We start from the raw sequence: 288,358 nt of genomic DNA on the forward strand, positions 1-288,358 counted from the left end.
CGAGCTTGGCTTGGCTCGACCGGCCATGGCGACGGCGACGGGAGGGAGGCGCGTTGAGGAGGCTCCCACCCAACTAACTCCAGGGATCGGTCGAGGAGGGTGACGGGGGTGCAGGACGACATGCCGGAGAGGGTCCTGGCGCAGGCCGGACGCGAGGACGGCGACGGACGCCGGCGGTTTTCTTCTTTGGGTGCTCTTTGTTCCTTGACTCTTGAGGAAGAAGAAGAAAACAGGGGAAGGAAAAGGGGGCGGTGGCGAGAGGGAAACCCTAGGGAGGCCCTAAGGCGCCTTTATAGGAGGGGGAGGCGAAGCCGTGGTTGCCCTCGTGGGCATGTGTTTCTGCCTCTCCTACTTTTACCATGAGGGAAGAAAGAATGAGAGGAGGAAGAAAGGAGAGGAGGGAGTCGCTGCAGGTGGGGTCAGCTGGCGATTGGGGAAATTTTTACCAAGGATGTGATCGGGGCTGCGGTCTAGGCTGCTCTTGGGCCTGCTCGGGCGGAAGGAGGCCCAAGGGTAGGCTAGCGCTAGCGGGATGCGGCTGCTGCTTCTTCTTTCTTTTATTTCTTCAAATAGAAATAAAAGAGCAAAATCACAGAGGAATTGGAGATGGTTGTGAGAGATATGATCATATCAATGGAGTCCAGGATTTGTGCAGAAGTTGAATAAATTGCTTTGGTCATTTTTAAGGACAGAAAAATAATCCAAGTGTGAATTTAATTCACACTTGAGCCCTTTTTGAACCCTACCAAAACAACTCCAAAATGGATGATATTTGACAGAGAGGTATAAGGCATGGAGTAAGATCATCAGGAAATAAATGAACATTAATAGTGGAGGGAATAATGTTACTTGCAAAACATGAAAGAAGAAGGAAGGGAGAGGTGATCATACATGGGCATGGCTTGAGAGAGATAGCAAAGGGGTTGATACAAACAACATGAATAGAGCAAGACAACATCATGAAGAATGCAACGCACATGGTGATTATGATGAAATGCAAAATGACAAGAGGCACAATGCAATGTAAACAATGATGATCATGAAGCAAGAAGCAAATATGACAAGGCACTCAACATGATCATGGCATAAACATATAGGAATGAAATATGCAAACAATTATGATAAAGCAACAAACATAATAAAACACACAACAATAACTAAAATAAATGGAAGGCATCTGGAGCATCGGTCTCGGGGCGTTACACATTTTCTCCGCAAGGATCATCTTCTGGATATATTTATTCATGGGCTTGGCCACTACAGTGTCAGAAGATTCAGACACGATAGCATCAACCTTGGGCCTTCCATCAGACTCATCTATCTCAGGTATAGTGACAGTTTCAGCATAGCTTGCCCAGATCTCCGCAGGTATGACAGTAACATTTCGAAGATGGGGCAGCCACGCAGCCTCAGGGCGGATCTGCGCATTCATACAGAACAGCCCTTTGCTCACCGCAACACTCACATAATTCAGAAGAGCAAGAGGTTTCAGAGGGAACACCCCTTTCATCAGACAATCCTCAGGTGCAGTGATACAGCGAGTGTACCTTCCAAACGAAATTGTCCATAGGAATTGCAGAAACAGGTACCCTTCGTCAGCCTGAACTTCCACATCAAACGAGCTTCCATTGGCACGCACAAACTGCAGCCCAGAAGTTTGTGTTCCATTGACCAGAGCATCTGCAGCCTCAGAGATTTCAGAATATATCGACCACTCATCCTGGGGATCGTCAGTGGTTTTGCTTTCTCTTTCCACACCGTCCATGAGAGATGGGCCCGTGTACTGGAACAAGGTCCTGAAGCTAAAGCCCCTGTATGGTGGTGGTGCAACTAGCCATTCACCCCAACCATCATTCTGAGTCTGCTGCTGTGGCGCCTGCTGTTCCCAGGCTTTGTCGATCTGCTGCTGCAGCCATCTCTGGTGATCAAGAGCCCATTGTTGCCCGGCCGTCAGATACGGCAAATCGTACGGATGTGGGGAAGCGTTCATTGGCGGAGCATCATATTCATTGCCAACCAGATCAGGAATTGTGTGCCTACCATTCAGAACATAAACCGGAACAGACCACGACCTTCCCATACCTGGCAGGGTGCCAATGCGTTTGATAACCAAGCTGTGGGGGACTTGTGCGATGTCACTGATGATGACTCGCACCAGCACTCTCTCTTTATTATGCCCAGGCCTGTGCCAGAGATCCATCTTTCCAAAGCACGAAACCGCCTTGTTGATGTAGTGATCATTCTGGTAGTCCATTGGAAAGGCAAGAAACAGCACCCAAGCAACATACTGAAACGGGCACCTACGCATATTTTCTCCTTCGTCATGCGGGACAAAAGAGAAGGTCATATCCTCATCTATTGGATCCAGTTGATGCGGACTCTCCTGAATAAACTGATCCCTCAGAGCAACATCAACAAAAGAAACCATGCCTATACCAATCGGATAAACAAATGCATCTGGCACATCAAGATGGAAATCCTCTATCATGATGCAAACTACCTCATCCAACACTAACTATTTCTGGTGATCTGGGACCGGAGGGACAGCGGTAACAATGGCATACCTCTCATGGCTCAAAGGAGGATCATCCACCACCATCATGTTGCGAGCTAGGCTGTGATCCGGCCCACGCTCAATCCTTGCTCCCATCGGCACGAACTGGAACGGCCTCGCCGGGAAGTTGGCCATGGTAGCAGCGGTGGCGACGGCGGTCACAACAGTCCGAGGCAAAGCTGGGGAGGAGGGGGTGTGTCGCTTTGCTCGTTGGCTGACAGGGGCGGTGGAGACGGCAGAGGTAGTACTGCTTGAAGCGGAAGCGTCCGCCCAATGACTAGCGGGGGAGGGGGCCCAGCCACCGGCACTTCCTTTCTGGGACGCCAAACTAGTTTTTTAATAGGAATATATGGATTCTGCTTTGGTCTGATTGAACGAGCTCACGGCAACTCCTTCCTGCTGATACGATCTTGCCGTTCCACCTTCCTCTTTTTCCAACTAAATCTAGGAGCAGAATCCGAGGCACAAAAATTGGCCCCATGGCCCAGCAGCTTGCATCGCTTGCACCAGATAATCCCAGGACAGAATTCTCTCGGGTGGGCCGGGCTATTAAATGGCTGAGTAATAAATAGCGCGGTTGCAATAGGTGTAAGGCGTTCCGCGATGATTTTGTTCATTCATGCTCTGAAGGTCCAATGGTTAAGCTAAGAAATTACAGGCAATAGTGGCGTGAGATCGAGCCAATTATTCACGTGATTATTTTCGGGAACGAAACTGTTCCTGGGCCGAGTGTAGAAACGGCCCACAGAGGGCGCGCTGTAGGCGCCACTTCCACGCTTGGGCGCCTACAGCGCCGAGCAGGAGCTCCCACAAACCAGAGGCGGTTCGGACTTCGGGGGAAGAGACAAAAGAATCGTACGGATTATCAAACGAGAAATCTAACCACCAGTCGACTTGTGGTTAGCGTCAGGCACGGACGATTCTGTTCCATCGAGCGAATTTATTTTTCTCCCGCGTCGCGTTCCATCGAGCGATTTTCTTTTCCTCCCGCATCGTTGAACCATTTTTTTATGCACAGCTCGTACGAGTTCCCTCGACCGTCGGTCCCTCCGATTTTCCTTTCCTCCTGCGTCGCTGAACCATAATCTGCAACAAATCCGCATGACCTGCGAGCCGTCGGATATTCATCGCGTGCACGCATGTCTCTCTACGACTCCCGATTTTCAGGTGCCTAATTAACTCCGTTAATCTCTCTGATTCCCGATTTTCAGGTGATGCGTAACTAACTTGCCTTAATCTCTCTGACTCCCTATTCTCAGGTGCGTAATTAACTCACGTTAATCTATCTGATTCCCGATTTTCAGGTGGTGAGTAATTAACTCGCGTTAATCTTTCTCGTCAAAAAATAGTGTGCCAACAGGATTCGATCCTTGTAACTTTTACAAGGTAACCCACTAGCCAACCACCTCACCTACGTTCCTCTTTTGTAAAAATGAAAGCAAATAGGCTTTTTAACCTGTCTCCTTTTCTATGTTTGCACAAAAGTGAATGCAATATCCGATCTTTTCCGCACTTAAGTAGATTATTTTACCAACTCGTCTCGATTTGATGATACCATGGTAATTTTGGTGGGGGAGGTTGATGAAATATACCGTTGGTAATTTTTGTGTGTGTGTAGCATGGTAACTCACACATCACATACCTAATAACTTATGTACTCGGTACTGATTACTTTGGCGATCGGGAGGGAGGCGTTGATGAAATATCCCGGGTCATTTTTGTGTGAATATCATGATAACTCACACATCACATACCTGATAAACTTATGTACCTCGATCCTGGTAACTCTGAGGGAAGTGGTGTTGATGAAATATCCCCAGTTACTCTGATGTGAACAACATGGTAACTCAGACATCAGAGACTCGATAACTTATGCACCCCGGTCCTGGTAACTTTGGCGAGAAGGGGTCACTAGTAGAAAACCACCCATTAGTCCCGGTTCGTAAGGGCCTTTAGTCCCGGTTCGGGAACCGGAACTAATGGGTCGTTACTAATACCTCAACCCATTAGTCCCGGTTCAAACACGAACCGGGACCAATGTGCCTCCACGTGGCCCTGTGCGCCGAGCCCAGTCAGGGGGCCTTTGGTCCCGGTTGGTGGCTCCAACCGGGACCAAAAGGCATCCACGTGTCTGCATTCCAGTGGCTGGGGTTTTTGTTTTTTTTTGAAAGGAGGGGGGTTGGGGGTTTTGGGGGGTTAATTTAGGTGTTTCGTATATTGTGTTAGCTAGCTAATTAATAGAGAGAAGTGTCCTCTCTTATGTCCGTGCTTGGTCGACGCTACGTAGTATATATACATAAGTGATCGAGAGAACCATTCAGTACAGAAGTTCGTCATGCATACCGAGAGAAGTGATCGATCGACCTCTCCTTCTCCGAGAGATTGGTCGAACAACAAGTTTTACTGGCTACATACATGTACAATCTATATAAGATCTCTTAATTACAAACCACTAGCATTTGAAATGAAGTTCCACATGGTATTCTCCGGCTTTACTGATGACGTGTTCAAGAAAGAATCCCGCCAATTCCTCTTGAATTGCTTTCATGCGATCTGGTGGTAGGAGTTCATCCCGCATCTGCCACGTCTAATTAATTTGAAGAAGGGGGTTAATTAATACATATATATGAATGAAACTCAACAGAAATGATGGTGTAATAAAATGAAATTGTGAATATATTGCTTACGCACTTCATATTGTCTTCTAGAGTAGCCCCGCTTGTTTTTCAAAGTCGCGTTGTGGATGAACTCGCACACGTAGTATCCACAGAAATCATTCCCTTCCTCCTGCCACAAGCACTTTACGAGAAATAGAGGTCAATCAAACTGATAATGAAGCATTATATAAATGGCATTGATGAAAGTATAGCTATAGAATCAACGGGAGATGCGCGCCAGTAGTACTTACTTTCGGGTATACATATCGCAGCTCCTTCGGCAGTCCCGGAGCTTGTGCGGTGAACTGTTTCCAAACCCTGCAAGACAAAGAAAATAATTATTATTACTTGAGATATCAGGAAATGAACAAAAAGTTGCCGATATGGTGCGATAATGATCGATTGAACTTACTTGCTGAGCATTTCAGTCATGTCCGCATAGGTGCTGGGATCTTTCCGTATGGAGTCTAAGACGGTTACTAGTCCACGCTCAAGCTTAATCTCCAGAAGAATATAGTGGTACCTGCACACGCATGCATAACTCATCAGTTACATTAACCTCGCTCGAGTAATAAGGGAAACCGAATATGCACACGACAGTAACACTCACGGGCCGTTGTAAGGAAAGAGTATGGTATCTTTGTTTTGATTTTTGATTAACGATTGTAGCAAGTTGTCCTCGGCCTCTTCGACGTTCTTTTCAATCAGAAATACATCTATGATATTTGTGTTAATGAATCCCAATATCATAGATTTCATTTTTTTTGCACTCGACGATCTTCAATCTGCATAATATATTGAGGATAATTAATTATAAATACATGCAATGAAAGAGCCGAGCTATATATACAGACTAATGACAGAAATAGTACTTACAGGCAGTAGCAAAAGACCATTAATTTATCGAGGGCCTTTTGATTGAAGAACTCGAAGAACTCCTCAAATGGAATAGCCAACACATCATTTGAAACGAGGTCGTGCTCCTCTTTAATTTTCAGATACAAAGTGTTCGTCCCCTCAGACTCTCTGCAGGTTTTCATGTACCAACTATGGAATCTTCGCATCATTGTTGTCAGAGACTTTTCATCTTTGACGAGAGGCTTCCCGTACTCGTATCTGAATAAGTCCACCTCCATGAAATCAGGAAGTACATCGTCAGGCAGGTAATCTTCAAGATTGCCATAACCGGCCACCGTCCCCGGAGGATTAGACACATTGAGCGGGGGGCACGATTGCTGTGCTTGTTCGCCGAGCTGGGCAATTTTTTCCCCTTTGCTCGTTGTTCTTTTGACCTTTTATCACTGACAGTAGTTCCCGACCGCTTGGCTTGGAGATATGTCTGTTCAGTAATGCGCTCATAGTTGGTTCTCGGCGGAGACTTTGGTGGTTTCCTCAGGGCATCGAGAGTGCGCTTTGCTTTCACCGGATCTACCTTCTCCTCCGGAGGTGGATGTATCTTTGCTTTCACCCCTTCAAAGAACTCCTTCACTTGGGCCTGCACGATCGTATTGTTTTCCTCCTTGGTCCTCTCGTACGGTAACTTCTCTACAGGCTTTAGAGGTGGACCGTATCTGTATTGCCTCTCTCTTCTTGTGCTGCTAGACGCCGGAGCAGACGGAGCGGCTGCGGCGTCTGTCTTCTTTCGTGCTTGCTTACGAGGCGGAGGAGAAGGACTACGACGCGTCGGAGCAGCCGGGGCGGCGGCGGGTCTCTTCCGCCCTTGCTGGCGAGGCGGAGAAGGAGGAGGCGGAGTGCCGCCACGCGCCGGAGAAGGAGGCGGAGTGCCGCCACGCGTGCCCTGATCGTCACTCGCCGGAGGAGGAGGCGGTGGAGGAGGCGGAGTGCCGCCACGCGTGCCCTGATCGTCACTCGCCGGAGGAGGAGGCGGTGGAGGAGGCGGAGTGCCCTGACTCGCCGGAGGAGGAGGAGGAGGCGGAGGCGTCCAGTTCAGAAGGTCGATGAGCTCCTTCCGCCATAGGCATGGAGTCTTCAGAGCAGAACCCAGCCTAGTCTCCCCTTCACCGGTAGGGTGCTCAAGCGCGAGGTCCTCAAATCCCTCCGTTATTTCATCCACCATCACCTTAGCAAATCCTTCTGGAATCGGCTGGCAGTGATAAGTTGTGCCGGGTCCACTAGGATAAACTTGGCCAACAGCCGCCTTGACCTTCAAATTCATGCATCGCGCCATAATGTGGCAATTTTGAGACTCCGTGATACCATCCACGGGATAGCTGGCAGGAGCCGTCAAGACATGCTCCGGCTGAAGCAGCTCGGTGGAAGCAACGCTGCTTCTCCGCTGAGATGGCGGGGTAGCTTCGGGGGAAGCTTCGGCATGTCGTTTGTTGCGATCTGCTGCTTCTCGTTCCTCTTCTCGATCCTCTAGCCCCATTACCCTTCCAAGCAGCGCCTGCATTTGGTCCTGCTCCAGTTTCTTCCTCCTCTCGTGGGTTTTGTAACCCCCTGCGTCCGGAAAACCAACCTTCCACGGAAGGGAGCCTGGCGTGCCTCGTGTCCGTCCAGGGTGCTCGGGATTCCCAAGGGCCATTGTGAGCTCGTCCTTCTCCCTGTTTGGAAGGAACGTCCCTCGCTGCGCTGCATCGATATAGTGTCGAAGGTTCTTGACTGGTGTTTGCAGTTGCTCGTCCGTCCACTGACACTGCCCTGTTACAGGGTCCAAGGTTCCGCCAGCCCCGAAGAACCAAGTCCGGCAACGGTCTGGCCAGCGCATTGTCTCTGGTTCGATCCCTTTTTCAAGCAGATCATGCTCAGCCTTGGACCACTTAGGCCGGGCTTTGAGGTAGCCACCTGACCCCGTGCGATGGTGAAGCGTCTTCTTCGCAGCATTTTTCTTGTTTGTCTCCGACATCTTCTTACTCTTTTCCGATGTCTTGTGGGCCACAAATGCGGGCCAGTGATCTTTGATCTTCTCATATTTGCCGATGAATTCTGGTGTCTCTTTTTTCTTGACAAACTGGTTCAGCTCTTTCCTCCACCTCCTCATTAGGCCTGCCATCTTCTTAAGAGCACAAGACTTGATTAATTGCTCTTTAACTGGCTTCTCCGGATCCTCCTCTGGCGGTAGGGTGAAATTTGCCTTCAGCTCAGTCCAAAGATCTTCTTTCTGCATATCATTGACATAAGACACCTCAGCGTCTTCATCCTTAGCAGGCTTATACCATTGCTGGATGCTGATCGGGATCCTGTCCCTAACAAGAACCCCGCACTGAGCAGAAAATGCCTTCTTTGTCCGGATGGGTTCAATCGGTTCGCCGTCGGGCGCGATTTCTATGATCTCAAACTTTTCATCCGAGCTCAACTTTTTCTTCGGGCCTCGTCTCCTTACCGAAGTTGTGCTCGATCCGGAGGGCTAGAAATTATAAGGAAGAAAGACGACAGTAATTAATATGTGTACATATACCAAAACAATGGATGCATCAATTAACTTGTCAGCACGGGCTTAACTAATATATATATACCTGGCCGGACTCGGTTCGGTGACCGGAGCAGTCAGCACGGTCTCCTTCGTCTTGTACCTCCATTGTGTCACCGGAGCCATCATGAACATAGTCCTCCTCTTGTACCGGCATTAATGGGTCGAAGCCATCATAATCATAGCCCTCTTCTTCATCCAGCTGACCAACGGTGTCGATGAGAAATGACGCAACATCATCACTTCCATTTGCGATTATTTCCCCCAACATCGCTTCTGTTTCTTCGTCTCGGGAGTGCTCCATAGTTTCTGCAAATATTGACAACATGTCAATTATTATTCAAACATGGTACATAGTGGCAAACGTAGAACTAGCTAGCTAATCACAATAAGGAATCATGTTAGTGGCCTCGACGCTGCTTCTCTAGGGTTTGGGGTCGCCTCGACACAAAGCTTCAAGGGTTTGGGGTGGCCTCGACGATAACGCTCTTTTAACTTGATAAATTTGGGTGGCCTCGAGAGAGTTAATTTGTCGGGTAGGGGCGCGGCGGGAGGGGGTACGTAGGAGACCTGCAACATCGTTTTCTCTCTAGGGTTTGGGTGTCCTCGAGAGTTTTGGTCGAGCGAGAGGGCCGAGGGGGGTGCTGCAGTTGTATCTAGAGGGGGTTATATCGACAACGACGCGACATACATATACATGGGAAAATAATGTTATCGGGGAGGGGGTATCGGTACCACCCCCTCGTGTTGAAGTTTCTTCTTTCTCCTTTCCTTTCTTTCTTCTTCTCCTCTTCTTTTTCTTCTTCTCCCTCGAGAAAGGAAAATAATTAAGGAAAAGGAAGAAAAGAGGAAGAAGGAAGAAGGAAGAAGAAGAAGTAAAAGAAGAAAAAAAGAGGAGAAGAAGAAAGGAATAGAGGAGAAGAAGAAAAAATAGAATTTCTTCTTTCTCCTCTATTCCTTTCTTCTTCTCCTCTTCTTTTTCTTCTTTTTCCTCTTCTTATTTATTTCTCCTCTTCTTCCTCTCCTCTTTTTCTCCTTTCTTCCTCTTCTTATTTTCCTTTTTCCTCTCATTCTTTTAGTATTGCTTGTTTTAAAAAAAATGTTCAAATAGAAAATTTCGAAAAAAACAAAGGTTTTGCCTAATGCATTGTTCATATGAATATACAAACATTTGCATATTCTACAATAATTAATATCAACAAAAAAATCTATGAACAGAAAAAAAACCTAACTTTTCTAAAAATCTATCTTTTGCATATATGAAAACATTAATACACATATGAACAATAAATACATATATCAACAAAAACATAATCTGAACAATTTTTGAACATTACATACACATAGCCACATACATACACATATACATTATATATATATATGAACAAAAAAACTAAACTAATAAAAATGAAAAAAACAGAGCCGCATATATATATATATATAGCCACATACATACACATATATAGATACATTGAACAAAAAAATTAAACTAATAAAAATGAAAAAAAATAGAGCCGGTGCGGCGCGGCGGCTCACAGCGGTGGCGGCGCGCGGGGGCGGGCGACGGCGATGTGGCAGGGGCTCGGGGCGCGGGGCGCGGGGGCGGGCGACGGCGACGGGGGAGCCTGGCGGCGACGACGGCGGGCGCGGGCTCGGGGAGGACGGCGCGGGCTCGGGGAGGCCGGCGACGACGACGGGCGCGGGCGACGGCGACGGCGACGGCAGGGACGGTGGGCGGTGTCGGGGCAGGCTGGCGGCGTCGATGTGCTCGGCGTCTTCGGGGGGCAACTGGTGGCGATGAACTCTGCAAAACTGCGAAGTGCTACTTATATACAAGGAGCATTGGTCCCGGTTGGTGGCTCCAACCGGGACTAATGCCCCCTTTAGTCCCGGTTGGTTCCACCAACCTGGACCAAAGGCCTCTTTTTCGGCAGCCCAAAGGGCGGGAAGCTGCGGCCTTTAGTCCCGGTTGGTGGCACCAACCGGGACCAATGCCCCCCCCTTTAGTCCCGGTTGGTGCCACCAACCGGGACCAAAGGCCCCTGTGCTGCCCGCATCGGGGCCAAAGTTTAGTCCCACCTTGCTAGTTGAGAGGGGAGCGCAGTGGTTTATAAGCCCCACTACCGCTTCCCTCTTGAACTCCTCTCTACTGCAGGCTTATGGGCCTACTTGCTACTGCTTTGCCCGATTGGCCTTCTGGGCCTTCTGCGGGCCTGAATCCTGGCCCAAAGTAGGGATTCAGGCCGTGGGGGCCCAGTAGGGGGCACTTTTTTTGTTTTTTGTTTTCTTTAGTTATTGTTGCTATTTTTATTTTTTTCCATTTTTTTGTTTTGTTTTCTGCATTATTTATTTTCTTTTGTTTTTTGCTTTATTTTTTAATTCTTTTTGCTTTTAGTTTTAGGAAAATTATAAACTTTCTGTTAGTGCCATTACTTTTCAAATTTGAAAACACTTTTTTTTTGTTTTCTTTCTTGCTTTATTTATTTTATTTTGTTTCTACTTACAACAAAATACTTATTGTTGTTTTTTTGTTTTGTTTTCTGCATTATTTATTTTCTTTTGTTTTTTTCTTTATTTTTTAATTCTTTTTGCTTTTAGTTTTAGAAAAATTATAAATTTCCACTTTTTTTATTTTTTTGTTTTCTTTCTTACTTTATTTATTTTATTTTGTTCCTACTTACAACAAAATACTTATTGTTGCTATTTTTAATTATTACGAGGGCCGAACCATAAGACATTAAAGCATTTCAAATGAACTCTGAAAAAGTTGAAAGTTGGCATGGTATCATAAATTGACCCACACATAGCATGTGCATGTACAAAACGAATAATGGTATCATAATCGTCAGTTACAAAGTTGGCATGGTATCATCATAATAGTTGCGGGAGAAAGTCTTCACTTTTTCTTCGCTTGTGTCATTTGCTTATTGCGCCGTAACCATGGATAATCTTCATCGTTTATCAGGATGCTGGGGTCAGCCTTGACTTTAAAGGGAGGAATTTCATGAAACTTTTCATAATCTTCAGACATGTCTGTCTTGTCCTCCACTCCCACGATGTCCCTTTTTCCTGAAAGAACTATGTGGCGCTTTGGCTCATCGTATGATGTATTTGCTTCCTTATCTTTTCTCTTTCTCGGTCTGCTGGACATGTCCTTCACATAGATAACCTGTGCCACATCATTGGCTAGGACGAACGGTTCGTCAGTGTACCCAAGATTTTTCAGATCCACTGTTGTCATTCCGTACTGTGGGTCTACCTGTACCCCGCCTCCTGATAGATTGACCCATTTGCACTTAAACAAAGGGACCTTAAAATCATGTCCGTAGTCAAGTTCCCATATGTCCACTATGTAACCATAATATGTGTCCTTTCCCCTCTCGGTTGTTGCATCAAAGCGGACACCGCTGTTTTGGTTGGTGCTCTTTTGATCTTGGTCAATCGTGTAAAATGTATTCCCATTTATCTCGTATCCTTTCCAAATCAATACAGTCAAAGATGGTCCCCTGGATAACAAGTACAGCTCATCACAAACAGTGTTGTCACCTCTGATACGTGCTTCCAACCAACTGCTGAAAGTCCTGATGTGTTCACATGTAATCCAGTCGTCGCACTGCTCCGGGTGTTTGAAGCGCAGACTGTTCTTGTGTTCATCGACATACGGGGTCACCAAGGTAGAGTTCTGTAGAACTGTGTAGTGGGCTTGAGACCAAGAATATCCGTCCCTGCATATTATTGAGTCCTTTCCAAGCGTGCCTTTTCCAGTCAGTCTCCCCTCATACCGCGATTTAGGGAGACCTATCTTCTTAAGGCCAGGAATGAAGTCAACACAAAACCCGATGACATCCTCTGTTTGATGGCCCATGGAGATGCTTCCTTCTGGCCTAGCGCGGTTACGGACATATTTCTTTAGGACTCCCATGAACCTCTCAAAGGGGTACATATTGTGTAGAAATACGGGGCCCAGAATGACAATCTCGTCAACTAGATGAACTAGGACGTGTGTCATGATATTGAAGAAGGATGGTGGGAACACCAGCTCGAAACTGACAAGACATTGCACCACATCACTCCTTAGCCTTGGTATGATTTCTGGATCGATCACCTTCTGAGATATTGCATTGAGGAATGCACATAGCTTCACAATCGCTAATCGGACGTTTTCCGGTAGAAGCCCCCTCAATGCAACCGGAAGCAGTTGCGTCATAATCACGTGGCAGTCATGAGACTTTAGGTTCTGAAACTTTTTCTCTGCCATATTTATTATTCCTTTTATATTCGACGAGAAGCCAGTCGGGACCTTCATACTAAGCAGGCATTCAAAGAAGATTTCCTTCTCTTCTTTGGTAAGAGCATAGCTGGCAGGACCTTCATACTGCTTTGGAGGCATGCCGTCTTTTTCGTGCAAACGTTGCAGGTCCTCCCGTGCCTCAGCTGTATCTTTTGTCTTCCCATACACGCCCAAGAAGCCTAGCAGGTTCACGCAAAGGTTCTTCGTCACGTGCATCACGTCGATCGAAGAGCGGACCTCTAGGTCTTTCCAGTAGGGTAGGTCCCAAAATATAGATTTCTTCTTCCACATGGGTGCGTGTCCCCCAGCGTCACTCAGAACAGCTAGTCCGCCGGGACCCTTTCCAAAGATTACGTGTAAATCATTGACCATAGCAAGTACGTGATCACCGGTATGCATGGCGGGCTTCTTCCGGTGATCTGCCTCGCCTTTGAAATGCTTGCCTTTCTTTCAACATTGATGGTTGGTCGGAAGAAATCGACGATGGCCCAGGTACACATTCTTCCTGCAGCTTGCCAGGTATATACTATCGGTGTCAAGTAAACAGTGCGTGCATGCGTGGTATCCCTTGTTTGTCTGTCCTGAAAGGTTACTGAGAGCGGGCCAATCGTTGATGGTCACGAATAGCAACGCCTTTAGGTTAAATTCCTCCTGTTTGTGCTCATCCCACGTACGTACACCGTTTCCATTCCACAGCTGTAAAAGTTCTTCAACTAATGGCCTTAGGTACACATCAATGTCATTGCCGAGTTGCTTAGGGCCTTGGATGAGAACTGGCATCATAATGAACTTCCGCTTCATGCACATCCAAGGAGGAAGGTTATACATACATAGAGTCACGGGCCAGGTGCTCTGATTGCTGCTCTGCTCCCCGAAAGGATTAATGCCATCCGCGCTTAAAGCAAACCATACGTTCCTTGGCTCACTCGCAAACTCATCCCAGTACTTTCTCTCGATTTTTCTCCACTTCGACCCGTCAGCGGGTGCTCTCAACTTCCCTTCTTTCTTACGGTCCTCGATGTGCCATCGCATCAACTTGGCATGCTCTCCGTTTCTGAACAGACGTTTCAACCGTGGTATTATAGGAGCATACCACATCACCTTCGCAGGAACCCTCTTCCTGGGGGGCTCGCCGTCAACATCACCAGGGTCATCTCATCTTATCTTATACCGTAATGCACCGCATACCGGGCATGCGTTCAGATCCTTGTACGCACCGCGGTAGAGGATGCAGTCATTAGGGCATGCATGTATCTTCTGCACCTCCAATCCTAGAGGGCATACGACCTTCTTTGCTGCGTATGTACTGTCGGGCAATTCGTTATCCTTTGGAAGCTTCTTCTTCAATATTTTAAGTAGCTTCTCAAATCCTTTGTCAGGCACAGCATTCTCTGTCTTCCACTGCAGCAATTCCAGTACGGTACCGAGCTTTGTGTTGCCATCTTCGCAATTGGGGTACAACCCTTTTTTGTGGTCCTCTAGCATGCGATCGAACTTCAGCTTCTCTTTTTGACTTTCGCATTGCGTCCTTGCATCAACAATGACCCAGCAGAGATCATCATCATCGGGCACATCGTCTGGTTCCTCTTGATCTTCAGCAGCTTCGCCCGTTGCAGCATCATCGTGCAGATCGTCTGGTTCCTCTTGATCTTCTAGAGCTTCACCGTATTCAGGGGGCACATAGTTGTCATCGTACTCTTCTTCTTCGCCGTCTTCCATCATAACCCCTATTTCTCCGTGCCTTGTCCAAACATTATAGTGTGGCATGAAACCCTTGTAAAGCAGGTGGGTGTGGAGGATTTTCCGGTCAGAGTAAGACTTCGTATTCCCACATATTGGGCATGGACAACACATAAAACCATTCTGCTTGTTTGCCTCAGCCACTTCGAGAAAATTATGCACGCCCTTAATGTACTCGGAGGTGTGTCTTGAACCGTACATCCATTGCCGGTTCATCTGTGTGCATTATATATAATTAAGTGTGTCAAAAATCATTACAGAACATCATGAATAGATAATTAAGTGACCAAATTAATAGAAGTTCATCATCACATTAAAACCAAAGTACATACATAGTTCTCATCTAACAACATAAAGCTCTGCAGAGCATCTAAATTAATTAAACCATACACTGAAACTATGTAAAACATTTCAATGCGAAAACAAATGCGATCATAATCGCAACTAATGTAACAACTGATCCAACGGCATAATGATACCAAGCCTCGGTATGAATGACATATTTTCTAATCTTTCTAATCTTCAAGAGCATTGCATCCATCTTGATCTTGTGATCATCGACGACATCCGCAACATGCAACTCCAATATCATCTTCTCCTCCTCAATTTTTCTAATTTTTTCCTTTAACAAATTGTTTTCTTCTTCAACTAAATTTAACCTCTCGACAATAGGGTCGGTTGGAATTTCCGGTTCAACAACCTCCTAGATGAATAAAATCTATGTCACGTTGGTCGGCATAATTGTCATAAACAATAAATGAACCAATAGTTATGAAAAGATAATATATACCACATCCGAATCATAGACAGGACGAGGGCCAACGGGGGCGGATACCAAAACCATCGCACTATATAAGATGCAATAATAAAAGTAAGAAAATTATACAAGTATATATCTATCTAAACATACAAAATAAGAATATTTTTCCTTTCATAAAGAAGATAAGAACAAGAGGCTCACCACGGTGGTGCCGGCGATGAGATCGGTGCGGGTGATCGACGACGTTGAAGACGGGGACGGGGCGTGACGGACCGCTAAACCTAGACAAATATGGAGGAAAATGGAGCTTGGCGGTCGAGCTTGGAGAGGAGAAACTTTAAGTAGTGTGGCTCGGGCATTCCATTGAACACCTTGTGTGCATAGGAGGTGAGCTAGAGCACCACCAAGCCCTCTCCTCCTCGGCCAGAAAAAACAGAGCAGTGTGCTCTGCTCTTGCGCGAGGGGGGTATATATAGGCACCGCCATTGGTCCCGGTTAGTCGCACGAACCGGGACTAAAGGTTTGCCTTCGGTTCCGGTTCATGCCACCAACCGGGACCAATTGTGGTGGGCCAGGAGTGCGGCCCGTTGGTCCCGGTTCGTCCCACCAACCGGGACCAAAAGGTCCAGACGAACCGGGACCAATGGCCCACGTGGCTTGGCCGGCCCCCGGGGCTCACGAACCGGGTCAAATGCTCCCATTGGTCCCGGTTCTGGATTGAACCGGGACTAATGGGCTGGACCGGCCTGGACCATTGCCACTACTAGTGGGTGCTGAAATATACCCCCAATAATTTACGCACCGCAAACATGATAACTTTTCCCTCCGCCGAAGGGAGGGGTTTTGATGAAATATACTCTCGATAACTTCTGTGTAAATATGATGATAGTTTACGCATCACTGTCCTGATAACTTTTATGCAAATAACATGATAAATTATGTACCCAGTCCTGTTAACTATGTCGGTGGGGGTAGGGGTGGGGGGGTCGTTGAAACATACCACGGTAACTTCCATGCAAATAACATGATAAATCACACATCATAGACATGATAAATTATGTACCCAGTCCTGGTAACTTTGTCGGTGGGGGTAGGGGTGGGAGGAGTTGTTGAACCATACCACGACAAATCTTATGCAATTAACATGATAACTCACACATCGCAGACTTGATAACTTATGTACCCGATCCTGGTAATATGGCGACTGTGGCGAGGGGGGTGATGCCCCGCTAATTTCTGTGTAAATAACATGGTAATAGAAACATACAAAATTGATAACTCCCATACAAACGTCACTATAACTTTTGACCTGAAACTTTTTTGTTGAAAAACATACACCCGATAATTTCTGTGTAAATAACATGATGATGTATCATCGCAGACTTGATAACTAATATTTTACGTTTAAACACCATAGTGTCTTTCATCCAAGGGAAAAAAGTTTTCGAAACGTTTCACAGGTAATTTCTATGTTAAATTACCATACTTTTCCATGCTTTTAACCTTCTCGTACTGTAGTTACCAGCCTTATCATGGTATAGTTATCACGCTGGTCATTGCCATAGTTACCAAGCCGAACTTTATTTTTTCTTTTGATATGGCAGAAATAAGAAAGGTTCAAATAACATTGTCATTCTACAATAGACAACAACAAAAGGTGGCTTAGTTGGTTATTAGGCTCGATAGGTATTACATAGACCTGGGTTTGAATCCTCTTTCAAGCACTTTTATTTTCTTTTCATATTATGCAGCAAAAAACCAGAAAAAACCACTAGCAATTTACTATCAAATATTATGCAGTCGACTGGTGGTTAGCACAGTCCATTATCGAATACGGAGTCCGTATCCGTAATAAAAATGAGGATGCTTCTATATCGATCAAGCTCGTGTCATCGGACCAATCTCGAAAGAAGTCCAAATAACCCCCCAGGGCTTCACAAACCGACTAGATTACCTCCTGAGGTCTAAAACCGGGTATTTAACCCCCCTAAGTTTCCCCAAACCATGTGAATCTTCCAGTAAGCCTCATTAGAGTGGTTTTGCAGACGGTTTTGTTGATGTGGCACGGTGCACCTCGTTCTTAACCCGCACCTGGCCTCGTCCATTCTCGTCCGAGCACGAGCGAGTGTCTCACCAGTCACCACACCAGCTACCTGTCTATGCCTAACATTACCTCGCAGCTCGCCGAGTTCCATTCTTGTAACTCTGTCACCTTCTCGGTGATCAGCCTCCCGGGGTTGGTGTGTAGCCAGCACAAGGCCAGCAACGTCTCCACACCCGGACGCTAGACTCAAAGGGCATGCCTTCAGTCAGGCGGACTGCATCGTCGAACCTGCTTCTACGGCCTAGTGCACTGCATACCGCTGGAGCTGATGACCGTCTGGGCCGTCGAGCTCCTCCTCTGTGGCGACCCCTAGCCGTGCGTGACCAGTGCAGCAGTGCCTCGTACTCAATCTCTCCGAGGCAGACTGGTAGGGCGGTCGAGGCTGTCGGGGAGCAGGTCATTGGCGCCGGAAGTGGCGAGGAGCCGGAGCGTCGCTCACGAACGTCGTCATCTGTTGGAAGCCGCGCGCGGCACAGGCGCGAGCTTGGTGAGTTGTTGCCTGCGGACTACGGAGGAAAAAGCGAACGAGGCCAGTGAGAGAGCTACTGGCGCGACTAGGGCACACAAGGGACGCGATGGAAAGCCGAGATTGCATCAAGCCAAAATACAGCCGGCTGCTGGCTGTTGCTGCTTCCGATCAGTACCTCAACGCTGCATTGTTGTCAAGGGATCTGTGAGGACGTGAGCGATGAAAAAAAAATCCTATACGACCGGGTCGTACCGACCCGATCTTGAGACCCACTCCCTCGTGCGCCAGCTAGCCATCCGAATCTCAACGCATCGTTCCTCGCCCGATCTCCAGCCCACCTCGTTCTCCATGTCCCACGCCCGTCCTTTCAGCTTCTAAACTGATTCATCTTCCAAAACAGAAAACCCATCTCCATCTCTTTCATCTCGCCGGCGACGGCGTGGCAAGATGGCGCCGCCCGATGACAGCAGTGAGGCCCCGGATCGTGGAACATATACGGCAACCCCTCCATCTGAACATCCTCTGCCCACATCTCCAATCATGGTGAGTTCAGTATACTAGTGCCCTCTTCCTAGGAAATTCCTTCTTTCTGAAGATTCTTGATTGATCTCATTCTTCCATCTCGCCGGTGATGGCGCAGCCCGACGACGGCACCAAGGCACCAGATCGTGGAACATATAGAACAGCCCCTGGACCGGAACCTCCTCTGTCCACAGCTCCTCCACTGATGGTGAGTTCAGTATACTAGTGCATCCCTCTTCCTAGGAAATTCCTTCTTTCTGAACCATGTTGATTGATCTCATTACCCTTGCAGCAATCGCCAAGGAACACAATTCCGCCGAGGACGAGCAGCACACCAAGGGACAATCAGGATTTGCAAATGAAAATAATGTTCCAAGTGTTGGGATGAGCTTTCAATCTGAGGAAGAGGCATACCAGTTCCACAATTCTTATGCTAAAATAAAAGGATTTAGAGCATCTCCAACAGCCGCGCTAAAGCACAGCGTGCAAAAAACCTGTTTAGCGCGCGCGCTGTGGCTGGTTTTGCGCGCCCGCCTGCGCTGGCTCCAGCAGCCGCGCCATAATGCAGTGCGCGCGCGCCGCTCCAGCAGAGCGCAAAAATACAGCGCGCGCGACTCGCCGGGCATTTTGCATATATGGATATTTTGGACAAAAATGAACATGTAAAATTTGACACAAACAAGTTGATGAATAAAAGTTCATGCCCACAAGTTCAAAATCATGCCCACAAGTTCATCCAACCAAGTTCAAATGCAAACTAAAAGTTCAAGACATGAAAGACACATCAATCTTCATCTTCCTCTTCTTCGTCTTCGTCCTCATCTTCCGAAGACGACTCTTCCGCCTTCGAAGATGAATCTTCCTCCCTCTCCTCATCACGCACCGCATCATGTGAAGCTCCGACGGTGTTGGCATGATCTTCAACGACATCTTCATGGGAATGTGTGTGAGAAGCCATGACGGCCGGAGGTGCACCCATGGCGGCCGGAGGTGCACCCATGCCTCCCATGAGAGAAGCAAAACTCATGCCTCCCATGGCGGCCATAGCGTCGGAGGGTGCTCCAAAGCCACCCATGCCTTCCATGGCGGCCGGAGGTGCACCCATGCCTCCCATGACTCCAAAGCCACCAATGCCTCCCATGGCGCTGAGGCCACCGCCTCCCATGGCGCCGAGGCCACCGCCTCCCATGGCGCCGAGGCCACCGCCTCCCATGGCGCCGAAGCCACCCATGCCTCCCATGGCGCCGAGGCCATCGCCACCCATTGCACGAACCAAGGCTCTTTTTCGGATCAAGACTTCTTGTTGGGCAAGATTGACATACTCTTTTTGCGCCGTATTGAGGTTAGATGTGTCCATGAAGAACAAGTGCTTCTCCCATTCCAACAACTTAGCTCGCTCCTCGTTGCTCACTTTCCTCTCCTCCAAAGTCACCTTTCTCTCCTCGGCCGCCATCCTTCTCTCCTCGGCCGCCAACCTCCTCTCCTCGGCCACGGCATCTTGGTTCCTTGCCATTTTCCTCACCTCATTGGCTTCGACCCTTGCCTTCACAATAGCTTCCATAGCATTTTTGAGCTCATCATCTCCTTTCCTCTTCTTCTTTTCGGTTTTGTCTTTCTTGCACCCATCCGGTCGTTTTGGCTTCGAGTATGAAACCGAGTTGGGTGTGGGGCTTCTCTTGCCGTCATCACTTGATGCATCATCCTCCTCCTCATCATCATTCATCTCAATTGCTCGCTTCCGTTTGTTGCTCAAATGCAAATCCTCCAAACCATCATGCTTCTTCCATTTCTCATCATCCTTTAACACTTCATAGCAATGAGGCAAGGTAAAGATCCTGCCTTTCTTGATCTTCCCCTTCTTGGTTGTCCTTGTCTCTTCTTTGAACAAGTTTTGTGCAATGTTGTACTACAAGAAAAACAAAACAAGTTAGCACTTCGGTCACCAAAAACAAGTATGATGAACATATATGAGATGCCACTTACTCGATCATCCTCATTTGTGCCACTTGGGTTAATCTTGTCCACTGACTTTTGCGCGGCCGCCCACTTTTGACAATCCGAGTTGATTGTCGACCATCGGGACCGAAGTGATCTCTCGGAGCGGTCAATTCCACTCTTGTTGTGAGCATCAAAGTGTTCTTTCATTCGCCACCAATACGCGTCTCTACTTTGATCACCTCCAATGGATGGATCCCTCGACACATGCAAACAAGTGTAGCATAGTAACTTGTTATCGGTGGTGGAGTAATTGCCCGCTCTTCCTTTCGGCGCCTCGACAATTCCCTCACCCTCCTCGTCCACCTCAAACTCATGGTCTTCGAAATGGATGTCATTGGTTTGAGACCAATGCGAATTGTTGGACCCAACACCCATAGTGGACATGTATGCATCATCGTTGAGACTACAAAGTTTTTTGAACAATGCAAATAAGCTATCTATATGTGATGATCATGCATTGAAAAAATAAGAAGAAAAAATACTTGGAAATTTTTTCACCTTGGGGGCATTTCGTCGAACACGTGGTGCGCGTCGGCGGCCGGCTCAACGAGTGAGCTCGCCGGCGCTTCGGTAGCCGCCGCGGCCGTCGAACGCCCTGCAAGCTTTTTTCCCCTCGCCTTTGTGATGCCGGAGCCGTCCGCCGTCTTGTTCTTCTTCGCGGATGTTTTGCCCTTCTTCGTCCGCGCCGCATTGGGTACCTTCTTCGACGGTGCGGCGGCGGCACGGGATGGCGCCGGCGCGACGCCACCCGGCGCCGTAGTCATCCACGGCGGCAAGAAGAGGCTGCGCGTGAGGCCGACGCTCGGCGGAGCTCCGGCGGTGGCGACGCCAGCGCTCGCCGCGCTAGGGTTTCTGGCGGCGGCGGCTGTGGCGGCGGCGGCTGTGGCGGCGGCGGCGGGGGGGTCGCGGCTGTACAGCGGGGTGAGCGGGGCGCCGGTGTGCGTGTCCATAGTGGGTGGCAGGGCGCCGGCGCCGGCGTGCGCGGGGCGTAGGACGAGGAGAGGAGAGAGTGCGGCGCGAGCGCTCGAGTGTGCCGCGCGCTGTAGCTGGAGCCCCAAATACACCGCGCGGATAAGTGTTTTTGACCGCGCGCCCAATCCGTTAGTGCCAGATATTTAGTTTGTAGCAAGGCAGGTGTGAAGGCCACTCATCCAACACATGTACCCAAGAAAGAACAAGCTATTTCGAGGACTGATTGCATGGCACGTGTTCAATTCAGCATCAATCGGGAGGGTATTTGGAGTGTTCAAAAACTCATGCTCGAGCACAATCATCAGCTTGTAAGTCCAGACAAGAGGCACATGCTTAGATCGCAGCGTCAACTCTTAGATGTTGACCGCCACATGATTAAGCAAATGAGGACATCCGGAATTAAACAAGCTGAAATATATGATTTCTGTGAGGTTTGGTATGGTAAAGATGCTATGCCATTCTTGCAAATGGATTGCAACAATTACTTACGAAGTGAGCGCTCGAAGTATTTGGAGACCAAAGATGCACAAACATTAACAGAGTATCTAATGAATAAGCAAGCTGAGGATCCTTCATTTTTCTATGCCATGCAATTAAATGATAATGATGTTACAATAATGAATATCTTTTGGACTGATGGACAAGCTATCATGGATTATTATGTCTTTGGAGATGCTGTTTCCTTTGACACCACATTTTCAACAAATAAATTTCAAATGCCATTCGCTCCATTTATTGGTGTTAATCATCACAAACAGACAGTTCTTTTTGGTGCAGCGCTGCTATATAATGAAACTGCAGATACATTTGAGAGGAATTCAAGAAGCAATTCAGTTTGTCGTGTGTGTTGCTAGGCACTGATGGCACAATTAGCAATTACAAGTTGATATCTTTCAAGTACAAAAATGATGAAGCCGTAGTGTGTTTGAACCCAACTACTTTGGAGATAACTTGTTCATGCAAGTTGTATGGCTGCGTAGGTATGTAATGCATGCTCCCTCATTTCCTTGAAATGCATAGCCTTTGAAATTACTTTCTGAAATTGTGTTAAACATTGTAGGTATATTATGCAAGCACATCCATAAGGTTTTCACCTACTGCAATATCATCACCCTGCCAAGTCAGTACATAATGAACAGATGGACAAAGCATGCAAAGCAAGAAATTTTCACATCCAAACTTGATACCAATGATAGCCTGGATTCCATGTTTGCACATACTTCTAGAAAAATGATGTCACTTGCATTGAAGTGTAAAGCTTCAAAGGAGGTCCTTACATATCTCAATACTGGTATTGATAAGTTGGCATTGGAAGCACATGAATTACTTAGCAATTTAAATTTGGATGAAGATGAGGACTCTGAAAGTTCATCCGAAATGACCGAATCTGTTGCCAAGACAACGGTGTCATTTAGAGCTCCTGAACGAATAAAAGGTCCAATGAAAAAAAGATCAAAAGATGTGCTAGAGGGAGCAAAGAAAGGGAAAAAAGGTACATTTAATTCTTATGTGTGAATAAGTAGCAAGGTATCCCTTCTATCTCTTATATGTACACACAATGTGCAGGAAAAGGTACAAATCATCCAACAAAGGAATCGGTGTTTGTTCCATCTACAGTTGGCCCTTCAGAATTTGCTTGCGCCGGTACTACACATCCACCTATGACCATGGCATTTGGAGAGTATCCATCAGCTTTTGTTCCACCTATTCCAGGAGAATTTACAAGATTATTGCTTCAAGCTCATGGAGATGGCACAACACCGCCGACTGCTCGTCAATTAGATTTCAGCGAGGGTGCTAGTACATCAAGGTTTCAGCAGACGTCTCGGTCGTGCCCTGCTTGTTTCTAATGCTAGTTAGCTGGGCATGTCAGCTAAAGGGTGTTATTTACTTGAAGTTGTCGTTTTATTTTATAAATGTGTGCTAGTGTTGGTACCTGAATTGGTGAACATATAGTCCCTTGGCAAACCTGGAATGTTTTGCTCATGCCAAATGATGGTACTTGTTGCAATATTAATCTGAAGTTATCCTTTTATTCTGTAGCAATCTAATTTGTGGCGTTTATTTTTCTGAAAGTATTGACCAGATACAATCTAATTTGTAGCACCGAAGAAGTACAAATGTTTTTCTCAATATACTGGAAAGCAACAACACACAAGTTCTCTGTTTCAGGATAGGCACACTATTTTCATAAATGAATGTGCTTATATGCATGTCAGCTTGTTAAATCAGCATATAGGCATGCATGTTAGCAGTTTGTATTCTTGGCTGATATAGAATCTGCACACTGCACATCATTGATATCACAAGAGCTTCAAATACCAAGAGCTTTTATTCAGTGTACATCAGATTCATTTATACAACCAAAAAGCTCCACAATCTGCATCGACTAAAAAGTTCTTCTTCCTTTTGTCAGAACAATATGCTTTGTGCAGTTTCTTTTTGCTCCAATTGTCAATGAATAAGAGAATAACTTCCACACAAGCATATCTAGCAGAATAAGCAGATGCAAATGAACAGAGCATATAGCTACGTGCTTGTGTTGCAACCAGCAGATGAGCCGTTGATATGACAATTGGAGGCATCAGGTCATAGCTCCTCTCCTCGCTTCACATCTGCCCAGTGCTCTCAGCGCGCTCTATACTTGAAGTGCAGCCAGCGGGTACATGTCCAGTAGCTACGCCGCCACATCCGGCAGGGAGAAGTAGCTGGCGTGGTGCCGCGAGCTGAGCCGGCTACGACCGTGGCGGTTTCCTGCGGGGATGGAGCATCGGAGTAAGGGACTTGCGCTCAATGAGCATGCCATGGCTAGATGTGGCGAGCGGCAATGGCGGGGCCGCCGACGGGCCGTTGCTGGCGGGGGTAGAGTGGGCCGAGCTTGGGTGGTATGGCGTCGACGAGCAGAACAGCGGCGATGCGGCACCGGCAACTGGATTTGGGGTGGAGTAGAATCGTGATTTGGAAACAGGAAAGTGGGGAACGAGACGACGGGGGGCTGGAGGTCGGGCGAGGAACGATGCGTTGAGATTCGGATGGCCAGCTGGCGCACGAGGGAGTGGGTCTCACGATCGGGTCGGTACGACCCGGTCGTATAGGATGGCATGACGATGGGAGGGGAAGAGAGGAACTGTGCCGAGTTGCCAAGGTCGTATCCGCAACCTTGCCACGTCAGCAGAACCGCCTGCAAAACCACTCTAAGGCTTTGTTCGGTTCTAGTGGTTTTGAACCTCTGGGGGGTCCAATCCCTGCAAGGATTGGGTGAACCCCCTCCCGTCACCAAATCCACACTAATCCCTGCTACCTTTCTCGAGAAATCCCTTCTGACCACATATCCATTCGGTAAATCCCCGCAACCCAGCAGTAGGTCAACAACACAGAAGAGGCATGAATCACAAGTGGAGCAACGAGACAGTAGGCTGCTTTGGCCGTCGAGCACGCGCCGGGATGGAGGAAGAGGGTCGCGCCGGTATGGAGGAAGAGGGTCGCGCCGGAGATCTGCTGCAGGGAGAAGGAGGAGGAGGAGGGGGGCGGGGAGGGGGGGGGGGGAGGGGCGAGGTAGGAAGCAGAGGGAGTTTGTTTGCTCCGGCCCCTAGCCGTCGTCCAGTCCTTCCTCGCCGCCGCCGCCGCCGCCCTCCCCCGTCGCTCTCGCCCTCTTCTCCTTTTTCTTTTGAGACGACGAGCCGAGACAAGATGTGGTTTACTTCCATGTGGGGGGAGACATGGCTCAAAACCCGGTCGAATCCCTGCGGTTTCGGAGGGGTTTGGGTGGGAAATAAACCCGGCCGGGTTTAACCGAATATGTATATAAGCTAAGCGGGGATCCAACCCCTGCGAGGGTAAAACCCACGGGGTTCCGGCCAAAACCCCTCCGATCCCGGCGGGGGTGGGATTAAACGAACGAAGCCTAATCGGGATTGGTTTAGGAAAGCCCAGGGGGGTACATACCCGGTTTTAGATCTCGGGGGGTAAATTGGCCCGTTTGTGAAACACCGGGTGGTTATGTACGTGGACTTCTTTCACCAATCTCTCTTTTCTCTCCAGCGATCCGGCTCTCCAGCGAGGCTATGGCGCTTGTGCCCAACCCCGGCGATCCGGCTCTCCGCATCTACGGGCCGAAAATCTATTCTGGGTACCCCTCGCCCGAGGAAGAGTCCGAGTCCAGGTCTTACCTGCTGCACAAGATCGGCTCCTTCTACCGCAAGGCGCGGAGGCGGCTCGCCTGCCGCCGCCGCGTGCAGCCGCACGACCTCTGCGTCGGCCTCCTCGACCCGGTCGCCAACATCGTCATCAACAGTACCATCGCCCACCACTCCCGCAAGCGCGACCGCGAGGTCGCTGTGCCGCAGGAGGACCTGGAGCGCCGGTCGCTAGACGGCCTGGTGGTCTTGAGTGAAGTGCACTGTAGGTCCTTAAACTATTTCAGGGGTGTCACATAGGACCTCGAACTATGAAAATCATCATTTAGGTCCTCGAAGTACAGTAAGTGTGTCATCCAGGTCCAAAATCTCATTAACCCCCTCTAAATGGCCAGCTGGCATGGTGAACAGTGCGAAAAATAAAAAATATGAATAAAAAAATCTGAAAATCTTTGGCATCAAAGATACCCCTGGTGCGTGAATAGTAAAAATGTTCATTAATTCAAAAAAATGTTCGCGAATATGGGAAAAATATTCACGACTTTAAAAAAGTTCACAAACAATAAATTTGAAAATATGTTCGCGAACCACAAATATTGTTCGTGGGTATGGAAAAAAATGTTCGCGAACCACAAAAATTCCTGACTTTAAAAAATGTTAGTGAACTTTTTATTAAAGTCGCAAATATTTTTTCCGAATTCATCGTTCGCGAACATTTTATTAAAGTCACGAATATTTTTTCCAAATTCATCGTTCGTGAACATTTTTTTAAAGTCATGAATATTTTTTCCAAATTCATCGTTCGCAAACTTTTTTTAAACTCGCGAATATTTTTCCCAAATTCATCGTTCGCGAACATTTTTTTAAAGTCGTGAATATTTTTTCCAAATTCATCGTTCGCGAACTTTTTTTAAATTCACGAATATTTTTTTGAAGTCGCAAATATTTTTTTCCAAATTCATCGTTTGCGAACATTTTATTAAAGTCACAAATATTTTTCCAAATTCATCGTTCGCGAACTTTTTTTGAATTAATGACATTTTTACTGTTCACGCGCCAGGGTCTCTTCGATGACAGAGGATCTCAGTTTTTTGATATTTTTTATATTTATTCTTTGTCGTGTACTGTTCATCACGCATAGGAATTCAGGACGGTTTGCCGCGTACTGTTACGGTTACTGTTTATGTGCCAGCTGGCCAGTTAGAGCCTGTCAGGAAGATTTTGGACCTAAATGACACACTTACTGCACTTTGAGGACCTAGATGACGATTTTCATAGTTCGAGGACCTACGTGACATCCCTGGAATATTTCAAGGACCTACAGTGCACTTCACTCGGTGGTTTTCCTCACCCGCATGTTCCCCAACCTCGCGGAGGGCCTGGCTGTGCGCTACCTGCGCCTCGCCAAGGCCGACGCCCTCATCGCCGCCTGCGCCGTCGCGTCGGACCACGGCATCAAGTGGTTCCACGACTTCGAGGCCGCGCCTGCGCTCATCATCACGGCCCTCAAGTGCGCCGGGCTGGCCGCCGGGCACCCCGACGCCGCCCGCCTCGTCTGCGCCTGGCGCAACGTCTCCAGCCGCGTAGACGACGCGCTCAGCCTGCTCGACTTGCTCCGCGAATCACAATCATCGCCACACCACTGCTCGCACGTCGTCAGGGAGCTCGTCTCCATTGTCAACGAGGGACCGCAGGCCTGTGAAGTAGCCGTGCGGTGCGCGTGGCAGCTCGCGGAAGCTTCCCTTCGCCGTCATCCCCGGAGCATGCCGCAGCCGGACAATGACCTGCCCAACCGGACGCTCCAGGACACGATCCACGGGTACTACCTCGAGGCCCTCGCTCGGCTGCCGGCGGGCCCTGGCTTCCACCGCAGCCTGATCAAGGCCGGCCACTGCTAGGGCCCCCTCGACCCCGTCTCCAACATCATCGTCAACACCGTCTGGCACCACGCCACGTTCCCGCCTTCCATGAAGCTCGAGCAGAACGTGATCGGCACGCGGAGCCTCCACCGGATGGAGAACCGCTCCCTGTACGGCCTGGTCTCCTTCCTCTGCACTCGCTACCATGGCTTTGGTTTCCAGCGATCCGTGCGCTGCCTGCTTGAGGCAGACGCCAGCCTTGCGCTCGCTGATCCCGACCTTGATCCTGCCGCTGCTGCAATTCGCCATGTTCAGGAGGCTCAGAACTCCCCGGACACCGGTCTCAGGGAAGCCTTCTTGGCAGCCGCCACCGCGGCCTGCCACCCCAACCCGGACGCTCAAGCAAAGCTTCTCACTTCGTGTAAGGCGATGCTGGGGCCTGCCATGTCTCTGCTGCGTCCGGGCCGTGGCAAGCTCTCCTCTCAGGATGTTCAGCGGCTTGCCAGGTTGCTATCTCCGGAATCCACATGATCATGACTCCGAGATGGCACTTCCCCCGGTCTCCCTCAAATCCTACCCCCTTGTGGACCTAGCAGACCTCTATTCAGTGGTCTCCAAGGGGGTCAACGTTCTGTTGAACAAATATCGACAGATGCCAAATGGGGATACCAGCTACGAGCTTCATACGATTTGTGGTGTGAATGACCGGGTCGGCGGTCCTGCTCAATGGCCTCCTCATGAGTGTAGCCGCTGTCACGTCAACTTCCTGGCTACTCCCAAAAGCCCCTGTGGTGGAAAACCGACTTTGTTTTTTACTGAAATTCAAAGCGATGGCACATACGATTCCTTCTGTTGCCCTGTTGCTCTGCCTCCGCCATGTGCTGGTAAGCTGTATATAACCAACCCTATGCAAATATTTTTCAAGTATCTTATCTAGTCAGTATATTTTGTTGTATATGCCAACGGTTTTTCACATGTCTTATCTAGTCAGTATATCTTGCTGTATATGCTATATATATATATATATATATATATATATATATATATATATATATATATATATATATATATATATATATATATATATATATACAGAGTCTGAACCACCATGGTGCATCTTTACCACAACAGACCACTAGATTGTGTTTTGTTACTCCGCCAGCCTGAACTCTCGTATCTGGAGTGAAAAATAAAATTGTTGAAGAAAAGGAAGTGCCAAAGATGAAAAAGGAAACAAAAGTCGAATGCCTATACTTGAATATCTCCATGTTGATATGTTAATGAAGTCGAACATTTCGATCAAGCAGCCTGCTATAGTGATCAGCATGTAGCTTGATGATCCCTTCACCATCGTGCTCATTTCCCAGTCAACAAACTGATAATGTTTACAATCAACTAGGACACGGTCATCCAATCACCCTTTATTTACACATTACACATGGTTTATGTCAGCATTCTATGGCTCCATGCATTATGGAACTTGTAAGCCGCAGGACATTTCATTTTTGATGTGTTTTTACGTGCACACAGTTTTATGCATTAACATTTAATACATATTAATTACCTCATGTGTTGGCAGCACAAATTCGGTGTGTTTACTGCGAAGCCATGGGGACTAGAATTGTGCATCCAGTCGCGATAGACTTCCGCGGCCGTGATTCGGAGTTTGAGATGCTGGCCCGCGAAAAAGACCCCTGTCAGCGCGAGGAAGCAACCTTGAGAATCATCAACCATAGACGTCTCATGGCGGAGAATGTTCATTGCAAGGAGAAAGAAGATATCCTCTATGATGGGGTGGATGGGCACAAGAATAAGTTTGATAATGTGAGTTCCCTGAGTGTGGAAGAAGCTATGTTACTGGCACCACTTTGTCGCTATCTGTAAGGTGTTGTGGCATTGGAAAATACTGTGCCAATGCAAGACAAGTTAAAGTTTATGTTATCCTAGGAGTTGGGATGGTGCCCATGAAATTTAACAAGTGGTTAACTCGTACTGTTTAGAATATATCCAATGATGTGTGTTAGTAACGGCATTTGAATGTGCCAGCTGATTGTGTAATTGCAGTTTACACTCTAAACTAATTTGGAACTGCTTTGGTTAGCAATCACGCATCTTTGTTGTCAAATTTGGTTGTGCTGCTTTGAGATGTACTTAAGCCTGAGGAAAATTGGTTTGCGGCCGAATCTAGCTGGGTAAGAAAAATCTTTTCATGGGCTGGGCTGTATATTGAAGGCAAGCTGTAAATAGGGTCTTTTATTCTCCTCCTAGGTAGACTCGAGTGCCTGCCAAAATCCGCATGTTCCTATGGAGATTATCTAAACAATCTTTGCCGACAGAAGATGTCCGAGCACATAGACATATGTCGGATACAAGCTCATGTGGGCTGTGTGGGGCGCCGGATTCATGGAAACACTCGCTTTTAGAGTGCACAGTGGCCCGATGCACTTGGGCACTTATGGAGGAAGAACTGGGCTTCGAGGTGGCTACCGCGTCTGAACCGGTGGCAAAGAACTGGCTGTTTGCACTAATGGAGAAGATACCGCATGACAAGTTCGTGTTGATGGCGGTGACGCTCTGGGCCATATGGACTGCTAGGCGGAAAGCTATTCATGAAGTGATCTTTCAAACCCCACATGCAATAAAGGTAATCATCACTCGCTTCATCAGGGACTTGGAATTGGTAAGTGACAAAGGAGCCACGAACCGGATTCAGACGGCACCAAGGGGGGCTACTCCTGCTAGAAGGCCGGCTGCACCACCGGCGGGTTTTATGACGATACACGTAGATGCAGGGATCAGGGCGCAGAGAAAGGGATCTGCGGCCGCGGTCTGCCGGGACAGTTCTGGTACATATCTTGGAAGTGCGGCTTTGGTAATAGACGGGATGTATGATCCCGCAACTATGGAGGCTATAGCATGTCGGGAAGCTATCTCATTGGCACAAGATCTCCAAGTTCATAATCTAGTAATATCTTCAGATTCAAAACAGGTGGTCAATGACATATTGAAGGGCAGTCAGGGTGCATATGGAGCCGTCATCAGTGAGATTCAGGCCAGATCGGCTGCTTTTAATTGTAGCTTTATTTTCGAAAGTAGAGTAGTTAATTTTGAAGCACATAAACTAGCTAAGTTTGCTCTTACCTTAGCTCAGGGGCGTCATGTGTGGCTTGGCCAGCCACATGACCCAGTTTGCATCCCACACTCTGTGGAATTTAATCAATAAAAGGCTATTACCCCTCAAAAAATGTGAAAGGATTTTTATTCTTTGCCCTAGATCCCTCCAGCCGATGCGCTACACACAAACTTACAACCAGCGAAGTCTACCATTAAGGCCTTGGGATCCCTGCCTATTCCCCGGGCGGAGAAACCACGGGCCACGAGTCGTCATCCTCCTCCTCCCCGAATCTCGCCTCCGCCTCCAAGATTCTCATACCTTCCGATGACGACGACCAGGAGATCATCCTCCTCTTCCACCCACCATTTTTGCTTCTCGATGATGATGCCTAGCTTCCATGCTACACGCACTGACGAACGTTAAATAAAATAGGCATAGCAGGGATTCGATCCTAGGATCGACTAGTTACTTCCCAACGCTGCTAGAATATGGAGAGCGCGGCCTACTAGAAGCAAAATTAGCCGGGTTTTACAATGTTTACTTTCTTTTCCTGTTTTTGTTTTATTTTTCTTTTCTTTATTTTTCTTCATTTTTACTCGCCTAATTCAATATGCTTTTTCTGTGTTTTTTATTTTTACTCGGTTTTTTCATGCTTTTTTCAAAATAATAACGGTTAATAAACAAATAAAATGTTGAAATAAGTATAAAAAATTGTTTAACGAGTATTGAAAGAATATTGAATAAGTATTCAAAAATGATGAACAAGTATTTTGAAAATGTTGAACAAGTACTTGAACATGTTGAATAAGTATTAAAAATGTTGAACAAGTATATGGCAAAGGTTGAAGAAGTATTAAAAATTGTTGAACTAGTATTTAAAAAATGTTGAACAAGTATGAAAGAGTATTAGAAACGTTGAACAAGTATTTGACAAATGTTGAATAAGTATTAAAAATAGTTGAACGAGTATTTGAAAATGTTGAGCAGGTATTTCAAAATGTTGAATAAGTATTAAAAATGTTGAACAAACACTTGAAAATGTTGAATAACAATGAAAAAAATGTTGAACGAGTATTTGGAAAATGTAAAACATGTATTTGAAAAATGTTGAAAAATGCTGCCACCCCAACCCGGACGCTCAAGCAAAGCTTCTGGCGTCGTGTAAGGAAATGTTGGGGCCTGCCTTGTCTTTGCTGCGTCTGGGCTCCGGCAAGCTCTCCTCTCACGATGTCCAACGGCTTGCCAGGTTGCTATCTCCGGAATCCACACATGATCATGACTCCGAGACGGCACTCCCGCCGGTTTCCCTCAAATCCTACCCCCTTGCAGACCTAGCTGACCTCTATACGGTGGTCTTCAAGGGGGTCAATACCCTGTTGAATAGATACAAGCAGATGCCAAATGGGGATCCCAACTACGAGCTTTTCATACGATTGGTGGTGTGAATGACCGGGTCGGCGGTCCTGCTCAATGGCCTCCTCATGAGTGTGGCCGTTGTCACGTCAACTTCCTGGCTACCCCCAAAGCCCATGTGGTGGAGATGGGGATCTGATTTTATTTTTTGCTGAAATTCACAGCGATGGCACACACGACACCTTCTGTTGCCCTGTGGCTCCGCCTCCGCCATGTGCTGGTATGCTACAACCAACCCTATGCATGCCAATTTTTTTCATGTGTCAACACTTTATGGCTCCTTGCATTGTGAAACTTATAAGCCGCGGAACATTTCATTTTTTATGTTGTTTTTATGCGCACACAGTTTATGCATTAACCTCGTGTGTTGACAACACAAATTCGGTGTGTTTACTGCGAAGCCATGGGGACAAGAATTGTGCATCCAGTCGGGATGGACTTTCGAGGGCGTGATTCGGAGTTTGAGCTGATGCCCTGCTGAAAAGATCCCTGTAGGCGTGAGGACGCAAGCTTGAGAATCATCAGCCATAGGCGTCTCATGGCGGAGAACGTTTATTGCAAGGAGAAAGAAGATATCCTCTATGATGGCGTGGATGGGCACAATAATAAGTATGATAATATGAGTTCCTTGAGTATGGAAGAAGCTATCTTATTGATGGGTAAAGTTCCTTTGTAGCTCGAGCTCCACGGCACCTGTTATCCTCTCCGTCTGTTTCACATTGAGATATGTGCGTCTGAAGCATCATTAGCACTGTGACCTTTGCATGCAACGATCAGGAGACAGGAGCTTGGATGGACCTGCGGTGCAGCGCACTGTACATGCATGTGACGAAGGTGACTACTGGCACAAGGAAAGATAGAAAAGTCAAAAAGGGATTGAAGTGGGATCTTCTGCGAGCCATATGCAGTTTTAGTAGACTAAATTACGTGAGTCCACATAGCTTTGTGTACAAATAATCTGAAATTATACTGTTTGAGGGAGAGCATGCCTCTGGAGGTCCTCATGTCCTGCCTCCTCTACTGTTTGAGAGAGTGCGATGAGACAGTACGAGAGAGAGAGCGATGAGAACAACTATTTTCTGTCACTTCTCTCTCTTGCCATTCCTCCTTTCTCGCCACTAAAAAAATAGGAAACGAGATAGATAACAACAGTATAGAAAGAATATGACAAGCTCACAAGAACCTCGCTTTTGTCATCTCACATGCATCGCTGCCTCTGGTGTGTCCTGTATGGATGCAGATTCCAATTCATGTTATAATATTATGTATGAGAGAGAGGTCCTGTCAGAATTTCACATCGGTGTAGGAGAGAGAGAGGCAGTGGTGTTCACGTGCATGAGAATTAAGCGCTAATTGCCCTGACGCATCTGTAGCTTTTCAACACTATGCACATATCCCTATGCACCGGATGCCATATTGAACGACCACGATAGAGGGTACCCTGAAGCTCAAGCTATAAAAAACTGCACTCTGATGGGTGCCAATATGTCGCTATCTATAAGGTGTTGTGGCATTGTGGAAAATAATGTTACAATGCAAGACAAGTTAAGTATATGTTGTCCAAAGAGTTAGGATGGTTCTCATGAAATTTAATAAGTGGTTTTTTTGCGGGAAAAATTTTAACAAGTGGTTAACTCGTACTATTAGAATATCCTATGATGGGAGCTGATTTTGTAATTGCAGTTTATACTAAATTAATTTGGAACTGCTTTGGTTAGCAATCATGCATCTTTGTTGTCAAATTCAGTCGTGCTACTTGAGATATACTTGTACTGGCCGTTGGTAAGAGTCATCAGAGAAGCCTCGTCTATATGACGCAGGCGGGCCTGATATGGGGTTGGCTCATTTTGTCGCACTCAAAAATAAAAAATAAAATCTGACAAAGCCCAAGAGAGCCCAGCTAGCCCATGCAGATGTGCTTGGAGACGTAAAATGGACCCAAACCAGGGCATTTCCTATTTAGCACTATAGGCGCCCGTTTGTTGAAATCACTAGTTAAGGAGTACTCCTTGCGGAGATCACTGCAACTTTCCTAGGTTGCGACAAGTGACGCGCTGCATGTGCGCCACTTGTCGCAATCTGGGAGTTTTCCCTTTTTCGTAGATCCGTTTATTCAAAACGTTTTATCTCTTAAACCGTGCGTCCAAATCTCGAACCGCTTTCGTCGTTGGATTCCTCGCATTGAGATCTTCAAAACTAGATCCCATGTTGATAGGTTTTGATGAACTTTTTTCACGAAAAAACCCGGACGAAAAAACCGTCTAGAGCGCGACACGTTGCGAATGGCTGAGAGCGCGCCAAGTGGCGCTCATCGTTGCGAGGCTCCCGAAGAAGCGCTCGTAAATTAGTTTTTTAGGGGGAAACCAAGTTTTTATTCAGCAAAAACCACAGAGTGTGGGATACATCTCTGGTCGTGGGATTGGCCCAACCAAATGTGCCGACCAGGACCTAAAGAGAGAGAAAACTTGGCTAATCTATGTGCATCGACATTGAATGCACGACGTTCAAAAGTAAATTTACAGTTTAGGGGACTAGCTAAACTATTAATCTCCATGATGATGGCTCCATTGGCTCCTTTGTTGCTGTTGTTGATAGCCCCAACTGCGCCCTTCGAGTCGGAAGCCACAACAATGTTGAGAAGGTGTTGAGGTCTTGCGCCAAAGCGAGCGCCTCCCTGCATGCTATCGTTTCAAGGATTTCAGGATCATCCACTCCTTGGATTACAAGGGCTGAGCTACCCAGGAAATTACCATTAGCATCTCGACACACAGTAGCCGAAGAACCCCCTAGTCCCCTGCGACATGCTGCATCGACGTGGATTTTTGCAAACCCGAGGGGGGGCGCTTTTGGGCGTGTGGCGTTCATATTTGCTGTAGGTATTCACTGCTCGTTCTGTGGCCGGGCAGGCTCAGCTATCATCTTCAGTTCCTGCAGGTATCTATTGTTGAAACCGTTGATGGTTTGGGGGCTCTGAAATAATCCTTCGTGAATAGCTTTCCTTCTCGCTGCCCAGATGGCCCATAATGAAACCGAGAGCTTCACAAATTGATCATGCGATAACGTACTCATGAGGGTGAATAGCCACTTTTTAGCTTTAGGTTCAGTGATGGTGTGATGCCCCCGATTCAATCGTACACTAATCATGCACGCAAACGTGTACGATCAAGATCAGGGACTCACGGGAAGATATCACAACACAACTCTGAAAACATAAATAAGTCATACAAGCATCATAATACAAGCCAGGGGCCTCGAGGGCTCGAATACAAGTGCTCGATCATAGACGAGTCAGCGGAAGCAACAATATCTGGGTACAGACATAAGTTAAACAAGTTTGTCTTAAGAAGGCTAGCACAAACTGGGATACAGATCGAAAGAGGCGCAGGCCTCCTGCCTGGGATCCTTCTAACTACTCCTGGTCGTCGTCAGCCGGCCTGCACGTAGTAGTAGGCACCTCCAGTGTAGTAGGGATCATCGTCGACGGTGGCGTCTGGCTCCAGGGCTCCAACATCTGGTTGCAACAACCAGGTAGAAGGGAGAGGGGAAAAGAGGGAGAAAAGCAACCGTGAGTACTCATCCAAAGTACTCGCAAGCAAGGAGCTACACTACATATGCATGGGTATATGTGTAAAGGGCCATATCGGTGGACTGAACTGCAGAATGCCAGAATAAGAGGGGGATAGCTAATCCTGTCGAAGACTACGCTTCTGGCAGCCTCCGTCTTGCAGCATGTAGAAGAGGGTAGATTGAAGTCCTCCAAGTAGCATCTTCAAGTAGCATCTCCAAGTAGCATCTCCAAGTATCATCTCCAAGTAGCATCTCCAAGTATCATCTCCAAGTAGCATCGCATAGCATAATCCTACCGGGCAATCCTCTCCTCGGCGCCCTGTTAGAGAGCGATCACCGGGTTGTATCTGGCACTTGGAAGGGTGTGTTTTATTAAGTATCCGGTTCTAGTTGTCATAAGGTCAAGGTACAACTCCAAGTCGTCCTGTTACCGAAGATCACGGCTATTCGAATAGATTAACTTCCCTGCAGGGGTGCACCAACTTACCCAGCACGCTTGATCCCATTTGGCCGGACACACTTTCCTGGGTCATGCCCGGCCGCGGAAGATCAACACGTCGCAGCCCCACCTAGGCTCAACGAAGAGGCCAGCACGCCGGTCTAAACCTAAGCGCGCAGGGGTCTGGGCCCATCGCCTTGAGCACACCTGCACGTTGCGTACGCGGCCGGTGAGCAGACCTAGCAACCTCCATTACAAAGGAAGTTGCGTTAACGCAGTCCAACCCGGCGCGCGCCGCTCAGTCGCTGGCGTCACGAAGTGCTTCGGCTGATACCACGACGTCGGGATACCCATAACTACTCCCGCGTAGATGGTTAGTGCGTATAGGCTCGTAGCCAACTCAGATCAAATACCAAGATCTCGTTAAGCGTGTTAAATATTTGCGGACGCCGAACAGGGCCAGGCCCACCTCTCTCCTAGGCGGTCTCAACCTGCCCTGTCGCTCCGCCACAAAGATCCACACAGAGGGCCGTCGGGACAAAGGTCCTTTCAGCCCCCAATCCGTGAATCACTCGCGGGTACTCTTCGAGCTGACCCGACTTTAGTCACCATCTGTATAGTATGTATGTATGTAAAGTATATACACGTGATCACCTCCCGAGTGATCACGGCCCAATAGTATAGCGAGGCAGACTGACAAGAATGTAGGGCCAATGATGATAAACTAGCATCCTATACTAAGCATTTAGGATTGCGGGTAAGGTATCAATGACTGTAGCAACAATGACAGGCTATGCATCAGAATAGGATTAACGGAAAGCAGTAACATGCTGCACTACTCTAATGCAAGTAGTTTAGAGGAGAATAGGCGATATCTGGTGATCAAGGGGGGGGGGGCTTGCCTGGTTGCTCTGGCAAGAGAGAGGGGTCGTCAACTCCGTAGTCGAACTGGGGCGTCAGCATCGTCACGGGGTCTACCGAAGAGAAGAGGGGGGAGAAACAGTAAATACATAGCAAGCAAGTGCATAACAGGATAACAGGCAGAGCTAGACGTGTTCTAACGCGGTAGGAGGTGATACCGGTGAAGGGGGGGAAGCATCCAGGAAGTATTCCCGGGGTTCCGTGTTTTCGGGCAGAGGAGCCGGAGGGGGGAAAGTTGCGAGTTCGATAGGTTAGGGGGGCGTGGCGGACGAACGGGTTGCGTATACGGAATCGTCTCGTCGTTTTGAGCAACTTCCATTTCAAAGTTTTTTCATCCGAGCTACGGTTTATTTTATATTAATTTTCAAAGTTTTAATTCATTTTTAGAATTATCAGAATTAATTTAATTAGGAAATGCCATTATGATGTCAGCATGACATTAGGGTGATGTCAGCAGTCAACAGTCAGTTGACTTGGTCAAACTGGCGCGTGGGTCCCGCATGTCATTGCCTCATACACTAACTAATAGAATATCTAACTAATTAGATTAGCTAATATTAGTTAGAATAATTAACAAATAATTAACTTAATTAAAATACCTAATTAACTAATTAATTAATTAACATTATTATTTTATTTTTTTTACTGACAGTAGCACTGGGCCACTGGACAATGTCCAGCCGGACACGTCCAGGGCAGCACCACACATGGCCGGACAATGTCCAGGCCACACCCTTTGGCGCGCCGGACATGTTCGGGCTGGGCGGGGCACGCACGCAGCCAGCGGCCATGGCCGAGCCGGTCGGTGTGGTAGCCGCTAGGGTGCCGAAGGGGGTGAAGGGGGGGCTGCTGGGCGGAGGCAGGCGAGGTGGCGGGGGGGGGGGGGTGGCCGGAGCAGCGGGCGGCCGGGTGGCATGGCCGGCGACGCGTGGTCGTGCGGCGGTGGGCGAGGCCAGCAGGGGGGCGCAGCAAGGCGAAGCAGAGGCCGCGGTGCACGACGGGGTGGCCGCGGGCACCAGGCCGCGGGGAAGGCTACGGGGCAAGGATCGGGCGGAGCTGCGGGAGCACGCGGGCGAGCGAGTCCTGTCGAGGACGATTCCGGCGCGGGGTCAGAGAGGGAGATGGGGGTAGCGCTCACAAGGGGTTGCAGGGGACTGGGCAGCGGGGCGCGAGGAGGAAGACGGGGACACCGGCGATGTAGGGGAGGCAGTCCGACGAGGTGGTCTCCGGCGACGGTGTCGAGCGCGTGGAGGTCGTTCGGGGAGGATTGGTGGAGCGAGGCGGCGGCGATGGCGTTCCGGCGATGGAGTGGTGGGGCGGGGCAGCCCGGCGACGATGGGGCGGCGTCGGGCCCCGGCGTCGGGCTCGGGGGAAAGGGGATCGGGGCGAGGTGCGTTGGGGCGCCCCCGATCTAGATCGCACGGGGGGGGGGAAAGGAGAGTGGGGATCGTGGGGAAGGGGGTTAGGGTTTTGGTGCCCCCCGGGAGGGGTTAATGGCCTGGGTCTGGGCCGGCTGTGTGGCTAGTTGGGCCTCCTGGCCCAGGGGAGAGGGGGGTTCTCTTTCTTTTTTTTTGTTCTTTTGTTTTCTGGTTTTAATATTTTCTTTTATTTACTTTATTTGTTTCTGTTTCCCTTTTCTTATTTAATAGTTTATAGTTTTTAGAAAAAGTGAAACTCACCCCTCAATTAGATTTGTAAAGTCAACTGTTCTCACAAAAAGTTTGGGACAAAAGTAAAGTACCTTGTATTCTCTATTAATTAAAAAGACATTTAAGTTATTGTTTCGGTCATTGTTTTATTTATTTTAGTGCCTCTAATTATTTTATAATGATGTGGATCCTCCACCGTAATTACTTATGATTTATCCGACACAACCCGATCAATTTAGTTTTAATATTTGAAAACCTTTGTTGTTTTCCTATTTTTGAATTTGAATTTCGAATCAGTTTTGAACTAACGCGAGATTAACAACAGTAACTGTGGTGACGTGGCATCATTAACGTGGGATTACTGTAGCCTAATTATCCGGGCGTCACAATTCTCCTCCACTACAAGAAATCTCGTCCCGAGATTTAAGAGGTAGTGAAAGGGGGAAAGGTTTGGTAACGAATCTAGCGGGTCTTCTCATCCTGGCTTGCTCTTCTCGAAGAGGCCGGACCAATACATTGATGTATTCATTTCTCTGCTTCAGGTCATCATGATGAAGTCGACGTCCTTTCTTCCGGAACTCCATCGTACTTATGAATAGGTAAGGGCAGCTCGGCTACGACAGAATGCTTATGAGGGAAACAATCTGGGGGTTAACCCATGAAGGAGCATAAGATTATCTCTCGAGTTGAACATATCGAATACATCAAGAGTAAGGTACGAAGGTACAATAAGAGGGTCCAAGTGGATAGATAGTTGCTCAAAGTCTGAACCAGAGTGAGAAAGGGTTTTAGAGCAGCGAGAGTAAGTATTGTGTCTGATACCAGAATAGAGCACTAGGAAGGTGGCTCGTGAATTAAATACGAAGCCAAGCATGAGGAATAACTTCGACAACAGGGTGTATAGGAGAGTCAGGTTTTGATCCTGTGGAACTGTGGGTTATGGGCCCACCATGTGGGTTAAAAGTAGGAAGGGCATTGACATCTTGCATGGTCATGTAGGCAAGGCATGTCAGAGGTTAGTCTGTCGGTTATGTCGACAACAACATCGATACCAAGGGCGAGGGACGAAGAGAACCATTTTTCTTGCTCATTCAATGAGGCGGACCAATAGGCAAAGTTCTCATCCATCGGTGGTTACCGGAATGTCATCAACAATAGAAACAGGGTCTTACTGACAGAGTTGTACATCGAGGTGCTTGCACAAGCAGTGGATTATTACTGCTTATATCATATAGATCATAGAAAAGGTTTAAACAAATCAATGGAAGGAAAATATGATCTTCAGATTAAACAAAACAATGGAAAGGAAAATATGTTTAAACACATATTTCAAGGGTATATCCTTCCCAAGGACAAGCAGAGCAAGATATCCATGACAGTATATAAAGTAGAAAACCATTTAGGTAAGGGGGGAGGAATCTCATGACATTACCCATACAATGGTGTTAGGATAATGATAAATAAAATCTAGCATCGTGCTTCAAATGTTCCTGTTGCAAATCGGAGTACCATTGACAAGCTTCGAGATAGCATTGACATGGTCTTCAGGTGAAGATCAGACTTTGGAAACACGAAGGATCCATCAGGAATAACTTGTAGAATAAGTCTTACAATTTCCTCATGGATGAATGGATAACCTTGCTGAAAAGGAATCTATAATGGTAGGTCCTCCAGCCGGGGGGGGGGGTGCTAGGCATGACATCATATTACTAGGTCATCAAAGGATCAACATCATAACTCTTGGAAAGTTGTCCCAACCATCATATCTGACCGAGATTCAGATCCAATTGGTGTCATGATGCCTCAGACTCAGGATGTCCAAGAAGAAAAGGCGCAACACAAATCGTTGAAATGGCATTGCAAGATTCTCGGGAAATGAACTATGGGAGCGGGTTCCTGAAACAATAGTTCATCATTAAACCAAGGAGAGGTGAGGAGGTGGCTGATGAACTCAGCGACAATTCATTGAGATTTCCAAAAGATGGATTTCCACAATAATGTGAACAAGAAGATAATATTTGTCAGATCAAATGGTATAATGAAGTATGCTCGAGGAAAACATACACAATTAAACATTGGTTGAAAGGTGCACCCGAAATATGGGTTGGGTTGCACGACCAATGTCAGAATGGTGATTCAATAGGCAATAGCCTAAGAATGAACTTTCGACCATTAACTTCAAAAAAATAGGGTTGCTAGAAGGAAAGAATCCAAACAACACCGTTCACTTGTTGGAATTAACACGGGGACCAAGAAAGAATGGTGATGGTGAGAAGTATTTCTATGTCAAGAATTCTCAAGAGGTGGAACAAATCTCAGAACATTCTTGACATAAAGGACGGTAATACTCCAAGGTAAAGAAGAAAAATTGCTGGATAGCAAGGAACTCAAGGTATAACACCAAGCATGAACAAGCTTGTGTTGGTGGGAAGGCAATAAAGTGGTCGATGATAATACAATTCATCGAGGGCAAGGATGGTATTTCTCATCATGAATTCAATTGATATCCTGGATGAGCTCAGAATGTTGATGATCACGACACCTTTGTCGCGAGAGTTCATGAAGATGTAATCGATCGGCGACGTCAACAAGTCAAAGTAATGATGAAGTGAAAGGTTATCGGAACCAAGGGTACGACACAAACTCGAAACCAAGCTTGTTGTTTAAGGTGAAAGGATATGACGATGAGGAATCGACGTAAGGTTAGCTCATCGTCGAAATTGTGCTCCGTGAAGAAGGACCGGGTAGCACAGTTAAAATCATCACGACAATGATATAGCCAAACAGGCTAGGAATGGATGTGATCGGGTACAAACTCGTACTTATAGAAGCTTACTGAAGAGTTGTTGAACTGCAGTGCGGACTCGGTTCAGTTATCAGTGTCTTTGAGTGTTCAATAACTCAGAGCCCGTGAAAAATTGGAATCAGTGGGAAGGTAGCACTTGATGAAGAACTCATAAGAAGTTATGTAGTTCCATGATAATCTCGAGATACCAGGGGGGTAATACTCGACACCAGATCAAAGTAAAGGTTGGACTGGGGTATTAATCCGCAGAAGACAAATGTTTAACTTGCCCGAGAAATGGGAACAAAGAAGAACATCATGGTCGAAACCATAACTACTAGGGGTCCAATTTAAAAACACTGAAAGAATTACTCGAATGAGTAAATATTTGGCAAGAAGCTACCCTGATAAGTTCCACATCAGGTCCATGGGCATGAACTCAGAGTTCAAGGTCGACTCCCACTTCTCCAATGCATACCCTTTCATTCACTTCTCGCTTTTGATGAAGTTATAGCGTTGAAATTTTATCTGGCAAAATTCAAGAAGAGTACGACTCGTGAAATCTTCCGAGTTCACACATATTAAGGAAGGCATAGGTTCAACCCATCGGGGCATCTTAGAATCATATACCAGAACCTTTAGAAGTAATTAACTCAAGCTCGAAGGCAGAGCATGGTTGAGGAAGCAGACGATACAATTTACCAAAGGCATTATGTATCGGAGAAAAGGCTCACAAGGTTATTGAATATGAAGGGCGTTGTCAGATAAAATCCAACAAAGGATCTGGTGGTCCACAAGGTACCTGATGTGAGCATCGGTACTCAACCAGAGGAGGAAAGAATGCAAGGAGATCAGTTTATAGAAACAACTAACTAACTCAATTGTCAAATGCAAAGGAATTATGATCTCCAAATCAAGGGATCAGAAGCAATGCTCTGATTAGGGATGGATAAGTTGAATAGCCCTAGGGTACAATCAACGACAATTGGATTGGTCGAGAACCAATTCCAGTTAAAAGAATGGAAGCTCAGCCGGAAAGGTAATTTATAAGGATCAATGATGATTGCGTGTATTCGCAACATATTGAGTCAACAGACTCAAAATGATAATGACAAGGAATGTTAATAAGGTTTCTATACTTATGGGATTAATCATAATGAAAGCAAACAAGAAATTCCGGAGCAATAGGTTGCTGAGGATTTTCGGAAGATCGAATGGTATTTTGAAGACTTTTGTGAAATACATGAATCAACTGGGGATGAGTGGATACTCGATAAGTGCGAGAAATTATTTGAAGGGGTATTCATGTGGCAAAGAACTGCTAGGCAGTAGGCACAAAGTATTCTTGGAACAATAGAGAAAACTTCGGGGTATCTTGTAATAACAAGATCAATGGGGGATGATCATATGAATGGCAAGTGTAAGTAGTTATCCATACGGATTTATCGGTGGTCAGGAATAGCAAAAGTGATGGGCACAAAGTCTCGAGAGAACATCAGAGAGTATCTTCGGAATCTTCTGATGTAGCAGGCGATCCTCTGCAGTAAGGGGCTCTCCGGGTGGATGCGATCACGAGATCCTAATCTTAGAGTTAGCAAATTCGTTTAACCCGAATAGTAGAGAGATCAGAGTCCCAGAGTATAGGTCGAGGAGTAAAAGATCCTACTACCACCCAATGGCGACGTGGGCCCATGGGACGCACAGCCATGTCACCAAAAGTTTTGTAAAGTCTAGACTCGACTTCGGCCAAGGAGTTGGAAGGGGGATTCCTACAGGCAGTTGGCTCTGATACCAACTTGTGACACCCCCGATTCAATCGTATAATAATCATGCACGCAAACGTGTACGATCAAGATCAGTGACTCACGGGAAGATATCACAACACAACTCTAAAAACATAAATAAGTCATACAAGCATCATAATACAAGCCAGGGCCTCGACGGCTCGAATACAAGTGCTTGATCATAGACGAGTCAGCGGAAGCAACAATATCTGGGTACATACATAAGTTAAACAAGTTTGTCTTAAGAAGGCTAGCACAAACTGGGATACAGATCGAAAGAGGCGCAGGCCTCCTGCCTGGGATCCTTCTAACTACTCCTGGTCGTCGTCAGCCGCCTGCACGTAGCAGTAGGCACCTCCAGTGTAGTAGGAATCATCGTCGACGGTGGCGTCTGGCTCCAGGGCTCCAACATCTGGTTGCAACAACCAGGTAGAAGGGAGAGGGGAAAAGAGGGAGAAAAGCAACCGTGAGTACTCATCCAAAGTACTCGCAAGCAAGGAGCTACACTACATATGCATGGGTATATGTGTAAAGGGCCATATCGGTGGACTGAACTGCAGAATGCCAGAATAAGAGGGGGATAGCTAATCCTGTCGAAGACTACGCTTCTGGCAGCCTCCGTCTTGCAGCATGTAGAAGAGGGTAGATTGAAGTCCTCCAAGTAGCATCTTCAAGTAGCATCTCCAAGTAGCATCTCCAAGTATCATCTCCAAGTAGCATCTCCAAGTATCATCTCCAAGTAGCATCGCATAGCATAATCCTACCGGGCAATCCTCTCCTCGGCGCCCTGTTAGAGAGCGATCACCGGGTTGTATCTGGCACTTGGAAGGGTGTGTTTTATTAAGTATCCGGTTCTAGTTGTCATAAGGTCAAGGTACAACTCCAAGTCGTCCTGTTACCGAAGATCACGGCTATTCGAATAGATTAACTTCCCTGCAGGGGTGCACCAACTTACCCAGCACGCTTGATCCCATTTGGCCGGACACACTTTCCTGGGTCATGCCCGGCCGCGGAAGATCAACACGTCGCAGCCCCACCTAGGCTCAACGGAGAGGCCAGCACGCCGGTCTAAACCTAAGCACGCAGGGGTCTGGGCCCATCGCCCTGAGCACACCTGCACGTTGCGTACGCAGCTGGTGAGCAGACCTAGCAACCTCCATTACAAAGGAAGTTGCGTTAACGCAGTCCAACCCGGCGCGCGCCGCTCAGTCGCTGGCGTCACGAAGTGCTTCGGCTGATACCACGACATCGGGATACCCATAACTACTCCCACGTAGATGGTTAGTGCGTATAGGCTCGTAGCCAACTCAGATCAAATACCAAGATCTCGTTAAGCGTGTTAAATATCCGCGGATGCCGAACAGGGCCAGGCCCACCTCTCTCCTAGGCGGTCTCAACCTGCCCTGTCGCTCCGCCACAAAGATCCACACAGAGGGCCGTCGGGACAAATGTCCTTTCAGCCCCCAATCCGTGAATCACTCGCGGGTACTCTTCGAGCTGACCCGACTTTAGTCACCATCTGTATAGTATGTATGTATGTAAAGTATATACCCGTGATCACCTCCCGAGTGATCACGGCCCAATAGTATAGCGAGGCAGACTGACAAGAATGTAGGGCCAATGATGATAAACTAGCATCCTATACTAAGCATTTAGGATTGCGGGTAAGGTATCAATGACTGTAGCAACAATGACAGGCTATGCATCAGAATAGGATTAACGGAAAGCAGTAACATGCTGCACTACTCTAATGCAAGCAGTTTAGAGGAGAATAGGCGATATCTAGTGATCAAGGGGGGGCTTGCCTGGTTGCTCTGGCAAGAGAGAGGGGTCGTCAACTCCGTAGTCGAACTGGGGCGTCAGCATCGTCACAGGGTCTACCGAAGAGAAGAGGGGGGAGAAACAGTAAATACATAGCAAGCAAGTGCATAACAGGATAACAGGCAGAGCTAGACGTGTTCTAACGCGGTAGGAGGTGATACCGGTGAAGGGGGGGAAGCATCCGGGAAGTATTCCCGGGGTTCCGTGTTTTCGGGCAGAGGAGCCGGAGGGGGGAAAGTTGCGAGTTCGATAGGTTAGGGGGGTGTGGCAGACGAACGGGTTGCGTATCCGGAATCGTCTCGTTGTTTTGAGCAACTTCCATGTACAAAGTTTTTTCATCCGAGCTACGGTTTATTTTATATTAATTTTCAAAGTTTTAATTCATTTTTAGAATTATCAGAATTAATTTAATTAGGAAATGCCATTATGATGTCAGCATGACATTAGGGTGATGTCAGCAGTCAACAGTCAGTTGCCTTGGTCAAACTGGTGCGTGGGTCCCGCATGTCATTGCCTCATACACTAACTAATAGAATATCTAACTAATTAGATTAGCTAATATTAGTTAGACTAATTAACAAATAATTAACTTAACTAAAATACCTAATTAACTAATTAATTAATTAACATTATTATTTTTATTATCTTTTGTTTACTGACAGTAGCACTGGGCCACTGGACAATGTCCAGCCGGACACGTCCAGGGCAGCACCACACATGGCCGGACAATGTCCAGGCCACACCCTTTGGCGCGTCGGACATGTTCGGGCTGGGCGAGGCACGCACGCAGCCAGCGGCCATGGCCGAGCCGGTCGGTGCGGTAGCCGCTAGGGTGCCGAAGGGGGTGAAGGGGGGCTGCTGGGCGGAGGCAGGCGAGGTGGCGGGGGGGGGGGGGGGTCGGCCGGAGCAGCGGGCGGCCGGGTGGCATGGCCGGCGACGCGTGGTCGTGCGGCGGTGGGCGAGGCCAGCAGGGGGGCGCAGCGAGGCGAAGCAGAGGCCGCGGTGCACGGCGGGGTGGCCGCGGGCACCAGGCCGCGGGGAAGGCTACGGGGCAAGGGTCGGGCGGAGCTGCGGGAGCACGCGGGCGAGCGAGTCCCGTCGAGGACGATTCCGGCGCGGGGTCAGAGAGGGAGATGGGGGTGGCGCTCACAAGGGGTTGCAGGGGACTGGGCAGCGGGGCGCGAGGAGGAAGACGGGGACGCCGGCGACGTAGGGGAGGCAGTCCGGCGAGGTGGTCTCCGGCGACGGCGTCGAGCGCGTGGAGGTCGTTCGGGGAGGATTGGTGGAGCGAGGCGGCGGCGATGGCGTTCCGGCGACGGAGTGGTCGGGCGGGGCAGCCCGGCGACGATGGGGCGGCGTCGGGCCCCGGCGTCGGGCTCGGGGGCAAGGGGATCGGGGCGAGGTGCGTTGGGGCGCCCCCGATCCAGATCGCGCGGGGGGAAAGGAGAGTGGGGATCGTGGGGAAGGGGGTTAGGGTTTCGGTGCCCCCCGGGAGGGGTTAATGGCCTGGGTCTGGGCCGGCTGTGTGGCTAGTTGGGCCTCCTGGCCCAGGGGAGAGGGGGGTTCTCTTTCTTTTTTTTGTTCTTTTGTTTTCTGGTTTTAATCTTTTCTTTTATTTACTTTATTTGTTTCTGTTTCCCTTTTCTTATTTAATAGTTTATAGTTTTTAGAAAAAGTGAAACTCACCCCTCAATTAGATTTGTAAAGTCAACTGTTCTCACAAAAAGTTTGGGACAAAAGTAAAGTACCTTGTATTCTCTATTAATTAAAAAGACATTTAAGTTATTGTTTCGGTCATTCTTTTATTTATTTTAGTGCCTCTAATTATTTTATAATGATGTGGATCCTCCACCGTAATTACTTATGATTTATCCGACACAACCCGATCAATTTAGTTTTAATATTTGAAAACCTTTGTTGTTTGCCTATTTTTGAATTTGAATTTCGAATCAGTTTGAACTAATGCGAGATTAACAACAGTAACTGTGGTGACGTGGCATCATTAACGTGGGATTACTGTAGCCTAATTATCCGGGCGTCACAGATGGTTGCTAAGCTTTGTGCCAATTCTTCATCAACAAGGGCCCAGGTGCACCTTGACATGGTGCATTCTAGGAGGGAATGCCTCCATGAATCCGGAGAGCCGGAGATACCACAAGCGCTGGATGTTGACATATGCATGTGTGCCCTTACATTGTTGGTTGGAATGGACTGCTTGGAAATCATTATGGAAGACTCGAGTGCCTGCCAAAATCCGCATGTTCCTATGGAGATTATCTAAACAATCTTTGCCGACAGAAGATGTCCGAGCACATAGACATATGTCGGATACAAGCTCATGTGGGCTGTGTGGGGCGCCGGATTCATGGAAACACTCGCTTTTAGAGTGCACAGTGGCCCGATGCACTTGGGCACTTATGGAGGAAGAACTGGGCTTCGAGGTGGCTACCGCGTCTGAACCGGTGGCAAAGAACTGGCTGTTTGCACTAATGGAGAAGATACCGCATGACAAGTTTGTGTTGATGGTGGTGACGCTCTGGGCCATATGGACTGCTAGGCGGAAAGCTATTCATGAAGCGATCTTTCAAACCCCACATGCAATAAAGGTAATCATCACTCGCTTCATTAGGGACTTGGAATTGGTAAGTGACAAAGGAGCCACGAACCGGATTCAGACGGCACCAAGGGGGGCTACTCCTGCTAGAAGGCCGGCTGCACCACCGGCGGGTTTTATGACGATACAGGTAGATGCAGGGATCAGGGCGCAGAGAAAGGGATCTGCGGCCGCGGTCTGCCGGGACAGTTCTTGTACATATCTTGGAAGTGCGGCTTTGGTAATAGACGGGATGTATGATCCCGCAACTATGGTGGCTATAGCATGTCGGGAAGCTATCTCATTGGCACAAGATCTCCAAGTTCATAATCTAGTAATATCTTCAGATTCAAAACAGGTGGTCAATGACATATTGAAGGGCAGTCAGGGTGCATATGGAGCCGTCATCAGTGAGATTCAGGCCAGATCGGCTGCTTTTAATTGTAGCTTTATTTTTGAAAGTAGAGTAGTTAATTTTGAAGCACATAAACTAGCTAAGTTTGCTCTTACCTTAGCTCAGGGGCGTCATGTGTGGCTTGGCCAGCCACATGACCCAGTTTGCATCCCACACTCTGTGGAATTTAATCAATAAAAGGCTATTACCCCTCAAAAAATGTGAAAGGATTTTTATTCTTTGCCCTAGATCCCTCCAGCCGATGCGCTACACACAAACTTACAACCAGCGAAGTCTACCATTAAGGCCTTGGGATCCCTGCCTATTCCCCGGGCGGAGAAACCACGGGCCACGGGTCGTCATCCTCCTCCTCCCCGAATCTCACCTCCGCCTCCAAGATTCTCATACCTTCCGATGACGACGACCAGGAGATCATCCTCCTCTTCCGCACACCATTTTTGCTTCTCCATGATGATGCCTAGCTTCCATGCTACACGCACTGACGAACGTTAAATAAAATAGGCATAGCAGGGATTCGATCCTAGGATCGACTAGTTACTTCCCAACGCTGCTAGAATATGGAGAGCGCGGCCTACTAGAAGCAAAATTAGCCGGGTTTTACAATGTTTACTTTCTTTTCCTGTTTTTGTTTTATTTTTCTTTTCTTTATTTTTCTTCATTTTTACTCGCCTAATTCAATATGCTTTTTCTGTGTTTTTTATTTTTACTCGGTTTTTTCATGCTTTTTTCAAAATAATAACGGTTAAGAAACAAATAAAATGTTGAAATAAGTATAAAAAATTGTTTAACGAGTATTGAAAGAATATTGAATAAGTATTCAAAAATGATGAACAAGTATTTTGAAAATGTTGAACAAGTACTTGAACATGTTGAATAAGTATTAAAAATGTTGAACAAGTATATGGCAAAGGTTGAAGAAGTATTAAAAATTGTTGAACTAGTATTTACAAAATGTTGAACAAGGATGAAAGAGTATTAGAAACGTTGAACAAGTATTTGACAAATGTTGAATAAGTATTAAAAATAGTTGAACGAGTATTTGAAAATGTTGAGCAGGTATTTCAAAATGTTGAATAAGTATTAAAAATGTTGAACAAACACTTGAAAATGTTGAATAACAATGAAAAAGATGTTGAATGAGTATTTGGAAAATGTAAAACATGTATTTGAAAAATGTTGAAAAATGCTGCCACCCCAACCCGGACGCTCAAGCAAAGCTTCTGGCGTCGTGTAAGGAGATGTTGGGGCCTGCCTTGTCTCTGCTGCGTCTGGGCTCCGGCAAGCTCTCCTCTCACGATGTCCAACGGCTTGCCAGGTTGCTATCTCCGGAATCCACATATGATCATGACTCCGAGAAGGGACTCCCGCCGGTTTCCCTCAAATGCTACCCCCTTGCAGACCTAGCTGACCTCTATACAGTGGTCTCCACGGGGGTCAATACCCTATTGAATAGATACAAGTAGATGCCAAATGGGGATCCCAACTACGAGCTTCATACGATTGGTGGTGTGAATGACCGGGTCGGCAGTCCTGCTCAATGGCCTCCTCATGAGTGTGGCCGTTGTCACGTCAACTTCCTGGCTACCCCCAAAGCCCATGTGGTGGAGATGGGGATCTGATTTTATTTTTTGCTGAAATTCACAGCAACGGCACACACGACACCTTCTGTTGCCCTGTGGCTCCGCCTCCGCCATGTGCTGGTATGCTACAACCAACCCTATGCATGCCAATATTTTTCATGTGTCAACACTTTATGGCTCCTTGCATTGTGAAACTTATAAGCCGCGGAACATTTCATTTTTATGTTGTTTTTATGCGCACACAGTTTATGCATTAACCTCGTGTGTTGACAACACAAATTCGGTGCGTTTACTGCGAAGCCATGGGGACAAGAATTGTGCATCCAGCCGGGACGGACATTCGAGGGCGTGAGTCGGAGTTTGAGATGATGCCCTGTGGAAAAGATCCCTGTAGGCGTGAGGACGCAACCTTGAGAATCATCAGCCATACGCGTCTCATGGCGGAGAACGTTTATTGCAAGGAGAAAGAAGATATCCTCTATGATGGCGTGGACGGGCACAATAATAAGTATGATAATATGAGTTCCTTGAGCATGGAAGAAGCTATCTTATTGATGGGTAAAGTTCCTTTGTAGCTCGAGCTCCACGACACCTGTTATCCTCTCCGTCTGTTTCACATTGAGATATGTGTGTCTAAAGCATCATTAGCATTGTGACCTTTGCATGCAGCGATCAGGAGACAGGAGCTTGGATGGACCTGCGGTGCAGCGCACTGTACATGCATGTGACGAAGGTGGCTACTGGCACAAGGAAAGATAGAAAAGTCAAAAAGGGATTGAAGTGGGATCTTCTGCGAACCATATGTAGTTTTAGTAGACTAAATTACGTGAGGCCACATAGCTTTGTGTACAAATAATCTGAAATTATACTGTTTGAGGGAGAGCACGCCTCTGGAGGTCCTCATGTCCTGCCTCCTCTACTGTTTGAGAGAGAGTGCGATGAGACAGTACAAGAGAGAGAGCGATGAGAACAACTATTTTCTGTCACTTCTCTCTCTTGCCATTCCTCCTTTCTCTCCACTAAAAAAATAGGAAACGAGATAGATAACAACAGTATAGAAAGAATATGACAAGCTGACAAGAACCTCGCTGTCATCTCACATGCATCGCTGCCTCTGGTGTGTCCTGTATGCATGCAGATTCCAATTCATGTTATAATATTGTGTATGAGAGAGAGGTCCTGTCAGAATTTCACATCGGTGTAGGAGAGAGAGAGGCAGTGGTGTTCACGTGCATGAGAATTAAGCGCTAATTGCCCTGACGCATCTGCAGCTTTTCAACACTATGCACATATCCCTATGCACCGGATGCCATATTGAACGACCATGATAGAGGGTACTCTGGAGCTCAAGCTACAAAAAACAGCACTCTGATGGGTGCCAATATGTCGCTATCTATAAGGTGTTGTGGCATTCTGGAAAATAATGTTACAATGCAAGACAAGTTAAGTATATGTTGTCCAAAGAGTTAGGATGGTTCTCATGAAATTTAATAAGTGGTTTTTTTTGCGGGAAAAAATTTAACAAGTGGTTAACTCGTACTATTAGAATATCCTATGATGGGAGCTGATTTTGTAATTGCAGTTTACACAAAATTAATTTGGAACTGCTTTGGTTAGCAATCATGCATCTTTGTTGTCAAATTCAGTCGTGCTACTTGAGATATACTTGTACTGGCCGTTGGTAAGAGTCATCAGAGAAGCCTCGTCTATATGACGCAGGCGGGCCTGATATGGGGTTGGCTCATTTTGTCGCACTCAAAAATAAAAAATAAAATCTGACAGTGCCCAAGAGAGCCCAGCTAGCCCATGCAGATGTGCTTGGAGATATTTAGGGCTGCACGCGCCCGTTTGTCGAAATCACTAGTTAAGGATTACTCCTTGCAGAGATTACTGCAGCTTTCCCAGGTTGCGACAAGTGGCATGCTGCATGTGCGCCACTTGTCGCAATCTGGGAGTTTTCCCTTTTTTCATAGATCCATTTATTCAAAACGTTTTATCTCTTAAACCGTGCGTCCAAATCTCGAACTGCTTTCGTCGTTGGATTATTCGCGTTGAGATCTTCAAAACTAGATCCCATGTTGATAGGTTTTGATGAACTTTTTTTCACGAAAAAACCCAAACGAAAAAACCGTCTAGAGCGCGACACGTGGCGAATGGCTGAGAGCGCGCCAAGTGGCGCTGATCGTTGCGAGGCTCCCGAAGAAGCGCTCGTTAATTAGGTTTTTAGGGGGAGACCAAGTTTTTATTCAGCAAAAACCACAGAGTGTGGGATACATCTCTGGTCGTGGGATTGGCCCAACCAAATGTGCCGGCCAGGACCTAAAGAGAGAGAAAACTTGGCTAATCTATGTGCATCGACATTGAATGCACGGCGTTCAAAAGTAAATTTACAGTTTAGGGGACTAGCTAAACAATTAATCTCCATGATGATGGCTCCATTGGCTCCTTTGCTGCTGTTGTTGATAGCCCCAACTGCACCCTTCGAGTTGGAAGCCACAACAATGTTGAGAAGGTGTTGAGGTCTTGCGCCAAAGCGAGCGCCTCCCTGCATGCTATCGTTTCAAGGATTTCAGGATCATCCACTCCTTGGATTACAAGGGCTGAGCTACCCAGGAAATTACCATTAGCATCTCGACACACAGCAGCCGAAGAACCCCCTAGTCCCCTGCGACATGCTGCATCGACGTGGATTTTTGCAAACCCAAGGGGAGGCGCTTTTGGGCGTGTGGCGTTCATATTTGCTGTAGGTATTCGCTGCTCGTTTTGTGGCCAGGCAGGCTCAGCTATCATCTTCAGTTCCTGCAGGTATCTATTGATGAAACCGTTGATGGTTTGGGGGCTCTGAAATAATCCCTCGTGAATAGCTTTCCTTCTCGCTGCCCAGATGGCCCATCATGACACTGAGAGCTTCACAAATTGATCGTGCGATAACTTACTCATGAGGGTGAATAGCCACTGTTTTGCTTTAGGTTCAGTGATGGTTGCTAAGCTTTGTGCCAATTCTTCATCAATAAGGGCCCAGGTGCACCTTGACATGGTGCATTCTAGGAGGGAATGCCTCCATGAATCCGGAGAGCCGCAGATACCACAAGGGCTGGATGTTGACATATGCCTGTGTGCCCTTACATTGTTGGTGGGAATGGACTGCTTGGATAATCTCCATAGGAACATTCGAACCTTCCCTGGCACTTCTGTCTTCCACAATTTTTTCCATTCCCCTTCTTCTGTGTTTGAACCGGAAGGACCGGGCCTGTTTTCAAGACAAGCCTCTCTTCTCTGGCGTGTACTTACAAGCTTGCGATAGGCAGATTTGACTGAGAATACCCCGTTCTTTTCCTGGCTTCAACTTCAGAAATTTTCAACATTCTTCGTACACAACGAGATGCCCAGAATAACATTTGCGTCCATATGCAAAAAGACGGCCTGAACTTTTAGTCCCATGAGGCGAAAGTCGCATCAATTAACTCAAAAAGACGGCTCGTTAATTAGTTGCTCCCCCGTTTGTGTTCATTTCCCAAACTGGCACGCCTCGCGCTGGGCCAGCCCATGTAAGGGGCGCCTGAGGGTTTTTTTCTATGTTTCTAGATCGCAAAAAGATGACTGAACCAGGGTTCGAACTAGCGACCAATTGGTTTTAACGCGAGCGATCAGACCACCAAGCACCCCATCGCACACGTACAAATATGTCCATTTGCTCATTTTATTTACTTCCGTAACGTTCGCAAAAGCCCCAGTTTTGGGAAGCTTCGGAGACTGGTTTTTCCCGGTTTGCGATTTGGTTTACGGATGGTTATTTTGTTATTTTCTTTCTAGATTTTTTTTCAAAGCTGATGAACTTTTGGGTAAATTGATGAACTTATTTTCAAATTTAGATAAACTTTTTTCAGTTTGATGAACTTTTTTCAGATTCGATGAACGCTTTTTAAAGCCGCCAAACTTTTTCAAATTGGATAAACTTTTTCTTTCAAATACGATGAACTTTTTCTAATTCGATGAACTTTTCTCAAAATCGATGAACTTTTGTCAAATAGAATAAACTTTTTTCCCAAATTGATAAACTCTTTTTTCGAAATGGGTTAACTTTTTTCAAGTGTGATGAACTTTTTTTCAAAATCGAATCCAATGAACTTTTTTCATTTTTGACGATTTTTTTTGAAATTAGTGAACTGTTTTCGGAATTTAACGAACTGTTGTTTATTAGAAAAATTGACATTTTCCAAATAATTTTCAAATAACTCAAAAATCTCAGCGGTATAGTTTTTTTTTTGAAAACTTAGGACAGTGAGGGCAGCCCCTCACTGACTTCAAAACAACTTAACTCAAGGGTACATGTACAACTCTGTGGTGTTACATTGGGATGGGTATTAGGCCCTCACCACCAGAGAGGGGGCGAAGTGAGGGGGGGGCAAGATACAATACACAGAAGCCCTCTGTTTGGCAAACTAAAGAGAAGTGACAAAACTGTTCAGAAACGGCACCAGAGCCTCCTTGACTTTGTATCGCATCATATGAAAATCAGCCCTAAACCTGACGAGCCAACCCTCGAACGTGGTCAGCACCCCCCTGAAGTGCCTGTTGTTGCGCTCCTTCCAAATGCTCCAGGCCGAGACGATAAATATGTCCATAAACATAGGGTTCGTCCACCTGGCTCTTGCCTCATGCACAATTTGGAGTCTGTTGCCGCCTCTCACCCAATCGATCCCCAGATGCATCCAGCAAACCCTACTGAACGGACAATGAAAGAAAAGATGCTCCACCGTTTCTTCTGGTGGGCTATCACAAAGGAGGCAGGCGTATACGTCGTCACGCAGCTTCATGCCCCTCCTCTTTAGCATGTTTCTGGTATTCAGTCTGTCCGCTAGAAGGAGCCAAGCAAAAACCCTCCATTTATTGGTGCACTTTGATCTCCAGATCCACTTGAAGGCATCATCTGCCACCACCTCCCGAAAGCAGTGGTCGTAGAACTTCTTGGGACTAAACCCCGCGCCCCCTAGGTGCATCTCCAGATGTCCGGGGCCTCAGCGAGCTCTGTGGAAGCCAAACTACATTGAAGGTCTTGTAGTTCTTCCCTGGCTTGCGTCGATAGCGGCAGTTGGAAATTTCGCCCAAGCGTAGGCGCTGTCAGCAGCGCCTGCACCGAGACATCTTCGTCCGTCGCAAAGGAAAACAACCTGGGATGGCTATCACTAAGGATGCCATTGTGCCACAGATCCTTCCAAAATAGCACTGTGCTCCTGTCCTGAACCTCAACCGACGTAACCCCCCTGTAAGTTGGAGCTAGCTGCATGACGTCGCGCCACCAGAAGGACCCGCACTGATCAGCTGCATGGGGCACCACATCCACATAGTATTTAGACCAAATGAGGTTATCCCACGGTACATCAACTCGATTGTAAAATTTGTGCAGTTGCTTAAGCAGCAGGGCTTGATTCTGGACTTGAAGATTGATAATCCCCAACCCTCCTTTCTCTTTGGGGCGACACACTAGCGCCCAAGCCGCCATGGACATAGTTTTTTGGCCATCATCTGTTTCCTTTGCCCAAAGACAGTATCTCCTTAGTTTGTCAAGGTGCTCCAGGATCTTTGGAGGCAGCCTGATTGAGCACATAGCGTAGATTGCGAGGGACGTGACCACCGAGTTGACTAGGGTAAGCTTTGACCCAAGATCCAGCAACGACGCCGCCGTGGACATCCTACGCTCTACTGAAGACACCAACGGCATCAGGTCAGAGACCGTGGGTTTAGCCGTGCCCATCGGCATGCCAAGGTACATGAACGGAATTTCTCCAACCTTGCACCCAAAAACCCCAGCCAGCCTCTCCGTCGCGTCGACCGCTGTGTTGATAGTCATCAGAGTCGATTTATGGAAATTGATGCGCAAACCTATGGAGGATGCATAGTCCTGGAGAATGTGTTTGATCGTTTCCGCTTGCGCTTGGTCAGCAGGCAACACCAAGATCGTATCATCCGCGTACTAAATCACGGGGTAGTCCCTCTCCACGGTGGGCAAGGGCAGCTCTAGCTCTCCCCTCCTATAGGTGTCGTTGACGGCTGCTTGAAGAAGGTCAGCAGCCAAGACGAAAATGAGGGGGGACAGCAGGTCCCCCTGGCGCACCCCTCTCTTATAGAAGAATTGCCTACCCGGGGTTCCGTTAAGCAGTATATAGGACTTTGCAGCTGAGAACAGGCAGAGGATCCATCCCAGCCAACGACTATCCAATCCCATGCATTTCATGATCTGCAGCATTGGGGCATGCTCTATCGTGTCAAAGGCCTTCGTGAAATCCAGCTTAAGGATGGCAATCTCTCTCCCTGAGTTTTGACACTGATGGATGAATTCATACGCCCACGCCACACAATCCTGGATCGATCTGCCCTTCAAGAACCCGTATTGATTATGGTGTATAATTTTAAGGACCACTTTCTGTAGGCGATTAGCCAGCAGTTTCGTCAGCAATTTGAGGCAGAAAATGAGAAGTGTTATGGGCCGGTATTCATCAGCTGTTTCCGGTGATTGATTCTTGGGGATGAGGGTGATGAAACCAGTGTTTAAGCTTTCAAGGTCCAAGGTACCTGCATAAAAATCAAAGCAGAGACGATAGAACTCCTCCTTGACAATGTGCCAGCAGGATTTGATGAAACTCCCACTGAATCCATCGGGACCCGGGGCTCTATCCGAGGGCATCTCCTTGACCACTTGATCGATCTCCTCGCAGGTGAAAGGCTCGGACAGGGACTGCAACCCATCTATTTTTTTGATGATGCGGTCCAGATCAAATTTCATGTTGGTAGGGGTAGAGCCGCCCAACCTTTCATTGTAAGTTTGTAACAGCACTGCCTCCTTGGCCCCATGGTCATAGACAATTGATCCATCAGCCACCCGCAGCGAGGAAATGTTGTTCCTGCGGAAACGTTCAGTAGCAACTCTATGGAAGAACTTGGTGTTGCCATCACCAAATTTGAAATACCTAACAGTGCAGCGTTTCTTCCAGTGTGCTTTTTTGCAATCGAGCAGATGGAGAAGGTGCCTCTTCAGGATGTTTCTGAAGTTTGCTTCTGGCACCGACAGTCTTCTACGCTCGTCAAGACCATCAATCTCCAGGAGAGTTTTATTACAGTTATCAATCAGCACAGTAAGCTTGGATATTGTCTTACTCCACTGTTTCAGATCATACCTGAGGGTTTTGAGCTTTTTACATAGGACCGCAGCTGCATTCGGGGCGTAACATCGTTTGTTCCATGAACGCTGTACAACATCAAAGAAACCTGGTTGTTTGATCCAGTAATCCTCAAAGCGAAACAGTTTGGTCTTTGGTATTTTGGTCTAGATACTGACATAGCAAGGCACATGATCTGACGTGGGCCTCCCCAGAGGCATGACTAACGTATTCGGATACTTGGCCGCCCAGTCAACGGAGGTAAAGTGCCAATCGAGCTGTTCGAGTAGTGGATTAGTTTGCATATTACTCCACGTGAACGCACATCCTTTGATTGGTATTTCTACCAGCGATTGTCTATGTATGAATTCATTGAAGATTAGCATGTCATTAGCATTACCACCTCCACGATTACGATTATCGGGCGCTCTGATATAGTTGAAGTCTCCTAGAATTAGCCAATCTTCCCCATTTGGGATTTGTAGGTCAAAGAGCCAGGCAGTAAATAAAGCTCTGTTGGGGTCGGCGCATGGACCATAGACGTTAACTAGATTCCATGAATCATTGGACTGTGTCGAAGTAAACCTGACTCCAAGAGCGAAGGATTCAGAAAAAACAGAAACACCAGTGAAAACTGAACTCATCCAGGCAGTAATTAAACCCCCAGAATTACCCACAGACGGAACGAATTCAAACATATCAAACTTCTTAGGGCAAAAGAGTTTAACATACGACGCATCAAAAGTTTCGTGCTTGCTTTCTTGAAAGCAAACTATCGAACACCCACTAATTTCAATTGCATTACGGATCGCCAACTGCTTCTCTTCTGAGTTGATGCCGCGCACGTTCCAACAGAGAACGTTCCATTGTTTATTTGTCGCCATTTAGGTTTAGTTCAGCATCGGATCACCCCCTTGGCCATGTGCCAGGAGAATCTGATCCCTAAGATCTTCAGCTGGAATCCCACAGAACTCAGTCCCCAGTCGCTGCAGTTGCTGAATCGATGTTGGGGGGGGGGGTATATCCTCGGACTGAGCCACTGCAGGCTGCAGTGTCACTGGGGAGCAGGGGTCTGTCGCCTTGGAGGAGCTGGCAATCGCAGGAGCTTTCCTAGACTTGACCTTGGAAATTGTTTTCTTAGCGTCAGTGACAATATTTGCTTTGAATCCATCATACCTAGTAGCCCTTGAGCTATGCCTCAGACAGATCGTGTCAACAGGCATTTTGTCACGCCCAAGATGCGACCCTATCCTAAAGGAACTCGAAGGTCCCACCAAGGATAGAAGCGCATCTTGAAGACGCTTTTGCAAGGTGGATATCATTACATCAACATTACATAATAGATGGGGATACATACAAAAGGCATACAATGCCACACGAATACAACAATACATCATACATAAGATCAACATCCTGTTGGGGAACGTAGCAGAAATTCAAAAATTTTCCTACGAATCACCAAGATCTATCTATGGAGAGACCAGCAACGAGTAGAAAGGAGAGGAGAGTTTGCATCTACATACCCTTGTAGATCGCTAAGCGGAAGCGTTCAAGTGAACGGGGATGATGGAGTCGTACTCGTCGTGATTCAGATCACCGATGATCAAGTGCCGAACGGACGGCACCTCCGCGTTCAACACACGTACAGCCCGGTGACGTCTCCCACGCCTTGATCCAGCAAGGAGAGAGGGAGAGGTTGAGGAAGACTCCATCCAACAGCAGCACAACGGCGTGGTGGTGGTGGAGGAGCGTGGCAATCCCGCAGGGCTTCGCCGAGCACCTACGGGAGAGGAGATGTGTCACGGGAGGGAGAGGGAGGCAACCAAAGGCCTTAGGTATGATTGCTCCTCCTTTTCCCCACTATATATAGGGCCAAGGGAGAGGGGGAGGGCGCAGCCTTGCCCCCTCCTCCAAGGAAGGGGTGCGGCTAAGGATGGGGAGGAGTCCATCCTCCCCAAGGCACCTCGGAGGTGCCTTCCCCCTTTAGGACTCTTCCCTTTTTCCTTTATCTTGGCGCATGGGCCTCTAGGGGCTGGTGCCCTTGGCCCATGTAGGCCAAGGCGCACCCCCTACAGCCCATGTGGCCCCCCGGGGCAGGTGGCCCCACCCGGTGGGCCCCCGGGACCCTTCCGGTGGTCCCGGTACAATACCGATGACCCCGAAACTTGTCCCGATGGCCGAAACAGGACTTCCTATATATAAATCTTTACCTCCGGACCATTCCGGAACTCCTCGTGACGTCCGGGATCTCATCCGGGACTCCGAACAACATTCGGTTACCACATACAAGCTTCCTTTATAACCCTAGCGTCATCGAACCTTAAGTGTGTAGACCCTACGGGTTCGGGAGACATGCAGACATGACCGAGACGTTCTCCGGTCAATAACCAACAGCGGGATCTGGATACCCATGTTGGCTCCCACATGTTCCACGATGATCTCATCGGATGAACCACGATGTCAAGGACTTAATCAATCCCGTATTCAATTCCCTTTGTCTATCGGTATGTTACTTGCCCGAGATTCGATCGTCGGTATCCAATACCTTGTTCAATCTCGTTACCGGCAAGTCACTTTACTCGTTCCGTAACACATCATCCCGTGATCAACTCCTTGGTCACATTGCGCATATGATGATGTCCTACCGAGTGGGCCCAGAGATACCTCTCCGTTTACACGGAGTGACAAATCCCAGTCTCGATTCGTGCCAACCCAACAGACACTTTCGGAGATACCTGTAATGCACCTTTATAGCCACCCAGTTACGTTGTGACGTTTGGTACACCCAAAGCATTCCTACGGTATCCGGGAGTTGCACAATCTCATGGTCTAAGGAAAAGATACTTGACATTGGCAAAGCTCTAGCAAACGAACTACACGATCTTTGTGCTAAGCTTAGGATTGGGTCTTGTCCATCACATCATTCTCTTAATGATGTGATCCCGTTATCAACGACATCCAATGTCCATAGCCAGGAAACCATGACTATCTGTTGATCACAACGAGCTAGTCAACTAGAGGCTCACTAGGGACATATTGTGGTCTATGTATTCACACGTGTATTACGATTTCCGGATAATACAGTTATAGCATGAATAAAAGACAATTATCATGAACAAGGAAATATAATAATAATACTTTTATTATTGCCTCTAGGGCATATTTCCAACAGTCTCCCACTTGCACTAGACTCAATAATCTAGTTCACATCGCCATGTGATTAACACTCACAGGTCACATCGCCATGTGACTAATACCCAAGAGTTTACTAGAGTCAGTAGTCTAGTTCACATCACTATGTGATTAACACTCAATGAGTTTTATGTTTGATCATGTTGCTTGTGAGAGAGGTTTTAGTCAACGGGTCTGAACCTTTCAGATCCGTGTGTGTTTTACAAATCTCTATGTCATCTCCTAGATGCAGCTACCACGCTCTATTTGGAGCTATTCCAAACAACTGTTCTACTTGGAGCTATCCTAAATTATTGCTCCATTATATGTATCCGGTCTCTCTACTCAGAGCTATCCGGATAGGTGTCAAGCTTGCATCGTCGTAACCTTTACGACGAACTCTTTTACCACCTCCATAATCGAGAAAATTCCTTAGTCCACTAGTTACTAAGGATAACTTTGACCGCTGTCCTGTGAGCCATTCTTGGATCACTCTTGTACCCCTTGACTGACTCATGGCAAGGCACACTTCAGGTGCGGTACACAGCATAGCATACTGAAGAGCCTACGTCTTAAGCATAGGGGACGACCTTCGTCCTTTCTCTCTATTCTGCCGTGGTCGAGCTTTAAGTCTTAACTTCGTACCTTACAACTCAGGCAAGAACTCCTTCTTTGACTGGTCCATCTTGAACACTTTCAAGATCATGTCAAGGTATGTGCTCATTTGAAAGTACCATTAAGCGTTTTGATCTATCCTTATAGATCTTGATGCTCAATGTTCAAGTAGCTTAAACACTTTCAAAATAACCCTATATGCTTTCTACATCATCTCTGATCATCAATATGTCAACAACATATACTCATCAGAAATTCTATAGTGCTCCCACTCACTTCTTTGGAAATACAAGTTTCTCATAAACTTTGTACAAACCCAAAATCTTTGATCATCTCATCAAAGCGTTCATTCCAACTCCGAGATGCTTACTCCAGTCCTTAAAAGGATCGCTGGAGCTAGCATACCTTTTAGCATCCTTAGGATCGACAAAAACTTTTCTGATTGTATTGCATACAACCTTTCCTTACGAAAACTAGTAAGGAAACTTGTCTTGACATCCATCTGCCAGATTTCATAAATGCAGCTAATGCTAACATGATTCCGACGGACTTTAAGCATCGCTACGAGTGAGAAAATCTCATCGTAGTCAACTCCTTGAACTTGTCGGAAAACACTTCGCCACAAGTCGAGCTTCATAGATGGTGACATTACCATCCATGTCCGTACTCTTCTTAAAAGATCCATTTATCTCAATGGATTGCCGATCATCGGGCAAGTCCATCAAAGTCCATGCTTTGTTCTGATATATGGATACTATCTCGGATTTCATGGCTTCTAACCATTTGTCGGAATTTGGGCCCACCATCGCTTCTCCATAGCTCGTAGGTTCATTGTTGTCTAGCAACATGACTTTTAAGACAGGATCACCGTACCACTCTGAAGTAGTACGCGTCCTTGTCGTCCTACGAGGTTCAGTAGTGACTTGATCCGAAGTTTCATGATCAATATCATAAGCTTCCACTTCAATTGGTGTAGGTGCCACGGGAACAACTTCCTGTGCCGTGCTACCCACTGGTTGAAGTGATGGTTCAATAACCTCATCAAGTCTCCACCATCCTCCCACTCAACTCTTTCGAGAGAAACCTTTCCTCGAGAAAGGACCCGATTCAAGAAACAATCCATAATGCTTTCGGATCTGAATTAGGAGGTATACCCAACTGTTTTGGGTGTCCTATGAAGATGCATTTTATCCGCTTTGGGTTCGAGCTTATCTATCCTGAAACTTTTCCACATAAGCGTCGCAGCCCCAAACTTTCAAGAAACGACAACTTAGGTTTCTCTAAACCATAATTCATACGGTGTCATCTCAACGGAATTATGTGGTGCCCTATTTAAAGTGAATGTGGTTGTCTCTAATGCCTAACCCATGAACGATAGTGGTAATTCGATAAGAGACATCATGGTACGCACCATATCCAATAGGGTGCAACTACGATGTTCGGACACACCATCACACTATGGTGTTCCAGGCGGTATTAATTATGAAACAATTTCCACAATGTCTTAATTGTGTGCCAAAACTCGTAACTCAGATATTCATCTCTATGATCATATCATAGACATTTTATCCTCTTGTCACAATGATCTTCTACTTCACTCTGAAATTACTCGAACCATTCAATAATTCAGACTTGTGTTTCATCAAGTAAATCTACTCGAATCATCTGTGAAGCAAGAACATAACAATATTCACTGCATGCCTCAGCACTCATTGGACTGCACACATCAAATGTGTTACTTCCAACAAGTTGCTATCTTGTTCCATCTTACTGAAACCGAGGCTTTTCAGTCATCTTGCCCATGTGGTATGATTTGCATATCTCAAGTGATTCAAAATCAAGTGAGTTCAAACGGTCCATTTGCATGGAGTTTCTTCATGCATATATACCAATAGACATGGTTCGCATGTCTCAAACTTTTCAAAACGAGTGAGTCCAAAGATCCATCAACATGGAGCTTCTTCATGCGTTTTATACCATTATGACTTACATGGAAGTGCCACAAGTAAGTGGTACTATCATTACTATCTTATATCTTTTGGCATGAAAATGTGTATCACTACGATCGAGATTCAATAAACCATTCCTTTAGGTGCAAGAGCACTTATTCAGGTTTAATACTAATCTTGATGGTAGAGGGAGCGTGCGATGTTTGATTATATCAAACTTGGAAACACTTCCAACACATATCGTCAGCTCACCTTTAGCTAGTCTCCGTTTATGCCGTAGCTTTTATTTCGAGTTACTAACACTTAGCAACCGAACCGGTATCTTATACCCTGGTGCTACTAGGAGTACTAGTAAAGTACACATTAACACAATGTATATCCAATATACTTCTATCGACCTTGCCAGCCTTCTCATCTACCAAGTATCTAGGGTAATTCTGCTCTAGTGACTGTTCCCCTTATTACAGAAGCACTTAGTCTCGGGTTTGGGTTCAACCTTGGGTTTCTTCACTGGAGCAACAGCTGATTTGCCGTTTCATGAAGTATCCCTTCTTGCCCTTGCCCTTCTTGAAACTAGTGGTTTCACCAACCATCAACAATTGATGCTCCTTCTTGATTTCTACTTTCGCGGTGTCAAACATCGTGAATACCTCAAGGATCATCTTATTTATCCCTGATATGTTATAGTTCATCACGAAGCTCTAGCAGCTCGGTGGTAATGACTTTGGAGAAACATCACTATCTCATTTGGAAGATCAACTCCCACTCGATTCAAGTGATTGTTGCACTCAGACAATCTGAGCACAAGCTCAACGATTGAGCTTTTCTCCCTTAGTTTGCAGGCTAAGAAAATCGTTGGAGGTCTCATACCTCTTGACGTGGGCACGAGCCTGAAATCCCAATTTCAGCCCTCGAAACATCTCATATGTTCCGCGACGTTTTGAAAACGTCTTTGGTGCCTCTACTTAAACCATTTAACTGAACTATCACGTAGTTATCAAAACGTGTATGTCCGATGTTCGCAACATCGACAAAGGACGTTGGGGTTCAGCACACTGAGCGGTGCATTAAGGACATAAGCTTTCTACTGTCCGCATAATTGCTACTTCAACTTTCAACTATATTTTCTCTAGGAACATATTTAAATAGTAGAACTATAGCGTGAGCTACGACATAATTTGCAAAGGGTCTTTTGACTATGTTCAAGATAATTAAGTTCATCTTATGAACTCCCACTCAGATAGACATCCCTCTGGTCATCTAAGTGATTACATGATCCGAGTCAACTAGGCCGTGTCCGATCATCACGTGAGACGGACTAGCCAACGTCGGTGAACATCTTCATGTTGATCGTATCTACTATACGACTCATGCTCGACCTTTCGGTCTCCGTGTTCCGAGGCCATGTCTGTACATGCTAGGCTCGTCAAGTTAACCCTAAGTGTTTTCGCTGTGTAAAACTGTCTTACACCCGTTGTATGTGAACGTAAGAATCCATCACACCCGATCATCACGTGGTGCTTAGAAGCGACGAACTGTAGCAACGGTGCACAGTTAGGGGAGAACACTTCTTGAAATTTTGTAAGGGATCATCTTATTTACTACCGTTGTCCTAAGTAAACAAGATGCATAAACATGATAAACATCACATGCAATCAAATAGTGACATGATATGGCCAATATCATTTTGCTCCTTTTGATCTTCATCTTCGGGGCTCCATGATCATCATCGTCACCGGCATGACACCATGATCTCCATCATCGTGTCTTCATGAAGTTGTCACGCCAACGACTACTTCTACTTCTATGACTAACGCATTTAGCAATAAAGTAAAGTAGTTTACATGGCGTTCTTCAATGACACGCAGGTCATACAAAAAATAAAGACAACTCCTATGGCTCCTGCCGGTTGTCATACTCATCGACATGCAAGTCGTGAATCCTATTACAAGAACATGATCAATCTCATACATCACATATATCATTCATCACATCTTTTTGGCCATATCACATCACAAAGCATACCCTGCAAAAACAAGTTAGACGTCCTCTAATTGTTGTTGCATGTTTTACGTGGCTGCTATGGGTTTCTAGCAAGAACGTTTCTTACCTACGCAACACCACAACGTGATATGCCAATTGCTATTTACCCTTCATAAGGACCCTTTTCACCTAATCCGTTCCGACTAAAGTGGGAGAGACTGGCACCCGCTAGCCACCTTATGCACCAAGTGCATGTCAATCGGTGGAACCTGTCTCACGTAAGAGTACGTGTAAGGTCGGTCCGGGCCGCTTCATCCCACAATACCGTCGAAACAAGATTGGACTAGTAACGGTAAGCATATTGAACAACATCAACGCCCACAACTACTTTGTCTTCTACTCGTGCAAAGAATCTACGCAATAGACCTAGCTCATGATGCCACTGTTGGGGAACGTAGCAGAAATTCAAAATTTTTCCTACGAATCACCAAGATCTATCTATGGAGAGACCAGCAACGAGTAGAAAGGAGAGGAGAGTTTGCATCTACATACCCTTGTAGATCGCTAAGCGGAAGCGTTCAAGTGAACGGGGATGATGGAGTCGTACTCGTCGTGATTCAGATCACCGATGATCAAGTGCCGAACGGACGGCACCTCCGCGTTCAACACACGTACAGCCCGGTGACGTCTCCCACGCCTTGATCCAGCAAGGAGAGAGGGAGAGGTTGAGGAAGACTCCATCCAACAGCAGCACAACGGCGTGGTGGTGGTGGAGGAGCGTGGCAATCCCGCAGGGCTTCGCCGAGCACCTACGGGAGAGGAGATGTGTCACGGGAGGGAGAGGGAGGCAACCAAAGGCCTTAGGTATGATTGCTCCTCCTTTTCCCCACTATATATAGGGCCAAGGGAGAGGGGGAGGGCGCAGCCTTGCCCCCTCCTCCAAGGAAGGGGTGCGGCTAAGGATGGGGAGGAGTCCATCCTCCCCAAGGCACCTCGGAGGTGCCTTCCCCCTTTAGGACTCTTCCCTTTTTCCTTTATCTTGGCGCATGGGCCTCTAGGGGCTGGTGCCCTTGGCCCATGTAGGCCAAGGCGCACCCCCTACAACCCATGTGGCCTCCGGGGGCAGGTGGCCCCACCCGGTGGGCCCCCGGGACCCTTCCGGTGGTCCCGGTACAATACCAATGACCCCGAAACTTGTCCCGATGGCCGAAACAGGACTTCCTATATATAAATCTTTACCTCCGGACCATTCCGGAACTCCTCGTGACGTCCGGGATCTCATCCGGGACTCCGAACAACATTCGGTTACCACATACAAGCTTCCTTTATAACCCTAGCGTCATCGAACCTTAAGTGTGTAGACCCTACGGGTTCGGGAGACATGCAGACATGACCGAGACGTTCTCCGGTCAATAACCAACAGCGGGATCTGGATACCCATGTTGGCTCCCACATGTTCCACGATGATCTCATCGGATGAACCACGATGTCAAGGACTTAATCAATCCCGTATTCAATTCCCTTTGTCTATCGGTATGTTACTTGCCCGAGATTCGATCGTCAGTATCCAATACCTTGTTCAATCTCGTTACCGGCAAGTCACTTTACTCGTTCCGTAACACATCATCCCGTGATCAACTCCTTGGTCACATTGCGCATATGATGATGTCCTACCGAGTGGGCCCAGAGATACCTCTCCGTTTACACGGAGTGACAAATCCCAGTCTCGATTCGTGCCAACCCAACAGACACTTTCGGAGATACCTGTAATGCACCTTTATAGCCACCCAGTTACGTTGTGACGTTTGGTACACCCAAAGCATTCCTACGGTATCCGGGAGTTGCACAATCTCATGGTCTAAGGAAAAGATACTTGACATTGGCAAAGCTCTACCAAACGAACTACACGATCTTTGTGCTAAGCTTAGGATTGGGTCTTGTCCATCACATCATTCTCCTAATGATGTGATCCCGTTATCAACGACATCCAATGTCCATAGCCAGGAAACCATGACTATCTGTTGATCACAACGAGCTAGTCAACTAGAGGCTCACTAGGGACATATTGTGGTCTATGTATTCACACGTGTATTACGATTTCCGGATAATACAGTTATAGCATGAATAAAAGACAATTATCATGAACAAGGAAATATAATAATAATACTTTTATTATTGCCTCTAGGGCATATTTCCAACACATCCTACTACGGATGAAACACAAACAGAAACTCAAACGACATCCACCCTGCTAGCCCAGGCTGCTGACTTGGAACCTATCCCCTGATCGAAGAAGCAGAAGAAGAACTCCAAAACAAGCAACATCTCTCTCGCGTCAAGATCATCGGATAACCTATACCTGAAATTGTTGTTGTAGTAATCTGTGAGCCACGAGGACTCAGCAATCCCATTACCATGGGTATCAAGACTAGCAAAGCTTAATGGGAAAGGAAGGGGTGAAGTGGTGAGGTTGCATCAGCGACTAAGCAAGTATGGTGGCTAACATACGCAAATAAGAGCGAGAAGAGAAGCAAAGGAACGGTCATCAACTAGTAATGATCAAGAGGTGATCCTGAACTCCTACTTACGTCAAACATAACCCAAAGACCGTGTTCACTTCCCGGACTCCGCCGAGAAGAGACCATCATGGCTACACACGCGGTTGATGCGTTTTAATTCGGATCTGGTGTCAAGTTATCTACAACCGGACATTAACAAATTCCCATCTGCCACATAACCACGGGCACGGCTCTCAAAAATTTATACCGTGCAGGGGTGTCCCAACTTAGCCCATGATAAGCTCTCGCGATCAACGAAGGATATTCCTTCTCCCAGGAAGACCCGATCAGTCTCGGAATCCCAGTTTACAAGACATTTCGACAATGGTAAAACAAGACCAGCAAGACCGCCCGATGCGCCGACATCCCGATAGGAGCTGCACATATCTCGTTCTCAGGGCAACACCGGATGAGCACTCCGTATAACTAAAACCAGACCTCAAGTTTCCCTGAGGGGGCGCTGCAAAGGACTCTAGTTCGGACCAACACTTAGACAAGCATTGGCCCGGGGGGGCTATAATAAAGATGACCCTTGGGTTAATTACTCCCAAGGGAAAAGTAGGTGGTGGTGAGGCAAAAGGTAAAACCAAGGTTGGGCCTTGCTGGAGGAGTTTTATTCAAAGCGAACTGTCAAGGGGGTCCCATAAATCACCCGACCGCGTTAGGAACGCAAAATCCAGGAACATAACACCGGTATGACGGAAACTAGGGCGGCAAGAGTGGAACAAAACACCAGGCATAAGGCCGAGCCTTCCACCCTTTACCAAATATATAGATGCATTAATAATAATATAAGAGATATTGTGATATCCCAACATAACCCTGTCCACCATGGAGCAATCTTCAACTTCACCTGCAACTAGCAATGCTATAAGAGGGGTTGAGCAAAGCGGTAACATAGCCAAGCAACGGTTTGCTAGGAAGGGTGTCAAAGGTTAGAGGTTCATGGCAATTTGGGAGGCTTGAAGAGCAAATGATAGGTAGCGCAGCAAAGCGATAGAACGAAGCAACTAGCATAGCAATGATAGTAATGAGATCCAAGGTGACGGTCATCTTGCCTGAAATCCCGCTAGGAAGAAGAACGAGTCCATGAAGAAGACGAACGGGAGTAGTCGAACAAATCCTCACAATCGCAACATTACCGGAACTAAGAAGCAACACCGGAAAGAAACAAACAACATGGTAAACGCACAAGCATAAACATGGCATGATGCACAGACAAATATGATGCATGACCGGTTTAAAAGGCATGGCATGGCAAAGTGCACAAACAATACTACAAATTAAGTGGAGCTCAATATGCAACGAGTTGCATATTGACGGAACAACACATCAATTATTTAGTTCTCTCTTGTTTATGCACCCAACAATATTAAATGTTGTTAAACATGGCAAGGGGTGAAGCATAAGAAAACTACCTATCTAGGCAAGTTTAAATGAGGCCGGAACAACAAACAACAATTCCGGAAAATCCCCATGTGCATACCTTGAATTTGGTACTGTTCTGCCTAAACCATATTTTAGTGTTGTTAAACAGGGAAATAGAGTGCACCATGTTAATCTATGCATTTTTTTAGACAAGTTACATATAAAGAACATTTAAAACCGAGCAACGGTTATTTAGTTATGAAATAAACCATTTTATCATGTCATTTGAGCAAATTTAATCAAACATCAAGTTTAAACATTTTTAAACATGGATAAAAGCTGGATATAGTGAAACTACATAAAATTCTAAGCATTTTACCTATATAGTTTGTTTAGTTTGGATGCATGCATATATAGATATGAGCAATGCAAAACAATGGCAGTAATGTAATTATGCATGCGCTTGGAAAATACTAAAACCACATAGAAGGAAAAACATACTACGCGAGCCGAATGCAACACAGTGCAGCGGCCCAAGAGGAGATTTGGCCCAGCGGCTGAGTGTGTGTGTGTGCAGAAAAATAAAAGGAAACAGAGCAAAAACTGGGGCTGCTAGGACTCGAACCCAGTTCCTCTCTGAGGAAAACTGGCGCGCTGACCAGCCCGCCTAGAAGATGTTTGTGATGGAAACTGGACTTGATACGACATGAACAAGGTTGACCTGGTAAGGCAAAAATTGGTGAAAACAAAAGGTGTGTGGCCGTGGGGATTCGATCTCTGGTCGCCTGGGTAGAAGTGCAGCGCAACGACCAGCTGGGCTGAAACATGTTTATGCACTGGAGGGGTTTGGCCCTGGATGACACATTCTCTCGAACTAAACTGAACTGAAGAAACACGAACATGTAGCAAAGGGAAAAATGGGGGCGCACGGGATTTGATCCCGAGACCCTTTGGATACGTGCATGCGCTGTTAACCAGATGGGCTACTATCGAACTCTTGTAAGAGATGCCTTATGCTCGATATGAATGCCCTGTTGTTGATCTGACGAAACTGAAAACGGAATCAGAGATGGCTCGAATGCAGGGTGGACATGACCGGCGCCGGGAGCCAACACTAGCGGCTGCAGGCCGTCGGCGCGGTTGCGGAAACATACATGGGTGCCTGTGATCGAGCAACAACGTAAGGGGTGGCTGTGGGTGCGGACAGAAGCAGCTTCGGGCGAGGTGCTCTAGCGCAGCAAACAAGGAAACGACTTGGCTCAAAACGGCCCTGGCGATAGCACGGCAACAGCAGCTCGGACACGACGGGATCAGTGACTACATGCATGCAAAGAAGCGGTAAAGGAGGGGATTCGATGCGGCTCACCGAGGGGGGTGCGGAAGGTGAGCTCGGACGGGCGCGAGGAGGCTGATCCGAGGCGTAGGGTGTTGGGGAACGTAGCAGAAATTCAAAATTTTCTAGGCATCACCAAGATCAATCTATGAAGAGACTAGCAACGAGGGGAAGGAGAGTGCATCTACATACCCTTGTAGATCGCTAAGCGGAAGCATTCAAGAGAACGGGGTTGAAGGAGTCGTACTCATCGTGATTCAAATCACCGGAGATCCTAGTGCCGAACGGACGGCACCACCGCGTTCAACACACGTACAGCCCGGTGACGTCTCCCACGCCTTGATCCAGCAAGGAGAGAGGGAGAGGTTGAGGAGGACTCCATCCAACAGCAGCACAATGGCGTGGTGGTGGTGGAGGAGCGTGGCAATCCCGCAGGGCTTCGCCAAGCACCATGGGAGAGGAGGAGGAGGGAGAGAGGCAGGGCTGCACCAACGAGAGATCGAATCGCCTGTTATGGGCAGCCCCATGCCTCAATATATATAGGGGAAGGGGATGGCTGCGCCCCCTCTAGGGTTCCCACCTCCTAGGGGCGGCGGCCAGCCCTAGATGGGTTTTGGGGTGCGGCCAAGAGGGGAGGGGAGAGGGAGGCGCACCAATATGGGCCCTAAGGCCCATATCCCCTTAGGGTTTGCCCCTTCTCCCCCTCTAGCCGCATGGGCCATGGTGGGAGGCGCCCTAGCCCACCTAGGGGCTGGTGCTCTCTCATACTTGGCCCATGTATGCCTCTAGAGCATGTGGCCCCACTTGGTGGACCCCCGGGACCCTCCCGGTGGTCCCGGTACATTACCGATATCGCCCGAAACTTTTCCGGTTACCAAAACAGAACTTCCCATATATAAATCTTTACCTCCGGACCATTCCGGAACTCCTCGTGACGTCCGGGATCTCATCCGGGACTCCGAACAACATTCGGTAACCACATACAAACTTCCTTTATAACCCTAGCGTCATCGAACCTTAAGTGTGTAGACCCTACGGGTTCGGGAGACATGTAGACATGACCGAGACGTTCTCCGGTCAATAACCAACAGCGGGATCTGGATACCCATGTTGGCTCCCACATGTTCCACGATGATCTCATCGGATGAACCACGATGTCAAGGACTTAATCAATCCCGTATTCAATTCCCTTTGTCTATCGGTATGTTACTTGCCCGAGACTCGATCGTCGGCATCCAATACCTTGTTCAATCTCGTTACTGGCAAGTCACTTTACTCGTTCCGTAACACATCATCCCGTGATCAACTCCTTGGTCACATTGCGCATATGATGATGTCCTACCGAGTGGGCCCAGAGAAACCTCTCCGTTTACACGGAGTGACAAATCCCAGTCTCGATCCGCATAAAACAATAGATACTTTCGGAGATACATGTACTGCACCTTTATAGTCACCCAGTTACGTTGTGACGTTTGATACACCCAAAGCACTCCTACGGTATCCAGGAGTTACACGCTCTCATGGTCAAAGGAAGAGATACTTGACATTGGCAAAGCTCTAGCAAACGAACTACACGATCTTTGTGCTAGGCTTAGGATTGGGTCTTGTCCATCACATCATTCTCCTAATGATGTGATCCCGTTATCAACGACATCCAATGTCCATAGCCAGGAAACCATGACTATCTGTTGATCACAACGAGCTAGTCAACTAGAGGCTCACTAGGGACATATTGTGGTCTATGTATTCACACGTGTATTACGATTTCCGGATAATACATTTATAGCATGAATAAAAGACAATTATCATGAACAAGGAAATATAATAATAACACTTTTATTATTGCCTCTAGGGCATATTTCCAACAGTCTCCCACTTGCACTAGAGTCAATAATCTAGTTCACATCACCATGTGATTAACACTGATAGGTCACATCACCATGTGACCAACATCCAAAGTGTTTTGGGTTTGATCATGTTGCTTGTGAGAGAGGTTTTAGTCAATGGGTCTGAACCTTTCAGATCCGTGTGTGCTTTACAAATCTCTATGTCATCTCCTAGATGCAGCTACCACGCTCTACTTGGAGCTATTCCAAATAACTGTTCTACTTGGAGCTATTCTAAATTGTTGCTCCATTATACGTATCCGGTATCTCTACTCAGAGCTATCCGGATAGGTGTTATGCTTGCATCGTCGTAACTCTTTACGTCGAACTCTTTATCACCTCCATAACCGAGAAAATTCCTTAGTCCACTAGTTACTAAGGATAACTTTGACCGCTGTCCTGTGATCCATTCTTGAATCACTCTTGTACCCCTTGACTGACTCATGGCAAGGCACACTTTAGGTGCGGTACACAGCATAGCATCCTGTAGAGCCTATGTCTTAAGCATAGGAGACGACCTTCGTCCTTTCTCTCTATTCTGCCATGGTCGAGCTTTAAGTCTTAACTTCATACCTTATAACTCAGGCAAGAACTCCTTCTTTGACTGATCCATCTTGAATACCTTCAAGATCATGTCAAGGTATGTGCTCATTTGAAAGTACCATTAAGTGTTTTGATCTATCCTTATAGATCTTGATGCTCAATGCTCAAGTAGCTTAATCCAGGCTTTCCAGAAATTCTACGTCATTTCTGATCAACAATATGTCAACAACATATACTCATCAGAAATTCTATAGTGCTCCCACTCACTTCTTTGGAAATACAAGTTTCTCACAAACTTTGTATAAATCCAAAATCTTTGATCATCTTATCAAAGCGTACGTTCCAACTCCGAGATGCTCACTCTAGTCCTTAGAAGGATCGCTGGAGCTAGCATACCTTTTAGCATCCTTAGGATCGACAAAACTTTTCTGATTGTATTGCATACAACCTTTCCTTACGAAAACTGGTAAGGAAACTTGTCTTGACATCCATCTGCCAGATTTCATAAATGCAGCTAATGCTAACATGATTCCGACGGACTTTAAGCATCGCTACGAATGAGAAAATCTCATCATAGTCAACTCCTTGAACTTGTGAAAAACTCTTCGCCACAAGTCGAGCTTCACAGACAGTGACATTACCGTCCACGTCCGTCTTCTTCTTAAAGATCCATTTATCTCAATGGCTTGCCGATCATCGGGCAAGTCCACCAAATCCATGCTTTGTTCTGATACATGGATCCTATCTCGGATTTCATGGCTCCTAACCATTTGTCGGAATTTGGGCCGACCATCGCTTCTCCATAGCTCGTAGGTTCATTGTTGTCTAGCAACATGACTTCCAAGACAGGATCACCGTACCACTCCGAAGTAGTATGTGTACTTGTCGTCCTACGAGGTTCAGTAGTGACTTGATCCGAAGCTTCATGATCACTATCATAAGCTTCCACTTCAATTCGTGTAGGTGCCACAGGAATAACTTCTTGTGCCCTTGCTACACACTTGTTGAAGTAACGGTTTAATAACCTCATCAAGTCTCCACCATCCTCCCACTCAATTCTTTCGAGAGAAACCTTTCCTCGAGAAAGGACCCGATTCAAGAAACAATCCATATTGCTTTCGGATCTGAATTAGGAGGTATACCCAACTGTTTTGGGTGTCCTATGAAGATGCATTTTATCCGCTTTGGGTTCGAGCTTATCAACCTGAAACTTTTTCACATAAGCGTCGCAGCCCCAAACTTTTAAGAAACGACAGCTTAGGTTTCTCTAAACCATAGTTCATACGGTGTCACCTCATCGGAATTACGTGGTGCCCTATTTAAAGTGAATGTGGTTGTCTCTAATGCCTAACCCATGAATGATAGTGGTAATTTGATAAGAGACATCATGGTACGCACCATATCCAATAGGGTGCAACTATGATGTTCGGACACATCATCACACTATGGTGTTCCAGGCGGTATTAATTGCGAAACAATTTCCACAATGTCTTAATTGTGTGCCAAAACTCGTAACTCAGATATTCATCTCTATGATCATATCATAGACATTTTATCCTCTTGTCACAATGATCTTCTACTTCACTCTGAAATTACTTGAACCATTCAATAATTCAGACTTGTGTTTCATCAAGTAAATATTCTCAACATCTACTCGAATCATCTGTGAAGTAAGAACATAACGATATTCACTTCATGCCTCAGCACTCATTGGACTGCACACATCAAAATGTGTTACTTCCAACAAGTTGCTATCTTGTTCCATCTTACTGAAAACGAGGTTTTTCAGTCATCTTGCCCATGTGGTATGATTTGCATATCTCAAGTGATTCAAAAACAAGTGAGTCTAAACGATCCATTTGCATGGAGTTTCTTCATGCATATATAACAATAGACATGGTTCGCATGTCTCAAACCTTCAAAAACGAGTGAGTCCAAAGATCCATCAACATGGAGCTTCTTCATGCGTTTTATACCAATATGACTTACATGGCAGTGCCACAAGTAGGTGGTACTATCATTACTATTTTTTGCATGAACATGTGTATCACTACGATCGAGATTCAATAAACCATTTAGGTGCAAGACCATTGAAGGCATTATTCAAATAAATAGAGTAACCATTATTCTCCTTAAATGAATAACCGTATTGCGATAGACATAATCCAATCATGTCTATGCTCAACGCAAACACCAAATAACAATTATTCAGGTTTTAATACTAATCTTGATGGTAGAGGGAGCGTGCGATGCTTGATCATATCAACATTGGAAACACTTCCAACACATATCGTCAGCTCACCTTTAGCTAGTCTCCGTTTATTCCGTAGCTCTTTTATTTCGAGTTACTAACACTTAGCAACCGAACCGGTATCTAATACCCTGGTGCTACTAGGAGTACTAGTAAAGTACACATTAACATAATGTATATCCAATATACTTCTATCGACCTTGCCAGCCTTCTCATCTACCAAGTATCTAGGGTAATGCTGCTCCAGTGGTTGTTCCCCTTATTACAGAAGCACTTAGTCTCGGGTTTGGGTTCAACCTTGGGTTTCTTCACTAGAGCAGCAGCTGATTTGCTGTTTCATGAAGTATCCCTTCTTGCCCTTGCCCTTCTTGAAACTAGTGGTTTCACTAACCATCAACAATTGATGCTCCTTCTTGATTTCTACTTTCGCGGTGTCAAACATCGTGAATACCTCAAGGATCATCATATCTATCCCTGATATGTTATAGTTCATCACGAAGCTCTAGCAGCTTGGTGGCAATGACTTTGAAGAAACATCACTATCTCATCTGGAAGATCAACTCCCACTCGATTCAAGTGATTGTTGCACTCAGACAATCTGAGCATAAGCTCAACGATTGAGCTTTTATCCCTTAGTTTGCAGGCTAAGAAAATCGTCGGAGGTCTCATACCTCTTGACGTGGGCACGAGCCCGAAATCCCAATTTCAGCCCTCGAAACATCTTATATGTTCCGCGATGTTTCGAAAACGTCTTTAGTGCCTCAACTCTAAACCGTTTAACTGAACTATCACGTAGTTATCAAAACGTGTATGTCCGATGTTCGCAACATCCACAAACGACGTTTGGGGTTCGGCACACTGAGCAGTGCATTAAGGACATAAGCTTTCTACTGTCCGCACAATTGCTACTATCAACTTTCAACTATATTTTCTCTAGGAACATATCTAAAACAGTAGAACTAAAGCGCGAGCTACGACATAATTTGCAAAAGGTCTTTTGACTATGTTCAAGATAATTAAGTTCATCTTATGAACTCCCACTCAGATTAGACATCCCTCTGGTCATCTAAGTGATCACATGATCCGAGTCAACTAGGCCGTGTCCGATCATCACGTGAGACGGACTAGTCATCATCGGTGAACATCTTCATGTTGATCGTATCTACTATACGACTCATGCTCGACCTTTCGGTCTCCGTGTTCCGAGGCCATGTCTGCACATGCTAGGCTCGTCAAGTTAACCCTAAGTGTTTTCGCTGTGTAAAACTGTCTTACACCCGTTGTATGTGAACGTAAGAATCCATCACACCCGATCATCACGTGGTGCTTAGAAGCGACGAACTGTAGCAACGGTGCACAGTTAGGGGAGAACACTTCTTGAAATTTTGTAAGGGATCATCTTATTTACTACCGTCGTCCTAAGTAAACAAGATGCATAAACATAATAAACATCACATGCAATTATATAGTTGTGACATGATATGGCCAATATCATATAGCTCCATTGATCTCCATCTTCGGGGCTCCATGATCATCTTGTCACCGGCTTGACACCATGATCTCCATCATCGTGTCTTCATGAAGTTGTCACGCCAACCACTACTTCTACTTCTATGGCTAACGCGTTTAGCAATAAAGTAAAGTAAGTTACATGGCGTTCTTCAATGACACGCAGGTCATACAAAAATAAAGACAACTCCTATGGCTCCTGCCGGTTGTCATACTCATCGACATGCAAGTCGTGATTCCTATTACAAGAACATGATCAATCTCATACATCACATATCATTCATCACATTCTTCTGGCCATATCACATCACATAGCATACCCTACAAAAACAAGTTAGACGTCCTCTAATTGTTGTTTGCATGTTTTACGTGGCTGCTATGGGTTTCTAGCAAGAACGTTTCTTACCTACGCAATACCACAACGTGATATGCCAATTGCTATTTACCCTTCATAAGGACCCTTTTCATCGAATCCGTTCCGACTAAAGTGGGAGAGACTGGCACCCGCTAGCCACCTTATGCACCAAGTGCATGTCAATCGGTGGAACCTGTCTCACGTAAGAGTACGTGTAAGGTCGGTCCGGGCCGCTTCATCCCACAATACCGTCGAAACAAGATTGGACTAGTAATGGTAAGCATATTGAACAAAATCAACGCCCACAACTACTTTGTGTTCTACTCGTGCAAAGAATCTACGCAATAGACCTAGCTCATGATGCCACTGTTGGGTAACGTAGCAGAAATTCAAAATTTTCTATGCATCACCAAGATCAATCTATGGAGAGACTAGCAACGAGGGGAAGGAGAGTGCATCTACATACCCTTGTAGATCGCTAAGCGGAAGCGTTCAAGAGAACGGGGTTGAAGGAGTCGTACTCGTCGTGATTCAAATCACCGGAGATCCTAGTGCCGAACGGACGGCACCTCCGCGTTCAACACACGTATAGCCCGGTGACGTCTCCCACGCCTTGATCCAGCAAGGAGAGAGGGAGAGGTTGAGGAAGACTCCATCCAACAGCAGCACAACGGCGTGGTGGTGGTGGAGGAGCGTGGCAATCCCGCAGGGCTTCGCCAAGCACCATGGGAGAGGAGGAGGAGGGAGAGAGGCAGGGCTGCACCAACGAGAGACCGAATCGCCTGTTATGGGCAGCCCCATGCCTCAATATATATAGGGGAAGGGGATGGCTGCGCCCCCTCTAGGTTTCCCACCTCCTAGGGGCGGCGGCCAGCCCTAGATAGGTTTTGGGGTGCGGCCAAGAGGGGAGGGGAGAGGGAGGCGCACCAATATGGGCCCTAAGGCCCATATCCCCTTAGGGTTTGCCCCTTCTCCCCCTCTAGCCGCATGGGCCATGGTGGGAGGCGCCCTAGCCCACCTAGGGGCTGGTGCTCTCTCATACTTGGCCCATGTATGCCTCTGGAGCATGTGGCCCCACTTGGTGGACCCCCGGGACCCTCCCGGTGGTCCCGGTACATTATCGATATCGCCCGAAACTTTTCCGGTTACCAAAACAAAACTTCCCATATATAAATCTTTACCTCCGGACCATTCCGGAACTCCTCGTGACGTCCGGGATCTCATCCGGGACTCCGAACAACATTCGGTAACCACATACAAACTTCCTTTATAACCCTAGCGTCATCGAACCTTAAGTGTGTAGACCCTACGGGTTCGGGAGACATGTAGACATGACCGAGACGTTCTTCGGTCAATAACCAACAGCGGGATCTGGATACCCATGTTGGCTCCCACATGTTCCACGATGATCTCATCGGATGAACCACGATGTCAAGGACTTAATCAATCCCGTATTCAATTCCCTTTGTCTATCGGTATGTTACTTCCCCGAGACTCGATCGTCGGCATCCAATACCTTGTTCAATCTCGTTACCGGCAAGTCACTTTACTCGTTCCGTAACACATCATCCCGTGATCAACTCCTTGGTCACATTGCGCATATGATGATGTCCTACCGAGTGGGCCCAGAGATACCTCTCCGTTTACACGGAGTGACAAATCCCAGTCTCGATCCGCATAAAACAATAGATACTTTCGGAGATACATGTAGTGCACCTTTATAGTCACCCAGTTACGTTGTGACGTTTGATACACCCAAAGCACTCCTACGGTATCCAGGAGTTACACGCTCTCATGGTCAAAGGAAGAGATACTTGACATTGGCAAAGCTCTAGCAAACGAACTACACGATCTTTGTTCTAGGCTTAGGATTGGGTCTTGTCCATCACATCATTCTCCTAATGATGTGATCCCGTTATCAACGACATCCAGTGTCCATAGCCAGGAAACCATGACTATCTGTTGATCACAACGAGCTAGTCAACTAGAGGCTCACTAGGGACATATTGTGGTCTATGTATTCACACGTGTATTACGATTTCCGGATAATACAGTTATAGCATGAATAAAAGACAATTATCATGAACAAGGAAATATAATAATAACACTTTTATTATTGCCTCTAGGGCATATTTCCAACATAGGGAGGAGCTGATCGGGCGATGGTGCTCGGACCTTGAAGCAGAGGAAGCAGGGGAGGCGACCGGGCGCTGGACTTGGCGATCCGGCTCGGGGAGGTCGCGCGAGGGGTCGCTCCAGAGGAAGAAGACGGCGCCGGTGACGGGAATGACGCCGGGCTCGAGCTTGGCTTGGCTCGACCGGCCATGGCGACGGCGACGGCAGGGAGGCGCGTTGAGGAGGCTCCCGGCCAACTAACTCCGGGGATCGGTCGAGGAGGGTGACGGGGGTGCAGGACGACATGCCGGAGAGGGTCCTCGCGCAGGCCGGATGCGAGGAAGACGACGGACGCCGGCGGTTTTCTTCTCTGGGTGCTCTTTGTTCCTTGACTCTTGAGGAAGAAGAAGAAAACAGGGGAAGGAAAAGGGGGCGGCGGCGAGAGGGAAACCCTAGGGAGGCCCTGAGGCGCCTTTATAGGAGGGGGAGGCGAAGCCGTGGTTACCCTCGTGGGCATGTGCTTCTGCCTCTCCTACTTTTACCGTGAGGGAAGAAAGTACGAGAGGAGGAAGAAAGGAGAGGAGGGAGTCGCTGCAGGTGGGGTCAGCTGGCGATTGGGGAAATTTTTACCAGGGATGTGATCGGGGCTGCGGGTCTAGGCTGCTCTTGGGCCTGCTCGGGCGGGAGGAGGCCCAAGGGTCGGCTGGCGCTAGCGGGATGCGGCTGCTGCTTCTTCTTTATTTTATTTCTTCAAACAGAAATAAAAGAGCAAAATCACAGAGGAATTGGAGATGGTTGTGAGAGATATGATCATATCAATGGAGTCCAGGATTTGTGCAGAAGTTGAATAAATTGCTTTGGTCATTTTTAAGGACAGAAAAATAATTCAAGTGTGAATTTAATTCACACTTGATCCCTTTTTGAACCCTACCAACACAACTCCAAAATGGATAATATTTGACAGAGAGGTATAAGGCATGGAGTAAGATCATCAGGAAATAAATGAACATTAATAGTGGAGGGAATAATGTTACTTGCAAAACATGAAAGAAGAAGGAAGGGAGAGGTGATGATACATGGGCATGGCTTGAGAGAGATAGCAAAGGGGTTGATATAAGCGACATGAATAGAGCAAGACAACATCATGAAGAATGCAACGCACATGGTGATTATGATGAAATGCAAAATGACAAGAGGCACAATGCAATGTAAACAATGATGATCATGAAGCAAGAAGCAAATATGACAAGGCACTCAACATGATCATGGCATAAACATATAGGAATGAAATATGCAAAAAATTATGATAAAGCAACAAACATAATAAAACACACAACAATAACTAAAATAAATGGAAGGCATCTGGAGCATCGCTCTCAGGGCGTTACAACACTCCTCCACTAACAAGAGATCTCGTCCCGAGATCTTAGGAACGAGACGGAAGAGAAAGAGGAAGAGGTGAAACAAGAACTCAAGAGTAGAAGCAAAGAATCGAGAGCACTCGAGAAGAAGAGAGGAACGAGGAGAATGACGAGAATCGAAAGCTCACGGAATAAGATAGACTATTAAAACACTCCGGTTAGAACGAGATAAGAAACGAATAAGACTGGAAGGATTTAGGCAGCACACCGGCTGAAAATGGAATGATTAGAACAAGAACTTCACAAGATGGGATGGCACTTGATGAGATGAACAACGCAATGCCTCCGGAAGAATTGAAATAGAAAGAAAAGAACTTAGAAGGAATGATTGAACGGAGTTGTTGAGAAAGTCAACAACGAAAAGAATAAGCTTGTTGTGGTCTTATAGGTAACATCTCAAGATCATAAGGTGATAACCGTCCACAAACAGAATTGATTGGATAGCTTAGAAGAACGAAGAAATGCAAAACTCCACTTCAAAAGAGTACGGAGGTTTAATTGCACTTCGAAAAGCAAGAAGGAACGATACTTGAACTCCACCAACAAAATCTTGATGAACTCTGGAAGAATGAATTAAATCGTGAAGAACCACCATGAAGAACTCCGGTGACAAAAAGGATGATGAGATAGAATGAAGGATGAAAGAATAAGATGAGCCTTGCGGAGATTTAGATGAAGGTTTCGATGACATGGCCGAGGAAATTGAACTCCGGAAAAGAAAAGATGAAAACACTTGGAACTAGAATTTTTTCATGAAGAACAAACTCCAAAGAAAGGAATTTACTTGACGATGATGAAATAAGAATAAGAATTACGTTATGCTTATCCTCATAAAATTTAATTGATGACAACCGGATTTGGCATGCAACTTATTCTTGTTGAAAAGGATTACGAAGTGACATATCGCAAACTTGGGAAGGTCTTCAAGAACCACCGATAGGATTGAAAAGAACGAATGGATTAAAATGATAATGAAGGAAAAAGAATCTTGAACGAACCACCGTAAGAATTCAAAATTACTGATGATAGAGAATGAATCACCGTGAAGAATTAGAAGAACAAATACGCTAGAGGGGATTTAGATGCAAAAGAACAAAGAGATCATGAGCTGATCAAAGAACAGTTGAACGAAGCACCGGGATAAATAGAGAACGATAACTGGAATGGTGGCCTCCGGTGAAAAGAAATGGAAAAACAACTCCTGAAATACTCCGGATGGATGAAAAGAATTTGCATGACTTGAAACAATTTGATAGGATAACATTGAGCTAGCACCACGAATCTCCGGGGAACGGACAAGATTTCGAGGAAACACTCTTCTTCGGTCTTCAAATTACGACGAGAAACACCACCAAAATTACTGAGATACTCCGGAAGAATGGAAAACAAAGAGGTTGACCCAACAATGAAATGATTTGAAAGAGATCTTGGAAAAGCATCTGACTGATGAAATTCATACTTACGTCAAACTTGAAGAGAATTGAGAATAACTCCGGGGAAAAGAAAAGAGTCAGGTAAGATCCTGGGAAAAGACCTGTGGGTTAGGGCACACTGACGAGAAAAACACCGTTGAAAAGGATTGTTGAAGAGATAGATGATGCACCGGAACACTTGAAATATTTGAATGAGGTGACAACCTCGAATTAATTCGAAGACAGACAAGTCTCTTGAGATGTCTTCCGAACTCCGGAATGATTGAATGGCGAGAGGCAAACGAGCAAGGAGAACACTTGATCCAAGGAAAAGAATGTAATCACTACCGAAAAACTTGAATTGAATCCACCGGAAAAGAAAAGAGGTGAAGAATGACGAACGAGATGAGAATTCACCGGTTGAAATAATTGACGAAAGACTGAAGGGTTCCACACGAATGAAATAAATAGTCGAGAGAGACTCAAACTCCAGGAAGAAAATGGTGGGAGGGCGGGAAAACAAAGGCAACTTGGAAGGGGAACTGACGAATATCTTGAAGAGAAAACACCGGTTGAAATCATTGAGGAAAGAAAGCAAAGACTTCGCACGAGTAGGATGGATACTCGATTACAGACTCCGGCTCCAAGAAGAAAAGGGTGGGCGGGTGGTAAAAGAAAACAACCTAGGATTGAACTTGGCAAAGATGAAGAGGCTCGAGTCGACTTGACGAGAAATGCACGGGACAAAAGAGGATGGACAACGAACAAAAACTAACCGCGTGATCCTAAAGAAAATAAAATTGAAGGGGAAGAGGAGTAGTTCAAAACACCTACGTCAAGATTCCTTACCAGAGCGACGAAGGGGCAGAGGAGTAAAAAGAAGTCCTAATCTCCGATATAACTAGACTCCGAAATCAGTTTTCTTCTAGACTCAACAACGGCCAAACTACACGATCAATCAAGGGGCTCCTAGGGTCGGTCGAGGCTCTGATACCAACTTGTCACGCCCAAGATGCGACCCTATCCTAAAGGAACTCAAAGGTCCCACCAAGGATAGAAGCGCATCTTGAAGACGCTTTTGCAAGGTGGATATCATTACATCAACATTACATAATAGATGGGGATACATATAAAAGGCATACAATGCCACACGAATACAACAATACATCATACATAAGATCAACATCCGACTACGGATGAAACACAAAACAGAAACTCAAACGACATCCACCCTGCTAGCCCAGGCTACCGACCTGGAACCTATCCCCTGATCGAAGAAGCAGAAGAAGAACTCCAAAACAAGCAACATCGCTCTCGCGTCAGGACCATCGCATAACCTGTACCTGCAATTGTTGTAGTTGTAATCTGTGAGCCACGAGGACTCAGCAATCCCATTACCATGGGTATCAAGACTAGCAAAGCTTAATGGGAAAGGAAGGGGTGAAGTGGTGAGGTTGCAGCAGCGACTAAGCAAGTATGGTGGCTAACATACGCAAATAAGAGCGAGAAGAGAAGCAAAGGAACGGTCGTCAACAAGTAATGATCAAGAGGTGATCTTGAACTCCTACTTACGTCAAACATAACCCAAAGACCGTGTTCACTTCCCGGACTCCGCCGAGAAGAGACCATCACGGCTACACACGCGGTTGATGCGTTTTAATTCGGATCTGGTGTCAAGTTATCTACAACCGGACATTAACAAATTCCCATCTGCCACATAACCGCCAGCACGGCTCTCGAAAGTTTATACCTTGCAGGGGTGTCCCAACTTAGCCCATGATAAGCTCTCGCGATCAACGAAGGATATTCCTTCTCCCAAGAAGACCCGATCAGTCTTGGAATCCCAGTTTACAAGACATTTCGACAATGGTAAAACAAGACCAGCAAGACCGCCCGATGTGCCGACATCCCGATAGGAGCTGCACATATCTCGTTCTCAGGGCAACACCGGATGAGCACTCCGTACAACTAAAACCAGACCTCAAGTTTCCCTGAGGGGGCACTGCAAAGGACTCTAGTTCGGACCAACACTTAGACAAGCATTGGCCCGGGGGGGCTATAATAAAGATGACCCTTGGGTTAATTACTCCCAAGCGAAAAGTAGGTGGTGGTGAGGCAAAAGGTAAAACCAAGGTTGGGCCTTGCTGGAGGAGTTTTATTCAAAGGGAACTGTCAAGGGGGTCCCATAATTCACCCGACCGCGTTAGGAATGCAAAATCCGGGAACATAACACCGGTATGACGGAAACTAGGGCGGCAAGAGTGGAACAAAACACCAGGCATAAGGCCGAGCCTTCCACCCTTTACCAAATATATAGATGCATTAACAATATAAGAGATATTGTGATATCCCAACATAACCCTGTCCACTATGGAGCAATCTTCAACTTCACCTGCAACTAGCAACGCTATAAGAGGGGCTGAGCAAAGTGGTAACATAGCCAAGCAACGGTTTGCTAGGAAGGGTGTCAAAGGTTAGAGGTTCATGGCAATTTGGGAGGCTTGAAGAGCAAATGATAGGTAGCGCAGCAAAGCGATAGAACGAAGCAACTAGCATAGCAATGATAGTAATGAGATCCAAGGTGACGGTCATCTTGCCTGAAATCCTGCTAGGAAGAAGAACGAGTCCATGAAGAAGACGAATGGGAGTAGTCGAACAAATCCTCACAATCACAACATTACCGGATCTAAGAAGCAACACCGGAAAGAAACAAACAACATGGTAAACGCAGAAGCATAAACATGGCATGATGCACAATCAAATATGATGCATGACCGGTTTAAAAGGCATGGCATGGCAAAGTGCACAAACAATACTACAAATTAAGTGGAGCTCAATATGCAACGAGTTGCATGTTGACGGAACAACACATCAATTATTTAGTTCTCTCTTGTTTATGCACCCAACAATATTAAATGTTGTTAAACATGGCAAGGGGTGAAGCATAAGAAAACTACCTATCTAGGCAAGTTTAAATGAGGCCGGAACAACAAACAACAATTCCGGAAAATCCCCATGTGCATACCTTGAATTTGGTACTGTTCTGCCTAAACCATATTTTAGTGTTGTTAAACAGGGAAATAGAGTGCACCATGTTAATCTATGCATTTTTTTAGACAAGTTACATATAAAGAACATTTAAAACCGAGGTACGGTTATTTAGTTATGAAATAAACCATTTTATCATGTCATTTGAGCAAATTTAATCAAACATCAAGTTTAAACATTTTTAAACATGGATAAAAGCTGGATATAGTGAAACTATATAAAATTCTAAGCATTTTACCTATATAGTTTGTTTAGTTTGGGTGCATGCATATATAGATATGAGCAATGCAAAACAATGGCAGTAATGTAATTATGCATGCGCTTGAAAAATACTAAAACCACAGAGAAGGAAAAACATACTACGCGAGCCGAATGCAACACAAGGAAACAGAGCAAAAATTGGGGCTGCTGGGACTCGAACCCAGTTCCTCTCTGAGGAAAACTGGCGCGCTGACCAGCCCGCCTAGAAGATGTTTGTGATGGAAACTGGACTTGATACGACATGAGCAAGGTTGACCTGGTAAGGAAAAAATTGGTGAAAACAAAAGGTGAGCGGCCGTGGGGATTTGATCTCTGGTCGCCTGGGTGGAAGTGCAGCGCAACGACCAGCTGGGCTGAAACGTGTTTATGCATTGGAGGGGTTTGGCCCTGGATGACACATTCTCTCGAACTAAATTGAACTAAAGAAACACGAACAGGTAGCAAAAGGGAAAAATGGGGGCGCACGGGATTTGATCCCGAGACCCTTTGGATACGTGCATGCGCTGTTAACCAGATGGGCTACTATCGAACTCTTGTAAGAGATGCCTTATGCTCGATATGAATGCCCTGGTGTTGATCTGACGAAACTGAAAACGGAATCAGAGATGGCTCGAACGCAGGGTGGACATGACCGGCGCCGGGAGCCAACACTAGCGGCTGCAGGCCGCCGGCGCGGTTGCGGAAACATACATGGGTTCCTGTTATCGAGCAACAACGTAAGGGTGTGGCTGTGGGTGCGGACAGAAGCAGCTTCGGGCGAGGTGCTCTTGCGCAGCAAGGCGTGCGGGGGTGCAGCAAACAAGGAAACGACTTGGCTCATAACGGCCATGGCGATAGCACGGCAACAGCAGCTCGGACACGACGGGATCGGTGACTACATGCATGCAAAGAAGCGGTAAAGGAGGGGATTCGATGCGGCTCACCGAGGGGGGTGCGGAAGGTGAGCTCGGACGGGTGCGAGGAGGCTGATCCGAGGCGTAGGGAGGAGCTGATCGGGCGATGGTGCTCGGACCTTGAAGCAGAGGAAGCAGGGGAGGCGACCGGGCGCTGGACTTGGCTATCCGGCTCGGGGAGGTCGCGCGAGGGGACGCTCCAGAGGAAGAAGACGGCGCCGGTGACGGGAATGACGTCGGGCTCGAGCTTGGCTTGGCTCGACCGGCCATGGCGACGGCGATGGCAGGGAGGCGCGTTGAGGAGGCTCCCGCCCAACTAACTCCGGGGATCGGTCGAGGAGGGTGACGGGGGTGCAGGACGACATGCCGGAGAGGGTCCTGGCGCAGGCCGGACGCGAGGACGACGACGGACGCCGGCGGTTTTCTTCTCTGGGTGCTCTTTGTTCCTTGACTCTTGAGGAAGAAGAAGAAAACATGGGAAGGAAAAGGGGGCGGCAGCGAGAGGGAAACCCTAGGGAGGCCCTGAGGTGCCTTTATAGGAGGGGGAGGCGAAGCCGTGGTTGCCCTCGTGGGCATGTGCTTCTGCCTCTCCTACTTTTACCGTGAGGGAAGAAAGAACAAGAGGAGGAAGAAAGGAGAGGAGGGAGTCGCTGCAGGTGGGGTCAGCTGGCGATTGGGGAAATTTTTACCAGGGATGTGATCGAGGCTGCGGGTCTAGGCGGCTCTTGGGCCTGCTCGGGTGGGAGGAGGCTCAAGGGTCGGCTGGCGCTAGCGGGATGCGGCTGCTGCTTCTTCTTTCTTTTATTTCTTCAAACAGAAATAAAAGAGCAAAATCACAGAGGAATTGGAGATGGTTGTGAGAGATATGATCATATCAATGGAGTCCAGGATTTGTGCAGAAGTTGAATAAATTGCTTTGGTCATTTTTAAGGACAGAAAAATAATTCAAGTGTGAATTTAATTCACACTTGAGCCCTTTTTGAACCCTACCAAAACAACTCCAAAATGGATGATATTTGACAGAGAGGTATAAGGCATGGAGTAAGATCATCAGGAAATAAATGAACATTAATAGTGGAGGGAATAATGTTACTTGCAAAACATGAAAAAGAAGGAAGGGAGAGGTGATGATACATGGGCATGGCTTGAGAGAGATAGCAAAGGGGTTGATACAAACGACATGAATAGAGCAAGACAACATCATGAAGAATGCAACGCACATAGTGATTATGATGAAATGCAAAATGACAAGAGGCACAATGCAATGTAAACAATGATGATCATGAAGCAAGAAGCAAATATGACAAGGCACTCAACATGATCATGGCATAAACATATAGGAATGAAATATGCAAAACAATTATGATAAAGCAACAAACATAATAAAACACACAACAATAACTAAAATAAATGGAAGGCATCTGGAGCATCGGTCTCGGGGCGTTACACATTTTCTCCGCAAGGATCATCTTCTGGATATATTTATTCATGGGCTTGGCCACTACAGTGTCAGAAGATTCAGACACGATAGCATCAACCTTGGGCCTTCCATCAGACTCATCCATCTCAGGTATAGTGACAGTTTCAGCATAGCTTGATCAGATCTCCGCAGGTATGACAGTAACATTTCGAAGATGGGGCAGCCACGCAGCCTCAGGGCGGATCTGCGCATTCATACAGAATAGCCCTTTGCTCACCGAAACACTCACATAATTCAGAAGAGCAAGAGGGTTCAGAGGGAACACCCCTTTCATCAGACAATCCTCAGGTGCAGTGATACAGCGAGTGTACCTTCCAAACGAAATTGTCCATAGGAATTGCAGAAACAGGTACCCTTCCTCAGCCTGAACTTCCACATCAAACGAGCTTCCATTGGCACGCATAAACTGCAGCCCAGAAGTTTGTGTTCCATTGACCAGAGCATCTGCAGCCTCAGAGATTTCAGAATATATCGACCACTCATCCTGGGGATCGTCAGTGGTTTCTCTTTCTCTTTCCACACCGTCCATGAGAGATGGGCCCGTGTACTGGAACAAGGTCCTGAAGCTAAAGCCCCTGTATGGTGGTGGTGCAACTGGCCATTCACCCCAACCATCATTCTGAGTCTGCTGCTGTGGCGCCTGCTGTTCCCAGGCTTTGTCGATCTGCTGCTGCAGCCATCTCTGGTGATCAAGAGCCCATTGTTGTCCGGTCGTCAGATACGAAAAATCGTACGGATGTGGGGAAGCGTTCATTGGCGGAGCATCATCTTCATTGCCAACCAGATCAGGAATTGTGTGCCTACCATTCAGAACATAAACCGGAACAGACCACGACCTTCCCATACCTAGCAGAGTGCCAATGCGTTTGATAACCAAGCTGTGGGGGACTTGTGCGATGTCACTGATGATGACTCGCACCAGCACTCTCTCTTTATTATGCCCATGCCTGTGCCAGAGATCCAGCTTTCCAAAGCACGAAACCGCCTTGTTGATGTAGTGATCATTCTGGTAGTCCATTGGAAAGGCAAGAAACAGCACCCAAGCAACATACTGAAACGGGCACCTACGCATATTTTCTCCTTCGTCATGCGGGACAAAAGAGAAGGTCATATCCTCATCTATTGGATCCAGTTGATGCGGACTCTCCTGGATAAACTGATCCCTCAGAGCAACATCAGCAAAAGCAACCATGCCTATACCAATCGGATAAACAAATGCATCTGGCACATCAAGATGGAAATCCTCTCTCATGATGCAAACTACCTCATCCAACACTAACTGTTTCTGGTGATCTGGGACCGGAGGGACAGCGGTAACAATGGCATACCTCTCATGGCTCAAAGGAGGATCATCCACCACCATCATGTTGCGAGCTAGGCTGTGATCCGGCCCATGCTCAATCCTTGCTCCCATCGGCACGAACTGGAACGGCCTCTCCGGGAAGTTGGCCATGGTAGCATCGGTGGCGACGGCGGTCACAGCAGTCCGAGGCAAAGCTGGGGAGGAGGGGGTGTGTCGCTTTGCTCGTTGGCTGACAGGGGCGGTGGAGACGGCAGAGGTAGTACTGCTTGAAGCGGAAGCGTCCGCCCAATGACTAGCGGGGGAGGGGGCCCAGCCACCGGCACTTCCTTTCTGGGACGCCAAACTAGTTTTTTAATAGGATTATATGGATTCTTCTTTGGTCTGATTGAACGAGCTCGCGGCAACTCCTTACTGCTGATACGATCTTACCGTTCCACCTTCCTCTTTTTCCAACTAAATCTAGGAGCAGAATCCTGTTGGGTTTCGTAGTAATTTCAAAAATTTTCCTACGCACACGCAAGATCATGTGATGCATAGCAACGAGGGGAGAGTATTGTCTGCGTACCCAACGCAGACCGACTGCGGAAGTGATGACACGACGTAGAGGAAGTAGTCGTACGTCTTCTCGATCCAACCGATCAAGCACCGAAACTACGGCACCTGCGAATTCGAGCACACGTTCAGCTCGATGACGATCCCCAGACTCCGATCCAGCAAAGTGTCGGGGAAGAGTTTCGTCAGCACGACGGCGTGGTGACGATCTTGATGAACTACAGCAGCAGGGCTTCGCCTAAACTCCGCTACAGTATTATCGAGGAATATGGTGGCAGGGGGCACCGCACACGGCTAAGGAATAGATCACGTGGATCAACTTGTGTCAACTTGTGTGTCTTTGGGGTGCCTCTACCTCAGTATATAAAGGAGCCAAGGGGGGAGGGGGCACCGGCCAAGAGAGAGAGGCGCAGGAGGAGTCCTACTCCTACCGGGAGTAGGACTCCCCCCCCCAATCCTATTCCAACTAGGATTCCCAAGGGGGAAAGAGGGAGAGGGGTGGCCGGCCACCTCTCCTAGTCCTAATAGGACTAGGGGAAGGGGGGAGGCACGCAGCCCCCTTGGGCTGCCCCTTTCTCCTTTCCACTAAGGCCCATGATGGCCCATATGGCTCCCGGGGGGTTCCGGTAACCTCCCGGTAACCCGGTAAAATCCCGATTTCACCCGGAACACTTCCGATGTCCAAACATAGGCTTCCAATATATCAATCTTTATGTCTCGACCATTTCGAGACTCCTCGTCATGTCCGTGATCACATCTGGGACTCCGAACAACCTTCGGTACATCAAAATGCATAAACTCATAATATAACTGTCATCGTAACCTTAAGCGTGCGGACCCTACGGGTTCGAGAACAATGTAGACATGACCGAGACACGTCTCGGGTCAATAACCAATAGCGGGACCTGGATGCCCATATTGGCTCCTACATATTCTACGAAGATCTTTATCGGTCAGACCGCATAACAACATACGTTGTTCCCTTTGTCATCGGTATGTTACTTGCCCGAGATTCGATCGTCGGTATCCAATACCTAGTTCAATCTCGTTACCGGCAAGTCTCTTTACTCGTTCCGTAATACATCATCTCACAACTAACATATTAGTTGTAATGCTTTCAAGGCTTATGTGATGTGTATTACCGAGAGGGCCCAGAGATACCTCTCCGACAATCGGAGTGACAAACCCTAATCTCGAAATACGCCAACCCAACATCGACCATTGGAGACACCTGTAGTACTCCTTTATAATCACCCAGTTACGTTGTGACGTTTGGCAGTACCCAAAGTGTTCCTCCGATAAACGGGAGTTGCATAATCTCATAGTCATAGGAACATGTATAAGTCATGAAGAAAGCAATAGCAACATACTAAACGATCGGGTGCTAAGCTAATGGAATGGGTCATGTCAATCAGATCATTCTACTAATGATGTGACCTCGTTAATCAAATAACAACTCATTGTTCATGGTTAGGAAACATAACCATCTTTGATTAACGAGCTAGTCAAGTAGAGGCATACTTGTGACACTTTGTTTGTCTATGTATTCACACATGTATTATGTTTCCGGTAAATACAATTCTAGCATGAATAATAAACATTTATCATGATTATAAGGAAATAAATAATAACTTTATTATTGCCTCTAGGGCATATTTCCTTCAGTCTCCCACTTGCACTAGAGTCAATAATCTAGATTACACTGTAATGATTCTAACACCCATGGAGCCTTGGTGCTGATCATGTTTTGCTCGTGGAAGAGGCTTAGTCAACGGGTCTGCAACATTCAGATCCGTATGTATCTTGCAAATCTCTATGTCTCCCACCTGGACTAGATCCCGGATGGAGTTGAAGCGTCTCTTGATGTGTTTGGTCCTTTTGTGAAATCTGGATTCCTTTGCCAAGGCAATTGCACCAGTATTGTCACAAAAGATTTTCATTGGACCCGATGCACTAGGTATGACACCTAGATCGGATATGAACTCCTTCATCCAGACTCCTTCATTTGATGCTTCCGAAGCAGCTATGTATTCCGCTTCACATGTAGATCCCGCTACGATGCTTTGTTTAGAACTGCACCAACTGACAGCTCCACCGTTTAATGTAAACACGTATCCGGTTTGCGATTTAGAATCGTCCGGATCAGTGTCAAAGCTTGCATCAACGTAACCTTTTACGATGAGCTCTTTGTCACCTCCATATATGAGAAACATATCCTTAGTCCTTTTCAGGTATTTCAGGATGTTCTTGACCGCTGTCCAGTGATCCACTCCTGGATTACTTTGGTACCTCCCTGCTAAACTTATAGCAAGGCATACATCAGGTCTGGTACACATCATTGCATACATGATAGATCCTATGGCTGATGCATAGGGAACATCTTTCATATTCTCTCTATCTTCTGCAGTGGTCGGGCATTGAGTCTTACTCAATTTCACACCTTGTAACACAGGCAAGAACCCTTTCTTCGCTTGATCCATTTTGAACTTCTTCAAAATTTTGTCAAGGTATGTGCTTTGTGAAAGTCCAATTAAGCGTTTTGATCTATCTCTATAGATCTTAATGCCTAATATGTAAGCAGCTTCACCGAGGTCTTTCATTGAAAAACTTTTATTCAAGTATCCCTTTATGCTATCCAGAAATTCTATATCATTTCCAATCAGTAATATGTCATCCACATATAATATCAGAAATGCTACAGAGCTCCCACTCACTTTCTTGTAAATACAGGCTTCTCCGAAAGTCTGTATAAAACCAAATGCTTTGATCACACTATCAAAACATTTATTCCAACTCCGAGAGGCTTGCACCAGTCCATAAATGGATCGCTGGAGCTTGCACACTTTGTTAGCTCCCTTTGGATCGACAAAACCTTCCGGTTGCATCATATACAACTCTTCTTCCAGAAATCCATTCAGGAATGCAGTTTTGACATCCATCTGCCAAATTTCATAATCATAAAATGCGGCAATCGCTAACATGATTCGGACGGACTTAAGCATCGCTACGGGTGAGAAGGTCTCATCGTAGTCAATCCCTTGAACTTGCCGAAAACCTTTTGCGACAAGTCGAGCTTTGTAGACAGTAACATTACCATCAGCGTCAGTCTTCTTCTTAAAGATCCATTTATTCTCAATTGCTTGCCGATCATCGGGCAAGTCAACCAAAGTCCATACTTTGTTCTCATACATGGATCCCATCTCAGATTTCATGGCTTCAAGCCACTTTGCGGAATCTGGGCTCACCATCGCTTCTTCATAGTTCGTAGGTTCATCATGATCTAGTAGCATGACTTCCAGAACAGGATTACCGTACCACTCTGGCGCGGATCTTACTCTGGTTGATCTACGACGTTCAGTAGTATCTTGATCTGAAGTTTCATGATCATTATCATTGGCTTCCTCACTAACTGGTGTAGGTGTCACTGAAACAGTTTTCTGTGATGAACTACTTTCCAGTAAGGGAGCAGGTACAGTTACCTCGTCAAGTTCTACTTTCCTCCCACTCACTTCTTTCGAAAGAAACTCCTTCTCTAGAAATGATCCATTCTTAGCAACGAATGTCTTGCCTTCGGATCTGTGATAGAAGGTGTACCCAACAGTTTCCTTTGGGTATCCTATGAAGACACATTTCTCCGATTTGGGTTCGAGCTTATCAGGTTGAAGTTTTTTCACATAAGCATCACAGCCCCAAACTTTAAGAAACGACAACTTTGGTTTCTTGCCAAACCACAGTTCATAAGGCGTCGTCTCAACGGATTTTGATGGTGCCCTATTTAACGTGAATGCGGCCGTCTCTAAAGCACAACCCCAAAATGATAGCGGTAAATCTGTAAGAGACATCATAGATCGCACCATATCTAGTAAAGTACGATTACGACGTTCGGACACACCATTGCGCTGTGGTGTTCCGGGTGGCGTGAGTTGTGAAACTATTCCACAGTTTTTCAAATGTACACCAAACTCGTAACTCAAATATTCTCCTCCACGGATCGTAGAAACTTTATTTTCTTGTTACGATGATTTTCAACTTCACTCTGAAATTCTTTGAACTTTTCAAATGTTTCAGACTTATGCTTCATTAAGTAGATATATCCATATCTGCTCAAATCATCTGTGAAGGTGAGAAAATAACGATATCCGCCTCGAGCCTCAATATTCATTGGACCACATACATCGGTATGTATGATTTCCAACAAATTTGTTGCTCTCTCCATAGTACCGGAGAACGGTGTTTTAGTCATCTTGCCCATGAGGCACGGTTCGCAAGTACCAAGTGATTCATAATCAAGTGGTTCCAAAAGTCCATCAGCATGGAGTTTCTTCATGCGCTTTATACCGATATGACCTAAACGACAGTGCCACAAATAAGTTGCACTTTCATTATCAACTCTGCATCTTTTGGCTTCAACATTATGAATATGTGTATTACTACTATCGAGATTCAATAAGAATAGACCACTCTTCAAGGGTGCATGACCATAAAAGATATTACTCATATAAATAGAACAACCATTATTCTCTGATTTAAATGAATAACCGTCTCGCATTAAACAAGATCCAGATATAATGTTCATGCTCAACGCTGGCACCAAATAACAATTACTTAGGTCTAATATTAATCCCGAAGGTAGATGTAGAGGTAGCGTGCTGACTGCGATCACATCGACTTTGGAACCGTTTCCCACGCGCATCGTCACCTCGTCCTTAGCCAATCTTCGCTTAATCCGTAGCCCCTGTTTCGAGTTGCAAATATTAGCAACAGAACCAGTATCAAATACCCAGGTGCTACTGCGAGCATTGGTAAGGTACACATCAATAACATGTATATCACATATACCTTTGTTCACCTTGCCATCCTTCTTATCCGCCAAATACTTGGGGCAGTTCCGCTTCCAGTGACCAGTCTGCTTGCAGTAGAAGCACTCAGTTTCAGGCTTAGGTCCAGACTTGGGTTTCTTCTCTTGAGTAGAAACTGGCTTGCTGTTCTTCTTGAAGTTCCCTTTCTTCTTTCCTTTGCCCTTTTTCTTGAAACTAGTGGTTTTGTTAACCATCAACACTTGATGCTCCTTTTTGATTTCTACCTCCGCAGCTTTCAGCATTGCGAAGAGCTCGGGAATAGTCTTGTTCATCCCTTGCATATTATAGTTCATCACGAAGCTCTTGTAGCTTGGTGGCAGTGATTGGAGAATTCTGTCAATGACGCAATCATCCGGAAGATTAACTCCCAATTGAATCAAGTGATTATTATACCCAGACATTTTGAGTATATGCTCACTGACAGAACTGTTCTCCTCCATCTTGCAGCTATAGAACTTATTGGAGACTTCATATCTCTCAATTCGGGCATTTGCTTGAAATATTAACTTCAACTCCTGGAACATCTCATATGCTCCATGACGTTCAAAACGTCGTTGAAGTCCCGATTCTAAGCTGTAAAGCATGGCACACTGAACTATCGAGTAGTCATCAGCTTTGCTCTGCCAGACGTTCATAACATCTGGTGTTGCTCCAGCAGCAGGCCTGGCACCCAGCGGTGCTTCCAGGACGTAATTCTTCTGTGCAGCAATGAGGATAATCCTCAAGTTACGGACCCAGTCCGTGTAATTGCTACCATCATCTTTCAACTTTGCTTTCTCAAGGAACGCATTAAAATTCAACGGAACAACAGCACGAGCCATCTATCTACAATCAACATAAACAAGCAAGATACTTTCAGGGACTAAGTTCATGATAAATTTTAAGTTCAATTAATCATATTACTAAAGAACTCCCACTTAGATAGACATCCCTCTAATCCTCTAAGTGATCACGTGATCCAAATCAACTAAACCATGTCCGATCATCACGTGAGATGGAGTAATTTCATCGGTGAACATCATTATGTTGATCATATCTACTATATGATTCACGCTCGACCTTTCGGTCTCCGTGTTCCAAGGCCATATCTGTATATGCTAGGCTCGTCAAGTTTAACCTGAGTATTCTGCGTGCACAACTGTTTTGCACCCGTTGTATTTGAACGTAGAGCCTATCACACCCGATCATCACGTGGTGTCTCAGCATGAAGAACTTTCGCAACGGTGCATACTCAGGGAGAACACTTCTTGATAATTTAGTGAGAGATCATCTTATAATGCTACCGTCAATCAAAGCAAGATAAGATGCATAAAAAGATAAACATCACATGCAATCAATATAAGTGATATGATATGGCCATCATCATCTTGTGCTTGTGATCTCCATCTCCGAAGCACCGTCATGATCACCATCGTCACCGGCGCGACACCTTGATCTCCATCGTAGCATCGTTGTCGTCTTGCCAATCTTATGCTTTCGCGACTATTACTACCGTTTAGTAATAAAGTAAAGCATTACATCGCGATTGCATTGCATACAATAAAGCGACAACCATATGGCTCCTGCCAGTTGCCGATAACTTGGTTACAAAACATGATCATCTCATACAATAAAATTCAGCATCATGCCTTGACCATATCACATCACAACATGCCCTGCAAAAACAAGTTAGACGTCCTCTACTTTGTTGTTGCATGTTTTACGTGGCTGCTACGGGCTTAAGTAAGAACCAATCTCACCTACGCATCAAAACCACAACGATAGTTTGTCAAATAGACTCCGTTTTAACCTTCGCAAGGACCGGGCGTAGCCATACTTGGTTCAACTAAAGTTGGAGAGATAGTCGCCCGCAAGCCATCTCTGTGCAAAGCACGTCGAGGGAACCGGTCTCGCGTAAGCGTACGCGTAAGGTTGGTCCGGGTCGTCTCGTCCAACAATACCGCCGAACCAAAGTATGACATGCTGGTAGGCAGTATGACTTGTATCGTCCGTAACTCACTTGTGTTCTACTCGTGCATATAACATCAACATAAATAACCTAGGCTCGGATGCCACTGTTGGGTTTCGTAGTAATTTCAAAAAATTTCCTACGCACACGCAAGATCATGTGATGCATAGCAACGAGCGGAGAGTATTGTCTGCGTACCCAATGCAGACCGACTGCGGAAGCGATGACACGACGTAGAGGAAGTAGTCGTACGTCTTCTCGATCCAACCGATCAAGCACCGAAACTACGGCACCTCCGAGTTCGAGCACACGTTCAGCTCGATGACGATCCCCGGACTCCAATCCAGCAAAGTGTCGGGGAAAAGTTTCGTCAGCACGACGGCGTGGTGACGATCTTGATGAACTACAGCAGCAGGGCTTCGCCTAAACTCCGCTACAGTATTATCGAGGAATATGGTGGCAGGGGGCACCGCACACGGCTAAGGAATAGATCACGTGGATCAACTTGTGTCAACTTGTGTGTCTTTGGGGTGCCTCTACCTCAGTATATAAAGGAGCCAAGGGGGGAGGGGGCGCCGGCCAAGAGAGAGAGGCGCAGGAGGAGTCCTACTCCTACCGGGAGTAGGACTCCCCTCCCCCCCAATCCTATTCCAACTAGGATTCCCAAGGGGGAAAGAGGGAGAGGGGTGGCCGGCCACCTCTCCTAGTCCTAATAGGACTAGGGGAAGGGGGGAGGCGCGCAGCCCCCTTGGGCTGCCCCTTTCTCCTTTCCACTAAGGCCCATGATGGCCCATATGGCTCCCGGGGGGTTCCGGTAACCTCCCGGTAACCCGGTAAAATCCCGATTTCACCCGGAACACTTCCGATGTCCAAACATAGGCTTCCAATATATCAATCTTTATGTCTCGACCATTTCGAGACTCCTCGTCATGTCCGTGATCACATCCGGGACTCCGAACAACCTTCGGTACATCAAAATGCATAAACTCATAATATAACTGTCATCGTAACCTTAAGCGTGCGGACCCTACGGGTTCGAGAACAATGTAGACATGACCGAGACACGTCTCTGGTCAATAACCAATAGCGGGAACTGGATGCCCATATTGGCTCCTACATATTCTACGAAGATCTTTATCGGTCAGACCGCATAACAACATACGTTGTTCCCTTTGTCATCGGTATGTTACTTGCCCGAGATTCGATCGTCGGTATCCAATACCTAGTTCAATCTCGTTACCGGCAAGTCTCTTTACTCGTTCCGTAATACATCATCTCAAAACTAATATATTAGTTGTAATGCTTGCAAGGCTTATGTGATGTGTATTACCGAGAGGGCCCAGAGATACCTCTCCGACAATCGGAGTGACAAATCCTAATCTCGAAATACGCCAACCCAACATCGACCATTGGAGACACCTGTAGTACTCCTTTATAATCACCCAGTTACGTTGTGACGTTTGGCAGTATCCAAAGTGTTCCTCCGGTAAATGGGAGTTGCATAATCTCATAGTCATAGGAACATGTATAAGTCATGAAGAAAGCAATAGCAACATACTAAACGATCGGGTGCTAAGCTAATGGAATGGGTCATGTCAATCAGATCATTCTACTAATGATGTGACCTCGTTAATCAAATAACAACTCATTGTTCATGGTTAGGAAACATAACCATCTTTGATTAACGAGATAGTCAAGTAGAAGCATACTAGTGACACTTTGTTTGTCTATGTATTCACACATGTATTATGTTTCCGGTAAATACAATTCTAGCATGAATAATAAACATTTATCATGATTATAAGGAAATAAATAATAACTTTATTATTGCCTCTAGGGCATATTTCCTTCAAATCCGTGGCACAAAAATTGGCCCCATGGCCCAGCAGCTTGCATCGCTTGCACCAGATAAGCCCAGGACAGAATTCTCTCGGGTGGGCCGGGCTATTAAATGGCTGAGTAATAAATAGCGCAGTTGCAATAGGTGTAAGGCGTTCCGCGATGATTTTGTTCATTCGTGCTCTGAAGGTCCAATGGTTAAGCTAAGAAATTACAGGCAATAGTGGCACGAGATCGAGCCAATTATTCGCGTGATTATTTTCGGGAATGAAACTGTTCCTGGGCCGAGTGTAGAAACGGCCCACAGAGGGCGCGCTGTAGGCGCCACTTCCACGTTCGAGCGCCTACAGCGCCGAGCAGGAGCTCCCACAAACCAGAGGCGGTTCAGACTTCGGGGGAAGAGAGAAAAGAATCGTACGGATTATTGAACGAGAAATCTAACCACCAGTCGACTTGTGGTTAGCGTCAGGCACGGACGATTCTGTTCGATCGAGCGATTTTCTTTTTCTCCCGCGTCGCGTTCCATCGAGCGATTTTCTTTTCCTCCCGCGTCGTTGAACCATTTTTTTATGCACAGCTCGTACGAGTTCCCTCGACCATCTGTCCCTCCGATTTTCCTTTCCTCCTGCGTCGCTGAACCATAATCTGCAACAAATCCGCATGACCTGCGAGCCGTCAGATATTCATCGCGCGCACACATGTCTCTCTATGACTCCCGATTTTCAGGTGCCTAATTAACTCCGTTAATCTCTCTGATTCCCGATTTTCAGGTGATGCGTAACTAACTCGCCTTAATCTCTCTGACTCCCGATTCTCAGGTGCGTAATTAACTCGCGTTAATCTATCTGATTCCCGATTTTCAGGTGGTGAGTAATTAACTCGCGTTAATCTTTCTCATCAAAAAATAGTGTGCCAACAGGATTCGATCCTTGTAACTTTTACAAGGTAACCCACTAGCCAACCACCTCACCTACGTTCCTCTTTTGTAAAAATGAAAACAAATAGGCTTTTTAACCTGTCTCCTTTTCTTTGTTTGCACAAAAGTGAATGCAATATCCGATCTTTTCTTCACTTAAGTAGATTATTTTACCAACTCGTCTCGAGTTGATGATACCATGGTAATTTTGGTGGGGGGGGGGGGGGGGGTTGATGAAATATACCGTTGGTAATTTTTGTGTGTGTATAGCATGGTAACTCACACATTACATACCTGATAACTTATGTACTCGGTACTGATTACTTTGGCAATTGGGAGGGAGGCGTTGACAAAATATCCCGGGTCATTTTTGTGTGAATATCATGATAACTCACACATCACATACCTGATAAACTTATGTACCTTGATCCTGGTAACTTTGAGGGAAGTGGTGTTGATGAAATATCCCCAGTTACTCTGATGTGAACAACATGGTAACTCAGACATCAGAGACTCGATAACTTATGCACCCTGGTCCTGGTAACTTTGGCGAGAAGGGGTGCTGAAATATACCCCCAATAATTTACGCACCGCAAACATGATAACTTTTCCCTCCACCGAAGGGAGGGGTTTTGATGAAATATACTCTCGATAACTTCTGTGTAAATATGATGATAGTTTACGCATCACTGTCCTGATACCTTTTATGCAAATAACATGATAAATTATGTACCCAGTCCTGTTAACTTTGTCGGTGGGGGTAGGGGTGGGGGGAGTCGTTGAAACATACCATGGTAACTTCCATGCAAATAACATGATAAATCACACATCATAGACATGATAAATTATGTACCCAGTCCTGGTAACTTTGTCGGTGGGGGTAGGGATGGGAGGAGTTGTTGAACCATACCATGATAACTCTTATGCAAATAACATGATAACTCACACATCGCAGACTTGATAACTTATGTACCCGATCCTGGTAATATGGCGACTGTGGCGAGGGGCGTGATGCCCCGCTAATTTCTGTGTAAATAACATGGTAATAGAAACATACAAAATTGATAACTCCCATACAAACGTCACTATAACTTTTGACCTGAAACTTTTTTGTTGAAAAACATACACCCGATAATTTCTGTGTAAATAACATGATGATGTATCATCGCAGACTTGATAACTAATATTTTACGTTTAAACACCATGGTGTCTTTCATCCAAGGGAAAAAAGTTTTTGAAACATTTCACAGGTAATTTCTATGTTAAATTACCATACTTTTCCATGCTTTTAACCTTCTCGTACTGTAGTTACCAGCCTTATCATGGTATAGTTATCATGTTACTCAGAACATAGTTATCACGCTGGTCATTGCCAAAGTTACCAAGCCAAACTTTATTTTTTCTTTTGATATGGCAGAAATAAGAAAGGTTCAAATAACATTGTCATTCTACAATAGACAACAACAAAAGGTGGCTTAGTTGGTTATTAGGCTCGATAGGTATTACATAGACCTGGGTTTGAATCCTCTTTCAAGCACTTTTATTTTCTTTTCATATTATGCAGCGAAAAACCAGAAAAAACCACTAGCAATTTACTATCGAATATTATGCAGTCGACTGGTGGTTAGCACAGTCCATTATCGAATACGGAGTCCGTATCCGTAAGAAAAACGAGGATGCTTCTATATCGATCAAGCTTGTGTCACCAGACCAATCTCGAAAGAAGTCCAAATAACCCCCCAGGGCTTCACAAACCGACTAGATTACCTCCTGAGGTCTAAAACCGGGTATTTAACCCCCCTAAGTTTCCCCAAACCATGTGAATCTTCCACTAAGCCTCATTAGAGTGGTTTTGCAGACGGTTTTGTTGATGTGGCACGGTGCACCTCGTTCTTAACCCGCACCTGGCCTCGTCCATTCTCGTCCAAGCAAGAGCGAGTGTCTCACCAGTCACCACACCAGCTACCTGTCTATGCCTGACATTACCTCGCAGCTCGCCGAGTTCCATTCTTGTAACTCTGTCACCTTCTCGGTGATCAGCCTCCCGGGGTTGGTGTGTAGCCAGCACAAGGCCAGCAACGTCTCCACACCTGGACACTAGACTCAAAGGGCATGCCTTCAGTCAGGCGGACTGCATCGTCGAACCTGCTTCTACGGCCTAGTGCACTGCATACCGCTGGAGTTGATGACCGTCTGGGCCGTCGAGATCCTCCTCTATGGCGACCCCTAGCCGTGCGTGACCAGTGCGGCAGTGCCTCGTACTCAATCTCTCCGAGGCAGACTGGTAGGGCAGTCGAGGCTGTCGGGGAGCAGGTCATTGGCGCCGGAAGTGGCAAGGAGTCGGAGCGTCGCTCACGAACGTCGCCATCTGTTGGAAGCCGCGCGCGGCACAGGCGCGCGCTTGGTGAGTTGTTGCCTACGGACTACAGGGAAGAAGCGAACGAGGCCGGTGAGAGAGCTACTGACGTGACTAGGGCACACAAGGGACGCGATGGCAAGCCGAGATTGCATCAAGCCAAAATACAGCCGGCTGCTGGCTGTTGCTGCTTCCGATCAGTACCTCAACGCTGCATTGTTGTCAAGGGATCTGTGAGGACGTGAGCGATGGAAAAAGAATCCTATACGACCGGGTCGTACCGACCCGATCGTGAGACCCACTCCCTCGTGCGCCAGCTGGCCATCCGAATCTCAATGCATCGTTCCTCGCCCGACCGCCAGCCCACCTCGTTCCCCATGTCCCATGCCTGTCCTTTCAGCTTCTAAACTGATTCATCTTCCAAAACAGAAAACCCATCTCCATCTCTTTCATCTCGCCGGCGACGGCGTGGCAAGATGGCGCCGCCCGATGACAGCAGCGAGGCCCCAGATCGTGGAACATATACGGCAACCCCTCCATCTGAACATCCTCTGCCCACATCTCCAATCATGGTGAGTTCAGTAATACTAGTGCCCTCTTCCTAGGAAATTCCTTCTTTCTGAAGATTCTTGATTGATCTCATTCTTCCATCTCGCCGGTGATGGCACAGCCCGACGACGACACCGAGGCACCAGATCGTGGAACATATAGAACAGCCCCTGGACCGGAACCTCCTCTGTCCACAGCTCCTCCACTGATGTTGAGTTCAGTATACTAGTGCATCCCTCTTCCTAGGAAATTCCTTCTTTCTGAACCATCTTGATTGATCTCAGTACCCTTGCAGCAATTGCCAAGGAACACAATTCCGCCGAGGACGAGCAGCACACCAAGGGACAATCAGGATTTGCAAGATGAAAATAATGTTCCAAGTGTTGGGATGAGCTTTCAATCCGAGGAAGAGGCATACCAGTTCTACAATTCTTATGCTAAAATAAAAGGATTTAGAGCATCTCCAACAGCCGCGCTAAAGCGCAGCGCGCAAAAAACCTGTTTAGCGCACGCGCTGCGGCTGGTTTTGCGCGCCCGCCTGCGCTGGCTCCAGCAGCCGTGCCACAATGCAGCGCGCGCGCGCCGCTCTAGCAGAGCGCAAAAATACAGCGCGCGCGACTCGCCGGGCATTTTGCATATATGGATATTTTGGACAAAAATGAACATGTAAAATTTGACACAAACAAGTTGATGAATAAAAGTTCATGCCCACAAGTTCAAAATCATGCCCACAAGTTTATCCAACCAAGTTCAAATGCAAACTAAAAGTTCAAGACATGAAAGACACATCAATCTTCATCTTCCTCTTCTTCGTCTTCGTCCTCATCTTCCGAAGACGACTCTTCCGCCTCCGAAGATGAATCTTCCTCCCTCTCCTCATCACGCACCGCATCACGCACCGCATCATGTGAAGCTCCGACGGCGTTGGCAAGATCTTCAACGGCATCTTCATGGGAATGTGTGTGAGAAGCCATGACGGCCGGAGGTGCACCCATGGCGGCCGGAGGTGCACCCATGCCTCCCATGAGAGAAGCAAAACTCATGCCTCCCATGGCGGCCATAGCGTCGGAGGGTGCTCCAAAGCCACCCATGCCTACCATGGCGGCCAGAGGTGCACCCATGCCTCCCATGACTCCAAAGCCACCAATGCCTCCCATGGCGCTGAGGCCACCGCCTCCCATGGCGCCGAGGCCACCGCCTCCCTTGGCGCCGAGGCCACCGCCTCCCATGGCGCCGAAGCCACCACCTCCGATGGCACCGAAGCCACCCATGCCTCCCACCCATTGCACGAACCAAGGCTCTTTTTCGGATCAAGACTTCTTGTTGGGCAAGATTGACATACTCTTTTTGCGCCGTATTGAGGTTAGATGTGTCCATGAAGAACAAGTGCTTCTCCCATTCCAACAACTTAGCTCGCTCCTCATTGCTCACTTTCCTCTCCTCCAAAGTCACCTTTCTCTCCTCGGCCGCCACCCTTCTCTCCTCGGCCGCCAACCTCCTCTCCTCGGCCACGGCATCTTGGTTCCTTGCCATTTTCCTCACCTCATTGGCTTCGACCCTTGCCTTAACAATAGCTTCCATAGCATTTTTGAGCTCATCATCTCCTTTCCTCTTCTTCTTTTCGGTTTTGTCTTTCTTGCACCCATCCGGTCGTTTTGCCTTCGAGTATGAAACCGAGTTGGGTGTGGGGCTTCTCTTGCCATCATCACTTGATGCATCATCCTCCTCATCATCATCATTCATCTCATTTGCTCGCTTCCGTTTGTTGCTCAAATGCAAATCCTCCAAACCATCACGCTTCTTCCATTTCTCATCATCCTTTAACACTTCAAAGCAATGAGGCAAGGTAAAGATCCTGCCTTTCTTGATCTTCCCCTTCTTGGTTGTCCTTGTCTCTTCTTTGAACAAGTTTTGTGCAATGTTGTACTACAAGAAAAACAAAACAAGTTAGCACTTCGGTCACCAAAAACAAGTATGATGAACATATATGAGATGCCACTTACTCGATCATCCTCATTTGTGCCACTTGGGTTAATCTTGTCCACTGACTTTTGCGCGGCCGCCCACTTTTGACAATCCGAGTTGATTGTCGACCATCGGGACCGAAGTGATCTCTTGGAGCGGTCAATTCCACTCTTGTTGTGAGCATCAAAGTGTTCTTTCATTCGCCCCCAATACGCGTCTCTACTTTGATCACCTCCAATGGATGGATCCCTCGACACATGCAAATAAGTGTAGCATAGTAACTTGTTATCGGTGGTGGAGTAATTGCCCGCTCTTCCTTTCGGCGCCTCGACAATTCCCTCACCCTCCTGGTCCACCTCAAACTCATGGTCTTCGAAATTGATGTCATTGGTTTGAGACCAATGCGAATTGTTGGACCCAACACCCATAGTGGACATGTATGCATCATCGTTGAGACTACAAAGTTTTTTGAACAATGCACATAAGCTATCTATATGTGATGATCATGCATTGAAAATATAAGAAGAAAAAAATACTTGGAAATTTTTTCACCTTGGGGGCATTTCGTCGAACACGTGGTGCGCGTCGGCGGCCGGCTCAACGAGTGAGCTCGCCGGTGCTTCGGTAGCCACCGCGGCCGTCGAACGCCCTGCAAGCTTTTTTCCCTTCGCCTTTGTGATGCCGGAGCCGTCCGCCGCCTTGTTCTTCTTCGCGGATGTTTTGCCCTTCTTCGTCCGCGCCGCATTGGATACCTTCTTCGACGGTGCGGCGGCGGCACGGGATGGCGCCGGCGCGACGCCACCCGGCGCCGTAGTCATCCGCGGCGGCAAGAAGAGGCTGCGCGCAAGGCCGACGCTCGGCGGAGCTCCGGCGGTGGCGACGCCAGCGCTCGCTGCGCTAGGGTTTCCGGCGGCGGCGGGGGGGGGGGTCGCGGCTGTACAGCGGGGTGAGCGGAGCGCCGGTGTGCGCGTCCATAGTGGGTGGTAGGGCGCCGGCGCCGGCGTGCACGGGGCGTAGGACGAGGAGAGGAGAGAGTGCGGCCCGAGCGCTCGAGTGTGCCGCGCGCTGTAGCTAGCGCCCCAAATACACCGCGCGGATAAGTGTTTTTGACCGCGCGCCCAACCCGTTATAGCGCGCGGGCCGTTTTTGCGTGCCCGCTGGAGCGACCCGCCGCGTTGCGTGCGCGCTAAAAAGGCCTAATTTGCGGCGCGGCGCTAATTTAGCGCGGCTGTTGGAGATGCTCTTAGCATTAGAAAGTGCCACCTGAAGCTTAGAGCAGATAACACTTTAAGTGCCAGATATTTAGTTTGTAGCAAGGCAGGTGTGAAGGCCACTCATCCAACACATGTACCCAAGAAAGAACAAGCTATTTCGAGGACTGATTGCATGGCACGTGTTCAATTCAGCATCAATCGGGAGGGTATTTGGAGTGTTTAAAAAGTCATGCTCGAGCACAATCATCAGCTTGTAAGTCCAGACAAGAGGCACATGCTTAGATCACAGCGTCAACTCTTAGATGCTGACCGCCACATGATTAAGCAAATGAGGACATCCGGAATTAAACAAGCTGAAATATATGATTTCTGTGAGGTTTGGTATGGTAAAGATGCTATGCCATTCTTGCAAATGGATTGCAACAATTACTTACGAAGTGAGCGCTCGAAGTATTTGGAGACTAAAGATGCACAAACATTAACAGAGTATCTAACGAATAAGCAAGCTGAGGACCCTTCATTTTTCTATGCCATGCAATTAAATGATAATGATGGTACAATAATGAATATCTTTTGGACTGATGGACAAGCTATCATGGATTATTATGTCTTTGGAGATGCTGTTTCCTTTGACAACACATTTTCAACAAATAAATTTCAAATGCCATTCGCTCCATTTATTGGTGTTAATCATCACAAACAAACAGTTCTTTTTGGTGCAGCGCTGCTATATAATGAAACTGCAGATACATTTGAGAGGAATTCAAGAAGCAATTCAGTTTGTCGTGTGTGTTGCTAGGCACTGATGGCACAATTAGCAATTACAAGTTGATATCTTTCGAGTACAAAAATGATGAAGCCGTAGTGTGTTTGAACCCAACTACTTTGGAGATAACTTGTTCATGCAAGTTGTATGGCTGCGTAGGTATGTAATACATGCTCCCTCATTTCCTTGAAATGCATAGCCTTTGAAATTACTTTCTGAAATTGTGTTAAACATTGTAGGTATATTATGCAAGCACATCCATAAGGTTTTCACCTACTGCAATATCATCACCCTGCCAAGTCAGTACATAATGAACAGATGGACAAAGCATGCAAAGCAAGAAATTTTCACATCCAAACTTGATACCAATGATAGCCTGGATTCCATGTTTGCACATACTTCTAGAAAAATGATGTCACTTGCATTGAAGTGTAAAGCTTCAAAGGAGGTCCTTACATATCTCAATGCTGGTATTGATAAGTTGGCATTGGAAGCACATGAATTACTTAGCAATTTAAATTTGGATGAAGATGAGGACTCTGAAAGTTCATCCGAAATGACCGAATCTGTTGCCAAGACAACGGTGTCATTTAGAGCTCCTGAACGAATAAAAGGTCCAACGAAAAAAAGATCAAAAGATGTGCTAGAGGGAGCAAAGAAAGGGAAAAAAAGGTACATTTAATTCTTATGTGTGAATAAGTAGCAAGGTATCCCTTCTATCTCTTATATGTACACACAATGTGCAGCAAAAGGTACAAATCATCCAACAAAGGAATCGGTGTTTGTTCCATCTACAGTTGGCCCTTCAGAATTTGCTTGCGCCGGTACTACACATCCACCTATGACCATGGCATTTGGAGAGTATCCATCAGCTTTTGTTCCACCTATTCCAGGAGAATTTGCAAGATTATTGCTTCAAGCTCATGGAGATGGCACAACACCGCCGACTGCTCGTCAATTAGATTTCAGCGAGGGTGCTAGTACATCAAGGTTTCAGCAGACGTCTCGGTCGTGCCCTGCTTGTTTCTAATGCTAGTTAGCTGGGCATGTCAGCTAAAGGGTGTTATTTACTTGAAGTTGTCGTTTTATTTTATAAATGTGTGCTAGTGTTGGTACCTGAATTGGTGAACATATAGTCCCTTGGCAAACCTGGAATGTTTTGCTCATGCCAAATGATGGTACTTGTTGCAATATTAATCTGAAGTTATCCTTTTATTCTGTAGCAATCTAATTTGTGGCGTTTATTTTTCTGAAAGTATTGACCAGATACAATCTAATTTGTAGCACCGAAGAAGTACAAATGTTTTTCTCAATATACTGGAAAGCAACAACACACAAGTTCTCTGTTTCAGGATAGGCACACTATTTTCATAAATGAATATGCTTATATGCATGTCAGCTTGTTAAATCAGCATATAGGCATGCATGTTAGCAGTTTGTATTCTTGGCTGATATAGAATCTGCACACTGCACATCATTGATATCACAAGAGCTTCAAATACCAAGAGCTTTTATTCAGTGTACATCAGATTCATTTATACAACCAAAAAGCTCCACAATCTGCATCGACTAAAAAGTTCTTCTTCCTTTTGTCAGAACAATATGCTTTGTGCAGTTTCTTTTTGCTCCAATTGTCAATGAATAAGAGAATAACTTCCACACAAGCATATCTAGCAGAATAAGCAGATGCAAATGAACAGAGCATATAGCTACGTGCTTGTGTTGCAACCAGCAGATGAGCCGTTGATATGACAATTGGAGGCATCAGGTCATAGCTCCTCTCCTCGTTTCACATCTGCCCAGTGCTCTCAGCGCGCTCTATGCTTGAAGTGCAGCCAGCGGGTACATGTCCAGTAGCTACGCCGCCACATCCGGCAGGGAGAAGTAGCTGGCGTGGTGCCGCGAGCTGAGCCGGCTACGACCGTGGCGGTTTCCTGCGGGGATGGAGCACCGGAGTAAGGGACTTGCGCTCAATGAGCATGCCATGGCTAGATGTGGCGAGCGGCAATGGCGGGGCCGCCGACGGGCCGTTGCTGGCGAGGGTAGAGTGGGCCGAGCTTGGGTGGTATGGCGTCGACGAGCAGAACAGCGGCGATGCGGCACCGACAACTGGATTTGGGGTGGAGTAGAATCGTGATTTGGAAACAGGAAAGTGGGGAACGAGACGACGGGGGGCTGGAGGTCGGGCGAGGAACGATGCGTTGAGATTCGGATGGCCAGCTGGCGCACGAGGGAGTGGGTCTCACGATCGGGTCGGTACGACCCGGTCGTATAGGATGGCATGACGATGGGAGGGGAAGAGAGGAACTGTGCCGAGTTGCCTAGGTCGTATCCGCAACCTTGCCACGTCAGCAGAACCGCCTGCAAAACCACTCTAAGGCTTGGTTCGGTTCTAGTGGTTTTGAACCTCTGGGGGGTCCAATCCCTGCAAGGATTGGGTGAAGCCCCTCCCGTCACCAAATCCACACTAATCCCTGCTACCTTTCTCGAGAAATCCCTTCTGACCACATATCCATTCGGTAAATCCCCGCAACCCAGCAGTAGGTCAACAACACAGAAGAGGCATGAATCACAAGTGGAGCAACGAGACAGTAGGCTGCTTTGGCCGTCGAGCACGCGCCTGGATGGAGGAAGAGGGTCGCGCCGGGATGGAGGAAGAGGGTCGCGCCGGGGATCTGCTGCAGGGAGGAGGAGGAGGAGGGGGGCGGGGGCGGGGACGGGGGGGGGGGGAGGGGCGAGGTAGGAAGCAGAGGGAGTTCCTTTGCTCCGGCCCCTAGCCGTCGTCCAGTCCTTCCTCGCCGCCGCCGCCGCCGCCGCCCTCCCCCGTCGCTCTCTTTCTCTTCTCCTTTTTCTTTTGAGACGAGGAGCCGAGACAAGACGTGGTTTACTTCCACGTGGGGGGAGACGTGGCTCAAAACCCGGTCGAATCCCTGCAGTTTCGGAGGGATTTTGGTGGGAAATAAACCCGGCCGGGTTTAACCGAATATGTATCTCTACTATTAAAGGAGAGTCGAACGTCATGATGGTTCGACCTCCTTCTTCCCACCTACGATGACCACTTCCCCTCGCACCATCCCTCGCGTGAAAAAAATCGCCAAAAAATCTCCGTCGCGCGAGGGCCACGATCGCACCACACCAAAAAAAGGAAGCTCAGCCCACGTACGAGATTCATCCAACAGCCGACCCACTCACGCACGTCTCCAACCCACTCTCGATCCCATCTCTCTCCCGAATACTCACGCACGTCCCCAACCCCCTCTCGATCCCATCTCTCTCCCGATTTTTTTGGCAACGCCAGCCTCCTCTTTCATCTCCCATGGCGACCTAGGAAAGGGTAGGTAGATCCATCTCGCCCACTTCTTCCTGCCGTCGTCATCGTCCCCCACTCGACCATGCTAGCTTCCGCGATTTGGATGCCTCCCCTATGAGGAATCGGCGCGTCGTACTCATCGCAGGTGGCGGCGGCCATTGGCAAGGGCTCGTTTGGAAGAGCAGGTGGCGTACAAGGTCGCGTCGAGGTCCAACAACCGGAACATCGGCTCCGTAGGAACGCCGTCACAGGTGCGTCGATCTCAATCTTCTCCTCCATTGCCGTTGTCTTCGTTACCTGTGTATCTCAATCTCAATCTTCTCACACTCATGAATTTTCAGTACGATGGGTTTTTCTAATTCAGATCTTGCTTGCCTTATCGTGATATCTTCTTTGCCATGGTAAGCACACTAGCACAGCATGGTTCGTTCGCCCTCATAACTTTTGTTATGACATTAGTGTTGTTCAGAAAGCAGGAGAAAATACCGGAGTACTCTTCTGTAGTGTATTGTTGTTCAACTGAAACATATGCAGTGGGTTTGATGGCCGCAGGATAATTAAAGCCAAGGTAAAGACTATACATTCACAATTCCTATAGTTATAAACAAGAAAAAAAGATATAGGCAAGTACTATTGTTTTAGATGCCGGTAAAATGGACTAGAATTTCATGAGCTGTTTAGTCAGCATGCTACCACTCATCAGTGGTGGAGGACGAAATTTTTTCGAGGTAGGGCAGCCGAGACTACAGCACGTGAGACTTCCTCGCTGCTAGCCTCTAGCGCCAGGGCGTGCGTCTCCACCGTCCACTTTGGCATCCGGCACCCGCACTCCTGCTGCCTGCTGCTAGCCGCTAGCCCGCTGGGGTTCGCGCGTGGCATGTGCCTGGGCTCGTGGTTTGCGTTCTGCTGTTCCTGTTCGTACCTTCGTAATGACTGGTTTGGTACGTCATGTGTGTGTGTCGTATGTGCAGCTATCAGGCAGGGGCATGACCGAAGTCACGTCCCAACATCAAAGAGAACTCTTCCTTTCAGTGACTTATGCGTGTTTGCCGGAAATAAAGGTTGGGCGGATACCCTGCCTCGCCGTACCGAGTGCTCCGCCGGTGCTACCACTAATATCCTTGTACTGTACTAGCTTCAGTATTTCTCCCACTTTTTCTGCAACATGTGTAAATGTAGTTACAATTGAGAAAGCGAGAAATATTTGTTTTGTGAAAAAAATTGCCATATCTTTGTTATCTCGATATCAAATTATTGCAAATTATTGCTGAATGCATCTTCATTTGAGAAAATGTGGACGGCCACAGGAGAAACATAAACTTTGTCATATAAAGTTGGAAGTGTTTAACTGCTCAAACTTTCTACTTTGCAAACAAATAAAGTGATGCAAGGTATTCAGATGTCTGTGGTTGATGATAATTTACATTGAGTTCAGCATTAAATTAGTATTTAATTGTTGCCTTTGTGCTTGCTACTGTTTCATGGTTTCAGAAACATGTCTACTGTGGACTGTTTCATAGCTTATCTTTTCCAATCCGTTATCTACATATATCTACCTCATGTTAATGCACTATCAAAATTGTCTCATTAATTCTTGTCACTTTCTCAAATAAAAATTATCCTTTGCCTGGCTTGCCCCTAATTTTATAAATCCCGTCAGAATTCTAAATCTTATTTCTATGCAGAACTCGAAGAATTCCAAGAAAGATCATTGCTTCAAGGTTGGCAGTGGCCACAACATAATTGACATCAAAACTAGATCTGGGTCCTACATATCCGGTCTTGCTTGGTTATATTTCTTTTTTCCATTCTGTTATATACCTACATATATGATTGGTTTGCTACATGAGGTAGCGACGAAATCACCTGATACAAGGTCAAACTAAGTTTCTATTCCTACAGTACTAGCTACTAGCCAACAATGTGTTTACGACTCTCATCACAGAGTGATTAATCATAGTAAACTATGTGCCAGCTTATGTGAGTCCAATCGATCTATCTTTTATTGGCATTACCCGTTGTGTAGATAGGGATTATCCACACCAACCTTCATAGACTCCTAAAACTATCCTAGGATTATCAGTTTCTCAAACAATTGAAGTTGCAGCCTATGTGAAATCTTTATTGCCTGATATGGTAGCACTAACTATTTTTCTTTATTTTATGAATCACAGTCTAAAGGCTCAAAAGCAGTTGATCATTACCTGTCACAGTAATACAAAACACCTATCTAATATTGGGGAAAATGTATGTATTTTCTCAAGCAGCTATGTGGATATAGGTCTTGCTGAAAATTTGTAACTGAGCTTGTAATCTTAACAATTGTTGTGGAATAGTCAGCTGATATGTTCATATGTGAATCATCCACCCAATTAGCTACAATGCTTTGCAAGGCCAGTACCATACCAACATTGGAGCCAAAAGATCATGTGGTAACATCAAATGCTATCACCTTTCACATGACATTTTTTTTCATTCGAGTATGATTATCTGTGGATCTAGATTGGTTAAGTATGTGCTTGGTAGATTGGTCATTATTGAAACTACATAACATTGTTTTGGGCCTTTGCATTGCCCTTACTCTTGGAATGGCCTGACTTGATATTACTATTATACTACTTTGCTTGTATTGTTGTCTTGTGTGCTCGTATTCTATAACATGGTCTTAAGAAGAGGAAGAGATTATGTGGCCAGAAAAAATCAATTTTCTTAATATGTAAAACCACATACAAAGCCAGAAATTGTTTCAAGAACTTCCCTACATTTGTAAGATGCTTCCAATAGTCACTGTTGATGATATAACCGCAAACTGCTATGGAATCTGGTATCATACTGAGGTTGGATGATATTTAATGACCATTTTTTCCTTCTATATTGTTGATGATCTCTTAATGCACAATATCAGAATTTTATTTTTCGCCATCTTCACCTATTTCCTATTGTTTCTATTCAATGTACGTTAATGCAAATTAATTCGAAGTAAATTATTCTTTGTAGCCAAATTGGACACATACATACGGTATGAAAATTTACGCAGAAGAGAAGGGCCCATCACTCCAGAGTCTAGGAAAGTTGGGTAAATGTAATCGTTTTATGGTACGTGATTTGATCAGGATCAAGTCTTACAGTATTAAACGTGGAATTTTGATTCAGTTTTAGAACTTCTTTTATTTGAAAATAATTAAACAGGAATTGAAAATAAGCATCAGTTTGCTTAGGCACTTAATAGTATTATTTTGCTAGCAAGGTATTCATTTCCATCTTTATATATTCTGTTGTCATGTTTTTCCCCCTATTTCTGCTGAACTGGACACATACATATATACATAAACACCGGTTCCGCAGAAGAGAAGGGACACTTTACTCTAGGAAAGCTGGGTAAATGTAATCTGGTACATAATCTAATCCCGTGCAAGTCTCGCAGGATTAAGTGTAGAATTTCGCTTCGGTTTAGATTTTCTATGTGTCCAAATAGAATTAAACATGAACTAAATAGAAAATATTGTGCTTCCCTATAGTTTTGTGTAGTAACACAGTATGCGGGTGTTGGACTGTCCTATGGTGCCAATGGAGTCCCGCCGATGTTGTTCTTTACTTGGTGCACTTATAAATTGTTCTCCGAGCCTGACTAATTGAACAATCCTGATTATCATAATGGTGTTCCTTTGGTCTTTACAATTGGCTGATATTGTCTGCAAAGATTGAATGTAAATGATGTTCTGCTGTTGTGGTTTTGTCTGCAAGGATTATGTGTAAAATAAGGGGCAAAGAAAACAAAATATATGCAGTTTAAAATTATCAATTGTTATCCATTTAAGTCTATAGTCTATCTTATAGCTTGGTTAAAAAGCATAAAAATGAGCAGTAGGTATTTCCACAACCATGGTTATGCTTGTTTGTATGCATTGAGCTGACCCAGAGTGCTCATACTATCATGGATGTTCTTGTGGAGCACTAGCAACTCGTAAAGTTCCAAACTTAAGTTTCGCCAAGGATATTCATCTATCCAAGTTTGGCATGCTACTATAAAAAAAATGCCAAAACAATCAGTCTACCATTTTTATCTCATACTTCTTCGTACTTATTTCAGGAAAAATGCAAAACCAGTCAGCCATCAACCCTAACAGAGGGGCTAGCGCTCTTTATCTCTAACGTATAATCCTTTTATTTGGCGTTGTTGCCATGCCGCTATAGTTGGTCTTTTGCTGTTCTCCTTTTCCTGTAATCAGTTGTACTTGGTTTTCTCTATCCTCATATCAATGAAAATGCAGCGTTGATTATGTTTCATCAAGAACATGTACTCCCTCCGTTTCTGAGCGCTTCAAGTAGATCTTGGTTAATACTCCTTCTGATCTATAATAAGGTTTGAACTAAAACCACGACACTTGTTATGGATCATACGGAATACAAGATAATCAGATAGATACTTGTTCTATGTGTATGCCATGTCTAACTATATTATTCTATGAGTACATTTGAAGCGAAATCAAATTCGTTATTTTTGGAATATTACATGTCTATATTTCATATATTTGTGTGATCTTTGACATGCCTTATGTCTACACTATATGAGATGACTAAAAGCATAAGGAGCCGTGGCAACGCACGGGCAGTCAACTAGTATAAGCTAAGCGGGGATCCAACCCCTGCGAGGGTAAAACCCACGGGGTTCGGGCCAAAACCCCTCCGATCCCGGCGGGGGTGGGATTAAACGAACGAAGCCTAATCGGGATTGGTTTAGGAAAGCCCGGGGGTACATACCCGGTTTTAGAACTCAGGGGGTAAATTGGCCCGTTTGTGAAACACCGGGTGGTTATGTACGTGGACTTCTTTCACCAATCTCTCTTTTCTCTCCAGCGATCCGGCTCTCCAGCGAGGCTATGGCGCTTGTGCCCAACCCCGGCGATCCGGCTCTCCGCATCTACGGGCCGAAAATCTATTCTGGGTATCCCTCGCCCGAGGATGAGTCCGAGTCCAGGTCTTACCTGCTGCACAAGATCGGCTCCTTCTACCGCAAGGCGCGGAGGCGGCTCGCCTGCCGCCGCCGCGTGCAGCCGCACGGCCTCTGCGTCGGCCTCCTCGACCCGGTCGCCAACATCGTCATCAACAGTACCATCGCCCACCACTCCCGCAAGCGCGACCACGAGGTCGCTGTGCTGCAGGAGGACCTGGAGCGCCGGTCGCTGGACGGCCTGGTGGTCTTCCTCACCCGCATGTTCCCCAACCTCGCGGAGGGCCTGGCCGTGCGCTACCTGCACCTCGCCAAGGCCGACGCCCTCATCGCCGCCTGCGCCGTCGCGTTGGACCACGGCATCAAGTGGTTCCACGACTCCGAGGCGGCGCCTGCGTTCATCATCACGGCCCTCAAGTGCGCCGGGCTGGCCGCCGGGCACCCCGACGCCGCCCGCCTCATCTGCGCCTGGCGCAACGTCTCCAGCCGCGTAGACGACGCGCTCAGCCTGCTCGACTTGCTCCGCGAATCACAATCATCGCCACGCCACTGCTCGCACGTCGTCAGGGAGCTCGTCTCCATTGTCAACGAGGGACCGCAGGCCCGTGAAGTAGCCGTGCGGTGCGCGTGGCAGCTCGCGGAGGCTTCCCTTCGCCGTCATCCCCGGAGCATGCCGCAGCCGGACAATGACCTGCCCAACCGGACGCTCCAGGACACGATCCACGGGTACTACCTCGAGGCCCTCACTCGGCTGTCGGCGGGCCCTGGCTTCCACCGCAGCCTGATCAAGGCCGGCCACTGCTACGGCCCCCTCGACCCCGTCTCCAACATCATCGGCAACACCGTCTGGCACCACGCCACGTTCCCGCCTTCCATGAAGCTCGAGCAGAACGTGATCGGCACGCGGAGCCTCCACCGGATGGAGAACCGCTCCCTGTGCGGCCTAGTCTCCTTCCTCTGCACTCGCTACCATGGCTTTGGTTTCCAGCGATCCGTGCGCTGCCTGCTTGAGGCAGACGCCAGCCTTGCGCTCGCTGATCCCGACCTTGATCCTGCCGCTGCCGCAATTCGCCATGTCCAGGAGGCTCAGAACTCCCCGGACACCGGTCTCAGGGAAGCCTTCTTGGCAGCCGCCACCGCGGCCTGCCACCCCAACCCGGACGCTCAAGCAAAGCTTCTCACTTCATGTAAGGCGATGCTGGGGCCTGCCATGTCTTTGCTGCGTCCGGGCCGTGGCAAGCTCTCCTCTCAGGATGTTCAGCGGCTTGCCAGGTTGCTATCTCCGGAATCCACATATGATCATGACTGCGAGATGGCACTTCCCCCGGTCTCCCTCAAATCCTACCCCCTTGCGGACCTAGCAGACCTCTATTCAGTGGTCTCCAAGGGGGTCAACGTTCTGTTGAACAAATATCGACAGATGCCAAATGGGGATCCCAGCTACGAGCTTCATACGATTTGTGGTGTGAATGACCGGGTCGGCGGTCCTGCTCAATGGCCTCCTCATGAGTGTGGCCGCTGTCACGTCAACTTCCTGGCTACTCCCAAAAGCCCCTGTGATGGAAAACCGACTTTGTTTTTTACTGAAATTCAAAGCGATGGCACATACGATTCCTTCTGTTGCCCTGTTGCTCTGCCTCCGCCATGTGCTGGTAAGCTGTATATAACCAACCCTATGCAAATATTTTTCAAGTATCTTATCTAGTCAGTATATTTTGTTTTATATGCCAACGGTTTTTCACATGTCTTATCTAGTCAGTATATCTTGCTGTATATGCTATATATATATATACAGAGTCTGAACCACCATGGTGCATCTTTACCACAACAGACCACTAGATTGTGTTTTGTTACTCCGCCAGCCTGAACTCTCGTATCTGGAGTGAAAAATAAAATTGTTGAAGAAAAGGAAGTGTCAAAGATGAAAAAGGAAACAAAAGTCGAATGCCTATACTTGAATATCTCCATGTTGATATGTTAATGAAGTCGAACATTTCGATCAAGCAGCCTGCTATAGTGATCAGCATGTAGCTTGATGATCCCTTCACCATCGTGCTCATTTCCCAGTCAACAAACTGATAATGTTTACAATCAACTAGGACACGGTCATCCAATCACCCTTTATTTACACATTACACATGGTTTATGTCAGCATTCTATGGCTCCATGCATTATGGAACTTGTAAGCCGCAGGAAATTTCATTTTTGATGTGTTTTTACGTGCACACAGTTTTATGCATTAACATTTAATACATATTAATTACCTCATGTGTTGGCAGCACAAATTCGGTGTGTTTACTGCGAAGCCATGGGGACTAGAATTGTGCATCCAGTCGCGATAGACTTCCGCGGCCGTGATTCGGAGTTTGAGATGCTGGCCCGCGAAAAAGACCCCTGTCAGCGCGAGGAAGCAACCTTGAGAATCATCAGCCATAGACGTCTCATGGCGGAGAATGTTCATTGCAAGGAGAAAGAAGATATCCTCTATGATGGAGTGGATGGGCACAAGAATAAGTTTGATAATGTGAGTTCCCTGAGTGTGGAAGAAGCTATGTTACTGGCACCACTTTGTCGCTATATGTAAGGTGTTGTGGCATTGGAAAATACTGTGCCAATGCAAGACAAGTTAAAGTTTATGTTATCCTAGGAGTTGGGATGGTGCTCATGAAATTTAACAAGTGGTTAACTCGTACTGTTTAGAATATATCCAATGATGTGTGTTAGTAACGGCATTTGAATGTGCCAGCTGATTGTGTAATTGCAGTTTACACTCTAAACTAATTTGGAACTGCTTTGGTTAGCAATCACGCATCTTTGTTGTCAAATTTGGTTGTGCTGCTTTGAGATGTACTTAAGCCTGAGGAAAATTGGTTTGCGGCCGAATCTAGCTGGGTAAGAAAAATCTTTTCATGGGCTGGGCTGTATATTGAAGGCAAGCTGTAAATAGGGTCTTTTATTCTCATCCTAGGTAGACTCGAGTGCCTGCCAAAATCCGCATGTTCCTATGGAGATTATCTAAACAATCTTTGCCGACAGAAGATGTCCGAGCACATAGACATATGTCGGATACAAGCTCATGTGGGCTGTGTGGGGCGCCGGATTCATGGAAACACTCGCTTTTAGAGTGCACAGTGGCCCGATGCACTTGGGCACTTATGGAGGAAGAACTGGGCTTCGAGGTGGCTACCGCGTCTGAACCGGTGGCAAAGAACTGGCTGTTTGCACTAATGGAGAAGATACCGCATGACAAGTTCGTGTTGATGGCGGTGACGCTCTGGGCCATATGGACTGCTAGGCGGAAAGCTATTCATGAAGCGATCTTTCAAACCCCACATGCAATAAAGGTAATCATCACTCGCTTTATCAGGGACTTGGAATTGGTAAGTGACAAAGGAGCCACGAACCGGATTCAGACGGCACCAAGGGGGGCTACTCCTGCTAGAAGGCCGGCTACACCACCGGCGGGTTTTATGACGATACACGTAGATGCAGGGATCAGGGCGCAGAGAAAGGGATCTGCGGCCGCGGTCTGCCGGGACAGTTCTGGTACATATCTTGGAAGTGCGGCTTTGGTAATAGACGGGATGTATGATCCCGCAACTATGGAGGCTATAGCATGTCGGGAAGCTATCTCATTGGCACAAGATCTCCAAGTTCATAATCTAGTAATATCTTCAGATTCAAAACAGGTGGTCAATGACATATTGAAGGGCAGTCAGGGTGCATATGGAGCCGTCATCAGTGAGATTCAGGCCAGATCGGCTGCTTTTAATTGTAGCTTTATTTTAGCACATAAACTAGCTAAGTTTGCTCTTACCTTAGCTCAGGGGCGTCATGTGTGGCTTGGCCAGCCACATGACCCAGTTTGCATCCCACACTCTGTGGAATTTAATCAATAAAAGGCTATTTACCCCTCAAAAAAAAGGTGAAAGGATTTTTATTCTTTGCCTAGATCCCTCCAGCCGATGCGCTACACACAAACTTACAACCAGCGAAGTCTACCATTAAGGCCTTGGGATCCCTGCCTATTCCCCGGGCGGAGAAACCACGGGCCACGGGTCGTCATCCTCCTCCTCCCCGAATCTCGCCTCCGCCTCCAAGATTCTCATACCTTCCGATGACGACGACTAGGAGATCATCCTCCTCTTCCACCCACCATTTTTGCTTCTCGATGATGATGCCTAGCTTCCATGCTACACGCACTAACGAACGTTAAATAAAATAGGCATAGCAGGGATTCGATCCTAGGATCGACTAGTTACTTCCCAACGCTGCTAGAATATGGAGAGCGCGGCCTACTAGAAGCAAAATTAGCCGGGTTTTACAATGTTTACTTTCTTTTCCTGTTTTTGTTTTATTTTTCTTTTCTTTATTTTTCTTCATTTTTACTCGCCTAATTCAATATGCTTTTTCTGTGTTTTTTATTTTTACTCGGTTTTTTCATGCTTTTTTCAAAATAATAACGGTTAAGAAACACATAAAATGTTGAAATAAGTATAAAAAATTGTTTAACGAGTATTGAAAGAATATTGAATAAGTATTCAAAAATGATGAAAACAAGTATTTTGAAAATGTTGAACAAGTACTTGAACATGTTGAATAAGTATTAAAAATGTTGAACAAGTATATGGCAAAGGTTGAAGAAGTATTAAAAATTGTTGAACTAGTATTTAAAAAATGTTGAACAAGTATGAAAGAGTATTAGAAACGTTGAACAAGTATTTGACAAATGTTGAATAAGTATTAAAAATAGTTGAACGAGTATTTGAAAATGTTGAGCAGGTATTTCAAAATGTTGAATAAGTATTAAAAATGTTGAACGAACACTTGAAAATGTTGAATAACAATGAAAAAAATGTTGAACGAGTATTTGGAAAATGTAAAACATGTATTTGAAAAATGTTGAAAAATGCTGCCACCCCAACCCGGACGCTCAAGCAAAGCTTCTGGCGTCGTGTAAGGATATGTTGGGGCCTGCCTTATCTCTGCTGCGTCTGGGCTCCGGCAAGCTCTCCTCTCACGATGTCCAACGGCTTGCCAGGTTGCTATCTCCGGAATCGACACATGATCATGACTCCGAGACGGCACTCCCGCCGGTTTCCCTCAAATCCTACTCCCTTGCAGACCTAGCTGACCTCTATACAGTGGTCTTCAAGGGGGTCAATACCCTGTTGAATAGATACAAGCAGATGCCAAATAGGGATCCCAACTACGAGCTTCATACGATTGGTGGTGTGAATGACCGGGTCGGCGGTCCTGCTCAATGGCCTCCTCATGAGTTTGGCCGTTGTCACGTCAACTTCCTGGCTACCCCCAAAGCCCATGTGGTGGAGATGGGGATCTGATTTTATGTTTTGCTGAAATTCACAGCGACGGCACACACGACACCTTCTGTTTCCCTGTGGCTCCGCCTCCGCCATGTGCTGGTATGCTACAACCAACCCTATGCATGCCAATATTTTTCATGTGTCAACACTTTATGGCTCCTTGCATTGTGAAACTTATAAGCCGCGGAACATTTCATTTTTTATGTTGTTTTTATGCGCACACAATTTATGCATTAACCTCGTGTGTTGACAACACAAATTCGGTGCGTTTACTGCAAAGCCATGGGGACAAGAATTGTGCATCCAGTCGGGACGGACTTTCGAGGGCGTGAGTCGGAGTTTGAGATGATGCCCTGCGGAAAAGATCCCTGTAGGCGTGAGGACGCAACCTTGAGAATCATCAGCCATAGGCGTCTCATGGCGGAGAACGTTTATTGCAAGGCGAAAGAAGATATCCTCTATGATGGCGTGGATGGGCACAATAATAAGTATGATAATATGAGTTCCTTGAGTATGGAAGAAGCTATCTTATTGATGGGTAAAGTTCCTTTGTAGCTCGAGCTCCACGGCACCTGTTATCCTCTCCGTCTGTTTCACATTGAGATATGTGCGTCCGAAGCATCATTAGCACCGTGACCTTTGCATGCAGCGATCAGGAGACAGGAGCTTGGATGGACCTGCGGTGCAGCGCACTGTACATGCATGTGACGAAGGTGGCTACTGGCACAAGGAAAGATAGAAAAGTCAAAAAGGGATTGAAGTGGGATCTTCTGCGAACCATATGCAGTTTTAGTGGACTAAATTACGTGAGGCCACATAGCTTTGTGTACAAATAATCTGAAATTATACTGTTTGAGGGAGAGCACGCCTCTGGAGGTCCTCATGTCCTGCCTCCTCTACTGTTTGGGAGAGAGTGCGATGAGACAGTACGAGAGAGAGAGCGATGAGAACAACTATTTTCTGTCACTTCTCTCTCTTGCCATTCCTCCTTTCTCTCCACTAAAAAAATAGGAAACGAGATAGATAACAACAGTATAGAAAGAATATGACAAGCTGACAAGAATCTCGCTTTTGTCATCTCACATGCATCGCTGCCTCTGGTGTGTCCTGTATGCATGCAGATTCCAATTCATGTTATAATATTGTGTATGAGAGAGAGGTCCTGTCAGAATTTCACATCGGTGTAGGAGAGAGAGAGGCAGTGGTGTTCACGTGCATGAGAATTAAGCGCTAATTGCCCTGACGCATCTGCAGCTTTTCAACACTATGCACATATCCCTATGCACCGGATGCCATATTGAACGACCACGATAGAGGGTACCCTGGAGCTCAAGCTACAAAAAACTGCATTCTGAAGGGTGCCAATATGTCGCTATCTATATGGTGTTGTGGCATTTTGGAAAATAATGTCACAATTGAAGACAAGTTAAGTATATGTTGTCCAAAGAGTTAGGATGGTGCTCATGAAATTTAATAACTGGTTTTTTTTTGCGGGAAAAATTTAACAAGTGGTTAACTCGTACTATTAGAATATCCTATGATGGGAGCTGATTTTGTAATTGCAGTTTACACTAAATTAATTTGGAACTGCTTTGGTTAGCAATCATGCATCTTTGTTGTCAAATTCAGTCGTGCTACTTGAGATATACTTGTACTGGCCGTTGGTAAGAGTCATCAGAGAAGCCTCGTCTATATGACGCAGGCGGGCCTAATATGGGGTTGGCTCATTTTGTCCCACTCAAAAATAAAAAATAAAATCTGACAGAGCCCAAGAGAGCCCAGCTAGCCCATGCAGATGTGCTTGGAGTCGTAAAATGGACCCAAACCAGGGCACTTCCTATTTAGCGCTGCAGGTGCCCGTTTGTCGAAATCACTAGTTAAGGAGTACTCCTTGCGGAGATCACTGCAACTTTCCCAGGTTGCGACAAGTGGCGCGCTGCATGTGCGCCACTTGTCGCAACCTGGGAGTTTTGCCTTTTTTCGTAGATCCGTTTATTCAAAACGTTTTATCTCTTAAACCGTGCGTCCAAATCTCGAACCGCTTTCGTCGTTGGATTCCTCGCGTTGAGATCTTCAAAACTAGATCCCATGTTGATAGGTTTTGATGAATTTTTTTTCACGAAAAAACCCGGACGAAAAAACCGTCTAGAGCGCGACACGTTGCAAATGGCTGAGAGCGCGCCAAGTGGCGCTGATCGTTGCGGGGCTCCCGAAGAAGCGCTCGTAAATTAGTTTTTTAGGGGGAAACCAAGTTTTTATTCAGCAAAAACCACAGAGTGTGGGATACATCTCTGGTCGTGGGATTGGCCCAACCAAATGTGCCGACCAGGACCTAAAGAGAGAGAAAACTTGGCTAATCTATGTGCATCGACATTGAATGCACGGCGTTCAAAAGTAAATTTACAGTTTAGGGGACTAGCTAAACTATTAATCTCCATGATGATGGCTCCATTGGCTCCTTTGCTGCTGTTGTTGATAGCCCCAACTGCGCCCTTCGAGTCGGAAGCCATAACAATGTTGAGAAGGTGTTGAGGTCTTGCGCCAAAGCGAGCGCCTCCCTGCATGCTATCGTTTCAAGGACTTCAGGATCATCCACTCCTTGGATTACAAGGGTTGAGCTACCCAGGAAATTACCATCAGCATCTCGACACACAGCAGCCGAAGAACCCCCTAGTCCCCTGCGACATGCCGCATCGACGTGGATTTTTGCAAACCCGAGAGGAGGCGCTTTTGGGCGTGTGGCGTTCATATTTGCTGTAGGAATTCGCTGCTCGTTCTGTGGCCGGGCAGGCTCAGCTATCATCTTCAGTTCCTGCAGGTATCTATTGATGAAACCTTTGATGGTTTGGGGGCTCTGAAATAATCCCTCATGAATAGCTTTCCTTCTCGCTGCCCAGATGGCCCATAATGAAACCGAGAGCTTCACAAATTGATCATGCGATAACGTACTCATGAGGGTGAATAGCCACTGTTTAGCTTTAGGTTCAGTGATGGTTGCTAAGCTTTGTGCCAATTCTTCATCAACAAGGGCCCAGGTGCACCTTGACATGGTGCATTCTAGGAGGGAATGCCTCCATGAATCCGAAGAGCCGCAGATACCACAAGCGCTGGATGTTGACATATGCCTGTGTGCCCTTACATTGTTGGTTGGAATGGACTACTTGGAAAGCATTATGGAAGACTCGAGTGCCTGCCAAAATTTGCATGTTCCTATGGAGATTATCTAAACAATCTTTGCTGACAGAAGATGTCCGAGCACATAGACATATGTCGGATACAAGCTCATGTGGGCTGTGTGGGGCGCCGGATTCATGGAAACACTCGCTTTTAGAGTGCACAGTGGCCCGATGCACTTGGGCACTTATGGAGGAAGAACTGGGCTTCGAGGTGGCTACCGCGTCTGAACCGGTGGCAAAGAACTGGCTGTTTGCACTAATGGAGAAGATACCGCATGACAAGTTCATGTTGATGGCGGTGACGCTCTGGGCCATATGGACTGCTAGGCGGAAAGCTATTCATGAAGCGATCTTTCAAACCCCACATGCAATAAAGGTAATCATCACTCGCTTCATTAGGGACTTGGAATTGGTAAGTGACAAAGGAGCCAGGAACCGGATTCAGACGACACCAAGGGGGGCTACTCCTGCTAGAAGGCCGGCTGCACCACTGGCGGGTTTTATGACGATAAACGTAGATGTAGGGATTAGGGCGCAGAGAAAGGGATCTGCGGCCGCGGTCTGCCGTGACAGTTCTTTTACATATCTTGGAAGTGCGGCTTTGGTAATAGACGGGATGTATGATCCCGCAACTATGGAGGCTATAGCATGTCGGGAAGCTATCTCATTGGCACAAGATCTCCAAGTTCATAATCTAGTAATATCTTCAGATTCAAAACAGGTGGTCAATGACATATTGAAGGGCAGTCAGGGTGCATATGGAGCCGTCATCAGTGAGATTCAGGCCAGATCGGCTGCTTTTAATTGTAGCTTTATTTTCAAAAGTAGAGTAGTTAATTTTGAAGCACATAAACTAGCTAAGTTTGCTCTTACCTTACCTCAGGGGCGTCATGTGTGGCTTGGCCAGCCACATGACCCAGTTTGCATCCCACACTCTGTGGAATTTAATCAATAAAAGGCTATTTACCCCTCAAAAAAATGTGAAAGGATTTTTATTCTTTGCCCTAGATCCCTCCAGCCGATGCGCTACACACAAACTTACAACCAGCGAAGTCTACCATTAAGGCCTTGGGATCCCTGCCTATTCCCCGGGCGAAGAAACCACGGGCCACGGGTCGTCATCCTCCTCCTCCCCGAATCTCGCCTCCTCCTCCAAGATTCTCATACCTTCCGATGACGACGACCAGGAGATCATCCTCCTCTTCCGCCCACCATTTTTGCTTCTCCATGATGATGCCTAGCTTCCATGCTACACGCACTGACGAACGTTAAATAAAATAGGCATAGCAGGGATTCGATCCTAGGATCGACTAGTCACTTCCCAACGCTGCTAGAATATGGAGAGCGCGGCCTACTAGAAGCAAAATTAGCTGGGTTTTACAATGTTTACTTTCTTTTCCTGTTTTTGTTTTATTTTTCTTTTCTTTATTTTTCTTCATTTTTACTCGCCTAATTCAATACGCTTTTTCTGTGTTTTTTATTTTTACTCGGTTTTTTCCTGCTTTTTTCAAAATAATAACGGTTAAGAAACACATAAAATGTTTAAATAAGTATAAAAAATTGTTTAACGAGTATTGAAAGAGTATTGAATAAGTATTCGAAAATGATGAACAAGTATTCTGAATATGTTGAACAAGTACTTGAACATGTTGAATAAGTATTAAAAATGTTGAACAAGTATATGGCAAAGGTTGAAGAAGTATTAAAAATTGTTGAACTAGTATTTAAAAAATGTTGAACAAGTATGAAAGAGTATTAGAAACGTTGAACAGGTATTTGACAAATGTTGAATAAGTATTAAAAATAGTTGAACGAGTATTTGAAAATGTTGAGCAGGTATTTCAAAATGTTAAATAAGTATTAAAAATGTTGAACAAACACTTGAAAATGTTGAATAACAATGAAAAAAATGTTGAACGAGTATTTGGAAAATGTAAAACATGTATTTGAAAAATGTTGAAAAATGCTGCCACCCCAACCCGGACGCTCAAGCAAAGCTTCTGGCGTCGTGTAAGGAGATGTTGGGGCCTGCCTTGTCTCTGCTGCGTCTGGGCTCCGGCAAGCTCTCCTCTCACGATGTCCAACGGCTTGCCAGGTTGCTATCTCCGGAATCCACACATGATCATGACTCCGAGACGGCACTCCCGCCGGTTTCCCTCAAATCCTACCCCCTTGCAGACCTAGCTGACCTCTATACAGTGGTCTCCAAGGGGGTCAATACCCTGTTGAATAGATACAAGCAGATGCCAAATGGGGATCCCAACTACGAGCTTCATACGATTGGTGATGTGAATGACCGGGTCGGCGGTCCTGCTCAATGGCCTCCTCATGAGTGTGGCCGTTGTCACGTCAACTTCCTGGCTACCCCCAAAGCCCATGTGGTGGAGATGGGGATCTGATTTTATGTTTTGCTGAAATTCACAGCGACGGCACACACGACACCTTCTGTTACCCTGTGGCTCCGCCTCCGTCATGTGCTGGTATGCTACAACCAACCCTATGCATGCCAATATTTTTCATGTGTCAACACTTTATGGCTCCTTGCATTGTGAAACTTATAAGCCGCGGAACATTTCATTTTTTATGTTGTTTTTATGCGCACACAGTTTATGCATTAACCTCGTGTGTTGACAACACAAATTCGGTGCGTTTACTGCAAAGCCATGGGGACAAGAATTGTGCATCCAGTCGGGACGGACTTTCGAGGGCGTGAGTCGGAGTTTGAGATGATGCCCTGCGGAAAAGATCCCTCTAGGCGTGAGGACGCAACCTTGAGAATCATCAGCCATAGGCGTCTCATGGCGGAGAACGTTTATTGCAAGGAGAAAGAAGATATCCTCTATGATGGCGTGGATGGGCACAATAATAAGTATGATAATTTGAGTTCCTTGAGTATGAAAGAAGCTATCTTATTGATGGGTAAAGTTCCATTGTAGCTCGAGCTCCACGGCACCCGTTATCCTCTCCATCTGTTTCACATTGAGATATGTGCGTCTGAAGCATCATTAGCACTGTGACCTTTGCATGCAGCGATCAGGAGACAGGAGCTTGGATGGACCTGCGGTGCAGCGCACTGTACATGCATGTGACGAAGGTGGCTACTGGCACAAGGAAAGATAGAAAAGTCAAAAAGGGATTGAAGTGGGATCTTCTGCGAACCATATGCAGTTTTAGTAGACTAAATTACGTGAGGCCACATAGCTTTGTGTACAAATAATCTGAAATTATACTGTTTGAGGGAGAGCACGCCTCTGGAGGTCCTCATGTCCTGCCTCCTCTACTGTTTGAGAGAGAGTGCGATGAGACAGTACGAGAGAGAGAGAGCGATGAGAACAACTATTTTCTGTCACTTCTCTCTCTTGCCATTCCTCCTTTCTGTCCACTAAAAAAATAGGAAACGAGATAGATAACAACAGTATAGAAAGAATATGACAAGCTGACAAGAACCTCGCTTTTGTCATCTCACATGCATCGCTGCCTCTGGTGTGTCCTGTATGCATGCAGATTCCAATTCATGTTATAATATTGTGTATGAGAGAGAGGTCCTGTCAGAATTTCACATCGGTGTAGGAGAGAGAGAGGCAGTGGTGTTCACGTGCATGAGAATTAAGCGCTAATTGCCCTGACGCATCTGCAGCTTTTCAACACTATGCACATATCCCTATGCACCAGATGCCATATTGAACGACCACGATAGAGGGTACCCTGGAGCTCAAGCTACAAAAAACTGCACTCTGATGGGTGCCAATATGTCGCTATCTATAAGGTGTTGTGGCATTCTGAAAAATAATGTTACAATGCAAGACAAGTTAAGTATATGTTGTCCAAAGAGTTAGGATGGTTCTCATGAAATTTAATATGTGTTTTTTTTTGCGGGAAAAAATTTAACAAGTGGTTAACTCGTACAATTAGAATATCCTATGATGGGAGCTGCTTTTGTAATTGCAGTTTACACTAAATTAATTTGGAACTGCTTTGGTTAGCAATCATGCATCTTTGTTGTCAAATTCAGTCGTGCTACTTGAGATATACTTGTACTGGCCGTTTGTAAGAGTCATCAGAGAAGCCTCGTCTATATGACGCAGGCGGGCCTAATATGGGGTTGGCTCATTTTGTCGCACTCAAAAATAAAAAATAAAATCTGACAGAGCCCAAGAGAGCCCAGCTAGCCCATGCAGACGTGCTTGGAGATATTTAGTGATGCACGCGCCCGTTTGTCGAAATCACTAGTTAAGGAGTACTCCTTGCGGAGATCACTGCAACTTTCCCAGGTTGCGACAAGTGGCGCGCTGCATGTGCGCCACTTGTCGCAATCTGGGAGTTTTCCCTTTTTTCGTAGATCCGTTTATTCAAAACGTTTTATCTCTTAAACCGTGCGTCCAAATCTCGAACCGCTTTCGTCGTTGGATTATTCGCGTTGAGATCTTCAAAACTAGATCCCATGTTGATAGGTTTTGATGAACTTTTTTTCACGAAAAAAACCAAACAAAAAAACCATCTAGAGCGCGACACGTGGCGAATGGCTGATAGCGCGCCAAGTGGCGCTGATCGTTGCGAGGCTCCCGAAGAAACACTCGTTAATTAGTTTTTTAGGGGGAAACCAAGTTTTTATTCAGCAAAAACCATAGAGTGTGGGATACACCTCTGCTCGTGGGATTGGCCCAACCAAATGTGCCGACCAGGACCTAAAGTGAGAGAAAACTTGGCTAATCTATGTGCATCGACATTGAATGCACGGCGTTCAAAAGTAAATTTACAGTTTAGGGGACTAGCTAAACTATTAATCTCCATGATGATGGCTCCATTGGCTCCTTTCCTGCTGTTGTTGATAGCCCCAACTGCGCCCTTCGAGTCGGAAGCCACAACAATGTTGAGAAGGTGTTGAGGTCTTGCGCCAAAGCGAGCGCCTCCCTACATGCTATCGTTTCAAGGATTTCAGGATCATCCACTCGTTGGATTAACAGGGCTGAGCTACCCAGGAAATTACCATTAGCATCTCAACACACAGCAGCCGAAGAACCCCCTAGTCCCCTGCGACATGCTGCATCGACGTGGATTTTTGCAAACCCGAGGGGAGGCGCTTTTGGGCGTGTGGCGTTCATATTTGCTGTAGGTATTCGCTGCTCGTTCTGTGGCCAGGCAGGCTCAGCTATCATCTTCAGTTCCTGCAGGTATCTATTGATGAAACCGTTGATGGTTTGGGGGCTCTAAAATAATCCCTCGTGAATAGCTTTCCTTCTCGTTGCCCGGATGGCCCATAATGTAACCGAGAGCTTCACAAATTGATCATGCGATAACTTACTCATGAGGGTGAATAGCCACTGTTTAGCTTTAGGTTCAGTGATGGTTGCTAAGCTTTGTGCCAATTCTTCATCAATAAGGGCCCAGGTGCACCTTGACATGGTGCATTCTAGGAGGGAATGCCTCCATGAATCCGGAGTGCCGCAGATACCACAAGCGCTGGATGTTGACATATGCATGTGTGCCCTTACATTGTTGGTTGGAATGGACTGCTTGGATAATCTCCATAGGAACATTTGGACCTTCCCTGGCACTTCTGTCTTCCACAATTTTTTCCATTCCCCTTCTTCTGTGTTTGAACCGGAAGGACCGGACCTGTTTTCAAGCCAAGCCTCTCTTCTCTGGCGTGTACTTACAAGCTTGCGATAGGCAGATTTGACTGAGAATACCCCGTTCTTTTCCTGGCTCCAACTTCAGAAATCTTCAACATTCTTCGTACACAACGAGATGCCCAGAATAACATTTGCGTCCATATGCAAAAAGACGGCCTGAACTTTTAGTCTATCCCATGAGGCGAAAGTCGCATCAATTAACTCAAAAAGACGGCTCGTTAATTAGTTGCTCCCCCGTTTGTGTTCATTTCCCAAACTGGCGCGCCTCGCGCTGGGCAAGCCCATGTAAGGGGCGCCTGAGGTTTTTTTTCTATGTTTCTAGATCGCAAAAAGATGACTGAACCAGGGTTCGAACTAGCGACCAATTGGTTTCAACGCGAGCAATCAGACCACCAGGCACCCCATCGCAAACGTACAAATATGTCCATTTGCTCATTTTATTTACTTCCGTAACGTTCGCGAAAGCCCCAGTTTTGGGAAGCTTCGGAGACTGGTTTTTTCCGGTTTGCGATTTGGTTTACGGATGGTTATTTTGTTATTTTCTTTCTAGATTTTCTTTCAAAGCCGATGAACTTTTGGGTAAATTGATGAACTTATTTTCAAATTTAGATAAATTTTTTTCAGTTTGATGAACTTTTTTCAGATTCGATGAACGCTTTTTAAAACCGCCGAACTTTTTCAAATTGGATGAACTTTTTCTTTCAAATACGATGAACTTTTTCTAATTCGATGAACTTTTCTCAAAATCGATGAACTTTTGTCAAATAGAATAAACTTTTTTTCCAAATTGATAAACTCTTTTTTCGAAATGGGTTAACTTTTTTCAAGTGTGATGAACTTTTTTTCAAAATCAAATCCAATGAACTTTTTTCATTTTCGACGATTTTTTTTTGAAATTAGTGAACTGTTTTCGGAATTTAACAAACTGTTGTTTATTAGAAAAATTGAAATTTTCCAAATAATTTTCAAATAACTCAAAAATCTCAGCGGTATAGTTTTTTTTTTTTGAAAACTTAGGACAGTGAGGGAAGCCCCTCACTGACTTCAAAACAACTTAACTCAAGGGTACATGTACAATTCTGTGGTGTTACATTGGGATGGGTATTAGTCCCTCACCACAAGAGAGGGAGCGAAGTGAGGGGGGGGGGGACAAGATACAATACACAGAAGCGCTCTGTTTGGCAAGCTAAAGAGAAGTGACAAAACTGTTCACAAACGGCACCAGAGCCTCCTTGACTCTGTATCTCATCATATGAAAATCAGCCCTGAACCTGACGAGCCAACCCTCGAACGTGGTCAGCACCCCCCTGAAGTGCCTGTTGTTGCGCTCCTTCCAAATGCTCCAGGCCGAGACGATAAATATGTCCATAAACATAGGGTTCGTCCACCTGGCTCTTGCCTCATGCACAATTTGGAGTCTGTTGCCGCCTCTCACCCAATCGATCCCCAGATGCATCCAGCAAACCCTACTGAACGGACAATGAAAGAAAAGATGCTCCACCGTTTCTTCTGGTGGGCTATCACAAAGGAGGCAGGCGTATACGTCGTCACGCAGCTTCATGCCCCTCCTCTTTAGCATGTTTCTGGTATTCAGTCTGTCCGCTAGAAGGAGCCAAGGAAAAACCCTCCATTTATTGGTGCACTTTGATCTCCAGATCCACTTGAAGGCATCATCTGCCACCACCTCCCGAAAGCAGTGGTCGTAGAACTTCTTGGGACTAAACCCCGCGCCCCCTAGGTGCATCTCCAGATGTCCGGGGCCTCAGCGAGCTCTGTGGAAGCCAAACTACATTGAAGGTCTTGTAGTTCTTCCCTGGCTTGCGTCGATAGCGGCAGTTGGAAATTTCGCCCAAGCATAGGCGCTGTCAGCAGCGCCTGCACCGAGACATCTTCCTCCGTCGCAAAGGAAAACAACCTGGGATGGCTATCACTGAGGATGCCATTGTGCCACAGATCCTTCCAAAATAGCACTGTGCTCCCGTCCTGAACCTCAACCGACGTAACCCCCTGTAAGTTGGAGCTAGCTGCATGACGTCGCGCCACCAGAAGGACCCGCACTGATCAGCTGCATGGGGCACCACATCCACATAGTATTTAGACCAAATGAGGTTAACCCACGGTACATCAACTCGATTGTAAAATTTGTGCAGTTGCTTAAGCAGCAGGGCTTGATTCTGGACTTAAAGATTGATAATCCCCAACCCTCCTTTCTCTTTGGGGCGACACACTAGCGCCCAAGCCGCCATGGACATAGTTTTTTGGCCATCATCTATTTCCTTTGCCCAAAGACAGTATCTCCTTAGTTTGTCAAGGTGCTCCAGGATCTTCGGAGGCAGCCTGATTGAGCACATAGCATAGATTGCGAGGGACGTGACCACTGAGTTGACTAGGGTAAGCTTTGACCCAAGATCCAGCAACGACGCCGCCATGGACAGCCTACGCTCTACCGAAGACACCAACGGCATCAGGTCAGAGACCGTGGGTTCAGCCGTGCCCATCGGCGTGCCAAGGTACGTGAACGGCATTTCTCCAACCTTGCACCCAAAAACCCCAGCCAGCCTCTCCGTCACGTCGACCGCTATGTTGACAGTCATCAGAGTCGATTTATGGAAATTGATCGCAAACCTATGGAGGATGCATAGTCCTGGAGAATGCGTTTGATCGTTTCCGCTTGCGCTTGGTCAGTAGGCAACACCAAGATCGTATCATCCGCGTACTAAATCACGGGGTAGTCCCTCTCCACGGTGGGCAAGGGCAGCTCTAGCTCTCCCCTCCTATAGGCGTCGTTGACGGCTGCTTGAAGAAGGTCAGCAGCCAAGACGAAAATGAGGGGGGACAGCAGGTCCCCCTGGCGCACCCCAGCTTAAGGATGGCAATCTCTCTCCCTGAGTTTTGACACTGATGGATGAATTCATACGCCCACGCCACACAATCCTGGATCGATCTGCCCTTTAAGAACCCGTATTGATTGCGGTGTATAATTTTAAGGACCACTTTCTGTAGGCGATTAGCCAGCAGTTTCGTCAGCAATTTGAGGCAGAAAATGAGAAGCGTTATGGGTCGGTATTCATCAGCTGTCTCCGGTGATTGATTCTTGGGGATGAGGGTGATGAAACCAGTGTTTAAGCTTTCAAGGTCCAAGGTACCTGCATAAAAATCAAAGAAGAGACGATACAACTCCTCCTTGACAATGTGCCAGCAGGATTTGATGAAACTCCCACTGAATCCATCGGGACCCGGGGCTCTATCCGAGGGCATCTCCTTGACCACTTGATCGATCTCCTCGCGGGTGAAAGGCTCGGACAGGGACTGCAACCCATCTATTTTTTTGATGATGCGGTCCAGATCAAATTTCATGTTGGTAGGGGTAGAGCCGCCCAACCTTTCTTTGTAAGTTTGTAACAACACTGCCTCCTTGGCCCCATGGTCATAGACAATTGATCCATCAGCCACCCGCAGCGAGGCAATGTTGTTCCTGCGGAAACGTTCAGTAGCAACTCTATGGAAGAACTTGGTGTTGCCATCACCAAATTTGAAATACCTAATAGTGCAGCGTTTCTTCCAGTACGCTTTTTTGCAATCGAGCAGATGGAGAAGGTGCCTCTTCAGGATGTTTCTGAAGTTTGCTTCTGGCACCGACTGTCTCCTACGCTCCTCAAGACCATCAATCTCCAGGAGAGTTTTATTACAGTTATCAATCAGCACAGTATGCTTGGATATTGTCTTACTCCACTGTTTCAGATCATACCTGAGGGTTTTGAGCTTTTTACATAGGACCGCAGCTGCGTTCGGGGCGTAACATCGTTTGTTCCATGAACGCTGTACAACATCAAAGAAACCTGGTTGTTTGATCTAGTAATCCTCAAAGCGAAACAGTTTGGTCTTTGGTATTTTGGTCTGGATACTGACATAGCAAGGCACATGATCTGACGTGGGCCTCCCCAGAGGCATGACTAACGTATTCGGATACTTGGCCGCCCAGTCAACGGAGGTAAAGTGCCAATCGAGCTGTTCGAGTAGTGGATTAGTTTGCATATTACTCCACGTGAACGCACGTCCTTTGATTGGTATTTCTACCAGCGACTATCTACGTATGAATTCATTGAAGATTAGCATGTCATTAGCATTACCACCTCCACGATTACGATTATCGGGTGCTCTGATATAGTTGAAGTCTCCTAGAATTAGCCAATCTTCCCCATTTGGGATTTGTAGATCAAAGAGCCAGGCAGTAAATAAAGCTCTGTTGGGGTCGGCGCATGGACCATAGACGTTAACTAGAGTCCACGAATCATTGGACTGTGCCGAAGTAAACCAGACTCCAAGAGCGAAGGATTCAGAAAAAACAGAAACACCAGTGAAAACTGAACTCATCCAGGCAGTAATTAAACCCCCAGAATTACCCACAAACGGAACGAATTCAAACATATCAAACTTCTTAGGGAAAAAGAGTTTAACATACGACGCATCAAAAGTTTCGTGCTTGGTTTCTTGAAAGCAAACTACCGAACACCCACTAATTTTAATTGCATTACGGATCGCCAACTGCTTCTCTTCTGAGTTGATGCCGCGCACGTTCCAACCGAGAACGTTCCATTGTTTATTTGTCGCCATTTAGGTTTAGTTCAGCATCGGATCGCCCCCTTGGCCATGTGCCAGGAGAATCTGATCACTAAGATCTTCAGCTGGAATCCCACAGAACTCAGTCCCTAGTCGCTGCAGTTGCTGAATCGATGTTGGGGGGGGGTATATCCTCGGACTGAGCCACTGCAGGCTGCAGTGTCACTGGGGAGCAGGGGTCTGTCGCCTTGGAGGAGCTGGCAATCGCAGGAGCTTTCCTAGACTTGACCTTGGAAATTGTTTTCTTAGCGTCAGTGACAATATTTGCTTTGAATCCATCATACCTAGTAGCCCTTGAGCTATGCCTCAGACAGATCGTGTCAACAGGCATTTTGTCACGCCCAAGATGCGACCCTATCCTAAAGGAACTCGAAGGTCCCACCAAGGATAGAAGCGCATCTTGAAGACGCTTTTGCAAGGTGGATATCATTACATCAACATTACATAATAGATGGGGATACATACAAAAGGCATACAATGCCACACGAATACAACAATACATCATACATAAGATCAACATCCGACTACGGATGAAACACAAACAGAAACTCAAACGACATCCACCCTGCTAGCCCAGGCTGCCGACCTGGAACCTATCCCTTGATCGAAGAAGCAGAAGAAGAACTCCAAAACAAGCAACATCGCTCTCGCGTCAAGATCATTGCATAACCTGTACCTGCAACTTTTGTTGTAGTAATCTGTGAGCCACGAGGACTCGGCAATCCCATTACCATGGGTATCAAGACTAGCATGCTTAATGGGAAAGGAAGGGGTGAAGTGGTGAGGTTGCAGCAACGACTAAGCAAGTATGGTGGCTAACATACGCAAATAAGAGCGAGAAGAGAAGCAAAGGAATGTCGTCAACTAGTAATGATCAAGAGGTGATCCTGAACTCCTACTTACGTCAAACGTAACCCAAAGACCGTGTTCACTTCCCGGACTCCGCCGAGAAGAGACCATCACGGCTACACACGCGGTTGATGCGTTTTAATTCGGATCTGGTGTCAAGTTATCTACAACCGGACATTAAAAAATTCCCATCTGCCACATAACCGCGGGCACGGCTCTCGAAAGTTTATACCCTGCAGGGGTTTCCCAACTTAGCCCATGATAAGCTCTCGCGATCAACGAAGGATATTCCTTCTCCCAGGAAGACCCGATCAGTCTCGGAATCCCAGTTTACAAGACATTTCGACAATGGTCAAACAAGACCAGCAAGACCGCCCGATGCGCCGACATCCCGATAGGAGCTGCACATATCTCGTTCTCAGGGCAACACCGGATGAGCACTCCGTACAACTAAAACCAGACCTCAAGTTTCCCTGAGGGGGCGCTGCAAAGGACTCTAGTTCGGACCAACACTTAGACAAGCATTGGCCCGGGGGGGGGGCTATAATAAAGATGACCCTTGGGTTAATTACTCCCAAGGGAAAAGTAGGTGGTGGTGAGGCAAAAGGTAAAACCAAGGTTGGGCCTTGCTGGAGGAGTTTTATTCAAAGCGAACTGTCAAGGGGGTCCCATAAATCACCCGACCGCGTTAGGAATGCAAAATCCGGGAACATAACACCGGTATGACGGAAACTAGGGCGGCAAGAGTGGAACAAAACACCAGGCATAAGGCCGAGCCTTCCACCCTTTACCAAATATATAGATGCATTAATAATATAAGAGATATTGTGATATCCCAACATAACCCTGTCCACCATGGAGCAATCTTCAACCTCACCTGCAACTAGCAACGCTATAAGAGGGGCTGAGCAAAGCGGTAACATAGCCAAGCAACGGTTTGCTAGGAAGGGTGTCAAAGGTTAGAGGTTCATGGCAATTTGGGAGGCTTGAAGAGCAAATGATAGGTAGCACAGCAAAGCGATAGAACGAAGCAACTAGCATAGCAATGATAGTAATGAGATCCAAGGTGACGGTTATCTTGCCTGAAATCCCGCTAGGAAGAAGAACGAGTCCATGAAGAAGATGAACGGGAGTAGTCGAACAAATCCTCACAATCGCAACATTACCGGAACTAAGAAGCAACACCGGAAAGAAAGAAACAACATGGTAAACGCACAAGAATAAACATGGCATGATGCACAAACAAATATGATGCATGACCGGTTTAAAAGGCATGGCATGGCAAAGTGCACAAACAATACTACAAATTAAGTGGAGCTCAATATGCAACGAGTTGCATATTGACGGAACAACACATCAATTATTTAGTTATCTCTTGTTTATGCACCCAACAATATTAAATGCTGTTAAACATGGCAAGGGGTGAAGCATAAGAAAACTACCTATCTAGGCAAGTTTAAATGAGGCTGGAACAACAAATAACAATTCCGGAAAATCCCCATGTGCATACGTTGAAAATGGTACTGTTCTGCCTAAACCATATTTTAGTGTTGTTAAACAGGGAAATAGAGTGCACCATGTTAATCTATGCATTTTTTAGACAAGTTACATATAAAGAACATTTAAAACCGAGCTACGGTTATTTAGTTATGAAATAAACCATTTTATCATGTCATTTGAGCAAATTTAATCAAACATCAAGTTTAAACATTTTTAAACATGGATAAAAGCTGGATATAGTGAAACTACATAAAATTCTAAGCATTTTACCTATATAGTTTGTTTAGTTTGGATGCATGCATATATAGATATGAGCAATGCAAAACAATGGCAGTAATGTAATTATGCATGCGCTTGGAAAATACTAAAACCACATAGAGGAAAAACATAGTACGCGAGCCGAATGCAACACAGTGCAGCGGCCCAAGAGGAGATTTGGCCCAGCGGCTGAGTGTGTGTGTGCAGAAAAATAAAAGGAAACAGAGCAAAAATTGGGGCTGCTGGGACTCGAACCCAGTTCCTCTCTGAGGAAAACTGGCGCGCTGACCAGCCCGCCTAGAAGATGTTTGTGATGGAAACTGGACTTGATACGACATGAACGAGGTTGTCCTGGTAAGGCAAAAATTGGTGAAAACAAAAGGTGTGCGGCCGTGGCGATTCGATCTCTGGTCACCTGGGTGGAAGTGCAGCGCAACGACCAGCTGGGCTGAAACGTGTTTATGCACTGGAGGGGTTTGGCCCTGGATGACACATTCTCTCGAACTAAACTGAATTGAAGAAACATGAACAGGTAGCAAAAGGGAAAAACGGGGGCGCACGAGATTTGATCCCGAGACCCTTTGTATACGTGCATGCGCTGTTAACCAGATGGGCTACTATCGAACTCTTGTAAGAGATGCCTTATGCTCGATATGAATGCCCTGGTGTTGATCTGACAAAACTGAAAACGGAATCAGAGATGGCTCGAACGCAGGGTGGACATGACCGGCGCCGGGAGCCAACACTAGCGGCTACAGGCCGCCGGCGCAGTTGCGGAAACATACATGGGTGCCTGTGATCGAGCAACAATGTAAGGGTGTGGCTGTGGGTGCGGACAGAAGCAGCTTCGGGCGAGGTGCTCTAGCGCAGCAAGGCGTGCGGGGGTGCAGCAAACAAGGAAACGACTTGGCTCAAAATGGCCATGGCGATAGCACGGCAACAGCAGCTCGGACACGACGGGATCGGTGACTACATGCATGCAAAGAAGCGGTAAAGGAGGGGATTCGATGCGGCTCACCGAGGGGGGTGCGGAAGGTGAGCTCGGACGGGCGCGAGGAGGCTGATCCGAGGCGTAGGGAGGAGCTGATCGGGCGATGGTGCTCGGACCTTGAAGCAGAGGAAGCAGGGGAGGCGACCGGGTGCTGGAATTGGCGATCCGGCTCGGGGAGGTCGCGCGAGGGGTCGCTCCAGAGGAAGAAGACGGCGCCAGTGACGGGAATTACGCCGGGCTCGAGCTTGGCTTGGCTCGACTGGCCATGGCGACGGCGATGGCAGGGAGGCGCGTTGAGGAGGCTCCCGCCCAACTAACTCCGGGGATCGGTCGAGGAGGGTGACGGGGGTGCAGGAAGACATGCCGGAGAGGGTCCTGGTGCAGGCTGGATGCGAGGACGACGACGGACGCTGGCGGTTTTCTTCTCTGGGTGCTCTTTGTTCCTTGACTCTTGAGGAAGAAGAAGAAAACAGAGGAAGGAAAAGGGGGCGGCGGCGAGAGGGAAACCCTAGGGAGGCCCTGAGGCGCCTTTATAGGAGGGGGAGGCGAAGTCGTGGTTGCCCTGTGGGAATGTGCTTCTGCCTGTCCTACTTTTACCGTGAGGGAAGAAAGAACGAGAGGAGGAAGAAAGGAGAGGAGGGAGTCGCTGCAGGTGGGGTCAGCTGGCGATTGGGGAAATTTTTACCAGGGATGTGATCGGGGCTGCGGGTCTAGGCTGCTCTTGGGCCTGCTCGGGCGGGAGGAGGCCCAAGGGTCGGCTGGCGCTAGCGGGATGCGGCTCCTGCTTCTTCTTTCTTTTATTTCTTCAAACAAAAATAAAAGAGCAAAATCACAGAGGAATTGGAGATGGTTGTGAGAGATATGATCATATCAATGGAGTCCAGGATTTGTGCAGAAGTTGAATAAATTGCTTTGGTCATTTTTAAGGACAGAAAAATAATTCAAGTGTCAATTTAATTCACACTTGAGCCCTTTTTGAACCCTACCAAAACAACTCCAAAATGGATGATATTTGACAGAGAGGTATAAGGCATGGAGTAAGATCATCAGGAAATAAATGAACATTAATAGTGGAGGGAATAATGTTACTTGCAAAACATGAAAGAAGAAGGAAGGCAGAGGTGATGATACATGGGCATGGCTTGAGAGAGATAGCAAAGGGGTTGATACAAACGACATGAATAGAGCAAGACAACATCATGAAGAATGCAACGCACATGGTGATTATGATGAAATGCAAAATGACAAGAGGCACAATGCAATGTAAACAATGATGATCATGAAGCAAGAAGCAAATATGACAAGGCACTCAACATGATCATGGCATAAACATATAGGAATGAAATATGCAAAACAATTATGATAAAGCAACAAACATAATAAAACACACAACAATAACTAAAATAAATGGAAGGCATCTGGAGCATCAGTCTCGGGGCGTTACAACACTCCTCCACTAACAAGAGATCTCGTCCCGAGATCTTAGGAACGAGACGGAAGAGAAAGAGGAAGAGGTGAAACAAGAACTCAAGAGTAGAAGCAAAGAATCGAGAGCACTCGAGAAGAAGAGAGGAACGAGGAGAATGACGAGAATTGAAAGCTCACGGAATAAGATAGACTATGAAAACACTCCGGTTAGAACGAGATAAGAAACAATAAGACTGGAAGGATTTAGGTAGCACACCGGCTGAAAATGGAATGATTAGAACAAGAACTTCACAAGATGGGATGGCACTTGATGAGATGAACAACGCAATGCCTCCGGAAGAATTGAAATAGAAAGAAAAGAACTTAGAAGGAATGATTGAACGGAGTTGTTGAGAAAATCAACAACGAAAAGAATAAGCTTGTTGTGGTCTTATAGGTAACATCTCAAGATCATAAGGTGATAACCGTCCACAAACAGAAATGATTGGATAGCTTAGAAGAACGAAGAAATGCAAAACTCCACTTCAAAAGAGTATGGAGGTTTAATTGCACTTCGAAAAGCAAGAAGGAACGATACTTGAACTCCACCAACAAAATCTTGATGAACTCTGGAAGAATGGATTAAATCGTGAAGAACCACCATGAAGAACTCCGGTGACAAAAAGGATGACGAGATAGAATGAAGGATGAAAGAATAAGATGATACTTGCGGAGATTTACATGAAGGTTTCGATGACATGGCCGAGGAAATTGAACTCCGGAAAAGAAAAGATGAAAACACTTGGAACTAGAATTTGTTCATGAAGAACAAACTCCAAAGAAAGGAATTTACTTGACGATGATGAAATAAGAATAAGAATTACGTTATGCTTATCCTCATCAAATTTAATTGATGACAACCGGATTTGGCATGCAACTTATTCTTGTTGAAAAGGATTATGAAGTGACATATCGCAAACTTGGGAAGGTCTTCAAGAACCACCGGTAGGATTGAAAAGAACGAATGGATTAAAATGATAATGAAGGAAAAATAATCTTGAACGAACCACCGTAAGAATTCAAAATGACTGATGACAGAGAATGAATCACCGGGAAGAATTAGAAGAACAAATATGCTAGAGGGGATTTAGATGCAAAAGAACCAAGAGATCATGAGCTGATCAAAGAACACTTGAACGAAGCACCGGGATAAATAGAGAACGATAACTGGAATGGTGGCCTCCGGTGAAAAGAAATGGAAAAACAACTCCTGAAATACTCCGGATGGATGAAAAGAATTTGCATGACTTGAAACAATTTGATAGGATAACATCGAGCTAGCACCATGAATCTCCGGGGAACGGACAAGATTTAGAGGAAACACTCTTCTTCGGTCTTCAAATGATGATGAGAAACACCACCAAAATTACTGAGATACTCCGGAAGAATGGAAAACAAAGAGGTTGAGCCAACAATGAAATGATTTGAAAGAGATCTTGGAAAAGCATCTGACTGATGAAATTCATACTTACGTCAAACTTGAAAAGAATTGAGAATAACTCTGGGGAAAAGAGAAGAGTCAGGTAAGATCCTGGTAAAAGACCTGTGGGTTAGGGCCCACTGACAAGAAAAACACCGTTGAAAAGGATTGTTGAAGAGATAGATGATGCACCAGAACACTTGAAATATTTGAATGAGGTGACAACCTTGAATTAATTCAAAGACAGACAAGTCTCTTGAGATGTCTTCCGAACTCCGGAATGATTGAATGGCGAGAGGCAAACGAGCAAGTAGAACACTTGATCCAAGGAAAAGAATGTAATCACTACCGAAAAACTTGAATTGAATCCACCGGAAAAGAAAAGAGGTGAAGAATGATGAACGAGATGAGAATTCACCGGTTGAAATAATTGACGAAAGACTGAAGGGTTCCACACGAATAAAATAAATAGTCGAGAGAGACTCAGACTCCGGGGAGAAAAGGGTGGGAGGGCGGGAAAACAAAGGCAACTTGGAAGGGGAACCGACGAATATCTTGAAGAGAAAACACCGGTTGAAATCATTGAGGAAAGAAAGCAAAGACTTCGCACGAGTAGGATGGATACTCAATTACAGCCTCCGGCTCCAAGAAGAAAAGGGTGGGCGGGTGGTAAAAGAAAACAACTGAGGATTGAACTTGGAAAAGATGAAGAGGCTCGAGTCGACTTGATGAGAAATGCACCGGACAAAAGAGGATGGACAAGGAACGAAAACTAACCGCGTGATCCTAAAGAAAATAAAATTGAAGGGGAAGAGGAGTAGTTCAAAACACCTATGTCAAGATTCCTTACCAGAGCGACGAAGGGGCAGAGGAGTAAAAAGAAGTCCTACTCTCCGATATAACTAGACTCCGAAATCAGTTTTCTTCTAGACTCAACAACGGCCAAACTACACGATCAATCAAGGGGGCTCCTAGGGTCGGTCGAGGCTCTGATACCAACTTGTCATGCCCAAGATGCGACCCTATCCTAAAGGAACTCGAAGGTCCCACCATGGATAGAAGTGCATCTTGAAGACGCTTTTGCAAGGTGGATATCATTACATCAACATTACATAATAGATGGGGATACATACAAAAGGCATACAATGCCACACGAATACAACAATACATCATACATAAGATCAACATCCGACTACGGATGAAACACAAACAGAAACTCAAACGACATCCACCCTGCTAGCCCAGGCTGCCGACCTGGAACCTATCCCTTGATCGAAGAAGCAGAAGAACAACTCCAAAACAAGCAACATCGCTCTTGCGTCAAGATCATCGCATAACCTGTACCTGCAACTGTTGTTGTAGTAATCTGTGAGCCACGAGGACTCAGCAATCCCATTACCATGGGTATCAAGACTAGCAAAGCTTAATGGGAAAGGAAGGGGTGAAGTGGTGAGGTTGCAGCAGCGACTAAGCAAGTATGGTGGCTAACATACGCAAATAAGACTAAGAGAAGTAAAGGAACGGTCGTCAACAAGTAATGATCAAGAGGTGATCTTGAACTCCTACTTACGTCAAACATAACCCAAAGACCGTGTTCACTTCCCGGACTCCGCGGAGAAGAGACCATCACGGCTACACACGCGGTTGATGCGTTTTAATTCGGATCTGGTGTCAAGTTATCTACAACCGGACATTAACAAATTCCGAGCTGCCACATAACCGCGGGCACGACTCTCAAAAGTTTATACCTTGCAGGGGTGTCCCAACTTAGCCCATGATAAGCTCTCGCGATCAACGAAGGATATTCCTTCTCCCAAGAAGATCCGATCAGTCTTGGAATCCCAGTTTACAAGACTTTTCGACAATGGTAAAACAAGACCAGCAAGACCGCCTGATGCGCCGACATCCCGATAGGAGCTGCACATATCTCGTTCTCAGGGCAACACCGGATGAGCACTCCGTACAACTAAAACCAGACCTCAAGTTTCCCTGAGGGGGCGCTGCAAAGGACTCTAGTTCGGACCAACACTTAGACAAGCATTGGCCCGGGGGGGGGGGGCTATAATAAAGATGACCCTTGGGTTAATTACTCCCAAGGGAAAAGTAGGTGGTGGTGAGGCAAAAGGTAAAACCAAGGTTGGGCCTTGCTGGAGGAGTTTTATTCAAAGCGAACTGTCAAGGGGGTCCCATAAATCACCCGACCGCGTTAGGAACGCAAAATCCGGGAACATAACACCGGTATGACGGAAACTAGGGCGGCAAGAGTGGAACAAAACACCAGGCATAAGGCCGAGCCTTCAACCCTTTACCAAATATATAGATGCATTAATAATATAAGAGATATTGTGATATCCCAACATAACCCTGTCCACCATGGAGCAATCTTCAAGTTCACCTGCAACTAGCAACGCTATAAGAGGGGCTGAGCAAAGCGGTAACATAGCCAAGCAACGGTTTGCTAGGAAGGGTGTCAAAGGTTAGAGGTTCATGGCAGTTTGGGAGGCTTGAAGAGAAAATGATATGTAGCGCAGCATAGCGATAGAACGAAGCAACTAGCATAGCAATGATAGTAATGAGATCCAAGGTGACGGTCATCTTGCCTGAAATCCCGCTAGGAAGAAGAACGAGTCCATGAAGAAGACAAACGGGAGTAGTCGAACAAATCCTCACAATCGCAACATTACCGGAACTAAGAAGCAACACCGGAAAGAAACAAACAACATGGTAAACGCACAAGCATAAACATGGCATGATGCACAAACAAATATGATGCATGACCGGTTTAAAAGGCATGGCATGGCAAAGTGCACAAACAATACTACAAATTAAGTGGAGCTCAATATGCAACGAGTTGCATATTGACGAAATAACACATCAATTATTTAGTTCTCTCTTGTTTATGCACCCAACAATATTAAATGTTGTTAAACATGGCAAGGGGTTAAGCATAAGAAAACTACCTATCTAGGCAAGTTTAAATGAGGCCGGAACAACAAACAACAATTCCGGAAAATCCCCATGTGCATACCTTGAATTTGGTACTGTTTTGCCTAAACCATATTTTAGTGTTGTTAAACAGGGAAATAGAGTGCAGCATGTTAATCTATGCATTTTTTTAGACAAGTTACATATAAAGAACATTTAAAACCGAGCTACGGTTATTTAGTTATGAAATAAACCATTTTATCATGTCATTTGAGCAAATTTAGTCAAACATCAAGTTTAAACATTTTTAAACATGGATAAAAGCTGGATATAGTGAAACTACATCAAATTCTAAGCATTTTACCTATATAGTTTGTTTAGTTTGGATGCATGCATATATAGATATGAGCAATGCAAAACAATGGCAGTAATGTAATTATGCATGCGCTTGGAAAATACTAAAACCACAGAGAAGGAAAAACATACTACGCGAGCCGAATGCAACACAGTGCAGCGGCCCAAGAGGAGATTTGGCCCAGCGGCTGAGTGTGTGTGTGCAAAAAAATAAAAGGAAACAGAGCAAAAATTGGGGCTGCTGGGACTCGAACCCAGTTCCTCTCTGAGGAAAACTGGCGCGCTGACCAGCCCGCCTAGAAGATGTTTGTGATGGAAACTGGACTTGATACGACATGAACGAGGTTGGCCTGGTAAGGCAAAAATTGGTGAAAACCAAAGGTGTGCGGCCGAGGGGATTCGATCTCTGGTCGCCTGGGTGGAAGTGCAGCGCAACGACCAGCTGGGCTGAAACGTGTTTATGCACTGGAGGGGTTTGGCCCTGGATGACACATTCTCTCGAACTAAACTGAACTGAAGAAACACGAACAGGTAGCAAAAGGGAAAAACGGGGGCGCACGGGATTTGATCCCGAGACCCTTTGGATACGTGCATGCGCTGTTAACCAGATGGGCTACTATCGAACTCTTGTAAGAGATCCCTTATGCTCGATATGAATGCCCTGGTGTTGATCTGACGAAACTGAAAACGGAATCAGAGATGGCTCGAACGCAGGGTGGACATGACCGGCGCCGGGAGCCAACACTAGCGGCTGCAGGCCGCCGGCGCGGTTGCGGAAACATACATGGGTGCCTGTGATCGAGCAACAACGTAAGGGTGTGGCTGTGGGTGCGGACAGAAGCAGCTTCGGGCGAGGTGCTCTAGCGCAGCAACGCGTGTGGGGGTGCAGCAAACAAGGAAACGACTTGACTCAAAATGGCCATGGCGATAGCACGGCAACAGCAGCTCGGACACGACGGGATCGGTGACTACATGCATGCAAAGAAGCGGTAAAGGAGGGGATTAGATGCGGCTCACCGAGGGGGGTGCGGAAGGTGAGCTCGGACGGGCGCGAGGAGGCTGATCCGAGGCGTAGGGAGGAGCTGATCGGGCGATGGTGCTCGGACCTTGAAGCAGAGGAAGCAGGGGAGGCGACCGGGCGCTGGACTTGGCGATCCGGCTCGGGGAGGTCGCGCTAGGGGTCGCTCCAGAGGAAGAAGACGGCGCCGGTGACGGGAATGACGCCGGGCTCGAGCTTGGCTTGGCTCGACCGGCCATGGCGACGGCGACAGCAGGGAGGCGCGTTGAGGAGGCTCCCGCCCAACTAACTCCGGGGATCGGTCGAGGAGGGTGACAGGGATGCAGGACGACATGCCGGAGAGGGTCCTGGCGCTGGCCGGACGCGAGGACGACGACGGACGCTGGCGGTTTTCTTCTCTGGGTGCTCTTTGTTCCTTGACTCTTAAGGAAGAAGAAGAAAACAGGGGAAGGAAAAGGGGGCGGTGGCGAGAGGGAAACCCTAGGGAGGCCCTGAGGCACCTTTATAGGAGGGGGAGGCGAAGCCGTGGTTGCCGTCGTGGGCATGTGCTTCTGCCTCTCCTACTTTTACCGTGAGGGAAGAAAGAACGAGAGGAGAAAGAAAGGAGAGGAGGGAGTCGCTGCAGGTGGGGTCAGCTGGCGATTGGGGAAATTTTTACCAGGGATGTGATCGGGGCTGCGGGTCTAGGCTGCTCTTGGGCCTTCTCGGGCGGGAGGAGGCCCAAGGGTCGGCTGGCGCTAGCGGGATGCGGCTGCTGCTTGAATTGGAGATGGTTGTGAGAGATATGATCATATCAATGGAGTCCAGGATTTGTGCAGAAGTTGAATAAATTGCTTTGGTCATTTTAAGGACAGAAAAATAATTCAAGTGTCAATTTAATTCACACTTGAGCCCTTTTTGAACCCTACCAAAACAACTCCAAAATGGATGATATTTGACAGAGAGGTATAAGGCATGGAGTAAGATCATCAGGAAATAAATGAACATTAATAGTGGAGGGAATAATGTTACTTGCAAAACATGAAAGAAGAAGGAAGGGAGAGGTGATGATACATGGGCATGGCTTGAGAGAGATAGCAAAGGGGTTGATACAAACGACATGAATAGAGCAAGACAACATCATGAAGAATGCAACGCACATGGTGATTATGATGAAATGCAAAATGACAAGAGGCACAATGCAATGTAAACAATGATGATCATGAAGCAAGAAGCAAATATGACAAGGCACTCAACATGATCATGGCATAAACATATAGGAATGAAATATGCAAAACAATTATGATAAAGCAACAAACATAATAAAACACACAACAATAACTAAAATAAATGGAAGGCATCTGGAGCATCGGTCTCGGGGCGTTACAACACTCCTCCACTAACAAGAGATCTCGTCCCGAGATCTTAGGAACGAGACGGAAGAGAAAGAGGAAGAGGTGAAACAAGAACTCAAGAGTAGAAGCAAAGAATCGAGAGCACTCGAGAAGAAGAGAGGAACGAGGAGAATGACGAGAATCGAAAGCTCACGGAATAAGATAGACTATGAAAACACTCCGGTTAGAACGAGATAAAAAACGAATAAGACTGGAAGGATTTAGGCAGCACACCGGCTGAAAATGGAATGATTAGAACAAGAACTTCACAAGATGGGATGGCACTTGATGAGATGAACAACGCAATGCCTCCGGAAGAATTGAAATAGAAAGAAAAGAACTTAGAAGGAATGATTGAACGGAGTTGTTGAGAAAATCAACAACGAAAAGAATAAGCTTGTTGTGGTCTTATAGGTAACATCTCAAGATCATAAGGTGATAACCGTCCACAAACAGAAATGATTGGATAGCCTAGAAGAACGAAGAAATGCAAAACTCCACTTCAAAAGAGTACGGAGGTTTAATTGCACTTCTAAAAGCAAGAAGGAACGATACTTGAACTCCACCAACAAAATCTTGATGAACTCTGGAAGAATGAATTAAATCGTGAAGAACCACCATGAAGAACTCCGGTGACAAAAAGGATGACGAGATAGAATGAAGGATGAAAGAATAAGATGAGCCTTCCGGATATTTAGATGAAGGTTTCGATGACATGGCCGAGGAAATTGAACTCCGGAAAAGAAAAGATGAAAACACTTGGAACTAGAATTTGTTCATGAAGAACAAACTCCAAAGAAAGGAATTTACTTGACGATGATGAAATAAGAATAGGAATTATGTTATGCTTATCCTCATCAAATTTAATTGATGACAACCGGATTTGGCATGCAACTTATTCTTGTTGAAAAGGATTACGAAGTGACATATCGCAAACTTGGGAAGGTCTTCAAGAACCACCGGTAGGATTGAAAAGAATGAATGGATTAAAATGATAATGAAGGAAAAAGAATCTTGAACGAACCACCGTAAGAATTCAAAATGACTGATGACAGAGAATGAATCACCGGGAAGAATTAGAAGAACAAATATGCTAGAGGGGATTTAGATGCAAAAGAACAAAGAGATCATGAGCTGATCAAAGAACACTTGAACGAAGCACCGGGATAAATAGAGAACGATAACTGGAATGGTGGCCTCCGGTGAAAAGAAATGGAAAAACAACTCCTGAAATACTCCGGATGGATGAAAAGAATTTGCATTACTTGAAACAATTTGATAGGATAACATCGAGCTAGCACCACGAATCTCCGGGGAACGGACAAGATTTAGAGGAAACACTCTTCTTCGGTCTTCAAATGACGACGAGAAACACCACCAAAATTACTGAGATACTCCGGAAGAATGGAAAACAAAGAGGTTGACCCAACAATGAAATGATTTGAAAGAGATCTTGGAAAAGCATCTGACTGATGAAATTCATACTTACGTCAAACTTGAAAAGAATTGAGAATAACTCCGGGGAAAAGAAAAGAGTCAGGTAAGATCCTGGGAAAAGACCTGTGGGTTAGGGCCCACTGACGAGAAAAACACCGTTGAAAAGGATTGTTGAAGAGATAGATGATGCACCGGAACACTTGAAATATTTGAATGAGGTGACAACCTCGAATTAATTCGAAGACAGACAAGTCTCTTGAGATGTCTTCCGAACTCCGGAATGATTGAATGGCGAGAGGCAAACGAGCAAGGAGAACACTTGATCCAAGGAAAAGAATGTAATCACTACCGAAAAACTTGAATTGAATCCACCGGAAAAGAAAAGAGGTGAAGAATGACGAACGAGATGAGAATTCACCGGTTGAAATAATTGACGAAAGACTGAAGGGTTCCACACGAATGAAATAAATAGTTGAGAGAGACTCAGACTCCAGGAACAAAAGGGTGGGAGGGCGGGAAAACAAAGGCAACTTGGAAGGGGAACCGGCGAATATCTTGAGGAGAAAACACCGGTTGAAATCATTGAGGAAAGAAAGCAAAGACTTCGCACGAGTAGGATGGATACTCGATTACAGACTCTGGCTCCAAGAAGAAAAGGGTGGGCGGGTTGTAAAAGAAAACAATTGAGGATTGAACTTGGCAAAGATGAAGAGGCTCGAGTTGACTTGACGAGAAATGCACCGGACAAAAGAGGATGGACAACGAACGAAAACTAACCGCGTGATCCTAAAGAAAATAAAATTGAAGGGGAAGAGGAGTAGTTCAAAACACCTACGTCAAGATTCCTTACCAGAGCGACGAAGGGGCAGAGGAGTAAAAAGAAGTCCTACTCTTCGATATAACTAGACTCCGAAATCAGTTTTCTTCTAGACTCAACAACGGCCAAACTACACGATCAATCAAGGGGGCTCCTAGGGTCGGTCGAGGCTCTGATACCAACTTGTCACGCCCAAGATGCGACCCTATCCTAAAGGAACTCGAAGGTCCCACCAAGGATAGAAGCGCATCTTGAAGACGCTTTTGCAAGGTGGATATCATTACATCAACATTACATAATAGATGGGGATACATACAAAAGGCATACAATGCCACACGAATACAACAATACATCATACATAAGATCAACATCCGACTACGGATGAAACACAAACAGAAACTCAAACGACATCCACCCTGCTAGCCCAGGCTGCCGACCTGGAACCTATCCCCTGATCGAAGAAGCAGAAGAAGAACTCCAAAACAAGCAACATCGCTCTCGCGTCAAGATCATCGCATAACCTGTACCTGCAACTGTTGTTGTAGTAATCTATGAGCCACGAGGACTCAGCAATCCCATTACCATGGGTATCAAGACTAGCAAAGCTTAATGGGAAAGGAAGGGGTGAAGTGGTGAGGTTGCAGCAGCGACTAAGCAAGTATGGTGGCTAACATACGCAAATAAGAGCGAGAAGAGAAGCAAAGGAATGGTCGTCAACTAGTAATGATCAAGAGGTGATCCTGAACTCCTACTTACGTCAAACATAACCCAAAGACCGTGTTCACTTCCCGGACTCCGCCGAGAAGAGACCATCACGGCTACACACGCGGTTGATGCGTTTTAATTCGGATCTGGTGTCAAGTTATCTACAACAGGACATTAACAAATTCCCATCTGCCACATAACCGAGGGCATGGCTCTCGAAAGTTTATACCCTGCAGGGGTGTCCCAACTTAGCCCATGATAAGCTCTCGCGATCAACGAAGGATATTCCTTCTCCCAGGAAGACCCGATCAGTCTCGGAATCCCAGTTTACAAGACATTTCGACAATGGTAAAACAAGACCAGCAAGACCGCCCGATGCGCCGACATCCCGATAGGAGCTGCACATATCTCGTTCTCAGGGCAACACCGGATGAGCACACCGTACAACTAAAACCAGACCTCAAGTTTCCCTGAGGGGGCGCTGCAAAGGACTCTAATTCGGACCAACACTTAGACAAGCATTGGCCCGGGGGGGGGGCTATAATAAAGATCACCCTTGGGTTAATTACTCCCAAGGGAAAAGTAGGTGGTGGTGAGGCAAAAGGTAAAACCAAGGTTGGGCCTTGCTGGAGGAGTTTTATTCAAAGCGAACTGTCAAGGGGGTCCCATAAATCACCCGACCGCGTTAGGAACACAAAATTCGGGAACATAACAACGGTATGACGGAAACTAGGGCGGCAAGAGTGGAACAAAACACCAGGCATAAGGCCGAGCCTTCCACCCTTTACCAAATATATAGATGCATTAATAATATAAGAGATATTGTGATATCCCAACATAACCCTATCCACCATGGCATGGCAAAGTGCACAAACAATACTACAAATTAAGTGGAGCTCAATATGCAACGAGTTGCATATTGACGGAACAACACATCAATTATTTAGTTCTCTCTTGTTTATGCACCCAACAATATTAAATGTTGTTAAACATGGCAAGGGGTGAAGCATAAGAAAACTACCTATCTAGGCAAGTTTAAATGAGGCCGGAACAACAAACAACAATTCCGGAAAATCCCCATGTGCATACCTTGAATTTGGTACTGTTCTGCGTAAACCATATTTTAGTGTTGTTAAACAGGGAAATAGAGTGCACCATGTTAATCTATGCATTTTCTTAGACAAGTTACATATAAAGAACATTTAAAACCGAGCTACGGTTATTTAGTTATGAAATAAACCATTTTATCATGTCATTTGAGCAAATTTAATCAACCATCAAGTTTAAACATTTTTAAACATGGATAAAAGCTGGATATAGTGAAACTACATAAAATTCTAAGCATTTTACCTATATAGTTTGTTTAGTTTGGATGCATGCATATATAGATATGAGCAATGCAAAACAATGGCAGTAATGTAATTATGCATGCGCTTGGAAAATACTAAAACCACAGAGAAGGAAAAACATACTACTCGAGCCGAATGCAACACAGTGCAGTGGCCCAAGAGGAGATTTGGCCCAGCGGCTGAGTGTGTGTATGCAGAAAAATAAAAGGAAACAGAGCAAAAATTGGGGCTGCTGGGACTCGAACCCAGTTCCTCTCTAAGGAAAACTGGCGCGCTGACCAGCCCACCTAGAAGATGTTTGTGATGGAAACTGGACTTGATACGACATGAACAAGGTTGACCTGGTAAGGCAAAAATTGGTGAAAACAAAAGGTGTGCGGCCGTGGGGATTCGATCTCTGGTCGCCTGGGTCGAAGTGCAGCGCAACGACCAGCTGGGCTGAAACGTGTTTATGCACTGGAGGGGTTTGGCCCTGGATGACACATTCTCTCGAACTAAATGAACTGAAGAAACACGAACAGGTAGCAAAAGGGAAAAATGGGGGCGCACGGGATTTGATCCCGAGTCCCTTTGGATACGTGCATGCGCTGTTAACTAGATGGGCTACTATCGAACTCTTGTAAGAGATGCCTTATGCTCGATATGAATGCCCTGGTGTTGATCTGACGAAACTGAAAACGGAATCAGAGATGGCTCGAATGTAGGGTGGACATGACCGGCGCCGGGAGCCAACACTAGCGGCTGCAGGCCGCCGGCGCGGTTGCGGAAACATACATGGGTGCCTGTGATCGAGCAACAACGTAAGGGTGTGGCTGTGGGTGCGGACAGAAGCAGCTTCGGGCGAGGTGCTCTAGCGCAGCAAGGCGTGCGGGGGTGCAGCAAACAAGGAAACGACTTGGCTCAAAACGGCCACGGCGATAGCACGGCAACAGCAGCTCGGACACGACGGGATCGGTGACTACATGCATGCAAAGAAGCGGTAAAGGAGGGGATTCGATGCGGCTCACCGAGGGGGGTGCGGAAGGTGAGCTCGGACGGGCGCGAGGAGGCTGATCCGAGGCGTAGGGAGGAGCTGATCGGGCGATGGTGCTCGGACCTTGAAGCAGAGGAAGCAGGGGAGGCGACCGGGTGCTATATTTGGCGATCTGGCTCGGGGAGGTCGCGCGAGGGGTCGCTCCAGAGGAAGAAGACGGCGCCGGTGACGGGAATGACGCCGGGCTCGAGCTTGGCTTGGCTCGACCGCCATGGCGACGGCGACGGTAGGGAGGCGCGTTGAGGAAGCTCCCGCCGAACTAACTCCGCGGATCGGTCGAGGAGGGTGACGGGGGTGCAGGACGACATGCCGGAGAGGGTCCTGGCGCAGGCCGGACGCGAGGACGATGATGGACGCCGGCGGTTTTCTTCTCTGGGTGCTCTTTGTTCCTTGACTCTTGAGGAAGAAGAAGAAAACAGGGGAAGGAAAAGGGGGCGGCGGCGAGAGGGAAACCCTAGGGAGGCCCTGAGGCGCCTTTATAGGAGGGGGAGGCGAAGCCGTGGTTTCCCTCGTGGGCATGTGCTTCTGCCTCTCCTACTTTTACCGTGAGGGAAGAAAGAACGAGAGGAGGAAGAAAGGAGAGGAGGGAGTCGCTGCAGGTGGGGTCAGCTGGTGATTGGGGAAATTTTTACCAGGGATGTGATCGGGGCTGCGGGTCTAGGCTGCTCTTGGGCCTTCTCGGGCCGGAGGAGGCCCAAGGGTCGGCTGGCGCTAGCGGGATGCGGTTGCTGCTTCTTCTTTCTTTTATTTCTTCAAACAGAAATAAAAGAGCAAAATCACAGAGGAATTGTAGATGGTTGTGAGAGATATGATCATATCAATGGAGTCCACGATTTGTGCAGAAGTTGAATAAATTGCTTTGGTCATTTTTAAGGACAAAAAAATAATTCAAGTGTGAATTTAATTCACACTTGAGCCCTTTTTGAACCCTACCAAAACAACTCCAAAATAGATGATATTTGACAGAGAGGTATAAGGCATGGAGTAAGATCATCAGGAAATAAATGAACATTAATATTGGAGGGAATAATGTTACTTGCAAAACATGAAAGAAGAAGGAAGGGAGAGGTGATGATACATGGGCATGGCTTGAGAGAGATAGCAAAGGGGTTGATACAAACGACATGAATAGAGCAAGACAACAACATGAAGAATGCAACGCACATGGTGATTATGATGAAATGCAAAATGACAAGAGGCACAATGCAATGTAAACAATGATGATCATGAAGCAAGAAGCAAATATGACAAGGCACTCAACATGATCATGGCATAAACATATAGGAATGAAATATGCAAAACAATTATGATAAAGCAACAAACATAATAAAACACACAACAATAACTAAAATAAATGGAAGGCATCTGGAGCATCGGTCTCGGGGCGTTACACATTTTCTCCGCAAGGATCATCTTCTGGATATATTTATTCATGGGCTTGGCCACTACAGTGTCAGAAGATTCAGACACGATAGCATCAACCTTGGGCCTTCCATCAGACTCATCCATCTCAGGTATAGTGACAGTTTCAGCATAGCTTTCCCAGATCTCCGCAGGTATGACAGTAACATTTCGAAGATGGGGCAGCCACGCAGCCTCAGGGCGGATCTGCGCATTCATAGAGAACAACCCTTTGCTCACCGCAACACTCACATAATTCAAAAGAGCAAGAGGGTTCAGAGGGAACACCCCTTTCATCAGACAATCCTTAGGTGCAGTGATACAGTGAGTGTACCTTCCAAACGAAATTGTCCATAGGAATTGCAGAAACAGGTACCCTTCCTCAGCCTGAACTTCCACATCAAACGAGCTTCCATTGGCACGCACAAACTGCAGCCCAGAAGTTTGCGTTCCATTGACCAGAGCATCTGCAGCCTCAGAGATTTCAGAATATATCGACCACTCATCCTGGGGATCGTCAGTGGTGTTGCTTTATCTTTCCACACCGTCCATGAGAGATGGGCCCGTGTACTAGAACAAGGTCCTGAAGCTAAAGCCCCTGTATGGTGGTGGTGCAACTGGCCATTCACCCCAACCATCATTCTAAGTCTGCTGCTGTGGCGCCTGCTGTTGCCAGGCTTTGTCGATCTGCTGCTACAGCCATCTCTGGTGATCAAGAGCCCATTGTTGTGCGGCCGTCAGATACGGCAAATCGTACGGATGTGGGAAAGCGTTCATTGGCGGAGCATCATCTTCATTGCCAACCCGATCAGGAATTGTGTGCCCACCATTCAGAACATAAACCGGAACAGACCACGACCTTCCCATACCTGGCAGAGTGACAATGCGTTTGATAACCAAGCTGTGGGGGACTTGTGCAATGTCACTGATGATGACTCGCACTAGCACTCTCTCTTTATTATGCACAGGCCTGTGCCAGAGATCCAGCTTTCCAAAGCACGAAACCGCCTTGTTGATGTAGTGATCATTCTGGTAGTCCATTGGAAAGGCAAGAAACAGCACCCAAGCAACATACTGAAATGGGCACCTATGCATATTTTCTCCTTCGTCATGCGGGACAAAAGAGAAGGTCATATCCTCATCTATTGGATCCAGTTGATGCGGACTCTCCTGAATAAACTGATCCCTCAGAGCAACATCAGCAAAAGCAACCATGTGTATACCAATCGGATAAACAAATGCATCTGGCACATCAAGATGGAAATCCTCTCTCATGATGTGAACTACCTCATCCAACACTAACTGTTTCTGGTGATCTGGGACCGGAGGGACAGCGGTAACAATGGCATACCTCTCATGGCTCAAAGGAGGATCATCCACCACCATCATGTTGCGAGCTAGCCTGTGATCCGGCCCACGCTCAATCCTTGCTCCCATCGGCACGAACTGGAACGGCCTCGCCGGGAAGTTGGCCATGGTAGCAGCGGTGGCGACGGCGGTCACAGTAGTCCGAGGCAAAGCTGGGGAGGAGGGGGGTGTGTCGCTCTGCTCGTTGGCTGACAGGGGCGGTGGAGACGGCAGAGGTAGTACTGCTTGAAGCGGAAGCGTCTGCCCAATGACTAGCGGGGGAGGGGGCCCAGCCACCGGCACTTCCTTTCTGGGACGCCAAACTACTTTTTTAATAGGAACATATGGATTCTGCTTTGGTCTGATTGAACGAGCTCGCGGCAACTCCTTCCTGCTGATACGATCTTGCCGTTCCACCTTCCTCTTTTTCCAACTAAATCTAGGAGCAGAATCCGTGGCACAAAAATTGGCCCCATGGCCCAGCAGCTTGCATCGCTTGCACCAGATAAGCCCAGGACAGAATTCTCTCGGGTGGGCCGGGCTATTAAATGGCTGAGTAATAAATAGCGCGGTTGCAATAGGTGTAAGGCGTTCCGCGATGATTTTGTTCATTCGTGCTCTGAAGGTCCAATGGTTAAGCTAAGAAATTACAGGCAATAGTGGCGCGAGATCGAGCCAATTATTCGCATGATTATTTTCGGGAACGAAACTGTTCCTGGGCCGAGTGTAGTAACGGCCCACAGAGGGCGCGCTGTAGGCGCCACTTCCACGTTCGGGCGCCTACAGCGCCGAGCAGGAGCTCCCACAAACCAGAGGCGGTTCGGACTTCGGGGGAAGAGAGAAAAGAATCGTACGTATTATCGAACGAGAAATCTAACCACCAGTCGACTTGTGGTTAGCGTCAGGCACGGACGATTCTGTTCGATCGAGCGATTTTCTTTTTCTCCCGCGTCGCGTTCCATCGAGCGATTTTCTTATCCTCCCGCGTCGTTGAACCATTTTTTTATGCACAGCTCGTACGAGTTCCCTCGACCGTCGGTCCCTCCGATTTTCCTTTCCTCCTGCGTCGCTGAACCATAATCTGCAACAAAACCGCATGACCTGCGAGCCGTCAGATATTCATCGCGCGCACGCATGTCTCTCTGCGACTCCCGATTTTCAGGTGCCTAATTAACTCTGTTAATCTCTTTGATTCCCGATTTTCAGGTGGTGCTTAACTAACTCGCCTTAATCTCTCTGACTCCCGATTCTCAGGTGCGTAATTACCTCGCGTAAATCTCTCTAATTCCCGATTTTCACGTGGTGAGTAGTTAACTCGCATTAATCTTTCTCGTCCAAAAATGGTGTGCCAACATGATTCGATCCTTGTAACTTTTACAAGGTAACCCACTAGCGAACCACCTCACTTACGTTCTTTTTTTGTAAAAATGAAAGCAAATAGGCTTTTTAACCTGTCTCCTTTTCTATGTTTGCACAAAAGTGAATGCAATATCCGATCTTTTCCGCACTTAAGTAGATTATTTTACCAACTCGTCTCGAGTTGATGATACCATGGTAATTTTGGTGGGGGAGGTTGATGAAATATACCGTTGGTAATTTTTGTGTGTGTATAGCATGGTAACTCACACATCACATACCTGATAACTTATGTACTCGGTACTGATTACTTTGACGATCGGGAGGGAGGCGTTGATGAAATATCCCAGGTCATTTTTGTGCGAATATCATGATAACTCACACATCACATACCTGATAAACTTATGTACCTCGATCCTGGTAACTTTGAGGGAAGTGGTGTTGATGAAATATCCCCAGTTGCTCTGATGTGAACAACATGGTAACTCAGACATCAGAGACCCGATAACTTATGCACCCTGGTCCTGGTAACTTTGGCGAGAAGTGGTGCTGAAATATACCCCCAATAATTTACACACCGCAAACATGATAACTTTTCCCTCCACAGGAGGGAGGGGTTTTGATGAAATATACTCTCGATAACTTCTGTGTAAATATGATGATAGTTTATGCATCACTGTCTTGATAACTTTTATGCAAATAACATGATAACCATACATCGTAGACATGATAAATTATGTACCCAGTCCTGGTAACTTTGTCGGTGGGGTAGGGGTGGGGGGAGTCGTTGAAAGATACCACAGTAACTTCCATGCAAATAACATGATAAATCACACATCATAGACATGATAAATTATGTACCCAGTCCTGGTAACTTTGTCGGTGGGGGTAGGGGTGGGAGGAGTTGTTGAACCATACCACGATAACTCTTATGCAAATAACATGATAACTCACACATCGCAGACTTGATAACTTATGTAACCGATCCTGGTAATATGGCGACTGTGGCGAGGGGGATGATGCCCCGCTAATTTCTGTGTAAATAATATGGTAATAGAAACATACAAAATTGATAACTCCCATACAAACGTCACTATAACTTTTGACCTAAAACTTTTTTGTTGAAAAACATACACCTGATAATTTCTGTGTAAATAACATGATGATGTATCATCACAGACTTGATAACTAATATTTTACGTTTAAACACCATGGTGTCTTTCATCCAAGGGAAAAAAGATTTTGAAACATTTCACAGGTAATTTCTATGTTAAATTACCATACTTTTCCATGCTTTAACCTTCTCGTACTGTAGTTACCAGCCTTATCATGGTATAGTTATCATGTTACTCAGACCATAGTTATCACGCCGGTCATTGCCAAAGTTACCAAGCCGAACTTTATTTTTTCTTTTGATATGGCAGAAATAAGAAAGGTTCAAATAACATTGTCATTCTACAATAGACAACAACAAAAGGTGGCTTAGTTGGTTATTAGGCTCGATAGGTATTACATAGACCTGGGTTTGAATCCTCTTTCAAGCACTTTTATTTTTTTTTCATATTATGCAGCGAAAAACAAGAAAAAACCACTAGCAATTTACTATCGAATATTATGCAGTCGACTGGTGGTTAGCACAGTCCATTATCGAATACGGAGTCTGTATCCGTAAGAAAAACGAGGATGCTTCTATATCGATCAAGCTCGTGTCACCAGACCAATATCGAAAGAAGTCCAAATAACCCCCAGGGCTTCACAAACCGACTAGATTACCTCATGAGGTCTAAAACCGGGTATTTAACCCCCCCCCCCCCTAAGTTTCCCCAAGCCATGTGAATCTTCCACTAAGCCTCATTAGAGTGGTTTTGCAGACGGTTTTGTTGATGTGGCCCGGTGCACCTCGTTCTTAACCCGCACCTGGCCTCGTCCATTCTCGTCCGAGCACGAGCGAGTGTCTCACCAGTCACCACACTAGCTACCTGTCTATGCCTGACATTACCTCGCAGCTCGCCGAGTTCCATTCTTGTAACTCTGTTGATGTAGACCGAACCTCGACGGCGAGATCCGATCTGTTGTTGCAGCCCGACCTTTCACGACACTCCACCACCACCAGCAGTAACCTCTCGCCCGCGCACGCGATGTACACGAAGTAGAGGGTTTGAACCTTGCGGCCCAGCACGAGAAAACCAATCTCGACGACGGTACTCACGCGCAAAACAATTTCCACGAAGAGAAATCGCAACACAGAGGCTTTCTAAAGCTTCCTCCAAAACTTAGGGATTTTTAGACAGCTTCCCCCAAAACTCGATACGGGTATTACCCTAAAAACACATCGTGTTTATTATCAAAATATAACCTCCCTCTTACAAAGAACTAGTTTGGCTTTATATAATAGCTGCACCCTAACTATCTTGGAAAGCAAGACTTGCTACGTGCTTAAAATAGAAGGTAACACGTAAGCATATCTAAACCGACTTGAAAGATTGAAACAAAATAAAACTAGTACTAGCTTTCGTGCATGAGCTGGTTTGTGCATGCGCTGGGTCAATCTGGGTGGGCCCCAGCCAATATCCTTCAAGCTCAAAAACTCCCAAATAAATGGCCTTCTCACGTACATGGCTTCCTTGATTGGCAGGAAAAGAAAGAATAATATTCTTCTTCTTTTGATTCTGACGTTGGACTCCTTGGTGCCTCCTCCTGAACGTAGCTTACCAAAATAACTAAAGTATTCTTTTCCTTCGTTTCCTCTTGATGCATGATTGTCTAACACCGAAGCAATTATCATCTTAACCTGAATAGGCTTCTCTTCTCTCCTGATGCACATCGCCTGCAATGCTTCAGCATGCATGCATCTATCTACTAGTGGTTGCTCATCTCCAGAACTTAGGCGCGGTTGCTCTAGTGTATATGCAGTGTATTTTCGGACAACACCAACTTCAGGCAAAACAACAATCTTGGTATTTAAATTACATTCGGTCATATCATCCTCTCCCCCTTGAATGGAAACCGTCCTCGGTTTCGAGTTATTCTCTGCAACAATATGTTTGTTTGCGGACTGAGCGATGACAGAAAAAATTCCAGCAACTTCGACTTTCTTCTTTTCTTCTTTTTTCTGCTTTTTTATCTTCTCAAGATGTTCTTTCCTCCAAGAAATAAAACGATCCACATCCATTGGCACGAGGCTGCACTTCTTACCCCTCTTGACGATATATCTGTGTGTTTTGCAATCATATGCAACATCGTGCTCTTTGTACCATGGCTCGCCCAATAACAAGTGACATGAAATCATTGGTACCGGAATCACATCACACAAAACCTCGCAAAAATAATTACCCAGCAAAAACAGTACCTTGGTTTGATGCGTGACAGTGAGCACTTCGCGACCCCAACGGAACAAGTATGGTTGTGCTCGTGGTGTCATCGATAGATCTAGCTTCTCCACCATCTCGATGCTTGCAGCGTTGATCGAACTCATGTGGTCGATTGTCATGGCACATGATCTCTCCTGTACCACAACACGAGTATGAAAAAGCCCATCCCATCGACCTTCCTCCTCCAATTGAAATCCATAGCTTAGCTTCCATGATAATCCAGTCATCTAACTCCACAGTGTCATGAACAACCTTGCTCTGAATACCACCTGATATAGACCGAACCTCGACGGCGAGATCCGATCTGTTGTTGCGGCCCGACCTTTCACGACACTCCACCACCACCAGCAGTAACCTCTCGCCCGCGCACGCGATGTACACGAAGTAGAGGGTTTGAACCTTGCGGCCCAGCACGAGAAAACCAATCTCGACGACGGTACTCACGCGCAAAACAATTTCCACGAAGAGAAATCGCAACACAGAGGTTTTCTAAAGGTTCCTCCAAAACTTAGGGATTTTTAGACAGCTTCCCCCAAAATTCGATACGGGTATTACCCTAAAAACACATCGTGTTTATTATCAAAATATAACCTCCCTTTTACAAAGAACTAGTTTGGCTTTATATAATAGCTGCACCCTAACTATCTTGGAAAGCAAGACTTGCTAGGTGCTTAAAACAGAAGGTAACACATAAGCATATCTAAACCGACTTGAAAGATTGAAACAAAATAAAACTAGTACTAGCTTTCGTGCATGAGCTGGTTTGTGCATGCGTTGGGTCATTCTGGGTGGGCCCCAGCCAATATCCTTCAAGCTCAAAAACTCCCAAATAAATGGCCTTCTCACGTACATGGCTTCCTTGATTGGCAGGAAAAGAAAGAATAATATTCTTCTTCTTTTGATTCTGACGTTGGACTCCTTGGTGCCTCCTCCTGAACGTAGCTTACCAAAATAACTAAAGTATTCTTTTCCTTCGTTTCCTCTTGACGCATGATTGTCTAACACCGAAGCAATTATCATCTTAACCTGAATAGGCTTCTCTTCTCTCCTGATGCACATCGCCTGCAATGCTTCAGCATGCATGCATCTATCTACTAGTGGTTGCTCATCTCCAAAACTTAGGCGCGGTTGCTCCAGTGTATATGCAGTGTATTTTCGGACAACACCAACTTCAGGCAAAACAACAATCTTGGTATTTAAATTAGATGCGGTCGTATCATCTGTCACCTTCTCGGTGATCAGCCTCCCGGGGTTGGTGTGTAGCCAGCACAAGGCCAGCAACGTCTCCACACCTGGACGCTACACTCAAAGGGCATGCCTTCAGTCAGGCAGACTGCATCGTCGAACCTGCTTCTACGGCCTAGTGCACTGCATACCGCTGGAGTTGATGACCGTCTGGGCCGTCGAGCTCCTCCTCTGTGTCGACCCCTAGCCGTGCGTGACCAGTGCGGCAGTGCCTCGTACTCAATCTCTCCGAGGCAGACTGGTAGGGCGGTCGAGGCTGTCGGGGAGCAGGTCATTGGCGCCGGAAGTGGCGAGGAGCCGGAGCGTCGCTCGCGAACGTCGTCATCTGTTGGAAGCCGCGCGCGGCACAGGCGCGAGCTTGGTGAGTTGTTGCCTACGGACTACGGAGGAAGAAGCGAACGAGGCCGGTGGGAGAGCTACTGACGCGACTAGGGCACACAAGGGACGCGATGGCAAGCCGAGATTGCATCAAGCCAAAATACAGCCGGCTGCTGGCTGTTGCTACTTCCGATCAGTACCTCAACGCTGCATTGTTGTCAAGGGATCTGTGAGGACGTGAGCGATGGAAAAAAAATCCTATACGACCGGGTCGTACCGACCCGATCGTGAGACCCACTCCCTCGTGCGCCAGCTGGCCATCCGAATCTCAACGCATCGTTCCTCGCCCGACCTCCAGCCCACCTCATTCCCCATGTCCCACGCCCGTCCTTTCAGCTTCTAAACTGATTCATCTTCCAAAACAGAAAACCCATCTTCATCTCTTTCATCTCGCCGGCGACGACGTGGCAAGATGGCGCCGCCCGATGACAGCAGCGAGGCCCCGAATCGTGGAACATATACGGCAACCCCTCCATCTGAACATCCTCTGCCCACATCTCCAAACAAAGTTGGGTTCAGTATACCCTCTTCCTAGGAAATTCCTTCTTTTTGAAGATTCTTGATTGATCTCATTCTTCCATCTCGCCGGTGATGGCGCAGCCCGACGACGGCACCGAGGCACCAGATCGTGGAACATATAGAACAGCCCCTGGACCGGAACCTCCTCTGTCCACAGCTCCTCCACTGATGGTGAGTTCAGTATACTAGTGCATCCCTCTTCCTAGGAAATTCCTTCTTTCTGAACCATCTTGATTGATCTCATTACCCTTGCAGCAATCGCCAAGGAACACAATTCCGCCGAGGACGAGCAGCACACCAAGGGACAATCAGGATTTGCAAGATGAAAATAATGTTCCAAGTGTTGGGATGAGCTTTCAATATGAGGAAGAGGCATACCAGTTCTACAATTCTTATGCTAAAATAAAAGGATTTAGAGCATCTCCAACAGCCGCGCTAAAGCGCAGCGCGCAAAAAACCAGTTTAGCGCGCGCGCTGCGGCTGGTTTTGCGCCCCCGCCTGCGCTGGCTCCAGCAGCCGCGCCATAATGCAGCGCGCGCGCGCCGCTCCAGCAGAGCGCAAAAATACAGCGCGCGCGACTCGCCGGGCATTTTGCATATATGGATATTTTGGACAAAAATGAACATGTAAAATTTGACACAAACAAGTTGATGAATAAAAGTTCATGCCCACAAGTTCAAAATCATGCCCACAAGTTCATCCAACCAAGTTCAAATGCAAACTAAAAGTTCAAGACATGAAAGACACATCAATCTTCATCTTCCTCTTCTTCGTCTTCGTCCTCATCTTCCGAAGACGACTCTTCCGCCTCCGAAGATGAATCTTCCTCCCTCTCCTCATCACGCACCGCATCATGTGAAGCTCCGACGATGTTGGCAAGATCTTCAACGGCATCTTCATGGGAATGTGTGTGAGAAGCCATGACGGCCGGAGGTGCACCCATGACGGCCGGAGGTGCACCCATGCCTCCCATGAGAGAAGCAAAACTCATGCCTCCCATGGCGGCCATAGCGTCGGAGGGTGCTCCAAAGCCACCCATGCCTCCCATGGCGGCCGGAGGTGCACCCATGCCTCCCTTGCCTCCAAAGCCACCAATGCCTCCCATGGCGCCGAGGCCACCGCCTCCCATGGCGCCGAGGCCACCGCCTCCCATGGCGCCGAAGCCACCGCCTCCCATGGCGCCGAAGCCACCCATGCCTCCCATGGCGCCGAGGCCATCGCCACCCATTGCACGAACCAAGGCTCTTTTTCGGATCAAGACTTCTTGTTGGGCAAGATTGACATACTCTTTTTGCGCCGTATTGAGGTTAGATGTGTCCATGAAGAACAAGTGCTTCTCCCATTCCAACAACTTAGCTCGCTCCTTGTTGCTCACTTTCCTCTCCTCCAAAGTCACCTTTCTCTCCTCGGCCGCCACCCTTCTCTCCTCGGCCGCCAACCTCCTCTCCTCGGCCACGGCATCTTGGTTCCTTGCCGTTTTCCTCACCTCATTGGCTTCGACCCTTGCCTTCACAATAGCTTCCATAGCATTTTGAGCTCATCATCTCCTTTCCTCTTCTTCTTTTCGGTTTTGTCTTTCTTGCACCCATCCGGTCGTTTTGGCTTTGAGTATGAAACCGAGTTGGATGTGGGGCTTCTCTTGCCGTCATCACTTGATGCATCATCCTCCTCCTCATCATCATTCATCTCAATTGCTCGCTTCCGTTTGTTTCTCAAATGCAAATCCTCCAAACCATCACGCTTCTTCCATTTCTCATCATCCTTTAACACTTCATAGCAATGAGGCAAGGTAAAGATCCTGCCTTTCTTGATCTTCCCCTTCTTGGTTGTCCTTGTCTCTTCTTTGAACAAGTTTTGTGCAATGTTGTACTACAAGAAAAACAAAACAAGTTAGCACTTCGGTCACCAAAAACAAGTATGATGAACATATATGAGATGCCACTTACTCGATCATCCTCATTTGTGCCACTTGGGTTAATCTTGTCCACTGACTTTTGCGCGGCCGCCCACTTTTGACAATCCGAGTTGAATGTCGATCATCGGGACTGAAGTGATCTCTCGGAGCGGTCAATTCCACTCTTGTTGTGAGCATCAAAGTGTTCTTTCATTCGCCCCCAATACGCGTCTCTACTTTGACCACCTTCAATGGATGGATCCCTCGACACATGCAAATAAGTGTAGCATAGTAACTTGTTATCGATGGTGGAGTAATTGCCCGCTCTTCCTTTCGGCGCCTCGACAATTCCCTCACCCTCCTCGTCCACCTCAAACTCATGGTCTTCGAAATGGATGTCATTGGTTTGAGACCAATGCGAATTGTTGGACCCAACACCCATAGTGGACATGTATGCATCATCGTTGAGACTACAAAGTTTTTTGAACAATACAAATAAGCTATCTATATGTGATGATCATGCATTGAAAAAATAAGAAGAAAAAAATACTTGGAAATTTTTTCACCCTGGGGGCATTTCGTCGAACACGTGGTGCGCGTCGGCGGCCGGCTCAACGAGTGAGCTCGCCGGCGCTTCGGTAGCCGCCGCGGCCGTCGAACGCCCTGCAAGCTTTTTTCCCCTCGCCTTTGTGATGCCGGAGCCGTCCGCCGCCTTGTTCTTCTTCGCGGATGTTTTTCCCTTCTTCGTCCGCGCCGCATTGGGTACCTTCTTCGACGGTGCAGCGGCGGCACGGGATGGCACCGGCGCGACGCCACCCGGGCCGTAGTCATCCGCGGCGGCAAGAAGAGGCTGCGCGCGAGGCTGACGCTCGACGGAGCTCCGGCGGTGGCGACGCCAGCGCTCGCCGCGCTAGGGTTTCCGGCGACGGCGGTGGCGGCGGCTATGGCGGCGGCGGGGGGGGGGGGGGGGTCGCGGTTGTACAGCGGGGTGAGCGGGGCGCCGGTGTGCGCGTCCATAGTGGGTGGCAGGGCGCCGGCGCCGGCGTGCGCGGGGCGTAGGACGAGGAAAGGAGAGAGTGCGGCGCGAGCGCTCGAGTGTGCCGCGTGTTGTAGCTGGCGCCCCAAATACACCGCGCGGATAAGTGTTTTTGACCGCGCGCCCAACCCGTTATAGCGCGCGGGCCGTTTTTGCGCGACCGCTGGAGCGACCCGCCGCATTGCGTGCGCGCTAAAAAGGCCTAATTTGCGGCGCGGCGCTAGTTTAGCGCGGCTGTTGGAGATGCTCTTAGCATTAGAAAGTGCCACCTGAAGCTTAGAGCAGATAAGACTTTAAGTGCCAGATATTTAGTTTGTAGCAAGGCAGGTGTGAAGGCCACTCATCCAACACATGTACCCAAGAAAGAACAAGCTATTTTGAGGACTGATTGCATGGCACGTGTTCAATTCAGCATCAATCGGGAGGGTATTTGGAGTGTTCAAAAAGTCATGGTCGAGCACAATCATCAGCTTGTAAGTCCAGACAAGAGGCACATGCTTAGATCACAGCGTCAACTCTTAGATGCTAACCGCCACATGATTAAGCAAATGAGGACATCCGGAATTAAACAAGCTGAAATATATGATTTCTGTGAGGTTTGGTATGGTAAAGATGCTATGCCATTCTTGCAAATGGATTGCAACAATTACTTACGAAGTGAGCGCTCGAAGTATTTGGAGACCAAAGATGCACAAACATTAACAGAGTATCTAACGAATAAGCAAGCTGAGGACCCTTCATTTTTCTATGCCATGCAATTAAATGATAATGATGGTACAATAATGAATATCTTTTGGCTGATGGACAAGCTATCATGGATTATTATGTCTTTGAAGATGTTGTTTCCTTTGACACCACATTTTCAACAAATAAATTTCAAATGCCATTTGCTCCATTTATTGGTGTTAATCATCACAAACAGACAATTCTTTTTGGTGCAGCGCTGCTATATAATGAAACTGCAGATACATTTGAGAGGAATTCAAGAAGCAATTCAGTTTGTCGTGTGTGTTGCTAGGCACTGATGGCACAATTAGCAATTACAAGTTGATATCTTTCGAGTACAAAAATGATGAAGCCGTAGTGTGTTTGAACCCAACTACTTTGGAGATAACTTGTTCATGCAAGTTGTATGGCTGCGTAGGTATGTAATACATGCTCCCTCATTTCCTTGAAATGCATAGCCTTTGAAATTACTTTCTGAAATTGTGTTAAACATTGTAGGTATATTATGCAAGCACATCCATAAGGTTTTCACCTACTGCAATATCATCACCCTGCCAAGTCAGTACATAATGAACAGATGGACAAAGCATGCAAAGCAAGAAATTTTCACATCCAAACTTGATACCAATGATAGCCTGGATTCCATGTTTGCACATACTTCTAGAAAAATGATGTCACTTGCATTGAAGTGTAAAGCTTCAAAGGAGGTCCTTACATATCTCAATGCTGGTATTGATAAGTTGGCATTGGAAGCACATGAATTACTTAGCAATTTAAATTTGGATGAAGATGAGGACTCTGAAAGTTCATCCGAAATGACCGAATCTGTTGCCAAGACAACGGTGTCATTTAGAGCTCCTGAACGAATAAAAGGTCCAACGAAAAAAAGATCAAAAGATGTGCTAGAGGGAGCAAAGAAAGGGAAAAAAAGGTACATTTAATTCTTATGTGTGAATAAGTAGCAAGGTATCCCTTCTATCTCTTATATGTACACACAATGTGCAGCAAAAGGTACAAATCATCCAACAAAGGAATCGGTGTTTGTTCCATCTACAGTTGGCCCTTCAGAATTTGCTTGCGCCGGTACTACACATCCACCTATGACCATGGCATTTGGAGAGTATCCATCAGCTTTTGTTCCACCTATTCCAGGAGAATTTGCAAGATTATTGCTTCAAGCTCATGGAGATGGCACAACACCGCCGACTGCTCGTCAATTAGATTTCAGCGAGGGTGCTAGTACATCAAGGTTTCAGCAGACGTCTCGGTCGTGCCCTGCTTGTTTCTAATGCTAGTTAGCTGGGCATGTCAGCTAAAGGGTGTTATTTACTTGAAGTTGTCGTTTTATTTTATAAATGTGTGCTAGTGTTGGTACCTGAATTGGTGAACATATAGTCCCTTGGCAAACCTGGAATGTTTTGCTCATGCCAAATGATGGTACTTGTTGCAATATTAATCTGAAGTTATCCTTTTATTCTGTAGCAATCTAATTTGTGGCGTTTATTTTTCTGAAAGTATTGACCAGATACAATCTAATTTGTAGCACCGAAGAAGTACAAATGTTTTTCTCAATATACTGGAAAGCAACAACACACAAGTTCTCTGTTTCAGGATAGGCACACTATTTTCATAAATGAATATGCTTATATGCATGTCAGCTTGTTAAATCAGCATATAGGCATGCATGTTAGCAGTTTGTATTCTTGGCTGATATAGAATCTGCAAACTGCACATCATTGATATCACAAGAGCTTCAAATACCAAGAGCTTTTATTCAGTGTACATCAGATTCATTTATACAACCAAAAAGCTCCACAATCTGCATCGACTAAAAAGTTCTTCTTCCTTTTGTCAGAACAATATGCTTTGTGCAGTTTCTTTTTGCTCCAATTGTCAATGAATAAGAGAATAACTTCCACACAAGCATATCTAGCAGAATAAGCAGATGCAAATGAACAGAGCATATAGCTACGTGCTTGTGTTGCAACCAGCAGATGAGCTGTTGATATGACAATTGGAGGCATCAGGTCATAGCTCCTCTTCTCGCTTCACATCTGCCCAGTGCTCTCAGCGCGCTCTATACTTGAAGTGCAGCCAGCGGGTACATGTCCAGTAGCTACGCCGCCACATCCGGCAGGGAGAAGTAGCTGGCGTGGTGCCGCGAGCTGAGCCGGCTACGACCGTGGCGGTTTCCTGCGGGGATGGAGCACGGGAGTAAGGGACTTGCGCTCAATGAGCATGCCATGGCTAGATGTGGCGAGCGGCAATGGCGGGGCCGCCGACGGGCCGTTGCTGGCGGGGGTAGAGTGGGCCGAGCTTGGGTGGTATGGCGTCGACGAGCAGAACAGCGGCGATGCGGCACCGGCAACTGGATTTGGGGTGGAGTAGAATCGTGATTTGGAAACAGGAAAGTGGGGAACGAGACGACGGGCGAGGAACGATGCGTTGAGATTCGGATGGCCAGCTGGCGCACGAGGGAGTGGGTCTCACGATCGGGTCGGCACGACCCGGTCGTATAGGATGGCATAACGATGGGAGGGGAAGAGAGGAACTGTGCCGAGTTGCCAAGGTCGTATCCGCAACCTTGCCACGTCAGCAGAACCGCCTGCAAAACCACTCTAAGGCTTTGTTCGGTTCTAGTGGTTTTGAACCTCTGGGGGGTCCAATCCCTGCAAGGATTGGGTGAACCCCCTCCCGTCACCAAATCCACACTAATCCCTGCTACCTTTCTCGAGAAATCCCTTCTGACCACATATCCATTCGGTAAATCCCCGCAACCCAGCAGTAGGTCAACAACACAGAAGAGGCATGAATCACAAGTGGAGCAACGAGACAGTAGGCTGCTTTGGCCGTCGAGCACGCGCCTGGATGGAGGAAGAGAGTCGCGCTGGGATGGAGGAAGAGGGTTGCGCAGGGGATCTGCTGCAGGGAGGGGGAGGAGGAGGGGGGGGGGGCGGGGAGGGGGGGGGGAGGGGCGAGGTAGGAAGCAGAGGGAGTTCGTTTGCTCCGGCCCCTAGACGTCGTCCAATCCTTCCTCGCCGCCGCCCTCCCCCGTCGCTCTCGCCCTCTTCTCCTTTTTCTTTTGAGACGACGAGCCGAGACAAGACGTGGTTTACTTCCACGTGGGGGGAGATGTGGCTCAAAACCCGGTCGAATCCCTGCGGTTTCGGAGGGGTTTGGGTGGGAAATAAACCCAGCCGGGTTTAACCGAATATGTATATAAGCTAAGCGGGGATCCAACCCCTGCGAGGGTAAAACCCACGGGGTTCCGACCAAAACCCCTCCGATCCCGGCGGGGGTGGGATTAAACGAACGAAGCCTAATCGGGATTGGTTTAGGAAAGCCCAGGGGGGTACATACCCGTTTTTAGATCTCATGGGGTAAATTGGCCCGTTTGTGAAACACCGGGTGGTTATGTACGTGGACTTCTTTCACCAATCTCTCTTTTCTCTCCAGCGATTCGGCTCTCCAGCGAGGCTATGGCGCTTGTGCCCAACCCCGGCGATCCGGCTCTCCGCATCTACGGGCCGAAAATCTATTCTGGGTACGCCTCGCCCGAGGAAGAGTCCGAGTCCAGGTCTTAGCTGCTGCACAAGATCGGCTCCTTCTACCGCAAGGCGCGGAGGCGGCTCGCCTGCCGCCGCCGCGTGCAGCCGCACGGCCTCTGCGTCGGCCTCCTCGACCCGGTCGCCAACATCGTCATCAACAGTACCATCGCCCACCACTCCCGCAAGCGCGACCGCGAGGTCGCTGTGCCGCAGGAGGACCTGGAGCGCCGGTCGCTGGACGGCCTGGTGGCTTCCTCACCCACATGTTTCCCAAGCTCGCGGAGGGCCTGGCCGTGCGCTACCTGCACCTCGCCAAGGCCGACACCCTCATCGCCGCCTGCGCCGTCGCGTTGGACCACGGCATCAAGTGGTTCCACGACTCCGAGGCCGCGCCTGCGCTCATCATCACGGCCCTCAAGTGCGCCGGGCTGGCCGCCGGGCACCCCGACGCCGCCCGCCTCGTCTGTGCCTGGCGCAACGTCTCCAGCCGCGTAGACGACGCGCTCAGCCTGCTCAACTTGCTCCGCGAATCACAATCATCGCCACGCCACTGCTCGCACGTCGTCAGGGAGCTCGTCTCCATTGTCAACGAGGGACCGCAGGCCCGTGAAGTAGCCGTGCGGTGCGCGTGGCAGCTCGCGGAAGCTTCCCTTCGCCGTCATCCCTGGAGCATGCCGCAGCCGGACAATGACCTGCCCAACCGGACGCTCCAGGACATGATCCACGGGTGTAGAGAGATAGGTTATGGGCTGTGCAATCGCGATGTATTTATCGGTGCACCAGGCACGTATATATAAGTACAGAGGTGGGCCACAACCTCAACTATACAAGAAATACAGGAGGTGGGCCCTACACACACATATACACGTACACAATATACTCAACACCCCCCCGCAGTCGAAGTGGCGCCAGTGACGCAGAGACTGGAACGAAACTCCTCAAAGGTGGAAGTCGGCAGTCCCTTCGTCATCACATCAGCGAACTGCTAAGCAGTCGGCACATGGAGAACCCGCATGCGTCCAAGAGCCACCTGCTCGCGCACAAAGTGAATGTCCAGCTCGATGTGTTTCGTCCGACGATGATGAACGGGGTTGGCGGAGAGGTACACCGCAGAGACGTTGTCGCAGTAGACAACCGTAGCCTGGGAGACATCGTGATGTAGCTCCTGAAGTAACTGTCGAAGCCAGGTGCACTCGGCGACAGCGTTGGCCACAGCTCGGTACTCAGCCTCCGCGCTAGAGCGCGAAACCATGGGTTGTCGCTTGGACGACCACGAGACGAGGGAAGGACCGAGGTAGACGCAGTAGCCAGAGGTGGACCGACGAGTGTCGGGGCAGCCGGCCCAGTCTGCATCGGAGTAAGCCACCATCTCCAGAGAAGTGGACGCCGTGAGTGTCAACCCAAGTGACATCGTGCCGCGGATGTAGCGAAGGATCCGCTTCACGAGAGTCCAGTGAGATTCATGAGGGGCGTGCATGTGGAGACACACCTGCTGGACAGCATACTGAAGATCCGGTCTGGTGAGAGTCAAGTACTGTAGGGCGCCGACAATAGACCGATAGAACAGAGCATCCGACGCAGGCAAACCCGCAAGAGCAGAAACCTTGGCCTTCATGTCAACAGGAGTAGCAACTGGATGGCAGTTGAGCATGCCAGCGCGCTCAAGAAGCTCATGGGCATACTTCTGTTGATGAAGAAAGAAACCGTCCGGACGCCGAACGACCTTAATGCCAAGGAAATAATGGAGAGCACCCAGGTCCTTGATAGCGAACTCGTCACGCAGCCGGAGAGTAATCTGCTGAAGAACGGCTGTGGAGGAGGCTGTCAGGATGATGTCGTCGACGTAAAGCAGCAAATATGCAGTCGTGTCACCATGGCGATAGACAAACAGTGAGGCGTCCGAGCGAGTGACGCTGAAACCCAGTGTCTGAAGAAACCCGGCGATCCGCTGGTACCAGGCGCGGGGTGCCTGCTTGAGCCCGTAAAGAGAGCGCGACAGCATGCACACATGGCCGGGGAATGAGGCGTCGACGAAACCGGTGGGTTGCTCACAAAACACCTGCTCCTCAAGATGGCCGTGGAGGAAGGCGTTGGAGACATCCATCTGGTGAACGGGCCAGCCGCGAGATACGGCGAGCTGGAGGACAGTGCGGATCGTGCCCGGTTTGACAACCGGGGCGAACGTCTCCATGAAATCAACTCCAGCGCGCTGGCAGAAACTGCGGACCACCCAGCGAGCCTTGTAGCGCTCAAGTGAACCGTCTGAGCGGGTCTTATGACGGAAGACCCACTTGCCGGTGATGACGTTGGCGCGAGGAGGCCGGGGAACCAGAGTCCAGGTGCGGTTCCATTGGAGAGCGTCAAACTCTTCCTGCATCGCCGCACGCCAGTGAGGATCACGGAGGGCGGCGCGGGCGGACGCAGGAATGGGTGACGGCTCCACGGCAGAGACGACGAGGACGTACTCGTCACGCGAGTAGCGGAGGCTCGGGCAGTGAATGCCGGCGCGAGCACGGGTGACAGGACCGGACGGGGCCACCGGTGCCGGCGAGGCGACCGACGAGGGGGCCGGCGAGGAGGCCGGCGTCACAGCCGGCGTCGCGGCCGGCGAGGTGGCCGGCGAGGAGGCCGGCGTCACAGCCGGTGTCGCGGCCGGCGATAGAGCCGGCGAGGGGGCCGGCGACGGGGCCGGCGAGGCGGCCGGTGACGAGGCCGGCGAGGCGGCCGGCGGCGAGGCCGTCGAGGCGGCCGGCGTCGGGGTGGCGGAGGAGGCGCCCGACCCCGCGGCGCCCGAGTCGGGGGCGGCGGGTGAAGACGGGGCGCCGGCCGCAACGGTAGGGCCGGCCGTGGAGGGCGCCGGCAGTAGGGCCCGTGGACCGCCAAAGCCCGGAGGCGGTCCACGAACCAGGCGTGCTCGTCCACCTGACGAGGTCGTCGATGGGCCGCCGGTGGCCGGCGGTGATGAGACGACGAGGGGTGCCTGCTGCTAAACGGGAAGACCATCTCATCAAAGTAAACGTGTCGGGAGGTGAAAACACGGTGAGAGACTGGATCGTAGCAGCGGTAGCCCTTAGTGTTAGGTGGGTAGCCGAGAAAGATGCATGCGACGGAGCGGGGTGCGAGCTTATGAGGCGCAGTGGCAGCGATGCTAGGGTAGCACAGGCAGCCGAAAATGCGAAGCCCTTCATGAGGGGGGTGCACCGAAGAGAAGGTGGTGAGGTGTAAAGTTCCCGCGAGTACGACATGGACGGATGTTTATGAGGAGGGAAGCGGTGGCTAGAGCGTCAGGCCAAAAGCGCGGGGGCACATTGGCGTGAAAGAGAAGAGTCCTAACGCGGTCATTAAGAGTGCGAAGGATGCGCTCAGCACGACCGTTCTGCTGCGAGGTGTACGGGCAAGTGAGACGAAAGATCGTGCCATGTGTGGTGAGAAGAGCACGAACAGCGGTGTTGTCAAACTCCTTCCCGTTGTCGGTCTGCAACGCGAGAATGGGTCGACCAAACTGCGTGCGAACGTAAGAGTAGAAGCCGGCAAGTGTGGAGATAACGTCCGACTTGCGGCGCAACGGGAAGGTCCACACATAATGCGAAAAATCGTCAAGAATGACAAGGTAATAAAGAAAGCCCGTATTACTTGCAACAGGAGATGTCCAAACATCACTATGAATCAACTCAAACGGGTATGATGCAACAAAGGAAGAAGCCCTAAACGGAAGACGGGCATGTTTGCCGAGGCGGCATGCATGACACGAGTGATCCTTGTTCTTATTACACGTGAAAGAAAAACTCCGAAGTATGTGGTGAAGTGTGGCGGGATTAGGATGACCCAAGCAAGCGTGCCAGAGATCCACTCCGGTGGCGAGAGCGACAGGGGCGGCGGAAGTGGTGGAGGTGGCGGAGTGAACCGGGTAGAGCTCGTTGGGGCTGTCACATCGGTGGAGCACCATCCGTGTGCGAGCGTCCTTAACAAAAAAACCACATTCGTCAAATTCAACGGTGACCGGATTTTCACGTGTAAGTGAACGAACGGGAACAAGATTTTTAATGAGATCAGGAGAAACAAGAATATTAGACATGGATATAGGAGTGGAGTTAGACGGAAAATATGTATGTCCAATATGGATGATAGGAAGAGAAGAACCGTCACCGACGGTGATGCGGTTGGAGGTGTGGACAGGGTGGGCAGTGTGGAGGTTACCGGGGTACACCGCCATATGAGCGGTGGCGCCACTGTCCATGTACCAATCGCCGCCGCCGGTGTAGCTGGACGGGGAAGGGGCGGTGTGGAGAGCCGCCAGGAGAGCCGGGTCCCACGGCGCCGGCGGGAGGGACGGCGCAGACGTCAGGGGCAGCAGCGGCGGCCCGCCTGGCGGCGGCTGCTGCCCGTAGGGCGCCGCATAGGGCTGCGGCGCGGCGTAGTACGCCTGGTGTGACGGAGGCCGGGTGCCGAGAAGACCCGGAGAGGGAGCCCGTGGAACCGGCATGGAGTAGGCGTGGACGACGCCGGTCCACGGGTTCTGGCCGGCGTACCACGGGGCCGCCGGCTGAGGGGCCGGCTGCTGCTGGCGAGGTGCTCCTCCCTGAGCACCGCCGCCGCCACTACCTCCCTGCTTGCGGCCACCCCGACGGCCGCCGCGACGGCCTCCCCCATTGGCCGTCGGTTGGGGCGGCGGGAAGGGCGCGGGTGGGGCGGGCGGGAAGCCGGGCGGGAAGGCGGGTGGCACCGGCTGGGGCGGCGTCGGGCGGGGCGGTGGCGGGGCCGAACCCCCGCGGGTGCCGGCAACAAGGGCGGTGTGGGTCGCGCGCGTCCTGGCTGCCCGCATCCGGCGTTCCTCCAGCTTGAGGTACGCGACCACCTTGCCAAAGGTGGGCTCCGGGATGAAGGTGAGGTTGGAGGCGGCGTTCCCGAAGTCCTTGTTGAGGCCGCCGGAGAGGGTGCTGATGAGGAGCTCGTCGCCGATCTTCTCCCCCAGATCACGGAGCTCATCAGCGAGCTTCTTGAGGCGCATGCAAAAATCATCGATGGACGAGTCAAGTTGCTGGCACCCGTAAAACTCACCATAGAGGAGGACCTTGCGCTGCAGCCGATTGTCGGTGAAGAGGCCATTGAGCTTGGTCCAGACCGCATGGGCGTCGTCGTCGTCGTTCACCACGGTGTGGAAGATGTCGCTACAGATGGTGAGGTAGAACCAGCGGATGATGGTGGCGTCGAGGATCATCCACTCCTCGTCGTGGATCATGAGCGCGGAGTCCACGGTGCCGTCCACGTGGCCGTGAAGGAGGTACTCACGGAACACGAGCAAAAAGTACCGCTTCCACGCGGAGTAGGAGGCGGTGGTGTGGTCAAGCTTGACCGAGACGCGCTCATGGATGTTGAGGTCGCGGACGAGGGTGACATCGGGACCGGCGAACGGGTTGGAGACGGTGGAGGAGGAGGAGCTCATGGTGGCGGCGGTGATCGGGTTTGGGAGGAGGGAGAGAGGGGCGGCGCGGGTAGGGGGCGGAAGCGGTGTTGGGCGGCGGCGGCCTCGGGACAGGAGGCGGCGGCGGCGGCGAGCGGGGCGGGTGGGCGGCGGCGGCGGTTACCAGGGCGGCGGCGGCGGCCGAGGGTAGGGCAGCGGCGGCGGCGGCTGGTGACGGCGGCGGGAGGCGGCGGCGGTGGCGGCTAGGGTTAGGATCTTGCTGCTCAGATACCATGTAGAGAGACAGGTTATGGGCTGTGCAATCGCGATGTATTGATCGGTGCACCAGGCACGTATATATAAGTACAGAGGTGGGCCACAACCTCAACTATACAAGGAATACAGAAGGTGGGCCCTACACACACATATACACGTACACAATATAGTCAACAACGGGTACTACCTCGAGGCCCTCGCTCGGCTGCCGGCGGGCCCTGGCTTCCACCACAGCCTGATCAAGGCCGGCCACTGCTACGGCCCCCTCGACCCCGTCTCCAACATCATCATCAACACCGTCTGGCACCACGCCACGTTCCCGCCTTCCATGAAGCTCGAGCAGAACGTGATCGGCACGCGGAGCCTCCACCGGGTGGAGAACCGCTCCCTGTACGGCCTGGTCTCCTTCCTCTGCACGCTCTACCATGGCTTTGGTTTCCAGCGATCTGTGCGCTGCCTGCTCAAGGCAGACACCAGCCTTGTGATCGCTGATCCCGACCTTGATCCTGCCGCTGCCGCAATTCACCATGTTCAGGAGGCTCGTAACCCCCCGGGCACCGGTCTCAGGGAAGCCTTCTTGGCAGCCGCCACCGCGGGCTGCCACCCCAACCAGGACGCTCAAGCAAAGCTTCTGACGTCGTGTAAGGAGATGCTGGGGCCTGCCATGTCTCTGCTGCGTCCGGGCTCTGGCAAGCTCTCCTCTCACGATGTCCAGCGGCTTGCCAGGTTGCTATCTCCGGAATCCACATATGATCATGACTCCGAGACGGCACTTCCCCCGGTATCCCTCAAATCCTACCCCCTTGCGGACCTAGCAGACCTATATTCAGTGATCTCCAAGGGGGTCAATGTTCTGTTGAACAAATATCGACAGATGCCAAATGGGGATCCCAGCTACGAGCTTCATACGATTTGCGGTGTGAATGACCGGGTCGGCGGTCCTGCTCAATGGCCACCTCATGAGTGTGGCCGCTGTCACGTCAACTTCTTGGCTAATCCCAAAAGCCCCTGTGGTGGAAAACCGACTTTGTTTTTTTGCTGAAATTCAAAGCGATGGCACACGCGACTCCTTCTGTTGCCCTGTGGCTCTGCCTCCGCCATGTGCTGGTACTAGTCCTGGCCATCTCAGGCCCGGCCCTGTCGGCCCACCCAGGCCCGACCCTAAAATGCAGGGCCTAGGCCCGATGGGCTTGCTCGTGGGCCGGGCTTGGGCCTAAGTTTTGAGCCCACCAGCAGGGCCTGGACGGGCTTGGGCTTGGCATATTGACATTTTAAGGAAGAGGCCCGGCCACGGCCCTAAGCCCTAAGGGCTTTTGAGGGTTTTTTACCAGATGGGCCGGGCTTGGGCTTGAAAATTAGGCCCGATGGTAGGGCCTGGGAGGGTCTGGGCCTCAGTTTTCTGCCGTGGGATTTTTTAGGCCCGGCCCAAGCCCTGCCTGGCCCGGCCCATGGCCAGATATAGCTGGTACGCTGTGTAACCAACCCTATGCAAATATTTTTCAAGCATCTTATCTAGTCAGTATATTTTGTTGTATATGCCAACGTTTTTCACATGTCTTATCTAGTCAGTATATCTTGCTGTATATGCTATGTAAAGAATCTGAACCACCATGGTGCATCTTTGCCACAAGCCCACAACAGACTACTAGATTGTGTTTTGCTACTCCGCCAGCCTGAACTCTGGTATCTGGAGTGAAAAATAAAATTGTTGAAGAAAAGGAAGTGTCAAAGGGAAAAAGGAAATAAAAGTCGAATGCCTATACTTGAATATCTCCATGTTGATATGTTAATGAAGTCGAACATTTCGATAAAACAGCCTGCTATAGTGATCAGGATGTAGCTTGATGATCCCTTCACCATCGTGCTCATTTCCCAGTCAACAAACTAATAATGTTACCCCGCAAAAAAAGAACTAATAATGTTTACAATCAACTAGGACGGTCATTCCATCACCCTTTATTTACACATATCACATGGTTTATGTCAGCATTCTATGGCTCCATGCATTATGGAACTTGTAAGCCGCAGGACATTTCATTTTTGATGTGTTTTAACGCGCACACAGTTTTATGCATTAACATTCAATACATATTAATTACCTCATGTGTTGGCAGCACAAATTCTGTGTGTTTACTGCGAAGCCATGGGGACTAGAATTGTGCATCCAGTCACGATAGACTTCCGTGGCCATGATTCGGAGTTTCGGATGCTGGCCCGCAAAAAAGACCCCTGTCAGCGCGAGGAAGCAACCTTGAGAATCATCAACCATAGACGTCTCATGGCGGAGAATGTTCATTGCAAGGAGAAAGAAGATATCCTCTACGATGGGGTGGATGGGCACAAGAATAAGTTTGATAATGTGAGTTCCCTGAGTGTGGAAGAAGCTATGTTATTGGCACCACTTTGTCGCTATCTGTAAGGTGTTGTGGCATTGGAAAATACTGTGCCAATGCAAGACAAGTTAAAGTTTATGTTGTCCTAGGAGTTGGGATGGTGCTCATGAAATTTAACAGTGGTTAGCTCGTACTGTTAGAATATATCCAATGATGTGTGTTAGTAACGGCATTTGAATGTGCCAGTTGATTGTGTAATTGCAGTTTACACTCTAAACTAATTTGGAACTGCTTTGGTTAGCAATCACGCATCTTTGTTTTCAAATTTGGTTGTGCTGCTTTGAGATGTACTAAGCCTGAGGAAAATTGGTTTGCGGCCGAATCTAGCTGGGTAAGAAAATTCTTTTCATGGGCTGGGCTGTATATTGTAGGCAAGCTGTAAATATATAGGGTCTTTTATTCTTATCCTAGGTGAAAGGATTTTTATTCCTTGCCCTAGATCCCTCCAGCCGATGCGCTACACACAAACTTACAACCAACGAAGTCTACCATTAAGGCCTCGGGATCCCTGCCTATTCCCCGGGCGGAGAAACCACAGGCCGCGACGACGACTGCCAGACTTTCGTTGAGCGCTCTGACCTCCTTCGTCCGTCAATTGCGACGCCCTGCGCTCCTCCCTCCAACACTCCGCCCCTCTGGCTATGGCGATGGAACCAGGGTCGTCATCCTCCTCCTCCCCGGATCTCGCTTTCGCCTACAAGATTCTCATACCTTCCGGTGACGACGACCAGGAGATCATCCTCCTCTTCCACCCACCATTTTTGCTTCTCCATGATGATGCCTTCCATGCTACACACACTGACGAACGTTAAATAAAATAGGCATAGCAGGGATTTGATCCTAGGATCGACTAGTTACTTCCCAATGCTGCTAGCCACAGACTCTACTTGTTGTAGAATATGGAGAGCCCGGCCTACTAGAAGCAAAATGAGCTGGGTTTTACAATGTTTACTTCCTTTTCCTGTTTTTGCTTTATTTTTATTTTCTTTATTTTTCTTCATTTTTACTCGTCTAATTCAATATGTTTTTTCTGTTTTTTTCTTTTTACTCGGTGTTTTCATGCTGTTTTCAAAAAAATATCGGTTAAGAAACACATAAATGTTGAAATAAGTATAAAAAAATTGTTTCACGAATATTGAAAGAATATTGAATAAGTATTAAAAAATGATGAACAAGTATTTTAAAAATCTTGAACAAGTACTTGAAAATGTTGAATAAGTATTAAAAATGTTAAACAAGTATATGGCAAAGGTTGAAGAAGTATTAAAAATTGTTGAACTAGTATTTAAAAAATGTTGAACAAGTATGAATGAGTATTAGAAATGTTGAACAAGTATTTGACAAATGTTGAATAAGTATTAAAAAATTTGAACGAGTATTTGAAAATGTTGAGCAGGTATTTCAAAATGTTGAATAAGTATTAAAAATGTTGAACAAACAACACTTGAAAATGTTGAATAAAAATGAAAAAAAATGTTGAAAGAGTATTTGGAAAATGTGGAACATGTATTTGAAAAATGTTGAAAAATGCTGCCACCCCAACCCGGACTCTCAAGCAAAGCTTCTGACGTCGTGTAAGGAGATGCTGGGGCCTGCCTTGTCTCTGCTGCGTCCGGGCTCTCGCAAGCTCTCCTCTCACGATGTCCAGCGGCTTGCCAGGTTGCTATCTCCGGAATCCACATATGATCATGACTCCGAGACGGCACTCCCGCCGGTCTCCCTCAAATCCTACCCCCTTGCAGACCTAGCGGACCTCTATACAGTGGTCTCCAAGGGGGTCAATACCCTGTTGAATAGATACAAGCAGATGCCAAATGGGGATCCCAACTACGAGCGTCACGCAATTTGTGGTGTGAATGACCTGGTCGGCGGTCCTGCTCAATGGCCTCCTCATGAGTGTGGCCGCTGTCACGTCAACTTCCTGGCTACCCCCAAAAGCCCATGTGGTGGAGATGGGGATCCGACTTTATTTTTTGCTGAAATTCACAGCGACGGCACACGCGACTCCTCCTGTTGCCCTGTGGCTCCGCCTCCGCCATGTGTTGGTATGCTACAACCAACCCTATGCATGCCAATATTTTCCTCGTGTCACTTTATGTTTCCTTGCATTGTGAAACTTATAAGCTGCGGAACATTTCATTTTTTATGTTGTTTTTATGCGCACACAATTTTAGCATTATAACCTTCAATACATGTTAATTACCTTATCTGTTGTTGACAGCACAAATTCGATGTGCTTACTACGAAGGCATGGGGAAAAGAATTGTGCATCCAGTCGGGGTAGACTTCCGTGGGCGTGAGTCAGAGTTTGAGATGATGGCCTGCGAAAAAGACCCCTCTAGGCGTGAGGACGCAACATTGAGAATCATCGGTCATAGGTGTCTCACGGCGGAGAACATTCATCACAAGGAGAAAGAAGATATCCTCTATGATGGCGTGGACGGGCACAAGAATAAGTATGATAATACGCGCTCCTTGAGTATGGAAGAAGCTATGTTATTGATACCAGTTTGTCGCTATCTATAAGGTGTTGTGGCTTTTGAAAATAATGTGGCAATGCAAGACAAGTTAAGTTTATGTTGTCCTAAGAGTTAGGATGGTTCTCATGAAATTTAACAAGTGGTTAACTCATACTATTAGAATATCCTATGATGGGAGCTGATTGTGTAATTGCAGTTTACACTAAACTAATTTGGAACTGCTTTGGTAGCAATCATGCATCTTTGTTGTCAAATGCAGTCGTCCTACTTGAGATATACTTGTACTAAGCCTGTGGAAATTTGGTTTGTGGCCGGTTCATGCCGCAAGAGCTATGTCTCGCTTACTGCAAGACGTAAGCTCCTTTCACCTTCGACGTGTTTGTTCGTGGGCCGGCTCAATAACGTGCATTCAGAAGCTTCCTGAACCAGTTTTGGGAAGCTTTTATCGACTGGTTTTAGAAGCCTCGCATGTGATTCTTTCTTTTCCTGTATGTTTCATTAATCTGTTTTCATTGGGGTTTTTTCTGCTCTTTCTTTGCTGAACATTTTTCAGATACACGATGAACATATTCTAAAGGAATCAAACATGTATTCAAATACATGTTGAATATTATTTTTAAATACAGAGCGAACATATTTAAATGCGCGTTCAATATTTTTCAAAAAATGTCATTAACAATTTTATTGAAATATGCAAAAAAAGTGAAGTATTAGAACTTTTTATATGTTACGAGTATTTTTTTAAATTGTGACAACGTTTTTTTGCATTCCATGAACATTTTTAAAACCCTGACTTTTGCAAGGCCTCGTACTAGAAACTAGAATGGCAGTCAGGTCCCCTACACATTTCTTCTTAGATGCAGCCATGTTGTCATCGGGAACGGGCCACTTGGGCCGGCAAGACCTTCACAGCAGTGCAGCCGCGCCATGAAACTCCGAGTTGAAGCTAAAACTACCTCCCATTGGAGCACTTTGCCTGGGAGGAACATGGGCCTTTCGACTAGAAAGAGCAGCGATGCTAGATGGCTAGGTTCTTTGTGGTGGAACTAGCCCATTCAAGTTCAAGTCCTAGACTTGGCATGGGTGGTCACATTTTCCTTGATTTATTCCAAGCCTTCCGGCACTACACTTTCAACGGTATGGCATGCTCGTTAGCTACAAGGCATCTGTGGTGACTTTGTCAATTTCAAGATTTGTCAGCTCGGTCTCTCTCTTGAAGTTGATCATCATTATGATGTTTGTGTTTGCGTTCACACGGATGAGTGTGCGTGCGTGTATGTGAGCATCTGTATTTGTACTATGTTTCTAAAAAAGCAGCGGCACGACGTTGAGTACCAGCAGCTAACCGGCACCGATAATGGAGGGGGGCGGGGGAAGCGGTAGGTGCGAGAGAGGCTAGCTAACTAACCATGCATCATTAATGGTTAATGCATGTTAGTGGGTTAAGGAGAAATAATACGTGGATGAGGAAAGAGCGGAAGCTTAATTAACGAGCTTGATCTACCTAGCTAGGCCTAAGTATTTATGGGGAAGTTGGAGAAAAGAACAAGTTAGGAGAGAGAAGGAAGAAAGTGAGGAATAATAAAGAGAGATAGCTATATGGGGTATGTCACATGGTGAAGAGTGAGTTGAGTGACACTATTAGTGGCGTGCTACGCCGAAAATTCTCTTTGGAGGCTGAGCACTATGTAGTCCGCTATCTCGGTCGTTAGAGCATCTCGAGCCGCGCCCCCAACAGGCCCCCCTCCAGGCGAATTTTTAGCGTCGGTGGCCGAAAATCGGCTCAGTCGCGCCCCCAGGACCTTGTTTAGTGCCGGTTTGGGCCAAATCCAGAGTCGACGATCCCGCCCCGAACCCAAGCGACCGGGTGTCGCCTGGGGGTGCCGGCAGAAGCGAAAAGTGGCGTGGGGCCGCTCTGTTGGCGAGAGGAGGCCCTTTTCCTGCCATTTCCTCCCGCTTCCCCCCCCCTCGACTTCCCTCTCATTCTCCATTCCTCCCGCCAAACTACGCCTCCTCCCTTCCATGCCGCCCGCCATGCCGCCGAAGAAGTACGTGATGCCCCGCGCCGTGACGGATCCCACAGCCGCCGCCGTCGCCCAACCGAAGCAAAGGAAGCTGAGGGCGCCGCCGTCCAAGCCCCTGGGCATGACCAACGCCGACTGGAAGGCGGATGTGCAGCATCAGGAGGCCGTCACCGCCGATAGGCGGAACAGGGCCAAGAAGGCCAGGGAGAGGGCGGCGGCGGCGGAGGAGCAGGTGGAGCGTGCGGCAGCCAAACAAGCCGAGGCGGCTCGCGGGACGATGATGAATCCACCCGGTGGGCACGGCCCGCCCGCGGCCTGGAGCCAGCAAAGCGTCGGCACTCCGGCCGGGTTCTCGTCTTTGCCACACCCATTGAGCACGCCGTCGCTAGGCTATGCCGATGGCGACGTCCATGGTGGTTTCAAACCCAACATCACCTTTCCACATGGGCGCCCGGTCCAGCGTACGCCCTCGCCCGCGTTCGCTGGCGTACAGTACCCTTCGTACACATACTCGCCGCCGGACTACGCAGCTTCACCGATGCCACCTCTCCGCCATGGCCTGTACTCGCAAGCCTCCTCCTCGTCGCATCTTGGCGACGCCAACGCGACGGAGACCAACATGGAAGACATCATCGCAGCCAGCTCAGCTACCGCCACCGCTTCCCCCCGTTAACTACCCAAGACGGCTCGATTGATCTCGGCGACATGGACGCCGAGCTCGACTACGGCGAGGAAGAATCGGAGGAGGAGGAAGAGGAGGAGGACGAGGAGGAGGAGCCGGCGCCGACGAGGAAAGTCAAGAAGAAGAAGAAAGTGTCGGCCAAGACCGACGAGCCACGCATCAAGTGGGCAAGGAAGATGAGTGCCTCGCCGAAGCGTGGAAGGTCGTCTGCCTCGACCCGACCACCAGCATGAACCAGAGCTTCGACACATGTTGGTACCGCATCAAGGATGAGTTCGACGAGCACAAGCTCGTCGACCCCTATTTCAAAGGCGTTCACATGCGACGGGGGTCAAAGGTGATCGCGAACCGTTGGGGGCTCATCCAAATGGCGTGCAACAAATGGCATGGGATCGTCGAGGAGATCGCTGCTTGCCCGGAGAGTGGCACCAGCGTCGAGTATCAGGCACAACACGCCGCCCTCTCCCTGTTCCTCTCGCCGTGGGCGCCCATTTGTGCTCCGCGTCGACTGATGCCCTCTCTTCGGCGCAGCTGCTGCGTATGCTCGCCATGTACCGCGACGACAACGCCGACCAGGAGTTCAAGTACCTCCACGTATTCAAATGGATCCAAAAGTGCGAGAAGTGCGCGGATATCCAGCGCACCCTTACCAAGGCCAAGGAGACGTACAAGTCGGACGCGCTGACACCGGGAGCGGCAGACGGGCGTCCGGACGGCAACAAAGGGGCCAATAAGGCAAAACACACCGAGTCGGCTGCCGCACACATGCAAGAGTCCATCGAGCACTGCCTTGCCGATGCCAAGACCAGATGTAAGTGCATCTAGTGCCCCTTAGTGAATTTGGTGTATTGAAGACTTATAGGTTAAGGAACTAATATGTTTGTGAGTGTACACAAGCTCTATAAGTCGATGAGGAGTTTGATATTTATAGTGAAAGTCGATCCCTAAAAATGAATGTCTTCGGCTGAAGACTTTGGTTCTCCTGAAGACTTTGAAAGCGAAGAAATTGGTGTGTGATGACCCACAAGTATAGGGGATCTATCGTAGTCCTTTCGATAAGTAAGAGTGTCGAACCCAACGAGGAGCAGAAGGAAATGATAAGTGGTTTCCAGTAAGGTTTTCTCTGCAAACACTGAAATAGTAGGTGATAGATAGTTTTGTGATAAGATAAATAGTAACGAGCAAAAAGTAAATAAAGTAAATAAAGTGCAGCAAGGTGGCCCAATCCTTTATGTAGCAAAGGATAAGCCTGGACAAATTCTAATAATGAAGAAGGAGCTCCCGAGGACACATTGGGAATTATCGTCAAGCTAGTTTTCATCGCGTTTATAAGATTCGCGTTCGGTACTTTGATAATTTAATATGTGGGTGGACCGGCACTTGGGTACTGCCCTAACATGGACAAGCATCCCACTTATGATTAACCCCTATTGCAACCATCCGCAACTACAAAAAGGAGTATTAAGGTAAACCTAACCACAACATTAGACATATGGGTCCATATCAACCCTTAACGAAGCAACACATAAACTAGGGTTTAAGCTTCTGTCACTCTAGCAACCCATCATCTACTTATTACTTCCCTATGCCTTCCTCTAGGCCCAAATAATGGTGAAGTGTCATGTAGTCGACGTTCACATAACACCACTAGAGGAGAGACAACATACATCTCATCAAAATATCGAACGTATACCAAATTCACATGACTACTAATAGCAAGACTTCACCCATGTCCTCAGGAACAAATGTAACTACTCACAAAGCATATTCATGTTCATAATCAGAGGGGTAATAATATGCATAAAGGATCTGAACATATGATCTTCCACCAAGTAAACCAAATAGCATCAACTACAAGGAGTAATCAACACTACTAGCAACCCAGAGGTACCAATTTGTGGTTTTGATACAAGATTGGATACAAGACATGAACTAGGGTTTTGAGATGAGATGGTACTGGTGAAGATGTTGATGGAGATTGACCCCCTCCCGATGAGAGGATTGTTGGTGATGACGTTGGTGATGATTTCCCCCTCCCGGAGGGAAGTGTCCCTGAGGGAGTTCCGGACTAGGGGGTGTCCGGATAGCCGAACTATCATCTTCGGCCGGACTCCTGGACTATGAAGATACAAGATTGAAGACTCCGTCCCGTGTCCGAATGGGACTTTCCTTGGCGTGGAGGGCAAGCTTGGCGATACGGATATGTAGATCTCCTACCATTGTAACCGACTCTGTGTAACCCTAACCCTCTTCGGTGCTTATATAAACTGGAGGGTTTTAGTCCGTAGAATGAACAACAATCATACCATAGGCTAGCTTCTAGGGTTTAGCCTCTCTGATCTCGTGGTAGATCTACTCGTGTACTACCCATATCATCAATATCAATCAAGCAGGAGTAGGGTTTTACCTCCATCGAGAGGGCCCGAACCTGGGTAAAAACATCGTGTCCCTTGTCTCCTGTTACCATCTGCCTAGACGCACAGTTCGGGACCCCCTACACGAGATCCGCCGGTTTTGACACCGACATTGGTGCTTTCATTGAGAGTTCCTCTGTGTCGTCATCTTTAGGCCCGATGGCTCCTTCGATGGGAGGGGAAGAGAGGAACTGTGCCGAGTTGCCAAGGTCGTATCTGCAAGCTTGCCACGTCAGCAGAACCCCCTGCAAAACCACTCTAAGGCTTTGTTCGGTTCTAGTGGTTTTGAACCTCTGGGGGGTCCAATCCCTGCAAGGATTGGGTGAACCCCCTCCCGTCAACAAATCCACACTAATTCCTGCTACCTTTCTCGAGAAATCCCTTCTGACCACATATCCATTCGGTAAATCCCCGCAACCCAGCAGTAGGTCAACAACACAGAAGAGGCATGAATCACAAGTGGAGCAACGAGACAGTAGGCTGCTTTGGCTGTCGAGCACGCGCCTGGATGGAGGAAGAGGGTCGCGCCGGGATGGAGGAAGAGGGTCGCGCCGGGGATCTGCTGCAGGGAGAAGGAGGAGGAGGGGGGAGGGGCGAGGTAGGAAGCAGAGGGAGTTCGTTTGCTCCGGCCCCTAGCCGTCGTCCAGTCCTTCCTCGCCGCCGCCGCCGCCGCCCTCCCCCGTCGCTCTCGCCCTCTTCTCCTTTTTCTTTTGAGACGACGAGCCGAGACAAGACGTGGTTTACTTCCATGTGGGGGGAGATGTGGCTCAAAACCCGGTCGAATCCCTGCGGTTTCGGAGGGGTTTGGGTGGGAAATAAACCCGGCCGGGTTTAACCGAATATGTATATAAGCTAAGCGGGGATCCAACCCCTGCGAGGGTAAAACCCACGGGGTTCGGGCCAAAACCCCTCCGATCCCGGCGGGGGTGGGATTAAACGAACGAAGCCTAATCGGGATTGGTTTAGGAAAGCCCAGGGGGGTACATAACCGGTTTTAGATCTCAGGGGGTAAATTGGCCCGTTTGTGAAACACCGGGTGGTTATGTACGTGGACTTCTTTCACCAATCTCTCTTTTCTGTCCAGCGATCCGGCTCTCCAGCGAGGCTATGGCCTTTCTTGCCCAACCCCGGCGATCCGGCTCTCCGCATCTACGGCCGAAAATCTATTCTGGGTACCCCTCGCCCGAGGAAGAGTCCGAGTCCAGGTCTTACCTGCTGCACAAGATCGGCTCCTTCTACCGCAAGGCGCGGAGGTGGCTCGCCTGCCGCTGCCGCGTGCAGCCGCACGGCCTCTGCGTCGGCCTCCTCGACCCGGTCGCCAACATCGTCATCAACAGTACCATCGCCCACCACTCCCGCAAGCGCGACCGCGAGGTCGCTGTGCCGCAGGAGGACCTGGAGCGCCGGTCGCTGGACGGCGTGGTGGTCTTCCTCACCCGCATGTTCCCCAACCTCGCTGAGGGCCTGGCCGTGCGCTACCTGCGCCTCGCCAAGGCCGACGCCCTCATCGCCGCCTGCGCCGTCGCGTCGGACCACGGCATCAAGTGGTTCCACGACTCCGAGGCCGCGCCTGCGCTCATCATCACGGCCCTCAAGTGCGCCGGGCTGGCCGCCGGGCACCCCGATGCCGCCCGCCTCGTCTGCGCCTGGCGCAACGTCTCCAGCCGCGTAGACGACGCGCTCAGCCAACTCGACTTGCTCCGCGAATCACAATCATCACCACGCCACTACTCACACGTCGTCAGGGAGCTCGTCTCCATTGTCAACAAGGGACCGCAGGCCCGTGAAGTAGCCGTGCGGTGCGCGTGGCAGCTCGCGGAAGCTTCCCTTCGCCGTCATCCCCGGAGCATGCCGCAGCCGGACAATGACCTGCCCAACCGGACGCTCCAGGACACGATCCACGGGTACTACCTCGAGGCCCTCGCTCGGCTGCCGGCGGGCCCTGGCTTCCACCGCAGCCTGATCAAGGCCGGCCACTGCTATGGCCCCTCGACCCCGTCTCCAACATCATCGTCAACACCGTCTGGCACCACGCCACGTTCCCGCCTTCCATGAAGCTCGAGCAGAACGTGATCGGCACGCGGAGCCTCCACCGGGTGGAGAACCGCTGCCTGTACGGCCTGGTCTCCTTCCTCTGCACGCGCTACCATGGCTTTGGTTTCCAGCGATCCGTGCGCTGCCTACTCGAGGCAGACGCCAGCCTTGTGCTCGCTGATCCCGACCTTGATCCTGCCGCTGCCGCAATTCGCCATGTTCAGGAGGCTCGTAACCCCCCGGGCACCGGTCTCAGGGAAGCCTTCTTGGCAGCCGCCACCGCGGGCTGCCACCCCAACCAGGACGCTCAAGCAAAGCTTCTGACGTCGTGTAAGGAGATGCTGGGGCCTGCCATGTCTCTGCTGCGTCCGGGCTCTGGCAAGCTCTCCTCTCACGATGTCCAGCGGCTTGCCAGGTTGCTATCTCCGGAATCCACATATGATCATGACTCTGAGACGGCACTTCCCGCGGTATCCCTCAAATCCTACCCCCTTGCGAACCTAGCAGACCTATATTCAGTGATCTCCAAGGGGGTCAATGTTCTGTTGAACAAATATCGACAGATGCCAAATGGGGATCCCAGCTACGAGCTTCATACGATTTGCGGTGTGAATGACCGGGTCGGCGGTCCTGCTCAATGGCCACCTCATGAGTGTGGCCGCTGTCACGTCAACTTCTTGGCTAATCCCAAAAGCCCCTGTGGTGGAAAACCGACTTTGTTTTTTGCTGAAATTCAAAGCGATGGCACACGCGACTCCTTCTGTTGCCCTGTGGCTCTGCCTCCGCCATGTGCTGGTACTAGTCCTGGCCATCTCAGGCCCGGCCCTGTCGGCCCACCCAGGCCCGGCCCTAAAATGCAGGGCCCAGGCCCGATGGGCTTGCTCGTTGGCCAGGCTTGGGCCTAAGTTTTGAGCCCACCAGCAGGGCCTGGACGGGCTTGGGCTTGGCATATTGACATTTTAAGGAAGAGGCCCGGCCCACGGCCCTAAGCCCTAAGGGCTTTTGAGGGTTTTTTACCAGATGGGCCGGGCTTGGGCTTGAAAATTAGGCCCGATGGTAGGGCCTGGGAGGGCCTGGGCCTCAGTTTTCTGCCGTGGGATTTTTTAGGCCCGGCCCAAGCCCTGCCCGGCCCGGCCCATGGCCAGATATAGCTGGTACGCTGTGTAACCAACCCTATGCAAATATTTTTCAAGCATCTTATCTAGTCAGTATATTTTGTTGTATATGCCAACGTTTTTCACATGTCTTATCTAGTCAGTATATCTTGCTGTATATGCTATGTAAAGAATCTGAACCACCATGGTGCATCTTTGCCACAAGCCCACAACAGACTACTAGATTGTGTTTTGTTACTCCGCCAGCCTGAACTCTGGTATCTGGAGTGAAAAATAAAATTGTTGAAGAAAAGGACGTGTCAAAGGGAAAAAGGAAATAAAAGTCGAATGCCTATACTTGAATATCTCCATGTTGATATGTTAATGAAGTCGAACATTTCGATAAAACAGCCTGCTATAGTGATCAGGATGTAGCTTGATGATCCCTTCACCATCGTGCTCATTTCCCAGTCAACAAACTAATAATGTTACCCCGCAAAAAAAACTAATAATGTTTACAATCAACTAGGACGGTCATTCCATCACCCTTTATTTACACATATCACATGGTTTATGTCAGCATTCTATGGCTCCATGCATTATGGAACTTGTAAGCCGCAGGACATTTCATTTTTGATGTGTTTTTACGCGCACACAGTTTTATGCATTAACATTCAATACATATTAATTACCTCATGTGTTGGCAGCACAAATTCGATGTGTTTACTGCGAAGCCATGGGGACTAGAATTGTGCATCCAGTCACGATAGACTTCCGTGGCCGTGATTCGGAGTTTCGGATGCTGGCCCGCGAAAAAGACCCCTGTCAGCGCGAGGAAGCAACCTTGAGAATCATCAACCATAGACGTCTCATGGCGGAGAATGTTCATTGCAAGGAGAAAGAAGATATCCTCTACGATGGGGTGGATGGGCACAAGAATAAGTTTGATAATGTGAGTTCCCTGAGTGTGGAAGAAGCTATGTTATTGGCACCACTTTGTCGCTATCTGTAAGGTGTTGTGGCATTGGAAAATACTGTGCCAATGCAAGACAAGTTAAAGTTTATGTTGTCCTAGGAGTTGGGATGGTGCTCATGAAATTTAACAGTGGTTAGCTCGTACTGTTAGAATATATCCAATGATGTGTGTTAGTAACGGCATTTGAATGTGCCAGTTGATTGTGTAATTGCAGTTTACACTCTAAACTAATTTGGAACTGCTTTGGTTAGCAATCACGCATCTTTGTTGTCAAATTTGGTTGTGCTGCTTTGAGATGTACTAAGCCTGAGGAAAATTGGTTTGCGGCCGAATCTAGCTGGGTAAGAAAATTCTTTTCATGGGCTGGGCTGTATATTGTAGGCAAGCTGTAAATATATAGGGTCTTTTATTCTTATCCTAGGTGAAAGGATTTTTATTCCTTGCCCTAGATCCCTCCAGCCGATGCGCTACACACAAACTTACAACCAACGAAGTCTACCATTAAGGCCTCGGGATCCCTGCCTATTCCCCGGGCGGAGAAACCACAGGCCGCGACGACGACTGCCAGACTTTCGTTGAGCGCTCTGACCTCCTTCGTCCGTCAATTGCGACGCCCCTGTGCTCCTCCCTCCAACACTCCGCCCCTCTGGCTATGGCGATGGAACCAGGGTCGTCATCCTCCTCCTCCCCGGATCTCGCTTTCGCCTCCAAGATTCTCATACCTTCCGGTGACGACGACCAGGAGATCATCCTCCTCTTCCACCCACCATTTTTGCTTCTCCATGATGATGCCTTCCATGCTACACACACTGACGAACGTTAAATAAAATAGGCATAGCAGGGATTTGATCCTAGGATCGACTAGTTACTTCCCAATGCTGCAAGCCACAGACTCTACTTGTTGTAGAATATGGAGAGCCCGGCCTACTAGAAGCAAAATGAGCTGGGTTTTACAATGTTTACTTCCTTTTCCTGTTTTTGCTTTATTTTTATTTTCTTTATTTGTCTTCATTTTTACTCGTCTAATTCAATATGTTTTTTCTGTTTTTTTCTTTTTACTCGGTGTTTTCATGCTGTTTTCAAAAAAATATCGGTTAAGAAACACATAAAATGTTGAAATAAGTATAAAAAAATTGTTTAGCGAATATTGAAAGAATATTGAATAAGTATTAAAAAATGATGAACAAGTATTTTAAAAATGTTGAACAAGTACTTGAAAATGTTGAATAAGTATTAAAAATGTTGAACAAGTATATGGCAAAGGTTGAAGAAGTATTAAAAATTGTTGAACTAGTATTTAAAAAATGTTGAACAAGTATGAATGAGTATTAGAAATGTTGAACAAGTATTTGACAAATGTTGAATAAGTATTAAAAAATTTGAACGAGTATTTGAAAATGTTGAGCAGGTATTTCAAAATGTTGAATAAGTATTAAAAATGTTGAACAAACAACACTTGAAAATGTTGAATAAAAATGGAAAAAAATGTTGAAAGAGTATTTGGAAAATGTGGAACATGTATTTGAAAAATGTTGAAAAATGCTGCCACCCCAACCCGGACTCTCAAGCAAAGCTTCTGACGTCGTGTAAGGAGATGCTGGGGCCTGCCTTGTCTCTGCTGCGTCCGGGCTCTCGCAAGCTCTCCTCTCACGATGTCCAGCGGCTTGCCAGGTTGCTATCTCCGGAATCCACATATGATCATGACTCCGAGACGGCACTCCCGCCGGTCTCCCTCAAATCCTACCCCCTTGCAGACCTAGCGGACCTCTATACAGTGGTCTCCAAGGGGGTCAATACCCTGTTGAATAGATACAAGCAGATGCCAAATGGGGATCCCAACTACGAGCGTCACGCAATTTGTGGTGTGAATGACCTGGTCGGCGGTCCTGCTCAATGGCCTCCTCATGAGTGTGGCCGCTGTCACGTCAACTTCCTGGCTACCCCCAAAAGCCCATGTGGTGGAGATGGGGATCCGACTTTATTTTTTGCTGAAATTCACAGCGACGGCACACGCGACTCCTTCTGTTGCCCTGTGGCTCCGCCTGCGCCATGTGTTGGTATGCTACAACCAACCCTATGCATGCCAATATTTTCCTCGTGTCACTTTATGTTTCCTTGCATTGTGAAACTTATAAGCTGCGGAACATTTCATTTTTTTATGTTGTTTTTATGCGCACACAATTTTAGCATTATAACCTTCAATATATGTTAATTACCTTATCTGTTGTTGACAGCACAAATTCGATGTGCTTACTACGAAGGCATGGGGAAAAGAATTGTGCATCTATCCAGTCGGGGTAGACTTCCGTGGGCGTGAGTCAGAGTTTGAGATGATGGCCTGCGAAAAAGACCCCTCTAGGCGTGAGGACGCAACATTGAGAATCATCGGTCATAGGTGTCTCACGGCGGAGAACATTCATCACAAGGAGAAAGAAGATATCCTCTATGATGGCGTGGACGGGCACAAGAATAAGTATGATAATACGCGCTCCTTGAGTATGGAAGAAGCTATGTTATTGATACCAGTTTGTCGCTATCTATAAGGTGTTGTGGCTTTTGGAAATAATGTTGCAATGCAAGACAAGTTAAGTTTATGTTGTCCTAAGAGTTAGGATGGTTCTCATGAAATTTAACAAGTGGTTAACTCATACTATTAGAATATCCTATGATGGGAGCTGATTGTGTAATTGCAGTTTACACTAAACTAATTTGGAACTGCTTTGGTAGCAATCATGCATCTTTGTTGTCAAATGCAGTCGTCCTACTTGAGATATACTTGTACTAAGCCTGTGGAAATTTGGTTTGTGGCCGGTTCATGCCGCAAGAGCTATGTCTCGCTTACTGCAAGACGTAAGCTCCTTTCACCTTCGACGTGTTTGTTCGTGGGCCGGCTCAATAACGTGCATTCAGAAGCTTCCTGAACCAGTTTTGGGAAGCTTTTATCGACTGGTTTTAGAAGCCTCGCATGTGATTCTTTCTTTTCCTGTATGTTTCATTAATCTGTTTTCATTGGGGTTTTTTCTGCTCTTTCTTTGCTGAACATTTTTCATATACACGATGAACATATTCTAAAGGAATCAAACATGTATTCAAATACATGTTGAATATTATTTTTAAATACAGAGCGAACATATTTAAATGCGCGTTCAATATTTTTCAAAAAATGTCATTAACAATTTTATTGAAATATGCAAAAAAAGTGAAGTATTAGAACTTTTTATATGTTACGAGTATTTTTTTAAATTGTGACAACGTTTTTTTGCATTCCATGAACATTTTTTAAAACCCTGACTTTTGCAAGGCCTCGTACTAGAAACTAGAATGGCAGTCAGGTCCCCTACACATTTCTTCTTAGATGCAGCCATGTTGTCATCGGGAACGGGCCACTTGGGCCGGCAAGACCTTCACAGCAGTGCAGCCGCGCCATGAAACTCCGAGTTGAAGCTAAAACTACCTCCCATTGGAGCACTTTGCCTGGAAGGAACATGGGCCTTTCGACTAGAAAGAGCAGCGATGCTAGATGGCTAGGTTCTTTGTGGTGGAACTAGCCCATCCAAGTTCAAGTCCTAGACTTGGCATGGGTGGTCACATTTTCCTTGATTTATTCCAAGCCTTCCGGCACTACACTTTCAACGGTATGGCATGCTCGTTAGCTACAAGGCATCTGTGGTGACTTTGTCAATTTCAAGATTTGTCAGCTCGGTCTCTCTCTTGAAGTTGATCATCATTATGATGTTTGTGTTTGCGTTCACACGGATGAGTGTGCGTGCGTGTATGTGAGCATCTGTATTTGTACTATGTTTCTACAAAAGCAGCGGCACGACGTTGAGTACCAGCAGCTAACCGGCACCGATAATGGAGGGGGGGCGGGGGAAGCGGTAGGTGCGAGAGAGGCTAGCTAACTAACCATGCATCATTAATGGTTAATGCATGTTAGTGGGTTAAGGAGAAATAATACGTGGATGAGGAAAGAGCGGAAGCTTAATTAACGAGCTTGATCTACCTAGCTAGGCCTAAGTATTTATGGGGAAGTTGGAGAAAAGAACAAGTTAGGAGAGAGAAGGAAGAAAGTGAGGAATAATAAAGAGAGATAGCTATATGGGGTATGTCACATGGTGAAGAGTGAGTTGAGTGACACTATTAGTGGCGTGCTACGCCGAAAATTCTCTTTGGAGGCTGAGCACTATGTAGTCCGCTATCTCGGTCGTTAGAGCATCTCGAGCCGCGCCCCCAACAGGCCCCCCTCCAGGCGAATTTTTAGCGTCGGTGGCCGAAAATCGGCTCAGTCACGCCCCCAGGACCTTGTTTAGTGCCGGTTTGGGCCAAATCCAGAGTCGACGATCCCGCCCCGAACCCAAGCGACCGGGTGTCGCCTGGGGGTGCCGGCAGAAGCGAAAAGTGGCGTGGGGCCGCTCTGTTGGCGAGAGGAGGCCCTTTTCCTGCCATTTCCTCCCGCTGCCCCCCCCCCCTCGACTTCCCTCTCATTCTCCATTCCTCCCGCCAAACTACGCCTCCTCCCTTCCATGCCGCCCGCCATGCCGCCGAAGAAGTACGTGATGCCCCGCGCCGTGACGGATCCCACAGCCGCCGCCGTCGCCCAGCCGAAGCAAAGGAAGCTGAGGGCGCCGCCGTCCAAGCCCCTGGGCATGACCAACGCCGACTGGAAGGCGGATGTGCAGCATCAGGAGGCCGTCACCGCCGATAGGAGGAACAGGGCCAAGAAGGCCAGGGAGAGGGCGGCGGCGGCGGAGGAGCAGGTGGAGCGTGCGGCAGCCAAACAAGCCGAGGCGGCTCGCGGGACGATGATGAATCCACCCGGTGGGCACGGCCCGCACGCGGCCTGGAGCCAGCAAAGCGTCGGCACTCCGGCCGGGTTCTCGTCTTTGCCACACCCATTGAGCACGCCGTCGCTGGGCTATGCCGATGGCGACGTCCATGGTGGTTTCAAACCCAACATCACCTTTCCACATGGGCGCCCGGTCCAGCGTACGCCCTCGCCCGCGTTCGCTGGCGTACAGTACCCTTCGTACACATACTCGCCGCCGGACTACGCAGCTTCACCGATGCCACCTCTCCGCCATGGCCTGTACTCGCAAGCCTCCTCCTCGTCGCATCTTGGCGACGCCAACGCGACGGAGACCAACATGGAAGACATCATCGCAGCCAGCTCAGCTACCGCCACCGCTTCCCCCCGTTAACTACCCAAGACGGCTCGATTGATCTCGGCGACATGGACGCCGAGCTCGACTACGGCGAGGAAGAATCGGAGGAGGAGGAAGAGGAGGAGGAGGAGGAGGAGGAGCCGGCGCCGACGAGGAAAGTCAAGAAGAAGAAGAAAGTGTCGGCCAAGACCGACGAGCCACGCATCAAGTGGGCAAGGAAGATGAGTGCCTCGCCGAAGCGTGGAAGGTCGTCTGCCTCGACCCGACCACCAGCACGAACCAGAGCTTCGACACATGTTGGTACCGCAACAAGGATGAGTTCGACGAGCACAAGCTCGTCGACCCCTACTTCAAAGGCGTTCACATGTGACGGGGGTCAAAGGTGATCGCGAACCGTTGGGGGCTCATCCAAATGGCGTGCAACAAATGGCATGGGATCGTCGAGGAGATCGCTGCTTGCCCGGAGAGCGGCACCAGCGTCGAGTATCAGGCACAACACGCCGCCCTCTCCCTGTTCCTCTCGCCGTGGGCGCCCATTTGCGCTCCGCGTCGACTGATGCCCTCTCTTCGGCGCAGCTGCTGCGTATGCTCGCCATGTACCGCGACGACAACGCCGACCAGGAGTTCAAGTACCTCCACGTCTTCAAATGGATCCAAAAGTGCGAGAAGTGCGCGGATATCCAGCGCACCCTTACCAAGGCCAAGGAGACGTACAAGTCGGACGCGCTGACACCGGGAGCGGCAGACGGGCGTCCGGACGGCAACAAAGGGGCCAATAAGGCAAAACACACCGAGTCGACTGCCGCACACATGCAAGAGTCCATCGAGCAATGCCTTGCTGATGCCAAGACCAGATGTAAGTGCATCTAGTGCCCCTTAGTGAATTTGGTGTATTGAAGACTTATAGGTTAAGGAACTAATATGTTTGTGAGTGTACACAAGCTCTATAAGTCGATGAGGAGTTTGATATTTATAGTGAAAGTCGACCCCTAAAAATGAATGTCTTCGGCTGAAGACTTTGGTTCTCCTGAAGACTTTGAAAGCGAAGAAATTGGTGTGTGATGACCCACAAGTATAGGGGATCTATCGTAGTCCTTTCGATAAGTAAGAGTGTCGAACCCAACGAGGAGCAGAAGGAAATGATAAGTGGTTTCCAGTAAGGTTTTCTCTGCAAACACTGAAATAGTAGGTGATAGATAGTTTTGTGATAAGATAAATAGTAACGAGCAAAAAGTAAATAAAGTAAATAAAGTGCAGCAAGGTGGCCCAATCCTTTATGTAGCAAAGGATAAGCCTGGACAAATTCTAATAATGAAGAAGGAGCTCCCGAGGACACATTGGGAATTATCGTCAAGCTAGTTTTCATCGCGTTCATAAGATTCGCGTTCGGTACTTTGATAATTTAATATGTGGGTGGACCGGCACTTGGGTACTGCCCTAACATGGACAAGCATCCCACTTATGATTAACCCCTATTGCAACCATCCGCAACTACAAAAAGGAGTATTAAGGTAAACCTAACCACAACATTAGACATATGGGTCCATATCAACCCTTAACGAAGCAACACATAAACTAGGGTTTAAGCTTCTGTCACTCTAGCAACCCATCATCTACTTATTACTTCCCTATGCCTTCCTCTAGGCCCAAATAATGGTGAAGTGTCATGTAGTCGACGTTCACATAACACCACTAGAGGAGAGACAACATACATCTCATCAAAATATCGAACGTATACCAAATTCACATGACTACTAATAGCAAGACTTCACCCATGTCCTCAGGAACAAATGTAACTACTCACAAAGCATATTCATGTTCATAATCAGAGGGGTAATAATATGCATAAAGGATCTGAACATATGATCTTCCACCAAGTAAACCAAATAGCATCAACTACAAGGAGTAATCAACACTACTAGCAACCCAGAGGTACCAATTTGTGGTTTTGATACAAGCTTGGATACAAGAGATGAACTAGGGTTTTGAGATGAGATGGTACTGGTGAAGATGTTGATGGAGATTGACCCCCTCCCGATGATAGGATTGTTGGTGATGACGTTGGTGATGATTTCCCCCTCCAGGAGGGAAGTGTCCCTGAGGGAGTTCCGGACTAGGGGGTGTCATGATAGCCGAACTATCATCTTCGGCCGGACTCCTGGACTATGAAGATACAAGATTGAAGACTCCGTCCCGTGTCCGAATGGGACTTTCCTTGGCGTGGAGGGCAAGCTTGGCGATACGGATATGTAGATCTCCTACCATTGTAACCGACTCTGTGTAACCCTAACCCTCTTCGGTGCTTATATAAACCGGAGGGTTTTAGTCCGTAGAATGAACAACAATCATACCATAGGCTAGCTTCTAGGGTTTAGCCTCTCTGATCTCGTGGTAGATCTACTCGTGTACTACCCATATCATCAATATCAATCAAGCAGGAGTAGGGTTTTACCTCCATCGAGAGGGCCCGAACCTGGGTAAAAACATCGTGTCCCTTGTCTCCTGTTACCATCTGCCTAGACGCACAGTTCGGGACCCCCTACACGAGATCCGCCGGTTTTGACACCGACATTGGTGCTTTCATTGAGAGTTCCTCTGTGTCGTCATCTTTAGGCCCGATGGCTCCTTCGATGGGAGGGGAAGAGAGGAACTGTGCCGAGTTGCCAAGGTCGTATCTGCAAGCTTGCCACGTCAGCAGAACCCCCTGCAAAACCACTCTAAGGCTTTGTTCGGTTCTAGTGGTTTTGAACCTCTGGGGGGTCCAATCCCTGCAAGGATTGGGTGAACCCCCTCCCGTCACCAAATCCACACTAATTCCTGCTACCTTTCTCGAGAAATCCCTTCTGACCACATATCCATTCGGTAAATCCCCGCAACCCAGCAGTAGGTCAACAACACAGAAGAGGCATGAATCACAAGTGGAGCAACGAGACAGTAGGCTGCTTTGGCTGTCGAGCACGCGCCTGGATGGAGGAAGAGGGTCGCGCCGGGATGGAGGAAGAGGGTCGCACCGGGGATCTGCTGCAGGGAGGAGGAGGAGGAGGGGGGGAGGGGAGGGGGGGAGGGGCGAGGTAGGAAGCAGAGGGAGTTCGTTTGCTCCGGCCCCTAGCCGTCGTCCAGTCCTTCCTCGCCGCCGCCGCCGCCGCCCTCCCCCGTCGCTCTCGCCCTCTTCTCCTTTTTCTTTTGAGACGACGAGCCGAGACAAGACGTGGTTTACTTCCACGTGGGGGGAGATGTGGCTCAAAACCCGGTCGAATCCCTGCGGTTTCGGAGGGGTTTGGGTGGGAAATAAACCCGGCCGGGTTTAACCGAATATGTATATAAGCTAAGCGGGGATCCAACCCCTGCGAGGGTAAAACCCACGGGGTTCGGGCCAAAACCCCTCCGATCCCGGCGGGGGTGGGATTAAACGAACGAAGCCTAATCGGGATTGGTTTAGGAAAGCCCAGGGGGGTACATAACCGGTTTTAGATCTCAGGGGGTAAATTGGCCCGTTTGTGAAACACCGGGTGGTTATGTACGTGGACTTCTTTCACCAATCTCTCTTTTCTCTCCAGCGATCCGGCTCTCCAGCGAGGCTATGGCGCTTGTGCCCAACCCCGGCGATCCGGCTCTCCGCATCTACGACCGAAAATCTATTCTGGGTACCCCTCGCCCGAGGAAGAGTCCGAGTCCAGGTCTTACCTGCTGCACAAGATCGGCTCCTTCTACCGCAAGGCGCGGAGGTGGCTCGCCTGCCGCTGCCGCGTGCAGCCGCACGGCCTCTGCGTCGGCCTCCTCGACCCGGTCGCCAACATCGTCATCAACAGTACCATCGCCCACCACTCCCGCAAGCGCGACCGCGAGGTCGCTGTGCCGCAGGAGGACCTGGAGCGCCGGTCGTTAGACGGCCTGGTGGTCTTCCTCACCCGCATGTTCCCCAACCTCGCGGAGGGCCTGGCCGTGCGCTACCTGGGCCTTGCCAAGGCCGACGCCCTCATCGCCGCCTGCGCCGTCGCGTCGGACCACGGCATCAAGTGGTTCCACGACTCCGAGGCCGCGCCTGCGCTCATCATCACGGCCCTCAAGTGCGCCGGGCTGGCCGCCGGGCACCCCGATGCCGCCCGCCTCGTCTGCGCCTGGCGCAACGTCTCCAGCCGCGTAGACGACGCGCTCAGCCTACTCGACTTGCTCCGCGAATCACAATCATCAACACGCCACTGCTCGCACATCGTCAGGGAGCTCGTCTCGATTGTCAACAAGGGACCGCAGGCCCGTGAAGTAGCCGTGCGGTGCGCGTGGTAGCTCGCGGAAGCTTCCCTTCGCCGTCAACCCCGGAGCATGCCGCAGCCGGACAATGACCTGCCCAACCGGACGCTCTAGGACACGATCCACGGGTACTACCTCGAGGCCCTCGCTCGGCTGCCGGCGGGCCCTGGCTTCCACCGCAGCCTGATCAAGGCCGGCCACTGCTACGGCCCCTCGACCCTGTCTCCAACATCATCGTCAACACCGTCTGGCACCACGCCACGTTCCCGCCTTCCATGAAGCTCGAGCAGAACGTGATCGGCACGCGGAGCCTCCACCGGGTGGAGAACCGCTGCCTGTACGGCCTGGTCTCCTTCCTCTACACGTGCTACCATGGCTTTGGTTTCCAGCGATCCGTGCGCTGCCTACTCGAGGCAGACGCTAGCCTTGTGCTCGCTGATCCCGACCTTGATCCTGCCGCTGCCGCAATTCGCCATGTTCAGGAGGCTCGTAACCCCCCGGGCACTTGTCTCAGGGAAGCCTTCTTGGCAGCCGCCACCGCGGGCTGCCACCCCAACCCGTACGCTCAAGCAAAGCTTCTGACGTCGTGTAAGGAGATGCTGGGGCCTGCCATGTCTCTGCTGCGTCCGGGCTCTGGCAAGCTCTCCTCTCACGATGTCCAGCGGCTTGCCAGGTTGCTATCTTTGGAATCCACATATGATCATGACTCCGAGACGGCACTTCCCCCAGTATCCCTCAAATCCTACCCCCTTGCGGACCTAGCAGACCTATATTCAGTGATCTCCAAGGGGGTCAATGTTCTGTTGAACAAATATCGACAGATGCCAAATGGGGATCCCAGCTACGAGCTTCATACGATTTGCGGTGTGAATGGCCGGGTCGGCGGTCCTGCTCAATGGCCACCTCATGAGTGTGGCCGCTGTCACGTCAACTTCTTGGCTAATCCCAAAAGCCCCTGTGGTGGAAAACCGACTTTGTTTTTTTGCTGAAATTCAAAGCGATGGCACACGCGACTCCTTCTGTTGCCCTGTGGCTCTGCCTCCGCCATGTGCTGGTACTAGTCCTGGCCATCTCAGGCCCGGCCCTGTCGGCCCACCCAGGCCCGGCCCTAAAATGCAGGGCCTAGGCCCGATGGGCTTGCTCGTGGGCCGGGCTTGGGCCTAAGTTTTGAGCCCACCAGCAGGGCCTGGACGGGCTTGGGCTTGGCATATTGACATTTTAAGGAAGAGGCCCGGCCCACGGCCCTAAGCCCTAAGGGCTTTTGAGGGTTTTTTACCAGATGGGCCGGGCTTGGGCTTGAAAATTAGGCCCGATGGTAGGGCCTGGGAGGGCCTGGGCCTCAGTTTTCTGCCGTGGGATTTTTTAGGCCTGGCCCAAGCCCTGCCCGGCCCGGCCCATGGCCAGATATAGCTGGTACGCTGTGTAACCAACCCTATGCAAATATTTTTCAAGCATCTTATCTAGTCAGTATATTTTGTTGTATATGCCAACGTTTTTCACATGTCTTATCTAGTCAGTATATCTTGCTGTATATGCTATGTAAAGAATCTGAACCACCATGGTGCATCTTTGCCACAAGCCCACAACAGACTACTAGATTGTGTTTTGTTACTCCGCCAGCCTGAACTCTGGTATCTGGAGTGAAAAATAAAATTGTTGAAGAAAAGGAAGTGTCAAAGGGAAAAAGGAAATAAAAGTCGAATGCCTATACTTGAATATCTCCATGTTGATATGTTAATGAAGTCGAACATTTCGATAAAACAGCCTGCTATAGTGATCAGGATGTAGCTTGATGATCCCTTCACCATCGTGCTCATTTCCCAGTCAACAAACTAATAATGTTACCCCGCAAAAAAAAAACTAATAATGTTTACAATCAACTAGGATGGTCATTCCATCACCCTTTATTTACACATATCACATGGTTTATGTCAGCATTCTATGGCTCCATGCATTATGGAACTTGTAAGCCGCAGGACATTTCATTTTTGATGTGTTTTTACGCGCACACAGTTTTATGCATTAACATTCAATACATATTAATTACCTCATGTGTTGGCAGCACAAATTCGGTGTGTTTACTGCGAAGCCATGGGGACTAGAATTGTGCATCCAGTCACGATAGACTTCCGTGGCCGTGATTCGGAGTTTCAGATGCTGGCCCGCGAAAAAGACCCCTGTCAGCGCGAGGAAGCAACCTTGAGAATCATCAACCATAGACGTCTCATGGCGGAGAATGTTCATTGCAAGGAGAAAGAAGATATCCTCTACGATGGGGTGGATGGGCACAAGAATAAGTTTGATAATGTGAGTTCCCTGAGTGTGGAAGAAGCTATGTTATTGGCACCACTTTGTCCCTATCTGTAAGGTGTTGTGGCATTGGAAAATACTGTGCCAATGCAAGACAAGTTAAAGTTTATGTTGTCCTAGGAGTTGGGATGGTGCTCATGAAATTTAACAGTGGTTAACTCGTACTGTTAGAATATATCCAATGATGTGTGTTAGTAACGGCATTTGAATGTGCCAGTTGATTGTGTAATTGCAGTTTACACTCTAAACTAATTTGGAACTGCTTTGGTTAGCAATCACGCATCTTTGTTGTCAAATTTGGTTGTGCTGCTTTGAGATGTACTAAGCCTGAGGAAAATTGGTTTGCGGCCGAATCTAGCTGGGTAAGAAAATTCTTTTCATGGGCTGGGCTGTATATTGTAGGCAAGCTGTAAATATATAGGGTCTTTTATTCCTATCCTAGGTGAAAGGATTTTTATTCCTTGCCCTAGATCCCTCCAGCCGATGCGCTACACACAAACTTACAACCAACGAAGTCTACCATTAAGGCCTCGGGATCGCTGCCTATTCCCCGGGCGGAGAAACCACAGGCCGCGACGACGACTGCCAGACTTTCGTTGAGCGCTCTGACCTCCTTCGTCCGTCAATTGCGACGCCCCTGCGCTCCTCCCTCCAACACTCCGCCCCTCTGGCTATGGCGATGGAACCAGGGTCGTCATCCTCCTCCTCCCCGGATCTCGCTTTCGCCTCCAAGATTCTCATACCTTCCGGTGACGACGACCAGGAGATCATCCTCCTCTTCCACCCACCATTTTTGCTTCTCCATGATGATGCCTTCCATGCTACACACACTGACAAACGTTAAATAAAATAGGCATAGCAGGGATTTGATCCTAGGATCGACTAGTTACTTCCCAATGCTGCTAGCCACAGACTCTACTTGTTGTAGAATATGGAGAGCGCGGCCTACTAGAAGCAAAATGAGCTGGGTTTTACAATGATTACTTCCTTTTCCTGTTTTTGCTTTATTTTTATTTTCTTTATTTTTCTTCATTTTTACTCGTCTAATTCAATATGTTTTTTCTGTTTTTTTTCTTTTTACTCGGTGTTTTCATGCTGTTTTCAAAAAAATATCGGTTAAGAAACACATAAAATGTTGAAATAAGTATAAAAAAATTGTTTAACGAATATTGAAAGAATATTGAATAAGTATTAAAAAATGATGAACAAGTATTTTAAAAATGTTGAACAAGTACTTGAAAATGTTGAATAAGTATTAAAAATGTTGAACAAGTATATGGCAAAGGTTGAAGAAGTATTAAAAATTGTTGAACTAGTATTTAAAAAATGTTGAACAAGTATGAATGAGTATTAGAAATGTTGAACAAGTATTTGACAAATGTTGAATAAGTATTAAAAAATTTGAACGAGTATTTGAAAATGTTGAGCAGGTATTTCAAAATGTTGAATAACTATTAAAAATGTTGAACAAACAACACTTGAAAATGTTGAATAAAAATGAAAAAAAAATGTTGAAAGAGTATTTGGAAAATGTGGAACATGTATTTGAAAAATGTTGAAAAATGCTGCCACCCCAACCCGGACTCTCAAGCAAAGCTTCTGACGTCGTGTAAGGAGATGCTGGGGCCTGCCTTGTCTCTGCTGCGTCCGGGCTCTCGCAAGCTCTCCTCTCACGATGTCCAGCGGCTTGCCAGGTTGCTATCTCCGGAATCCACATATGATCATGACTCCGAGACGGCACTCCCGCCGGTCTCCCTCAAATCCTACCCCCTTGCAGACCTAGCGGACCTCTATACAGTGGTCTCCAAGGGGGTCAATACCCTGTTGAATAGATACAAGCAGATGCCAAATGGGGATCCCAACTACGAGCGTCACGCAATTTGTGGTGTGAATGACCTGGTCGGCGGTCCTGCTCAATGGCCTCCTCATGAGTGTGGCCGCTGTCACGTCAACTTCCTGGCTACCCCCAAAAGCCCATGTGGTGGAGATGGGGATCCGACTTTATTTTTTGCTGAAATTCACAGCGACGGCACACGCGACTCCTCCTGTTGCCCTGTGGCTCCGCCTCCGCCATGTGTTGGTATGCTACAACCAACCCTATGCATGCCAATATTTTCCTCGTGTCACTTTATGTTTCCTTGCATTGTGAAACTTATAAGCTGCGGAACATTTCATTTTTTTATGTTGTTTTTATGCGCACACAATTTTAGCATTATAACCTTCAATATATGTTAATTATCTTATCTGTTGTTGACAGCACAAATTCGATGTGCTTACTACGAAGGCATGGGGAAAAGAATTGTGCATCCAGTCGGGGTAGACTTCCGTGGGCGTGAGTCAGAGTTTGAGATGATGGCCTGCGAAAAAGACCCCTCTAGGCGTGAGGACGCAACATTGAGAATCATCGGTCATAGGTGTCTCATGGCGGAGAACATTCATCACAAGGAGAAAGAAGATATCCTCTATGATGGCGTGGACGGGCACAAGAATAAGTATGATAATACGCGCTCCTTTAGTATGGAAGAAGCTATGTTATTGATACCAGTTTGTCGCTATCTATAAGGTGTTGTGGCTTTTGAAAATAATGTGGCAATGCAAGACAAGTTAAGTTTATGTTGTCCTAAGAGTTAGGATGGTTCTCATGAAATTTAACAAGTGGTTAACTCATACTATTAGAATATCCTATGATGGGAGCTGATTGTGTAATTGCAGTTTACACTAAACTAATTTGGAACTGCTTTGGTAGCAATCATGCATCTTTGTTGTCAAATGCAGTCGTCCTACTTGAGATATACTTGTACTAAGCCTGTGGAAATTTGGTTTGTGGCCGGTTCATGCCGCAAGAGCTATGTCTCGCTTACTGCAAGACGTAAGCTCCTTTCACCTTCGACGTGTTTGTTCGTGGGCCGGCTCAATAACGTGCATTCAGAAGCTTCCTGAACCAGTTTTGGGAAACTTTTATCGACTGGTTTTAGAAGCCTCGCATGTGATTCTTTCTTTTCCTGTATGTTTCATTAATCTGTTTTCATTGGGGTTTTTTCTGCTCTTTCTTTGCTGAACATTTTTCAGATACACGATGAACATATTCTAAAGGAATCAAACATGTATTCAAATACATGTTGAATATTTTTTTTAAATACAGAGCGAACATATTTAAATGCGCGTTCAATATTTTTCAAAAAATGTCATTAACAATTTTATTGAAATATGCAAAAAAAAGTGAAGTATTAGAACTTTTTATATGTTACGAGTATTTTTTTAAATTGTGACAACGTTTTTTTTGCATTCCATGAACATTTTTTAAAACCCTGACTTTTGCAAGGCCTCGTACTAGAAACTAGAATGGCAGTCAGGTCCCCTACACATTTCTTCTTAGATGCAGCCATGTTGTCATCGGGAACGGGCCACTTGGGCCGGCAAGACCTTCACAGCAGTGCAGCCGCGCCATGAAACTCCGAGTTGAAGCTAAAACTACCTCCCATTGGAGCACTTTGCCTGGGAGGAACATGGGCCTTTCGACTAGAAAGAGCAGCGATGCTAGATGGCTAGGTTCTTTGTGGTGGAACTAGCCCATCCAAGTTCAAGTCCTAGACTTGGCATGGGTGGTCACATTTTCCTTGATTTATTCCAAGCCTTCCGGCACTACACTTTCAACGGTATGGCATGCTCGTTAGCTACAAGGCATCTGTGGTGACTTTGTCAATTTCAAGATTTGTCAGCTCGGTCTCTCTCTTGAAGTTGATCATCATTATGATGTTTGTGTTTGCGTTCACACGGATGAGTGTGCGTGCGTGTATGTGAGCATCTGTATTTGTACTATGTTTCTAAAAAAGCAGCGGCACGACGTTGAGTACCAGCAGCTAACCGGCACCGATAATGGAGGGGGGCGGGGGAAGCGGTAGGTGCGAGAGAGGCTAGCTAACTAACCATGCATCATTAATGGTTAATGCATGTTAGTGGGTTAAGGAGAAATAATACGTGGATGAGGAAAGAGGGGAAGCTTAATTAACGAGCTTGATCTACCTAGCTAGGCCTAAGTATTTATGGGGAAGTTGGAGAAAAGAACAAGTTAGGAGAGAGAAGGAAGAAAGTGAGGAATAATAAAGAGAGATAGCTATATGGGGTATGTCACATGGTGAAGAGTGAGTTGAGTGACACTATTAGTGGCGTGCTACGCCGAAAATTCTCTTTGGAGGCTGAGCACTATGTAGTCCGCTATCTCGGTCGTTAGAGCATCTCGAGCCGCGCCCCCAACAGGCCCCCCTCCAGGCGAATTTTTAGCGTCGGTGGCCGAAAATCGGCTCAGTCGCGCCCCCAGGACTTTGTTTAGTGCCGGTTTGGGCCAAATCCAGAGTCGACGATCCCGCCCCGAACCCAAGCGACCGGGTGTCGCCTGGGGGTGCCGGCAGAAGCGAAAAGTGGCGTGGGACCGCTCTGTTGGCGAGAGGAGGCCCTTTTCCTGCCATTTCCTCCCACTCCCCCCCCTCGACTTCCCCCTCATTCTCCATTCCTCCCGCCAAACTACGCCTCCTCCCTTCCATGCCGCCCGCCATGCCGCCGAAGAAGTACGTGATGCCCCGCGCCGTGACGGATCCCACAGCCGCCGCCGTCGCCCAGCCGAAGCAAAGGAAGCTGAGGGCGCCGCCGTCCAAGCCCCTAGGCATGACCAACGCCGACTGGAAGGCGGATGTGCAGCACTAGGAGGCCGTCACCGCTGATAGGCGGAACAGGGCCAAGAAGGCCAGCGAGAGGGCGGCGGCGGAGGAGGAGCAGGTGGAGCGTGCGGCAGCCAAACAAGCCGAGGCGGCTCGCGGGACGATGATGAATCCACCCGGTGGGCACGGCCCGCACGCGGCCTGGAGCCAGCAAAGCGTCGGCACTCCGGCCGGGTTCTCGTCTTTGCCACACCCATTGAGCACGCCGTCGCTGGGCTATGCCGATGGCGACGTCCATGGTGGTTTCAAACCCAACATCACCTTTCCCCTTGGGCGCCCGGTCCAGCGTACGCCCTCGCCCGCGTTCGCTGGCGTACAGTACCCTTCGTACACATACTCGCCGCCGGACTACGCAGCTTCACCGATGCCACCTCTCCGCCATGGCCGGTACTCGCAAGCCTCCTCCTCTTCGCATCTTGGCAACGCCGACGCGACGGAGACCAACATGGAAGACATCATCGCAGCCAGCTCAGCTACCGCCACCGCTTCCCCCCGTTAACTACCCAAGACGGCTCGATTGATCTCGGCGACATGGACGCCGAGCTCGACTACGGCGAGGAAGAATCGGAGGAGGAGGAAGAGGAGGAGGAGGAGGAGGAGGAGGAGCCGGCGCCGACGAGGAAAGGCAAGAAGAAGAAGAAAGTGTCGGCCAGGACCGACGAGCCACGCATCAAGTGGGCAAGGAAGATGAGTGCCTCGCCGAAGCGTGGAAGGTCTTCTGCCTCGACCCGACCACCAGCACGAACCAGAGCTTCGACACATGTTGGTACCGCATCAAGGATGAGTTCGACGAGCACAAGCTCGTCGACCCCTACTTCAAAGGCGTTCACATGCGACGGGGGTCAAAGGTGATCGCGAACCGTTGGGGGCTCATCCAAATGGCGTGCAACAAATGGCATGGGATCGTCGAGGAGATCGCTGCTTGCCCGGAGAGCGGCACCAGCGTCGAGTATCAGGCACAACACGCCGCCCTCTCCCTGTTCCTCTCGCCGTGGGCGCCCATTTGCGCTCCGCATCGACTGATGCCCTCTCTTCGGCGCAGCTGCTGCGTATGCTCGCCATGTACCGCGACGACAACGCCGACCAGGAGTTCAAGTACCTCCACGTCTTCAAATGGATCCAAAAGTGCGAGAAGTGCGCGGATATCCAGCGCACCCTTACCAAGGCCAAGGAGACGTACAAGTCGGACGCGCTGACACCGGGAGCGGCAGACGGGCGTCCGGACGGCAACAAAGGGGCCAAGAAGGCAAAACACACCGAGTCGGCTGCTGCACGCATGCAAGAGTCCATCGAGCACTGCCTTGCCGATGCCAAGACCAGATATAAGTGCATCTAGTGCCCCTTAGTGAATTTGGTTTATTGAAGACTTATAGGTTAAGGAACTAATATGTTTGTGAGTGTACACAAGCTCTATAAGTCGATGAGGAGTTTGATATTTATAGTGAAAGTCGACCCCTAAAAATGAATGTCTTCGGCTGAAGACTTTGGTTCTCCTGAAGACTTTGAAAGCGAAGAAATTGGTGTGTGATGACCCACAAGTATAGGGGATCTTTCGTAGTCCTTTCAATAAGTAAGAGTGTCGAACCCAACGAGGAGCAGAAGGAAATGATAAGTGGTTTTCAGTAAGGTTTTCTCTGCAAACACTGAAATAGTAGGTGATAGATAGTTTTGTGATAAGATAAATAGTAACGAGCAAAAAGTAAATAAAGTAAATAAAGTGCAGCAAGGTGGCCCAATCCTTTATGTAGCAAAGGATAAGCCTGGACAAAATTCTAATAATGTAGAAGGAGCTCCCGAGGACACATTGGGAATTATCGTCAAGCTAGTTTTCATCGCGTTCATAAGATTCGCGTTCGGTACTTTGATAATTTGATATGTGGGTGGACCGGCACTTGGGTACTGCCCTAACATGGACAAGCATCCCACTTATGATTAACCCCTATTGCAACCATCCGCAACTACAAAAAGGAGTATTAAGGTAAACCTAACCACAGCATTAGACATATGGGTCCATATCAACCCTTAACGAAGCAACACATAAAGTAGGGTTTAAGCTTCTGTCACTCTAGCAACCCATCATCTACTTATTACTTCCCTATGCCTTCCTCTAGGCCCAAATAATGGTGAAGTGTCATGTAGTCGACGTTCACATAACACCACTAGAGGAGAGACAACATACATCTCATCAAAATATCGAACGAATACCAAATTCACATGACTACTAATAGCAAGACTTCACCCATGTCCTCAGGAACAAATGTAACTACTCACAAAGCATATTCATGTTCATAATCAGAGGGGTAATAATATGCATAAAGGATCTGAACATATGATCTTCCACCAAGTAAACCAAATAGCATCAACTACAAGGAGTAATCAACACTACTAGCAACCCAGAGGTACCAATTTGTGGTTTTGATACAAGATTGGATACAAGAGATGAACTAGGGTTTTGAGATGAGATGGTGCTGGTGAAGATGTTGATGGAGATTGATCCCTCCCGATGAGAGGATTGTTGGTGATGACGTTGGTGATGATTTCCCCCTCCCGGAGGGAAGTGTCCCTGAGGGAGTTCCGGACTAGGGGGTGTCCGGATAGCCGAACTATCATCTTCGGCCGGACTCCTGGACTATGAAGATACAAGATTGAAGACTTCCGTCCCGTGTCCGGATGGGACTTTCCTTGGCATGGAGGGCAAGCTTGGCGATACGGATATGTAGATCTGCTACCATTGTAACCGACTCTGTGTAACCCTAACCCTCTTCGGTGCTTATATAAACCGGAGGGTTTTAGTCCGTAGGATGAACAACAATCATACCATAGGCTAGCTTCTAGGGTTTAGCCTCTCTGATCTCGTGGTAGATCTACTCTTGTACTACCCATATCATCAATATCAATCAAGCAGGAGTAGGGTTTTACCTCCATCGAGAGGGCCCGAACCTGGGTAAAAACATCGTGTCCCTTGTCTCTTGTTACCATCCGCCTAGACGCACAGTTCGGGACCCCCTACACGAGATCCGCCGGTTTTGACACCGACATTGGTGCTTTCATTGAGAGTTCCTCTGTGTCATCATCTTTTGGCCCGATGGCTCCTTCGATCATCAACAACGATGCGGTCCAGGGTGAAACTTTTCTCCCCGGACAGATCTTCATATTCGGTGCTTTGCACTGCGGGCCAATTCGCTTGGCCATCTGGAGCAGATTGAAAGCTACGCTCCTGGCCATCAGGTCAGATTTGGAAGTTTGAACTATACGGCTGACGCCCGCGGAGACTTGATCTTCGACGGGTTCGAGTCATAGCCAAGCGTGCCGCACTGTCACGATGGGCATGATCTAGCTCTGCCGCCGGACAGTGCCCTGGAGGCCGCCAAAGCGTCCGCTCTGACCCTTAGCTCGGAGCCGACTGCGCCGATCAAGGATGGGTGGCTGGACACTGCCTCGGGGGCTGCTATCTCTACGGCGATTGAGCCGAACACCAACCCTGTCCTTTGCGAAGCTCGTGACTCCAAGGTGCCGGAATCCTCTCCGGACTCCGAACCTGCTGCGCCCCTACCAATCAAATCCGATTGGGCGCCGATCATGGAGTTCACTGCTGCGAACATCTTTCAGCACTCGCCCTTTGGCGACATCCTAAATTCACTAAAGTCTCTCTCTCTATCAGGAGAGTCCTGGCCGGACTGTGGTCAGAAAAGTTGGGATGCGGACGACGAACAAATTCGAAACCCACCCACCACCCACTTCGTAGCCACTGTCGAAAACTTAAACGACGTGCTCGACTTCTATTCCGAAGACATCGACATTATGGACGACGATGTAGAAGACAAACATGAACCAGCACCTATAGGGCACTAGACGGCCACCCCATCTCATGATGTATACATGGTGGACACACCAAAAGGAAGCGACGACGAGGAACAACGGGACGACACGAGGGATCATCCCCTCGAAAAGTAGTCAAAACGGCGACATAAGCGCCGCTCAAAGTCCCGCCTCGACAAAGACAACAGCCATTCGGACCCAGCCATAGAGCAGGGCGAACCGATGGACGACGAACATACTATCAAGCAACCGTCTGAACAGGACAACCTGAATAAACAACTCGTCCCCGGAGAAGATACCAGTCCGGACGATCTCACACCGGACAAGTTACCGGAGCAGAAGAACCTCCACTAAAGGCTCGTCGCCACTGCACTTAGCCTGAAGAAGCAGAAGCAGAAGCTCAAAACAGCGGAAGATGCGCTTAGAATCAGATGGAGCAAAGTACTCAACACCGCAAACAAATACGACGACAGTCGCCGAACAAAGAGCTACCTGAAGCGAAAACTACTGCCAGAATTTGATGAGGAGGCCATAGAGCCACCACAATCAAAGAACAAGGAGACCGCCCGGTCGGATAGACTACCCCATGGCAAACATAGTGCGGCAAATGGCGCCGCACACAAGCCGGCACGCGATCCGCACACGGATTCGCATCAAAAAGATGGCCTAGTTAGATCCATCTACGGGCCAAGAAAGCAAGCTCCAGTAAGCAATGCAACACGTCAAGTATCCGAATATTACGGTACAGCTAAATATAGGGGTGCCGCACATCCCCTATGTTTCACCGATGAGGTTCTCGATCATGAATTTCCAGCAGGATTCAAGCCCGTAAACATAGAGGCATATGACGGAACAACAGACCCTGATGTCTGGATTGAGGATTACATCCTCCACATACACATGGCCAGAGGAGATGACCTTCATGCCATAAAATACTTACCCCTCGAGCTCAAAGGGCCAGCCCGGCATTGGCTCAAAAGCCTCCCCGAAAACACCATTGGAAGTTGGGAAGAGCTCGAGGATGCTTTTCGGGCAAATTTTCAAGGGACCTATGTCCGACCTCTGGAAGCAGACGATTTAAGTCACATAACTCAACAGTCCGGAGAGTCAGCCGGAAAATTCTGGAACAGATTCCTTACTAAAAAGAACCAAATAGTCAACTATCCGGATGCTGAAGCCTTAGCAGCTTTCAAACACAACGTCCGAGACGAATGGCTCGCCAGACACCTCGACCAAGAAAAGCCAAGAACAATGGCCGCATTAACAAGCCTCATGACCCGCTTTTGCGCGGGAGAGGATAGCTGGCTAGTAAGATGCAGTACCAACGACTCAAGTACATCCGAAGTTAGGGATGGAAGCGGGAAACCACGACGCAGCAAGGACCAGCGTCGGACCAAGGGCAACAGCCCGAAGAGCATGGCAGTCAATGCCGGATTCAATAGCTCCCGGCAGAATCGTAAAAAACTGCCCCTAAGGATAACAGGGACGAGCTATCTAACTTAAACAAAATCTTGGACAAGGTATGCCAAATCCACAGTACCCCCGGGAAGCCTGCAAATCATACCCATAGAGATTGTTGGGTCTTCAAGCAGTCCGACAAACTCAACGCCGAACACAAGGGGCTCGACACACCAAGCGAGGACGATGACGAACCCCACAAGAAGAGCACCGGAAAACAGAAGAATTTCCCACAAGAAGTCAAAACAGTAAATTCACTTTACGTGACAAAAGGGAAAAACAGAACGGCGCCCATAGAGATACGCGCCATACGGCCTATCCCAGAGGAGTCCCGCCACTTGTTGTCAAAACCAATCACTTTTAACCATCAGGATTACTCTAGAAGTATCCGAAATGCAGGATGGACTGCCTTGATATTAGATCCGATAATCGACGGACTCCAGTTTACACAAGTCCTAATGGACGGCTGCAGTGATCTAAACCTGCTATATCAGGACACAATCCGCAAAATGGGGATAGACCCAACCAAAATTCGCCATAACAACACTTCCTTTCAAGGGGTAATGCCAGGCCGATATGCCCATTGTACGGGCTCTCTATTGCTAGAAGTTGTGTTCGGCTCACCCGACAACTTCCGCCGCGAAAATTTAACCTTCCACCTCGCCCCATTTACAAGTAGCTATCAAGCACTACTGGGGCGTGAAGCTTTCGCCCGCTTTAACGCAATACCGCATTATGCATCCCTCACACTTAAAATGCCCGGTCCACGGGGCATCATCTCCTTAAAGGGAAATATCGAGTGTTCCTCGAGCGCGGAAGATTGTGTGACTGCCTCAACGGCCACACACTAAACAGGCTTCACTAATTCAAGCACCCAAAAAGGTCGTTCAGACCCCGGACACGGCTAGAGGAGTCCGGCGTAAACATACAGGAGCTTAACAGCCGCACACCCTCGCACTAGGGGCTCCGCACATATACAGCAAGAGACAATAAAGCTCAATTTTATTTATTTCTTGAAACGTACTTTGTTCATTTTAATATAACGTACATCTTCGCACGATCTTTTTCAACTAAGTTCCTCTCTTTTACAGATGAACACCGTGCGACACCCGTCTAGGATACGGCACAATGGAGACACAAGCGCAGACGTGCAGCAGGGACCCGTTGCAAGGATTCTTTTCAGATTAAGACCCTGCGTAAACCTTTTTTACTGTCTCTGGTTGATACACATCCCCTGGTTTCTTACTATAACCAAGGAGGAGCCTGGCGTTTTGGCATAGGCCATGTCAGAATTTTGTGCATACCTGGACACCAGGGGCTTATTACCAAGGGCGTTGTTCGGCCTGTTTTCATAAAGACCGAACACCTTAGGGAGTGTTCGGCGTCTCGAGTTAGGCTTTATATGCATCAGCTCTGAATCATGTCTTTGGTCAAATGTTGGGTTTGCCCGGCTCCTGTGTTGTGCTGCCTTACGTTCCGCTCTATCGGCTAACGCGGCACCAAGAGAACTACTGCGATTGTGCCCCGGTTCGGCCAGGCGAGCACCTCAGTAGAGAAAGCCAAAAATTGACTGTCATGATATAGCGTGAGACTGGTCAACCACTCGATGACCCGCCGGAATCTATAGGATTCCTCCGCATTGACGAAGGGCCGTTTCCCGGTCAGGCACATACGCGCACCAAATTCGGGTGAGCACGGTGCCCATAGGGGCTATATAGTAGCCCCATTGTCAAACTCCTATGGCTAAGTGAAAGTGATAAAGCATTATAGTCCGGTTGCCTAGTTTGCTATGCTACCACCTCCTTTATAGGACCAAGACGTTGGATCAAGTGTGAAAATGCACCTTTTGCAAACACCCCCGCATTATACGCGTGGGTGCTGAAGCCGAAGACTGCCATCTTTCAGGTTATATACACATATACATAAACGGCCGCACAGGAGGTATTTTAATTCTTGAAAGCACAAGTATAAAAAGCTTTTATATTTCATCGAAACATTGTTTCACAATTACATGTTATTCGAACATAATATCCTTCGAGCACTGCGTCTCTATTAAACAAGCGCCTGGCAGAACTTCCTGAAAATAGTGCTCGACAGGTACTCGGCTTCCGTCCGAATCTTGGGTTGCAACATCGGTGGCCTTCATCTCCGCCCAGTATGTCTTGACACGGGCAAGAGCCATCCGAGCACCCTCTATGCATGTCGACCTCCTCATTGCATCGATATGCGGCTCCGCACCAAGGAACTGTTGCACCAAGCCAAAATAGCTCTTCGGCTCAGGCCTCTTCGGCCATAACAGACTCATGACATCCTTCATGGCAAGTCCGGATAACCTATTCAGCTCCGCCCATTCGGCCAAGCGATCGGTTAATGAAAGTGGGCGCTCTGGATTATGGAACTGCGACCAAAAAACCTTTCCCGTTTCGTGATCCTCTTGATCCCGGAAGTGTTCGGCCGCGTCCGCCGCACTTGCCGCCAAGTCCAGATAAGCATCTTCCGCACTCCACAGCCGGTCCAACTGAGCATAATTAGGGTCCAGGAATTTCCTCCGCGGTAGAAAGGGCTTTCCAGCCGCAATCTCTCCGGCCTGACGCAGCTCCTCCTTCATAGCTCTCATCGCAAAGCGAGCATCCTTGGCCTCGGCAGTGGCCTTCTTCAGGTCCTCTCGTACCACCTGCTCTTCTTCTTCAAGAAGCTTGCAGTGGTCGGCAGCATTCTTCAACTCCACGGCCATCTCGGCCATCTCCTTCTTGCTTCGGTAGTGAGCAGCCTGTTCGGCTTTTAGCTGTTCGGCCGCCTTTAAGGCAGCCGCGTCACTCTTTCTAGCCTGCTCCTTGGCTTGGGCGAGCTCCGCTCGCAGGTTCTCCATGGCAGCGGCACCATCTGCGTCAAGCATACTGGTTGTAAGGCACGGGCGTCAACCTCCCTTACCAGGTGTCCGCGGGGAAATTGCATACCTTGTGACTCGTCAAGTCGCCTATTGACAAGCGCGATGTCGACATCCGCCACGTCTAGTCACTAGTAGAAAAAAGGTCAAATGTGAAGCACAATAGTGCCGGTTTGAATTTCAGCCGGCACTAATGTGTACATTAGTGCCGGTTCGTGGCGGCGATCAATAGCACCGGTTCGTGGCGAACCTTTAGTACCGGTTCATGCCACGAACCGGTACTAAAGAGGCTGTGTCAGCCTGCCGTCAGGCTATGGCCCCACCATCACCATTTAGTGCCGGTTCGTACCACGAACCGGTACTAATGAGGTTATGGCAAGCTGTTTTTAGTCCCACCTCGCTCCCCTAACAGGCCTTTTACCACCTTAAATATGTTATTTCTCAAACTATCACAAGCACTTGGTCTTCATTGAACTCTATGTGTAGAATTTGTGGCCGCAATATGAGTCTTCATCGGTTTATAATTAAATCGTTGATGACTCATATTGACAATTCAGATTGTACACACAAAGATCATTGATGATCAAAGTATTTTTGATGTTATAAGATCATATTGACAATTTAGACTGTAAAGAAATATAAGATCATGATCTAAATGCTCTTATATTTTTTGCGTTCAGTATGCACCAACTGCTAGGCGGGAGGAGCTGTTTAGTACCGGTTCGTGGCGAACCTTTAGCACCGGTTCGTGCCACGAACTGGTACTAATGAGGTTGTGTCAGGTAAGGCTGGGCCCCACGAGCACCTTTAGTACCGGTTCATGGATGAACCAGTACTACAGTTTCTTAGTAAGCTATTTTTTAGTCTCACCTCGCGAAGTGAGAGGGACTAGGAGCGGTTTATAAGCCCTGAGTGCAGAGACGATGAAGAAGAGGCTCAATGCTCACGTTGCTTAGCTTCAAGCCTTCAGGAATATGGTAGACTGCACGGAGCTATGCGCAGTGCAGTTTACACTATTCCGAAAGGCTTGAAGCAAATAACGAGCATTGCACCTCTTTTTTATTTTTAATAACTTATTACAACTCCGGACTTCTTCTATTATGGCAAAACTAATTGCACGTCGACATTTCTTTTTTTTTTATGTTATAACTCCAGACATTGACCATCAAGTTTTGCAGAAAAGAAAAAATAACAGAAAAGAAGAAAAACTATAGCTGAAAAGAAAAAACTATATAAAAAACTACTCAGAAATAAATAGAAGAAAATAAATATAGCAGAAAATAAAAAACTACTCAGAAGAAGAAGAAGAAGAAGAAGAAGAGGAAGAGGAAGAAGAAGGAGAAGATGTAGAAGGAGAAGAAGAAGAAGAAGAAGAAGAAGAAGAAGAAGAAGAAGAAGAAGAGGAAGAAGGAGAAGAGGAAGAAGAAGAAGAAGAAGAAGAAGAGGAAGAAGAAGAGGAGGAGGAAGAAGAAGAGGAGGAAGAAGAAGGAGAAGATGGAGAAGAAGAAGAAGAAGAAGAAGAAGAAGAAGAAGAAGAAGAAGAAGAAGAAGAAGAAGAGGAAATAAATAGAAGAAAAAAATAAAGCAGAAAATAAATAATTATATAAAAAAATTACTCAAAAATAAGTAGAAGAAAATAAATAATGCAGAAAAGAAAAAAATTATATAAAGCAAAAATATTCACAAAGAAACTAAATACGGCAAAAAACTACTCAGAAATAAATAGAAGAAAAGAAAGCAGAAAATAAATAACTATATAAAAAAATTACTCAAAAATAAATAGAAGAAAATAAATAATGCAGAAAAGAAAAAAAATTACATAAAGCAAAAATATTCACAAAGAAACTAAATACGGCAAAAAAAACTACTCAGAAATAAATAGAAGAAAAAAATAAAGCAGAAAAGAAATAACTATAGAAAAAAATTACTCAAAAATAAATAGTAGAAAATAAATAATGCAGAAAAGAAAAAAATATAAAAAAATGTTGGGGCGCTGTCCTGTGGGCCTGCCAGACCTTGGGTGTGCAAATACATGCCTAGTAGGGCCAGCAGACTCACAGGGCAGCGCGCAGTTAGGCCCAGAAGCCTGCTAAATAGAGGAGTTCGAAAGGGCAGCCGCGGCTGGGTTTATAAACCAGTGCGGCTGCCCTTCGCTCGGCGAGGTGGGACTAAACGTAGCGCCCTGCGGTGGCAGCGCACGGCCATTAGTACCGGTTGGTGGCTCCAACCGGTACTAAAGGGCTACCCTTTAGTAGCGGTTGAAGCCACCAACTGGTACTAAAGGCCCTCATTTCCCGCCGCTTGGGCGGGCCAAAATTGGCCTTTAGTACCGGTTGGTGGCTCCAACCGGTACTAAAGATCCCTCCTATATATATGTCACTTACGAAAATTCAGTTATCCTCGCCACTTTTCTCGTTCCGATCCACTTCGTTTCGTGCCGTGTCGCCCTCGCCGCCCCGCCGCCCGCCGTCGCCCTCGCCGCCCCCGCCGCCCGTCGTCATCGTCGCCGCGCGCCCCCGCCGCCCGTCGTCATCGTCGCCGCGCGCCCCCGCCGCCCGTCGTCGTCGCCGCCCCCGCCGCGCCCGTCTCGTCGCCGTCGTGCCCGGCCGCCGGCCGGCCCGTCTCGTCGCCGTCCCCGGCCGCCGCCGCCCGTCTCGTCGCCGTCGTCGGCCCCCGCCGCCCGTCGTCGCCGCCCCCGCCACCCGTACGCGCCCGGCCCACTCCCGCACACACACACACATACACACATACATACACACATACATACACACACACACTACACACACACACATACATACACACACACACACCACACACACACTGACACACACAAACACACACACACACTACACGTACACTACACATGTACGTACACACACTACACACACACATATTTTTTTACTTATTTTCTGTTTTCTAATGTTTAGATGAATTAGAACTATTTAGTTTATTTTTAGAATGTTAGAAATATTAATGTTAGATGAATTAGAAATATGTTAATGTTTAGTTCAACAGTTGAATTAATATAACTAGTTTATTTTTAGTAAATGCTTATTAGTTGAACTAGTTGAATTAATATATATAACTAGTTTATTTTTAGTAAATGCTTAGTTGAACTAGTTGAATTAATATATATGACTAGTTTGTTTTTAGTAAATGCTTAGTTGAACTAGTTGAATTAATATAATAACTTGTTTATTTTTAGTAAATATAATGCTTAGTTGAACTAGTTGAATTAATATAAGAACTTGTTTATTTTTAGTAAATATAATGCTTAGTTGAACTAGTTGAATTAATATATAGAACTAGTTTATTTTTAGAAGATGCTTAGTTGAACTTGTTGAATTAATATATAGAACTAGTTTATTTTTACTAAATGCTTAATTAGTTGAACTAGTTGAATTAATATAACTAGTTTATTTTTAGTAAATGCTTAGTTGAACTAGTTGAATTAATAGATTTTTCTGTTAGTAGGCCGGAAATGTCGTACTCATCGGACGACGAAAACCGCCCGGCTGAGTGCGACTGGTGCCACGACGACCGAGGTATGTGCGGCAGGTTCATTGTGCTGGACGAAGATCGGCGCTTCACCATTAAGCTCGAGGAGACCTGCGATGTTCATACGGTACGCAACGACGACAATAGTTTTTTTCGTAATTAAGCACGACTTCAACTATTTTAACGTGTATTTTTCATCTTTTCCAATTCGACTAGCTTATCCCATGCTTTGCAAGACGCTATGTCTTGGAGAGGATGGGTTTTGAAGACCATGAAAATTTCGAAACCAAAAAAATTATCCTAAGTACGCATCATGGTGTGGATTTTCAAGTAAAGCTGTACAATGCTCAGAGTGTAACCCATTTTGGTTGCAAAAATTGGGATGCATTTTGCAAGATGTATGGTCTTGATGAGGGTATGCTTGTCACCAGGGATCTTAGTGATCCTACAATCGAGCAAGAGACACCTTCGATTTCGGTCCTTGTGGATACACCTCCAGTTCTTCCCTCATGTGAGCTAAACATAGTTATTAAGTAATTTATATTATTTATTTCAAAATATATAGTTGACAACTTATCTCCATTGACAGCTTATTTTCATTCTTCAAAGAATGTGCGGAAGATGGTAGACAGAACGTACTACACCGAAGGCTCCGAATTAACTTATCAGGAGAAAAATATCTGGTCGGATTTTGTACTGATCTTGGGAATTACAATATCTACAATCAAACTCCTCAACATTATGGTCAATACGTGCCACTAGTGCACGTGTTGAACTACGGTAACTACCATGGAGATACCCTGGTAAGATTATTTTTTACTATTACAACATTCGTGCATCTTTTTGCACACTTCTAAAACTAGTACATCATATCATTGCTAACTACGAAGTTATTACTATGTTTTTCAACAGATAATCCCAAATGATTGTGTGCCTCATCTGATGTATACACGGGGTAGCCTTCATGTTTTGAACGTACAACCAGGTCGTCCTACGAATCTCAACTGTCCATACTGGGTTTCTAAAAGAAGTGGAGACATGATAATCAAAGAATGGAAAAAATGTATGGACAGTCGTAAGGAGCTTCTTGGAAGCAACATTCAGCGAAGGGCAAAAATTGGAGACAGGATGATCGCCATTCTTCATAATGGAGAGTCAGGGTCTATACTGTTTTATGCTATTTTACCTTAAGGCCGGGTGTTTAGGTCCTACCTGATACTGATGATCATGTGCTAAGAACAATTATGTAGGGTTGGGTTCGATGACTATGAGGATGATGATCGTATGAGTAGCTAGCAGGAGTGATTCAGCTAGTTCTTCATGCTGCTCTTAATTAGTACTTGTCCTTTCATGTCTGTGTTCTTCGTTCTGAACTTATTAAGTGATTTGCTTTTGTGGTGTTATATATGAACGCTTATAATATCATGACAATCATGTTGAACTCGATGATTGGTTGATCTACTAGAAATTCTATTGATATGCATAACGTGTACAATGTGTAGTATCGTAAAATACCAGCAAACGAAAAAGAATTAAAATGGAAACACAAAATTAAATGAAAAAGAAATCATAAAACTAAAAAAACCGGCTAGACATTAAAATGCGCCCCCGGAGCTGGCTCGTGCCACGTGGTTGCCCTTTAGCACCGGTTCGTGCTGAACCGGTACTAAAGGGGGGGGCCTTTAGTGACCACAAATTAGTGCCGGTTATGTAACCGGCACTACAGGGCCTTACGAACCGGTGCTAATGCCCGGTTCTGCACTAGTGAGTTGCCGCCATAGTTCGGCAAATTCATCAGTCCGGCTAGACACCAGACCCTTCGCCACCTGCATAGGAAGGGCGACACATTATACCTGGAATTATGATGCTCGGCGCGCTGTCATTTTTGACAACACACTGAGCCTCAGGGGCTACTATCTCCACAGGGCGCATTTTATATGCGGAACTGTTAGAAGGTACATCATTTTGCGTACCTCAAAACCTGTCAGTAAACTTCTGACGGCTTCATGCAATCCGCTCTCAGCGGACGAAATCCTTTCAATCACCGTACTCATTAACGCACGGTGCTCTTCTGAGATAAACGCTCGCCTGAGCAGATCCTTCGGCTCCTCCGACCGTACACCATATGGTGCCGGACTCGTCAGATGGCCTTTTTCGAAGGCCGGACGCGGAGGGCTTTGAGGGGACATACGACTACCTTCCGGCCCCGCCGGACTCGGAGAAACCCTCCGTGACGACACCTCAGGGTCGCCTGCTTCATGAGACGGTACGGCAGGGGGAGGCGTTTCGCTCTCTATCATCTCCGGACGATGATCCCCTGAAGATGAGCTCTGCTGTGAAGGGCTGAGATCCGAACTACAAGGTAAAATTTCGGTTATCAGAAATAGGGTAGGGATATCCTTTATTTTAATAAAAACTCCCCTTTTTACTTATGGCTCGGTGGAGGGCTGATCCCCTTGAGGGCATAATGCGGCCGAGGCATCTCTTGATGCCGGACCCTCTGACGAAGATTTCTTCCCCCGCTTTGAGACCATGGTCTCCGGGTCTTCAGAGGCGGTCCTTTTCTTCCCTTGGATGGAGGGATTCTCGATCCCTCCTTTCCTGACAGCCTCCTTCGCGGAGGCGGTAGCTTCCTTGTTCCCCCCTTCACCTTCTTCCGAAGGCGCAACCTCCAGCATCCTGGTTAACACGGGATCCGGCGTGGTCTCAGGGAGGGGGGTCAGACACCTGATTAACTTTGCTTTCGCTATCCACTCCTGTTCAAGGGACAACTCTTTTAGAGGGCAAGTTTGCGATAAATATAGGATAGCATGTCCGGGTACAGGACTACTTACTTGAGTATCCGGGCGATTGCAGCTTAGACCTGCGTCCTCGGTCAAGTTCGGACACATCTCTCGTGATCCGAAGAAAATCTTGTACATCTCCATGGGCGTCGCACCCATAAAATGTTGGAGAGCTCGTGGTCCCTCCGGGTTAAATTCCCACAGGCGGAGGGGACGACGTCTGCAGGGCAGGATGCGACGAATCAGCATGACCTGCGCTACTACGATCAAAGTGATCTCTCCCTCAAGGAGGTCTCGAATGCGGCCCTGCAGCAAGGGCACGTCCTTGGATGGCCCCCAGTCAAGCCCTTTATTGACCCATGACGCCAGCCGCGGTGGAGGACCTGAGCGAAAGGCAGGTGGCGCCACCCATTTGGTGCCCCTGGGAGCTGTAATATAAAACCACTCTTGTTGCCATGAACTGAGCTCCTCTTGAAAAGAGCCCTCGGGCCACGGAGCATCAGCATTCTTGCTTATAACATCCCCTCCGCACTCTGCCTGTTGCCCCTTGATCATCTTCAGCTCCACTTTGAAGGTCTTGAGACACAATCCGAAGTGAGGGGTAATGCGGAGGAAGGCTTCGCACACGACGAGGAACGATGAGATGTGGAGGGTGGACTCCGGATCCAAGTCATGAAATTCCAACCCATAGTAAAACATGAGCCCCCTCACGAAGGGATCCGTCGGAAAGCTTAGTCCCCGAAGGAAGTGAGACACGAACACCATGCTTTCACCATGCTTGGGGGTGGGAATAACCTGCCCTTGGGCAGGCAGCCTATGCGAAATTTCGCCAGTTAAATACCTGGCATCTCTTAACTTTAGCACATCTTCTTCCGTAACGGAGGAAGGCGTCCACCGGCCTTGCAGGTCAGAGCCGGACATCATCGAAGGTCCGAAGCGCCTGAATCTGGAGCTTTGGGTGTTGGAACTCGAGGCGAGGGGCGGATTCGATTGAGATTGAAAGAAGGGAGTGGAGCCTTGGTCCCTTTATAAAGAGGTTGAATACCAAGAGCCTCCCCCGTGACCGTTCGGGACTCGCCTTCGATAGGGGAGACATGCCAACGGGCATGGTTGGGTTACCCATGCCCGTATTGATGAGAATCCCAGAATAAGGGGACACGATCTCTGCTTTGACAAGACGTGCCAAGGAAACCGCCTCGCTAAACGCGCTGAGGTGGAACAGTAAAAACGATTCGAATAAAGGCTTGGCCGTGATGTGATGTCACGCCCCGGAATACGTCAGCAGATTGAACTTGTGTAAATATTATTCTCTCTTCGGTGGTATGTGGAACTTATTTTGCAGAGCCAGACACTATCCTTGTGTTCACAATCTTCTATGAAGTATTCGGAGGAGGAACCCGCCTTGCAATGCCGAAGACAATATGCGTGCCGGACTCGTCGTCATTGAAGCCTTGTTCAGGGGCTACTAAGGGAGTTCCGGACTAGGGAGTGTCCGGATAGCTGAACTATCATCTTCGGCCGGACACCTGGACTATGAAGATACAAGTTTGAAGACTCCGTCCCGTGTCCGGATGGGACTTTCCTTGGCGTGGAGGGCAAGCTTGGCGATACGGATATGTAGATCTCCTACCATTGTAACCGACTCTGTGTAACCCTAACCCTCTTCGGTGCTTATACAAACCGGAGGGTTTTAGTCCGTAGAACGAACAACAATCATACCATAGGCTAGCTTCTAGGGTTTAGCCTCTCTGATCTCGTGGTAGATCTACTCTTGTACTACCCATATCGTCAATATCAATCAAGCAGGAGTAGGGTTTACCTACATCAAGAGGGCCCGAACCTGGGTAAAAACATCATGTCCCTTGTCTCCTATTACCATCCGCCTAGACGCACAGTTCGGGACCCCCTACCCGAGATCCGCCGGTTTTGACACCGACAGTCCCCGACAGAACAGCTCCGCCAGAGCCATACATTGATTCCGCTAAGGTTCCACCTCGTGGCGGCGGAGTTTCGTCCCGTAAGCTTGCCCACGATTTTTTTTCCAGGTGAAAACCCTTCATATAGTAGAAGATGGACGTCGGAGGCCCACCAAAGAGCCCAGGAGATAGGGGGCACGCCCTACAGGGAGGCGCGCCCCCCCTGTCTCCTGGACAGGGTGGGGGCCCCTGGCCTATTTCTTTTGCCCAAAAATTCTTATTAAATCTGAAAAGTTGTTTCGTGGAGTCTCAGGTCTTTTGGAGTTGTGCAGTATAGGTTTCCAACGTTTGCTCCTTTTCCAGCCAGAATTCCAGCTGCCGGCATTCCCCCTCTTCATGGTAAACCTTGTAAAATAAGGGAGAATAGCCATAAGTACTGAGATATAATGTGTAATAACAGCCCATAATGCAATAAATATTGACATAAAAGCATGATGCAAAATGGACGTATCAACTCCCCTAAGCATAGACCTCGCTTGTCCTCAAGCGGAAGCCGAAATAGAAAAATATGTCCACATGTTTAGAGATAGAGGTGTCGATAAAAATAAAATACGGACATGAGGTCATCATGATCATTCTAATAACAGCAACATATATGGATTTTGTCATATGATTTCCTATGTTCAAGTAATAAGCAATTCACAATGTCAAGTATGGTTCAAAAACTTCATTGGGAACTAACAAACTATAATCTCAGTCATTGAAGCAATTGCAATTTATCGTAACATCAGAAAGAATCAATAATAGAGCTTTTCAGCAAGCTCACATACTCAACTATCTCGTAGTCCCCTATAATTGTTAACACTCACGGAATACTTGTGGTTATAGAGTTCCAGCCGGACACTGAGAAAGATAGGGGCTTATTGTGTTGCCTCCCAACGTATTCACCTTTAGGTGATGTCAACAATAATATCCGATGCCAATTTACATCCAATTGTATATATGTATCATGATCTTTCAAACACGAGGAGCTTGCCAAAGGATAAAATGAAAAAGGGAAAGGTGAGGATCACCTTGACTCGAGCCTAAAGTGAAACATAAAGTAAAAGATAGGCCCTTCGCAGAGGAAAGCAGAGGTTGTCATGTGCGTTTAGGGTTGATGCATGAAATCTTAATGCAAAAGAATGTCACTTTATATTGCACCTTGTATGTGGACCTTTATTATGCAATCCGTCGCTTTTATTACTTCCACAACAAGTTCGTACAAAGCTTATTTTCTCTGCACTAATAAGTCATACATACTTAGAGAGCAATTTTTATTGCTTGCACCGATGACTACTTACTTGAAGGATCTTACTCAATCCATAGGTAGGTATGGTGGACTCTCATGGCAAAACTGGGTTTAAGGATATTTGGAAGCACAAGTAGTATCTCTACTTGGTGCAAGGAATTTGGCTAGCATGAGGGGGAAAGGCAAGCTCAACATGTTTGGAAGGTCAATGACAATATACTTTAACTGAGATGTCAGAAAACATAAACCATTACATTGTCTTCCTTGTCCAATGTCAACACTTTTAGCATGTCATACTTAATGAGTGCTTCACAATCATAAAAGATGTCCAAGATAATATATTTATATGTGAACCCCTCTTTCCTTATTACTTCCTATTAATTGCAACGATGACCAAGGCTACGTTCATCAACTCTCAACAATTTTTATGCCTCATAGTTTCTATGTGTGAAGTTATCACTATCCATAAGATCAATATGAACTCTTTTGTTCTTTCTACTTTTTCAAGATCATAGCAACATAGCAAAGCCCTTGACTCAACACTAATCTTTATTATAGATAGCACACGGACTCGATTACAAAAAGAGATCACAATGAAAAACTCAAAACTACTCGATATCAAAACTTCAACTACTGATAGATCAAGATACTACTAAAAGGATCGAACTAAATAAAGCGGTAAAGATAGGAGTGTGATGGTGATACGATACCGGGGCACCTCCCCCAAGCTTGGCAGTTTCCAAGGGGAGTGCCCATACCCATGTGATTATTTCTTCGGAGGTGATGGAGGTGGTAATGATGATGGTGGATAATCGCACATCGAGCGTAAAAGCTCCTCCAACTTGCGGATAATGCCCTTGAGCCCAGCAATATGATCTTACAACAAAATATTCTCCTCTGTGAGGTACTTGTTCTGTATGAGGGCTAACTCAATCATCTTGAAAGCTTCAATCTATGTTGGAGTGAAAAGGTTAGGTAAAGGTTGAGGGGTGTCTGTCGTGGTTCTGAGTCTGACAGTAGAGTGGGGGGTAGGTATGGAGAGGCAAGGTCCTAGCTATGGAATAGTTGTACGCACAAGAGATGTACGAGTTCAGGCCCTTCTCGGAGGAAGTAATAGCCCTACGTCTCGGAGCCCGGAGGCGGTCGAGTGGATTATGTGTATATGGATTACAAGGGTGCGAACCCTTCTGCCTGTGGTGGGGGTGGCTTATATAGAGTGCGCCAGGACCCTTGCCAGCCCACGTAATGAAGGGTTTAAGGTACATTAAGTCTAGGCGTTACTGGTAACGCCCCACATAAAGCGTCTTTAATATAATAAAGTCTACTTAACTACAGACCGTTACGGTACAGAGTGCTTCTTAACCTTCTGGTGGTCGAGTGAGTCTTCATGGTCGAGTCCTTCAAGTCTGTCGAGTGGAGTCCTCCTTGGTCGACTGGAAGGTGATCTCTTCTAAGGGTGTCCTTGGGTAGGGTACTTAGATCAGGTCTATGACCCTACCCTAGGTACATGGCTCCATCATTAGCCCCCGAATGGATTGAGGCTTGAGTGAGGAAGGAGTTGATGTTATTTCTGACTTCCTTTTGCATGCTGGATACGCGTTGTCTTGGACCAATAATCTCTTTGTTGATAATCAGCAACTTTTCTTCAGTCGACTCGATCCATTCTTTTCTTTCGTCGAGTGACTTTTTGAACTTAACAATTCCCGAGCGACGGATCACGGAAAATCTCGCGCCTGGCAGATCGATCTGCCGTTCGCGGATTTTGTGGGATACGAAATTTGGGGAAGCGCGCGAAGCGGGGCGGACCGTGGCGCTCGGATGGGATAGGGCATAGACGCCTCGATTCTCGCGCCACCTTTTTCGCCATGTAGCGCGTCCGCGCGACTATTTCGGGATGTGATTGGATCGCCCGGGCCCACCTATCATCCACACGGAAGTGATCTTATAAAAGCGCCCGGCGAGGGTCTTTGAACAATATCTCTCCATTCTCTCTCTGCCCTCCCTGCCTCCGCCCACTGCGCCCGCTCTCGCCTCCGCACAACCGCTTCTCGCGCGCCTCGCCGGCAGCCATGGTGAAGGAGAAGACGGCGGCGTTGGAACGCGCCAAGAAGGCGCCGGCGACGGGGAAGGCGAAAGGGAGAACCACCAATCGCGGCGGGTCTTCGTCCAGATCCCGTTTGCCGACGGGCTGGGTCCAAGGAGATTGGATCCGGTCGACCATCACGGAGAAGGATCTCACCAACATGGCCAATGACGGCCTGATCCCCCACGGAGCCGCAAGGCTCCCGGGGAACGAGTGGCAACCCCAGCCGAAAGAGGGTGAGTGTGTTCTTCTGGCCACCCATGTCGACCGCGGGTTTTCTTTACCGCCGAGTGTTTTCTTCCGTGGCTTCTTGAACTTCTTTGGAGCGCAACTCCACCACTTCAACCCGAACTCCATCGCATATCTCGCTGCCTTTGTATCCATGTGTGAGAACTTTCTTGGTTGCCGACCGCACTGGGGCCTATTCAAGCATATATTCATGTGTCGCTCTCAGACCGTGAAGAAGGCGAGTCCATACGACGATAAAACCAAGGTCATTCAGATGTGTGGAGGTCTAGGGATCCAGATGACGAACAAGAGCACTTTCCCAGCGATGACCCTTCCTGAGTCGGTCAGTGGCTGGCAGTCGACTTGGTTTTACTGCAAGAACGAGTCGACGCCGGGGCAGTCGAGTCGTCTCCCTCCATTTACCATGGACCGAGCCAACAAACCCTCTTCTCTGAAGGTGATCCCGGAGGAAAAAGCCGACGTGAAGATGTTGATGGAGCGCATAGTCCAGTTGGTCCGGGAAGGGGTGACGGGCATGGATCTCCTGGAGGTTTTTCTTAGGTGACGTATCCAGCCTCTTCAGTACCGGGGTCATTGCATGTGGTTGTACTGCAGGACCGAAGACGAGACTCGGATCAATCCAGAAGCAGTCGACGACGACACGCTGGAAAGATGGATGGCCGCGGTTACTGGGAACAAGGATAACCCTCGTGGAGCTAGGAGGATTCCACCACTCGACCATTCCAGCACTCCAGACAAGGTATGCCCACTTTACCTTCAATTGTATTCTTGCCATGCTTACTCCGTTTCCACTGTAATTTGGTCGATTGATCTTTGTCTTGACATCTGACAGGCCCTCACCGAACTGTACTCGATGCCCAATGGAGCACAGACTCCGACTGAGGAGGGAGGAGCGAGTGGGGGCGAAAGCCAGGAGGAGTGGGACTCGGATGCTGCTGAAGACGATGATGATGATGATGACGATGACGAGGAAGAAGAAGAGGAGGAGGAGGTCGTACCACCGCGCTCGGAAAGGCGGTCGAAGCTTGTTCATGACCCTGCGACTGAACGCGGCAAGGGGGTGGCGGCTGCAGTGCAGTCGACCAAGCGTCCTCGGACCACTTCTCCGGTGCCGACTGAAAAGGCTCCGAAGCAGTCCAGGGTGGCACCGTCGAAGCCGACCAAGGTCCTGCCGAAGATGAAGGTGTCCATCCCCACCATATCAGGGTAAAAAATGTTGTTTTATTCTTCTTGTTTTGTGCGAGTTTATCTTTGACCGACTTCTGAGTTAACCGACTGATTTTTGGTACTGTAGTGCTGCTACTTCCGATACCTCAGCCAGGGCCGATGACCACGAGATGGAGGATGCTGCAACTTCAAAACCTGGTACCACTCTCTTAATTCTGTTTTTTGGTCGATTTACTTTTGGTCTCTAATTCCGATCCCTTTCTTGCAGCTCCATCCAATGTTATCACCCTTCCTGACGACGACGATGATGAGGAACCACAGAAGCACAGGAAGAGCAGGAAAACGTCTGCCGGCAAGGTGGCTCAGGATGTGACAGCGCCCGAGACTCTGGTCGCGGAGGAGGAGAACACCACTGGCACACCGTATCTTTTGCGGTGCCGCTGACGAGTGCTCATCCCGCGTCGTCGAGCGCCGCACAGCCTTCGCTCTTCTCGACCCACTACGTCCCAGAGGACCAAGCCAGTGCCGCAAAGGAAGCGATACGCCAAGCGGGAGTCATGATGGAGCAGGTGAAGGCCATCCGGGAGGCAAGCCAGGCAGCTTACGACGCCAGTTCCGCCCTTCAAAGCAATGTTCAGGTCAGTCGACCATCGTCTGTTCTGTTAGGATATGCTATCTGAAAGTCTTTCTTTTCGGAATCCATAGTAGTCACCCACTGGGTGTGTCGATTGAAACTCTGGTTTAGCGGGGGCACGCTGAGTGCACCCGCTGGGTGTAGTCCCCAAGGCTATGGTCGACTGCTGGCAGTCGGTCATAGGCTTTATAAATTAAGTTCTTCCATCATTCGACTAAGTCGAATGGATTTAACAAAACCGGTGGGAGCACGCTGAGTGCACCCACTGGGTGTAGTCCCCGAGACTGTGGTCGACTGCTGGCAGTCGGTTATAGTCTGAATAATACGTCCTGTTGTTGTTTTTTTTAGTCGACTGATCGACTCTATCTTAATAGAACTAGTGGGGGCACGCTGAGTGCACCCACTGGGTGTAGTCCCCGAGACTACGGTCGAATGTTTGTATTCGGATGTAGTCTTAGAAACACACGATTTTTCCTTATCCACTCGGAAGTGAATTATCTTTGACATTTTGTCGATTGGTTCTTCGCAGAAATCCTGCGACCTTGCGGCTCGTTATACCGAGCTGGAGAACAAGCACATTCATCTCGAGCTGGATCTGAAGTTGGTCCAGGAGAATCTGACGAAGGCGAAGGAGGAGACTAAAGGTATGTTCGGTGAGACCTCGACGACTGCTTCTTTCCTTCATTTGTTTCAAAATCTGACCTTCCTGTAACTTGTAGGCAAGGTGAAGGAGGCTCAGAAGAAAAAAGACCTTGAACTAGCTGAGAAGATCAAGCTTGCTGACGAGAAGTTAGCTTCAGTCACTAAGCTTGAAGAAGAAAATACTAATCTGAAAGCTGCTCTTGCGATTGCCAACAAGGAGGTTAGTCGACTGAAAGCTGACAAAGCTGCTCTGAACGATAAGGCCAGTCAATTGACTGGGAAGAAGAATGATCTGGAGGCCTTCCTGAGTGGACTTGCCAAGAAGTTGTTCCTCATGCTCGAAGGTAATCCTTTGCACTCAACAATCATTTTTAACAGTATCCTTTCCATTCGACCATTGCCTTGACTTAGTGGTTGTACTTGCAGAGTTTTGCCAAAACTTCGAGGAAGAAACTAGTCGGCTAGAACCAAACCTGGACCCAATCAACTCTCCGGTAAACGATGAAGTTGCCATGAACGTATTCCGGCTTGAGTCTCGCGTGGCTGCTGTTGTTGACTATATTGCGAGGCTGAAGGTTGCCACTTCCCGTATCGGCACCACACTCTGGCCCAGGGAGACGCTCCAGAATGACCTCGAGTCCTTGATGGCTTGACTAAACACAGTTCTTGGTCGAGTGCAGGAGTGGAAAAAATCCTCCGCTAGGTGTGGCGCGGATGTTGCTCTGTGTCTGGCTCGAGTCCACTACAAGGATGCGCGAGAAGACAAGCTGGCGGCTCTTCGGGTGGCAAACACCAAGAAACATGACTTCAGGTCCTTCATGGAAACCTTCATCGCTGCTGCCACTCGTATTGCAGACGGAATTGATCTTGATGTGTTTGTTGCACCTTCCAGCCCTCCACAGGAGGGGTAAAAAACTTCTTTGAGCTCGACACTTTAAATTTGCCTCCGTATGCCGAGTGATTTTGTAACCGATAAACCTTAACAGGCTTAGCGCCTGAGCACTTTCGGTTCCTTTAGGTATCTATCTGAATTTGGATTCGATGTTTGAATATGCTTGTATTTGGCTCGAAATGTCTTTTGCAGGTTTAAAGCAAGATGCTCGCTGCAGTCGACTTATTCCTTAATTCACTTAGGCAGGCTAAGCTCCCGAGTGGGATGTCTACTCCTCACTCAATAGGATTTTTAAAACTTAGGCGAGCTCTGGGCGGCAGCTAAGCCCCCGAGTGGGAGGTCTGCCCCTCACTCGGTAGGATTTTTATTACTTAGGCGAGCTCTGGGCTGCAGCTAAGTCCCCGAGTGGGAGGTCTGCTCCTCACTCGGTAGGATTTTTATAACTTAGGCGAGCTCTGGGCGGCAGCTAAGCCCCCGAGTGGGAGGTCTGCTCCTCACTCGGTAGGATTTTTATAACTTAGGCGAGCTCTGGGCTGCAGCTAAGCCCCCGAGTGGGAGGAATACTCCTCACTCGGTAGGATTTTTATAACTTAGGCGAGCTCTGGGCTGCAGCTAAGCCCCCGAGTGGGAGGAATACTCCTCACTCGGTAGGATTTTTATAACTTAGGCGAGCTCTGGGCTGCAGCTAAGCCCCCGAGTGGGAGGTCTGCTCCTCACTCGGTAGGATTTTTATAACTTAGGCGAGCTCTGGGCTGCAGCTAAGCCCCCGAGTGGGAGGTCTGCTCCTCACTCGGTAGGATTTTTATAACTTAGGCAAGCTCTGGGCTGCAGCTAAGCCCCCGAGTGGGAGGTCTGCTCCTCACTCGGTAGGATTTTTATAACTTAGGCGAGCTCTGGGCTGCAGCTAAGCCCCCGAGTGGGAGGTCTGCTCCTCACTCGGTAGGATTTTTATAACTTAGGCGAGCTCTGGGCTGCAGCTAAGACCCCGAGTGGGAGGTCTGCTCCTCATTCGATAGGATTTTTATAACTTAGGCGAGCTCTGGGCTGCAGCTAAGCCCCCGAGTGGGAGGTCTGCTCCTCACTCGGTAGGATTTTTATAACTTAGGCGAGCTCTGGGCTGCAGCTAAGCCCCCGAGTGGGAGGTCTGCTCCTCATTCGGTAGGATTTTTATAACTTAGGCGAGCTCTGGGCTGCAGCTAAGCCCCCGAGTGGCAGTCTGGCTTATCACTTGGTAGGATTTTGTTCAAACTTAGGCGAGCACTGGGCTGCAGCTAAGCCTCCGAGTGAAAGTCTGGCGTATCACTCGGTAGGATTTTGTTCAAACTTAGGCGAGCACTGGGCTGCAGCTAAGCACCCGAGCGGAAGTCTGGCTTACCACCCGATAGGATTTTATTGAAACTTAGGCGAAACGGATTCGCAGCTAAGCCTCCGAGTGGGAGGCTGGTTCACCACTCGGTAAAGATTTTTTACAAACTTAGGCGAAACGGATTCACGGCTAAGTCACCCACTGGGGGAAATTTTTTTACTAAACAAATAAAAGTGACAAAAATCATTGAGGAAAATATGACACTATTATCTTGCAAAACATGGACTACAGAAGTTCTTTTATTACAACTCATCCGAGTGATAAAATTAAGTGTAAAATGGGCGAAGTAGTTCCGCGTTCCAAGCTCGGGGCTCGTCGATATTGTGTTCGACGTTGTAGAGACGGTACGCCCCGTTGTGGAGGACCTTGGTGACGATGAAGGGTCCTTCCCAAGAAGGAGCAAGCTTGTGTTGTTTCTGCTGATCCACTCGGAGAACCAAATCTCCTTCCTGAAAGGCTCGACTCTTCACGTTTCTGGCATGGAAGCGACGCAAGTCTTGTTGGTAGATGGTCGATCGGATCAGAGCCATCTCTCTTTCTTCCTCTAAAAGGTCGACTGCGTCCTGTCACGCTTGTTCGGCTTCAGCCTCGTTGTAAAGTTCAACTCGAGGAGCATTGTGGAGAAGGTCACTCGGCAAGACTGCTTCAGCTCCATAGACCAAGAAGAATGGAGTTCTCCCGGTCGACCAATTAGGTGTGGTCCGCAGTCCCCAAAGCACTGAGGGAAGTTCGTCGACCCATGCTCCAGCCGCATGTTTGAGATCACGCATCAGTCGGGGTTTCAACCCTTTGAGGACAGGCCATTGGCTCGCTCTGCTTGTCCATTCGACTGCGGATGGGCGACTGAAGCATAGTCGACTCGTGTGCCTTGAGAGTTGCAGAAATCCCTGAATTCCTCTGAATCAAAGTTCGACCCATTATCTGTAATGATGCTGTGCGGGACTCCATATCTGAATATCAATTCCCTGATGAAGCTAACAGCAGTGCCGGCGTCAAGGTTCTTGATGGGTTTAGCCTCAATCCATTTGGTGAATTTGTCGACTGCCACCAGTACATGCGTGAAACCGCTTCGACCTGTTCTCAATGGGCCAACCATATCTAACCCCCATACTGCGAAGGGCCATACGAGTGGAATGGTCTTCAGAGCTGATGCAGGCTTGTGTGACATATTTGAGTAGAACTGACATCCTTCGCACTTGTCCACTATTTCCTTTGCCATCTCATTCGCCTTTGGCCAGTAAAATCCGGCTCGGTATGCTTTGGCCACGATGGTCCGAGAGGACGCATGATGACCACAGGTCCCCGAGTGGATATCATCAAGGATGATTCGACCTTCTTCTAGCGTTATGCACTTCTGACCAACTCCAGTCGCGCTCTCTCTGTACAACTGTCTTTTGATTACGGTAAAGGCTTTGGATCGACGGACGATCTGTCGAGCCTCTTCCTCATCCTCCGGGAGCTCTTTTCTCATGATATACGTGATATATGGAACCGTCCAGTCAGGAGTGACTACTAAAACCTCCATGACCAGGTCGACCACTGCCGGGACTTCTACTTCAGTCGAATCTGTGGTACTCTTGGGTTGCGGAGATTCTTCGGTGAAAGGATCTTCTTTAACTGACGGAATATGAATATGCTCCAAGAACACACCACTCGGAATGGCCTCTCTCTTGGAACCTATCTTTGCTAGATCATCAGCTGCTTGATTTTTCAGTCGGGGAACATGATGGAGCTCTAACCCCTCAAACTTCTTTTCCAGCTTCCTCACTGCATTGCAGTATCTAGTCATGGCTGGGCTTCTCACGTCCCACTCCTTCATCACTTGGTTGACCACTAAATCTGAGTCGCCATAGACCATTAGGCGACGGACGCCGAGTGAAATGGCCATGCGCAACCCATACAAGAGGGCCTCATACTCTGCCTCATTGTTGGAGGAATCAAAGTGAATCTGGAGCACGTATCTGAGCTTATCTCCTCTGGGGGAAACCAGGACCACCCCAGCACCGGAACCATTCAACATCTTAGAGCCATCAAAGAACATGGTCCAATGCTCCGAGTGAACTTCAGTCGGCTGCTGCTGTTCAATCCACTCGGCGAGGAAATCTGCTATTGCCTGGGACTTAATGGCTTTCTTTGCCTCAAACTTGATATCAAGAGGAAGAAGTTCAATCGCCCATTTCGCCACTCGACCAGTTGCATCTCTGTTGTGCAAAATCTCTGAAAGTGGAGCGTCACTGACGACTGTGATGGAATGATCAGAGAAATAATGAGCAACCTTCTTCGTGGTCATGTATATCCCATACACAAGCTTCTGATAATGAGGGTATCTCTGCTTGGATGGAGTCAAAACTTCAGACAGATAATATACTGGGCGCTGAACTTTGAAGGCTTTCCCTTCTTCTTCCCGCTCGACCGTAAGTACTGTACTGACGACTTGTCCTGTGGCTGCGATATAAAGCAATAGAGGCTCTTTGCTGATTGGAGCAGCAAGCACCGGCTGGGTGGAGAGCAGAGCTTTTAGCTCGGCAAACGCTGCATCAGCTTCTTGTTGACACACGAACACGTCACGTGTACCCTCGACGCCGGGGGTGATGCACCGCAGCTCACGTCGAAGGAGACCCGACCGACAGCGCGATACGCAAGACAGTCGGCGGGTGCTTTTGTAGACCCGAAGCCCCACTTGCCCAGGAGGGACCCCGTCAGGGCTCGCGGCGGCTATGGGCTGCCCTAGGTCGATTCGCTCGCCCCTAGAGCCTCGTGGATCGCTGCCCTCCAATGCGAAGAACGAATTAAGAACGAGAAAGAAAGATACAAGGGCAGGGGATAAAGATAGATGAACACAAAAGTGTAATAGATTGATTGGTTCGATTGGTGTTGTTCAATCGGCCGTCACCCCCAACATATATAAGAGGCGGCTGGACTTCCCGTACAAGTAAAGGATTCATCTAAGCTTTCCTTACAAGAAAAATTACATCAATTCACGTCCTAGAGTCCTAGTTCTATTCCAACTCGGATTCAGTCTGAATCTAGCCCAAACTCTGTCTTCCTTCTTGCGCGGGCCGCCGAGCTTGCATATTATCTCCAATCAAGACGGTCCAAATATCAAACTTTTGCGCCTGGACGATACGAACAACTCTCATGTTGAACACTTTTTCGAATAAGGCCATCTTGAATACTTTTCGAGGTCATCTTTACCTTCCAGTCGGACTCGGTCTTGCGGTAGACTGGATTATCCGAGTCTCGTAGTGAATTTGCATGCCATATACTATCTCTTATGATTATGACTCCCAAACCAAAGTTTACCATCTTGATGATACGCACAACTTCCGTGTTGATCACTTTTCCATCCGAGGTCATCTGGATTACCTTTCGGGCACATCTTCAGTTTCACTCGGATCCGAGCTCATCCACTCGGATATTAGAGTTTTTCGTCCGACTGGACCTTTTCACTCGGATGTTAGAGTCTTTCACTCGGAAGACAATCTTTCACTCGGATGACTATAATTTCACTCGGAAGACAATCTTTCACTCGGATGACTATATTTCACTCGGAAGGCAATATCTTATTCGAATGTCAAGTTTTCATTCCGAAGGTAATCTTTTCACTCGGAATAACTTCACTCGGATGATAATTTCACTCGGATTATATTTTCACTCGGAAGCCAATCTTTTACTCGATCGATAAGTTTTCACTCGACCTTTTACTCGATCGGTAGGTTTTCACTCGGAATATCTTCACCTGGAGGACAATTTCACTCGGATGACCATATTTCCACTCGGATGACTATATTTCCACTTGGATAATAATAAGTTCATCCGGTCAGCAAACTTTCACTCGACCTGTAAATTTTCACTCGACCGTAAACTTTCACTCGGATGGTAAACTTTTCACTCGGATTTTCCGACTGAAAACATAACCTGATCTTGATTTGTCTCTCCAGGCCTCATAAGACCTCGGATTGAGACGAATTATATATGAAAATCGATCGGCTCGATGAGACGAAACTTTTCTATGTTGAAGGTTTTTCAATTCAAGGCCGTCTTGAAGGCCGAATTGCTCACGCATTGCATCAGACACTCATCAACATGTGTCTGGTGTCAAGCGTAATATTTTGGTCTCTGGCCTGTCCAGACCGTATTGACTATAACTTTTGCATATGAACTCGGATTGAGATGATATATATATGAAAATTGATCGCCTCGACGAGACGAAGACAACTCCTTTAGAGCACTCCTTCATCTGAGGCCATATTGAGGGCGTAATCGGCCGAAAAGCACTTAGAACATTAAATTTTGTCACTCGGAGTACAGCTTCGGCCACTGAGATGAGGTCGGATGTCGATGACTTAAAAATCAAAGTTGTTTCATTCGGCGACGTGAAAATTTCTCATGCTGAAAACCCTTTCACTTGAAGCCATCTCATTTCCTTTTATGCCGTGCCAAAATCTAGTGTCAACATATGCCCCCCTGTTTTCTGGCAGAGCTTGCATGCCAGAAAATACTTCGTACAAACACGATGTCAACACTACATCGGCTTTGCAAGCTGAGGACAATAATTTTTTATCGGCTATATGCTTAGGCTTGTTGCTTCTTGGGCAGAGCCTTTTCAGACAATAGTCGTATGAGAACAACCATTCGATGTCATGAATGCCTTAAGTCTGTCATGTCAATCCATACCTAGCCTTTATCCAAGCACTTCATGGGGATATTAGAACCGTTCGGCGTTACCGTCTACTGAACAATTATGTCCATGCTCCTCAAAGGAACCATCAAATATTCGGTGACTCAACTCATTGTTGATCAAAAATACTCTGTCAACCCTCCGTCGAACAACGTATGTCTCTTGGATCCCGTTTGGCGAGTCAACAAGGTCAACATTCAAGTGATTCGTCGATGCATATAAAGATGAAATCTATTGGACAGCTGGCAAAAAATTATTGTGAACCTTGATGCACGCCACCCTTGCAGCGAAAAAAATCCTCTAGCCTGAATAGCACAGCATATTCGGCTTGATTATTAGCGTGTAAGCTCTAGTCGGCATGAAGTCTTCAAATCCAGCCCGTGAGGAAATATGTGAATAACGCCTACTTTGGGCGCTGCTAAACTGAATCCTGAAAATAATCTCCACGACACTTTGACTTAGCGTCCAGTGAGCGCCGACTGATAAATGGGATGCCATGCTCCTTTCTTTCTGTCTCATGAGTCAACATTTCCTTGCTCCCCGAGTGAACGAAGCTTCATTCATCTCGGTGACACACTTTCTCTGGATCCTGCGATAAACCAACAATATGAGTCGACAAGTTTTGCTGCACTAGATCCTCGATTAGTGGCCGAATAATTAGTCGGCCTTCCAGTGTTGGCAAAACTAAGAATTGGCTTTGGGAATATGACATACACCACAATGAACACAATTATTCAGATGCCAGCTTTGTCAACACAATGTACTCTTAGGGCGATATGCAAATATCGGCCAAATGTCCTTATCTCATAGGACCTGGAGAACCCGTCCACCAAAGTGTGAATAGCCGAAATAATTTAGATGTTTCAGATGGGGATAAGTTCTGGGACGCTTTCTTTGATGGAACGACTGAAGAACATGGACGATGTGCCATTTGGAGTCTCCTATAATGAGATGAAAACTGTTGACTCTGCCTGCCGGCTTCACACTTGTCCTCTTTTACTCTTGCTGACTTCGCAATAGGAGATGTGGTGCCGCTTTTGAGTCGAGGATTTCCCTTGGGAACCCAAGCCATGTTCCTCTTCTCCACCTCTTTGGCCCTAAGAAAATTCAGCTTTTTCTGTTGCGAATATGGTAAGCCGAGTGGGCATCCCGGCTGTGACTTTGGTTTACGCACTGGCAAGTTCTTCCTGGCTTTGGGCACCTCCAGCTTGGCCTTTCCAAACTCGGCGATTGGATCCTTGAAAGTTACTTGCTTCACTTTCTTGTCCTTAGTAGTCAACATAGACTCGACTGTCTTTTTGTCATCTAGAGTCGGATCTGAAATAGCACATTTGCGGCCATCCTTTTCACTCGGTACACTTGCTTGACCACGTCCATCTTCTTCGCTGAGCTCCGGACCGATACTTTTTGGTTGAGTCGGTCTTTAGCATGTGGTTGTTGAACAAACGATGATCCTCTAGGAGCTGCATAATTTTGTTGAGGTGGTTTAGAATATGATGGACAGTGTGCCCTTGATTTATACTTGCCCCATGATTGATATGAATAATAGTCGGCAGGGGGAGGTATCCATGACATCGGCATTGGTGGCCCAAAAGGAGGATATGGAGTCTGCTTGCTCAACATCTTCCTTCGCCAATCCTTGTCTTCAAATTTATGCCTTGGGGGTGACTTCGATGCTTTTGTTTCACTCGGCCGATAAGCACTCTTTGCCTCACTTATCTTCTGATATTTTTCTAATAACTGTGCAAAAGTGACTTTCGGCTTTCTACCTTTGTGCTTACCATGGCCTTTGCTTTCTTTAGTTGTGTTTGCATCGGTCTTCGAATTTTCTGGTTTCCCCCTAGTGCTAGATGTCTCCATTGTAGATTTCATGGAATTCTCATCTTCGAGATTATTGTGGATGCACTTTTTAACAATATCCTTGCTCGAAGACTTGACCCCATCATCATTGGTGTGAACCTGTCGACCTTTTGATGAATCGGCTTGAGGTAACCGAGTCAACATTTGATCGCCATCAAGGCCAATCTGATACGACTGGCCATATGCTCGTGCCTCAACAAACTCCAATCGTCCTATGTTGTCCGATTGCTCGACTTGATGGATCATGTTGCAATCTTTGACATTTTTCTCGAATAAACATTGCATTCGCTCTTGTCTTGACGACTCGACATCATGATCAATTATAATAATAGGATTAGTCAGCGATGTACCGATGATGTGATCAACTATGCCTGCACTGGACGTACACTCCTAGTCCATTAAACGATATTGTGATATCGGCTCTGAAACAAAACAACCGAGTGGTGCCAGCTTAGTGTCATCTGACTCGGCTATGCTTGATTTTCGTCGTCCTTTCCCGATGCTTTTGAATCGGCTATCCTGGAGAACTTTGAACCTGGCTTTATATTCCTACAACCAAAATAATTACAGAATATATGTATCATCTGAGACCAAATGCTAGCCAGGCATGAAACAAACAAAGTTGTCCATATGAATACAAAGTTTAGTTGGCATGACAAGAACAACTTTGGTTTTGATAAGTTGTCACTATTAGCCTCTATGAATGACACCATGTGTTGACTATCATGATTAGTGACAAGATCATTCCTAACAAATAGATTACTCATTTCAATTGGTCTTTCAAAATTAATTAGAATCTTACTAACAGGTGCATCAACAATATGATTTTGACCTAATTGAAAATTGAGTAAACTATCTGCTAGGTGTACCTTTGTGAAGACGTTGGAAGGAGAAGATGGTTGCACCACTGGAACAATACATTGCTCCACTTCTGAATAATTCTCCAACGCCTCTTCCTCTTTTTCTGGATCTGGTGCCTCATCACTCGGATTGCGCGCGTATATTTCACTCGAATTGCCCGAGTATATTTCAGTCGGATTGCCCGAGTGGATTTCACTCGGACGCTCTTTGTCAGTTGAACTATGCTCGGCCGCATTTTCTTGGTCTTGATGTTCATCGTTAACTAAACTGTGTTCAACCATATTACTTTGTTCTTGATGCTCATCAATATCTTTAGCACGAAACTCATAGGGTAGCATGTAAGCTCCCTTATATCCAGAAAAAATTGAGCATGACCAATTTGCTGTGTTTGCCGTTCCTTTGCTCAATGAAGCTTGCATCTTCTGTTTTGATACACTCAGTAATAACTGGCTTTATGCACTCGACTTTAGCCGGCAATGCACTCGTCTGGAACGATGCACTCGGCTGGCATGATGTACTCGGCTGGCACAATGCACTTGGCTGGCTCGATGCAACGCACTCGGCCTTAAATGTCTCGGTGCTCAATCCGGTTTCAATTGAATCCACCATTGTTTTGTCACTAAATGAACCGTTCAACTCGGTTGTAGACGACTTGGTCACATTTGACTTGGTTTCAACCGAATCAACCGTATTAGCCGAGTGAACCCTTTCTTGCTGATTTGCTTGCAAAGCTTCTTTCCTGGCTTGCCTCAACATCATAGAGGAGCCATCATGATTGCTGGACGGAAGAAGGGACTTGACATATTCTTGAAAATATTCCTCTCCACGCCTCTTCTTGTGTGCTTCATAAGCTTGTTGATATTCTGCTGGTAATTCCTCAAGAGTTGGCGTAGTAAATTCGTTGACGCTATTCCCTGTGAGCTTTGGCTTGATCTTGTCCACTTGGGCCATATATTTTTCCGTAAACTCGGCCCTACTTGGATTGGCTTGCCCCCCAATACTTGTACGATCTTTCGGCAATGAAGTGATGTTGCCAAAACTTTGCAATTGTATAGGGGGTGGATAACATGCTGCAATGATAGGTGAAGATGTGTGCACTGTTGTTGAATATTTTCTCACGCCAATTTGATCAATCGGCAACACTTCGTCTTCTTTTAAAACCCTAGCTTTTATTGCCTCATAATCAGGAACCAAACCTTTATCATGTTGCTCAAGACAAAGAACGGTAATCTTCTTATTTTGCGCTAAGCTTTTTAACGCAGCCAAAGTCACCTCATCTCCTGCAATATTAGACACATACACTCCTGTAGAATCTCCATTCACTCGGCCATAAAAGTGAGCCGAGTCATGAATACTTTTAGTTGCATATGATGCTGAATAATTAATATCATGAAGTGTATCATATAATGACTGAGGATAACCGGCCAAATAGCTAATGGAAGCATGGCCGATTGCCTCATTCATTGGCATGTTTGGGGATAAACCCGCATATTGCGAGTTGACTGCCGATGGATAAATCTGTCAGATGCCCTCCTGCACATGAGGTGTCATATATTGATCACTCGAACAAATCATGTTATTCATCGGCATATTGAAAGGTGTTGCCGATGCACGAAAGTTCAGATTCATAAGTTGCATGTCGCGGTTTTGTAAATTCCAAGTTTCTCCAATGGAATAACTAGTCGGCCTTTTCTCGTTAGGGCTAGCCGACATGACATCTCCATTGAAAGATCTAGCAACATCAACATAATGGCTATTTGCATCTACGTAAGGAGATTGATGATACATGTTACCGTTGTAGATTGCAGCTGCTTGATGACGCTCTCCTCGAAGCAAGAACAGGCTGGAGATTGTTCAAAGCTTCTTCCCCAGCGGACTCGCCAAAAAGTGTGTTGACACACGAACACGTCACGTGTACCCTCGACGCCGGGGGTGATGCACCGCAGCTCACGTCGAAGGAGACCCGACCGACAGCGCGATACGCAAGTCAGTCGGCGGGCGCTTTTGTAGACCCGAAGCCCCACTTGCCCGGGAGGGACCCCGTTAGGGCTCGCGGCGGCTATGGGCTGCCCTAGGTCGATTCGCTCGCCCCTAGAGCCTCGTGGATCGCTGCCCTCCAATGCGAAGAACGAACGAAGAACGAGAAAGAAAGATACAAGGGTAGGGGATAAAGATAGATGAACACAAAAGTGTAATAGATTGATTGGTTCAATTGGTGTTGTTCAATCGGCCGTCACCCCCAACATATATAAGAGGCGGCTGGAATTCCCGTACAAGTAAAGGATTCATCTAAGATTTCCTTACAAGAAAAATTACATCAATTCACGTCCTAGAGTCCTAGTTCTATTCCAACTCGGATTCAGTCTGAATCTGGCCCAAACTCTGTCTTCCTTCTTGCGCGGGCCGCCGAGCTTGCATATGATCTCCGATCAAGACAGTCCAAATATCAAACTTGTGCGCCTCGACGAGACGAACAACTCTCATGTTGAACACTTTTTCGAATAAGGCCATCTTGAATTCTTTTCAAGGTCATCTTTACCTTCCAGTCGGACTCGGTCTTGAAGTAGACTGGATTATCCGAGTCTCGTAGTGAATTTGCATGCCATATACCATCTCTGATGATGATGGCTCCCAAACCAAAGTTTACCGTCTTGATGATACGCACAACTTCCGTGTTGATCACTTTTCCATCCGAGGTCATCTGGATTACCTTTCAGGCACATCTTCAGTTTCACTCGGATCCGAGCTCATCCACTCGGATATTAGAGTTTTTCGTCCGACTGGACCTTTTCACTCGGATGTTAGAGTCTTTCACTCGGAAGACAATCTTTCACTCGGATGACTATAATTTCACTCGGAAGACAATCTTTCACTCGGATGACTATATTTCACTCGGAAGGCAATATCTTATTCGAACGTCAAGTTTTCATTCCGAAGGTAATCTTTTCACTCGGAATAACTTCACTCGGATGATAATTTCACTCGGATTATATTTTCACTCGGAAGCCAATCTTTTACTCAATCGATAAGTTTTCACTCGACCTTTTACTCGATCGGTAGGTTTTCACTCGGAATATCTTCACCTGGAGGACAATTTCACTCGGATGACCATATTTCCACTCGGATGACTATATTTCCACTTGGATAATAATAAGTTCATCCGGTCAGCAAACTTTCACTCGACCGGTAAATTTTCACTCGACCGTAAACTTTCACTCGGATGGTAAACTTTTCACTCGGATTTTCCGACTGAAAACATAACCTGATCTTTATTTGTCTCTCCAGGCCTCATAAGACCTCGGATTGAGACGAATTATATATGAAAATCGATCAGCTCGACGAGACGAAACTTTTCTATGTTGAAGGTTTTTCAATTCAAGGCCGTCTTGAAGGCCGAATTGCTCACGCATTGCATCAGACACTCATCAACATGTGTCTGGTGTCAAGCGTAATATTTTGGTCTCTGGCCTGTCCAGACCGTATTGACTATAACTTTTGCATATGAACTCGGATTCAGATGATTTATATATGAAAATCGATCGCCTCGACGAGACGAAGACAACTCCTTTAGAGCACTCCTTCATCTGAGGGCATATTGAGGGCGTAATCGGCCGAAAAGCACTCAGAACATTAAATTTTGTCAATCGGAGTACAGCTTCGGCCACTGAGATGAGGTCGGATGTCGATGACTTAAAAATCAAAGTTGTTTCATTCGGCGACGTGAAAATTTCTCATGCTGAAAACCCTTTCACTTGAAGCCCTCTCATATCCATTTATGCCGTGCCAAAATCTAGTGTCAACACTTCTGGAGTCCACTCGAACTTGTCTGCCTTCTTCATTAGTCGGTAAAGAGGCAGTGCCTTTTCACCGAGTCGCGAGATGAATCGACTTAATGCGGCCAAGCATCCAGTAAGCTTCTGGACATCATGCACTCGCACAGGGCGTTTCATTCGGAGTATAGTGCCGATCTTTTCTGGATTAGCATCGATCCCTCGTTCGGAAACGAGAAAACCGAGTAACTTGCCACCAGGAACTCCGAATGTGCACTTTGATGGATTGAGCTTGATATCATACCTTCTGAGGTTGGCAAATGTTTCGGCGAGGTCAGTGAGCAGGTCGGAACCTTTCCTCGACTTGACCACGATATCATCCATATACGCTTCCACATTCCGACTGATTTGAGAGAGCAAACACTTCTGAATCATTTGCATAAACGTGGCTCCTGCATTCTTGAGGCCGAATGGCATGGTGATATAGCAGAAGCAACCGAATGGAGTGATGAAAGCTGTTTTTATCTCATCGGGTCCATACAGACGGATCTGATGGTACCCGGAATAGGCGTCTAGAAAAGACAATCTCTCACATCCCGCGGTCGAGTCAACAATTTGATCAATGCGAGGGAGAGGAAAATGATCTTTCGGGCAGGCCCGATTGATGTGCTTGAAATCAATGCACATTCGGAGTGAGTTGTCCTTCTTAGGAACCATGACGACATTAGCGAGCCACTCGGAGTGGTATATCTCTCGGATAAATCCTGCCGCCAACAGTCGAGCCACTTCCTCACCAATAGCCTTTCTCTTCAGGACGCCGGACCGCCGAAGATGCTCTTTAACTGGTTTTGCTGATGAGTCGACTCTAAGACGATGCTTAGCCAGTCCCCTGGGAACACCCGGCATGTCAGCTGGCTTCCATGCGAAAATGTCCCAGTTCTCACGGAGGAACTGGATGAGCGCTTCTTCCTATTGTCGAGCGTTGTGGAGATGTGAGTCGGGGCTGCATTGGGGTCGGTCGGGTGGATGTGGACAGGCTTCGTCTCACCGGACGACTGAAATGCAGATTCTGTGGCGGGCTTCTTGGCTCGCAGCAAATCACTCGGATCTGCGTTTTGCTTGTATTCTTCAAACTCGACCGCTGTCACCTGGGAATCGGCAATCTTTGAGCCTTTCTGGAAACACTCTTCTGCCTTTTTCCGATCACCAGTGACAGTGATCACTCCTTTGGGGCCGGGCATCTTCAGTTTGAGGTAAACGTAACATGGTCGAGCCATGAACCGTGCGTAAGCTGGTCTCCCCAAAATAGCGTGGTACGCGCTCTGAAAATCCACGACCTCAAACGTCAGCTTTTCCTTGCGAAAATGTTTTGAATCACCAAACACCACATCCAGAGCTATTTGGCCGAGTGACTCGGCTTTCTTTCCTGGTATAACTCCATGAAAGCTCATGTTACTGGTGCTCAGTCGGGACATCGAAATGCCCATTCCCTTCAGTGTGTCTGCATACAATAAATTCAGTCCGCTACCGCCGTCCATCAGCACCTTCGTCAGCCGAGTGCCTTCGACAACTGGGACGACCACCAAAGCTTGCCTCCCAGGGGTGGCAATATGAGTCGGGTGCTCAGACTGGTCGAATGTGATGGGCGTTTGGGACCATCTCAGGTAACTTGGTTTTGCCGGGGCAACCATGTTTACCTCACAATTAATGACCTTTAGTCGGCTCTTGCTTTCCACATCTGCGAAAATCATCAAAGTGGAGTTGACATGTGGATATCCTCCCTCAATGTCCTCTTTATCTTCAGCCTTGTCCGACTCGTTTTCCTTGTCTTTGGACTGTTTTCCTTGAAACTCTTGGATCAGGAGTCGACACTGGCGAGTAGTATGCTTCGGGTAGATGATATTACCGTCTTCATCTTTCTTTGTGTGGATGTGACACGGCATATCCATCACGTCATTTCCTTATTTATCCTTCACCTTCTTGGGGTTCCAGGATCCTTTGGGTTTCCCTTTGAACTTGCCCTGAGTCACGGCCAGAGCCTCTCCAGGAGCTGCTGGTTCAGATTTTCGCTTCTGCTTCCGACTGGTATTTCCCTTCTCCGACTGACTCGGCTTGTACTTGCCACTTCGGAGTCGGTCTTCCTCTTTGTCGTTGGCGTACTTGGTAGCAATCTCCATCATCTGACTCAGAGTCATGTCTCCGATTCGACCAAACTTCAAACTCAATTCTCTGTTCTTAACACCATCCTTGAAGGCGCAGATTGCCTGATGATCAGACACGTTCTCCACAGTATGATGCAAAGTGATCCATCTCTGAATATACTCTCTGAGAGTCTCATTCGTCTTCTGCACACATACTTGCAGCTCTGTCAATCCGGCTGGTCGCTTCCAAGTTCCTTCAAATGTTCTGATGAACACTCGGGACAGATCTTCCCAAGTGTAAATGCTGCTAGGAGGTAACTGATTCAACCACGCTCAGGCCGAACCTTCCAACATGAGGGGCAAATGTTTCATGGCCACCTCGTCATTCCCACCACCAATCTGAACTGCCACTCGGTAGTCCTCAAGCCAGGTTTCAGGCTTAGACTCACCAGTGAACTTGCTTACTCCAGTTGCCAACCTGAAGTTGGGGGGAATCACCGCGGCTCTGATAGCCCTGCTGAAACACTCTGGACCAGATACATGCGCTCGACTGCTTGTGGGCGCATCTCTGTCGGGGCCGCCCCGATGGGCTCTGTTACGGTCGACCAAGCCTTGCACGATGATGGATCGCGCGTCGAAGCCTGGTTCCCGGGGGTCGACTGGAGCTCTTCGCCCCATGCTGAGTTGACGCCTGTCATCCTGCTGCCGAGGAGCGTGAGACCCACTCCTTGGAGGGGGAGTGGGCACTCGATGCCTATCATCACGACCATGTCGGTCAGCATATTCGTCTCGCCGATTCTCGCGTCCTTCACGCCGCAGAGGCGATCTGGGACTGTGAGCCGACTGAACCGTATTCGTAGCGACGGATCGACTGTGAATTATGTTGCGTGACTGCGACATGGCTGAATTCTGATCTCCTGCCTCCCGGAGCAAATCTCTGATCTGCATCAAGCCTCTGCCAGCTTCCGACTGAGAGGGCTGGATGGACTCTGCTATACGGGTTGCAGCTGCTAAATTTTGAATCGGGGTTCGATATACCTGAGTCAGCGGGAAGATTTGACGTCGATTGGCGTCGGGAACTCGTTGTCGCGCGTGCTCGTCGAGTGCTCGCTGAAGGTTTTCCAGACGAGCTTGTTCAGCCAAGTTGGCTAAACGTTCCTCCTCCAAGGCGCGAGCCTCGGGGGTTTCTCCCGCGATGGGAGTATGCAGGGCATCCATGTTCCTGCGGTGAAGCTCTTCCCTTTGCAGAGAGTCAAGTGGCTCGGGCTGGTATTGTCAGGACCCCGACTCGATGCCACATAGGTCTAGCATGTAACACCTCATATCACTTTGCGGCCTCACGCACGGTATTCCCACGGGTGTCGCCTTACCTTTGCCCGGGACCGTTTGCGCCTTTTGGCACACGTATATGATAGTGTCGCTAGCACCCATATGATAAGGAGCCCGGGCTGACATGGCTAGTTGTAAACCCAAAGTGGCACAGACTTACAGGGACAGGCATCCATGACCCAGCAACGAACGTGTCGGTCATCAGCAAGTGGGTCCGGGCTGTAGCACGGGGCTAGCAGGACTCTGGTAAACCGGGCTGTAGCGCGCTAACAGGACTCCGGTACTCAATGCGTGACATTTCCCCGAAGGGACAGACAAAAGAACGAAGAAGGACACATGCCGGCCAGCCTAAGTGTTTCGGAGCAGTAGCAAGATACCATGGCTCGGTGGAAACACTAGGAGACATTTCCCCGTAAGAGCGGCTACTAAAGATAAGCAACTAGATGGTCAGATCCCACACATACCAAGCATTTCAATAACATACACACAATATGCTCGATATGTGCAAATACAACATGGCATCACAACATGACTCTACGACTCAAGTATTTATTCAATAGGCTCCGAGGAGCGAGATATTACAAACATGGGTCTCATGACCCAACAATTAGAGCATACAAGTCAAAGCACATGCGGAAGCTTAACATGTCTGAGTACAGACATCTATAAATGAAAAAGGCTGAGAAGCCTGACTATCTACCAGATCCTGCCGAGGGCACAAGATCGTAGCTGAGGTAACAAGCTAAACGTCGAAGTCCACGCGGTACTACTAGCGAGACCGAAGTCTCTCTGCAAAAACATAAAATAGGCAAACGTGAGTACAAATGTACCCAGGAAGACTTACATCAGAACTAACTACATATGCATCATTATCAACAAAGGGGATGGTGGGGTTTAACTGCAGCAAGCCAGCTTTGAATCGGTGGCTATCCTGAACTACGACTACAAGTAACTCTTTTGAGGTGGCGCACACGAGTCCACATATTCACCATATCAATACACCACTATGGATCCGCTCCCGTCTCCCTGCGAGAACGCCAACCATAGCACTCACGCTTATCTTGCATATTTTAGAGTATCCACTTTCACTTGTCTATGAACTGATATAAGCAACCCAGGAGTCCTTTACCGCGGACACGGCTATTCGAATAGATGATGTTAACCCTGCAGGGGTGTACTTCTTCATACATGTTTCCACCACTTAGCGTCTGCACACGACATGTGCTCGGCAGACTTCAAGCGAAAGCCGATGTGGGTGTAGACCACGACCTACCTAAACACTCAAGTCTCTAGTCCAGGTTTATCGCCTATTCGGGTTCCATCCATGAGGAGATCCGGCCGGAGTTTCGCTCACAGCCCCAAACGATGTGAACAGGGTTCCGTGACACCAAACGGGCGCCCGGTATACCCGGCCACGTGCCTACCGCATCATAGCCCACCCCTCCGGTCAGCGCTGCCCACGGCCTCCAGCATACTACAAACACCAGAAACTACTTGCAACTCCTGGACAGAGGACAAGGGTGATTAAGAAGTCGAGCGGGGTCATATTTCAGGGCCCAATGTATGGTAGTAGCTGAGTCATGGATCACAAACACAGAACTCAGTTCCTAAGGACGGCTTCAATGAGACAACCCACCATGTACTCCTACATGGCCTCTCACCGCTACCTTTACCAAATCGTGTTCACACACTTAGCTCTCAATGGTAGGACATGTTCACACACCTCTGATTCTTCCTCGATGAACCAAACCTGACTCAACTCTAAGCAGTAGCAGGCATGACAAACAAGCAAGAATGAGTAGGCACAACAGGGCTCAAACAACTCCTACTCATGCTAGTGGGTTTCATCTAATTACTGTGGAATGACAGGTCATGCAGAGGATAAAGGGGTTCAGCTACCGCAGCAAGTAACAGATGAATCGATGTTGTCCTAATGTAGTAAAAGAGAGCAGGAGCGAGAGAGTGGGATTGTATCGGAATGAACAAGGGGGTTTTGCTTGCCTGGCACTTCTGAAGATAATATTGAGTCTTCATCAGTGTCAACGATCACAACGTCGGAACATCGTCTACCGGGAGGGAACAGATACCGGCAATAAAGAAGAAATACAATCAATGCAATGCACAATACGATGCATGCTCATGACATGGCAATATGAATGTGTTTTGAGCTAATGCAACTAGCAACAGATTAAATGAAGTTGGTTTCAATACAAGATTCAAATTCAAACTCCATATGTGATTATTCAAATGCCATTTAATTGATTTGTGCTAAATAGCAGCTATAAGTTGTTCTAACATGCATGAAAATGATACAGATGGATTCCTTGAATTTTTCTAATAATTTTTCATATATAAATTATTTAATTTGGAGTTACGGTTGAATTTCTATGATTTATTGAAGTTTTAATCATTTTCTGAAATTCCTGAATAAAAATAAATCCAGAAAACCTATTACTACGTCAGCATGACTTCACAGTGACGTCAGCAAGTCAACGGCGTTGTCCAGGTCAAATCTGACCTGTGGAACCCACATGTCAGCTGCACAGTGATTTAACAGAGTTTAATTAACTTAACTAAATTGTTAGCCGGGTTAATTAAACGGTAGGGCCCACCTGTCAGTGGCCCTAGGCCTGGGTTAGCGGGGTGGTTAGGCCCTAATGACCGGCCACGTCAGATTCGCCGGCGGTTGGACGAGGCGACGACCCAGAGCGGCGGTGGCTCACCGGAGTTACGCCAGAGGCGACGGATCGACGCGCCAAGGGCACCAGGAGGTAGCCCGTGCCCGTGCGCATCTAGGGGGACCAACGGGAGGTGCGGGGGTGGCCGGGGTTCACCGGAATGGAGCTCGCGGCGGCGCCGGCGTTCGGGTGAACTGGGTTTCGGGGTTAGGGAGCACGACAGGAGGCAAAGAGGGGTGTTACGACCTCCTGGGGTTGCACTGAGCACGACCGCGTGCTCGGTTGCAGCTCTAGCTAACGGTGGCTACGGCGGCGACATGGCCGGCGGCAAGCAAGCTCCGGCTCCGGTGGGATCGAGGCTATAGGGCGCAATCGAGGCGGGGAAGAGAGAGGGGAGGCGTAGGAGCTCACAGTGAGTTCGAAGAGCAGGTCGGCGTGCTCGGGGAGATGGCGGAGAGGATGAATCGGACGGCGGCATCCGGCGGCCGTGGTCGGGAAGAAGCACCGCGGCATCGTCTTGGGGCATCCGGGCTTCGGTGGGTCGACGTAGAGGGGCTAGGGGTCTGGGCTGTGCTTGGGTACGCAGAGAGGGAGCGAGGAAGTGGCTGTGGCTGCGGTGGTTGCGAGCGACGTTGGCGGCGACTCTCGGGTGAGAGAGGGAGAGATCCAGGGAAGGGGGTGAGAGTGCGGGAGAGTGAGGGAGAGAGGCAGGGAGGTGCGTGGCGCTCGGGGAAGGCGTCCAGAGCATCGAGGAAGGAGAGCGGCAAGCAGGAGGTGGCCGAGGCAGCTTTGGCGCCCGTCGGCCACGTGCGCTGCCTACTAGCGCGGGGAAGACGACAGGAGGGGAGCCCCTGGTGGGCTGGGCCGGCTTCTGCAGCAGGCCGCACAGGTAGGCGCCAGGTAGATCTTCTGCTCTCTCTCTCTTATTTCTATTTCTGTTGTTTTTTTATATTGTTCTGTGTTGTTTTAGTTTAGTAAAATACTAAACCATTTTATAAAATCCTAAAAATAGTTATGTGGCTAGAACTAAAATATACCAAACCACATAAAAATGTTCCAGTATTATTGGACATATATTATTTATATATCAAATATATATCCAATGCAAATAGTTATTGAATCAATTCAAAGGCCCCAAAATAAATGTTTCAGTCACTCCAAAAATATTGGTTTGCATTTTATTCTTGCCAATATTTTTCAAAGCTGAAAAGGAACATTTCCTTGGAAGCATTTGAAGCAATTTTTAATGTTGATCATCATTTTTAGAAGGTTTCTGAGGCTTTGAAAATCCATCAATTCAAATTTCATTTGAATTAAAACATGATGCTCACATGAGGCCTAGCCTAGTGCATAACAGGACCAGGGATGTGACAACTCACCCCCACTAAACAAAAATCTCGTCCCGAGATTCAAGCGTAGGGTAAGGTGAAGGGGGAACGCAAACTAGCACAATCTTCACGATCCAGTTGCACTTCAATTGAATGTTGATTCGTTCACCATCATTGTCTCGAAGTCTTGCTCTGAGAACTCCAACTAACATGACAACGAGAGGAAAGGAAAGACCCTAAAAGAATGGTTCTTCTCGAAGGTCGAACAACTCAGGATTAACTCACGGAATCAGACATAGCAACACCACTCGAGCTAAGACACAAAACACACATCTAGAGGGATGGAGTGGAACAAATGACGAGGGTTCACTAGGTAGACAACAATTCCACGCTAAAAAGGGTGGTGAATGGTTGTCAACGTAGCGAGGAGTTGAGTTTCCATGATACCATAACGATGCGCCTTAGGGAAGGTGACTCGTAGAAATATCCCCTTAAGTGGCAAAAAGAATTACCTTTGATTCAGAGATCATTGAAACCCTTTAAACCAGCCTAAGGCAATTCTTGAGCGATCGTTTGGAGGGGGTCGGTAGAATGGCATACTCGGACTTGGATGATGTGGACTACCTTGTTGAAGACAACGTAATGGATGAATTTGCTTACCACCGGAAATGGAAGAGACCCATGGTAGAATGGCACATTGGCGGTGCAAGCTGGGAACAAAATGCAAATGCTGGGAATGATTCTGGTAACTGGGGAAGAACCCAACAATAAAGAGTGAATTCACTGTTTGAAAAGGTCATAGCATTGCCGAGGAAACTGAGAGCAATCCAGGTAGTGCCGATGATAACACGTAGCGCTTGTGCGTGCTCTCAAGAACTTGAGCATTTCCACAATCATCAAGGTTTTACCGACATCCGTGTCAAGGATCCAGGCAACACAGCATACTACCATGATGGCTAATGATGGATGATGCAGATGCAAAGGAAGATAACACCTTCTCAGATTTCACCTTAGCGAGGCCAAGGAAGCAAAATCTGGATGATCGACCGAGAGACATTTAGCACTCCGCTTCTAATGTTCTCCTTGATGTGCTAGTGTAACCCATTCATAGATATGGTTTGATATCTAGATCATGAAGTAAAAAGGTCGGACTTCGGGAACACAAAAATCATAGGGCACAACTAGGGAGTAAATCCTACGAAATCCCTATGGGGAGGTGGCCAACTTCCTCAATCAAGATATTATAATAACAGGTCTTCCGGCTGGATATGTTGGCCACGACATCCACTTTACCGGTTTCCGAGGGACCGATATTATAGTTCTTGGAAAATGTTCCAAACCATCATATCTGCCTGAGATTAGGATCTGGTTGGTGTCAGAATATTCCAGACTCATCGAGTCTAGGAAGATAAATGAAAGTTTGCAACACAATTTGACGAGATAACGTTGCGAGATTCTCGGGAAATGAACTACGATAGCAAACTCCAAAACATGAGCTGGTTCTGCTACACACGTGTGAACACGATGTCCTAGACAAGCATGACCACGTGGTAGTCTTACAATAAAACACTACCGAGTTCAGGTTGGGAACCATCAACGAGGGTATCGAAGTCCTTAGATAAGTCCGGATTAGCTCTTATGAAGGAACTCCTTCTCCTTGAACAAATCAATCAGTGGCTTGGTGTGCTAGGGATACATATTGATTGAAGGTTGCAAGTCTTGAAACCACAGAAATCTTCGCACATGTGCATGACTGATTTGGAATGATTCCAAAGAAAGCAACATTGACTTTCTCGAATCCACGGCGGCAACTTGCATCAGATGCACATGAATTGAAGGAAGTCACTACCTTCATCCAAACATATGCTTCATGAACGAAACACGAAGAAATGCTTACACAAGTTTCCAACACTAGGTTGATGTTCAACATGACTCATGGGAGAGACAAAATGCTGCTGATGGGCTCAACAACAACTCATCGAGATTTCCATGTAAATGGAATTCCATAATTATGTGAACAAGTGATAGCATTGGTCCGACCCAAAAGATATAATGGTGTATGCTCGAGGGATCAACCATGAGTAAGACAACATTACGAGCATCGTTGGTACTGATTTGATTTGACGATAGCCCACACTCAAATCAAAGGATTGATAAGACAATAGGTCCAGCAACTGATCAGAGGGACCAATCGATGAAGATATCATCTTTCTTCAACACACACTACACAAAAGATATCCCTTAACATGAACTAAGTCGGACAAGCTTTTATCTTCCAACTCTCCAAGTTGCTGTTCAGCTTAACCGTCTAGCTCAGGGGTATCCAACACGAATTCTTGGAGAAGGGGTGGTTTACAGGAGACCATCTTGATCACGAACTCAACATAGCGGTCAGGTGACAACCTGGTAATACTTTCGAGAAGATAATCGAAAAATCACGAACCACCGATATGTTACTAAGCTCGAGGACAATCTTGCTTTTGAGGGCAAGACGATATGATCAATGAAGCGAGGTTTTGAAATAATCCTAACTCATCGATCGAGGAGTGAACCAGGAGAATGGACTAGGTAGCACGATCAATCTTAGAATGATGATTCAATAACCAACATGCTAAGAATGAAATTATTGTCCTTTAACTACCCAGCAATGGAGTTGCTAGCAGTATTGATTTCACACATCACGATTCACTTGTCGACATTCCGGTTATAACCACACGGAACCGAGGAATGAGTAATGATGGCGAGAAGTATCACTGTACCAAGAGTTCATAGGATGGTGTGCAATTCCTATAACAATCCCGATATAAAAGATGGTAATACTCCAAGGTAGAACAGAGCAAAAGCTGGATTAGCAATTTGTTCTGCGGAGCACAACTTCTTTGACCCAATCCTGGATATGGAAGAGGTACTGGAGTTTGTTTCTCCTAGTCATTCCGCGATAGAATGGCTTGACGGACCACAAGAGTAATAGGCATCGATAAACGAACGCACGCATACTCTTGACTATCAATTGATAGACGAAGGTCAGTAGACAACTAAAGAGGAACAACTCAAAGGAACATATAACTTTCTGAGTTGTGGATGCATAGATTAGTATGTCGAACCAAGTTCAACATAATTCTTCCGGATAACCCATGCAGAAAGGTTGAGCTGGCAGAGTCACAATATAGCATGGAGAACTCATCGAGAGCACTCTTGTTGTCATCTTTTGGTTCAGAAGAACTCCTGCCAAGAATGGTTCATGGTAATTGGAAGAAGAAGATACCACAGACTTCAAGGACTATCGCAAAGGTTACTAATATCCTAAAGGAACTAGCAACACTATCAACATGATGTAAGTAGGGTGAATCTTGGGTTTAAAAACCCAGGAATAGAATACCTACTACTAAGTGGCATCACGGAATGCTTTCGGGAATAAAGGCCAGAAACATCACACTGGGACACAAATCATGGCTAAATTACTAGATGATCCCCTAAGACACCTAAGGTCATAATAATAGCTCCAACATAAATGTCGAGGCAATAGAGTACCTCAACTCACCGTCTAGTGTGGTTAATCTGGCCATAAGGGACATCGAGAACGGAAAGAAAGGATTTGCAAATGCATCAGACTATTTAGAAACCTGGGATGACTCGGACAGCATAACGGCTGTAAATGCTCAAAAAGATTTGAGACAATCACAATAATGGTGGCATAACCACTCAGAAGCACAATACCAAGGTTTCGAGATCAACAGTTAACATACAGAAGTCGTAGGAACTGAACTCAAGCTTAAATCCAACAATCTTATGAATCTACGGATTAGTAACACGTGATCCTGATAGAAAGAAGAGAAAGCCTAGTTCTTAATCCCCGTAGGAAAGATAAGATGACTCAGATCAGAAGGGCATAAGGTATAAGGAGTAAAAAGAGCATTACGTTCCATCCCACAATCAATTCCCTTATATAACTAAAGAATTTCTAGACACAACTTCGACCAGTTTGGCTTGGTAATCCTACAGGCAGTCAAGCTCTGATACCAATGCTGTCAGGACCCCAACTCGATGCCACATAGGTCTAGCATGTAACACCTCATATCACTTTGCGGCCTCATGCACGGTATTCCCACGGGTGTCGCCTTACCTTTGCCCGGGACCGTTTGCGCCTTTTGGCACACGTATATGATAATGTCGCTAGCACCCATATGATAAGGAGCCCGGGCTGACATGGATAGTTGTAAACCCAAAGTGGCACAGACTTACAAGGACAGGCATCCATGACCCAGCAACGAACGTGTCGGTCATCAGCAAGTGGGTCCGGGCTGTAGCACTGGGCTAGCAGGACTCCGGTAAACCAGGCTGTAGCGGGCTAACAGGACTCCGGTACTCAATGCGTGACATTTCCCCGAAGGGACAGACACAGGAACGAAGAAGGACACATGCCGGCCAGCCTAAGTGTTTCGGAGCAGTAGCAAGCTACCATGGCTCGGTGGAAACACTAGGAGACATTTCCCCGTAAGAGCGGCTACTAAAGATAAACAACTAGATGGTCAGATCCCACACATACCAAGCATTTCAATAACATACACACAATATGCTCGATATGTGCAAATACAACATGGCATCACAACATGACTCTACGACTCAAGTATTTATTCAATAGGCTCCGAGGAGCGAGATATTACAAACATGGGTCTCATGACCCAACAATCAGAGCATACAAGTCAAAGCACATGCAGAAGCTTAACATGTCTGAGTACAGACATCTATAAATGAAAAAGGCTGAGAAGCCTGACTATCTACCAGATCCTGCCGAGGGCACAAGATCGTAGCTGAGGTAACAAGCTAAACGTCGAAGTCCACGCGGTACTACTAGCGAGACCGAAGTCTCTCTGCAAAAACATAAAATAGGCAAACGTGAGTACAAATGTACCCAGCAAGACTTACATCAGAACTAACTACATATGCATCATTATCAACAAAGGGGATGGTGGGGTTTAACTGCAGCAAGCCAGCTTTGACTCGGTGGCTATCCTGAACTACGACTGCAAGTAACTCTTTTGAGGTGGCGCACACGAGTCCACATATTCACCATATCAATACACCACTATGGATCCGCTCCCGTCTCCCTGCGAGAACGCCAACCATAGCACTCACGCTTATCTTGCGTATTTTAGAGTATCCACTTTCACTTGTCTATGAACTGATATAAGCAACCCAGAAGTCCTTTACCGCGGACACGGCTATTCGAATAGATGATGTTAACCCTGCAGGGGTGTACTTCTTCATACATGTTTCCACCACTTAGCGTCTGCACACGACATGTGCTCGGCAGACTTCAAGCGAAAGCCGACGTGGGTGTAGACCACGACCTACCTAAACACTCAAGTCTCTAGTCCAGGTTTATCGCCTATTCGGGTTCCATCCATGAGGAGATCCGGTCGGAGTTTCGCCCACAGCCCCAAACGATGTGAACAGGGTTCCGTGACACCAAACGGGCGCCCGGTATACCCGGCCACGTGCCTACCGCATCACAGCCCACCCCTCTGGTCAGCGCTGCCCACGGCCTCCAGCATACTACAAACACCAGAAACTACTTGCAACTCCTGGACAGAGGACAAGGGTGATTAAGAAGTCGAGCGGGGTCATATTTCAGGGCCCAATGTATGGTAGTAGCTGAGTCATGGATCACAAACACAGAACTCAATTCCTAAGGACGGCTTCAATGAGACAACCCACCATGTACTCCTACATGGCCTCTCACCGCTACCTTTACCAAATCGTGTTCACACACTTAGCTCTCAATGGTAGGACATGTTCACACACCTCTGATTCATCCCCGATGAACCAGACCTGACTCAACTCTAAGCAGTAGCAGGCATGACAAACAAGCAAGAATGAGTAGGCACAACAGGGCTCAAACAACTCCTACTCATGCTAGTGGGTTTCATCTAATTACTGTGGAATGACAGGTCATGCAGAGGATAAAGGGGTTCAGCTACCGCAGCAAGTAACAGATGAATCGATGTTGTCCTAATGTAGTAAAAGAGAGCAGGAGCGAGAGAGTGGGATTGTATCGGAATGAACAAGGGGGTTTTGCTTGCCTGGCACTTCTGAAGATAATATTGAGTCTTCATCAGTGTCAACGATCACAACGTCGGAACATCGTCTACCGGGAGGGAACAGATACCGGCAATAAAGAAGAAATACAATCAATGCAATGCACAATACGATGCATGCTCATGACATGGCAATATGAATGTGTTTTGAGCTAATGCAACTAGCAACAGATTAAATGAAGTTGGTTTCAATACAAGATTCAAATTCAAACTCCATATGTGATTATTCAAATGCCATTTAATTGATTTGTGCTAAATAGCAGCTATAAGTTGTTCTAACATGCATGAAAATGATACAGATGGATTCCTTGAATTTTTCTAATAATTTTTCATATATAAATTATTTAATTTGGAGTTACGGTTGAATTTCTATGATTTATTGAAGTTTTAATCATTTTCTGAAATTCCTGAATAAAAATAAATCCAGAAAACCTATTACTACGTCAGCATGACTTCATAGTGACATCAGCAAGTCAACGGCGTTGTCCAGGTCAAATCTGACCTGTGGAACCCACATGTCAGCTGCATAGTGATTTAACAGAGTTTAATTAACTTAACTAAATTGTTAGCCGGGTTAATTAAACGGTAGGGCCCACCTGTCAGTGGCCCTAGGCCTGGGTTAGCGGGGTGGTTAGGCCCTAATGACCGGCCACGTCGGATTCGCCGGCGGTTGGACGACGGCGATGACCCAGAGCGGCGGTGGCTCGCCGGAGTTACGCCAGAGGCGACGGATCGACGCGCCAAGGGCACCAGGAGATAGCCCGTGCCCGTGCGCATCTAGGGGGACCAACGGGAGGTGCGGGGGTGGCCGGGGTTCGCCGGAATGGAGCTCGCGGCGGCGCTGGCGTTTGGGTGAACTGGGTTTCGGGGTTAGGGAGCACGACAGGTGGCAAAGAGGGGTGTTACGACCTCCTGGGGTTGCACTGAGCACGACCGCGTGCTCGGCTGCAGCTCTAGCTAACGGTGGCTACAGCGGCGACATGGCCGGCGGCAAGCAAGCTCCGGCGCCGGTGGGATCGAGGCTACAGGGCGCAATCGAGGCGGGGAAGAGAGAGGGGAGGCGTAGGAGCTCACAGTGAGTTCGAAGAGCAGGTCGGCGTGCTCAGGGAGATGGCGGAGAGGATGAATCGGACGGCGGCATCCGGCGGCCGTGGTCGGGAAGAAGCGCCGTGGCATCGCCTTGGGGCATCCGGGCTTCGGTGGGTCGACGTAGAGGGGCTTGGGGTCCGGGCTGAGCTCGGGTACGCAGAGAGGGAGCGAGGAAGTGGCTGTGGCCGCGGTGGTTGCGAGCGACGTCGGCGGCGACTCTCGGGTGAGAGAGGGAGAGATCCAGGGAAGGGGGTGAGAGCGCGGGAGAGTGAGGGAGAGAGGAAGGGAGGTGCGTGGCGCTCGGGGAAGGCATCCAGAGCGTCGAGGAAGGAGAGCGGCAAGCAGGAGGTGGCCGAGGCAGCGTCGGCGCCCGTCGGCCACGCGCGCTGCCTACTGGCACGGGGAAGACGACAGGAGGGGAGCCCCTGGTGGGCTGGGCCGGCTTCTGCAGCAGGCCGCATAGGTAGGCGCCAGGTAGATCTTCTGCTCTCTCTCTCTTATTTCTATTTCTGTTGTTTTTTTTATATTGTTCTGTGTTGTTTTAGTTTAGTAAAATACTAAACCATTTTATAAAATCCTGAAAATAGTTATGTGGCTAGAACTAAAATATACCAAACCACATAGAAATGTTCCAGTATTATTGGACATATATTATTTATATATCAAATATATATCCAATGCAAATAGTTATTGAATTAATTCAAAGGCCCCAAAATAAATGTTTCAGTCACTCCAAAAATATTGGTTTGCATTTTATTCTTGCCAATATTTTTCAAAGCTGAAAAGGAACATTTCCTTGGAAGCATTTGAAGCAATTTTTAATGTTGATCATCATTTTTAGAAGGTTTCTGAGGCTTTGAAAATCCCTCAATTCAAATTTCATTTGAATTAAAACATGATGCTCACATGAGGCCTAGCCTAGTGCATAACAGGACCAGGGATGTGACAGGTATTCTTTGTGGTCTTGTGCGGGGTCGCCTCCACCGCCTACTCCGCCCTCATGGGCGAAGCCAGGAGGACTGCGAGGTCCGTTGACCATCAAGATTTCCGCCGCCGGATCACTGCTATCGCATTCGGATGCAGTCTCTATGGAGCCAGTCGACAGATCGAACAGGTCGTAGAAGGATTCGTCGGGCTCGATTGCCGCAACTTGGGCGGTGGCAGTCTGACGAGCCACCGCGTGCTTTACCCACCGCTAGAGCCTCGACCGACCAGAGCGCTTGCGCTGGTGGGAGACTGGGAGGGTGACCAATAGGGGAGTCAACCGATTCGGGGTCGACGGTTGTCGCAGCAGAACGCCGCGGACACATGCGCGAAAATGCGTCGCACCGCGGACGGGGAGCACATCAACGTCGAGTGGAGCCTCTTGGAGCCAAGCCGAGTCGTCGGCGATGAAGGTGAGGGCGCCGAGACGGATCTCACGACCCTCGACCAAAACTCCACCAGTAGTCATGATGAAAGTACTTGGAAGAATTGCAACTTCTCCAAAAAATCGCTAAGACACCTGCCCCACGGTGGGCGCCAACTGTCGTGGTTCTGAGTCTGACAGTAGAGTGGGGGTAGGTATGGAGAGGCAAGGTCCTAGCTATGGAACAGTTGTACGCACAAGAGATGTACGAGTTCAGGCCCTTCTCGGAGGAAGTAATAGCCCTACGTCTCGGAGCCCGGAGGCGGTCGAGTGGATTATGTGTATATGGATTACAGGGGTGCGAACCCTTCTGCCTGTGGTGGGGGTGGCTTATATAGAATGCGCCAGGACCCCTGCCAGCCCACGTAATGAAGGGTTTAAGGTACATTAAGTCTAGGCGTTACTGGTAACGCCCCACATAAAGCATCTTTAATATAATAAAGTCTACTTAACTACAGACCGTTACGGTACAGAGTGCTTCTTGACCTTCTGGTGGTCGAGTGAGTCTTCATGGTCGAGTCCTTCAAGTCTGTCGAGTGGAGTCCTCCTTGGTCGACTGTAAGGTGATCTCTTCTAAGGGTGTCGTTGGGTAGGGTACTTAGATCAGGTCTATGACCCTACACTAGGTACATGGCTCCATCAGTGTCTTCTTCTTTCACCACCGGAGCTTGAGCCTCCATGGCCTTCTTGATCCCTTCATCCTTGTTGATCTCTTCTGGTTCCTCCCTTTTCAACTCTATCTTCAATAGCCAAGCATCCTTGTCTTCGTTGTTGGAGGAGGGAGAAGTCATGGCGCTCTAAATCTGCAACAAAAACAGCTCGAAACGAAAACAGAGGATATTTGCGTGATACGGTGGTCAAAACCTTCGGGAGTATATATAATGAATTTTTACCAACCGAAATACGTAACATACAAGAAAACGGAGTCCGGGAGGCACACGAGGTGCCCACGAGACAGGGGGCGCGCCCTACAGGGGGGGCGCCCTCCTCTCTCGTGGGAGCCTCGTGCCCCTTTGGACTACTTCTTTCTTCCTAAAATCCTTAAATAATACAAAACTGATAAAAATCGCCATTAGAGTTGTTTTGGAGTCGGTTTGCTTACCGTACCACGTACCTATGCCTTTTCGGAGTCTGGAACGTTCTGGAAAGTGTCTCTTATGTATTCCTCAGGGGTTATGGTTTCAATAATATTAGTTTCAACATTGATAGGATTACCTGAAATATAATGTTTAATTCTTTGACCATTTACCACCCTCGGGTTTGTGCCTTCGAAGTTATTGATTTTTATAGCACCAGAACGATAGACCTCCTCGATAACGTAGGGACCTTCCCATTTTGAGAGAAGTTTTCCTGCAAAAAATCTTAAACGAGAGTTGAACAATAAGACATAATCTCCTACGTTAAACTCACGCTTCTGTATCCTCTTATCATGCCAGCATTTGACTTTTTCTTTGAAAAGCTTGGCATTCTCATATGCTTAGGTTCTCCATTCATCAAGTGAGCTAATATCAAATAACCTTTTCTCACCGGCAAGTTTGAAGTCATAATTGAGCTCTTTAATATCCCAATATGCTTTATGTTCAAGTTAAAGAGGTAAATGACATGCTTTTCCATAAACCATCTTATATGGAGACATACCCATAGGATTTTTGTATGCAGTTCTATAGGCCCATAATGCATCATCAAGTTTTCTAGATCTATTAACAGTCTTTTGCAAAATTAATTTGAGCTCTCTATTGCTCAACTCTACTTGACCACTAGACTGCGGGTGATAAGGAGATGCGATTCTATGACTGACATCATACTTAGCAAGCATCTTACAGAAAGCACCATGAATAAAGTGTGAACCACCATCAGTCATAAGATATCTAGGGACTCCACACCTCAGAAAAATAACTTCTTTAAGCATTTTAATAGAGGTGTTATGATTAGCACTACTAGTTGGAATAGCTTCTACCCACTTAGTAACGTAATCAACATCAACTAAGATATGTGTATAACCATTGGAGGCAGGAAAAGGTCCCATATAATCAAAGCCCCATACATCAAACGGTTCAATAATAAGAGAATAACTCATAGGCATTTCTTGACGTCTACTAATGTTACCTATTCTTTGACATTCATCACAAGCTACGACAAATTTACGAGCATCTTTGAAAAGAGTAGGCCAATAAAAACCAGATTGTAGTACCTTGTGTGCAGTTCTGTCTCCAGCGTGGTGTCCTCCATAAGATTCGGAGTGACACTTGCGTAGGATTTGTTCCTGTTCATGCTCAGGCACACAACGTCTAATAATACCATCTTCTCCTTCTTTATAAAGGTGTGGATCATCCCAGAAGTAATGTCTTAAATCATAAAAGAACTTTTTCTTTTGCTGGTATGTGAAACTAGGAGATATATATTTAGCCACAATGTAATTAGCATAATCAGCATACCAAGGAGCAGTACAAGAAGCATTGACAACCGCTAATTGTTCATCAGGAAAACTATCATTAATAGGCAGTGGGTCATCAAGAACATTCTCTAGCCTAGACAAGTTGTCTACAACGGGGTTCTCAGCTCCCTTTCTATCAATAATATGCAAGTCAAATTCTTGGAGCAAGAGAACCCATCTAATGAGTCTAGGCTTAGCATCATTCTTTTCCATAAGATATTTAATAGCAGCATGATCAGTGTGAATAGTAACTTTGGAATCAACAATATAAGGTCTAAACTTATCACATGCAAACACAACTGCTAAGAATTCTTTTCCAGTAGTAGCATAATTTCTCTGGGCAGTATCAAGCGTCTTACTAGCATAATGGATAACATTCAATTTCTTATCGACTCTTTTCCCTAAAACAGCCCCTACAACATAATCACTAGCATCGCACATAATTTCAAAAGGTAAATTCCAATCAGGTGGCTGAACAATAGGTGCAGTGATCAAAGCCTTCTTAAGTGTTTCAAATGCTTCTACACAATCATCATCAAAGACGAAAGGAATATCTTTTTGCAATAAATTAGTCAGAGGCCTAGAGATTTTAGAAAAGTCCTTAATGAACCTCCTATAAAAACCGACATGACCTAGGAAACTTCTTATACCTTTTATGTCCTTGGGACATGGCATCTTTTCAATAGCATCAACTTTGGCTTTATCAACTTCAATACCTCTCTCGGAGATCTTGTGCCCCAAGACAATGACTTCATTAACCATAAAGTGACACTTTTCCCAATTCAGAACGAGACTAGTGTCTTCGCATCTCTGGAAAACTCGATCAAGGTTGCTCAAACAATCATCAAAAGAGGATCCATAGACGGAGAAGTCATCCATGAATACCTCACAAATCTTTTCACAAAAATCAGAAAATATAGCCATCATGCATCTTTGAAAGGTAGCAGGTGCATTAAATAAACCAAAAGGCATACGTCTATAAGCAAAAGTACCAAAAGGGTAAGTAAAAGTAGTTTTAGATTGATCCCCCGCTGAAACAAGTATCTGAGAGAAACCAGAATAACCATCTAGAAAGCAAAAATGTCTGTGTTTGGATAGCCTTTCTAGCATTTGATCAATAAAAGGTAAAGGGTAATGATCTTTCTTAGTGGTTTTATTTAACTTACGGAAATCAATTACCATCCTATAGCCTATAATAATTCTTTGCAGGATCAATTCATCTTTATCATTAGGAACAACGGTAATACCTCCCTTTTTGGGGACACATTGGACAGGGCTTACCCATTAACTATCAGCAACGGAATAAATAATACCTGCCTCAAGGAGTTTTAGTATCTCCTTTCTTACCACTTCCTTCATTTTGGGATTTAATTGTCATGGAGGATCTCTAACTGGTTTAGCATCTTTCTCCACTGAAATTTTGTGTTGGCATAATGTGGGACTAATGCCCTTAAGATCATCCAGAGTATATCCAATAGCAGCTCTGTGCTTCTTCAGAGTTTTCAATAATCTTTCTTCTTCTTTCTCTGAAAGGTTAGCACTAATAATAACAGGATATATTTCTTTTTCATCAAGATAAGCATACTTAAGATTATCAGGTAATGGTTTGAGTTCAAACACGGGATCACCCTTGGGTGGAGGAGGATCCCCAAGAATTTCAACGGGAAGGTTATGTTTCAGCATAGGTTCTTGTTTAAGGAACACTTCATCTATTTCTTCCCTTTCCTTCATAAACATATCATTTTCATGGTCTAGCAAATATTGTTCTAACAGATCAGTTGGAGGAACGGCAATGGAAGCAAGACCAATAATTTCATCCTTACTAGATGGTTCCTCTTCACGGTGTTGTCTACGAAATTTAGAAAAGTTGAATTCATGAGACATATCACCTAGACCAATAGTAACTACATCCTTTTCGCAATCTATCCTAGCATTAACGGTGTTCAAGAAGGGTCTACCAAATATAATGGGACAAAAGCTATCTTGCGGGGAGCCAAGAACAAGAAAATCAGCAGGATATTTAGTTTTCCCACACAATACTTCAACATCTCTAACGATTCCCATTGGTGAAATAGTATCTCTATTGGCAAGTTTAATTGTGACATCAATATCTTCTAACTCAGCAGGTGCAATATCGTGCTTAATTTCGTTGTATAAGTCAATAGGTATTGCACTAGCACTAGCACCCATATCACATAAGCCATGATAACAATGATCTCCTATTTTAACAGAAATAACAAGCATGCCTACCACATGTCTATGTTTATCTTTAGCACAAGGTTTGGCAATTCTAGCAGTTTCATCACAGAAATAAATAACATGCCCATCAATATTATCAGACAAGAGATCTTTAACAATAGCAACATTAGGTTCAACTTTGATTTGCTCAGGAGGTGTATAAGTTCTAACATTGCTCTTACAAACAACAGTAGAAGCTTTAGCATGATCTTTTATCCTAACAGGAAAAGGAAGTTTTCTGACATAAGCAGTAGGAATAATAGGATCACTATATGTAATAGTCTTCTCTTCGACTGTAATAGGTGCAACTACTTTCACTTCAACGGGAGGATTATATTTAAACCACCTCTCTTTAGGGAGATCAACGTGAGTAGCAAAAGTTTCACAAAAAGTAGCTACTATCTCAGAGTCAAGTCCATACTTAGAGCTAAATCCACAGAAAGCATCGGTATCCATAAAAGATTTAACACAATCAAACTTAGGTGTCATACCTGACTCCTTACCATCGTCGGAACCCCAATCTTCAGAGTTGCGTTTAATTCTTTCCAATAAGTCCCATTTGAAATCAATAGTCTTCAGCATATAAGAACCAGCACATGAAGTATCAAGCAGGTTGCGATTATCAAGAGAAAGCCGAGCATAAAAATTCTGAATGATCATTTCCCGAGAGAGCTCATGATTGGGGCATGAATATAACATTGACTTAAGCCTCCCCCAAGCTTGAGAGATGCTTTCTCCTTCGCGAGGCCAGAAATTATATATGTAATTACGATCATGATGAACAAGATGCATAGGATAGAACTTCTGGTGAAATTCCAACTTCAATCGCTTATAATTCCAATATCTCGTATCATCACATAGCCTATACCATGTTATTGCATCTCCCTTCAAAGATAAAGGGAAGACCTTCCTTTTGAAAACATCATCGGGAATACCTGCAACGTTAAATAATCCACAAACTTCATCCACAAAGCTGAGGTGTAAGTCGGGATGCAATGTTCCATCTCCTGCGAAAGGATTAGCTAGCAGTTTCTCTATCATACCCGAAGGAATCTCAAAGTGAATATTTTCATAAGGTTTAGTAGGTTGAGGAGCATCTCTTTGCTCTTCTGGTTGGGGTGAAGATACCCCAAACAAGCCCCTCAAAGGATTAGTGTAACGCCCCGGATCCGATGCGCCAGGTGTCTGCCAGTTATTCGCCGCCATTGCCATGTCATTTGCTTGCGTGTTGCACTTTGCCATGTCATCATATGCATTTCATATCATGTCATCTTGTGCATTTCATTTTGCATACGTGTTCGTCTCATGCATTCGAGCATTTTCCCCGTTGTCCGTTTTGCAATCCGGCACTCCTATGCCATCCGGCGTCCCCTTCTTCTCTCCAGTTGTGAGCGGGTGTTAAACTTTCTCGGAATGGACCTAGGTTTGCCAAGCGGCCTTGGTATAGCACCGGTAGACCGCCTGTCAAGTTTCGTGCCATTTGGAGGTCGTTTGATACTCCAACGGTTAACCGGGTAACCGTAAAGCCCCCTTTGTGTTGCAGCCCAACACCCCTTCCAAAGTGGCCCAAAACCCAGCAAACTCCCCTCCATGCTCTCGGTCGTTCGATCACGATCGTGTGGGCGAAAACCGTGCCTCATTTGGAGTCTCCTAGCTCCCTCTACCTATAAATATGTGTGCCTCCCCCGAATTTCGGGTCCAAACCCTAGCCTCTTCCTCCTCCGCGCGCCGGACGTTTCTTCCCCGCCGCCCGGACATGTCCGCCCATCGCCCCCGTCCAATTGGACGCCGACACGTCACCCCGCCGGCTCTCTCTCTCCTCCGCGCCGCCGGGCCCGGGAGGCCCAGATCCGGCCCCCGCCGGGCCCGAACCGGGCCGCGCCCCGCCGCCCGCGGCTCTACCCTGGGCCCGCCGCCGGCGAGCACCGCCGCCGCCTTGCCCATCGCCGGACCGCGCCGCCCTGCCGCCGCAGGACTCCGACCCCGCGCCGCCCTGCCGCCGTCATCCTCCGACCCTGCCGCCGCCGGGCTCCGCCCCGCCACCGCCACGCCGCCCGGGAGCTCCTGGCCGGAGCTCCACCGTAGCCATGGCACCGCCGCCTCCACGCCCCCGAGGCCCGATCCGCCCGCCGGCGACCGAGCCGCTGCCCCCGGCGTCCTTATCCTCTCCCCCGCGTCGGCCTCTCCTTCCTCTCCAGCCACCTTCGCGCGAACTCCGGCGAAGTTCCGGCGAGATCCGCCGCCGCATCGGTATCCGTGCAGATCCAGAGGTTGCCCCCGTTTTCACTAAGTCCCTGTACTTTGTCATAATCATGGCATGTTCATCGCATCATATCTCTGCATTTGTAGCTCCGTTTCGTGCGTGTATTATGTCAAATTGTTCGTCTCAATGATTACTTCATTTCATTCCATTGCATCATTTTCATTTGAGCTCATCTTGATGCCCGAAATGCTGTTGGAAGAGTGCATGTTGCTGTTAATCTACTGAAACTGTTATAACATGCTCATTTGTCATTTTTGCCATGTTTGATGTGTGCATCCTATGAGGTTGATGTCTACATGTGTTTTAATCTATGCCATGCCATCTTTTCAGAGGTGCTATCCAAGTATTTTTGTGAGTTGTGTGCTGAGTGCATCGAGATTGTTAAGTATGGTACTTGTTGTTGTTGTTTTCCTGACTGAATCTGTTATTTTGTGATGCATGTAAACCTGCTCCTACTAGTCATTCTATGCATAATCTGGAGATGTTCACTAAGGATGATTTTATATACATGTGTTTCTCTATCCATTCATGCCCCTGGTTGCATTTATAGACTACTGTAGCTTGTTGTAATCTTGCTCTCAAAGTTGCTAAATAATGTTGCTGTCAGCCTGTTAACATTAAGTTCAGTTTTGGCCATGTGCTTTTCTAGTGATCCGTGCATCCTATGAACTTGTTCTTGCCATGCTTAGCTTCATAAACATGTCTTCTTACTGTTGGTTGCCTTGCCATGCCATGTATTGCTCTGTGGTGAGTGGTTCAAACTCACCAACACGCCTACCTATTGTTCTTCCTGCCATGTATGCATCTGTCTTATAACTTGCCATGTTTACGTGGGTGCCATCATATCTTCTGATCCTTTTTGGCTCATGGTCAGTAAGGGACTTCTGTTCTATGCATTTAGTAGTATCATGCCATGCCTTTGTTTGCCATGTTAAGTTCTTGTAACATGTCGTTTGATAGCTCTAAACATTGCAACCTGATGTTATTTCTGCAAAGTCTGAAACAGTTATTATTTGCAATCTTACCATGTCTTTTTGAGCATGATTTAGTGATTTCTGGAGATAGCTCAGTGTTCATCTTTTGTCATGCTTTACCTGTACTTCATGCTCATGCCTTTTGTTATTATGTTGGGATGTTGTAGCTTGTTGTTTTGGTTCTTGCAATATGCCTAGTTGTTGTTTTGGACAGATTGTGGTTATGAATTGTATAGGGTGTGTGTGTTGAACCGTTGCTCCGTTTTGAGTGTGCTCTATATGAAACTTGCTTGATTTTGCATGAAGTTTCATATTATCATGTTGCATCCTTGTTTTGAGGTGTTTGCTTGAGGTTTGCATGCATTTTGCATCAATGCCATGCTCAGCTTGTTTTGCTCATATCTTCTAGGCCGTAGCTCCGAATCTAATGAACTTTATATGTAACTTGACTAGAATCTCATGTAGATCATCTTGGTGCATCTTAACTTGCTGTTTAACAACTTGAACATAAGGTTTGTTCAGTTCTGGACCAATTTCGAAACTTGCATATGAGGACTTACCGGAATTGTTATATGTTGTTCCCGGCCTCATTTAAACTTGCTTTGATGTGTTGCTCTTGTATGCATCGTCTGTGGCCATGAGTATCTTCATGTAGCTTTGTCATGCATCATGCTTGTTGTGCATCATGTCTTGTCATGTGTGGTGTGTTTACCATGTTGTGTGCTTCTTCTCGATAGTTCCCGTTTCGTTGCGATCGTGAGGATGCGTTCGTCTACGTGTGGTTCGTCTTCGTGGCTTCATCTTCTTCATGGACTCGTTCTTCTTCCTTGCGGGATTTCAGGCAAGATGACTGCTACCCTGGATCTCACTACTATCATTGCTATGCTAGTTTGCTTCGTTCTATGGCTTTGCTGCGCTACCTATCTTTTGCTCATCAAGCCTCCCAAATTGCCATGAACCTCTAACCTTTGACACCCTTCCTAGCAAACCATTGCTCGGATATGTTACCACTTTGCTCAGCCCTCTTATAGCGTTGCTAGTTGCAGGTGAAGTGGAAGATTGGTCCATGGTGGACAGGATTTTGGTTGGGATATCACAATATCTCTTATTCAATTAATGCATCTATATATTTGGTAAGGGTGGAAGGCTCGGCCTTATGCCTGGTGTTTTGTTCCACTCTTGCCGCCCTAGTTTCCGTCATACCGGTGTTATGTTCCCGGATTTTCCGTTCCTTACGCGGTCGGGTGATTTATGGGACCCCCTTGACAGTTCGCTTTGAATAAAACTCCTCCAGCAAGGCCCAACCTTGGTTTTACCATTTGCCTCACCACCACATACTTTTCCCTTGGGAGTCGCTCTCTCGAGGGTCATCTTTATTACAGCCCCCCCGGGCCAATGCTTGTCTAAGTGTTGGTCCAAACTAGAGCACCGTGCGGGACCATCCCTTGGCAACTTGGGTTACGTCGGTACCTGTAAGCTTAGCTTATCCGGTGTTGCCCTGAGAACGAGATATGTGCAGCTCCTATCGGGATGTCGGCGCATTGGGCGGTCTTGCTGGTCTTGTTTTACCATTGTCGAAATGTCTTGTAAACCAGGATTCCGAGACTGATCGAGTCTTCCTGGGAGAAGTAATATCCTTCGTTCATCGCGAGAGCTTATCATGGGCTAAGTTGGGACACCCCTGCAGGGTATAAAATTTCGAGAGTCGTGCCCGCGGTTATGTGGCAGATGGGAATTTGTTAATGTCCGGTTGTAGATAACTTGACACCAGATCCGAATTAAAACGGATCAACCGCGTGTGTAGCCGTGATGGTCTCTTCTCGGCGGAGTCCAGGAAGTGAACACGGTCTTTGGGTTATGTTTGACGTAAGTAGGAGTTCAGGATCACCTCTTGATCATTACTAGTTGACGACCGTTCCTTTGTTTCTCTTCTCACTCTGCTGCAAACCTCACCACTTTACCCCTTCCTTTCCCATTAAGCTTTGTTAGTCTTGATACCCATGGTAATGGGATTGTTGAGTCCTCGTGGCTCACAGATTACTACAACAACAGTTGCAGGTACAGGTTATGCGATGATCTTGACGCGAGAGCGATGTTTACTTGTCTTGGAGTTCTTCTTCTGCTTCTTCTTCGATCAGGGGATAGGTTCCAGGTCGGCAGCCTGGGCTAGCAGGGTGGATATTGTTTGAGTTTCTGTTTATGTATCATCCGTAGTCGGATGTTGATCTCTTGTATGATGATGTTGTATTCGTGTGGCATTGTATGCCTTATGTATGTATCCCCATCTATTATGTAATGTTGATGTAATGATATCCACCTTGCAAAAGCGTTTCAATATGCGGGTCTATCCTTGGTGGGACATTCGAGTTCCTTTTGGATAGTGTCGCATATTGGGCATGACAAGTTGGTATCAGAGCCTCGACCGACCTTAGGAGCCCCCCTTGATTGATCGTGTAGTTTGGCCGTTGTTGAGTCTAGAAGAAAACTTTTCTGAGTCTAGTTATATCGGAGAGTAGGAATTCTTTTTACTCCTCAGCCCTTTCGTCGCTCTGGTGAGGAATCTTGACGTAGGTGTTTTAAATTACTTCTCTTCCCTTTCAAATTTTCCTTAGGGTCACACAGTTGGTTTTCCGATCGTTGGTTCTCAGCTCTTTTCATCCGGTGCATTTCTCGTCAAGTTGACTCGAGCCTCTTCATTTTTGCAAGTTCAATCCTCAGTTGTTTTTCTTTTCCCACCCGCCCACCCTTCTTCTTCTCGGAGCCAGAGTCCGTAATCGAGTATCCATCCTAATCATGCGAAGTCTTTGCTTTCTTTCCTCAATTATTTCAACGGGTGCCTTCTCTTCAAGATATTCGTCGGTTTCCCCTTCCAAGTTGTCTTTGTTTTCCCGCCCTCCCACCCTCTTCTTCCCGGAGTTTGAGTCTGTTTCGACCATCAATTCCATTCGTGTGGAGCTTCTTCAGTCTTTCGTCAATTATTTCAACCGGTGAATTCTCGTTTTGTTCGACATTCTTCATCTCTTTTTCTTTTTCTGGTGCACTCAACTCATGTTTTTTCGGGTTGATCACATTCTTTTCCTTGGATCAAATGTCCTCTTTGCTCGTTTGCCTCTCGCCATTCAATCATTCTGGAGTGTTCAAGACATCTCAGAAGATTCGTCTGTTTTCCAATTAATTTGAGGTTGTCACCTCATTCAAATATTTCAATTGTTCCGGTGCATCATCTATCTGTTCATCATCCTTTCCAATGGTGTTTTTCTCTTCAGTGGGCCCTAACCCACATGTCTTTTCCCAGGATCTTACCTGACTCTTCTAATTTCTCCGGAGCTATTCCCAAATTCTTTTCAAAGTGTGACGTAAGAATGGATTCCATCAGTCACATGCCTTCTCCAAGACCGTTTTCAAACTCTTTTCATTGTGGGCTCAACCTCTTCGTTTTTCATTCTCCCAGAGTATCTCAGTAGTTTTGGTGGCGTTCCTCATCGTCATTTCAAGATTGAAGAAGAGTTTTCCTCTAAATCTTGCCCGTTCTCTCGAAGATTCGTGGTTCTAGCTTCATGTTATCCCCTCGAATTATTCCATTCGTTAGGTATTCCTTGTCTTACCCATCCGGAGCATTCAGGAGTTGCTTTCTCTCTCGATCATCCGGAGGCCATCTTTTCGGAATATTTCTTCGTTCTAAGTTTTCGAATTCGTTCTCCAATTATTCTACGTTTGTGCCCCTTCGATTGTCTCAATATTCTTCCGGTGCTTCGTTCAAGTGTTCTTTAATCAGCCCATGATCTCTTTGTTCTTTTGCATCTAAATCCCCTCTTGCTTATTGGTTCTTCTAATTCTTCCCCGGTGATTCATTCTCTTTTGTCAGTCATTTCTGAATTCTAACGGTGATTCGTTCAAGATTCTTTTTCCTTGATTATCATTTTAATTCATTCGTTCTTTTCAATCCTACCGGTGGTTCATGAAGACTTTCTCAAGTTTTGTGCTATATCCCCCTTAATCCTTTTTCAACAAGAATAAGTTGCATGCCAAATCCGGTTGTCATCAATTAAATTTGATGAAGATAAGCATAACGTAATTCTTATTCTTATTTCATCATCGTCAAGTAATCCCTTCCTTTGGAGTTTGTTCTTGTTGAATAAATTCTAGTTCCAAGTGTTTTCATCTTTTCTTTTCCAGAGTTCTATAATTTCCTGGCCATCTCATCGGAACCTTCATCTAAGTCACCGCAAGGCTCATCTTATTCTTTCATCCTTCATTCTATCTCGTCATCCTTTTTTTTTTGTCACCGGAGTTCTTCATGGTGGATCTTCATGATTTAATTCATCCTTCAAGAGTTCATCAAGATTCTTGTTCAAGGAGTTCTAGTATCTTTTGTTCTTGCATCTCGAGGGCAATTAATTCTTCGTATTCTTTTGAAGCGGAGTTTTGCATTTCTTATTTCTTCTCAGTTGTCCAATCATTTCTGTTTGTGGCCGGTTATCACCTTATGATCTCGAGATGTTACCATAAGACCACAACAAGCTTATTCTCTCGTTGTTGATTTCTCAACAACTCCATTTAAACCTTCCTTCTGAAGATGCTTTCAATTTAATTTAATTCGTGGCACAAGTTGTCATTTTCTTCTCCGTTCTTTTCATTCAATTTTTTCAATTCTTCCGGAGGCATTGTGTTGTTCTTCTCGTCAACTATCGTTCCATCTTGTCAAGCTCGTGTTCTATTACTCCATGTTTTAGCCGGAGTGCTGCCTAAATCCTTTCAGTCTTATTCTTTTCTTATCTCATTCTAACCGGAGTGGTTTCATAGTCTACCTGATTCCGTGAGCTTTCGATCATCGTCATTCTCGTCGTTCCTCTCTTCTTCTCGAGTGCTCTCGATTCTTTGCTTCTTCTCTTGAGTTCTTGTTTCACCTCATCCCTTTTCCCTTCCGTCTCGGTCCTAAGATCTTGGGACGAGATCTCTTGTTAGTGGAGGAGTGTTGTAACGCCCCGGATCCGATGCGCCAGGTGTCTGCCAGTTATTCGCCGTCGTTGCCATGTCATCATATGCATTTCATATCATGTCATCTTGTGCATTTCATTTTGCATACGTGTTCGTCTCATGCATCCGAGCATTTTCCCCGTTGTCCGTTTTGCAATCCGGCACTCCTATGTCATCCGGCGTCCCCTTCTTCTCTCCTGTTGTGAGCGGGTGTTAAACTTTCTCGGAATGGACCTAGGTTTGCCAAGCGGCCTTGGTATAGCACCGGTAGACCGCCTGTCAAGTTTCGTGCCATTTGGAGGTCGTTTGATACTCCAACGGTTAACTGGGTAACCGTAAAGCCCCCTTTGTGTTGCAGCCCAACACCCCTTCCAAAGTGGCCCAAAACCCAGCAAACTCCCCTCCATGCTCTCGATCGTTCGATCACGATCGTGTGGGCGAAAACCATGCCTCATTTGGAGTCTCCTAGCTCCCTCTACCTATAAATATGTGTGCCTCCCCCGAATTTCGGGTCCAAACCCTAGCCTCTTCCTCCTCCGCGCGCCGGACGTTTCTTCCCCGCCGCCCGGACATGTCCGCCCGTCGCCCCCGTCCAATTGGACGCCTACATGTCACCCCGCCGGCTCTCTCTCTCCTCCGCGCCGCCGGGCCCGGGAGGCCCAGATCCGGCCCCCACCGGGCCCGAACCGGGCCGCGCCCCGCCGCCCGCGGCTCTGCCCCGGCCCCGCCGCCGGCGAGCACCGCCGCCGCCTAGCCCATCGCCGGACCGCGCCGCCCTGCCGCCGCAGGACTCCGACCCCGCGCCGCCCTGCCGTCGTCGTCCTCCGACCCCGCCGCCGCCGGGCTCCGCCCCCGCGCGCCTCCGCCGTCGGGCTCCGCCCCGCCACCGCCACGCCGCCCGGGAGCTCCTCGCCGGAGCTCCACCGCGGCCATGGCGCCGCCGCCTCTGCGCCCCCGAGGCCCGATCCGCCCGCCGGCGACCGAGCCGCTGCCCCGGCGTCCTTCTCCTCTCCCCCGCGTCGGCCTCTCCTTCCTCTCCGGCCACCTTCGCGCGAACTCCGGCGAAGTTCCGGCGAGATCCGCCGCAGCATCGGTATCCATGCAGATCCAGAGGTTGCCCCCGTTTTCACAAGTCCATGTATTTTGTCATTATCATGCCATGTTCATCTCATCATATCTCTGCATCTGTAGCTCCGTTTCGTGCGTGTATTATGTCAAATTGTTCGTCTCAATGAGTACTTAATTTCATTCCATTGCATCATTTTCATTTGAGCTCATCTTGATGCCCAAAATGCTGTTGGAAGAGTGCATGTTGCTGTTAATCTGCTGAAACTGTTATAACATGCTCATTTGTCATTTTTGCCATGTTTGATGTGTGCATCCTATGAGGTTGATGTCTACATGTGTTTTAATCTATGCCATGCCATCTTTTTAGAGGTGCTATCCAAGTATTTTTGTGAGTTGTGTGCTGAGTGCATCGAGCTTGTTAAGTATGGTACTTGCTGTTGCTGTTTTCCTGACTGAATCTGTTATTTTGTGATGCTATGTAAACCTGCTCCTACTAGTCATTCTATGCATAATCTGGAGATGTTCACTAAGGATGATTTGATATAAATGTCTTGCTCTATCCATTCCTGCCCCTGGTTGCATTTATAGACTACTGTAGCTTGTTGTAATCTTGCTCTCAAAGTTGCTAAATAATGTTGCTGTCAGCCTATTAACATTAAGTTCAGTTTTGGCCATGTGCTTTTCTACTGATCCGTGCATCCTATGAACTTGTTCTTTCCATGCTTAGCTTCATAAACATGTCTTCTTACTGTTGGTTGCCTTGCCATGCCATGTATTGCTCTGTGGTGAGTGGTTCAAGCTCACCAACACGCCTACCTATTGTTGTTCCTACCATGTATGCATCTGTCTTATAACTTGCCATGTTTACGTGGGTGCCATCATATCTTCTGATCCTTTTTGGCTCATGGTCAGTAAGGGACTTTTGTTCTATGCATTTAGTAGTATCATGCCATGCCTTTGTTTGACATGTTAAGTTCCTGTAACATGTCGTTTGATAGCTCTAAACATTGCAACCTGATGTTATTTCTGCAAAGTCTGAAACAGCTATTATTTGCAATCTTACCATGTCTTTTTGAGCATTATCTAGTAATTTCTGGAGATAGCTCAGTGTTCATCTTTTGTCATGCTTTACCTGTACTTCATGCTCATGCCTTTTGTTATTATGTTGGGATGTTGTAGCTTGTTGTTTTGGTTCTTGCAATATGCCTAGTTGCTCTTTTGGACAGATTGTGGTTATGACTTGTATAGGGTGTGTGTGTTGAACCGTTGCTCCGTTTTGAGTGTGCTCTATATGAAACTTGCTTGATTTTGCATGAAGTTTCATATTATCATGTTGCATCCTTGTTTTGAGGTGTTTGCTTGAGGTTTGCATGCATTTTGCATCAATGCCATGCTTAGCTTGTTTTGCTCATATCTTCTAGGCCGTAGCTCCGAATCTAATGAACTTTATATGTAACTTGACTAGAATCTCGTGTAGATCATCTTGGTGCATCTTAACTTGCTGTTTAACAACTTGAACATAAGGTTTGTTCAGTTCTGGACCAATTTCGAAACTTGCATATGAGGACTTACCGGAATTGTTATATGTTGTTCCCGGCCTCATTTAAACTTGCTTTGATGTGTTGCTCTTGTATGCATCGTCTCTGGCCATGAGTAGCTTCATGTAGCTTTGTCATGCATCATGCTTGTTGTGCATCATGTCTTGTCATGTGTGGTGTGTTTACCATGTTGTGTGCTTCTTCTCGATTGTTCCCATTTCGTTGCGATCGTGAGGATGCGTTCGTCTACGTGTGGTTCGTCTTCGTGGCTTCATCTTCTTCATGGACTCGTTATTCTTCCTTGCGGGATTTTAGGCAAGATGGCCGCTACCCTGGATCTCACTACTATCATTGCTATGCTAGTTTGCTTCGTTCTATCGCTTTGCTGCGCTACCTATCTTTTGCTCGTCAAGCCTCCCAAATTGCCATGAACCTCTAACCTTTGACACCCTTCCTAGCAAACCATTGCTTGGCTATGTTACCACTTTGCTCAGCCCTCTTATAGCGTTGCTAGTTGCAGGTGAAGTGGAAGATTGCTCCATGGTGGACAGGATTTTGGTTGGGATATCACAATATCTCTTATTCAATTAATGCATCTATATATTTGGTAAAGGGTGGAAGGCTCGGCCTTATGCCTGGTGTTTTGTTCCACTCTTGCCGCCCTAGTTTTCGTCATACCGGTGTTACGTTCCCGGATTTTGCGTGCCTTACGCGGTCGGGTGATTTATGGGACCCCCTTGACAGTTCGCTTTGAATAAAACTCCTCCAGCAAGGCCCAACCTTGGTTTTACCATTTGCATCACCACCACCTACTTTTCCCTTGGGAGTCACTCTCTCGAGGGTCATCTTTATTACAGCCCCCCCGGGCCAATGCTTGTCTAAGTGTTGGTCCAAACTAGAGCACCGTGTGGGACCATCCCTTGGCAACTTGGGTTACGTCGGTACCTGTACGCTTAGCTTATCCGGTGTTGCCCTGAGAACGAGATATGTGCAGCTCCTATCGGGATGTCGGCGCATCGGGCGGTCTTGCTGGTCTTGTTTTACCATTGTTGAAATGTCTTGTAAACCGGGATTCCGAGACTGATCGGGTCTTCCTGGGAGAAGTAATATCCTTCGTTCATCGCGAGAGCTTATCATGGGCTAAGTTGGGACACCCCTGCAGGGTATAAAATTTCGAGAGCCGTGCCCGCGGTTATGTGGCAGATGGGAATTTGTTAATGTCCGGTTGCAGATAACTTGACACCAGATCCGAATTAAAACGCATCAACCGCGTGTGTAGCCGTGATGGTCTCTTCTCGGCGGAGTCTGGGAAGTGAACACGGTCTTTCGGTTATGTTTGACGTAAGTAGGAGTTCAGGATCACCTCTTGATCATTACTAGTTGACAACTGTTCCTTTGTTTCTCTTCTCGCTCTCATTTGCGTATGTTAGCTACCATATCTTGCTTAGCCACTGCTGCAAACCTCACCACTTTACACCTTCCTTTCCCATTAAGCTTTGTTAGTCTTGATACCCATGGTAATGGGATTGCTGAGTCCTCGTGGCTCACAGATTACTACAACAACAGTTGCAGGTACAGGTTATGCGATGATCTTGACGCGAGAGCGATGTTTACTTGTCTTGGAGTTCTTCTTCTGCTTCTTCTTCGATCAGGGGATAGGTTCCAGGTCGGCAGCCTGGGCTAGCAGGGTGGATATTGTTTGAGTTTCTGTTTATGTATCATCCGTAGTCGGATGTTGATCTCTTGTATGATGATGTTGTATTCGTGTGGCATTGTATGCCTTATGTATGTATCCCCATCTATTATGTAATGTTGATGTAATGATATCCACCTTGCAAAAGCGTTTCAATATGCGGGTCTATCCTTGGTGGGACATTCGAGTTCCTTTTGGATAGGGTCGCATATTGGGCATGACAATTAGTTTCCATAGTAACAAGTAATAAAAAAATTCAGCACACTATATAAATGTTTCCTTACCAAGTTCCACTCACCAAGACCGCTACGCTCCCCGGCAACGGCGCCAGAAAAGAGTCTTGATGACCCACAAGTATAGGGGATCTATCGTAGTCCTTTCGATAAGTAAGAGTGTCGAACCCAACGAGGAGCAGAAGGAAATGATAAGCGGTTTTCAGTAAGGTTTTCTCTTCAAGAACTGAAATAGTAGGTGATAGATAGTTTTGTGATAAGATAAATAGTAACAAGCAAAAGGTAAATAAAGTAAATAAAGTGCAGCAAGGTGGCCCAATCCTTTATGTAGCAAAGGATAAGCCTAGACAAATTCTAATAATGAAGAAGGAGCTCCCGAGGACACATAGGGAATTATCGTCAAGCTAGTTTTCATCATGTTCATAAGATTCGCGTTCGGTACTTTGATAATTTGATATGTGGGTGGACCGGCACTTGGGTACTTCCCTAACATGGAAAGCATCCCACTTATGATTAACCCCTATTGCAAGCATCCGCAACTACAAAAGGGAGTATTAAGGTAAACGTAACCACAGCATTAGACATATGGGTCCATATCAACCCCTAACGAAGCAACGCATAAACTAGGGTTTAAGCTTCTGTCACTCTAGCAACCCATCATCAACTTATTACTTCCCTATGCCTTCCTCTAGGCCCAAATAATGGTGAAGTGTCATGTAGTCGACGTTCACATAACACCACTAGAGGAGAGACAACATACATCTCATCAAAATATCGAACGAATACCAAATTCACATGACTACTAATAGCAAGACTTCACCCATGTCCTCAGGAACAAACGTAACTACTGACAAAGCATATTCATGTCCATAATCAAAGGGGTAATAATATGCATAAAGGATCTGAACATATGATCTTCCACCAAGTAAACCAAATAGCATCAACTAGAAGGAGTAATCAACACTACTAGCAACCCACAGGTACCAATTTGTGGTTTTGATACAAGATTGGATACAAGAGATGAACTAGGGTTTTGAGATGAGATGGTGCTAGTGAAGATGTTGATGGAGATTGACCCCCTCCCGATGAGAGAATCATTGGTGATGACGTTGGTGATGATTTCCCCCTCCCGGAGGGAAGTGTCCCCGGCAGAACAGCTCCGCTAGAGCCCTAGATTGATTCCGCCAAGGTTCCGCCTCGTGGCGGTGGAGTTTCGTCCCATAAGCTTGCCCACGATTTTTTCCAGGTGAAAACCCTTCATATAGCAGAAGATGGACGTCGGAGGCCCACCAAAGAGCCCAGGAGATGGGGGGCATGCCCTACAGGGGGGGCGCCCCCTGTCTCCTGGACAGGGTGTGGGCCCCCTGGCCTATTTCTTTTGCCCAAAAATTCTTATTAAATCTGAAAAGTTGTTTCGTGGAGTCTCAGGTCGAGTTGTGCAGAATAGGTTTCCAACGTTTGCTCCTTTTCCAGCCAGAATTCCAGCTGTCGGCATTCCCCCTCTTCATGGTAAACCTTGTAAAATAAGGGAGAATAGCCATAAGTATTGAGATATAATGTGTAATAACAGCCCATAATGCAATAAATATTGACATAAAAGCATGATGCAAAATGGATGTATCAGTGTGACCGTGAAGACTTGGATATTCATGTGAGGACTATGAAGCGTGAAGACTTTTGTTTTCGTAGTTTCATTTTCTTCTTCTTGAGTCATAGGAAACACCGTAATGTTAAAGGGGGTCGAGGTAATACTAAGGAAACTGATTTCCAAGTGATGCTCATCTCAAAATCCTACACCTACCCAATCCATTCGAGTGAAGCCATTGGAATCTCAATATCAGTTCAGTCAATTTCTTCAGTGACAGAGATGGAGATCTTCTGGTCTCTGTGGAATTTGTTCTGACTTAGGAGTTAGGAATTCACTAGTGTGAATTGCCTACACAGTGAGGAACATGATAGCCCTGAGGAATTCGAACCTCAAATCCGACCGTTGTTGTGCCACGCGCCAGCTTTCCAAAATATCCTACCACCTAACGGTCATATCATTGAAGGGCATTTATGTCTTATCATGTCGGGCTGCTCCTTAGGCTATAAATAGCCGCCCCATACAACCACTAGCTGGTTGGCTGCTCTGAGAGAAACTGACACTTGTCAATTGAGAGCATCCCATCCTCCGAGGACTTTGAGCAAAAATCATCAAGTGAGGAAAACACAAATCCCAAACCCAAACCTACAAACCCAAAGTGATTGAGCATCACTGAAGAGATTGTTCCTGTGTGGAACCGACGCTTGTTACCTTTGAGGACTGTGTATCCTCCAGACGGTTAGGCGTCATGGTCTGAGCATCCAAGAGGAATTCTGGATCGACGAGTGACCTAGTCTGTGAAGGTTTGGAAGTCACCTGTGAAGACTTACCACTACTGTTGGGCGAGGTCTATGTGATCTTAGCTCAAGGAGAATACTATCGGTGTACAAAAGTAGGGGCTCTGCTTTTGACCCCTTTACTTGTGCATGGGCAGTCAGAGCCTCCCGCCACGGCCACGCTTGACAGGGCAGGAAAAGGAAGCCAGAGAAAAGCCGAAGGCACAAGACAAACAAAGCAAAGACAAAGACCAAGGCCGCAAAGATCAGATGGACAAGGCAGGTTTCTCGGGCAAGACCCTTGCCGGGGCAGCTCGCCCACACCAGCTGAGTGAGCCACCTTTGAGCCCACCAACGCTAGACAGACGCGTTGGGACAGGGCTCGGGAGGCACCTCCGTGGTGGCATGCAGATCTTTGTGAAGACAAAGAATAGTCAAGATCAAATGAGGATAGGAAGGCAACAATCCTCGGCAAGGTTCTTGCCGAGGAAGCCCACAAGACCCCTGGCAAGGTCCTTGCCGGGGATGACGGTGTGTCGCGGCAAGACCCTTGCTGGGCCACCCGGCAAGGCCCTCACCAAGCGCGCCAGCAGGGCCACCGCCAGGCCCACGCCAGCCAGGTCTCCGCCGCCGTTCGCATGCAGCTGCCGACCCAACCAGCTGGGCAGGCACCTGTGTGGCAACATGCATCCCTTCGTGGAGGCTCCACCACCACGCCACCTCAGCTTCCTGCATGCCTACATGGCACCTCATGCACCGCTGGCCAGGGCGCATGTCAAAGCAAGGAGGAGCGGCGACGGACGGTACGGACCTCACCCACGTCCCCGATAAAGTGAAGGGACACCTAAGCCTCGCATTAAATGCGCTTTGTCCTATAATGCCAGAGATAAACTCACAGCACTGTAGCACTTTCCACCTCCTGTGTGCCACTGTGGGAGCCCCTTTCACCTATAAAAGGAGGCCCATGGCGCACTGGAGAAGGATTCGGCTCTTTGGAACCTGGCAGCACCCAGAGCTAGTTCAAGAGCTCAAGAACACTAAATACATCCACCAAAGGAGGATCGTAGGGTTTTACGCATCTTTGCGGCCCGAACCTGGGTAAATCCCCTTTGTGTTGTCTGCTAATCCCGCTCTTCTCACGATCCCTGCGCCCCGCAACCGTAGTAGGGATTCCAGTGATCCCATAGGTGTCGTTTCCCACCGACATCTTTGGCGCGTCGGGTAGGGGGCGCAATTGTGAGAATCTGGTCTAGCAGTTGACCTAGATGTTCTTCATCGCCATGGCTCCTAAGAAGAAGACGACCACGGCGATTGGTTCGTCCGGGACCGGGTTGGTACCGGTGCGGACCGGTAGCAGGCCAGTCACGGAGAGAACCCGTGGCGCGGCCCGCGAACATCCACATCACCCTGATGGTCCAGGCCTGTTGAGTGGCGTCGTTCGCGCGCCAGGCGATGAGCCACCAGTCGCGGGCTCTAGAGGTGGAGTCGGGGCCCCCGCAGGTGGCGCGGGGCCCTCCAAGGGCGCCGCCGTCCCTCCAGACGGCGGCATGGCAATCTCCAAGATGCCAACACCGGCGCCCATGGCGCACTCTTCCCAGGTTGTGTGTGATGAGCAGTGTCACCCTGTTGGTGACCCTGCGCGCCGCCCTGGGAAGAGTCCTTTGCGCCCATCACATGATGATGAGGGCCAGCATGCGCGCCGAGGTGCTGATGGAGGTGGCGAATGGCTGTGGGGCCGTGACGCAGCTCCTTGTAATGTGGTTAGAAGTCGAGGCGCATCGTGGTCCACCTAGCTTTCGCCGCCACCCACGCCAGTGGAGGCCCTAGCATGCGCGCAACTGCTCCTCGATTTTCCTCCCGCCGCGGAGAAGCTCAACGAATGGAGGGCCACCGTCCGGAGCCTTGTCGGCATCACCAACAACGATGAGTTTCGGCCGGTGGGAACCATAGGCCGTCGCTCCGCCGGGCCACCGCATGTCAGCGGAGGCCGTGCCGGAGGCAACGCGGCCACGGTGTACTCCCCACCTCCATCCCGGCCACCCCGGCCGTCGGTCTGTCGTGACAATGCTCGAGATGATATCTCCATCGCGTCGTCCGACCCGCGAACCAATCGCGATCAGCGTCAAGTCCATCGGGAGCGGGCTCATGAGGATGCTCAAACTACGGTCGAGCGCCAACGTGACACGCGCCACCAGTCGGACAGGCGGGCAGGGCCCGCTATGGACCACCCAGCGCCGGGAGGCTATGGTGGCCTACCCTATGAGGTGGGTTGTCCGGCCTTCACCCGTGAGCTGCGGCAGTTCCAGTGGCCCTCCCACCGTACGTTCAAGCCCAACGTTGGTGAGAAGTACAATGGCAAGACTCACCCGTCAGAGTTCCTCAGCATCTGCACCATCGCGATGCAGGCTGCTAGGGCCCGCGACTATAAGGTGCTTGCCAACTACTTCCTGTTGGCACTCAAGCCTAATGTTATGTCATGGTTGATGCACTTGCCGGTGGATTCCATCTCTTCTTGGGAGGATCTATGCCATGAGTTTGTTGGCGCCTTTACCGGAGGTCACCAAGCTCATGGCCAGGCGAGTGATTTACACATCATCCCCCAGAAGGAAGGAGAAAACTTGCGCAAGTACATCCAAAGGTTCAACCGGGTGCAGTACAACATCCCCGATGTTCATCCCGCTGCCGTGATCAGTGCGTTCCACCAGAATGTGCGCAACCGCAAGATGCGCAAAGAGCTGGCGATGAACAAGGTCAAGGATGTGGCCAAGCTTCATGTACTGCCTGATCGATGTGCTCGCGCTGAAGAGGGAAGGAAGTACCCTGACGAAGATGCCGGCGCGGAAACCGACTCCACTAGCGACACCGCCACCCCAGCGAAGGAGGGCCGACGCCGTAACAGGAAGCGCAAGGGCAAGGCCGTGCTTGCCATCGAGGGATCCGACGACACCGGCGCCATCAAGAAGACCAAGGCGAGCGACCCCGGCAAGGAGGTTGCCAGGTGTGTCGCTTGCCGGGCCTTGGCGGCTGCCGACAAGCCAGGAGGCTCTGACAAGCAGTACTGCAAGATCCACCGCACCAAGGGCCATGACCTCCAAAACTGCCGGCAGGTAGAGCTACTCGCCGAGAAGCAGAAAGCCGAGTATGAGCGGCGGGACAAGGAGAAAGGCCCAGATGGTGCCGAGGGATGCGGCAAGAAACGTGGCGGCCAAGGAAGCCGCCGCGGCAAGGATGATCAGCAGGAGAGGCCCGCCCGGGGCCGCGAGAGGACGATGATCATGACGAGGACGATGAGTCCGGCGACCACGAGTTTCAAAAAGCCACACAGGCCATGTACGTCGATGGTGGCGCCTTGCTGCATACATCCCACCGCCAACTCAAGCAGTAGGCGCGTGAGATCACGGCGGTGGAGCCATTCTTCGACGCACGGAAGCCCCTAAAATGGTCCAGCACGCCCATCATCTTCGACACCGAGGACCACCCTGACCGCACGACTGCGGTCGGGTGCTTGCCATTGTTGGTTTCACCAACAATCCGCAACCTCAAGGTGACAAAGATGTTGGTTGACGGCGGGGCTGGCCTGAACTTGATCTCGCCTGTTGTGGTCAAAAGGCTGCAGATCCCCGACGGAGACCTCGAGGAGACGGGCACGTTCCAAGGGGTTAACCCGGGAGGAGCCAGCCAAAGGGAAAAGTCACGCTGCCCATGACATTCGGAGGCGAGCTGAACCACGGGATGGAAAGGATTGTTTTCAATGTAGCCGATATCCCCTTGCCTTACAACGGGATACTCGGCCGCCCGGCACTAGCCAAGTTCATGGCGGCTTCACACTACGCCTACAACATGCTGAAGATGCCCGGGCCGATGAACATCATCACCGTCCCCTCCGACAAGAAAGATGCGTTGATCTGCGCCGACCAACTCTACCGGGAAGCGGTTGCAGCAACTGCTGCTAAGGCACCTGCTCCTGCCGACGGAGCCCCGGGGGGAAGAAAACCGGCGAGACCCCTCGCACCCACTCCGGCAAGCGCACCTCTTCGGGGTGTTGCAGTCCCGTTGAGAACGTGCCAGAGAGCTCCGCCGGCAAGAGCAAGAAGTCCAGAGCTACACCACCAGAGACCAAGAAGGTGCCCGTCAAGGAGGACGGCGCGGGAGGAGCTTTTACCATAAGCTCCACCCTCGACGGCAAATAGGAAAGCGAGCTCGTCACCTTCCTGTGGGCGAATGTCGATGTGTTTGCATGGCAAGCCTCCGACATCCCCGGTGTTCCCATGGAGGTGATTGAGCACCACCTTGTTGTCTGTCCTCATGCGCGGCCCGTCAAGCAGAAGGTCAGGAAGCAAGCTTTGGAGAGGCAGGAGTTCATCATGGAGGAAATCAGAAAGCTAGAGGCGGCAGGCTTGGTGAGAGGGGTACTCCATCCGTCGTGGTTGGCCAATCCGGTAGTAGTGCGCAAGGCAAATGGGAAGTGGAGGCTGTGTACTGATTACACAGACATCAATAAGGCCTGTCCAAAGGATCCCTTCCCGTTACCGTGCATCGACCAGATTGTTGACTCCACGGCCGGGTGTGACCTGTTATCATTCCTTGACGCCTACTCAGGATACCACCAGATCTTCATGATCAAATAAGATGAGGAAAAGACAGCATTCATCACCCCATGTGGTACGTATTGCTTTTTATGGATGCCTTTCGGGTTGAAAAGTGCTGGCTCAACCTTTGCAACAGCAGTCCAAATTGGTTTTGAGCCCCAGCTACATAGATATGGAAGCTTATATGGATGACATAGTGGTCAAAACCAAGGACAAAGCAACCCTTGTGTAAGATTTGGAGGAAACATTTGCAAACCTGCGCAAGATCAACCTCAAATTGAACCCTGAGAAGTGTGTATTCGGCGTCCCGTCTGGCAAGCTTCTTGGGTTCTTTGTGTCCCAGCGCGGGGTTGCAGCAAACCCATATAAGATCAAGGCCATCGAGCAGATTGAGGCACCCAAACGGATCAAGGACGTGCGTCGGCTCACTGGCTGCGTTGCTGCCTTGAGCCGGTTCATCTCCAAGTCCGTGGAGTGTGCCCTTCCTTTTTTCAAGATCTTAAAGAAGGCAGGGCCAGTGGAGTGGACCCCAGAGGCCGAGGCAGCGCTGCAGGATTTGAAGAAATACCTCTCCTCTACCCCAGTGCCGGTTGTGCCCAAACCACAAGAACCATTGCTACTTTATTTAGCGGCAACAAATCAGGTGGCTAGCGCCGCACTAGTGGCGCAGAGAGAGGTCGACGAGAAGGCAGCGGCAGCGGCAGAGTCAACAGATGGCAAGCCGGAACCCTCTCCGGCAGGGCTCGATCCCGGCAAGACTGAGTCCCCGGCAGAGGCTGACGCTAGCGCGACAGGACCCACGCGACCGAGTGAAGAGGCGCAGAAGAAGAAAATGGTATAGCACCCAGTTTACTTCGTCAGCTCCCTCTTGCAGGGGGCTAGGTCAAGGTACTCAGGTGTGCAAAAGCTGCTCTTCGGCCTCCTTATGGCTTCGAGGAAGCTGCGCCATTACTTCCAAGCGCACGAGATCACGGTGGTCACCTGCCTCCCATTGCAATGGATACTGCATAACCCAGATGCAACGGGGAGGATCGTGGAATGGGCCCTAGAGCTGTCAAGTTTCGGTTTGAAGTTTGAAAGTACCTCGACGATTCAGAGCAGAGTCTTGGCGGAGTTTGTTGCGGAATGGACCTCGACGCCCGACGAAGAGGTGCAGGAGACCACTCTCCCCGGTAAGGAAATGAGCCGCAACTGGATCATGTACTTTGATGGTGGCTTTTTGCTGCAAGGCGCCGGTGCTGGTGTGCTGCTTGTCGCACCCACCGGAGAGCACCTCAAGTATGTCATCCAGATGCACTTCCCCCGGGAGATGTCAACCAACAACACTGCCAAGTAAGAGGGCTTGCTTGCCGGTCTCAGGATCGCGGCAGACCTTGAAGTTAAAAAGCTCATCGTCAGGGGTGACTCACAGCTCGTCGTCAGGCAAATCAACAAAGATTATCAAAGCCCGTTGATGGAAGCTTACGTAGATGAGGTGAGGAAACTGGAGGAGCGCTTTGACGGTATACAAGCAGAACATGTCCCTCGGGTGGAGAACGACATCGCCGACTACCTGTCAAAGCGCGCTGCCCTCAAGCTACCTGTGGAACCAGGTACTTTGTGCTTTAGTTAACTCAACCATCCGTTGAGCCGTCGACCGGGCAGAACAAGCGGAGGAATCTAGGCTCCAGCAAGTACTTCCCCACCGAGCTCCCTGGAGCTCCCGGTGAAGATGTTGTCGTGGATGCCGATCCTGCCGCGGGACAACCGACTCCGGCAGGACCTCGGGTCATGGCTGTGGAGGCGGCTGCTCCCATGGCAGAAGAGATGCCTTTGGTCCTTGTCGTCGAGCCACAGGCTCCGGCATGGGCGCAGCACACCGTCCGATTCCTTCAAAAAGGAGAGCTTCCTAAGGAGCAGGAAGAGGCAGAAAGAGTAGCCCGCCGGTCTGCTCTGTACCAATTCGTTGATAACGTATTGTACAGAAAAAGACTGAATGGGGTGAAATTGAAGTGCATCTCCCAGGAGGAAGGACTAAAGCTGTTGGCAGAGATACATGGAGGCATATGTGGCTTCCACATAGGGTCGAGGGCCCTTGCCGGCAAGGTTTCTTCTGGCCCACCGCCCTCCAGGATGCGACGGCACTAGTAACCAAGTGTGAAGCGTGCCAATTCCATTCGAAGAAGCTCCATCAACCAGCTCAAGCCCTTCAAACTATCCCTCTCTCCTGGCCCTTCTCGGTCTGGGGGCTCGACATATTGGGCCCTTTCCCCCGTGCTGTCGGGGGCTTTGAGTACTTGTACGTCGCAATCGACAAGTTCACAAAGTGGCCAGAGGTGGAAGCAGTGAGGAAGGTGACAGCGCTGTCAGCCATCAAGTTCTTCAAGGGACTAGTGTGCCGCTTTGGGGTGCCCAACAGGATCATCACCGACAACGGCACACGGTTCACAAGCCATGCCTTCATGCAATACATTGAGGATCTCGGCAGCAGGGTTTGTTTTGCTTCCGTGGCACATCCACGGAGCAATGGCCAAGCGGAGAGAGAAAATGCTGAAGTCCTGCGAGGCTTAAGAACGAAGACTTTTGACAGGCTGCACAAGAGTGGAAGGCGCTGGATTGATGAGTAGCCGGTGGTTCTTTGGTCGATCAGAACGACGCCAAATCGAGCCACCGGCCAGACACCCTTTGCCCTGGTTTACGGGGCAGAAGAAGTTCTCCCCATAGAACTCATATACGGGTCACCTCGAGTGCTCGCTTATGATGAGCTTGAGTAAGACGATTGCGGCAAGATGACACAACGCTCCTTGAGGAAGATCGTCTCTGGGCGGCTGTGAGAGCAGCACGCTACCAGCAAGCCTTGTGCCGCTACCATAGCCGCAAGGTTCGTGCCTGGAGCTTTGAGGAAGGCAACCTTGTTCTTCGGCATGTTCAGTCGGCCAAGAATTCCAACAAGTTGACGCCGAAGTGGGAAGGCCCTTATCGGGTAACACGAGTCACCAGACCTGGCGCAGTCCGGCTCGAGACCGAACATGTCGTTCCAGTGAGCAACTCCTGGAACATCGAGCATCTCCGCAAGTTTTACCCATAAGGCGCGGCTGTCGGGCCTCCTGGCAAGCCACCCTTTTGTACAAGCCTTGCCGGCAAGGCATGTAACCCTTTGTACAAAGCCAGGTGCAGACCCTGAGCATAAATAAATGAAGCGTTGTCGCCCTAAGTTATAGCATGCATGCTAGGTTGAGTCTCTTCCTTGGTAAGGGTTGATAGTGCTTGGCAGCGGCTAACCCCTAGCTTAGAGGTCGAGTGCGCGTCTCTCTGTTCTTCTCTGTCTTCTTTGGTTTGTAGGACGCATGAGTATTCTTGTCGAACTGCTTTGGAAGAAAGGGGACAAACCGGCATCCGGGCCTCGGCAAGCCAAAGTTGTCGGGGGCTACAAGAGCAAGGATCCATCCGCGGCAAGCCAAGGTTGTCGGGGGGCTGTAGATCCAGATAAGTCTTCTATCCTCTATCATGCATTTCGTTATGGACTGAGGTATGTGAAACCTCGTTTTATCATTAGGCTACCGTGCTCCCCTCATTCCGGACCCTAGGACTCATCTCCTGGGACCGAGTTTGGTCGTAGTCGTGGCAGCAAGGAAATGAAATGAGGATCCTAAGCCCACCTCATCCCTGCCTCCGCCAAGGGCGTGAGAAAGGTCGAGCGAAGTGGGGGGACGGCAAGGCATGTTGCCGGGCAAAAAAATTATCTTAAAGGTAACAAGGATTCACTCCTTGTCGTGGGTTCCACCTGTGAATGAAAAACCCGACAAACATCCCTTTTTCAATAAAAAAACATCCCGTATAGGTACAGTCCATACGAAATGAAAAACATGAGCAATGGGATTACAAGCTATAAAGTTAACAAAGGCCCGAAGGCTTACAAGACTAAAAAAAGATAAGGTGCCCGTAATCCCTTTCTTGTCCCTCTCCTCAGGAAATAGAACAAGAAAGCAAAAGGGCAAAAGGAGCGCCTAGGCGAGCTACGAGTGGCAGAAGACACCAAGAGAACATCCCGGTGGCCGTCCGGGGGCTGGATGGTGATGGCGGCACCGGAGGAAGAGCTCGAAGACGAGGCAGTAGGACGTCATTGCGCGATGAAGGCGTCGGTCCCCACGTACTCCGACCTAACGGCCCTGCTGCCTGCCCTCTTCCTCTTCTGCGGCCTCCCAACGCCAGCCGCCCAAGGAGACGACCCCGAGAAGTTCAAGGAGCCGGCAACACGGATGATGGGGTCGCCAGTGCCGCTCGAAGTGGTGCCCAACGCCTAGTCGGACCCGTCATCCCGCCGCCCGCTAGCCTCATCGTCGCTGCCGTTGTCTTCCTTGCCACTCTCACTCGAGGAGGAATCTTCATCATTAGAAGAGCTCTCCACGCAGCACCTTATGCAAGTCCCGAAGTGCACGAAGTTCTTGACGGAGAGGAGGCCACTCTCAGTAGTTTGAAATGGAGAGTGAGCCCCTCCGTCAAGCTGTGGAGACGAGCGAAGGTCTTCCACCCTCTGTGGAGATACATGACGTGAGGGCGGGGAACTCGACGTCAGCCCATGTGCCACTGTTCCCACAACCCCTCATATGTAGCTGTAACGCCTGTGGCAGATGTAGCTCCATCTCCCGCGCAAATGGAGTCGGGAGGCGAAGGCGACGACGCGGTGGCTGGCGCAGACTGATGAAGAATTCGCAAGGGTTGTCCCCGGCGTGGCCCTCCATCAGAGGAGGGGCTGCTGGCGGAGGCGAGGCTGATCTACCGCCCCGTCCTCCTCTCCCTAGAGCACCACAATGGCTTCGACCTCGCCCCCTCCCCCTTCCTCTAGCGGTCGGCTCCGCCGCTACAAGCTCTTGGGGAGGAGTGATGCGTTATCTGGCCGAAACCCTCGCCACCACCGATGAAGCGTCGCCACGCCCCCTCGCCATGGCAGAAGAAAGGAGGAAGCAGGAATGGGGAGAGGCAGATGGCGAAGGGTTGAGAGGCACCGTTCCTCCCGCTCCCCTCTTTATAAAGGGGCGGGGGCGAGGCTCGGCCGCCCCCTCTTGGCCAATCCGGCCCGTTGAAGTGACAGCAAGCGGGGCCGTCGAACACCCTCCCCGCTCCATTGAAGGAGCGTGGGAATCGACCCACGCACGCGCACAACTTCTCACATCCCACGCACCTGTCATTCGCCCTGCATCGTGCATGCAGCAAACGTGGCGCGAGGAATAGGCGCGGTGGGACGCGTGGAGCGACGGTTCCCAAGCGAGGGCAGTAAATGAGCAGCGGCCCTGCGGTCTCAAAGAGACACGCAAGCCGCCTCTTTACTATCCACCACGAGATGACGCCAGCATGCTTCCGTCATGCGCGCGCACGACCCCCACGTCGCGCGTTCAACAAAGGTCATGGAGAAGCGCAGCAGATGGAGCAGTTACCGCGGTAAAATCCGCCCCAACTGCATGCGCACCATTCTGGGCCTGGCCCAACAATGTGTTGCGCTTATGTATGGCCCAGGCCCGGGGGCTCCTGTCGGTGTAGAACAGTAGGGGCTCTGCTTTTGACCCCTTTACTTGTGCACGGGCAGTCAGAGCCTCCCGCCACGGCCACGCATAACAGGGCAGGAAAAGGAAGCCGGAGAGAAGTCGAAGGCACAAGACAAACAAAGCAACGACAAGGACCAAGGCCGCAAAGATCAGATGGACAAGGCAGGTTTCCCCGGCAAGGACCCTTGCTGGGGCAGCCTCAGCGGCCCCGGCAAGACCCTTGCCGGGGCAGCTTGCCCACACCAGCTGAGCGAGCCACCTTTGAGCCCACCAACGCTGGACAGATGCATTGGGACAGGGCTCGGGAGGCACCTCCGTGGTGGCATACAGATCTTTGTGAAGACAAAGAATAGTCAAGATCAAATGAGTATAGGAAGGCAACAATCCTCGGCAAGGTTCTTGCCGAGGAAGCCCACGAGACCCCCGGCAAGGTCCTTGCCAGGGATGACGGCGTGCCGCGGCAAGACCATTGCCGGGCTACCCGGCAAGGCCCTCGCCAAGCGCGCCAGCAGGGCCACCGCTAGGCCCATGCCAGCCAGGTCTCCGCTGCCATTCGCATGCAGCTGCCGACCCAACCAGCTGGGCAGGCACCTGCATGGCAACATGCAGCACTTCGTGGAGGCTCCACCATCGCGCCACCTCAGCTGCCTGCCTGCCTACATGGCACCGCATGCATCACTGGCCAGGGCGTGTGTCAAAGCAAGAAGGAGCGGCGTCGGACGGGACGGGCCTCACCCCCGTCCCTGATAAACTGAAGGGACACTTAAGCCTCGCATTAAATGTGCTTTGTCCTGTAATGCCAGAGATAAGCTCACAGTGCTGTAGCACTTTCCACCTCCTGTGTGCCACTGTGGTAGCCCCTTTAACCTATAATAGGAGGCCCATGGCGCACTAGAGAAGGATCCGGCTCTTTGGAACCTGGCAGCACCCAGAGCTAGTTCAAGAGCTCAAGAAAACTAAATACATCAACCAAAGCAGGATCGTAGGGTTTTACGCATCTTTGCAGCCCGAACCTGGGTAAATCCTCTTTGTGTTGTCTGCTAGTCCCGTTCTTCTCACGATCCCCCTTCCCCACAACCGTAGTAGGGATCCCAGTGATCCCATAGGTGTCGTTTCCCACCGACAAATACGGTGAGGACTGTGTGTTCGGGACTATGTGTCCTCGAGTTTAAATACTCAGCCGCTCCAACCAGATGTACAACTATCACAACAGTTGGAACTAGTCTACCAAATCATTGTCTTCACCAAGCCTACTGGTTCTATTTCCTCAACTCTTTCATTTCCTCAGTTATCTGTTGATGAACCTGATCATTACTGTTTGAAGACTTTGACTGAAGACTTTCTCTATTTCTTGAATCCTATATCTTTAGTCACATTTTCTTCATCCTGCTTATCTTGTGTTTACGCTTTCTGTACTCTATGTTTGTCTTTCATTTCATCATGATGACTATGTTGTTGCTCTGTTATGCTTATACTTGAGTACTTATTCTGCTGCTTGTAGTTCATGACTTAGGAATTTCCTCACCCTAAAATTCCTCAGTGACGAATTTGTAAAAAATTGCCTATTCACCCCCCCCCCCCCTCTAGTCGACGTAACGCACTTTCAATTGGTATCAGAGCAAGGTACTCCCTTTTTTTGTGTGATTTTGGTCTAACCGCCTGGAGTTTTAGTTATGTTGACTGCGGGTATGATCAAGGTCTCGGCTGGGTGTCCTACCTTTGATGGGATGGACTACCTCTACTAGAAGAACAAGATGCGCATGCATCTTGCGGCAATTGATAACGATCTCTGGTATGTTGTGGAAAATGGCGTTCCCTCTTTCACTCCGTCTGTAAATGCTATTGATGTGAAGAGATTCAAGCAACTCGATTCTCAAGCAAATAATATCATATGTGGCCATCTGAGCAAAGGACAGTATGACAGAGTGAGTGCCCTGGAAACTGCCAAGATGATTTGTGATAGGCTGTCCAAGGTCAATGAAGGAGTCTCAACTCAACGTGACTCCCGGGTTGATGTTCTTCGCAATCTCTTCAACCGCTTCAAAATACTCGACATCGAAAATGTTCAGCAAACCTTCGATCGCCTCACTGACATCTCAAATGAGGTTCAAGCACTTGGTGCCACTGACATCACCGATCATGAGGTGGTGAAGAAATTGCTGAGATCACTTGATACCTCATTCGATACCCTTGCACTGATGATTCAAGAGCGAGCTGATTACAAGTCACTTGATCTCGCTGATATCCTCGAGAGGCTAAACACACATGAGTTCCAGCTTGCTGAGAAGAGAGATCTCTATGGACCGAGCTACGGAAGATCACGTGCACTGAAGGCCAAGGCAGTCTCTGAGTTCGAAGCTGATGATTCTGGTAGCAGCCTTGGTGATCCTGAAGAACTGAGCCAAGAGCTTGCAATGGTCGTGAGGAAATTCCAGAAGTTCTCACGCTGCGGTCGCTTTGGAAAGTCTTCAAGAAATGATGATTCCTCGTCTCGTGACTACAAGAATAGAACTTGCCACAAATGCAAGAAACCTGGTCACTACATGTCTGATTGTCCTCTATGGGAAAAGGAATCAAAGAAGAAGAAGTACAAAGATGACAATTCTGATGACTCAAAGAAGAAGAAGAAATCTTCAAATCTTCATCATCAAAATCTTCAAAGTCTTCATCTCACAAGAAGAGCAGTTCCAAGAAGGCTCGGGCATTCATTCGCAAGGAAATGGACTCTGAAGCTGAATCTGAGGACAATGTGGAGGAGGAGGAATCTGAGGAATCAGACTCTAGTGTGGCAAGCTTAGCCCTTGCTACCGCTTACGTCAGCAAGTCCATCTTCAACACTGAACAAAATGACCTCCCCAACTCTGCTGACAAAAGCTTCGATGACTATGCTCCCACCTGCTGCTTCATGGCAAAAGGTGCCAAGGTACTCAAACATTCCCCCTCTGACTCTAGTGAGGATGAATCTGATGACAATCTCAAGCCAAGCTATTCCAAACTTGTTAAAATTGTAGTTAAACAACAGAAGGCTTTAGAAAAGATTCAAAATCAACTAGACAGAAGCGATGACCTGTTGGGTGAGGAATTGAATCGAACCAAGACTCTGACAAGTAATCTTCAGAGACTTCAAACTAGGTTTGACAACCTTCAAAATCATCATAACACTCTTAACTGATCATGAGAAGCTTTCTTATGAATTCCTTCAGAGAAAGCAACATCTTGAGAAGTTAAAAGCGAGTTATGAAGATCTTCGGAAGGAAAACGATTCATTGCTTGCTCAACAGATCAGTTCCGCTCAGGAAGAATTTATTCCACCATGTCTGAGATGCATTGAGCGTGAATCTGCTAATTCATCACCTGAATGTTCAAATGCTTCTATTGCTGCAAATTCTTCAATTGTCTCTGTGGTCACAAATTCCTCATCTGAGGATACCACTTGTATCACTAACGATAATGCAGGGTTGAAGGAATTGTATGTGACATGCATTTACAAAAGCCTCAAAGGGCATCAGATTCTTTGTGATGTGCTTAAAAGGCAGATCTTGAATAGGAACCCTAGGAGAGAGGGTATTGCCTTTGAGAGGAAACTCAATGCTAATGGGACCTACTGGAAACCTGAGCAGTATCCCAAAACCTCATGGGTTGCTGCGAAAGGACCTCCTGTAGATCCATGCACTTTATCTGGCTTCACTTGTGATTCTTCATACTCCTCTGATGAGTCATTTGACTCCAACTATAAACTGTTTAAGAATCAGAATGGTGAAATCTTTGCTCGATATGTTGGAACTAATTGCAGGAATGGTCCCCCTATGAAGAAAATATGGGTTCCTAAAAGGTGCCTTGAAAATCTT

At 47.7% G+C, this 288,358-nt stretch overlaps 1 protein-coding gene and 2 long non-coding RNA genes across 3 annotated transcripts; all 3 read left to right on the plus strand.

The window, feature by feature from the left end:
- The first annotated feature begins 101,068 nt into the window (after positions 1-101,068).
- On the plus strand, positions 101,069-101,642 carry LOC123133677 (uncharacterized). Its single transcript, XR_006465344.1, has 3 exons — positions 101,069-101,227; positions 101,326-101,419; positions 101,500-101,642. It is a non-coding gene; the product is annotated as an uncharacterized lncRNA (long non-coding RNA).
- A 6,682-nt stretch (positions 101,643-108,324) lies between these two features.
- Positions 108,325-112,750, plus strand: LOC123136030 (uncharacterized). The gene is made up of 2 exons (XR_006466501.1): positions 108,325-111,555; positions 112,550-112,750. It is a non-coding gene; the product is annotated as an uncharacterized lncRNA (long non-coding RNA).
- Positions 112,751-112,999: 249 nt separating this feature from the next.
- On the plus strand, positions 113,000-116,095 carry LOC123133678 (uncharacterized). Its single transcript, XM_044553114.1, has 2 exons — positions 113,000-115,062; positions 115,690-116,095. The coding sequence occupies exons 1-2, from the start codon at positions 113,340-113,342 to the stop codon at positions 115,992-115,994; spliced, it is 2,028 nt and encodes a 675-aa protein (XP_044409049.1). The 5' UTR covers positions 113,000-113,339; the 3' UTR covers positions 115,995-116,095.
- The last annotated feature ends 172,263 nt before the right edge of the window (positions 116,096-288,358 follow it).

The sequence above is a fragment of the Triticum aestivum genome, chromosome 6B, assembly GCF_018294505.1.
Source record: "Triticum aestivum cultivar Chinese Spring chromosome 6B, IWGSC CS RefSeq v2.1, whole genome shotgun sequence".
Lineage (NCBI taxonomy): Eukaryota > Viridiplantae > Streptophyta > Magnoliopsida > Poales > Poaceae > Triticum > Triticum aestivum.

Bases quoted from the DNA above. Each gene is read 5' to 3' on its own strand.
- LOC123133678 (XM_044553114.1), top strand. From the start codon at position 113,340: ATGGCGCTTGTGCCCAACCCCGGCGATCCGGCTCTCCGCATCTACGGG. The intron at 115,063-115,689 runs GTAAGCTGTATA...ATGTGTTGGCAG, and splicing joins TCTGCCTCCGCCATGTGCTG to CACAAATTCGGTGTGTTTAC.